The following is a 254,790-nucleotide window of genomic DNA, read 5'->3' as shown; positions in this document are numbered from 1 at the left end:
ACACACTCTATCAGATTGACACAGGAAACAACACACCACACTCCTCACAGACAGTCACCCGGAGGAAACCCACACAGACACAGGGAGAACACACACCCACACTCTCACAGACAGTCACCCGGAGAAAACCCACACAGACACAGGGAGAACACACCACACTCCTCACAGACAGTCACCCGGAGAAACCCACACAGACACAGGGAGAACACACCACACTCCTCACAGACAGTCACCCGGACGGAACCCACGCAGACACAGAGAGCAGACAGTCACCCGGAGCGGGACTTGAACCCACAACCTCCAGGAACCTGCTGCGCCACCGTGCCGCCCTCAAAACATTTAAATTGTTTTAATGGACTTGTATAATTTTTAGTCTTGCTTTTAAAAACAGCTTTTTTGCTCTTGTATAAAAGATGCTCTATAGATAAACTTGCCTTGCCTTTGTGTAGATGTATAATCAGCCATTTGGTGTGTTATATAAAACACATTTATATTTCTTACATAAAGATGTTATTTATACTAATACAGCACTGATATTCCATTCACTCACAAGAAAGTAAACAATGAAACACAGAGGACAGTCCTTGAAGGTGGCTTTAAGGCCTTTTAGACTGAAGCCTTTCATTCACTGAAATCAAAGCTTGAACACTGTTGGGGCAAATGGGTCAAGCATACAATGCAGATCAATCACATCAAGCTGGACGCAAAGGAACCTCAAGTGACATCTGTCTTGCGTGGACAAAAACACTGTCAGCAATGACGCACGAGGACCATGTGGTGTTCTCCTTTATTAAACCTGAACAAAGTACGTCAATCAAAGCCCAGATGCTTCAGCGAAACCAAGCCTCAATAAAGACAGGAAATCAATACCGCATTTAGAGAATTGAATGCCATATGTTTAGATGATCTCGGGTGATTGATTCTGACACGATGGGAAGAGGGACACTATATGTATAAATGTTTTTGGTCACTGCTCTTTTAAATGGGACATGCTGAAGAATCCCATGTTCAGTACATCTGCACATTCATAGGACAAAAAGAGACATTCTTCACTTCGGACGTCAAGGTTAAAGACTTTAGTTTTGCCCCACCCCCTTGTCAGAGTCTCTCCAATCACAATGCTCGACCTGCATTTACACAAAAAGCACAAAGACAAGGTTAAACGCAGCAAAACAGACACGTGTATGAGAAATAAAAACATTGACCAAAATAGAAAAAATAAGAACAGAGAAGAAAGAGAACAGAGCGAAAACGGCTAAAAAACTGTTCCTCGCTTCTCACTGCTGTGGCACTCAGGATCGGGGTGAACAGCGGGCGGCTCATTGTCGTTTAAAAGAAAGGCAGCTGAAAGCGGGCGTTCTGAACAGGGCTGTTTAGACAGGGGGAGAACGCTGCTGTGGGGTTTGGTCCTTGTGGTGTTTTGACTAAAGCAGGGTCACAGACGTTTCATTAAGTCATTAATGTCCCTTTGAGAAATATGGAGAAGAAGTCCACTTTAAGCTGCACACATTATTGATAACATTGATAAATAGAATGAGATTCTGGGGAGCAGTAGCACATTGATTCACCATGCCTGATGCCCAGCAAGTGGAGAAAGCTCGAAAGACTAGGAAGTATTGTACCATATTTGAAAAATATTTGTAGATGTTAAAGTTGCGTTGAATTTATACACTCCTCTTTTACACATTTCTAAAATGAATGTTTACAAATATGGGCGGCACGGTGGTGCAGCAGGTAGGTGTCGCAGTCACATAGCCCCCAGGGACCTGGAGGTTGAGGGTTCGATTCCGCTCCCGGGTGATTGTCATGTGAGGAGTGTGGTGTGTTCTCCCTGTGTCTGCGTGGGTTTCCTCCGGGTGACTGTCTGTGAGGGGTGTGGTGTGTTCTTCCTCTGTCCGCGTGGGTTTCCTGCCGGTGACTGTCTGTGAGGAGTGTGGTGTGTTCTCTCTGTGTCTGCGTGGGTTTCCTCCGGGTGACTGTCTGTGAGGAGTGTGGTGTGTTCTCCCTGTGTCTGCGTGGGTTTCCTCCGGGGTGCTCTGGTTTCCTCCCACAGTCCAAAAACCACGTTAGTAGGTGGATTGGCGACTCAAAAGTGTCCATAGGTGTGAGTGAATGTGTGTGTGTCTGTGTTGCCCTGTGAAGGACTGGCGCCACCTCCAGGGTGTATTCCCGCCTTGCAGGTAGACTCTGGACCCCCCGCGACCCTGAACTGGATAAGGGTACAGACAAAGAATGAATGAATGAATGTTTACAAATATCCACACACTCTATCAGATTGAGGATGTAACACACCTTTAAGAAACACAAATGGATATTAACACCACTGCTGTTCCTTTAAAGGTACATTTACATATTTTGTACCTGAATTGGAATGAGGTTTATTTGATTTGAGGTTCAAATCATCATAGCAGTTTTTACCACATCCAGTGTAAAGCCTTCCGAGAAGCTGTTGCAGAGGGAGACACACACACACACACACACACAAACAAACACAATTAAGTCCCTTCACCTCCACGCTGAATGAGTCGGTGTCCAAAGCCTTTGGTCATATGCCGAGTATCAGTATCTCTCAGTGGCTGATGGGCATTACTGAGCCCCCTGGACAGTGTCTCTATAATGCTATGCGCTCTTTGCACTGAATTCCAATGACCAGAGGCTAATGTACGTGAAGGAGTGTTGTGGTGTGTGGTGTTTATCACGGTTCTACTGTGTTGGGAGAATAAGAGGAAACGGCGCCCCACTGGCTACACACCAACAATGTGGATTAACCTCAATCTTACTTCTAAGAGTCTTAGCTCAGCAACAAGGTTTGAAAACAAGTAGTGTCACTCAAAGCTGTTGTTTAACACCGTCGAGCAACAAAGCTGGACTTGTAAACGTACTCGCAAGATAAGGTTGGAGAATTACAAATAGCTGTATGAATTCCATACAGAGGCAATGACATGCACAAGTTTAGGAACCGCTGCCCTCAAAGTGTCCAGAGGTCACTGACTCTAACACAATCCATTTTACAAACACTTTAAACAGAATGTTACTATTGTGAGGAGTGCGGTGTGTTCATATCTTTCTTTCTGTCTGGCCATACCCAACACACACACACACACACACACAGAAACACACATTTACATAGGCTTACTTCATAGATTCGGCGATCCCCCTGGCACAGACATGGGAACACACTCCGCTTTAATGAGATTTAAATGCCATTGCAGACGTCTACATACCCCCAACACACACACACACACACACACACACACACACACACACACACACACACACACATACACACATATAAAAGTACATACACACACACATAGAGAGAGAGAGAGAGAGAGAGAGAGAGAGAGAGAGAGAGAGAGACAAAATTCCCTTTTTTACAATTTGAAAAGGTCAGGGAAGGCTGAAAAAATATCAGCCGTGACAGCTCTGCTATTTACATTTAGAGCAGTGACCTTATTTCAATACTTCCTCCCATTGCACCTAATCCAGGGCCAGAAGTTCAGGATTAACTCTCATACACTGGATGACCTTTGGTCAGTTTTCTGGAGCTCTTTTGTCCAAGAATATTGTCACTGTCCAACAACAACCACCTCTTTCCAAAATTGATTTGTTCTCATTTTTATTTTTCCACATTGTTTGAAACCAGCTGCTCTTTATACGGTGTGAAAATTCCACAACAGATGAAAAACTATACAATGACCGGTGCTGATTTGAAACATGGCCACACAGTGGCGCAGCACGCAGTGTCCCTGTCACACAGCTCCGGGGGGACCTGGAGGTTGTGGTGTGAAGTCCCACTCCGGGTGACTGTCTGTGAGTATTTGGTGTGAAGGACTGGCGCCCTCTCCAGGGTGTTTCCCTGCCTTGCGCCCTGTGCAGGCTCCGGACTCACTGGATAAGCGCTTATAGGCAATGAGTGATTTGAAACATACTTTGTTTGTATTTCTTATTTTTGTTCTTATTTCTATAACAGCACTATTAGTCCAGCACTTCTAAAATTTCATATTCGTAGTTAATATAACTCTTCATAGACTATATATATATATATATATATATATATATATATATATATATATATATATATATATATGTGTGTGTGTGTGTGTTTGTGTGTGTTTTGAGCTATGGATGTTTTATAATTGTAATATTATAATATATATTATTATAAATGTTAAATTATTATTATTATTATGTTATAATAATCTATTATCTAATAAACATCAGCATTAATCAAATAGAATTTTTCTTCTCCTTGATCACCCTGCTACTCATCAGATACTAGTATCTGTGTGTGTGTGTGTGTGTGTGTGTGTGTGTGTGTGTATGTGTGTGTGTGTGTGTGTGTGTGTGTGTGTGTGTGTGTGAGAGAGAGAGAGAGAGAGAGAGAGAGAGAGAGAGAGAGAGATGTGGGGGAAGGAGCACTGGAGTTATTGTGTCTGTAGCTTTAGGGAATAATGTGAGTTTCTAATTAATGAGCCAGAGCACATTTCCCACTTACACACAGAAATACACTGCAGCCCAAAAGTAATTGGACAGAGGCACTGGCTCAGTGTTGCAGCACATTAGATTTGAAGTGAAACAAATATTATGATTATTATATTATAATTTCAGCCCACAGACGATGCTAGGATACATTTTATTATAGAGAAAGCTGAGCTATATCAGACAACATTAAATATAACTGGGATATAATAGACACTGCAGTATGTAGCTGGGATACAGCTACAGACTCTGTTGGATATAGCTGTAATATATTGAGACTATAGAGGACATAGCTGTAATATATTGAGACTATAGAGGACATAGCTGTAATATATTGAGACTATAGGGGACATAGCTGTAATATATTGAGACTATAGGGGACATAGCTGTAATATATTGAGACTATAGGGGACATAGCTGTAATATATTGAGACTATAGGGGACATAGCTGTAATATATTGAGACTATAGTGGATATAGCTGTAATATATTGTGACTATAGGGGACATAGCTGTAATATATTGAGACTATAGAGGACATAGCTGTAATATATTGAGACTATAGAGGACATAGCTGTAATATATTGAGACTATAGAGGACATAGCTGTAATATATTGAGACTATAGAGGACATAGCTGTAATATATTGAGACTATAGGGGACATAGCTGTAATATATTGAGACTATAGGGGACATAGCTGTAACATTTTGAGACTATAGAGGACATAGCTGTAATATATTGAGACTATAGGGGATATAGCTGTAATATATTGAGACTATAGAGGACATAGCTGTAATATATTGAGACTATAGAGGACATAGCTGTAATATATTGAGACTATAGAGGAAATAGCTGTAATATATTGAGACTATAGAGGACATAGCTGTAATATATTGAGACTATAGGGGACATAGCTGTAATATATTGAGACTATAGGGGACATAGCTGTAATATATTGAGACTATAGGGGACATAGCTGTAATATATTGAGACTATAGGGGACATAGCTGTAATATATTGAGACTATAGGGGACATAGCTGTAATATATTGAGACTATAGGGGACATAGCTGTAATATATTGAGAATATAGGGGACATAGCTGTAATATATTGAGACTATAGGGGACATAGCTGTAATATATTGAGAATATAGGGGACATAGCTGTAATATATTGAGACTATAGGGGACATAGCTGTAATATATTGAGACTATAGGGGACATAGCTGTAATATATTGAGACTATAGAGGACATAGCTGTAATATATTGAGACTATAGGGGACATAGCTGTAATATATTGAGAATATAGGGGACATAGCTGTAATATATTGAGACTATAGGGGACATAGCTGTAATATATTGAGACTATAGAGGACATAGCTGTAATATATTGAGACTATAGGGGACATAGCTGTAATATATTGAGACTATAGAGGACATAGCTGTAATATATTGAGACTATAGGGGACATAGCTGTAATATATTGAGACTATAGAGGACATAGCTGTAATATATTGAGACTATAGGGGACATAGCTGTAATATATTGAGACTATAGGGGACATAGCTGTAATATATTGAGACTATAGAGGACATAGCTGTAATATATTGAGACTATAGGGGACATAGCTGTAATATATTGAGAATATAGGGGACATAGCTGTAATATATTGAGACTATAGGGGACATAGCTGTAATATATTGAGACTATAGAGGACATAGCTGTAATATATTGAGACTATAGGGGACATAGCTGTAATATATTGAGACTATAGAGGACATAGCTGTAATATATTGAGACTATAGGGGACATAGCTGTAATATACTGAGACTATAGAGGACATAGCTGTCATATATTTTGAGACTATAGAGGACATAGCTGTAATATATTGAGACTATAGGGGACATAGCTGTAATATATTGAGAATATAGGGGACATAGCTGTAATATATTGAGACTATAGGGGACATAGCTGTAATATATTGAGACTATAGAGGACATAGCTGTAATATATTGAGACTATAGGGGACATAGCTGTAATATATTGAGACTATAGAGGACATAGCTGTAATATATTGAGACTATAGGGGACATAGCTGTAATATACTGAGACTATAGAGGACATAGCTGTCATATATTTTGAGACTATAGAGGACATAGCTGTAATATATTGAGACTATAGAGGACATAGCTGTAATATATTGAGACTATAGGGGATATACCTGGGATTAGACTGTACGGGATATATCTGGGATATATTAGTGTCAGGGACATTGATGGACAAGGCTGAATTGTGGGAAGAAGATGTACTAGTGGAGGAGTGTGATTCTCTGGACAATTTTCTGCTGGAATCTGTGGGTCCAGATGTTTGTAGGGATGGAAACTTGACATGAGACATCTACCGTAAACGGCATGTTAGACGTGGGGTCCTCAAGGAGCTATCAACCAATTTTACACCAGAAATTTTCCAAACTAATTTTGCAAAAGAGAATGTCCTTTTTCTTTTTTTTAATGAAAAGCCCCACTTTGAACTTGTTACTCACTCAAACGCTCACATTTAGGAAAAGCACGCCAAGGGTCAGTTTTATAACTTGCACCATTCTGTGCATCAAAGACACTGTATGGTTGTTTCCCTTTGTTGAGTCCAAATCACCTGAGATTAATTCAATTATATTGTGGCCTATGTACAGTTTATGCTGCTACTGTTTCAAGTCCTCTGTGTATATTGTGTGCTATATATGATATCAGGCTGTAGATATGGTGCATTATGCTGTGAATACGAATGTGTTGTATGTTACTGCTCAGTGCCGATGTACGCTAGCATTTCACACGCTTCCCAAACATACCCGTGCCATCCCTCGTCACAAGTGAGTGACCTAAATAAGATGAGCCAGTTCTGCTAGCAGCTAAACAGCACAGGTCCACGCCACTGAGTTTTATAAAGAAAACACCGGAGAAGTGTGTTTCATTACTGCATTTCATCCAACGTTTCTTCAGAAATGAAAGCTATTAATCAGGAGCAAAAGTCTGTACTCTTCTGGGAAGGATTTACACAAGGTTTCTGAATAATACTACGAGGATATGATGGCATACAACTACCTAAATAAATCAGAGCTTGAGTACTGATGTTGGAAGATTAGTGCTGGATCACAAACCCCACTCATCCCAAAGCTACTGAATGGAGCGCTGTCTTCTATATTTCTATATAACTCCTCTCTCTTTCTTTCTCCACTTCTTTCCCTGCTTCTCTCTCTCTCTCTCTCTCTCTCTCTCTCTCTCTCTCAATGTGTATGCATTCCAACAGAGTTCCCCAGGAGAAACACACCAGATGTATGTGTGAAATGAGTGTGTGCAGAACATCAATCATCCGTGCGCTCGTCATACACACAGATGCTTGGGTAAACACTTTAACACACATACGCATGAACACACACACACACACATACACACACACACACACGGTGGAGTCAGGATGCATTTCATTGTTTTAATGAAAAGACATCTATTAACAAAGGATCTATAGTATCCCATTAAATGCTAAATGCCACAGCAGAGGGCCTTGGTTTTAGCCAGTCGTCCACTTCTGGGGCCAGATTGTTGTGTCCAGTTACACTGTACAGGGTGGGCCATTTATAAACTACGGATACTGGAAGCCTGTGCTAGCATTTCTCCTGTGGTGTTGCTATCAGTGTGTGAAGAGTGGGAGAAGAGGGTTGCATTGACAATCCAACACAATGGGCAGCACTTTGAACACATTTTATGTGTGTATAAGTGATCAGAAACTTGTAAATAACTCATGAAAGAATTAAGTTATGTTAAAACCAAGCACATGGCTCTTTTTCTTGTGAAATTCCCAATATGTTTGATGTGTCACATGACCCTCTTCCCATTGACAAAACAAGAGTTGGATCCAAAATGGCCGACTTCAAAATGGCTGCCATGGTCACCACCCATCTTGAAAATTTTCTCCACAAACAGGAAGTAAAAAATCACCAACCATTCCCATTTTATTAGGATGTATCCGTATAAATGGCCCACCCTGTATGTCTTACCCCGTTATAATGAGTGCATTCAGCTATTTTAAGTAAAAAACGTACTTACTGAGAACACAGTGTGTATAATCTCCACAGATTACTGCAAAATGAAATGGAGCTCTCTGTATCAGCTAAACATAAGCCTACGTTCACCATTCCCACTTCCACATGTCTCCTAATAAGTCCCACAAGGCCTTGCAGCAGTGGAATTGCATCCATCCAACACCTTTGGGATGAGAACTAATCACCCATCTCCACTTTTATGTGGTTGAATGCAATCAACACCTCACAGCAGTGTTCCATAATCGTGGGTAAACTCATGTGGGAAGAGTGAGAGCTGCAGCAAAGGGAGGACAACCTCATACAGTGGAAATGCTGGATGTAGCAGATTCCTCTGTGTCTCATACAAACCTTAAACCTCTGTTTTTATTGATTTAAAGGCCAAACTGTAAAAGCAGGGGCTCAGAAACCACTACTGAATTCAGGCCTGGAATCAATGCCCAACCATTACATTTCACTGCTTCCTTTAGTCAGAACAGTCCAGACCCAGGGTCTACAAAACAGCAGGGGATGAGCACAGCATTTCTGTGTTTAAGGAAAAAAAAGAGGAGTCAGCTGGTGAGACATGGGTTTGGATCAATACCAGCGCAGATGCTGTAGCCGCACGTCAACCTGACTTTTACTCAGACTTATGTTTGCTTTCCTCTGGTGTTTTATGCATCTGTGAGCTCACACTCGCTGTCCACTGCATTGACTAAAACTGTCCAAATGTGTGTAGACCACTCTTATATTGAGTTGTTTTGTTGAATTGAAGTGCTACTTTAAGGGCATCACAGATGTTTAAATGTCCAAATTTTTATAATCTCTAAACAAACATGAGACGACGTAGAACACCATTCCTCAGCCTCAGATGAAGAGTAGATGATGCTGTGATGATGATTACGTGTACTGTACTACACGTAACAGTTAACACACTTATTTCATTATCTGTAACCCTTATCAAGTTCAGGGTCACGGTGGGTCCAGAGCCTACCTGGAATCATTGGGCGCAAGGTGGGAATACACCCTGGAGGGGGCACCGGTCCTTCACAGGGAGAACACACACATTCACTCACACACTCACACCCATGGACACTTTTGAGTCGCCAATCCACCTACCAACATTTGTTTTTGGAGGAAACAGGAGCGCCCGGAGGAAACCCACGCCGACACAGGGAGAACACACCACACTTCTCATAGACAGTCACCCGGAGGAAACCCAGACAGACACAGGGAGAACACACCACACTCCTCAGAGACAGTCACCCGGAGGAAACCCACGCCGACACAGGGAGAACACACCACACGCCTCACAGACAGTCACCCGGAGGAAACCCACGCAGACACAGGGAGAACACACCACACTCCTCACAGACAGTGACCCGGAGGAAACCCACACAGACACAGGAAGAACACACCACACTCCTCACAGACAGTCACCCGGAAGAAACCCACGCAGACACATGGAGAACACACCACACTCCTCACAGACCGTCACCCGGAGGGAACCCACGCAGACACAGGAAGAACACACGACACTCCTCACAGACAGTCACCCGGAAGAAACCCACGTGGACACAGAGAGAGAACACACTACACTCCTCATAGACAGTCACCCGGAGGAAACCCACGCAGACACAGGGAGAACACACCACCCTCCTCACAGACAGTCACCCGGAGTGAGAATCGAACCCACAACCTCCAGGTCCCTGGAGCTGTGACTGTGACACTAACCTGCTGCACCACCGTGCCGCCCACTTAAGCATTAATACACATAATTCATTCAGTTAATTATTCTTCAATTCATCTCTGTAACTGCTTCAGGGTCATGGTGGGCCACACACTAGAGGTGGGCGGATCAATCCAAATATCGATAATATCGATACCAACGCTGGTTTTGATATTGAGCAATACATGCTCAATGCATTTTATGCATCTGTGAGCTCACACTCGCTGTCCGCTGCATTGACTAAAACTGTCCAAATGTGTGTAGACCACTCTTATATTGAGTTGTTTTGTTGAATTGAAGTGCTACTTTAAGGGCATCACAGATGTTTAAATGTCCAAATTTTTATAATCTCTAAACAAACATGAGACGATGTAGAACACCATTCCTCAGCCTCAGATGAAGAGTAGATGATGCTGTGATGATGATTACGTGTACTGTACTACACGTAACAGTTAACACACTTATTTCATTATCTGTAACCCTTATCAAGTTCAGGGTCACGGTGGGTCCAGAGCCTACCTGGAATCATTGGGCGCAAGGTGGGAATACACGCTGGAGGGGGCACCTGTCCTTCACAGGGAGAACACACACATTCACTCACACACTCACACCTATGGACACTTTTGAGTCGCCAATCCACCTACCAACATTTGTTTTTTGGAGGAAACAGGAGCGCCCGGAGGAAACCCACGCCGACACAGGGAGAACACACCACACTTCTCATAGACAGTCACCCGGAGGAAACCCAGACAGACACAGGGAGAACACACCACACTCCTCAGAGACAGTCACCCGGAGGAAACCCACGCCGACACAGGGAGAACACACCACACGCCTCACAGACAGTCACCCGGAGGAAACCCACGCAGACACAGGGAGAACACACCACACTCCTCACAGACAGTGACCCGGAGGAAACCCACACAGACACAGGAAGAACACACCACACTCCTCACAGACAGTCACCCGGAAGAAACCCACGCCGACACAGGGAGAACACACCACACTCCTCACAGACCGTCACCCGGAGGGAACCCACGCAGACACAGGAAGAACACACGACACTCCTCACAGACAGTCACCCGGAAGAAACCCACGTGGACACAGAGAGAGAACACACTACACTCCTCATAGACAGTCACCCGGAGGAAACCCACGCAGACACAGGGAGAACACACCACCCTCCTCACAGACAGTCACCCGGAGTGAGAATCGAACCCACAACCTCCAGGTCCCTGGAGCTGTGACTGTGACACTAACCTGCTGCACCACCGTGCCGCCCACTTAAGCATTAATACACATAATTCATTCAGTTAATTATTCTTCAATTCATCTCTGTAACTGCTTCAGGGTCATGGTGGGCCACACACTAGAGGTGGGCGGATCAATCCAAATATCGATAATATCGATACCAACGCTGGTTTTGATATTGAGCAATACATGCTCAATGCATTTTATGCATCTGTGAGCTCACACTCGCTGTCCGCTGCATTGACTAAAACTGTCCAAATGTGTGTAGACCACTCTTATATTGAGTTGTTTTGTTGAATTGAAGTGCTACTTTAAGGGCATCACAGATGTTTAAATGTCCAAATTTTTATAATCTCTAAACAAACATGAGACGACGTAGAACACCATTCCTCAGCCTCAGATGAAGAGTAGATGATGCTGTGATGATGATTACGTGTACTGTACTACACGTAACAGTTAACACACTTATTTCATTATCTGTAACCCTTATCAAGTTCAGGGTCACGGTGGGTCCAGAGCCTACCTGGAATCATTGGGCGCAAGGTGGGAATACACGCTGGAGGGGGCACCTGTCCTTCACAGGGAGAACACACACATTCACTCACACACTCACACCTATGGACACTTTTGAGTCGCCAATCCACCTACCAACATTTGTTTTTTGGAGGAAACAGGAGCGCCCGGAGGAAACCCACGCCGACACAGGGAGAACACACCACACTTCTCATAGACAGTCACCCGGAGGAAACCCAGACAGACACAGGGAGAACACACCACACTCCTCACAGACAGTCACCCGGAGGAAACCCACGCCGACACAGGGAGAACACACCACACGCCTCACAGACAGTCACCCGGAGGAAACCCACGCAGACACAGGGAGAACACACCACACTCCTCACAGACAGTCACCCGGAGGAAACCCACACAGACACAGGGAGAACACACCACACTCCTCACAGACAGTCACCCGGAGGAAACCCACGCAGACACAGGGAGAACACACCACACTCCTCACAGACCGTCACCCGGAGGAAACCCACGCAGACACAGGAAGAACACACCACACTCCTCACAGACCGTCACCCGGAGGAAACCCACGCAGACACAGGAAGAACACACCACACTCCTCACAGACAGTCACCCGGAAGAAACCCACGTGGACAAAGAGAGAGAACACACCACACTCCTCACAGACAGTCACCCGGAGGAAACCCACGCAGACACAGGGAGAACACACCACACTCTTCACAGACAGTCACCCGGAGGAAACCCACGCAGACACAGGGAGAACACACCACCCTCCTCACAGACAGTCACCCGGAGGAAACCCACGCAGACACAGGGAGAACACACCACACTCCTCACAGACAGTCACCCGGAGTGAGACTCGAACCCACAACCTCCAGGTCCCTGGAGCTGTGACTGTGACACTAACCTGCTGCACCACCGTGCCGCCCACTTAAGCATTAATACACATAATTCATTCAGTTAATTATTCTTCAATTCATCTCTGTAACTGCTTCAGGGTCATGGTGGGCCACACACTAGAGGTGGGCGGATCAATCCAAATATCGATAATATCGATACCAACGCTGGTTTTGATATTGAGCAATACTCGTGTAAAAAGATGGATACTCAAGTTTTTATTCTCTCTCTCTCGCGTGCCTGCTCTCACTGACTGCTGCACACGCGGATTCATCAAAGTCTAATCTCTGTGTGTAAGAGTAGCACTTTTTTCAAAGGCAGGGCAGCTACTGAGCGTCAGGTGATGTGCACTGAAACCCAAAAATGTGAACATGACACTGTTCTAAAATAAAAACCTCTAATCCTTTGTTCTCAACAGGGGGAATCCATTCTTTCTTTATTTATACTTTCTTTATTTAATTTTCACTTATTGTTTTTATTTTGTTTAAAGCCAGAAGTGCACTGAAGGGAAGAAATTCCTTATTTTTTATTGTTTTTCCTAAGAAACATTCTATTTGAAAAAAGAAAGAAAGAAAGAAAGAAAGAAAGAAAAAGTCCCGGTATCGCCCACCTCTACCACACACACATATTCACTCACAGCTGTGGACAGTTTCACACACTCTCCCAGTCACACACACACTCACACCTGTGAAAGTTCTACACACTCTCCCAGGCACACACACACTCACACCTGTGAAAGTTCTACACACTCTCCCAGGCACACACACACTCACACCTGTGAAAGTTCTACACACTCTCCCAGGCACACACACACTCACACCTGTGAAAAGTTCTACACACTCACCCAGTCACACACACACACTCACACCTGTGAAAAGTTCTACACACTCACCCGGTCACACACACACACACACACACACACTCACACCTGTGAAAAGTTCTACACACTCACCCAGTCACACACACACACACACACACACACTCACACCTGTGAAAAGTTCTACACACTCACCCAGTCACACACACACACACACACTCACACCTGTGAAAAGTTCTACACACTCACCCGGTCACTCACACACACACACACACACACACACACACTCACACCTGTGAAAAGTTCTACACACTCACCCAGTCACACACACACACACACACACACTCACACCTGTGAAAAGTTCTACACACTCACCCGGTCTCACACACACACTCACACCTGTGAAAAGTTCTACACACTCACCCAGTCACACACACACACACACACACACACTCACACCTGTGAAAAGTTCTGCACACTCACCCAGTCACACACACACACACACACTCACACCTGTGAAAAGTTCTACACACTCACCCAGTCACACACACACACACACACACACCTGTGAAAAGTTCTACACACTCACCCGGTCACACACACACACTCACACCTGTGAAAAGTTCTACACACTCACCCAGTCACACACACTCACACCTGTGAAAAGTTCTACACACTCACCTGGTCTAATACTCTTCATTTTAAATGAGCAGATGTCCATAATATTTTGGCTATTTACGGATGTAGGGCACCCTACACGCTTCTGAAGCTAGATTTGAACCCTGCATCATCATTTCCCACAAAATCCACATTCAACACTGATGAGAGCGCGCCCTCTGGCGGCCTGTTTAATTTTAACCTAGTGCACGTTTTTTTTTTTATTATTATTTTTTTTTTTATTTTGCTATATCTCAAGCTTTTATAGAATTATAACATTTATGATTCTGTATCAGAACAGTGCCTTGTGTTCAGTATGGACTTGTGCCAACATCCAAGATGTTTATTTTTTAATATTAATGAGTAGCCCTGAGAGCAAGAAGATGGCGGACCACTGTTGTCCCACTGAGGGCAAAGTTGGAGGTCCACTAGTGTTTTACACAGCGTTTTCTGAGCGGACCGCTGCTGATTAAACAGAATTTTAGACAAAATGCCACATTTTAGCACTTTTCCATTCACGGTCCAATTTACATTTTTTTCCCTTCATTGGGGGCTTTTTGTTATTCTTTAAAAATAAGATTAGTAAATCATTTTAATCAGCACAGTGTCAACATTTTTATCATTTAATCATTTTATATCAGGCTCATACCCATTATTATATCTCTCAGAGTTGTTGGTAATATTTGTATTAGTGTGTTTTCCAGAATAAAAGTCTCTGTGAATGTTAAATCTGTGTGAGGAGATTATAAATGAGTTATATCCTGTACAGGACAGTAATCTGAGTGCTCCGAAGGTGGACCAGCAGTGGGCTACAGTCAGCTTTTTTATGCCAGTGGACCGATATGTGCTCGCTGTCCCGGATGTAGCTCCATCACTTCATAGGTGCTTTCATCCGATAGATTTCCTGTGAAACTCAGCTTAGAAAAAAGTGCATGAGAAATGTTCTGTTGGAAAATGAAATGAAATGAAAGAACGAGTCTTCAAGCGGTTCTTTTCATTAGCATTTATTGTCCTCTGTGAACTGACCCCAGTAAAATACATGCAAAATTAGGTTGGAATAAGCTGAGCGTGCAAAACATTCAGGAAACCTGCTTTTTTCCCCCCAGAAGTGTGCAATTTATGACGTGTAATACCTTTAAACCTATTGTACTCTGCTCAGTTCAGACTGAAAATGTGGAAAAGACAATTGACACATGAATATGGAAGTCAGGAAGTGAGACATAAGTATTTAAACAAAGACACACAGAATAGCACCCCTTGTGGCGCAGTTCCAAATTGGGAGAGAAGGCTGGTTTACACTTCTGTGTAGATCCACATAAACATACGGGTAAGCACAGCATGCAAAAGGTTACAAATACAAACATGGTGTACACCTCCAGAACCACAGCTACTTATCGTATGTATTCCCAGATCCCACAGTCATGAACACAAGACTCAAATAATAATCAACCTGTACAAACGGAAGAGATATGGTGTAATACAACTAGTGTTGTCCTGCTTCAAATCGTCCATTGACTTTAATCATCCATATAGTTACCACTAGCACGCGCTCACATTACGCTAAAGTATGTTAAAGATTCCGAAGCTCAATTCTGCATGTGAAGCCCACATCACAATGTTAAAAACTTTGCTTAGCTGAAGCGTAAACCAGCCTTGAGTATGTGAGAAATAGCGTCCCTTGTGGAGAAGTTCTTAATTCTGTGTATGTGACGAATAGCGCCCCTTGTGGAGAAGTTCCTAATTCTGTGTATGTGAGAAATATCGCCCCTTATGGGCCAGTTTACAAGCAAGAGTATACGACAAATAGCGTCCCCTGTGGGGCAATCATCGGATGGGTGTTTTCATATGAGATTCAATGATATTAGGTCAATGCCAAAACAGTAACTTTCCTGGAGAATGACAAATTGTTGTGAAAAGAGTTCAAATTATGCACAACAGTGAAAAACTAGGCCAGGGTGTGTTACGTGTTGGATGCTAGTTCACTGGTTAGCATTAAAACTAGCATGTCTCGCTGGGTGACCAGTACTAACTGGTACAAAACAGCTGCTTTAGTGTCTGAAGGCCTGTAATCAGTTTGTGGAGAGTGCTATGCTTTTAGGGCAGACATTTTATTCTTTCATTAAAATGGAGATCGTCAAAAGCCCATGTATTAGAACCACTTTATTGGCTACTGTGCTCGCACACAGAGGACCTTGTTGTCCGCATTTAACCCAATCCGTGCAGTGAAACACACATTTTACACACACTAGTGAACACTAGGCACCCAGGGAGCAGTTGGGGGTTAGGTGCCTTGCTCAAGGGCACTTCAGTAATGACATGCCGACTCTGGGGATCGAGCCAACCACCTTTCGGTTACAGGCGCAGTTCACTAACCACAAGGCCACTGCTGCCCCATGAAGGAGCACCCAGGAATGATTCCAAGAGTGGAAACAAGCAGCTGATTTCTCTCTCTTAGTGAGTTATAAATAATAGGTAATTTATCATCTCCATGATTATTTTTATTTACATATTACTTACTTATTAACCTTAGTTATTGCTAATAATTAAGCTAATTATGGCTGATTAAATAAGGCCCAAAGACAGACAGAGACAGCAGAATAAGCTTCTCAGTTCATTAGCAGTGTAAGAATATCGTTGAGTTAAAGCAAAGCAGTCTTTCTCCCTCCCCATTCATTTCAGTACACTGCTGTACATTTTAATTACACTAGGGGGTGCCCCAGGAGGATCTAATACCTGGCGCCCCCTCCAGGGTGAGTCCCTGCCTTGCTCCCAATAATTTCGGGTAGGCTCCGGACTCACCGCACCGCAACTCTAAATGGGATAAGAGCTTACAGACAATGACTGAACGAATAATGATCTAATATAAACTAATAATAAACTTAGATATACGTTTGAAAATCAATCAGCAACTAATGTATACTATTATTAGCATTAAATACTATGTATTTAAATACCTAAGTACGCAATTACTTAATACCTGTTATGTAAGTGTGCCGTCAAATTAATGAACAATCGATGATGTTAGTGATTAATTAATAACTATTTGTGACCCCTCAGGTAAAGTGTTAAAGGCCAAACCATTGATAACTAAGTCTTGTAGATTCATGACCGAGTTCAGTTCAACACAAACAAAGGAAGGTGTCCCAAATGTTTGACACGCTCAGTGTACGAGATTCTTTACTCTCCCCAAAACACATGCACGAGATATTTACACATCCATATCTGATCATTTACAAGTTCATTCCGAGAGAGGTGCACTAACACGGAGAATACTCAGCAGGATGGAGCAACAACCCGTCACTCTTTTCTGACAATCAATAAATAAATCAATCTGACAGTCAATCAATCAGTCAGTACATAAACAGTGTCTGTAATGCATTTGAGAATTCACTGTAAACTCCAGACCCTGCTATAAACAGAAGAACTACTACAACTGTGCGAGTGCAGTCCAGTGCTAGGCGTTACTTTAGATTTGTTTATTCGTTTGCTTGTTTGTCTGCTTTTTGGGGATTTGCATTCTCATATTTAGCTCTCAAAAAAAGGTGTCCTATGGAAAGACTCATGCTGTGATTGGATTCGGCTGATGACCGTAGTTTTAAATGATGGTCAAGTGCATCGTCTCTGTCGCATCAAACCCTCACCTCTCCAAAGGAGTGATTTTTAGTTTACAATGGATGTCAATGGAACCAGAAGTCATTCTGGAGGATTTCTATTTCTACCGTCAAATGTGAAATTTTAACAGATATTTAAGGGCAGCAAGCATCTGAATTCTGTTAAAAAAAAAACGAACAAGACATTATCGTTGAGAAAGTGACAGTGTTTGATACAAAGCAATGAGTCCAGCTGTAACTTCTCCTTAATTTTAACCCATCTATTTCACAGACAACTTCAGAGACTTTACATTAAAGGCCGATTGGAAACAGAGGATTCAGGAAAAATGATGGAAACACATGCATAGTTTTTGTTTTTGTTTTTCTCGTTTTTTTTTTGTTTTTTTTTGTCGTGAAAACTTGCAAAGAGTAAGTACAAATTCCGAGGTCATTCCATTGTGTACTGTGTGCTTTCCTTTAGTATTCACAGGTGTCTGGGCTGTAACTACAGGGTAAAGGCCAAGCGTCGGACGGACGGGTCTAGAGACATAGAGGAGGAGGAGGTCGTTACTCCGAAAGAGGAGCTACTGTGCAAGAGGCGCTGTGGAAATGAAAAATCTCCCCCTAGTGGACAACAGTCAAGACACTGAAACCTAGGAGGGGCCCATCACGCTTTACATGCAAATGTGAGGACACTGCTGTTTTAAAAAATAAATATATAGTATTCCGTACCTTTTTGAGAATATAGTTGTAATAGATTTTGGAGAATAATGTCAGACTATAGACTGAGCAAGAGAAAAATACTCATAATATTTCGATAATAAAGTCAATGTTACAAGAAAAAGCTGTAATTTTTGGAAAATACTGTAAAATTACGAGGGGAATATTCAGAACGTATTCTCATAAATTTACTGCTTACTTTTACCACATTTCTCTCGTAATAATATTGACATAATTCTTAAAATATCACAACTCCATTCTCAACCAATAATTAATTATAAACCATTCTTTTCCAAAAATAAATTCATAAATCAAATGTAGAGTTGTGCACAATACAGAGATGAGAAAGAGCACAAAGACACACAGTGTGAAAGTGTGCACTGAGTAGAAAAGTGGCGATGATAGAAAATGCCGAACTCAATTCTAGCAGCAAAGCTTTGTGAAGAGCTGAAGAAACACATTCTCAGAATCTTAGAAACTCTTTTAGATATGTACAGGACATCCACAGACAGTAAACAGTTACACCCTGAAGATCCACACCATGTGGCTGCAGTAAACAATGTTCAGTCACGTCCATTTAACCAGCAGTACCCGTCCCGGCGGCGTAAACCCAGGGCTTTCCCGGTGGGACCTGTTTTCTTATCTACAGAATTAGATTTGTGTCAGAAACACTGAGTGGAATTTTTAAGGGTCAACGTTGCAAACTGACATTAAAACGTGTGATTAGTTATTTTTCCAGAGAGAACTCTGGATTTGTCTTCTCTGTCACTGTCCGTTTACTTTGTTTCTTATTTATTTTACCATCAAGCTTTTGCTAAACTGTCTCCTCAATTATTAGTCATCATCAATCCCACCCTTCAGTGAGTCTCCCCCAGACACATAGTGCCACCAGCCCTGGGAGGGAAGTGGGTGTACGCCGTGTTCTTCTGAGACACACAATGCCAACCAACTGCTTCTTTTCAAACTGCTTCTAATAGCACACCACAGGACAGGAGAGGAGCTATTCCGGCTGATGGGTGCCCACACTAGCTAGGACTGTGCTGGGTGGACAAGGAGATGGTGGGTCCTCCTACTTAAGAGAGCGAGGCCAGTTCATCTCACTTTAACCAAACTTGGTAGAAATTAAAGTCTCTCTTTGGAGAACTGTCCCACTGAGGACACATCTTTCTGAGACTCCAGCCAAGACTTTGGATTTTAACTGAAAATTCAGTCAGCTTTAACCTTCACATTCATTCACAGCATCCAGCAGGTGCTTTAATCAGAACCACACTTATATTTTAAGCACATTACGGTAATAGGCTGACGTAGTGTTAGGAGTCTTGCCAATGACTCGTATAGGTGCCTAAAGAAACTGATTTGTGTGTGTGATGTGTGCTTCTGACACAAGTTTAATTCTTTACTATTCTATCACTAACAAGAAACAGACACATGTGCTCTATATATTACTTGTGTGTTTGTGTGTGTGTGAGTGTGTGTGTCTGTAAACAGCATGATTACAGGCTTTTGTGGTGTGTATAAGTTGAGGGCTCAAGTGAACAGGTGTGAACTGTGTGTATGACAACGTTGCAGAACCTGGATTTTAAGGAAGAGACTCTGCCAGGCAACGCATACATCATACCTGCCTTGCACGTTTAAAGGTGCAGTGTGTAAGATTGAGGGTGGGGGAGGTCCATTAACCCGAAATGGATTCATAAAAACAACAAACATAACACTAGGTCTGGAGATTTCCTCTCAGTTTTAACAGTGAAGTGGCAGCTTGTTAAGCGAAGGGTGAGGGAGGGGTATTCATTTGTTTGCAATCTACAACTTCACCACTAGGTCCCACTAAACTGTACACACCACACCTTTAAGTAATGAATGTAAAGGCGAAAGCCAGCATCAAGCCTCAGGTGTGTTGCCACAACGGTAAACAGAGACGTACAAATTCGACGCGGAGTGTCCAAGTGTAAACAGTTTTCATTCAGCAGTGACTTCATGAAAAAAAGAGTGCAATAATGCAAAGATGGGCCTTCAGCAACATCCACCATCAAAGCTATAGAAAGGAATCGAGGGAAAAAACTTCCTATGCTACAGCAACTGTGATCATATTGACACTGTTGGAACAAAGCCTTGTATCTCCAGATTTGATTTAGTGGTTTATTTCTCAGTAATAAAAACAAATCTCTGCCATTTAATTATTTGTGAGAATGTCACGCCCTTGTCCTGTCATGTCTGTTTCTGTTCCTGTCTCCACCCTAGTCCCGCCTTTGTTCCTCCTCCTCCTCGTCAGTGTCATTTGTAATCCTGCCCCCTCGTTATCTGTTCCAGGTGTCCCTTGTCTGTGTTATGTATTTAAGCTCCCATGTGTCACTTCCTGTTTGTCTCCGTCATTTCCACCGTTGTTGTTTTGCTCTCTCCATTCTCTGTTGTTTGATCCCGTTCCTCGTTTTGTCTTTGTTGGTCCTCTCTCCACTTTCAATGGTCTGTTTGTCTTGTCTGTTCCCCCTTTCAAGTCAGTTTGTGTCTCTTTCGTCTGTTTCCTTTTCCGTGCTCTGTTTGCCTCTGTTTCAGTTTAGCATCTTTAGCTCTTTCTGTCTAGGTCTCTGTTTAGTTCTCTTTGTCTAGGTTTGTTTTAGTTCTCTCCGTGTATTGTCTCTCTGTCTCAGTCTTTTTTTAAGTATTCTGTCTGTTAAACTAGTCTGTCTCTGTTTTGTTATTTATTGTTTAAATAAAAGCTGTGTTACAGCAAATGCGTCCGCCTCAGTCAGTCCGCCCCAAACCTGACAGAACTACAAAAATATCTTCTCCAAATACTCACCATCCTTTATTTTAACCCAAGAAGAGTGCTGCCTGCCTTCTGCAGCTTTGGACAATACACTGCAATATTTATTGGAAACAATGGCACTGTTGTCTCTTAACCTTACCATGTTATTTTTAATATATTGACACCTTTATCTGTTAATAATACAATTATTAACAGAAAATTGTCCTTTGAAAATACTTGTTCTAAATGTTCATTAAAAATAGAATATTATTTTCTATTCCTTTAAATATCTTTGGAAATACAAGCTTTTGCTGTCACAGTGACAACAGAAATCAGTTAACTGTGTGAATCTCAGAAGCCTCACTTCTCCATGTACGGTGTAGTAAACAAGACAAGTCACGAATTAAGGCTTCCACTCAAACAGTGCACTAAATGTTAAAGGAGCAATCAGTCATTCCCCACAGTGACTCTTCTTCACTTTGTGAAATATCTGCTATACTGACACCCAGTGGCCAGGATGTATCAGAGGTTCTGCTATAGTAGCAGCCTCAACATGGGGAAAACCACACTATGAAGCATGAACTAGTTCAGTCAGTTCGTTATGATTCTGATGTCAGGTCACTCACCCCCGAGGACAGCTTCACACACACACCCATACCTGTGGACAATTTCACACACTTACACCTGTGCCACCCAGCCAATCCACCTACCAACATGTTGATGCATGAACTAATTGAGGAAACCGGAGTACCCGGAGGACACCCACACAGACACAGGGAAAACACACCACACTCCAGACAGTGACCCAAGGAGAGGATCCCACACAGGATCCCGAGACCCTGGAACTGTGTGGCAGTGACACACTCATGGGAGTTGTACTTTACGACGTAAATATTGCTACTTGTTGGTGGTGACTTATTGCTTCTTTAATGTTAACGATAGCCAATCAGAGATCAGATTATAGCCTTCAATATGGTGCCTGACGAATGCTGACTAAGCACACAATGATTCGTTTGACATATAGTGCACTATTTGGGCATAGAACCATGTTCACTACATAGGGAGTTGGGAACAATTTGGGTTTATTCTTTGAATACTCTGTGTGTTTTAAACCCAACATGTTCGTTCAGCTGTTTTAGATGGAAAAAAGCCATCGCTTGGCAGTGCCCATGAAAGACATGAGAGAATATGTAAACTTGAGTTTAGTGGAGGGAGGGAGTGATGGACGGATGGAGGTGGGGTTACAAAAATGACAAAAGGCCGAGAACTAGGATCAGGGTCGTCATCTAAGGCATGCAGAAAGACTCGCCACACGAGCCTTAATCGCTGGACACGTGGTTCTCGTTCAGAAGCGTGTGCCAGCGCTCGATCTTCTTGTCTTTGTTCTTCAGACACTCGTACCAGTGCTTCAGACGCTCCCCTTTGGCACTGATGCCCAGCTGGCATCCCCCTAAACATGTGGACAAACACATTAGCATTAGCCATCTGCCACCCATTCAATTTCAGTTAGTACTTTACCTTTAACAATGATGAATACTGTCTTTGATTAAGTAAAACGAATAGCGCCACTTGGGGAGCAGTTGCTAAACCTGAGTGAGTATGTAGAGTACCAGTCAAATGTTTGGACACTCCCACTTAGGGAGGGTTTCCTTTGTTTTGGACCATTTTCCACATGTTGTGAATGTACAGCATCAGTCAAAAGTTTGGACACATCTTCTCATTCAATGGTTTTTCTTTATTTTGTATTATTTTTTACGTTGTAAATGAATGTGGAAGACATTAAAACTTTAAAGGAGCACATGAAATTATGTAGTAAACAAATGTGTTAAACAAACCAGAATATGTTTTATAAAACCCCAATTCCAATGACGTTAGCACGTTGGCAAATATTCACTCATTTTAAATTTGAGGCCTGCAACACATTCCAAAAGAGTTGGGACAGGGGCATGTTTACCACTGTGTTACATCACCTTTTCTTTTAACAACACTCAATAAGTGTTTGGGAACTGAGGACACTAATTGTTGAAGCTCTTTAGGTGAAATTCTTCAGTTGCTCAACAGTCCGGAGTCTCCGTTGTCGTATTTTGCGCTTCATAATGTGCCACACATTTTCAATGGGAGCCAGGTGTGGACTGCAGGCAGGCCAGTCTAGTACCCGCACTCTTTTACTACGAAGGCATGATGATGTAACACATGCAGAATGTGGCTTGGCATTGTCTTGCTGAAATAAGCAGGTAACAATCCAGAGCCCATGTGGTAATATCCGTTACAGAATGATGTCGGTTTTTAATGCAGTGCCGCCTGAGGGATCAAAAGTCACGTGCGTTCAATGTTGGTTTTCGGCTTTGCAGTGATTTCTGCAGATTCTCTTAACCTTTTGATGATATTATGGACTGTAGATGATGAAATCCCTAAATTCCTTGCAATTGTACATTGAGGAACGTTGTTCTTAAACTGTTGGACGATTTGCTCATGCAGTGTTCACAAAGTGGTGAATCTCTATGGCATCAAAATATGTTCTAAAGTTCTAAGAACCAAAAAACACAATCCAATATTACATGGATTACATGGAATAACCAATGAATTACATTTTGTAATTGTCACGCCCTCGTCCTGTCATGTCTGTTTTCCCGGCCATATGCTCTCTCAGCACATGGCTCTGTTTGTTGTTGCCCTAGTCCTGCCTATGTTCCACCTCCTCGTCTGTGTCTCATTTGTTACCCTGCCCCCTCGTTATCTGTCTCAGGTGCGTCTCGTCTGTATTTTGTATTTAAGTCCCCTTCCCTCACTTCCTCTTGTCGGTCATTCGTTCTTGTACTGTTTCTAGTCTGTCATGTTATCAAGTCTGTCTGTCGCCGCTGATTCTCCGTCATTGTTTTCCATGTCGTCGTTTTGTTTCGTTTCCAAGTCTAGTCTGTCTCTGCTGTTCTTCATTTCGTTTCCTCCGTCTTGATTTGTTTTTCAGTCATAATGTTTCCTTTCTTTTGTAGTCCGTTTTGTATGGTTCCGTTTTGTTTAATTAAAAATTTGTTGTGTTTTAGCGTGTGCGTCCGCCTCCGTCAGTCCGCCCTCCGCGAGTCCCTGACAGTAATCGGAAAACTCTCATTAATATTGAAAGTTATAAAGATAGGTTTGTAATGAGAATATTTCTGTTTATAATCGTCTTTGCGTTATTATTTTTCGTTTTTATTTTCATTCCGCCTTTTCTCACTTCTCTCAGTCTCGCTTTCGCCTCCAGAAGTTTCTCACTTTTGACTTTTGATGAGGGTGGGGCGGGATCTAGACAGTCATTGGCTGCTGATGTTAAGCCCCGCCCACCCAGCCCATCCTGCAAATCCTAACCCTGATTGGAAAATGACTCTAAGCTTCTGTGATGAACTGTGCATTAATAAAAGACATAATCGTTAAAAATAGTTGATATGGCTTACCTGTGTTTACCGGTCGGTCATTTTCCAATCAGGGTAAGATTGGCGCGCTTTCAGGGTGTGCAGAATTGACTGGGTGGGCGGGACTTAACTTCAGCAGCCAATGACTATCTAGATAACCCCCCCATCCCTCCAACATCTAAATTCAAAAGCAAGAAACTTCTGGAGGCGAAAGCGAGACTGAGAAAAAGCGCAATGAAACCTACAACAGATTCTTCAAGAATATTAAACTCAAAATACTCTATTAAATACAGAAATATTCTGTTTACTAACCTGTTTTTATAACTCTGAATATTAATCAGAGTTTTTTCAATTATAAAATGACATTTATTGCTTATGGGTTCTAATTTTTTGGTTCTCAGAACTTTAGAATCTATTTTGACGCCATAAATCTCACCACATCCTTGCTTGTGAACGACTGAGCCCTTCGGGGATGCTCCCTTCATTCCCAATCATGACACTCACCTGTTTCCAATTCACCTGTTCACCTGTGGAATGTTCCAAACAGGTGTTTTTTGAGCATTTCTCAACTTTCCCAGTCTTTTGTTGCTCCTATACCAATTCTTTTGGAATGTGTTGCAGGCCTCAAATTCATGAGGTGTTAGAACACTGCTGTGAGGATTTGATTGCAGCCAGTACAGCATGTGAGGTCAGGTACTGATGGTGGATGATTCGTTCTAAATTTCAAACACCACTCCAATCACTACAGATTCAAAATCAATGTGATGTTCCACTGACCTATAAAATAAGGAGAATAAAGGCTGTTGTTGCTACCCTAGGCTCAGCACTGCAGAAACGGTACTATGTAACTTTTGGAGGCAGGCAGGAAAACACAGCTACAAACTTTTGAGCATTGATCAGGGCAACATTGGCTAGAGATGTTCAAATATTAAGTGGGAAGTTGAACACTGCATGGAGCAATGTCAATTCAGAGAATTCCACTGCTTTACAGCCTAATGCTGAGGGTCATGGGCAGCTGCTCCAAAGCATCCCCTTTTGAGTTCAGGCTTTAAGTTATTTCCACAATAGGGTGCACAATTGAATGCACTAATACCAAGCTGTAGCCATGTGATTCTGCCACATGAAAGCAATCTAAACGCCAAGGCCGACCAAGCGACTTGAGAAACAAGAGAGGAACAAGCTCCCGGCAACATTAGAAAAAATACCCCAGCTTTAACACTGGAGCATATTTACAGCACAGGCCTCGTCACTGAACTGTGAGGGTCACAAATACAACAACAACATAATCATTCATTAATTGTAATTGTGGCAAAATGTACAATTAATCGTGATATGGAGTCCAGCACTACTCATTACACATATTTATGCCGTACCTATATAATCATTGCATTTTCCAATATCATAATCCCACACTGAAATGTCCAGGGTCTTCTTTGCCAGTTCTGCATGTTTGATTTCATAACTGAACTCCTGCAAAAAAAAAAAAAAAAAAAAACACAGACAAAAATAATTACAGAAAAAAAACAAAGATCTATTAAAAGCATGATTTTGGTGAGACAGAGAGAGAGAGAGAGAGAGAGAGAGAGAGAGAGATGAGAGAGAGAGAGAGAGAGAGAGAGAGAGAGAGCGAGAGAGACAGAGAGAGAGAGAGAGACGAGAGAGAGAGAGAGAGAGACAGAGAGAGAGAGAGAGAGACAGAGAGAGAGACAGAGAGAGACAGAGAGAGAGACAGAGAGACAGAGAGAGAGAGAGAGAGAGAGAGGAGAGAGAGAGAGAGAGAGACAGAGAGAGGCATTATAATAATAAAAGAAGAGTAAATGCAGATCTGGAGGGTGTTTTGCTTTGGCTATGATGAGCCTCTCTGTCAGCTCTTACTTCATTAAACTCAGGGTTCAGGGTCTTCTATCTTAATCTGGGTTTTGTTCTTAGCTTTCTTCCCCATATCTGGCTTCAGGACTCTGTAACCATGCACAGGAAATATGGTAAAAAAATCAGTAACATTGTTGGTAGCTTCAGAAACATCCCACCTTTACATCTCACTTAATACTTATTCCAGTTAGTGGAACATCATCCCAACACTGTTGCATGTAAAAGCACTTATTTAGCCCCTAAACAAGGTCCAGCTGATTGAACAGAGCCAGGACTGATTAGGACCAAAGAGGAAGGAGAGGGAAGGTAAAGTCCATGACCCCACAATCCATCCAAAGTCCTATGCTCTCAGTGTTACTTCCAGCCCTGTTTAGCCCTTGTCTCTTGCTGTTTCGTTTTGTAGTAATGTCCGAAAACATAGACAACAACGAAAACCCATTCTCAGTGCAATCAGACAATCCCACAATGCCCTGCAATAAGTTGTGTATGACCCATGTACACTAATGGATACCCATTGTTTGTTAAAAACCCACATGAGGCTGTGTATGAAATCATTCACTACCCTCCTGAACTCTGTTCCCTATAATAATGCACTATATAGTGAGTGGTGTAGGGAATAGTGAATGGGGAGCCATTTCAGACACAGCATCTGGTTTGCTCTCCTGTTTACCTTTCCAAATCTTCCTGTAGATGTGCCTTTGGTTTTGCTTTGCTCCTTCTTAGAGCTCTTCTGGGAAAGACTGGCATTAGATGCTGGAACATCGCAGTGAGGATTTCATGGCAGTCACAAGGGCATTAGTGAGGTCAGGTACTGACGTTGGGTGATTAGTTCTGGATCAGAAACACCACGGCAACACATCCCACAGGTAATGGATGGTGCTCCATCTCTCCAGAGAGTGTAGGGTCACTGTTCATGGCTCCAGCGATTGAGGGACTTTGTGTACTTTGTTTTTGTTTGATTTTGTATATTTGACATTAAAATTGTGCTAGAATTTTAGGAAGAATGGACCAATTTGACCATAGAAACATTCCTGCTCCATTAACTCCCATTTAAAAGAGGAGCAGTACACACCAGGGAGTAGTTGTGGGTTTAGAGCTTTGCTCAGGGGCACCTCAGCCATGGATTGATGGACCGAGGGAGACCTTCACTCCCACCATCCCCAACTTTCTTGCTGATCATGGGGATTGAACCAATGACCTTTCAGTCGCCGTCTTCTCTAACCATTAGGCTACGGGCTGCCCAGCAATGTAAATAGTATGCATTATGGAATACACCCTAGAAAAAACTGTGGCTAAATCAACCTTATATTTCACACACACACACACACACACACACACATAAAAACCAAACTGATACACTGCCGAAGCTGTTCAGATTAACTCACAGTTTGACGAAGGGGTCGGAGTAGCCGTTAGCATCCATGGCGGCGAGGTGGACGCAGCGTATCACCCCCACGATCAGACGACTCAGCTGACTGTTATACATTAAAGATATTCGACCTCTCTCTTCCACCTCGGCTCCATCTTTACAAGACTGTACACACACACACACAAACAAAGGGCTACTTTCTTCTTCATACTTATATGATACATCAGTCTGAAGGCGGTCATCCAACTGAATACATTTTAAATGAAAATAGAATCATAACTAATATAATAATATTAGTTAGGGCCGGGCCACTCACACACTCACACCTGTGGACAGTTTTACACACTCACCCAGTCACTCACACACTCACATCTGTGGACAGTTTCACACACTCACCCAGTCACTCACACACTCACACCTGTGGACAGTTTCACACACTCACCCAGTCACTCACACACTCACATCTGTGGACAGTTTCACACACTCACCCAGTCACTCACACACTCACATCTGTGGACAGTTTCACACACTCACCCAGTCACTCACACACTCACACCTGTGGACAGTTTCAACACACTCACCCAGTCACTCACACACTCACACCTGTGGACAGTTTCACACACTCACCCAGTCACTCACACACTCACATCTGTGGACAGTTTCACACACTCACCCAGTCACTCACACACTCACATCTGTGGACAGTTTCACACACTCACCCAGTCACTCACACACTCACACCTGTGGACAGTTTCACACACTCACCCAGTCACTCACACACTCACATCTGTGGACAGTTTCACACACTCACCCAGTCACTCTCACACACACACACACACGCACACACACACCTGTGGACAGTGTCACACACTCACCCAGTCACTCTCACACACACTCCCACTCACACCTGTGGACAGTTTCATAATTCTGATTTCAATTTAAATAATGAATAATAATTAATAATAATATAATTAATAACTGAACTGTTATAAACCCATACCTCATCTTCATAAAGAGAAATTCCTCTCGCTCCTCCAGCTGTGGCTGTTCTCTTTGTCTACAGCAAAGAAAACCCATTATACACATACAGTTATTATACACAATCATCCGAGAGAGAGAGAGAGCGAGAGAGAGAGAGAGAGAGAGAGAGAACAAAGGTCAAGGGAGAAAGGTAGTTGGAAAAAGTGATGAAGACAGAAAGAGAGCAGGAGGCAAAATTGAAAGAACGGGGTGATTGCAAGAGAGAAAGTGAGACCGTGATTGGCAAAGAGAGAGAGAGAGAGAGAGAGAGAGAGAGAGAGAGAGAGAGAGAGAGAGAGAGAGAGAGAGAGAGATTTACAGAGACAGCAAGATGGAGAAGAAAGGGTAGAGGAAAGGCAAGAGGGGGAATGAGAGGGGTGGAAGATGTAGAGAGGAAAAGAAAGTGAGAGGGAGGGACAGAGAGGTAGAGAGTGAGAGATAGAGAGAATGAGAGACAAAGAGAGAGAAAGAGAGACTCACCGGCACCACTCTCTCAAGGCATACATTGAAATTCTTTTTCTGGTTGTTTTTAAGTTTTTTCAGAGCGATTCTGGTTTCCCCGATAAACTCATTGTGTCCAAACTTGTCCTCGTCACAAACAGAGATTCTGCAGATGAACACAACAGAGAAAACATCAACATGTGACACCCCCAGATCTTTTCCAGCTGCCAGTAACACAGTGGTTCTCAATCCGGGTCCTGCACTCTTCATTACCTTAAAGAAAACGAAAACTATATTATATGACGAAAAATATTCAATGGTGTTACTCCAGAAAACTCTGACATTGTGAGAGTGAACTGAAAGATCACAGAGTTGTGATATAATTCACAGCATCCTTCTTGCTCTCTAGTGTTCTGGGTTTAATAATCCAGAGAGTTCATTAGTGACGGACAGATGAAGCCTCATGAAGCCTTGAAACTTCCATCCCATTGGTTCAAAAACAGGTTCATTTCTCAAGGATTACATGTGCACACAAACCCCCTGCTGGTCAAAACCTTTATTGTCATTTCTGTCATTTCAGACATTTGTGATGGCCTCTTGCCGCAGTGTCAGCATGGGATTAATCACTGGCAATGACAGAAAAAATAACATTTAAATTTGATTTAGTGAGGATCATTCATTCATTCATTCATTCATCTATTCATTCTTTGTCTGTAAGTGCTTCTCCAGTTCAGTGTCGCGGTGGGTCCGGAGCCTACCTAGAATCACTGGGTGCAAAACAGGAACACACCCTGGTTGGTGCTCCAGTCCTTCGCAGGGCGACACACACTCACACATTCACTCACACACTCACACTCACACCTAGGGACACTTTTGAGTCACCAATCAAATCAAGTCAAATTTATTTGTATAGCGCTTTTTACAACGGATGTTGTCACAAAGCAGCTTCACAGAATATTGGTAGAGACAAAATTTTGACATGAAATGTAAAATTGTAAAGAATGTAAAAATCCCTTGGAGAGCAAGCCAAGGGCGACAGTGGCAAGGAAAAACTCCCTCCAAGCTGAGGAAGAAATCTTGGGAGGAACCAAGGTTCACACAGGGGGATCTATCTTCCTTTTCCACCAACCAAAACCCACGCAGACACAGGGAGAACACAGCACACTTCTCACAGACAGTCACCCAGAGGAAACCCACGCAGACACAAGGAAAACACACCACACTCCTCATAGAAAATCACCCGGAGTGGTTTTTGTTAATTGTCCTGTTCTGTTCAGTTCTGATGTAGTGAGTTGTTATTCAAAATGTCCCTCATGTGGTCACTTTTTACCTTTTTTTTTTGCTCTTCCATTTGTTATAGCTTTAATGCTATTTGTTTCTAGTCATGTGATTATATCAGGTCAGCTATTTGTTTTGCCAGAAAAGTTTTAGTGTTATTTCCATAGAGGTCTGCTCTCTATTGACTTACCCTTTCCCAACACTGTTTATGCCTTGGACATTATTGCTTGTAAGTGTTTATATCCATTTATATGTATTATGTTTTTTTTCAATTAGAATCTTTAGCTAAAATGTTTGCTAAGTTAATGGTTAGCTCCTGGTGTTGCTGACTCATGCTAATTCATGCTATGTCACACTAAAGGGCTATATCTGCTCGTATTTTATATTTTATCTTTATTGTCATTGTGAAATACCTTAAATTTTACAAATTGTGACTTGAAGAGAACAGACAACAGTCAAAGATCATCATATTACGCCAGCTTCTGCATTTCAAAACCTTTTTACATGGTACTGAGGAGGTAGGGGCGCACAAGTATCCCACAGCTAGCTTATTTAGGGTGCATATATGTATGCAAATTTTGTGGGGATCCATACATTCATTCATTCATTGTCTGTGACCGCTTTCCTGCGGTTGCGCTGGGTCCGGAGCCTAACAAATTAACAAACTGACACCAATCCAACACATCCCAAAGTTATTCTATTGAGAGCCATCACTCCAGACAATACACTGATGGAAATAAATCCCTCTGACAGACACTTGGCACAGTGTGTGGTGACAGTGCATCGATCCCGTCTCAAACCTGAGGGTCTTGCGCTGCATGTCATCCTCTGTGAGGCCGTGGTAAACCAGTGTCTCGTTCCAGGATGGATTCCTGGTGTTACGCAGGGTCTTCGTGCGCAACTTTGTTGACTGCAGTCAAAACAGAGACAGGCAAATGCACTTCAGGATCACAATAAAAAGAATGAAACACCATGTAAATTCTTCACATATACACTACCATTCATTCGTTTGTTCATTCATTCATTCATTCATTCATTCATTCATTCATTCATTTATTCATTCAGCTTCTGTACCCGCTTCATCCTGATTAGGGTCACAGTGGATCCAAAGCCTACCTGGAATCATTGGGCTGGGTTTACCACAGTCATCCAGTCGCTCACACACTCACACCTGTGGACAGTTTCACACAGTCATCCAGTCACTCACACACTCAAACATGTGGACAGTTTCACACAGTCCTCCAGTCACCCACACACTCACACCTGTGGACAGTGTCACACACTCACTCAGTCACTCACACACTCAAACATGTGGACAGTTTCACACCCTCACCCAGTCTTGCCACAGTGTCAGCATGGGATTAATCACTGGCAATGACAGAAAAAATAACATTTAAATTTGATTTAGTGAGGATCATTCATTCATTCATTCATCTATTCATTCTTTGTCTGTAAGTGCTTCTCCAGTTCAGTGTCGCGGTGGGTCCGGAGCCTACCTAGAATCACTGGGTGCAAAACAGGAACACACCCTGGTTGGTGCTCCAGTCCTTCGCAGGGCGACACACACTCACACATTCACTCACACACTCACACTCACACCTAGGGACACTTTTGAGTCACCAATCAAATCAAGTCAAATTTATTTGTATAGCGCTTTTTACAACGGATGTTGTCACAAAGCAGCTTCACAGAATATTGGTAGAGACAAAATTTTGACATGAAATGTGAAATTGTAAAGAATGTAAAAATCCATTGGAGAGCAAGCCAAGGGCGACAGTGGCAAGGAAAAACTTCCTCCAAGCTGAGGAAGAAATCTTGGGAGGAACCAAGGTTCACACAGGGGGATCTATCTTCCTTTTCCACCTACCAAAACCCACGCAGACACAGGGAGACTCACACCCAGTCACTCACACATTCACCCAGTCACTCAGACACTCAAACATGTGGACAGTTTCACACAGTCCTCCAGTCACCCACACACTCACACCTGTGGACAGTGTCACACACTCACTCAGTCACTCACACACTCAAACATGTGGACAGTTTCACACAGTCATCTAGTCACTCAGACACTCAAACATGTGGACAGTTTCACACAGTCATCCAGTCACCCACACACTCAAACATGTGGACAGTTTCACACAGTCATCCAGTCACTCACACACTCAAACATGTGGACAGTTTCACACAGTCATCCAGTCACTCAGACACTCAAACATGTGGACAGTTTTACACAGTCCTCCAGTCACCCACACACTCACCCAGTCACTCACACATTCACCCAGTCACTCACACACTCAAACATGTGGACAGTTTCACACAGTCATCCAGTCACTCACACACTCAAACATGTGGACAGTTTCACACAGTCCTCCAGTCACCCACACACTCACACCTGTGGACAGTGTCACACACTCACCCAGTCACTCAAACATGTGGACAGTTTCACACCCTCACCCAGTCACTCACACATTCACCCAGTCACTCAGACACTCAAACATGTGGACAGTTTCACACAGTCATCCAGTCACTCAGACACTCAAACATGTGGACAGTTTCACACAGTCATCCAGTCACTCAGACACTCAAACATGTGGACAGTTTCACACAGTCATCCAGTCACTCAGACACTCAAACATGTGGACAGTTTCACACAGTCATCCAGTCACTCACTCACTCAAACATGTGGACAGTTTCACACAGTCATCCAGTCACTCAGACACTCAAACATGTGGACAGTTTCACACAGTCATCCAGTCACTCAGACACTCAAACATGTGGACAGTTTCACACAGTCATCCAGTCACTCAGACACTCAAACATGTGGACAGTTTCACACAGTCATCCAGTCACTCACACACTCAAACATGTGGACAGTTTCACACAGTCATCCAGTCACTCAGACACTCACACCTGTGGATAGTTTCACACAGTCATCCAGTCACCCACACACTCAAACATGTGGACAGTTTCACACCCTCACCCAGTCACTCGCACATTCACCCAGTCACTCACACACTCAAACATGTGGACAGTTTCACACAGTCATCCAATCACTCACACACTTACACCTGTGGACAGTTTCACACACTCACTCAGTCACTCACACACTCACACCTGTGGACAGTTTCAAAAAGCTTATCTACCTATTACCTGAGGACAGGATCAGACCCAGGACCCTGAGACCCTACAGCTGTGTGAAAGTAAAACCACCTGCTGTGACACAGTGCTGCCCCACCCACCTCCAGTAAGAAGTGAACTGTAGCTGACCTTGCTGGCTCCGGGGAGCAGGTGCAGCTTCACATAGGGATCAGCGAGTCCATTAGAATCCATTGGCTTCAAACCCTGGGAAGAAAAATTATACTATTACAGTTTGAGCCTCAGGTCTAATACTTCAGTTCATAAGAAATATCTAGCAAAGTTTAGTGACTCTGTCAAAGAGTGCACATTATGATATTATTATTGTCTGTTACCCTTATATATTTCAGGCTTGCGGTGGGTCCAGAGCCTACCCAGAATCACTGGCGCAAGGTGGGAACACACCCTGGAGGGGGCGCCAGTCCTTCACAGGGCGACACACACTCACACACTCACTCACATACTCACACCTACGGACACTTTTGAGTCGCCAATCCACCTACCAACATGTGTTTTTGGACCAGAATTACAAAAGCCCTATTTGGACAGGATTAGTTTTACATAGAAAGCTGGGTAACATCATTATACCACAGGATGTATGTAATGTTTATTGTGAATTCGCACTGGATATGAAATCTTGGTGAAAAAAAAAAAAACAGACAGGAGAGGCTTCTCGATCCACGCACTGCCATCACACAGTGGATCATACAGAGCAGGGCTACTGCAGTATTTCAACAGTCAAAACTGTTCTGAGAACATCCCTCTCACCAAATACATTCAGCCCTAAAAGACTTTATTTACTAGCTCTTCATAATAGATCATAGACGAAAAGGTGATAAATACCTTTACTAATCCTTCACACAGTTATTATAACTAATATTACAAATCGTTTAATGGTAACTTAATGAGTTGTACACAGGTTCATAACATGTAGGTTGGTTGCTATTGTGCATAAAACCTACCTACAACTTCCAAAAACATCTCTCTCTCTATGACGTATTATGGGTCTAATTTCCTATTATCACTTTTTTATTAAGACTCACGCTTCACACATTGTAGGTGAAAAGACTCTAGTGTCACTCTTGGTTCCCCGGCTTTTGTGCTGCCGCCCAAACCAACAGAGCTCGCTCTCTCCTGAGTATTTAGCCCAATTTATGCTTCTGTGTTGGACCTATGCCGTAGGCAGCGTGGCCTGATGCGCAGCTCTCCTGAAATGTAGTTTGTCATGTCTACGCAGATTACAACGACTGTGATTAGTCTGCAGTCAGACGAACATGGTTCAAAAGTCCAGAAATATTCATTCTCAAATATTAAGACTAAATATGAACAAAGAAGATGTTTGAAATTCAGTCCTAGTGGTTTGCTGCTGTAATTGCAGAGCATTAACAATGGCATAGGGCACTTGTGCATAACACAGGTTTTTACTCAAACACTAGGTAAGATTTGGTGGATTTTTTTTCTGCTCCTGGGACTTCCCCATAGTGCAATTACCTTTTACAGCACTGTACTGAAATTGGAAGGGAGGGGGAGGGAAGGGGTGGTTTCCTACCCTCCTCCGAAAGGTTCATAGTAAAATTTCTGCAGTCATTAGCCAAGAGTAGCAACAACAGAGGTTCTGTTCTCCCTGTTATAGATCAGTGAAGCATCACAATGATTTTGAAGCTGTAATTTTAAGGTAAAAATATTACAGAGTGTTCCTTTAAACACTCTGTTTTGTCTATATAGATGCAGAGTATAGTTTGAGTTATTTCTGCAATTCTGCGACATCTGTTTTTTAAACAGGCTACGATTTAGATTTTCTGACTTTTTGCCTGATGTGTACTTTTGTCTTTTGGACATGTTCTGTACTGATTTTTGGGTTTTGGAATATTTCTTCTTGTTTTGACCTCACTTCATGTATCGTGTTTATTAAACCTCACACTGACTCTCCCCCTCAGTGAGTGATTTGTAACATCTAGCTACAGATCCTTAAACCATGTTTATGAATGTATAGCAGTTACTGATGATTTAAATAGAGACTGTGTTTGTTTGTCTCTTAGCAACGGTAACAACCCGGAGATCTGTGCGGAGCAGGGAGATATATTCAGACACATAAACCAAAAGGAACGCCAGAATTGCATAATGTAGTGGAGTAAAAAGTAAGATATTTGACTTTGAAATGTAGTTGGTTTACGGTAAATAGTCGCCCAAAATGGAAATACTTCAGTAAAGTACAGATACCCAAAAAAGTACTTAAGTACAGTAACGAATTACATTTACTTTCTTACTGTCCACCTCTGGTAAAAGAAACGGGAGCATGCACTCTGAAAAATAACTGAAATGGTTTATTCAGACATGGTTAAAACCACTGAGATACTTGGGTAATAATTATTTACCCCATGCCCACAGGTAAAAACTAATCCTGTCCAAATTGGGCTCAAGTGTGAGGATCACATATGACATGTGACATTATCTTAGCTGGCTGCTAAAGTGTTGCTGGGGCTAGGATGGTTAAGGCACTACAAGGCCTTTGCTATGGTGTTCCCAGGTGGTTGCTTGGTGTTGCTTGGCCATTGCCAAGTAAAATAAAGTATTTATTTTATACTATAATGAATGTTGCCATGCTAAAATGACTGTAACACATGATAGGTAGGAACATGTGTATCTGGTGTTTTACCTTAGCTCTCATGATGTTGCAGTGAAGGCTGCTGTTCTCGGGTTCGTAAAGCAAACTGAACTCCAGAGCTCCCAGAGTGGCTGCAAAAAAACAAAAAAATTCAAACTCAGAATTTAACAAAGGTTTGTGGAAATGCTCGTCAAGCACTTGTTGTTCTGCATTTTTGTTACCATGTTCATTCAATAAGCGTCACTATTATTTGGGGAGAGGCTATGCTAGGAAACTGCTGTGAGGATCTGATGGCAGCTACAGAAGCATTAGTGATGTCAGCCATTACGGTACAGGTTTAGCAGTCCAGACCAATTGAATGCATCATATATATATATATATATATATATATATATATATATATATATATATATATCACGCACGATGCTAGTAAACCAATAAGAACTGTGCATTATCACAAGTAAATGGTGGGATGACGTTGTCTGGAGTCCTGCCTGGTGTGTGTCATTCGCTCAAGTCACAACTGCTATCATATCTGATTAAAAAGGTCTTTTGGGACACTTCTGGGATGACAGTGTTGTGTGGTAATACTAGAAACTTTATAAGGAAACTTAACATCAGTTGAAATACGAATGGGAGTTCCCCTAACACTCGACAGTCATTAAATTCCTGCCCCTCAGCAAATAGAGCCAATCAGTTTGCTGTTTGTACCACGAGCAGAGGAAGTGAACTGTAACTACAAGACAAGTGATTAGGCACTTTATTTTACTATACACACTTTTTTAAAAGCATTGTTTTATTTTTAATTTGACTTGAAATGGTAAAAGAACAATTTATTTGGTGCATTTGTGATTTATAATTAATTAAATTCCATTTTAAATCTTATAAACATTGTTAAAGTTATAATGAACTGGATCTCTAATGTGATTTGACATTCAGTTGTTATTAACTACAAAAAAAAATGTTGATATAACTACTAGGCTACTTCTGTATTCAGGATAAAGCAAGGCATTATGAAGTTACTGGACCTTAACGCATTTTAAATAAATACCCCTGTTATGTACTATTCAGTTCATAGTCTAAACACTGGAGATGTATATAATTATGTGAATATGTACGTAATAAACAAGTGTAATTGAATTAAAGATTTCATCTGTTCTCTCATAAGTTAAAGGGTCCTTTAAGAGAACAGGGACCGAAGTGAATCTCATTTACCAGCTGCTAACTCATCGGACGAAGGTGTAAATGAATTCCCAAAATATCTCATTGAAATTGGGAAGTAGGGCATTTAAGAAAATAATATTTCAAGTTCAGACAAACTGGAACAACTCTGGATTGGGAGAATGAGTTTGTGGGGATTCCTTGGGGAGGAGTTCCACCTGCTATTTCTAATCAGGCAGGAACTCCGGGGAAATATCTGTTCCCTCTCGAGCCTCTCTCTAGCCTCACACTTCCCTCAAAAAAACATCAGTGAATACACTGAGGGCATGCTTTATGTTCTATTGAAGATCCCTTTTGCGTTCGCTTGCAGGATATTGATTTCTGGACTTTGGCAGCAGAGAGAGATCATCCATCTCTGAGAGTATTATGGCTCAGGTTTTCTACAGATAACACACACACACACATACACACTCATAAATGTCCCATAAAAAAAGGGTGATGTACAGAAAGGAGGCTAAACAAGATGGCAGCAATGTAAACTGATGTTGTATCTCAATAACTAGGCAGCATCAGGCAGCACTTGGCAGCATCAAATGGCCTCTAATTGTCATTTATTTAATCCATGTTTTACCATATTATCATTATATTAATAGTACGTTATAGGTCCAACCGTCTGTAGACACCCTTTAAAGCTTGGAAACTCAGCTACTTTAAGCCGCAAGAGTAAAGTTGTTCTTACTGGCTTCATCAGAGTCATAGCTGTTGGCCTCATCCTCGTCCTCCTCTGGGGGAGGGGCTGGGTGCCGAGCTGGTGGAAGGTTATATGACATCGGCTGCTTTCTTTCCTCCCTCTCTGCAGGGGGCACTCGGTCCTGGAAGCCAGAGCTCATGTAGGGACCTCTCTCAGCTTCCTGAAGAGCTGGAGGAGGAATTTATTCCAGAAAAGTAGTTCAGCAGAAAGTGATTTTTCCTAGACAACCGTGAGTTCAAACGGTAATCCGTAATCAGTAATCTCACACGTGTGTCCTAGTGGAGATCTCAGTAAAGTCACAGAATGTGCTCAGATTTGCCAGACGAACTAAACCTTACTTTCTCCTTTATTTACTTTATATTCCTCTCATGTTTCTTTTTGTCTCTGTTTTGTCTCATTTTTTTCTCCTAAGGAATTTAAAGAAAGTCATTACAGAGCAACATATGAGCAATAAAACGTTTCTCTTGGATGAACAGAGAGATGGAGGCTCTGAACTTTACCCTGCAACCCCCAGGTGATGTGGACAACTATGTAATTCTTGATCCCCAACATAATATACACGAGTGGTACATTTGAAGAAATGTTCACACAAGAGTAGCTTAAGATGGAGTTTAGTTCCAAGTCTGAACTCACTTTGCTGAGGTTTAGGGCTAGAGGATGATGGAGGTGGTCTGGAGCTGTGGACAGTTACAGCCTTCTTCATCACGACTGGACCGTCAGCCTCTGAGTAACCGGCACCGCTGATTCCGGCAGGTTTTGGAGCCACAGCGGGTTTTGGAGCAATAGGGGGGCGTCCCACAGGTTCTGGAGCTACAGAGTAAAAGACAATCTGTGTTACATCAGTCTGATTTTCTTTATATAACTCCGTAGAAAGGAGACCCTGGAGCACACAGTGAAATGTGATAACACAAATAAAGCTGATCAGAATCTAATCATGAAACAGGTTTTAATTGTATTCCCCAGTAATGAGACCACCCTAAAGACTCGAATTGTACTCCAGAGACTTCTAGCGCAGCGCAAGCACTGTGCGCAAGCATTAAGCACTGAATTTCCCAAAGAATTGAGACTCACCACTGACTAAAACGTTAACTACTGCCTCTTTCACACATGACCTACAGAGAATTTCGCTGTAGAAACTCTGGAGTATTGGGTCCGGAGCTGTCCCGGAGTGCTCATTCACACAAGCAGAACACAGCGGGAGATTTTCTGTGTCAAGCGATCTCTCGCAGCAGGAGATGGAACACGCGCTCTAGGTGTTGCACAGTGCCTGTGCAGCACATGCTGGGGAAACTCTGGAACATTTCCCATGCCGTTCTCACATGCGCTGACTCAGACTTGAGTCTTTACTAGGGCGGAGTATAACGTCCAGGTAATGTCTGGGACGAATACTGCAGGTGGTCGCGTTCACACATACATCTCCTCCAGGTAAACTTGGGAACATTTCTGGATTGCCATGCATGTGTGAAAGGGGCTCATAACTCACATCTCAGAGACTAAAGACCCCAGAGACATGAAGCTTAACTATAACTCACACTTTAGAGACTCCAGACTCAATGTGCACCACAACCCTAGAGACCTGAGACCTGACTCTGATTCACAGCCCAGAGATTCATTGATACTTACCCTCAAACCCCTCAGACTCAGACTCAACTCTATCTTGAACAGCAAAGGCTCATAACCACTCAGACCTGAACCCCACACCCCAACATGAACTTATTTACAGTACTTTAACATTTATCTCTGTCACATCAATCTTACCTGTTGGCTGCATTTCTGGACCAGCGGCCTGGTTCTCCACCAGTTCTGAGCAGAAATAAAAACATAACAATGTGAGTTTTAATAAGGTAGGTGTTGTACACACACTCACACACACATTTATTTCCAACAGAGGGGTCGCAAACTCCCCAAACTTCCCAGAATTACACATTCATTCATTCATTATCTGTAACCGCTAACCAGTTCAGGGTTGCAGTGGGTCCAGAGCCTATCTGGAATCATTGGGCGCTAGGTGGGCATACACCCTGGAGGGGGCGCCAGTTCTTCACAGGGCAACACTCACACATTCACTCACACCTACGGACACTTTTGACTTGCCAATCCACCTACCAACGTGTGTTTTTGGACTGTGGGAGGAAACCAGAGCACCCGGAGGAAACCCACGCAGACACAGGGAGAACACACCACACTTTTCACAGACAATCACCCGGAGAAAACCCACGCAGACACAGGGAGAACACACCACACTCCTCACAGATAGTCACCCGGAGGAAACCCACGCAGACATAGGGAGAATACACCACAATCTTCACAGACAATCACCCGGAGAAAAGCCAAGCAGACACAGGGAGAACACACCACACTCCTCACAGACAGTCACCCGGAGGAACCCCACGCAGACACAAAGAGAACACACCACACTCCTCACAGACAATCACCCGGAGAAAACCCACGCAGACACAGGGAGAACACACCACACTCCTCACAGATAGTCACCCGGAGGAAACCCACGCAGACATAGGGAGAATACACCACAATCTTCACAGACAATCACCCGGAGAAAACCCAAGCAGACACAGGGAGAACACACCACACTCCTCACAGACAGTCACCCGGAGGAACCCCACGCAGACACAGAGAGAACACACCACACTCCTCACAGACAGTCACCCGGAGAAAACCCACACAGACACAGAGAGAACACACCACACTCCTCACAGATAGTCACCCGGAGGAAACCCACGCAGACACAGGGAGAACACATCACACTCTTCACAGACAATCACCCGGAGAAAACCCACGCAGGCACAGGGAGAACACACCACACTCCTCACAGACAGTCACCCGGAGGAAACCCACGTAGACACAGGGAGAACACACCACACTCCTCACAGACAGTCACCCGGAGGAAACCCACGCAGACACAGGGAGAACACACCACACTCCTCACAGACAGTCACCCGGAGGAAACCCACGTAGACACAGGGAGAACACACCACACTCCTCACAGACAGTCACCCGGAGGAAACCCACGCAGACACAGAGAGAACACACCACACTCCTCACAGACAGTCACCAGAAGGAAACCCAGGTAGACACAGAGAGAACACACCACACTCCTCACAGACAGTCACCCGGAGAAAACCCATGCAGACACAGAGAGAACACACCACACTCCTCACAGACAGTCACCCGGAGGAAACCCACGCAGACACAGAGAGAACACACCACACTCCTCACAGACAGTCACCTGGAGGAAACCCATGCAGACACAGGGAGAACACACCACACTCCTCACATACAATCACCCGGAGCGGGACTCGAACCCACAACCTCGAGGTCTCTGGAACTGAGTGACTGCCACACTCAGAATTACACAGTGAAACTTTAACAAACCATGTTTTCAAAAGGACAGGATGAACGGAAATCTGGGATACCTTTAGTTTGTGCTTGTGGTTTTGCAGCAGATGTCTCAGGTGCTGTCTGGTTTTCTGAAGCCTTCTGGAAGGGAGGCTCTTTGGCTTTGGAAATGGCCATGGGTGAAGGGAGAAACTGCTTAGGGAGGCCTTTAAAGAACCAAGCTCCAGATCGCTTCCATACCTTGGCAAGAAACAGGAAACAGCTCAAATAAGGAAAGGTCTCCACTCACGCTGAAAAGCACAGCAACGATAGCTCCATCTATGCATTCACTTCATAATCAGCTATGACGGTGTTAGCTGAGAGGGTGGAGCTAAGCTGGGGCTTCTTATATATTAACGTTCTCTAAAGAGCGCTCATGTCCTAGACTTGTATATATATATATATATATATATATATATATATATATGTCTCTGGTTTTGTATGCGTAGACCAATCATCCATAGCATTAAATACACCTCCTTGTTTCTACATTCATTTTCCATTCTCTCAGCTCCACTGACCATAAAGGAATACTTTGTAGTTCTACAATTACAGACAGCTGTCCAGCCATTGCTCTGCATACATTGTTATACCTCTTTCATCTTGGTCGTCATGGTCATGATCCCCACATAACAGGTATTATTTGGGTGGTGGATCATTCTGAGCGCTGCAGTGACACTGATGTGGTGGTGGTGTGTTAGTGTGTGTTGTGCTGGTGTAGAGTGGATCAGGCACAGCTGTGCTCCTGGAGTTTTTAAACCCCTCAGTGTCACTGCTGGACTTAGAAGAGTCCACCTAGACGACAGCATCCTGTGTCCACCGATGGAGGACTAGAGAATGGCCAACACATAACCGTGAAGCGACAGATGAGCTACTGTCTCTGACTTTACATCTACAAGGTGGACCAACGAGGGAGGAGTGTCTCACAGAGTGGGCAGAGAGTGGACACAGGGTTTAAAAACTCCAGCAGCACTGCTGTGTTTGATACACTCTACACCAGCACAACACACACTAACACACCACGTGGTGTCAGTGTCACTGCAGCGCTGAGAATGATCCACCACCACATCACACCTGCTCTGTGGGGGTCCTGAGCGCTGAGGAACAGGGTGAATGATGGTAAATAACATGCAGAGCAACAGATGGATGGTCAGTGGAGCTTTTAATGTTAAGAACTCTTAAACAGGTAAAAAAGGATAATTCCCAGCATTAACGTCTTTATCTCTTACCTCTCGTTGTTCACTACAGATCTTGCAGAGCCACACAGACCGTGGACGGCTGTTATTCTGCACTCCGCACTTGGTGCACATGTTCTGGAGAAACACACATTTCACTGAGAAAAATACCTTCCATTTATTACCTCTTTTTACTGGTTGTGCAAAAACGGACTCGATGTTAGAAATCATTAACATAGCGTATTATGTCACTTTTAATTGTCATTAATAATACACAACTAGTACACAAAAATGCTTTACAACTTATTTGTACACCTAATATATTATCTAAACTATCCTACCACAATCGTTAGTATCGAATAGTTAGTATCATGTTCATTCATTCATTGTCTGTAACCGCTTATCCAGTTCAGAACACACCTGTAGGGGGCACCAATCTTTCACAGGGTGACACACACCTACAGACACTTTTGAGTCGCCAATCCACCTACCATCGTGGAAACCGGAGCACGCAGACACAGGGAGAACACACCACACTCTTCACAGACAGTCACCCGGAGGAAACCCACACAGACACAGGGAGAACACACCACACTCCTCACAGACAGTCACCCGGAGGAAACCCACGCAGACACAGAGAGAACACACCACACTCCTCACAAACAGTCACCCAGAGGAAACCCACGCAGACACAGAGAGAACACACCACACTCCTCACAGACAGTCACCCGGAGCAGGGTTCGAACCCACAACCTCCAGGTCCCTGGAGTTGTGTGACTGCGATACTAACCTGCTGCACCACCGTGCCGCCCCTGCCATCATGTTCATTAATGTATTCGCCTCTGCAGATGATTTATGACCATTAGTCATTTCCTTTCCTTAGTCTCTTTGTCCTGGGTGTTTGTCACAGCTGAGTCTCTGTCAGTAAACTCTCTGAACACTGAGGCTTGTAGGAAAGATGCTGTAGAAATAAGGCTTTGATAGATCTGATGATCAGATGAGTAAAGAAAAACTTACCTTTTTACAGTCTTCACAGACCACCGAGTTAACCCCGAGGGTCCCTAACTGCTCTCCACACAGCAAGCAGCGGGACACTCCATCTCCACACACCGTCTTCTTCATGTTGTCCAGACGATTCATCAGACGGCTGTTTTGTGTGGCAGGAAAGGATGCATATGGATTTAAAATTTCAGACTTCAGCGTGATTTTAAAAGGTATTTTGTAAATACTCAATGTTTTATACAGTGTTCGCCACCATTCACAACATCACTGGAGCTGGTGATCACTCTTTTTAGCCAGTTACTGTAGCCCCCCTCTACTCTCTTACCTGATCCTCTCCTGTTCCATGGCCTCCATCTTCTCAGCTCGAGCAATTACACTGTTAATAATCTCCTTCTCCTCATCTGTCAGTTCTGCAGCAGAACCAGAACCTGGACCCGGCTGTTTGTGGATCCCCCTTGAGCCTGTCATTGCGTCCGTCATGATGACCAACCCAGTGGAGTCTCTGAAACAAAGAAATGTGTCTACGGTCAGCTATGCAAACTCCGTAATATCAGGTGTGTACCACCCGGAGGAAACCCACGCAGACACAGGGAGAACACACCACACTCCTCACAGACAGTCACCCGGAGGAAACCCACACAGACACATGGGGCGCGAACCCCCAACCTCCAGGACCCTGAAGCTGTGTCGAATGTGTGCCGCCCTTAGAAACAATTTCTAATTGTGAATTCTAGGAACACCATAGCACAATATAGTGTACTTAAGGTTTAAGCCTAGAGTTAAGTCTAAATTTATGGTTAGATTTAGGGTTCCACCATGTCCCAGCTGAATGTGATGCAAGCCAGCAACAAACAGAGGCGTAAATGTCTTCACCAGTCGGCGCATCAAGGTAGAAACTACATCAACGAATGACCAATAAGAAAACAGCTTGAGGCTTCACATAAAATGGGTGATTATTCTAGATATACAGTTAATCAGATTGGAAGAATGGCATCAAAAAAACAGCATCTAAAGCAACACCTCACATGGCACGCTGACACTGGCAGCTGGTGTAGACAGCTGTATTGATTATAACAGGAGATACATTGTCACTTGCTTGCTTAGCTTGCAGTGAAAACACAATGTTAGGGTTATAGTGCTGAATGATTTCCAGTGGGCTCTGGACCCGCTGCAGCCTGATCACAGTGAAGCAGTTACAGAAGAAGAATGAACGATTCAGAACCCTTTTTTGTAACTCCACACTTGTTAAAACTGGACAGTAATTTTAAAATATAAGACCAGGCTTATATCTCTTTAAATGAGGGTAGACCTTTAAACACCAGTCAAATCTGACAAAATCGCATATCTTTTCTCTGTAAACAGACACTGTGTTTAGTGTAAGGATTATAAACACACGTTGGTAGGTGGATTGTGAGTGTGAGAGTGTGTGTTGCCCTCTGAAGGACTGGCGCCCCCTCCAGGGTGTATGCCCGCCTTGCGCCCAATGATTCCAGGTAGGCTCTGGACCCACCGCGACCCTGAACTGGATAAGGGTTACAGATAATGAATGAATGAGTTCCCATTCAGTTCTCATCCACTGGCCTACCTCCTCCTAACGCCTCTGGATTTGGTTCAAATAAGACATGATGTGGATATAAACCTTTATTTCTTCTGATAATACCCTTCTTCTTCTGTAATAGTATTCAGGTACTGCACTGTATTTGAGGGTTTTGTATTTAAAGTAAGGCAATAGGTTTAGAAAACGGTGTCGATTTTTGGGCCAAAGCACAGCTTTAATCCTTCTTAATTAATTCCTCTCCTTCCCCAATCAGTAAAGTGAAATTTCTGAAGTAGGTCAATGAGATTCTAAAATCAATGTAAGCTCCCATGTTGACTTGGCTTTAATTAATCATTCATTAGCGCCGCATTGGCATTGTGACTGCAGGATGCTGTGGCTTGTTTGTGGAGGGTGCATTATCCCAAAATAACCGAGGCCTGATCAGATACTTGAGTTCACATCGTGTTTTCACTCAGCTCTAACTGATCTCAGGTGTACAGTGAACAATAAAACCGTTATGTTAAAGGCCTGCTTACAGGCTCCAATGAATCCTTCAGAGTCGAAACCTATTGATTCGGTTAACTTTTGACATAACGGCTGCCGCTCCTCAAGAGACTGGGCCACAACAGTCATGTTAAAGTTTTTTTTCATTCATTCATTATCTGTAATCGCTTATCCAATTCAGGGTTGCAGTGGGTCCAGAGCCTACCTGGAATCATTGGGCGCAATGCAGGGAATACACCCTGGAGGGGGCGCCAGTCCTTCACAGAGCAACACAGAAACACACACACATTCACGGACACTTTTGAGTTGCCAATCCACCTACCAACGTGTGTTTTTGGAGCGTGGGAGGAAACCGGAGCACCCGGAGGAAACCCACGCAGACACAGAGAGAACACACCACACTCCTCACAGACAGTCACCCGGAGGAAATCCACGCAGAACCAGGGAGAACACACCAACCCCTCACAGACAGTCACCCGGAGGAAACCCACGCAGACACAGGGAGAACACACCACACTCCTCACAGACAGTCACCCGGAGGAAACCCACGCAGACACTGGGAGAACACACCAACTCCTCACAGTCACCCGGAGGAAACCCACGCGGACACAGGGAGAACACACCACACTCCTCACAGACAGTCACCCAGAGGAATCCCATTCAGACACAGGGGAGGAAACCCATGCAGACACTGGGAGAACACACCACACAGACAGTCACCCGGAGGAAACCCACGCAGACACAGGGAGAACACACCACACTCCTCACAGACAGTCACCCGGAGGAAACCCACGCAGACACAGGGAGAACACACCAATTCCTCAAAGACAGTCACCCGGAGCGGGACTCGAACCCACAACCTCCAGGTCCCTGGAGCTGTGTGACTGCGACACTAACCTACTGTGCCACCATGCCGCCCTCCATGAGAGTTATAACACACTATTCCAACTAATCATCCAGCTTCCTATCCATCCAGCTTTATTTTTAAAAGGGTGTCGCGGTGGTGCATCAGGGAGTGTGACTGTCAAACTCCTGGATCCTGGGGTTGAGGGTTCAAGCCCCATTCTGGGTGACTGTTGTGATGGAAAATGCAAACTACCAATGTAATGAGTAAATGTAAACAAATACTGTGGTCATCTGAAACGATTATGATACACTGTAATCAACATGTGGTGATTACGATGGTACAGAACGTGCTGTGCTTGAAGCATGACCCTTCTTTGCCTTTTAAGAAGTGAAAAGTGCTTTGCAGTACATTTCTTTAGTTAAATTTAGGGAAGTCTAACCGAAATGTAAATGTGCATCCTGTTTGGGACAGGGCAACTTGACCTAACTCTCTGCAGGACATAATGCTGACGGTGGAGAAGAGAGAGAGAAGATGGTAATAGAAAGATGTATGGCCTAATAGTCCATAACGTCTGGGACTTGGGGAAATCTGAGACATGATGTAATTGTAACAGGAAAAGCGTACGTGACAAATGCCCGATAAATACTGCTGTGAATGTCTAAATAAACTAGAGATTGGAGTGAACACTTGACTCCATGTCTTTATTCCTCTGATTTCTCCTGGGGCCTGTGAATCATTTTGGAACTCTATTTTTGTCTTTCCTCTGTTTTGGCTCTATTTTGTCATGTCGCCACTCTGTTCATGTGACACAATTTAACCGCAACTTTGCGGGATTTTCCAGTTTTACGATTTGGAGCAACTCAGATGAGGGGGCGGAATAATCCTAAAATGTCGGCTCTCTTCGTAAGATGCAACACAGTATCCTGTTGTCACGGCTGAGCAGGACAGACGAGGGAGGCGGACGTAAATGCAAGGACTTTTGTTAACAAAGACAGATTTAAATAAAAAGACAATACTAAACAAGACAGGATTAAACAAGAACAGACAGGAAACAACCATGAACCGGGGTAGACATGGGAGACGCAGAGACAGAGGAACACACATCTATGCACACAACAACCAGCAAGGGAACACAGCAAACATAGAGCTATATACAAAGCACTGACAAGGAACACCTGGGACTGATAACGACAGGGCGGGGCTAAGACAGGACTAGGGCAGAGACAAGGACAACAAACAGAGCTATTTGCTAAATGAGCACATGGTGGGGGAAAACAGACAGGATGTGACACCTGTGTTAGACCATGGAAAACAGACTGGATAGTCCTGTTTCACAGTGTGTGGCCTGGTGGGCTCCAGATCTCCAAATGAATGTATAAATGCACTAAAAATTTGATTCTTTCATAATCTATTAAATAAGACCAAATACATATTTTATGGGGGATTTCTTCAGTAACTCCTCGGCTGCCTGCGGCTATTTTCTGTTTCTCTGGGGTATAAATACATGGTTACTCAAATGGCAGATCTCTGTGGGTTTAGTCTGAAGGTTATGAATCATTTGAGTACAGTTCAGAGGAGTTTGGTCCCAATGTTCCTTATGTCTTCAAAGGGAAGTTTTGTTTTTTGAGAGTAAAATGCTGCTGTGATCCAACAAAATTACAGCGGTAAAAAGGTCAATTTTATCCTGGATTGCTGAGGAGAACTACAAGACACACCACACAAATTCACCACAGGCACTTCATTTCCCATAATGCCCCAGTGTCTTTCGAAAGCTTAAGAAGCTAACACTTCAGTCAGAGTAATGGGCATATGCAAATGTTCAAATGTAAATCAGCCACACAACAGACATGGTCATTATAGCTCATGGTGATATATTTAGGTTTTAGTGAATTTATAACAGTATAAACTACTAAAAGATACATTTTACACCACTAAAGCATACACTCTGACATTCCCTGCCCACATAAAACAGCCAAATGTTAAGAGCATGTCACACCACCCAGCGTAACTTCTCATGAGAACGTTCATTTTAAAGACGGCCGTTTATTAACCGTTTAATTCTAGACAATGTCAAATTGAGTTAGGGTGACACTTACTCACACATTCACTCACACACTCACAACTATGGACTTCTGAGCAGTCAATCCACCTACCAATGTGTGTCTTTGGATCGTGGAAGGTAAATAGATGCACGCAGAGGAAAACCACGCAGACACAGGGAGAACACACCAAACTCCTCACAGACAGTCACGTGGAGGAAACCCACGCAGACACAGGGAGAACACACCACACTCCTCACAGACAGTCACCCGGAGGAAACCCCCGTGGACACAGGGAGAACACACCACATTCCTTATAGACAGTCACCAACAGGAAACCCACGCAGACACAGGGAGAGCACACCACACTCCTCACAGACAGTCACCCGGAGGAAACCCACGCTGACACAGGGAGAACACACCACACATGAAATGTGAAATCTGCAGTTGTTTTGCTGTCCATTGTACAACATACAACAGAATGTGTCTGCATTTAACACATTCGTGGCAGTGAACACACACACACACTAGTTCACTAGGAGCAGTGAACACAAACCCAGAGCAGCCGGCAGCCATCCCCAGCACCCAGGGCACAGTTGGGGGTTAGGTGCCTTGCTCAAGGGCACTTCGGCCATGGAGGACAGTGCTGTTCCTACACTTACACTTCCCCCCGATTCTCCTGCTGGATGTGGGGATCAAACCAGCGACTTTCTGGTCCCGAATCTTTAGGCCATGGCTGCCCACAAAATATATACTCCTTGTATAGAGTATGTATTAGATAATAAAGTGATAAAAAAGACTACCAGACCTACCAATGTGTGTTTTTGGACTGTGGGAGGAAACCCACACCACACTCCTCACAGACAGTCACCCGGAGGAAACCCACGCAGACACAGGGAGAACACACCACACTCCTCACAGACAGTCACCCGGAGGAAACCCACGCAGACACAGAGAGAACACACCACACTCCTCACAGACAGTCACCCGGAGGAAACCCACGCAGACACCGAGAGAACACACCACACTCCTCACAGACAGTCACCCGGAGGAAACCCACGCAGACACAGGGAGAACACACCACACTCCTCACAGACAGTCACCCGGAAGAAACCCACGCAGACACAGGGAGAACACACCACACTCCTCACAGACAGTCACCCGGAGGAAACCCACGCAGACACAGAGAGAACACACCACACTCCTCACAGACAGTCACCTGGAGGAAACCCACGCAGACAACGAGAGAACACACCACACTCCTCACAGACAGTCACCCGGAGCGGGAATTGAACCCACAACCTCCAGGTCCCTGGAGCTGTGTGACTGCGACACTAACTTACTGCGCCACCATGCCGCCCTCCATGAGAGTTATAACACACTATTCTAACTAATCAGTTCATTCCTATCCATCCAGCTTCCAACTGCTCAGCTCATTACATTTAACAGAGAGATACAGAATCAAAGGAATCAGCAAGAAAATGTTTAAAGTCCACATTTTTGGAACCGGGTCCTGGACTGAATCAGTGTGTCAGAGTGAACCACTCCACTTCCTCCTCCTCACTGCAGATGGAAAACATCACTCAGCACTTTTTAATTATTTATACCCCCTTCGCCTCCATCCCAAAGGGGCCGCGTCACGGCCGGTCCATATGCAGTGGTTCTTTGGCTCTTACTTTAAGTCTTTGAACTGCACTTTGATTATTGGTTCATTTGCCTCAGACCTTGCCATGCATACAAAGCAGATTCAGGAGCTGGCAGAAAAAGAAGCAGGAGGATGAGAACACAAATGATTGATTGGCAGAGCTGGTGTGGCTATGGAGACCAACATCACACAGACCTGGGAGGGGCTTTGCTGCTTAATTACTACAATCAATGCTAATTACTAAGAATGAGCTGCTACTGAGATTAATCCCAAATGAATGCTGACCTTAGCACTGACTGGACCTGCTTGCACTTAAATGACTTGTTTTCCGAGCGTCCTATCAGATGGAGACCAAATAAAGACCCCCCAGATGTATCTGGTGGTCACCTATCCTCCTACAAAAGTTACATAGCGAAGTATCTGCAGTGCTGAGCCCAGAACAGCAATGACAGAGGCTGTTTTCTGCCGACTACAGGTCAGTGAAGCATCACAAATACATAGTGTTGCTTAGAGCAACCTCAAAAAGTGTGTGTATCCCACAATACATGGCATCCAACTGCTGCCTGGACTGAAATGAATAGTTAGCAATATTCCATAAATAAGAGCTCTGCCTGGCTCCGTTAGTACTGCAGAGCAGGCTTTATACATCGGTGAGCCGAAACATTGTGACCACTTGCCTAATAAGCTTTCAGTCCTCTGTGTGCCACCCAAAATAGCTCCAGCAGTGTGTACTCTACAAGACTCTGACGGCTCTCTGTTGTCTCTGGCACCAAGAGGTTTGCAGCGGAAGCTTTAATGGGGAAGTTCACCATTTTTTCACGGTTCAGATTTTCTAAACTTGTGTAGGGTTATTTATAGTCACCTCAGGTATTTAATCACATTGTAGACTCTAGAATTGCCCCAGCTCTCCAGAAGTGGTAGATAAACCACATTTACTCGGTAAATCGCTGGTTCCCAATGTCAAGCAAAATCGTTTTGCAGGATGTGGGGCATGCCCTGACTTAGGAGCAAGGCCAGTTTCATCTCGCCAGATATTCCCATGTTTCCAAGTTTAAGAAGCTCCTCAGAGTCATAATATTATTGTTACATTGGACTCCATTCAACTGCAAAGTTAAAATTACATACAGTGTACACAAAACCCAAGGCTGATGCAGGCACATGTTCCTCGTAATACATTTGTCACCCTTATTGTTCATGAAAAGGCATTTTCATGTGGTGTGTTCTCCCTGTGTCTGCGTGGGTTTCCTCCGGGTGACTGTCTGTGAGGAGTGTGGTGTGTTCTCCCTGTGTCTGTGTGGTTTCCTCCGGGTGTCAAGGAAACACAGAGATCTCACAGAGAACACCATCTCCACGAAGGCCTGGATCTGTTCTGTAAGAATGTGTAAGGAGTTGCTATTTATCAAATTAATGTCCCCAAGGACATTCAGACTTTCAGGAGTTTATCAGCAGAATATCGCCCACACCATCACGTCCCTATTATCCATCACACATCACACCAGTAGTCATAATGTTCTGGCTCATTTTCTGAGGGTGTGCACATTAATCAGGAGGTATTGGCCATAACATTATGACCAACTCAATTTGTCTGCACTCTCTGTCCATTCTCTCAGCACTCCAGCGGTCCTACAATTACAGACTGTAGTCCATCTGTTTCTCTGCATACTTTCACATCCCCTTTTCAGCCTCGTATTCTTCAATGCTCTGGACCTCCACAGGACCCACACAGAGCAGGTGTGATGTGGTGGTGGATCATTCTCAGCGCTGCAGTGACACTGACGTGGTGGTGCTGTGTTAGTGTGTGTTGCGTTGCTTCCTGTGGATCAGACACAGCAGTTGCTGCTGGAGTTTTTAAACCCTGTGTCCACTCACTGGTAGCTTATCAGTCGTTGCACAGTGTGTGTCGGTTGTCCTCTAGACCTTCATCAGTGACACAGGACGCTGTCGGCTGGATGCTTTTGGTCAGTCCAGCAGTGACACTGAGGGGTTTAAAAATTCCAGCAGCAACTGCTGTGTCTGATCCACTCTACACCAGCACAACACACACTAACACACCACCACCACGTCAGTGTCACTGCAGCGCTGAGAACTCATACCTGTTCTGCTGGGGTCCTGACCATTGAAGGACATGGTGAAAGGGGGCAAACAATATATGTAGAGTCACAAATGAGCTGCAATCTGTAATTGCTCGTGTGGCCAGTGGAGCTGAGAGAATGCACAGAGTGCAGAAACAAGAAGGTGGTCATAATGTTACAGCTGATATATCATCGAGAACAGCCACATGTCCTGAGGCAAAGTCAGACAATGGACGACGTATGATGCAAACAAACAAAGCGTGATGAATTGACATGAATGCAAAGATATCACACTTTTAAACAAACTCTTGTGAGGATAGGCTACCCTCACTCTTTGTTTTTCTTGCTTTTGGGGACAGGTCTCCAATAAGGTGGACATTTTGTCTGTGATTACTTGCAGCTCCAAATAAATAAATAAAAGGGTGGAGGTCAGTGGAACACTAACAGGTCTCCTTTTAGACACAGAAGACACACTTTACACTGCTCTCCGTGGAAGGATGAGAGCACTGAGAACCATCTGTCCTTCCATCTGTCCAGGACACAGGACCTCCAGTTCCAACTTCCTTTTGAGTCCAGTCCAGATCCCACTGAGAGCAAAAAGTCTACAGCAGCCCAAAACCATGACCAATGATCCTACACGGTATGTCCGAAATTTGCACACACACACACACTCACAATTTGTGTAGCTGCCAAAAAAAAAGACAAAAAAAAGGATGCTTTGGAACAGCCATATATCAAGTTCACTCTGACCTATGCTTGTAATTTGCCAGAGGGTGTAATGTCCCTCATCACTGTGCGGTTATGCAGTGGAGCAGTGGAACTGTGTTCTCTGAAGTGATTTACCTCCATCAAATACCTTTGGGATGAGCTGGAGCAGGGGTTTTGATCCAGAACTAATCCTTCAACATCAGAACCTGACGTCACCAAAGCTCTTGTGGTCAAATGCAGTCAAATTCTCATAAGAATTGCCCAACATATATAAAATAAAGCGCTATGTAAATAAGATTTGATTGATTGACCTCTGGGCGGCGACAGTGGTGATTCCCGCTCCGGGTGACTGTCTGTGAGGAGTGTAGTGTGTTCTCCCTGTGTCTGCGTGGGTTTCCTCCGGGTGACTATCTGTGAGGAGTGTGGTGTGTTCTGCCTGTGTCTGCGTGGGTTTCCTCCATGTGACTGTCTGTGAGGAGTGTGGTGTGTTCTCCCTGTGTCTGCGTGGGTTTCCTCTGGGTGACTGTCTGTGAGGAGTGTGTTGTGTTCTCCCTGTGTCTGCGTGGGTTTCCTCCGGGTGACTGTCTGTGAGGAGTGTGGTGTGTTCTCCCTGTGTCTGCGTGGGTTTCCTCCATGTGACTGTCTGTGAGGAGTGTGGTGTGTTCTCCCTGTGTCTGCATGAGTTTCCTCCATGTGACTGTCTGTGAGGAGTGTGGTGTGTTCTCTCTGTGTCTGTGTGGGTTTCCTCCGGGTGCTCCGGTTTCCTCCCACAGTCCAAAAACACACGTTGGTAGGTGGATTGGCGACTCAAAAGTGTCCGTAGGTGTGAGAGTGTGAGTGAATGTGTGTGTGTGTGTGTCGCCCTGTGATGGACTGGCGCCCCCTCCAGGGTGTATTCCCGCCTTGCGCCCAATGATTCCAGGTAGGCTCTGGACTCACCGCGACCTTGAACTGGATATGCGCTTACAGATAATGAATGAATGAATGATTGACCTCTTGTCTACAGTCTTACCAGAAAGGTAGTGGTTGTTGCTGCGGGGGATTTATTTTTTCAAAGAAATACAGGCTGTGTAAATGTCCAGAAACTCTTTATGTGTTTGTGTGAATTCTCGGGGAGTTATTTTCGTAATGTATCATTTCAGTAAATCTAATATGGCAATGAATCTTACACTGTTCATGCTGAGGAGCTGGAAATGAGGAGTAAAGACTCTGGCACTGAGCAGCAGTGGCACAAGCTTCTATCACTGACTGAGCACTTTACTCTGGTGAAGTAATGACTAAAGTAAAAGTAAGAGCTGCTGAGCAGAAGAAAAAAGAGATTCAATCCAAAATATGAGCTCTTTACACTCCTTAAATCCTGACTGAGTGTGTGGTGGTCATTCAGCATTTTTCAGCACAGGAACCGAAGTGTGTACTAATCTATTACTTTGGATCCTTTTGTCTGCTTTGGGGTCTTTGGGACCATGGCTGATCACAAAGCAGCACTTATAATCTCCACCAACCCTCCAGGGGGTCCTGCTCATCTCCCACTGATCTCCCACAACCTCCCCCCATGCTTTTCCACCAGTTTTGATGGGAACCATGTATACGTCGTCATTGGGGGTGCTGCGAGGGCTCGGTTCCAGCGTCGCTGTGGCTGAATTGGGTAACAGCACCAGAGATAAATGGCTAGAGTCAGGACAGAGTCATGGTTTTTCCACTGTTACAGTGGGGTCAGATCAAAGAGAGATATGATAGAGTTCATTGGTTCCAGAGCCGTCCCGATGAGCTTGTGAACAGTGGAGAAAAGTAGCCTAAAAAAAGTAGCCTGTTCTGACCACAGCCCCAGAAAACACACACAGGCAGCAGTTTCCTGCTTTTATTACATTGTGATTTACTTTTCTAATCAGGAATCAAATAATGGGTCATTTTCCATTTCAGAATAAAAAGTGACCCAGAACTAGGCCATTGTTTCTTCACCCAAAACACCATGAAGGACAATTTAACATCATTCAAATGACCTGTCCAGCTCCACTGTGCGTTATCACTTTATTTGAGGCTCTGTGCTCTTTCTAGAGCTTCTTAACTGGACACATACACTGATCAAAGTTCATGCTGAAGAACCTACTACTCTTTGGTTACAGTTGGGAACAGTCTTCTCTGGTTCTGGAGCCTAATCATGTTGGTGGAAATGCACCAAAAGTTTTGAAATTAGGTTTGTGAATTGGAATCAAACCACCCATCATTGGTTCTTCTTCATGCCCTGAGGGGGTTTTTCTTGCCACTATTGTCTCCTTGGTTCTCACTTCTCTTTGGTTTTCATTCATTATCTGTAACCGTTATCCAGTTCAGGGTTGCGGTGGGTCCAGAGCCTACTTGGAATCATTGGCGCAAGCGGGAGTACACCCTGGAGGGGGCGCCAGTCCCTCACAGGGCAACACACATTCACTCACACCTATGGACACTTTTGAGTCGCCAATCCATCTACAAACGTGTTTTTGGAATTTGGGAGGAAACTGGAGCACCTGGAGGAAACCCACGCAGACAGAGAGAACACACCACACTACTCACAGACAGTCACCCGGAAGAAACCCACGCAGACACAGGGAGAACACACCAACTCCTCACAGACAGTCACCCGGAGGAAACCCACACAGACACAGGGAGAACACACCACACTCCTCACAGACAGTCACCCGGAGAAAACCCACGCAGACACAGGGAGAACACACCACACTCCTCACAGACAGTCACCTGGAGGAAACCCACGCAGACACAGGGAGAACACACCACACTCCTCACAGACAGTCACCCGGAGAAAAACCACGCAGACACAGGGAGAACACACCACACTCCTCACAGACAGTCACCCGGAAGAAACCCACGCAGACACAGGGAGAACACACCAACTCCTCACAGACAGTCACCCGGAGGAAACCCACACAGTCACAGGGAGAACACACCACACTCCTCACAGACAGTCACCCGGAGGAAACCCACGCAGACACAGGGAGAACACACCACACTCCTCACAGACAGTCACCCGGAGGAAACCCACGCAGACACAGGGAGAACACACCACACTCCTCACAGACAGTCACCTGGAGGAAACCCACGCAGACACAGGGAGAACACACCACACTCCTCACAGAAAGTCACCTGGAGGAAACCCACGCAGACACAGGGAGAACACACCACACTCCTCACAGACAGTCACCCGGAGGAAAACCACGCAGACACAGGGAGAACACACCACACTCCTCACAAACAGTCACCCGGAGGAAACCCACGCAGACACAGGGAGAACACACCACACTCCTCACAGTCACCCGGAGAAAAACCACGCAGACACAGGGAGAACACACCACACTCCTCACAGACAGTCACCCGGAGGAAAACCACGCAGACACAGGGAGAACACACCACACTCCTCACAGACAGTCACCCGGAGGAAACCCACGCAGACACAGGGAGAACACACCACACTCCTCACAGACAGTCACCCGGAGGAAACCCACGCAGACACAGGGAGAACACACCACACTCCTCACAGACAGTCACCCGGAGGAAACCCACACAGACACAGGGAGAACACACCACACTCCTCACAGACAGTCACCCGGAGAAAACCCACGCAGACACAGGGAGAACACACCACAGTCCTCACAGACAGTCGCCCGGAGGAAACCCACGCAGACACAGGGAGAACACACCACACTCCTCACAGACAGTCACCCGGAGGAAACCCACGCAGACACAGGGAGAACACACCACACTCCTCACAGACAGTCACCCGGAGGAAACCCACGCAGACACAGGGAGAACACACCACACTCCTCACAGACAGTCACCCGGAGGAAACCCACGCAGACACAGGGAGAACACACCACACTCCTGACAGACAGTCACCCGGAGCTGGGAATCGAACCCACAACCTCCAGGCTCCTGGAGCTGTGTGACTGCGACACTAACCTGCTGCACCACCGTGCCGCCCTGTCTTTGTTTTTTATTATTATTATTATTATTATTATTATTATTATTATTATTATTATTATTATTATTATTTAAGATCTGAGGTCCAGTAATGATATCTCCCCCCAGACTCCAGCTGAGTTTGCCTCAGGTTCCTGTACAATCATTTCTTCACCTGTTCCCTGTGGGTTTTTATAAAATAGCTCCTGAATTAGGTTTGATCTAGTTTTTGACCAGCTTTTCAGATGTGTTTTTTTTTCAGGCTTGTGTGCCCAAAATGTCTAAGCCCTTAGCTGTGATGGGAAGCAACTCAGTCTCGCTCCTGTTTGTGATATAGGTACATAAACATGCATTCTGTGACACAGTCCCATATTTGTGTGTTTTATTATGTGACAGTATCATGATTCTCCATTTATGGGAAATTAACACGTAAAAACTTGTATCAGTGCTTTCCCAATGTTGCGGGGAAGTAAAAGACAAAGCACTCTTCATTTTATTTGACAGTATCAATTACTGTCATCTAATATCAATATCTACTTAAATGTTTGCTAGAACATTAAGATAATTTATTGTAAATATATTTTCTTGTTAGTGTTATCTAAATGGGGTGGCAGGGTGGTGCAGCAGGTTAGTGTCGCAGTCACACAATTCCAGGGGCCTGAAGGTTGTGGGTTCGATTCCCGCTCCGGGTGACTGTCTGTGAGGAGTGTGGCGTGTTCTCCCTGTGTCTGCGTGGGTTTCCTCCGGGTGACTGTCTGTGAGGAGTGTGGTGTGTTCTTTCTGTGTCTGTGTGGGTTTCCTCCGGGTGCTCCGGTTTACTCCCACAGTCCAAAAAACACACGTTGGTAGGTGGATTGGTGACTCAAAAGTGTTCGTAGGTGTGAGTGAGTGAGTGAATGTGTGTGTGTTGTCCTGTGAAAGACTGGTGCCCCCTCAAGGGTGTGTTCCTGCCTTGCACTCAATGATTCCAGGTAGGCTTTGGACCCTCTGCGTCCCTGAACTGGATAAGCGGTTACAGGTAATGAATGAAAAAAACAAATAAGTGTGAGAGTGTTTGGTAGGTTTCACTTGGTTATTCATTCACTATTCACTATGGTAGTGTCTGAGACAGAAGTTAGCGACCTCGATGCCTGGCTGCCTAAGCTGTCTCATCAGTTAGTTCATGAGACAGCTCATCATGTTACATTTTTTTGGGGATTTGGGGTGACTGTCTGTGAGGAGTGTGGTGTGTTCTCTCTGTGTCTGCGTGGGTTTCCTCCAAGTGCTCCGGTTTCCTCCCACAGTCCAAAACCACATGTGGGTAGGTTGATTGGCGACTCAAAAGTGTCCGTAGGTGTGAGTGTGTGAGTGAATGTGTGTGTGTGTGTGTTGCCCTGTGAAGGACTGGCGCCCCCTCCAAGGTGTATTCCTGCCTTGCGCCCAATGATTCCAGGTAGGCTCTGGACCCACCGCGACCCTGAACTGGATAAGGGTTACAGATAATGAATGAATAAATGAGTATAAACTGTTTGTGTTTTGAAACATATCAGAAAAAATACCCTGAAATATCATGATATAAATTTAGGGCTATATCGCCCACCCAGAACATCCTCTCCTGTACTGCGTGAAGATATGACGAACTTAGGTCCTTCAGCAGCATTTATCTTGAATTAAGTCCTAACTGAAGTTGTCATGGCAACTACACAGATACACTACATGACCATATGTGTGTGGACACCACCACATCCCATATTCCATCTGAACTGAAGGGCACAAATAGGTAATTTGTTCTTCTTTTTTTTTGCAGTAATACATTTGACTCTTCAGTGAAGGCCTTACACTAGATTTTGGGACATTGCTGTGAGGACTGGATGGCATTCAGCTATAAAAGCAACAGGTACTAACGTTAGATTAGAATAGATCTGGATCAAAAATAGTCATATCAGTTCATAGAGCACAGCTCCACTTTTAAATGGCTTAACGCTGTGGGATTATCTATCCCTCTAGCCCCCACTTGGCATTAAATATAGTGACCTTAGTCTCATGTGCAGCTGCTCCAGAATGCCCGCTTTCAATCGATCCTATTCTACTGGCTCCAATAACATAAAACCCATGTGTTTCCTCTTGTTTTGTCTAATGCCCATGTGCATATCTCCACAGCAACGAAGGGTCCTCCCCCCCACACACACACACACACAGATTGGCTCTTTCCCCGTAAACAGATGCCATGTTTTGTGTTACGAGCTTTCCTCATTCATTTTTCAGCTGCTGCCCTGTCTCCTCCTCCTCCGCTGTAATGTCCCTGACAGCATTCTCCTTCATACAAATGAATAGTGGGAGCTGTTATGGTCATCATTGTTCTGAATGGCTTCAGGGGCCTTGTTTCTCCTCCACTTATCAGCAAGAAATAAATGGGAACACATGTCATTCATGGAAATAGCCTCCACCCCCACTGGGTTCTCGGAGCATGGGATTGGCTAACTCACTCCAGTGCTCTTGCTCATTCTTGCACACTCACATTTGGCCTGCGCCTCTCATTCAACACAGTGTTATCATCCCTACAGAGAAAGACAGCAGGCTGTGGAGCAATATATACAATATATGTCCAAATATCTGTGAACTAAGTCACTTTGCAATTCATCTATTGCAAAACACACACACACATCTTGTGTATTCTCTATGGAAAAGCATTAACTTGTAGAGTATAGCCACTCAAACATTTATTTAAACATGCTCATCCGGTATGTCATCTGAAATCAAGCCCACCAACTGTGCATTTGTTCCCCTTTTGCTGCAGTAACCAAGGCCGTTACTAGAGATTAATTATTATGGGGCTAAGCTGTAACCGGGGGGTCTAGGGGTATGCCTCCTAGCAGCTCATTTCTTTGACGAGGTATAGGTAAAGCAAAGCCACAATGTTATTTACAGTAGCAGGTCCCACATACACTCAAATGTGTTCATCTGACAGCAGAAATTATTTCTCATTTAAAATGCTATTTATTTTAATATAAGGACATATTACATTTTCTTTGTTTGCATCAATTTTGTTTAATTGCCCTCTGGGGCAATCCACTATTAACTGATTATATACAGGTATCTGTAAAATACACAATTCAGTCCACCTTAAATACTGCAGGAACATTTTAACTGGCTTCTTCCGCAGGCTTATTTTACCTTCTTCTATAATCAGGTTTCCTCTGCTAGCATAATGCTATTTCAACTAGCGCATCGGTGGCTTTTCAATGTGATTAATTAAAGATTGTAACAGGCATTCAGTTAACGTTTTTTCATTATTTTTTGTCTTGAAATGACACTCGCCGTCAGGAAACACACTACACCTTCTCTCCGCAAATACAGTGTGCGTATTCTGTCAAGAAAGCAATACAGACGGATAGCCAACAGTGCCAAAAGAGTAACAGCAGCAGCTCCCCCTGGTCCTAGTCCCTGCCCAAATTTCAATGCATTTATTAAAATGGAGAGAGAGAAATTCGTTATTGAAAATGAAATAATTTGGCAGGGCAAAATAACATATGGGGGTTAGGGTTAGGGCTACATAGGGTCACCAGATCTGAGATGGTGAAAAAGAGGACAAGTCTCTGGGGGAGGGGGGGCGTGTCCTCCAATAACGGTAGCTCTACAGTCAGACCGTCCAATCAGAAGATTTTAGGCTACTTCACCACGCCCCCTTCTCACTCAAGCGAACCAATCGGAGTAGGGGAGGGCGGGACTAGTTTGTTATTCTATGTAAGCTCTAGAAAAACAAAATCCCGGACACCTAAAAAAGAGGACATGTCCGGGTAAAAGAGGACATCTGGTCACCCTAGGGCTCCTGCACCCCTAAAACTTGACGTCAATGGCAGTAACAGCTTCAAACCTCTTGGAAAGGCTTTACATTACATGTTGGAACATTAATGTGAGGATTTGATGGCAGCCACGTTAGCATTAATGATGACAGGAACAGATACTACCGTTGTATATCAGATCTGAATCACAAAAAACAACCCAGCTCCTGTCTGTGAGGAGTTGGTGTGTTCTCCCCGTGTCCGCGTGGGTTTCCTCCGGGTGCTCCGGTTTCCTCCCACAGTCCAAAAACACACGTTGCAGGTGGATTGGCGACTTGAAAGTGTCCGTAGGTGTGAGTGAATGTGTGTGTCTGTGTTGCCCTGTGAAGGACTGGCGTCCCCTCCAGGGTGTATTCCCGCCTTGCGCCCGATGATTCCAGGTAGGCTCTGGACCCCCCGCGACCCTAAATTGGATAAGTGGTTACAGATAATGGATGGAATATATATGTATATTTTTATATACACTCCTATATATATTTATATATATATATAAATATATATATATATTTATTTTCTTTTTTTTTATATATGGCCAGCTGAATATCAGGAGCCCCATAAGGATTATGAAAAAAAATACAGCAATGCATCTAGTGAAGCGTATACACTCACCTTTACACTCACACTCTATTTTACTGCAGCAGTTTTTTTAATTTAATTTGTTTGCTTGTTTGTAAACAAGTCAGTGTCATTCATTCTCATTTATTACCATTAAGCAATGTGCTTAGGACACGATACACTTGCACTCCATTATACTTTAGAATTACTTTTTTGTATTATTATTATTATTATTTCTTGTTTTTATTATTAATTTCTTAAACATTGAGCCTAGTGGGCTCCATAAAGCTGAGTCAATGGCAGTCATTTATAGTTTAGCCTTGAAGCATTTTGTGAAGCAAATAATCCACTCTATTTTAGGAGTTTTCTTTTTTTTTTTTTTATGGCTCCTGCAGCTCTGGGGCTCCGTAAAGATGAGACAACAACAGCCCAGCACACTCCATCCACATAAACATATATTCACACTTCATTGTTCCACAGAATTGTTGTCATCTTTTTGTTCACTGCACCTCCAGTGCCACGAAGATGTACCTAATAAACTACACTGCACCCTCACAGCGCATTCTACTACATGTTTTGTTATTATTATTGTGCTGGACCCTTTGCCTCTGGGGCACCATAAAGATGAGACAACGGCAGGCAATGAACCTAACACACTCCATTCTTACTCCACCTACTCACACCCCACGGTAAACTCTCAATTCCTTCTGCTGTAAAAAAAATGCCATTGTCTTTTGTATTTTTCCTGAAAGCTGCGCCTCTGGGGCGCCGTAAAGATGAGACAACGGCAGGCTTTCTTCGGTTGGAGCCACGAAGCAATGCGCCTAGTGCTTGGTCCATTCATGCCCACTACTCCACTCATCCCTCCGCCTGTGCGTTTGAGGATGACTGGCGTTTCTCAGAATTCCTCCCCGTTTTCTTTCGTTTTATAAACGTTATTTGTTGAGGGTAAAAACGGCTAAGGGACCCAGAGAACCCGGAGAACCCAGAGAACCCAGAGATCTAGAAAGCCCGGGGATGGAGCCTTTCTCAGCATCTGTCGAAAACATCAGCTCATGTCTCTTCTCTGGACCAAAAAAAACACACAATGGACCACTGGTCACACCACATCGCTCTATGCGCAAATTTGCTGCTGATGTACACGAGAAGAGAGGATGTAGAATGATTTGCGCTTACCTGGTGCTGCCCCTGCCCACTCGCGAGAGATACACAGATAGAGATAGAGAGAGAGAAGGAGGAGAGAACGTCTGCGAAGGATGCGGAGCGACTGAGACTGAGCAGAATCGCAGGCGAGTGGTCGACGCCTGCGCATTTAACGGGGGGCTTTTTAAAGCAGGGCGTTTGGATTCAGAGAGAGAGAGAGAAAAAAAGAAAGCGCAGAACCGAGCGCAGACCTCCTCCTGCCTCTGCGTGGGACACTCCTCAAACTAAAGCCCCCTACTGTACAGCGTGCCCTTGATACTTCGCTTTGGAAACCCCGCCACTCAGAATAAGAGAATGAGAGAGAGAGAGAGAGAGAGAGAGAGAGAGAGAGAGAGAGAGAGAGAGAGAATGAATGAACAGAAATGGGATGAAGAAAAAAGCATCTTGACAGGTTTCAGCACTCAGCTGTGGAGCCCTGCTGGGGACACGCCCACAAAATAAACAAAAACGTTTGAATGACTTAATTAAAGAATAAATAAGCTATAATTATTATTAATTAGTTAAACACATTCAGATTCTGGACTGAATGTGTTCTATTGTTGTAGGTGTGTTTTTTTATTTTTAAATAATAATTAAATAAAATATATATTCATTCATTCATTGTCTGTAACCCTTATCCAGTTCAGGGTCGCAGTGGGTCCAGAGCCTACCTGGAATTATTGGGCGCAAGGCAGGAATACACCCTGGAGGGGGCGCCAGTCATTCACAGGGCAACACAGACACACACACACATTCACACCTATGGACACTTTTGAGTCGCCAATCCACCAACCAACGTGTGTTTTTGGACTGTGGGAGAAAACCGGAGCACCCGGAGGAAACCCACGCAGACACAGGGAGAACACACCACACTCCTCACAGACAGTCACCCGGAGGAAACCCACGCAGACACAGGGAGAACACACCACACTCCTCACAGACAGTCACCCGGAACGGGAATCGAACCCACAACCTCCAGGTCCCTGGAGCTGTGTGACTGCAACACTAACCTGCTGCGCCACCGTGCCGCCCATAAAATATATATGATTTTTTTCTTTTTTTTGCTCACATGGAGCTTCCTTCTTTCCAAGACCCAGAAAACTCCAAGCAGACAAACTCAAACCCACGCAGACACAGGGAGAACACACCACACTCCTCACAGACAGTCACCCGGAGTAAACCCACGCAGACACAGGGAGAACACCCCGCACTCCTCACAGACAGTCACCCGGAGGAAACCCACGCAGACACAGGAAGAACACACCGCTCTCCTAACAGAAAGTCACCCGGAGGAAACCCACGCAGACACAGGGAAAACACACCACACTCCTCTCAGACAGTCACCCGGAGGATACCCACGCAGATACAGGGAGAACACACCACACTCCTCACAGACAGTCACCCGGAGGAAACCCACGCAGACACAGGAAGAACACACCGCTCTCCTAACAGAAAGTCACCTGGAGGAAACCCACGCAGACACAGGGAGCACACACCACACTCCTCACAGACAGTCACCCGGAGGATACCCACGCAGACACAGGGAGAACACACCACACTCCTCACAGACAGTCACCCGGAGGAGACCCACGCAGACACAGGGAGAACACACCACACTCCTCTCAGACAGTCACCCGGAGGAAACCCACGCAGACACAGGGAGAACACACCACACTCCTCACATACAGTCACCCGAAGGAGACCCACGCAGACACAGGGAGAACACACCACACTCCTCACAGACAGTCAACCGGAGGAAACCCACGCAGACACAGGGACAACACACCACACTCCTCACAGACAGTCACCCGGAGGAAACCCACGCAGACACAGGGAGAACACACCACACTCCTCACAGACAGTCACCCGGAACGGGAATCGAACCCACAACCTCCAGGTCCCTGGAGCTGTGTGACTGCAACACTAACCTGCTGCGCCACCGTGCCGCCCATAAAATATATATGATTTTTTTTTTTTTTTTTGCTCACATGGAGCTTCCTTCTTTCCAAGACCCAGAAAACTCCAAGCAGACAAACTCAAACCCACGCAGACACAGGGAAAACACACCACACTCCTCACAGACAGTCACCCGGAGGATACCCACGCAGATACAGGGAGAACACACCACACTCCTCACAGACAGTCACCCGGAGGAAACCCACGCAGACACAGGAAGAACACACCGCTCTCCTAACAGAAAGTCACCTGGAGGAAACCCACGCAGACACAGGGAGAACACACCACACTCCTCACAGACAGTCACCCGGAGGAAACCCACGCAGACACAGGGAGAACACACTGCACTCCTCACAGACAGTCACCCGGAGGAAACCCACGCAGACACAGGGAAAACACACCGCACTCCTCACAGACAGTCACCCGGAGGAAACCCACGCAGACACAGGGAGAACACACCGCACTCCTCACAGACAGTCACCCGGAGGAAACCCATGCAGACACAGGGAGAACACACCACACTCCTCACAGACAGTCACCCGGTGAAAACCCACGCAGACACAGGGAGAACACACCCGACTCCTCACAGACAGTCACCCGGAGGAAACCCACGCAGACACAGGGAGAACACACCGCACTCCTCACAGACAGTCACTATACATAATATATATTATTATATGTATTATAGACATAATACATTCATAATGAGGCCGGCAGGTAAATCTACATTATATTAATATTAATTTATTAATAACTGTATGAATTCTAATGTAACAGTGTTACTTACACAGCATTTGTCTGTGTTTGTATTAAACAGAGTCCTAACACCATTGTACGGGCTGTTGTTTTTTAGCCCTCAAAAATCTCTGAGAACCTGGCCTCAGGGCAAAGACAATGATACCCAAGGCTATGAGGTCAAGGCCTTGGTCTTGGTCTGTGTTGTGAGTTCCCTGTCCTCCAGTCTGTCAGAAACAGTTCACTGTCTATGAGAGCACCCAGAAGGATGTGTGCTTAATATAAATAATATAAAAAATAACCTTTCCATGCTGCTCACATTACGGTGGTACTCTGTTCTCTCGGGTGGGACTAGTCTGCACAGGTCGGCATTCGCAGAAACACTGTAAACACTCGGATTAGTTCTGTGGCTTGTGCTCACACGCACCCAAACTCCACCTTTCCGAGTGTGAGGATGAGGGTGTGTGGGAATGTGCCCAATCCAGTGGGAAGTGTAGAGCATGTCCAGGTTGTTAAAGCGAGTCTACATTTCTGTGAGGTGTTATAACCATGCGTTTGGCTGGTACCTTGGTTAAGTCTTAAGCTTGTAAAGCCAACAGACCAGCCAAATGACCACCAGACTTCCTTGCCTCTTGGCTCTCATGATGATGCTCTGCTCTTCCACAGCTCTGAATCCAGATCATGAGCCTTTCTGTCTTCACACACAGTTCACCCTGGGGAGGACAGAGTGCACTTTTCTTCGTCGGTCAGCAGCAGCAGAATCTCTTCTCCTTTACCGAACCCTGTGGACATCGGACCAGCACGTCCAAGAGTGCTCCGTAAGCGCAGAGGAAGCCTTGATCCAAAACCACATCACGTTATGTCGCAGAGAGAGAACGTGGGATCTGAACAGGACCCACCTCAATCTGAGTCTGCTCTGGGGGGCTGGAGGTTCATGTGCGTTTCAATCATTGCCAGAAGAACCTGGGAGGAACTTGGACAGTGGCCATCAGGTTGGAGACAAAATTCGCAAGAAGCGAGCTTGGATTTTACCCGGGACACTGTGGTGTGGTCAGGGAAGCAGCGCTGGAGAATACGAGCAACTAGGTGAGTGACTTTTGATGAATGCAGGGTAGTACTTTGTTTAAGTTCACACAACGTTAAACTTGCAGCACAATCAAAGCTCTGTAGAAAGCTTCCAATCCAAAAATACCCAAGCACCTAAAAAAACCTTTTTACTTCTAATGTAAGTGAACACAGAGGGACTTTATTCTAAGTCATTTTTGAGAGCTTCTACATATTTTAATGAACATTGTGTGAGGATCATCTGTGTTCAAATGATGGAGATCCATAACGACGCAATCTGGGGGAACATAAGTATCTCCATTTTTTTTGAATTGTAGGTTACCACATCATTTGAACACAGAGGCTGTCCTTCACATTGTGTGAAAATTTCACAATGAATGGACCAATAGAAGTGCTCCAAAATTACTTGGATTTACATTATTTTACATTGACTTCCATTGAAATTTCATTCATTCATTCATTATCTGAAACCCTTATCCAGTTCAGGGTCGCGGTGGGTCCAGAACCTACCTGGAATCATTGGGCGCAAGGCAGGAATACACCCTGGAGGGGGCGCTAGTCCTTCACAGGGCAACACACACACACACACTCACACATTCACTCACACCTACGGACACTTTTCAGTTGCCAATCCACCTACCAACGTGTTTTTTTTTTTGACTGTGGGAGGAAACCGGAGCACCCAGAGGAAACCCACACAGACACAGGGAGAACACACCACACTCCTCACAGACAATCACCCGGAGGTAACCCACACAGACACAGGGAGAACACACCACACTTCTCACAGACAGTCACCCGGAGTCACCCCCATTGAAATTTATGAAGGTTTTTTTTGGAGAAACATGTTTTCACGACACTGACTTAACAGTGAGGTCCAGGTGTACACTCCGACTGGCTCATGCTTTCCATAGTAGCGCTCATGCTAGCAGAAGCACAGTGGGGCGGCTGTAAGTGTTGAAGTTGTCGTTTCAATCCCTGCCTTGGGTCACTGTGTGTTGTGTGTTCTCACAGTCTCTGTGGGGGTTTCGTCCAGGTGCTCTGGTTTCCTCACACGGTCCAAACTCAAACGTGGGCAAGGGGGATTGTCCACAGGTGTGAGTGACTGACTGAGTGAGTATATGAAACTGTTTACATGGTTGTGTGTGTGTGTGTGTGAGTGACTAAGTGAGTGAGTTCCTGCCTTGCACCCAGTGATTCCGGGTTGGCTCCGCATCCACCATGACTGGCGCAGCAGGTTAGTGTTGCAGTCACACAGCTCCAGATATCTGGAGGTTGTGGGTTCGAATCCCGCTCCGGGTGACTGTGTGTGAGGAGTGTGGTGTGTTTTCCCTGTGTCTGTGTGGGTTTCCTCCGGGTGACTGTCTGTGAGGAGTGTGGTGTGTTCTCCCTGTGTCCATGTGGGTTTCCGCCGGGTGACTGTCTGTGAGGAGTGTGGTGTGTTCTCCCTGTGTCCGTGTGGGTTTCCTCCGGGTGACTGTCTGTGAGGAGTGTGGTGTGTTCTCCCTTTGTCTGCGTGGGTTTCCGCCGGGTGACTGTCTGTGAGGAGTGTGGTGTGTTCTCCCTGTGTCTGTGTGGGTTTCCTCCGGGTGACTGTCTGTGAGCAGTGTGGTGTGTTCTCCCTGTGTCCGTGTGGGTTTCCGCCGGGTGACTGTCTGTGAGGAGTGTGGTGTGTTCTCCCTGTGTCCGTGTGGGTTTCCTCCGGGTGACTGTCTGTGAGGAGTGTGGTGCGTTCTCCCTGTGTCTGCGTGGGTTTCCTCCGGGTGACTGTCTGTGAGGAGTGTAGTGTGTTCTCCCTGTGTTTGCGTGGGTTTCCTCCGGGTGACTGTCTGTGAGCAGTGTGGTGTGTTCTCCCTGTGTCCGTGTGGGTTTCCTCCGGGTGACTGTCTGTGAGGAGTGTGGTGTGTTCTCCCTTTGTCTGCGTGGGTTTCCGCCGGGTGACTGTCTGTGAGGAGTGTGGTGTGTTCTCCCTGTGTCTGTGTGGGTTTCCTCCGGGTGACTGTCTGTGAGCAGTGTGGTGTGTTCTCCCTGTGTCCGTGTGGGTTTCCGCCGGGTGACTGTCTGTGAGGAGTGTGGTGTGTTCTCCCTGTGTCTGCGTGGGTTTCCTCCGGATGAATGTCTGTGAGGAGTGTGGTGTGTTCTCCCTGTGTCTGCGTGGGTTTCCTCCAGGTGACTGTCTGTGAGGAGTGTGGTGTGTTCTCCCTGTGTCTGCGTGGGTTTCCTCCGGGTGACTGTCTGTGAGGAGTGTGGTGTGTTCTCCCTGTGTCTGTGTGGGTTTCCTCCGGGTGACTGTCTGTGAGGAGTGTGGTGCGTTCTCCCTGTGTCTGCGTGGGTTTCTTCCGGGTGAATGTCTGTGAGGAGTGTGGTGTGTTCTCCCTGTGTCTGTGTGGGTTTCCTCCGGGTGACTGTCTGTGAGAAGTGTGGTGTGTTCTCCCTGTGTCTGTGTGGATTTACTCCGGGTGCTCCGGTTTCCTCCCACAGTCCAAAAACACACGTTGGTAGGTGGATTGGCGACTCAAAAGTGTCCGTAGGTGTGAGTGTGTGAGTGAATGTGTGTGTGTCTGTGTTGCCCTGTGAAGGACTGGTGCCCCCTCCAGGGTGTATTCCCGCCTTGCGCCCAATGATTCCAGGTAGGCTCTGGAGCCACCGCAACCCTGAAGTAGATAAGGGTTACAGATAATGAATGAATGAATAAATGACTGTGTTATTCTCTGGTGTGAAAGTAAAATTGCTGGTGATCTGTTCTGGGGCCAGTGGGTCCGGGGTTCAGACTTCGCACCCTAGGGCCAGCCCCAAGGTTTCATGGGAGGCTTGACTTCACTGATCTCTTGATCTGCTGTGGTGGCCCCTCATGGGAGCAGCTGAAATGGAAGAAAAAAACGTATCCTACATTAGACTCAGACTTCAGCAGTTACATTTAGCACATACAGAAACACATGAGAAAAAGTAGTTCATTTCTGTAAGATAACCTGCAGCATGTTTGGTCACATTATGAAGCAGAGTGCAGACAGCTTGTTGTAGAGTGTAATTATTGTTTGGCAGCTCTGACTGTGGAACACTTATGAATAATACTGAAACTGGGTCTTTAATTGCCATCATTGTTTATCTGAAGTTTCCACAATGCCTTAAATGGTGCAGCAATTAAATTCTGGGGCCTCAGTTCCACATTAATATGTGTGTAGTGCATGTGCACTTTAATTTGTGGATCTGGAGCCAACCAACCCACACACTGTGAACTAGATCGTCCAATCATTGTTTTGTGAGTTGCAGAAAACATGGGATAAAACGAGCCGTTTTGACTCTGCTCAACTACTGATGTCACTTGAAAGGACTTTAGAATAATCTAAAGTAAATCATCGGATCATCAATCTAAAATAATCATCGGAGTCTCTGCAATCATGGTGCTGGACCTGCATTTATGTGAGAGTGCAAAAAAAAAAAGATGTTATATGCAGCAAAACAGATTCAAGCGCAGATAAATAAGGGCACTAAATATAAAAAGAGAAAACGAGAAGGTAGAAGAAAGACAACCGAGTAAAAACGGCTAAACCCAGAGCTGTAGATGCTCGCTCCTCACTGCTGTGCACTCGGGCTGGTTGAACAGTGAGTGGCTCCTTATCATTTAAAGGAACAGGGCTGTTTAGACAGAGGGAGAACACTGCTGTGGTGTTTGATCCTTGTGGTATTTTGTCCAAAGCAGGTCACAGGCTTAGTACTCTTCTCGTGGTTCAATGCCATCAAACATTCACAGCAATATTCCGATATCTAATGCTAACCTCCCGCTGATACCTCTGATTTCAGACTAAACACTGGACGAACGAGGCCAACATTTAAAATCTATATGTTTGTCATCTTTAGGGATGTTTGAGCACGTGGACAGATGTTGCCGAGAGCATGATCACTGCAGTCATGTGATCCGTCCCTTCACCGTGAAATTTGGTGTCTTGAACCCAAGTTTCTTCACCATCTCACACTGCGACTGTGACCAAAGGTGAGCGTCGCTGGGCGGGGACTTGCATACCTTCCATACTACACAACTCCATAGCCTAGAGGAAGACTCCTGCGAGTCGTAATTCATCCTCTTACCACCTGCGTGGTTCTGTCTTTGACGTAGACCATGATGGAGATTGAATGCACTCTAAGCTTCATCCATTTCTGACACTGTGTTGACACAGCTTTAATAATATTCGTAGAAAAGCACTGATCAGGGCTTACCACATACAAGCGCAATGCCAAGAGTCTGCCAGAGGGGCACAAAGCAGTGAAGCTCTTATTCCTGGAGTGACTGAGCTTTGGGATGAGACAAACTAAGCAACAAACATCAGAACAGCAATGTTCCAACATCTAGTGCAAAGCCAGAAAGTGCAATAAATGATCTTATACTCTCTCTCTGTCTCTGTCTCTCCCTCTCTCTCGCTGTCTCTGTCTGTCTCTCTCTCTCTCTCTCTCTCATGCCCCCAGGTTTAAGCAATGTCTTCTCAACAGTAATGACACAGTCTCAAATATGGTGGGCTACACGTTCTTTAATCTCCTCAAGCTCCGCTGCTTTAATCTCGTCCAGAAGAGACACTGCACTCAACTCAACTGGTTTGGAAGGTGGGTGTGTATTAAAACTGTTATTATTATTAATGTACTGTCATGTTATCTTTATACTTAAAACTGGGATCGGCAAAATCTATAGTGAGAAATATTTATTCATTCTTTCATGTTCTTTAATTGCTTCATCCTGATCAGACCCTTTACAGAGCGCCAATCCATTACAGGAAACCACACACTCACCAAGTCACTCTCTCACACACCCACACACACATACATGTGGACAATTTCACATTCATTAATTCATTCATTCATTCATTATCTATAACCCTTATCCAGTTTGGGGTTGGGTGGGTCCGGAGCCTACCTGGAATCATTGGGCGCAAAACGGAAATACACCCTGGAGGGGGCGCCAGTTCTTTACAGGGCAACACACACACACACACACAGTCACTCACACACTCACACCTATGGACACTTACACCAATCCACCTACCAACGTGTGTTTTTGGACTGTGAGAGGAAACCGGAGCACCTGGAGGAAACCCACGCAGACACAGGGAGAACACACCACACTCCTCACAGACAGTCACCTGGAGGAAACCCACGCAGACACAGGGAGAACACACCACACTCCTCACAGACAGTCACCCGGAGGAAACCCACGCAGACACAGGGAGAACACACCACACTCCTCACAGACAGTCACCCGGAGGAAACCCACGCAGACACAGGGAGAACACACCACACTCCTCACAGACAGTCACCCGGATGAAACCCACGCAGACACAGGGAGAACACACCACACTCCTCACAGACAGTCACCCGGAGGAAACCCACGCAGACACAGGGAGAACACACCACACTCCTCACAGACAGTCACCCGGAGGAAACCCACGCAGACACAGGGAGAACACACCACACTCCTCACAGACAGTCACTCGGAGGAAACCCACGCAGACACAGGGAGAACACACCACACTCCTCACAGACAGTCACCCGGAGGAAACCCACGCAGACACAGGGAGAACACACCACACTCCTCACAGACAGTCACCCAGAGGAAACCCATGCGGACACAGGGAGAACACACCACACTCCTCACAGACAGTCACCCGGAGCAGGACTCGAACCCACAACCTCCAGGTCCCTGGAGCTGTGACAGAGACACTACCTGCTGCACAATTTCACACACTCATATAAAAAGATAAGAGAAGATATTTGAGGCTGGGGTGGTCCTTACTAAATGCCTTTGGAGCAAGTGTATACTTTTAGAAAGTGCATAATTGGATTTTCAGTCAATCCACCATTTCCTCTGATCTGAAGCCTGTAATTTCATTTTATAGTACAGTGCTAACCTACAAAGACCCTACATCTTTACAACCACGAGGATGAAGGCTAGTAAAACACTAGCTGAAGCATCTTTACTGAACTGCGTGCATTGACTTGTCTGGCTCTCTTGCCTGTTTTTGCTTGCCTTTAGCAACACAGCTACACTTCCATTCTGCCTCCTTCTCAGTCCTCCCATGCCCCTGCATTGTGATAACGTCGTCTTCCAATGTAGCTTTAAGTATTCTATCTCCTCTTACAGGTGCACGTCAGTTCGAGCCGCACCTTTTGCAATCCTCAGAAACCCCACATCGTATAACGTCTCAAGTCCAAGTTCAGAAAGTATTCGCTTCTCTGATCCACCAGTTCCTCAGGTGCGTCCTTCAGCTAACAGCCAGGAAAAGAGCATCAACCCTCGGCAAAGAGGAAAGCAGTCAAGAAAGAAATTTCCTCAAAGGAAAATTCATCCCGGAGCCATTCCAAGAGGGGACACTTTTTTGCCGAGTAAAAAGACGCAAAAGAGAAAAGTTAAAACCAAGAAAGTGTCACCACTGAGAAGAAATCAGACCACAACTGAACTGAGAACATCATCAGGTCATACATCTGTGACCATCACTCCATCCTCAGTCTCAACACAGATCACTCATGTTCACACAACACTGTCTCCCTCTAAAGGATTCAGTGCTGAAAACCCAGTGGACAATCAGTGGAAAACACTTTCCAAAATCTCCTCAAATATCAGTAAAGCAAAGAATAAAACTATGCAACTTCAAATTTCCAAACGTCTGAAGGCAAAGCAGAGCTACAGAATACCTCCAGGAGGCTATAACTTCCAGTCAACACAACAGAAGACAAAGGACTTTAAGATGCTCAGTGCATCGAACTTGAAATCTGTTCATGCAACGGCATTTTCTTTGTCCAACACATTTCTGACATCCAACAAACTTAAAAAACAGGACAATTCGACTAGCACTAATTCGCCGAATAACAAGACAGTATCAACCAAACTGCCAAGGCCAAAGTCCAGTGCCACCAAGTCTTTCTTAAACACAACAAAGCAAAAAGTCAAAGGGCAATCGAAAAAGACACCAGCAAACATCACCCAAGCCCCTAAAACCAGGAACTCAACTGCAGCTAAACTTACAGCAGCTACAAAATCTAGAGGTTCCCCATGGAAAGACTCCTCAAAGTCACTGAAAAACAGGATTAAGGATCCGCCACCTACAAAACAGGAAAGCGTAACCCCAGCCAAGGGATTCATTTGTGCAAAGAGAAAGTGTAAACCTCCAAAGAGTTCTTCCATCCTTAAAAATGCCTCTGAGATCATGACCTTGACGTCTGGAGATCTAACACCAAAGCAGAAGGCTACATCTGCTCCAGAACTAAAGATGATTTCTTCAACTGAGACAATGGAAACACTCAGTTCTTCTCCTCGGAATGAAACAAACCCTCCTTCTGAGGAAACAACAGGTAATGTCCTCATTCCATTTTCTCTTTGTAACTGTTTTGCTCTGTTTAACCTCTTCTCTGATATAAATGCGGGTCCAGCGCTGTGATTGGAGAGATCCACGAGGGGGCGGGGCATTTCCAAAATCTCTGCAGTTGACGTCAAAATAATAGCAAAATCAAAATGGCTGATTTTATCCAATGACTCAGGCAGCCCACAAAAAACTGACTTGGGTGGTCTTGTTTAACAGTGTGTGGGATGGTGGGCCCCAGATGATAGGTTATAGGCGTAGAAAGACTACCATCTTTGGACTGTGGAGCAGTGGAACTGTGTTCTTTGGGATGAAGAAAGTGGTTTTTCGTATCCAGAGCTAATCTTCAAACATCAGTACCTGACCAAACTAATGCTCTTACATCTGAGTGCTATTAAATCCTCACAGCAATGTATCAACGACTGGTACTGCAGGTTTTGTAATTAAAGAAATATGTTTACTCTGTTAAAGTATGCCCTCTAGTGTAAGTTCTTGTGACATCATTTCAAATTTGCAACATCTGCCACAACAGTGACCTGCAGCTACATTCCTCAGCTCCTGAAAACCTTCAGCATTCCGCAGATGTCACTGAAGCATCAGGGCAATGGGAGGGTGGCCTTAAAGTAACACACAGAACCATAAATTACACGTATATGCCTTTAAAACGCTCCAGGAAATACTTAGACTACATTCTTCTGTGATTAAAGGTTTTAAAGACATCCTCCAATAAAAATAGTGTTTTACCTGGTTAACATGTCCATGAGGTGATTGTGTAAACTGTAGAACAGTGGTTCCCAATCCTCCTAGTTCTTCTAATGTCAACAACCTAAATAACCAATTGTGTCAACTTGTGGGACCAGGCTTGTGACAGGTGGATACTGGACATTTCTGTAAGGGTTTGATGGCATTCTGCCATGAAATGCTATTAACAAAAAAAAACTATTAATTCTCCAGGATCCATGTTGATATGTGACGCCGTTAAACACTTGGATGACTGCGAGTACAAGATCCGACCACTGGAAAAATTATATGGACATTACAACAAGGAATCGACTACAATCTATTACTGTGACTGTATACACAGGTCAGTGTCACAGACAGACATCGATGTACACAGTGTACACACATCGATGTGAGGAGTGTGGTGTGTTCTCCCTGTGTCTGTGTGGGTTTCCTCCGGGTGACTGTCTGTGAGGAGTGTGGTGTGTTCTCCCTGTGTCCGCGTGGGTTTCCTCCGGGTGACTGTCTGTGAGGAGTGTTGTGTGTTCTCCCCCTGTCTGCGTGGGTTTCCTCCGGGTGATTGTCTGTGAGGAGTGTGGTGTGTTCTCCCTGTGTTTGTGTGGGTTTCCTCCGGGTGACTGTCTGTGAGGAGTGTGGTGTGTTCTCCCTGTGTCTGCGTGGGATTCCTCCGGGTGACTGTCTGTGAGGAGTGTGGTGTGTTCTCCCTGTGTCTGTGTGGGTTTCCTCCGGGTGATTGTCTGTGAAGAGTGTGGTGTGTCCTCCCTGTGTCCGCGTGGGTTTCCTCCGGGTGATTGTCTGTGAGGAGCGTGGTGTGTTCTCCCTGTGTCCGCATGGGTTACCTCCGGGTGACTGTCTATGGGGAGTGTGGTGTGTTTTCCCTGTGTCTGCGTGGGTTTCCTCCGGGTGATTGTCTGTGAGGAGTGTGGTGTGTTCTCCCTGTGTTTGTGTGGGTTTCCTCCGGGTGATTGTCTGTGAGGAGTGTGGTGTGTTCCCCCTGTGTCCGCATGGATTTCCTCCAGGTGCTCCGGTTTCCTCCCACGCTCCAAAAACTCAAAATTGTCTGTAGGTGTGAGTGTGTGAGTGAATGTGTGTGTCTGTGTTGCCCTGTGAAGGACTGGTGCCCCCTCCAGGGTGTATTCCTGCCTTGCGCCCAATGATTCCAGGTAGGCTCTGGACCCGCCGCGACCCTGAACTGGATAAGGGTTACAGACAATGAATGAATGAATGAATATTTATCATAATTTAAAAGATGAAATACCGACAGTTAAAAATAGGTATTGCAGTCCAAATTCAAAACCCTGGAGCAGGGCTGGCCAATCCTGGTCCTGGAGATGTCAGATCCAACACAGACAGGTCTAATATTCAAATGTCCCTGAAGGAAGCCCTGCACTAGAGAGAGCCCCCCCCCCTCCTCCTCCTCCTCCTGCTCCTCACAAAACACAAACCTCACAAGGGTTGCCAGGTTGAGGAAAAATAAAGCCTCCATGAACAAGGGCAGGACAATTTCAAGAACTTTAGATCACAGCTAAAATTACTGTGTCATAACACACCTATATACACTAAGACGAGTATAAATTATTTCAGGTGAGCATGGGTTTCCTGTATTTACCAACTTCATCTGACTTTCCTATTCCACCTTAAATGTTTCTCGAAGATGACTCTTATTGATTAGTCCCTTCCACCTTTAATGTCATTATAGGAGGCAGATGTTTTGCTTCTAATTCAGAAATTTAGTTCCACCTTAAATGGGTCAGTTTATGAGGCTAATCTTGACGTTTTGCACTGCAGTGACACTGTGTTAGTGCTGGTCACAGTGGATCAGACACAGCAGTGCTGGTGTAGTTTTTAAAGCCCTCTGGGCATTGCCGGACTGAGAATAATCCACCAACCAACAACATTCAGCTGAGAACATCCCGTGTCCACCGAAGAAGGACTAGAGGACGAGCGACACACACTGTGCAGCGACAGATGAGCTACTGTCTCTGACTTTACATCTACAAGGTGGACCAACGAGGGAGGAGTGTCTCACAGAGTGAACAGAGAGTGAACACAGGGTTTAAAAACTCCAGCAGCCACTGCTGTGTCTGTTCCACTCGTACTAGAGCAACACACACTCGCCACGTCAGTGTCGCTACAGCCCTGAGAATAATTAATATTTTCACTGCAAAAAATGTTACTGTTTTACTTGATGAAGATCTTATTTCACCTTCCACTCTTCTATTATCTTGCACTTTTCTCCTATTTACAGATTCACTGATCATTTAAAACAACTTCAGGAAGCCGGTATCCTGGAGCTTCTGCTTGGAAAGTTTGTGTCTCTCTCCTGCATTGAAATGCCAAACAGTCAAGAATGCAACAAAACCACAGGGTCTGTAAAGGAACTATAATGCACAAATATTCTGTCATCGTTCAGAAAGCAAGATCAGCTTATTTTTCAAGTTTCTTGTTAGAAAGTAATGTTTAAATATTGTTTCTGTGCCCATAGCTGTCCTGCCATCATTTCTAAGACCCCACATCGGGAGTCATCACTGAAGAACATGGAAGGAGATCAAGCTATAGCCAAAAGAATCACGCTGCCTATTAAGAAAAAAGGCCCCGGACAACTTTACAAACATTGCCTAAGGATTTTAAAGCCTAAAACCCCAAACCAAGTGAAGAAAAGACTGTCCTGACACGCACAAATAAAGGGTTTTAAAGCAATTGAGTCTGAGTCTGTATACGTACATTTGGGATCCCAAGACTAAGCTTGGATCATTCTCAGCGCTGCAGTGACACTGACGTGGCGGTGGTGTGTTGTGCTGGTGTAGAGTGGATCAGACACAGCAGTGCTGCTGGAGTTTTTAACCCCCTCAGTGTCTGGACTGAGAACAGTCCACCGACCAAAAACATCCAGCCGACAGCGTCCTGTGTCACTGATGAAGGACTAGAGGACGAGCGACACACACTGTGCAGCGACAGATGAGCTGCTGTCTCTGACTTTACATCTACAAGGTGGACCAACGAGGGAGGAGTGTCTCACAGAGTGGACAGAGAGTGGACACAGGGTTTAAAAACTCCAGCAGCACTGCTGTGTCTGATCCACTCTACACCAGCACAACACACACTAACACACCACCACCACGTGAGTGTCACTGGCCATCACACACTCACAGCTGTAGACAATTTCACAGACTCACCAATTCACTCACAATGCGCAGTTTCAAACACATACACAGTTGTGCAACCTGCAGAAAATATCAAACACCCACACACATACACACACCTGTGAACAATTTCTTTTACAAACACACACCTGTGAACACGTTCTCTCTCTCTCTCTCTCTCTCTCTCTCTCACACACACACACACACACACACACTGACTCACCAAGACAGTCTCACATACTCACACCTGTGGACATATACACACACACACACAGTCACTCACACACAAACACACAGTCACTCACACCTAACCCGTGGACTGTGATGCTCAGTCAGCATGTGTGGTTAGACTGTGGGAGAAAACCTAAGCACCTAGAGGACACTCATGCAGACACTTGGAGAACACATCACAGTGTTATGCCTTCTGATGGACAGGCGCCATGTCAAAGTTTTGTTCCTGCTTTGCGCTCAATGTTTCCAGGTGATGTTTCGTATCCACCATGACCTTGATCGGAATGAAGTGGTGTTAGAAGATGAATGGTGTGTTGCTACATTTATTCATTAGAAAGAGCTGTCTATAAACTTGTGGACATCATCCACGTGGTGGCGCTGACATCCCCACTATCCCATACTGTCCCAATGGAGTCTCTGTCGACTCATTCAGAAATATCTTATGATACTAGAAGCTTAGTGGGAGATTATATTTAACCATAGGGCAAAAATCGCAAACAAATATGCGATCAATTATTATTATGTATATGTTTATATTATCACATATTTAACGATTTTTCATTGGGCGCAGAGTGCTGTGTTTACACAGAAACGCGCTGTGGATGCTGGGAAAACCTTGGCTATGGAGGGTATGGCGTCTTACTGACAGCGCTGCAGCCTGTAATGATCTAAGATCAGCGGTTTCGACCTGTAAACCTGCGCAGGGGAGAGTCGGGGGGCGTTATCTTGGCGTTTGGCGTATATTCGTGCTTTCCTGAAGTGGGAGACGGAGGGATATGAACTGACAACGGCGGGGAAATAAATATTAGGTTTGATTCTGCGTGTCACGCCCACCTCTCCTGCCCGAAATTACGAGGCTGAACCTGGACCGGTGTTGGGAGCAAGGCTAAAAGTGGCTAACGTCTATTCCAGGTTCTTCTAGGTCTGGCTAGCGTTAGCTTTAGCGTTAGCCTGCTGGCTAAAACGGGCGTTGCTTGCTCGCTCAGCTGACAGCAGTAACGTTACAAGCCTCTGGTCCAGTCTCGTTGACAGTATTTTGTTCTCGTGTAGTAAATAAGCGGAGCGACGTGAACGTTATGTAGGCCACCGGCTTAAGAACTTCGCTCAATTGTTTTTAATGTTCGTCAACGTTTCCCGAGGAGAGAGCGATGGGATCCGGGGCCGTGGATTCGTCCCAGTGGCTTTCCGTGAAAGAAGAGACTATTTTTCTGCACGATGGCCTCATTCGGGTCACGGATCTCGCCGAACTGCCCAGCGAAATTGGAGTCTCGGAGCAAGGCGACGCCGAGCAAGAGGTAGCGTTAATAATAGAGGTGTTAAAATAGCCGTTGGGATTCAAATTCAAATTGTGACGGTTACCACCTGCCTGTACTGTTATTCCTGTTCATATGCCAGTAACCTGTGATATTGGTGCTGACTTAGGAAAGTTGTCTTTGCTTTATGCTTCATACAGACACATTTGAAACATATACACCTCTGGCTCTCTGTTGGCATCGGGGAGCTAAAGTTACATGATTACCGTCTCGATACATTACCGTAACAGCAAATCCTAAAGCCTTCTCTTAAAGCTGCCCAGCCCTAGCCTTTACAGTTAGCTGAAGCTAAGGCCGAATCCCAATTGGACCCGTAAACCCTACCTAGTGCACATTCTTTCAATAAAATGAATGCTTCATCCACTCGAAAACAGTGCAGAGCTTTCTTAAAATGATTAATTCAGGGTTCGCCCGTGTCTAAACTCTAACATTTTTGATGTGCAGTGCACTATAGTGATATGAAGACCAAAGATACGCAACTCAGTGCACTGTATAGGAAGTAAAGAGCTTATAGTAACTGAGCACAAGTTAGCTTCTTAGCCAGCATAGCCAGAGTTTTGCTAGGTGTATGTGAGTTTCATGGCTTATTAAGTTAATTTAAATGTAGTATTCAGTTTAATTTCATATTTACAGGATATTCACACTATGTAGGTTTACCCACATTCGTGAGATTACATCTAAATTGGGAGCATCAAATGGCTTGTTTTTATTCATGTACTTTGTTTACTGTTTGGTCATTGTAGTGGTTGTGCTGACTGTAGACCACTGCTGGTCCACCATCGGACCCCTCAGATTACTGTCCTGTACAGGATATAACTCATTTATAATCTCCTCAAACAGATTTTAAATTCACAGAGACTTTAATTCTGGAAAACAAACTAATACGAATATTACCAACAACTATGAGAGATGTAAGCCTGAAATAAAATGATTATGCTAAAAATGTTGACACTGTGCTAATCTTCATAAAAAATAAAAAAAACTAATGAGGGATTCTTAATAAAATTATTAAATTGGGCTGTGAATGGAAAAGTGCTAAATTTCTGTTTAATCCTTGGTGGTCCGCCCAGAAAACGTGTTGCGAAACACCAGTGGAACTCCAACTTTGCCCTCAGGGGACCAATTGTGATCCGCTGTCTCCTTGCTATCAGGGATATTGGACACACCCAAAATGTCTCTGTTTTTATTGCACAGCAGTATAACAAAATACAGAATTCACATTTAACCCATCTATGATAATAAAACGCACACACAAACACACAAATAGAGAATGCTTTCCATTTCTCAACACTCCCCACTGCTGGGATGTTTATATGACTCTAGCCAATCCTTGGCATTGGGCATTGTGATCTTAAGCTCATGTTACACATGTTCTCCATAGTATGACATTTCTGTAGAGTTTAGTGCAAAGTGTCTATGTTTACAGTTTTACAGTGCACTCCAAAGTAACCAAATTCACTTATTAGTCTGTGTTACCTGGCTACATATTCAACATAATACTTCCCTAGTACTAAAAAATATACCATGAAAGTTGGTTGTGTCAGCTCACTGTTCTTGTTTACCATTTTGTTTAGTGAGGTTGCTCTCTGTAGGAAAGCAATGCATGTAGCAGGACATTATCAGTGTCTCTTAAATTGTCTGGAGAATTTTGCCCAAGATAAATAAGTTATCAGGCCTGTGCACGGATGGGCTACACCAAGAGGGCTACACTTAAATACTTAAGGGAACCGTGTACAGCTACGTGTAACTGAACTGAATGTGATGTAATTGAAACTAGTCTAATTGAAATGCAGAATACACAAACAAAACTCAATATGCAGTTTTAGATTTTCCATGAGGAGGTTTCCTGCAGCTCACTTTAGAGGCCAAAACTGGAATTAAAACAAATAGATGGGCTATTTAAAAGGCTCTGGGTCTCTAAACATTACTAGGGTATTTTTTGAGGTAAATGCCCAGAACATTTTGGAATCCCTGGGCTAGGCGTTACCAAAAATGTGTTTGCTGCTTTGATTTTGTCAGAGCTGTTGTTGTATGGCAAAACATGTAGGTCCCTGCATGTTTCTCCATAAACAGTCAGGAGTACATAACTGTAGTTGGGCTGTTTTTATAGGATAAACCACTGAGTTGGAGGATGTGTTTGTTAGGTAGGAATGTTTACAGACTCTGTGAAAACAAGAGTAGGGGGGTTGTTTTTAGATGTGCCTTATGGATCTGGTCAGAAATGGCTTCACATGGGGCACTATTCAGCGTTATCCATTTATAATACAGCATGTCCTTTTTACATGACATCTTTGACATAATTTTCATAAATAAACCCGAGCAGACTGCTGGATTGTGTAGTAGATCAAGGCCTAAAGCTATGATGAAGGCTAAAGTTTGTGCAGCGTAGCCTTATCCTTCCTTGCGTCTTTTGATGTTCTTCATGTCATCTTCATATTGTGCCTTTGCTTTATTGTTAAGCCAAGCTAAGTGTTTTCCTGGATATAACCTCTCTGCAGTTTTAGCATGGCAACGTCCGCAGTGATTTGCAACCTGAGCCTCCTAAAGACTATGGTAACTTTATCAGAGCCCATCCACAGCATGCTGAAGATAGACGGAAAAGCATGAGGTAGAAGTGGCAGGGTCAAGGAGCTTTAAAAGGAGACGAAAAAAAAAGTGACGTACGGCCTGACATTTTCTTCTGGACCTTTTCAAGTTAAGTGAAGCTTCATGTCTGTGTTGGCATTCTGGATGCATATCATCAGAGTAATGGGTACATTTCTATTAGAAAAGGCAAAAAGACCTAAGTGCAACTGATATATAAAGAATTAATTGTAACACTATCGTAGGCCATCGATCATAAGCGTCCTTGACACCTACATAAGCCTTTTTATGAGAACAGACATGAGTTATTCCAAAATGCATCAGTTCTAAAAGACGTTCTAGAGTCAAATTGACTAGGAAACGTCTATAACAATTGTTGACATAAGCTTTTATACATGCTTCCGTAGTTTCACATCAGTTGGCTTGTAGCCTCATGGACTGTGATGTGGAGTAATATGTTATTACGCAGTTTTATTAATGATTTTGTTAAAATTAATACTTATTCAGATCAAACGTGACATTGTCCTGGTTTGTTGTTAGGGCTAGAGCTGCTAATCTGAATAACCTGATCTCTCTGAAGCCTTTTGCTTACCAAAAGACCCCACGCAGGATCCAACAGTCCCTTTGTCTCAGCTGACAATTGAACCAGCTGTGGGGTCATGGGAAGTTTACAAAATTAGTGACTCATCAAAGAACATCAGCCTAGAATGACTGCAGAGTAACAGAAAACTGTAGAAAGAATTAAAGCTATTACAGTCGTTTCTGGAAACGTCCTTTTTAATGTACACTCTCTGGGTCTGAAGTCCAGATTTAAACCCTACAGAGATGTTTTTTCTCAACTAAAAACAGACTAGTTTGGAAATTAACTGTTAGAAGCCATCAACACTGAGAGAACAATATGGAGTCTTCTGTAAAAGGCTTCAACAATCAAATAAAAATTAAAGAAATATCTCCCCTATGAAGTGGCAGGGCGGAACAGCTGAGCATGGAAGGTAGCCATTCCGGTGGCTTTTCCCAACAGACATGCTTCAATATGGAGGCTGAGGCTGGTTTTCTCATGATGGTTATGTACATGGGCCATTTGACACTGTGCTTTCCAAAGCATGGTCCATAAGACCAACTGCTTCATAAGGTGTAATAGAAACAACTCGCTTCATAATTCTCACCGTGTCTCAGTATACCATGCTGTATACTGACCCTGCATCAGTTTTACCAAGGCTCCTTTTAGCAGTTTATTGATGTTGTCAGCCACTTCTACTAAGTTAATGTCAGCGGACAGCCCAACACGCCGGAGTACAGCACTAACAGATTGATCTGCACCAGTGTAGCCAATCTCTCTTTTAGGACTCCCATCCTTGGGTCGGCTGACATCACATCACTGGGCCCCAAACCTGAAGATGATTGGGACATTGCCTAGACCATTGGGTCCAGTCAAGCTGGTGTTCCTTTTTAGGGAAGCCAGGAGAACCTTTATTTCCTGAGCTATAGTGAACTAGTGATGGACCCTGCTTTTCTGTTTGACGTTCTATAGGCGATATCTGACTCTCTTTGAAGAGAAGGTTGTGTTGCTGGATGTAAAGTCCCATCCAAGCTCCCTCTCTATGTTTCTGTTCTGGAAGACCCCTTTTAAAGATCATTCTGGTTGTGCTAGCACATTTATGTGTGGAATCAATATGAAATGCAGCAGCTAAAAGGCATAATGGATGATATGAGCCTTATGGATGTTCTGTAATCGATAGCGGAGTTTTGATTTGTTTCTTCTCCACCATGGTGCCTTCTGTTTTGATGTATTATTAAAGCAGACACAACAGATTGACGTACAGTAGATCTTTGTTATATGTATTTTGAGGTGCAGAAGTACTCAAATTAAGGATCCAATTGAGGGATCACCTTTTTAGGAATGAAATTGTGGGAGAAACGTACAAATTCTACATTTGTTTATGAATGTATTTGGCAAATACACTGGTGAGTCAGTATAGTCAATTTAACACATGGGCTTCTCCAAGCTTGTTCTCCTCCAAGCTTGTTGAGTTCCAATAAAACTGTTTTAGCAAAGACTTAAAATAGAGAGAAAAATGTTGGTGAAAAGAAATGATTGTAAATAAACATTGACCATGTGAAGAAAATAATTAAAATAACATTTATTCACTTTATGTATTAGATCCTGACTTTCGAGACGAAGAACCCGGCGGAGCTAGCTGAGCGGCTGCGTGCAGTGTGTGGGAACCAGAGCAATGCGTATGCTCGGCTCCTGGAGTACCGGCTCAACGCCCTCCGTGGGCTGTGGGGGGCTCAGCGGCAGCTGGCTCTGGAGGAGCAACAGGAGAGGGAAGGAGCTGCCGCCGCGGCCGGGGCTGGTGCCGGAGGAGCGGACGAAGAGGCTCTGGCTCTCCTGAAACGGCAGGGCCTTATACAGCAGCAGCATCATCTCTCCCACCACCACCACCACCACGGCCCCCTGCCCTCCAGCCAGGACCAGGCCCCTTTCACCTCCCGCGTGGGTCTGCTGCTGGTCTTCCCTCTGCTTCAGTCTCAGACCCGCCATGATCCTGCACTCAGTGGCGTTACGGCCGAAGTCCTACTCTCCTGTCTGAGAGACTGCCAGCCGCTCAGCCTCGGGAAGGAGCCAGCCGACTGTCTCAACGGCCTGGAGGGGCTCCTCTGCACCTGGTTGGATCAAGGGGGTGATAAAGGAGGGGCAGCTGTGGCTCCTGAAAGGCCTCTCTTGACCCAGAGGCAGAGGGAAAATGCAGCAGCAGCACTTGTGGCTTTGGCATGTGCCAGGTGTGTTTTTAAATATAAACATGTAAAGATGTCATATTCGCAATTATGGAAAGCATAAGCAAGCTGAAAGTAATATAGAATCAAGCATGACCAGGTAAATGCGAAGTTTCATATTATACTAGTTAGTCATGACAGCGTTTTTGCTGCAATAAATGGAGGAAATATTTGTAAGCGCTGGAAATGAAGTGTGTTTTCTCAGAGTGTATTCTACTTTTCTGCTGTTACAGTCTTAATTCTTCTGGGAGTACTGCCCTCTAGCTGTTGGAGCATTCAGTAGTGACCTTTATTGTGGTTAGACTTGTGAATAGCCGTCTTAAACTAAGTGTGGTGCTGTGAAACAGCTGCACGTTTGCTTAAGAGGAATCCTACGCAGACACAGGGAGAGCACACCACACTCCTCACAGACAGTCACCCGGAGGAATCCCACGCAGACACAGGGAGAACACACCACACTCCTCACAGACAGTCACCCGGAGGAATCCCACGCAGACACAGGGAGAACACACCACACTCCTCACAGACAGTCACCCGGAGGAATCCCACGCAGACACGGAGAACACCTTAATAGGGCATTTAAACGTTATTCTTGCAAAAAATGACATATCTAAACAATATTTAAGTATCTCTAGAAATGTTGTAATTCTGCGTGTGTAAAACTGCATCCATTTTGCAATGGATATTTCCCTCTGTGTAAAGTTGTTTACCGGTTAGCTTCATTCTCTCTGAGGGGAAAAATCTACCGCCATTGTAATCCTTACGTGTAGAGCACGGATGACAACACAGGACATACGTAATCTCATTGTCAACCACTGAATGTGGTAGCCACTGTCTCGTTTGACTGTCGGTGTTGAAGTCGGTGAGGTGGTCGAGGTTAAGGGGGGGCAGCATTGGCATCTATTTCAACAAAAACGTCTTTATATAAAAACATATTTTCTTTCAAAGTCAAACAAGTCTTGGACATTAATCTACACACACGTAACTCCTGAAAAACGGTTATTTGAGCGAGTAAAGTCCTTCGTTTTATTTACAGTTAGCTAAGATTACTGATGTTTTATTTACAAGCAGCAGAAACTAGGGGTAACAACGTTAACAAACGTGTAACCTGCTTTTTTCCCCACATTTGATTGTCCAGGGGCTCCCTGAAGACTCTCATTCACACTGTTCACTTGCTGCAGAAGCAGACAGACCTTGGACAGCTTCCTGTGGCAGATGTCCTGTATAGGTAAGACTATGAATGCTGAAATGTTCTTAGATAGTGATGCACTGACATGAAAATTCCTGTCCGAAACCACAACCAAAGGTTCAGTTGGCTAGAAATATAATTAGAGAGAGAGAGAGAGATGGGTATAGAAATGTTGAATCATGCTTGTGACAAGATACATGCTACACCCACCATTTCTCTTTTTATTTTCTTGATCTCTTTCTCCCAGACTACTTCTCCTTGAAGGGGGTCCAGGCTCTCCGTCTTGTTTACTAGGGGGAAAGCACAGTGTCTCTTGGGGGTTTGAGGACATGCTTCCTGCCCCAGACAGCAGTGCTGCAGGAGCAGAGGCTAAAGGTAGGAATTTGCTTGGGTTTGGTACAGTCCAAGATGCATTTCTCTGAAGAGCTTAAAGAAGCCTTCAGTTATTAAATATAGCATTATTGAATTCTGGGGGAGGTTCAGACACGAGGCACAGAGTGGAGGCAGATGATTCAACCAGCCTCTGTTCGGCCGACAAGTTCAACTTATCATTAAATGTTATAGATTGTGTTTAGCCAATCAGATGCGAGTAGGAATCTCTTTACAGAATGCAATAAATAATTCCAAAGAGACAACAGTTCCTGTATTTCATTTCTTTGAAGCCATGCGAGTTTCAGTAATGAAGATATGGTATTTACTCACAGGAAAATACAGAATGGGACCTAAACAGTTATTTACAGTGTGATCGTTTGTGTGGGGGTGGAGACAGAGCAGCTCCTGTGTTGTACTAACAGTGTGTAGGTGACTTCTCTAAGACCCTGACCACACAGATCCGAGTCTTTTTAGAAAGTGAGGTTTTTGTGTTTTGGCCTCCCATTCACATGAAAATGGCGTTTGGTTTTCAAAAAAGCTCTCCGAGGTGAAGATTTTTTTTTTTTGAGTCACCAATCCACCTACCAACATGTGTTTTTGGACCGTGGGAGGAAACCGGAGCACCCAGAGGAAACCCACGCAGACACAGGGAGAACACACCACACTCCTCACAGACAGTCACCCGGAGGAAACCCACGCGGACACAGGGAGAACGCACCACACTCCTCACAGTCAGTCACCCGGAGGAAACCCACACGGACACAGGGAGAGCGCACCACACCCCTCACAGACAGTCACCCGGAGGAAACCCACACGGACACAGGGAGAGCGCACCACACCCCTCACAGACAGTCACCCGGAGGAAACCCACACGGACACAGGGAGAACGCACCACACTCCTCACAGACAGTCACCCGGAGGAAACCCATGCTGACACAGGGAGAACACACCACACTCCTCACAGACAGTCACCCGGAGGAAATCCATGCTGACACAGGGAGAACACACCACACCCCTCACAGGACAGTCACCCAGAGCGGGACTAGAACCCACAACCTACAGGAGCTGTGTGACTGCGACACTAACCTGCTGCACCACCAGGATTTGGGCATTTTCCTGTCATTATGGAAATGAAGAAACCATAACATGAACATCTGGAGGAGTATATAGTGTGATACGTTGTGCTCTGGACTGCAGCGTTGATTAAAGTAATTACATCACTTTTCTATCAGACAGGTCTTTGCAAGATGCTTCAGATATTGAGTGTTCAAGTGAAATATCAACAAGCACTCAAAGCCTCGCTCTCTTTCTCCATCCCCCTCTCTCTTTCTCTCTCTCTCTCTGTCCCTCACTCTACCCTTTTCTCTCAGACACAGATCTGGGACGCTGCTTGGCTACAGATGGCCTATATCTCTACACCACTAACTCCTTTGGGAAAGGTTTGAGCAAGCTGGGCTCAGGCCTTCACGGCACACTGAGGTAATATGAGATGTGTGTATGTATAAAGTGCTATACTAAACACACACACACACACACAGTGTTAGTCACATCCAGCCACCAACTACCCTCTATTTTTGTGACCTTAGGGAAGGACACTTATGTCGCTTGGTATAGAAAGTGTGCCTCTCTCTCTCTCTCTCTCTCTCTCTCTCTCTCTCTCTCTGTCTCTTTCTTTCACGTTCTCTTACTGTCCTCCATCCCTTTAACTCCTCTACTCTCTCCACTATGTTTGGTCTGTCTTATTGTTGCAGCCCTCACCTTTTCCTCATTGCTCTCATTTATTTGCTGTTTTTATCATCTTTGCACCATCTAAGCTCAGCTAAAAAGATATTTTCTAAATAATTACACTTCCTCTAAAATGTATGCACCCCCTCCTATTGAAAGGTGCTACATACATTTATCTTTATTACTTTTTTCTTTTTTTTTCTTCCTCAAAATCTTTAATCCAGGTGTGTTTTTTTTATTAATTGTTTTTTTTTTTCCTGAAATATCTTTGTAGTCACTGAAAGTTATGCTACATGGAGTGGGTCCCCAACACTGTAGTGGCCTTACAAAGAAATTAGTCCACATATAAGGCCATATAAATAAATATATAATGTATATAAAATACCAATATAATCACTGACGCGTCACTAGTTGTCAGTATAGTGTCTGTTGGTTGAATTAATGAAAGCAGATGGAGATGGAAATGTTTAAGTAGATGTACTCATCAAGCTGAAAATGCTTGCAGTCAACACAGCTGCCTGTGAAGGGAATAGGGAACAAGATACTGAGATGTAGCCCTTCTCTCTTTCAGAGGATTTGTGTACTGTAGAAATGAAGAGCTAGAAGCTGGTTGGATTGTACATAGCAGTGGTCGACTACTCCATCGTCCCGCCTCCTTCGATTCTAAACCTCAGCAGCTGTGCCAGGTCATAGACCCTTTCACACTACAGGTAACCTATAAACACACACACACACACACATACATTTGGATAGAGCCTTCTGAGTCTGCACTTCTGTATAATTTTCACATCAAGTCAAGGCCCAATAACTCATCGCTGAAATTATATAAAATTTTAGTTACAGGGGTTGGACAATGAAAGTGAAAATAATTTATTAGTACAGAGCCTCCTTTTGCGGCCGATATAGCGTCAGTTCGTCTTGGGAATGACATATACAAGTCCTGCACAGTGGTCAGAGGGATTTGAAGCCATTCTTCTTGCAGGATAGTGGCCAGGTCTCTACGTGATGCTGGTGGAGGAAATCGTTTCCTGACTCGCTCCTCCAAAACACCCCACAGTGGCTCAATAATATTTAGATCTGGTGACTGTGCAGGCCATGGGAGATGTTACACTTTCATGTTCATCAAACCAATCTTTCACCAGTCTTGCTGTGTGTATTGGTGCGTTGTCGTCCTGATACACGGCACCACCTTCAGGACACAATGTTTGAACCATTGGCTGCACATGGTCTTACTGGTGCAATGTGCAGTTAATGAAGATTGGACACCAGGCTGCTCCAATTTAGCCATGAGACCTCCCACACTACAATGACAGGTGTTTCAGCTTCATTGTCTAACCCCTGTATTTTTCATATTACTTTTCCAAGTGTTTTGTTTTATTTGCGCCCCTAGAGATGGGCCAAAAATAGATGAAGCTGTTTTCTGCGGCTTGCATTAATGCTAATAATTATTAGAGAAGTATTGGCCCTTTGTGGTCCATAACCCAGTGGTTGAGGAACATTGGTGCTTCGCATTCAAGTATTTCAATTTTGTCCACATTTTTAGTGTGGACTTCTTAAGCCTTCAGTTTGTCGTGTTAACAAGCCTTCAGTCAGTCTCTCTCTCTGTCTCTGTCTCTGAAGGTGTGCCAAATTGTGCTCATGCCCGTTCACCACTTCCCAATGGGCAGCAGTTTGACCACACTGCACCTGTGCTCTGATGGTACCTACCTCTACTGGGTGTGGTCACCCGTCAGCCTCAATGAAAAAACACAGAAAGGCCACTCAGTCTTCATGGACGTCTTCCAGTTAGCGGTAAGGACTTGGAATGCCTTTCTGTATTTGTTTGTATTTATGAACATGGTTTCTACGTCTTTAATCCACTTAGTGACCATTAATGACTTTACGTTATTTATTAAAATAAAGATGTCGTAATTTTAAAACCAAAAACTGCAAACTTTTTATGAACGTTATCATTTATTAACTTTATACTTTGTACTCACTGATAGCACTTTTCCAACAAAACAACTGGTTCCCTTCGGTGCTTTTCAAGGAACCAGCCCGTGTTTACACCAGTTTTAGTGGAACCGAGGATACCTCACAGACTACGTCATCATCAAAGGGTGTCGTCACAGTTCGTGCTGAAACTGCGAACAAACTTTTCATGTTTCCTACCGCATTTTTGTTGGGGGAAATGCGCCGAAAAGCTCAAAATTAGTTTCATGAACCGGAACGCAGCCCGTTCCACGTTGGTGGAAAAGCGCAATCAGTGAACTAGTTAATGCTGCATGGAGTGGGCCACCCACAGAACAGAATCACTGACCTGTCCCGTTCACTATGTGTCAGTATAGTTTCATAATGTGAGAAAAAAATCGAAATGACTGATGGCTCCTGTTAATCATTTTTTAAAATTATTTTTGAATGAAATATTTCCCTTTAGACTGAGTCTGGGTTGTGTGTGCTCACACCACTGCGGGAGAGAGTGATCTTGTTGAGGAAAGAGGGCGAGCCGTCCAAGTGTCTAAATGAGCTGCTGATGAGTCGAATGTCTCGCTTTCGCGCCTCACACTCTGCCACACTCGCCGCTCTCACTGGCTCGGCCATCACCAACCCTGTTAAAGAAGAGCAGTCTGGTAAACACACACACACAGACACAGGAAAATCAGTGCTGTTAATAATACATTACACTGATTGTCACAAGCCTGCCGAATACATAAAACGAAGTCCTGAGAAGGATAGACAAAACCAGTTTATTTAAATGTGCTATATCTGCTGTTATTCAGGTGTATGCAATCTGATTGGTTGAGGACTGTCCTGACCATGTTGTTATCGCAAAATACATCCACTGTACCACTCGCCTGAACGTCGTTGCTAAGCAATGACTTTGACCACTGCAGGAGACCTTCAAACCACTGTACTTTATTACCTTGAGCACAAAGAGATAATAGATACATTTAAGATTAAATACGACTAGCGTCACGTTTGGTCAGAATCAGAAGAGGAGACTACAGCAAATTCCAAAACTCTCTTTAACACTAAACAAACGTTTTGGTTGACAGCTGTGTCAGAAGGACAACTTACCAACCTGGAATTAGCCAGAAATGAGCAGAATACAATTCGCCAAACAGAACGGGCTGTAAAATGCTTTAGAGACGGGCTGGAACCAAACCAACATTAATATTAATCTAGCAAAAATTGAAAAAAACAGCTAAATTTGATAGTGCTGCAGTTTTATGGCTCTATCTCAACTGCTGCAAAAGGGGAGGTTTATAGCATCAGCAGTTTTTTTGGACAATAACAATTTAAAACAATGAGATGCCAAGAGAAGAGGCAAAACTACCATTTCATCCTCCTACAGAGTCGTCCAAGGGGCTGCAAAGCAAAGTATATTTTGATAGACTTGGATAGACGTACAGGGGGTCCTCGTCGATCCGTTCCTACGTCACGTCGTAAACCGATTTTCGGTGTAAGTGGGAACATACGTACATACTGTACGTAAATAACATACTGTAAGCACTTATCCTGTCCTAACACCTATCCTCCTCGGTCCCGAGCCACGTAACCGTGTATTCTTCCGCCGCGCCGCGCACACCACACACGTAGTTCACGTTACGACGTTTACGACGCAAAACCACTTACGTCAAAACAAGGCATTATACAGTAAATGGGAGATGTGTCGTAACCACGAAACATCGTAACTCAGGACTGACATAACCCAAGGACCTCCTGTGTATATATATATCTGTGAAAACATGCTTTTTAAATTTTTGATATTTACTTTTCCACATAATTTGAACACAGCAGATGCCTGTTACATTATATGAAATTACAAGACGAACGAAACAATAAAAATGGTGCACAAATGACTAAATCTTACGCTCTCTTATAATAGAAGTAACGTACCTTGTTTTCCTTTAGAAGGTTTTCAGAAATGTGATTGAGATAATACTGCAGCCATGCACTTTTAAGACCAGGGTTCAGCTCCCAGCTTAGGCAGGAACACCTTAATGAGTCCTTGGGCAAGATTAGTGAACTGGGCGTGTAACCGGAAGGTGGCTGGTTCAATCCCCAGAGCTGGCAGGTCATGACGGAAGTGCCCTTGAGCAAGGCACCTGCCCACCTCTCTGGGCATGTGCTCAGTGCCCCCTAGTGTTAATAGTCTGTGTGTAAATGTGTGTTTCACTGCACGGATTGGGTTAAATGCAGAGAACAAATTCCTCTGTGGGCAAGCACAATGGCCAGTAAAGTGATGCTGGTTCTGATTCTCTGACTCCTAATCCTTTTAATTAGTGTTTCTCTGTAACGCGACTAATTTTGTAAATTGATCTGAAGAAGAGCATCTGCCAAAATGTGGCAAATGTAAACGCTGTGAAGGAAATATGTGGGACGTTTTTGGACAGCGAAAATACACACAAAAGCACAGAGATGAGTTGATTTATTGCTGTTGTCTATATGACCACGTTGACAAATGCTGTGCCTTTTTGTTTTCTCTTCTCCAGCTGTAAACGCGAGCTGCGGTCTTCCTCTGAAGACTCTGAGGAAGACGCCCATGTACGTATGTGGGACGTACCTGGTGATGTTGGCCTCTCCTCCTGGTGTAGCCGGTAGTTCTGCCACTCGCTCACTTTTTGGTGGATCCAGTGGCCTTTCCTCTCTTAAGAGTAAGACACTTCAAAAACCAGAGTGTCTGAGTTTTCAGGAGAAGCCAGAAACAAACGTGACCTTGTTCAGACTCTCAGCTCAGATCTGATTCATTTGTCACCCCCGGATTGAATTAGAGCAGACGTCTGAACAGCGTTTAAATGTGGTTTCGGATCTGATGTAAATGCATGCTCTGCGTATATCAAAGTTTGACAGCTTAAGTTAAAATTATTCCAACAGTTTAGTTATTGTTTGTAAAGTAATGAGTATGATCTAATGGAGCAGTACATTTTAACATTGCTTTTTCTATCTTCTTTTTCCCCACATTAGTTCTAGCCTCTAGTCTGGTGTTTAATCTGGCTGATGGTCAGTTTAGCAGTCGTGCAGATCTTATTGATGCTCCTGGAAGCTCTCTGGGTCGTGGGGCTCAGGTAGCAGGACTAGGTACAAACTTTTTATCTGCACTTGTTTTGTTTTGGATAGCAGTGGTTTTGCTACATTGCTATGATATTCATTTGTTTCCTAATAAACACAGTTCTACATTATCCATGCTACAATATAACTGGCAATGATATTCCTAATGCCTCAGGGGCTTGCTACGATGCTCTCAACAACTTGATCTGGACGTGCTCTAGTGACTACATGGACCAGTGGTCTAACCCAGGAAACCAAGCCTTTCATCATGTGTGCCAACGTCTTGGCGTCAGCCATGTTATCAGAGAGCCCAAAGGTAAGGCAGAGTTTAAAAGAACGGTTGCAGCAGTGTTTAAAAAATGCAGTGATATTTCTTTGGAAGAAAAAAGGCCAATGTTTTCAACTTTATCGTGTTGTAAGTCCTAACAGTGTTCAGGCAAAGTTGATCTCCACAGTTGGTGTCTAGTTAGCCATGAGCTAAATTAGCATTAGCTTTTTGTTTCAGATGGGATTCAACATATTTGCTGTCGATTACACCAACACTATTACAGTAACTGTTTAGTGTCAGCTGTGAAACATGAGGGAGGTGATGTTATTGTGAGTTTAGCAGTTGATTAAAGTCTATAAATGGCATAATGAATGCTAGTGTTGATATTTAAAATACTGGATGAAAAATTGACCAACCCTACACTTGCTGAGCTCAAACAACATCACAATAACACATTGCCTCCCCCATGTTTCACTATTGACACTATGCAGCAGGTGACGTATTGATTATGTCCATAGATTATGTCATTAATGTTGATGTTTACACCACAAAAATGAAAAAAATGTTTATTCCCACCCTCAGAACACTTGGCAGGAAAGGAATGTTTGACATGACAATAAACCTAGACACACAACAAAAAGAAGAGCACATCAACATTCCATCCCCTGTCTAAAGTTCCTTTAAATGAAACGCCAGCTCCTTTAATTGATAATGAGCCACTCGCTGTTCACCCTGACCGCGAGTGCACAGCAGTGAGGACTGAGGAGCAGAAGCGCTTTTTTTTTAAATAGCTGTTTTCGCTCGGTTCTATTCTTCCCAGGTTCATTGTCAGGTGCTGCGTATAAGGCATTGTCTCCTGTCAGAACTTTTCTCACAGTTTTGACTCACATTTCATTTTACCCACAGAAGAGATGGTGGAGACAGGCGAGGTGGTTAGCCAGCTGTTGCATCATGTCGGTGCCATGTGTATCCACCAGCTGAACCTGCTGGCCGCTAGCAGTAGCTCTCTGCCTCTGGGATCCTTTCTGGGCAAGCAACAGCCAATGGAGGCTCGCCACTTTAGCTTGATCTGTGACATAATGGAGAAGGCTATGGTGAATTCAGACACCTTTGTCATCCGCTGTATCCTCGTGGTCTTCCAGGTACTGTTTAATATGTGGGGTTCTCGAGCGTAAGCCAGGATTATTCTGCTTGCTTTCCTTGCTCTACACTGTCCTTGAGTGTGTGCTCCCTATCTCAACAATTTAATACAATGTTAGCCATGTGGGAATGTGGAGTTTGAATGTTACATGACACTCTGTGACTTTTGAAACATCTGTTTGGCATCAGGTTGAGAAAATCTAAAATTTTTACTTCTCTTTTCTTGCACTCTCACTCCCCAAATCCCCCGGTTCCCTCCTGCTGCCCGTCTCGTTAGATACTTAGAGAGATGAATTGAAAATCCTCTCTGCTGCAGTGTAAATGCACCATTAGCTCCCCCCCCCCCCCCCCCCAGATCCAGGGAATGAAGAACTCTTTCATAGTTTAGAAAGTGATAGAAATGCCCACAGATGTCTTATCACTCTCCTTTTTTTTCTGTGTTCTCTCAGGTGGTGTTTCGGTTTTTCAACCCCCACTCGGAGCAAAACCAGGAGAGCGTGAGGCGGTCTGGGCTGCTGCTGTGGCAGCTGCTTATGGGTCCTGTGGATCAGATCGGAGCAGAAATCCAAAGAGAAGTCTGTCTGGCCATCAGGTAAAACATTTTATGCAAAGGTCTGCAGAATCCTGGTCAACCTGATCGACGTGGTTTATTGATTTTCTAATTGGAAGCTAGTTAAAATAACTCAGATCATTTTAAAGTAGCTCAGAGTTTCTATGTTCCTGATAAACTGTAGATGGAAAATGCATTCATATTGCATGGAGCTGTAGGAAATGGTATAGTGACAGACACATTATGCTTGGCACGGTGGTGCAGCAGGTTAGTGTCGCAGTCACACATCTCCAGTCTGTGAGCAGTGTGGTGTGTTCTCCCTGTGTCTGCGTGGGTTTCCTCTGGGTGACTGTCTGTGAGGAGTGTGGTGTGTTCTCCCTGTGTCTGTGTGGGTTTCCTCCGGGGTGACTGTCTGTGAGGAGTGTGGTGTGTTCTCTCTGTGTCTGTGTGGGTTTCTTCCGGGTGACTGTCTGTGAGGAGTGTGGTGTGTTCTCCCTGTGTCCGTGTGGGTTTCCTCCTGTGCTCCGGTTTCCACCCATGGTCCAAAAACACACGTTGGTAGATGGATTGGTGACTCAAAAGTGTCCATAAGTGTGTGTGTGTGTCAACCTGTGAAGGACTGGCACCCCCTCAAGGATGTGTTCCCACCTTGCACCCATTGATTCCGGGTAGGCTCCGGACCCACCGCGACCCTGAACTGGATAAGAGCTTACAGACAATGAATGAATATTTTCTGCTTTTCTGTCCTGACTAAATGTGTTAGTTAAATTTTGTTGCAAAGGTGAACTTTATATTTGTTTGTGATGTCACTCTCTCTTCTGATTTTCAGTTCGGGTTTGCAGGTCTTGTATCAGGGCGAGTCAGAATTGAACAGCTTGTTAAAGATGGTTCTGACTGAAGGTAAGATTCAGAGGCTGTTAGAACTTGATGAGACATTTGTGAAGTGTTATCAAATTTGCAGCATGTGTAGAATTTGCTATTAATATCAGATTTCTAAGGACTGTTCTAAACACTTACTGTGATCTGGGTGAATTCCACAAAGCAGGGTTTGAAAGCTAACCAGCTAACTTAAGCCTAAAGTTGAGCACTGTCCAATAGGAATCACCCTCAAGTCTGTTCCTTTTGTCCAGACTTGAGTTTGGGCTTAAGTTATCTGGCTAAACTGAAAATCCTACTTTGTGGAGCATCCCTCTGATCTGTTATTATATGTATTTATAACTTAAGGTGAGAGAAACAGTGGCTTGTCCCAGTTACGAGACGTCATTCTCAACAACCTCGCCAACCAGTTACAGAAGAACCGTTTTGGAAGTGAGGACGATGACCATTACAGGTACCAACTGCAAGTTCTCTCTGTGTGGTTTGTGATCCCGAGCCTAGAATGGGGCTTTAGGGAAGTAGTTTTCTGTCTTTCATCCAGAGATTTCTATCTCAGCTCATGTTTCTTCCCTGCAGACTGAGTGATGAGCTGTTACACTGCATTCTGAAGACAGTGGTGCGAGAATCTTGCCTCCTCATCACGAAATGCCAAACAGTTGCCAAGGATGATTTCCAGAAGCTTCTCTCTACAGTTCCTGTATGTAACAATCTTAACTTAAACCTCACAACCACAAGCCTGCCATCAAGTTCTCATAGTTGTAGGCCGTAGCCCAGTAAACAAGGAACGCCCCTGGACGTTCAAAATAGGTCTAAAAGTAGTCTGTTCGTCAAGGACATATTTTAAACGTCAATGGACGTCCAAATTCCATCTTAATAAGTTAGTTAAGTGGTGACCAATCGATAACGTCAGTGGACGTCCAAAACGCGTTTTATGCAAGTAATTTATTTCGGGACCAATTAATAACGTCAATGGACGTCCAAAATACGTCTAATAGTCGTCTTTTCAATGTCTGTGTTTGGACGTCTTTTCAACTTTCATTTTCAACCTTAAGAGAACGTTGATTAGACGGCAGTCATTACGTTATTTCAACGTTGAATCAACGGCTAAATGTTTACTGGGAGTGTCTACCGTGTGGCTGAAATTTCCTCTAAATTAAAGGTATTAATAGGGAGTTTGGCATACTTACTGTCTCTACTTTTCTAGGATGGCTTTAGACTGGATGTTAAAACATTGCTGTGAGGCTTTAATGACATTTAGCCACAAGGTCATGTTAGTGCTGATGTAGGATCATTAGTTTTGGATCACAAACCCGACTCCAACTCATAACTAATGTATTGAATGGCGCTTCAGCACTGCAGAGAACATAGTTACACAGCTCCACAGCCAGCTGCAGAGGTGGTTTATACCTTTCTAGCCCATGTTTGGAGTTATCAAATGGCTTCCTTTGGCTCATGGGCAGTCCAGAGCAATTTGTTTTATTGATGAATTTTTATGGAGAGTATACCAGCTCATTGTGCACTATTGAGTGTCTGTGTCCTTGATGAGTTTACAAACTTGTGAGTAGCTAGAAACCATTGGGAATGTAGTGTGACTGCTGCAATATTTAAGGTGGAACAGAGACTCTGTAATGTATTCATAATGATGGAACACTTACAGGGTTGGACAATGAAACTGAAACACCTGTCATTTTAGTGTGGGAGGTTTCATGGCTAAATTGGAGCAGCCCGGTGTCCAATCTTCATTAATTGCACATTGCACCAGTAAGAGCAGAGTGTGAAGGTTAATTAGCAGAGGGTAAAAGCACAGTTTTGCTCAAAATATTGTTGGTGCACGTCTTGCTGGCGCATCTGTGACCAAGACAGAGAGTCTTTGTGATGTATCAAGAGCCACGGTATCCAGGGTAATGTCAGCGTACCACCAAGAAGGAGGAAACGCATCCAACAGAATTAACTGTGGACGCAAGAGGACGCTGTCTGAAAGGAATGTTCGGGTGTTGACCCGGATTGTGTCCAAAAAACATAAAACCACGGCAGAATTAAATATACACCTCAACTCTCCTGTTTCCGCCAGAACTGTCCGTTGGGAGCTCCACAGGGTCAATATACACGGCCGGGCTGCTATAGCCACACCTTTGGTCACTCACGCCAACGCCAAACGTCGGTTTCAATGGTGCAAGGAGCGCAAATCTTGGGTTGCCATATCATGGCATTCCCTTGGCCAAATACTTGTGCTAGATGGGTGCGTCCCTGCCAAGGACTACCAAACCATTCTGGAGGACCATGTGCATCCAATGGTTCAAACATTGTGTCCTGAAGGCGGTGCCGTGTATCAGGACGACAATGCACTAATACACACAGCAAGACTGGTGAAAGATTGGTTTGATGAACATGAAAGTGAAGTTGAACATCTCCCATGGCCTGCACAGTCACCAGATCTAAATATTATTGAGACACTTTGGGGTGTTTTGGAGGAGCGGGTCAGGAAACGTTTTCCTCCACCAGCATCACGTAGAGACCTGGCCACTATCCTGCAAGAAGAATGGCTTCAAATCCCTCTGACCACTGTGCAGGACTTGTATATGTCATTCCCAAGACGAACTGACGCTGTATTGGCCGCAAAAGGAGGCCCTACACCGTACTAATAAACTATTGTGGTCTAAAACCAGTTTCACTTTCATTGTCCAACCCCTGTATGTTCATGTAGAGGAAAGACTAGGTTAACTTGAATTTCGCACTCCATAAGCACCCTTCATGTTTGAGTTGGCTAACATTGAAAGTTTTCTGTGTCAGCAGCGACTAATTTAAACATTGTTATTAGTTTTACACCCATTCATTCTACATGTACAGACAGGATCTAAAGGATGAGTATGACCACTGAATTCTGTCGCCCCTCAGGTTGCCTCTCCCAGTTTGCGGTACCTTATGGCCGTACAGAATCACTTGCTTAGTAACATTGTCCTGATCCGTCCGGACGACAGCGAGGACAGTGACAGCTCCCTCCAAGGGGAAACAATGAAGGTACAGGTAAAAACCCCCCTTTTAAATACCCCTACCTCTGCTTGTGCCTTTGTAAATGTGCAGCATTAACCTCGGTTATGAAGCTCTCTGTGTCCAGAAGATATTAATGAACATGTGCTGACATCACTGTTTCTAGTCGCTATCCAAAGGAAAATCACCAAAGTCTTAAATTTCAGTGGAGGTCAGTGTAAAAAGGTATTATTCCAAGTCATTTGTGAGCATTTCTGTTGGTTCATTCATCATGAAATTTACACACAATCTGAAGGACAGCTTCGGTGTTCAAATGATGTAGTAAACTTAAAATCCACACAAATGGAGATACGTGTTTTTTCTTTGGATAACAACAATATACAATTATATTTCTTATAAAAGTAATTCAGGGTCTTTTCTGCAGACAAGTGAGCACAGTGATGTGAAAGGCTGGTGTCAGTGTGTTGGAAACATTAGTGGCAGTCATTCTAAATGTCAAGTTTTTAAGGGGGCAGTCTTGTGATTTTCACCAACAAATGAAATAGCTTAAAAATGCTTGTGTATTTTCTTGACTGTCTGTGAGGAGTGTGGTGTGTTCTCCCTGTGTCTGCGTGGGATTCCTCCGGGTGACTGTCTGTGAGGAGTGTGGTGTGTTCTCTCTGTGTCTGCGTGGGATTCCTCCGGGTGACTGTCTGTGAGGAGTGTGGTGTGTTCTCCCTGTGTCTGCGTGGGTTTCCTCCGGGTGACTGTCCGTGAGGAGTGTGGTGTGTTCTCCCTGTGTCTGCGTGGGTTTCCTCCGGGTGACTGTCTGTGAGGAGTGTGGTGTGTTCTCCCTGTGTTTGCGTGGGTTTCCTCTGGGTGCTCCGGTTTCCTCCCACATCCAAAAAAAAAAAAAAAAAAAAACAGGTTGGTAGGTGGGTTGGCAACTCAAAAAAAAGTGTCCGTAGGGGTGTGTGTGTGCGTGTGTGTGTACCCTTCTACTGGTGCCCCCTCCAGGGTGTATTCCTGCCTTGCACCCAATGATTCCAGGTAGGCTCTGGACCCACCGCTGGATAAGGGTTACAGAGAATGAATGAATAGAAGAATTGATAACTTTTATTTATCCCTGAGTGAAGTGGTTTTATTGCAGGAGCACAAAGCACAAAAACATGTTGTCGGAAACTATTCACTTTTAATAACATCCGTGAGGAGAAAATCCATTTTCCCATATTTACTTGCTGAATGTTGATTTCTCAATGTGGGTGCGTTTCTGTGTTTTCTTTCTCAGGAGCTACAGACAAGTATCCTGTCCCTGGCCACTAAAGTGCTGGTGGGTTGTGATGAAGTGCTGGAGACCCTTCAGCAAGTGACCACTGCTCTCATTAACAGTGACATCAGTGACCGCGAGAGCAGGTGAGTCTTTTACGGAGTTATTTTCCTCCGTGTTTTTAACCCCATGAACACGTCTGATTGTGCTGTGCATCTGCTGTTGTTAAATGATCCAAACTTTAGCTGTGCTCTGCTGTGGTAGCGTTTTTTTCATTAAGTTGGTACTTAGTTCAGATGAAAAAGGCTATAAGACTTTATACTAGTGGTGTTTTTAACCATGTTTCATACAGAGAGAAGAACAATCGCTCCATAACTGCAGCAGACAAAGTCTCATGTTTGCTTTCTTAGCTACGACACACACACACACACACACACACACACATGCAGGCACACAACTATCTACAATGGGGCAAGTATTGAGACAATAATAAAAATAGGCTTAGTATAAAATCGCTGATACTCTGTGCTGTTTTACAAAGTTCAGTAGAATCATTGGAGACAATGAATCAATTGACTGGGCTTTTTCAGTTTGTTTCTCCCTGTGTTTTACACACACTACCATTTCTTTCACTCTCCAGACTGAAGGGCCTGGAGCAGGTGACTAAAGCTACAATGTTGGGCCATTTGCTGCCAGTGCTTCTGACGTCTCTGATGCACCCAAACCTCCAAACCTTGTCTCTCGCTGATGCTCTCATGCCACAACTGGTCCAGCTCGTCCTCTACACCAGTCAGGTGTGTGTACGCGTGTGCATACCTGCATGCAAAAAGGTGTCCAGCTCAAAATGACAAAACATTAAGCATAAAATACACATATACTGTTACAACACAAATACTAGAAAACCACAGACCTGCCTCCCACACTTGAAAAGTTGTGATCAGATTTAAATCCTATTGAGTACTTGGTATTTGTACTTGTTTATATGCATTGATATTGTACACTGACAATCTCTTTCACATTAAATACATTTAGAAGTGTGTGTGTGTGTTTTTATAGACTGCTTTACTCCTGAAGACCCAGTCTGCGATGTTTGTTGAAGGTTCTCCACAAATGAGTGGCCCTTTAAATCATGGCTCCAAACTTCCTAGTATCGATGACAGGTAGGTTCACAGTTATTTCCTAAACCTATCTATATTGTCGTGTTTTTTTTTTTTTTTTTTTTTTTTTTTTTTTTTTTGTCTTGTCTTCACTGAACTATTCAAATATAAATGTTTCTTTAAGAGTTCATACATAACTATTTTCCGAAGCACAACAAATCTTTTGTCATTTATTTTTATAAATATGTTTTATTGTATACCAAAGCTTTTAAAATGCATCCATTCTTGCATGCACATGAAGCAGCTCATGAGCCAATGGTTGTCCGTCCATCCATCCATCCATCCATTATATGTAAGCGCTTATCCAGTTCAGGGTCACGGTGGGTCCAGGGCCTACCTGGAATCATTGGGCGCAAGGCGGGAACACACCCTGGAGGGGGCGCCAGTCCTTCACAGGGCAACACACACACTCACACACTCACTCCTACGGACACTTTTGAGTTGCCAATCCACCTACCAACGTGTGTTTTTGGACTGTGGGAGGAAACCAGAGCACCCGGAGGAAACCCACGCAGACACAGAGAGAACACACCACACTTCTCACAGACAGTCACCCGGAGGAAACCCACACAGACACAGGGAGAACACACCACACTCCTCACAGACAGTCACCCGGAGGAAACCCACGCAGACACAGGGAGAACACACCACACTCCTCACAGACAGTCACCCGGAGGAAACCCACGCAGACACAGGGAGAACACACCACACTCCTCACAGACAGTCACCCGGAGGAAACCCACGCAGACACAGGGAGAACACACCACACTCCTCACAGACAGTCACCCGGAGGAAACCCACGCAGACACAGGGAGAACACACCACACTCCTCACAGACAGTCACCCGGAGGAAACCCACGCAGACACAGGGAGAACACACCACACTTCTCACAGACAGTCACCCGGAGGAAACCCACGCAGACACAGGGAGAACACACCACACTCCTTACAGACAGTCACCCGGAGGAAACCCACGCAGAGACAGGGAGAACACACCACACTCCTCACAGACAGTCACCCGGAGGAAACCCACGCAGACACAGGGAGAACACACCACACTCCTCACAGACAGTCACCCGGAGGAAACCCACGCAGACACAGGGAGAACACACCACACTCCTTACAGACAGTCACCCGGAGGAAACCCACGCAGACACAGGGAGAACACACCACACTCCTCACAGACAGTCACCCGGAGGAAACCCACGCAGACACAGGGAGAACACACCACACTCCTCACAGACAGTCACCCGGAGGAAACCCACGCAGACACAGGGAGAACACACCACACTCCTCACAGACAGTCACCCAATGCGGGAATCAAACCCACATCCTCCAGGTCCCTGGAGCTGTGCGACTGCGACACTAACCCTCTGCACCACTGTGCCGCCCCCAGTTGTTGTCCTCATACTTATTTTGCTGCAAGAAAAGACAAGCAAATTCTCTACATTTTTTTTCTCTCCTCTTGAGTTTAGCTTTGCTTTATCCTCAATCCACATCCTTTTTTGATAATAAGGTTAATAATGTTTGAGAGAGTTTTTACAGAAAAAAAATATTTTCCAACGTTCAAGCTGTGGTCTGGGACAGCCATAGCCTAGAAGGTACAGAAGCAGTCTTGGGACCAGAAGATCACTGGTCCAGTCCCTGGGTCTGGCAGGGAAAATGAGTATGTGGGATAGGGTGGGGGGTGTTTGTAGAGTGAAAGTCAGCACTATATCCTCCCTCAGCATACACAGCTGTGTTGCCCTTGTGCAATGCACCTAACCTTCATCTGCTCTTAAAGCTCTTAGGCTGTGTGTGTTTACAGCTACAGAAGCATTAATCGGAGAGTCATTTCTTCTAATTACTTGACTTCCTCAAATTGCTAATCAAGATTGTAATCAATCAATGAAAATAAGGCTTTACAATTGCTAAATCAGGGCGGCACGGTGGTGCAGCAGGTTAGTGTCGCAGTCACACAGCTCCAAGAACCTGGAGGTCGTGAGTTCGATTCCCGCTCCGGGTGACTGTCTGTGAGGAGTGTGGTGTGTTCTCCCTGTGTCCGCGTGGCTTTCCTCCGGGTGACTGTCTGTGAGGAGTGTGGTGTGTTCTCCCTGTGTCTGCGTGGGTGTCCTCCGGGTGCTCCGGTTTCCTCCCACAGTCCAAAAACACACGTTGGTAGGTGGATTGGCGAATCAAAAGTGTCCGTGAGTGTGTGTGTGTGTTGCCCTGTGAAGGACTGGTGCCCCCTCCAGGGTGTCTTCCCGCCTTGCGCCCAATGATTCCAGGTAGGCTCTGGACCCACCGTGACTTGGATAAGTGGTTACAGACAATGAATGAATGAATTGCTAAATCACAAACGTTTTCCTCAGTTTCCGGATTCTGGATGAAAAGGAGGAACCAGGCTTTCTTACAGGTCTGAAGATCCCTGCCCCTTGGGCTGCTGGGAAAACTGTCGAGACTGTCCATCCGGTCCGAGACAACTACAAATTTAAAGAAACCGTCCACATCCCTGGAGCGCGCTGCCTTTATTTACGCTTCGATCCTCGCTGCTCTTCACAGTACGACTACGATAAGGTACTTATCTCAACTTCTGTTTATGACTTAGACATTCAGGGGTTTCTTCCTGCTAATTATTCACTAACAAAATGCTGTGTTCGTGTCCAGCATTGCACTATTGTCCTGTTAGATGATTGCTAAAGTAAATTATGATGATATGAATTTCGACACTTGGTAAACAACGTGGAAATAAGGCGGACTATTCGGTTTTATGTGGTGAGTTCAATTGCTTAATATTGGATTCCCTTTCTTTTGTCTTTGAAGCTGGTTATCTATGCTGGGCCTAATACCAACAGTCGCAAAGTAGCTGAGTACGGCGGCAACACTCTGGGATACGGCAGCCGCAGTGTCCTAGGCACTGGTTGGCCCAAAGACCTGGTCAAGGTGAGCGGAAATAAACACACACAGATAAATAGGGAAGTCACATGGCAGGGCTGAGATGTAATATGTGAAATCAGTGCAAAATGAATGCTATATAAAAGTACACTCACTGCTTGTTCTGGTTTGTTTTCCTTGTGCAGGTTGAGGGAGACACCGTGACGTTCTCATTTGAGATGAGAAGTGGACGTGAGCACAACACTCCAGACAAAGCCATGTGGGGTTTCTCCTGCACTGTCCGAGCACAGGCGAGCACAGTTTCACAATATACTTGGAATAAACAGGCGTAGTTTGACATCATATACTCATGTAGTTTACATGTACAATGCCCTGATGCACGCAGATGTTCTGGTAGTTAACCAATGAAAGACAAGCATGCAGCTGCTCACCAGCGAATGTTTGTCCTTATAATTCCATCCATCCATCCATCCATTATCTGTACCGCTTATCCAATTTAGGGTCGCGGGGGGTCCAGAGCCTACCTGGAATCATTGGGCGCAAGGCGGGAATACACCCTGGAGGGGACGCCAGTCCTTCACAGGGCAACACAGACACACACACATTCGCTCACACCTACGGACACTTTCGAGTCGCCAACCCACCTGCAACGTGTGTTTTTGGACTGTGGGAGGAAACCGGAGCACCCGGAGGAAACCCACGCAGACACGGGGAGAACACACCTCCTTATAATTCATGATTATAAAAGATAAACAAAATGTGGACTGCCAAATTCTCTCTACTTGTGTTTGTTGTTCACTTTAGCTCTGTTTGCGAACAAGCATCGTCCATTTATTGATGATTAAGCATCATATTTGTTGTTACCCTCTCCTTGATGTTGCATTTCAAAACAGGGTCATGTTGCATTTTATTTACTTCTCTGTTTTGAACGGCACTTTCTGGCAGAAACCTCTAGGGACTGCCTTGACATCATCTACTCTGTGTACATTGAGCATAATAACTACATCAATATGTGGATATTTGGTGAATTTATTTGAAGCAATGCAGGCTTGCTTCTTTTTAACGTTACTGAAATCTTTATATTGTTAACGTTATTGCTTTTTTTTATTGATTATCTGTGTGATGATGTAGGCTGGCCCAACACATCACCATCTCTATAAACAATGTACCAAAGACACTTCCTTTGTAAAGACTCAAAAAGGACAAATTAAATATAGAAAACTGGTACTCACCTGTGTCCTTTTAGGAGTGGCAGCGCGCGGGTCACCCAGCTTTTATAGTCCTAAGTGGACTAGGGTACATAGCTGGTGCAGGGGGATCCATTGAACCTGTAAAGGGGAAGAGCATGTTCCTATATACTCATGTTGGTCTAGTCCAGGATGGGTCTAATGGAGTAGGAAGGGAGGGAAGGAAGGCTTTAGTTTGCTTGGTCTCTACGTGACTAGAGCTTTGTTACGGACTTGAGTAATTATCAAGTGTAACTGGTGGTAAATAGTGTAAATATTTTGGAAATACCAATTCTCTATTTTTGCATGTTTGTTACCGTGGTGCTTCGTTCCTCACAATAAATCATCCACTGGGAGAAACGCTATAACTGACTCTATAGTACCTCTTTCCACCAACTTGACGCTCCCCAAAAAGGTACCTCCAGACCACCCGATCCACAGTACCACAATCTGATTCAATTTGTGTATTATAGGAGTCTTCGGAGGATGTTTCTGGAGGTCTTCCGTTTCTAGCTGACCTGGCTTTGGGTCTGTCAGTGCTGGCCTGCTCCATGTTACGCATCCTTTACAACGGTCCTGATGTCACAAGAGAGGAGGAGGCCTGCAACGACCTGCTCTGCTCCAAACTCCTGCAAAGGTGGGCGGACGCCAGATTTGTTACTTAATTAAGAGAATCTTTACACACCTCGGGTACCGGGGGTTTAGTGTAACCTGGGAGCTATATCTGTATCTCATTTATAAAGGTAAAAGACACCACAATCTTTAAAAAGTTCATTAAAAAGAGTGATGTGTTGTTTTAAGACGGAACTAAAATCGCCACCAGTCATCTGAATGCCCATCAGGTTAGGGCATTAATCCACAGTCAAAAATCTTAACAATGATATCCCGTGCTTGAAGCATTATTTACCTCTCAATCGCAGATGCCAGTGGCAGGTGGAAGCCAATGGTGCCATCTCTCCTGCCCTCACTCCGTCACCCTCTCCCCTCCCTCTCACTATCGACGAGGACCAGGAGTTCAACTACCCCACAGACATACTCATGCCACCTCCAGGTCTCATGCCCGGGGTCTGCTGTGATCTGCCTCGCATCCGCCTTCCCCCGGGGATTATGGGACGTCTGAGGGAGCTCTCTGGAAGAGCCCGGCCTCAGTTCCGCCCAAGCATCAAGTAAGTATAGAGTAAGATGCTTCTTTAAGGGTTTATTTTACTGTTGAGTAAAAGTGTGTGCTGTTTAAAAAAAAAAAGTTGCCAAAACATCATTTTTATTTGCACTGAACCCAAATGTTAAAACCACTCAGGTGAAGTACCAACAGGAGGGTCTCTAGAATTCACAATGACAATAGTATTAGTTCATCGGTGTATTCAGTTGCCATAGTTTTCTGCCTTTTAGTTCTGAACTGCATTCCTCGTTTCCTCTGTCTCTTTCTAGAGAGGTTATCAGGCCTGATGTGATGGAGGAGGTGATAGTGTCTTGTGTGATAAAGCACCTGGGTTTGATAGATGCTCTGCAGTCTCTGGTGAACTTCCAGTACAGAGAAGAACATGGAGAAGAGCATGAGCTTCTGTGTAAAATCATGGCAGAGACCTTCAAGAAGATCAATGCAATGGAGAGACAGCTGCAGGTACACAACGGCTTTGTGTGTATGTGTGTGTGCACTTGTATCTGAAATGAAGGGTAATAACCACTGATTCGTCCTCCTTCGCTGCAATAACAGCCTTTAATCTTCTGGGAAGACTTAGACTCCTAGATTCTGGAACTTTGTTGTATATATTTCATGGCCTTAGACCACAAGAGCATTAGTGAAGTCAGGCGCTGATATTGAATGATTAGTTTTGATCATAAACACCATTCAGACTAATCCCAAAAATATTGGATGGCTCTTGTTTACGCCAGAAAACACAGTCTTACTGCTGCACTGCCCATTGCTGTCGAGCTTTATATGCCTCTAGATCACAGTTGGCATTGTGTATGGTAAATTTTTGCCTCCTGCAGCTGATCCAAAGCTTCCCAGTTCATTAAATTGTTTCTATGGAGATGATAAGAATTGAGAACTACTGACCACAACTTAAAGTAGATGAATTCACTAATTGTAAGAGGTGTTTTTAAACCTTATAGTGTCAGTGTGATTTATGTAGCTATTATGTTCCTCTCCTCCGGGTGACTGTCTGTGAGCAGTGTGGTGTGTTCTCCCTGTGTCTGCATGGGTTTCCTCCGGGTGACTGTCTGTGAGGAGTGTGGTGTGTTCTCCCTGTGTCTGCGTGGGTTTCCTCCGGGTGACTGTCTGTGAGGAGTGTGGTGTGTTCTCCCTGTGTCTGCGTGGGTATCCTCCGGGTGACTGTCTGTGAGGAGTGTGGTGTGTTCTCCCTGTGTCTGCGTGGGTTTCCTCCGGGTGACTGTCTGTGAGGAGTGTGGTGTGTTCTCCCTGTGTCTGTGTGGGTTTCCTCCGGGTGCTCCGGTTTCCTCTCACGGTCCAAAAACACACGTTGGTAGGTGGATTGGCGACTCAATAGTGTCCATAGGTGTGAGTGTATTCCTGCCTTGTGCCCAATGATTCCAGGTAGGCTCTGGACCCACCGCGACCCTGAACTGGATAAGGGTCACAGATAATGAATGAATGAATTATAATTTTTTTTTTTTTTTTCTAGAGTGTTGCTGAGCTGGAACAAAAATGGCAGAGTGAGGTGGATGAGGCTCAACAGGGAAAACTAGAGAACAACACACCCTTTTTTTATGATTACCACTTTTTTGAGGTAAGTTGAAGGTTGAGGTTTTTTTTGTAAATTTAGGACAGTGCTGAAAGCCATGTAAATATTTTCGTTTTAAAACAGTTCATTTCAGGGCAGCAGCTGGATAAGACTGGATACTTAATTAGGTTTGTGTGTGTGTCCCCAGAGCAAAATGAAGGAGCTTGAACTTCTGTGCTCTCTGAAGGAGGTTCCTCTAGACTGGAGTGATCTAGAGAATGCAGTCGTGGCATTAAGGTAATGTTTTAAATCAAGGTTAAAGAGGATGTTATGAAACAAACTGACACACATTTCTTGTGCATCTGGAACCTACAGACTCTGAAATGATGAAATAAGACCTTCCTCTCTGTTATTTGTTCACTGTCTAAGCCAGAAAACACAGGATTCAGTGAGTTGTTCACAGTTGGCTCCCCATCTGACATCAGTTGACATAAGAATTGTTTCGCTTCCTCATCTGAATATCTCTAATCACAGAAAGAACAAGCACAGGGAAATAAGGGAATCAAGCAGAAATGGCTGTTGTTTTTGCGTTTTGCTTAACAGAGGGGTAGAGGAAGAGCAATGGCTTATTATTGTTTAAAGGAACAAGCACTGAAAACAGCCATTCAGAACAGACCTTTACAGACAGTGGGAGAATGCTGCTGTGGTGTTTGACCCTTGTGGTATTTTGAACAAGGCAGGTCAAACCTTTGATAAAAATGTAGTGTTTTTCTTTCTGCAACATTTCATTTCTGCTTTTAATATGGAGTAATCTGAACATTAGAGACTATTGTTGTGTGTGTGTGTGTTGTAGAGAGAAGTTTTTCCAGGAGGTCAACTCCATGCAGCAGTCTAGAAGTGCTGTCCCTTTAGCCAAAACTAAAGCCTTGGTGAAGAGTTTAATGAATCGTTCCGAGCTGCTTCTGCACGTCACCATCGCACCTCACTGCAGGAGCCTCGCCTCAACACCCACAAGCACACCAGGTAATTAATTACTTATTCTGTACTATAACACACACACATACATTTACATCAATAATGCAGGTTCCCTCTACCTGAAGAGCATCCGTGTGTAGTCTCAGAGAGGAGTAATCTGTGTGTCTTTTGCTCTCAGATTGTAAATCAGTGTCAGACACAAAGACGATGGTTCCGATGGTGAAGCAGCCGATTTTCCTGCGCAGCATGTCGGCTCCCTCTGACCTGGAGATGATCGCAAACCAGGACCTGGAGTTTGCTCATGGCACACAGAGGTATCATTACTCTGACAGAGAATAGCTGATTACGTTCACAGACCGTGAGGATCGGTTTGTTAACGAGGAGTCGTCTGTTGGTACAAATGATTTGATTTCACAATTTATTCTGTAAAATACCTAATGGATCTATATGCTCCTAGAGTTCCCATTTACCACAGAATAGTCTCTGTTTATGCTCCAGCATGCAGCCTACGGTTTAAATTATTAATTTTATTGATTCATTGGTTTTTATTGTATTTATTCGACCTCTGAGTCCATGTACTATTAGTACCAGTAGAAGTAGTAGCTGTCCTATTTGTGCCCTGGCTCTGTTTGAGCAGCTAAAGAAAGAAAAACAGTGTCTCATGTGGAATCTATTCTATAGGAGACGTCATCACCCAACCAGTCACAGAAGCAGCTCTTTTACACTGCTGCAGTCTCTGGCCATTGAAGACAGCAGAGACAAGCCAACTTACAGTGTCTTGCTGGGCCAGCTCTTTGCCTTTATAGGCACTACACCTGACCAGGCAGTGAGTATACTGGTGTGAGATTATTTCCTACACAGCTGTTATCTTAAGGAATCACTTTGAGGATATGTGAACACTATTTTAGAGATCCACTTGCCCAGTGCTCATAGAGTTGAATACACAGCTTGAAACAGCTGTGCCCTGGTGGTTAGGGAACTGGGCGTGTAACCGGAAGAATGCACGTTCGATCCCCAGAGCCGGCAGGTCATGACTGAAGTGCCCTTGAGCAAGGCACCTAACCCCTAACTGCTCCCCGGGTGCCGTGCCTAGGGCTGCCCACCGCTTCAGGCATGTGTGTGCGCACTGCCTGTGTGTGTGTGTGTGTGTGTGTGTGTGTGTAAATGTGTGTTTCACGGCACGGATTGTGTTAAACGCGGAGAACAAATTCCTCTGTGTGCGAGCAGAGTGACCAATAAAGTGAATCTAATTCCAAATTTATATATATATATATATATGTGTGTGTGTGTATATATAATGTGTATATATATAAATGTATTTTGGTTCATTCATCACTAAACTAAGTAAAAGTGTTTCAGAGAATTAAAAAACTACTTTTTTATGTGATATTATCTTTGGCAATAAGTTAAGCAGCTTTTATTAAGTGGCTAAACTACCTGCTGCTGACTGATGTCGTTGTTGGGATCGTAGGTATCCAGCAGCAGTTTTCTGGCTGCGGCTCAGACTCGCTGGAGGAGAGGCAGCACCAGGAAGCAGGCTCTGGTCCACATGAGGGAGCTCCTCACTGCTGCTGTCAGAGTCGGGGGAGTGACTCACCTGGTCGGACCGGTCACTATGGTGCTGCAGGGTGGACCCAGGTATGTTTCACTGATGGCCAAACATCATATGTACACATGTGACACACACAACTTGTAGGAATGGAATGGGTTGTTTTGGAGCAGCTGCACATGAACCAAAGCTCACCATTGGTCTACAGGAGTATAATGTCCCTTTGCATTGCTTCATCAAATACATTTCCACTCTTATAACCCAAGAATAACTCAAATCACTCGTTTATATTCAGGTCCTCTATATAACTTGTGTACATATGAACAATATGTTGTTAAAATAGCAGCAAAATGGAGAATATAAGGTTAATTTTTGTTTTTAAATGTCATTTCTTGGTGCTGATTTTCAGGATTGAGGAGCTGACGTGTGGAGGGATGGTGGAGCAGGTTCAGGAAGCTTTTGGAGAGACAATGACGTCTGTGGTTTCTCTTTGCGCTCGATATCCCATCGCATGTGCCAACAGCATTGGGCTTCTCTGCATCATCCCTTACACCAGGCAAGAACACAGAGATATTACAGAAGCGCCTTGGTGTGAATGAATGTATTAATGCGTGCGACAGTGTATATATGAATCAGGTATAATATAGACTTCATATTTCATGTGACGAATTATCATCATGTCGTGGAATAACTGTTTCACTGTTTTAAAGTAGAATTTAAAAACATGATTCCAGAAGAGTTGGGACAGTTATATGCAGTTAAATTTTCTTACCAACCTGCATCACGCCTACAGCATGTTCCAAATAGGTTGGGACTAGGGCTATTTTAGGCTGTTATTGTTGGCAAATGCTGAAATACATCTGCAGGAGGTGATGTGATCATGTTTGGGTTTAAAGGGAACTAACAGGAAAAGTGTAGCCCAGCAGCTTGAGTGCAATCCATAGTTGCAGGGATTTTATCTTTTATATTCATTCATTATCTGTAACCCTTATACAGTTCAGGGCGCAAGGCGGGAATACACCCTGGAGGGGGCGCCAGTCCTTCACAGGGCAACATACACATTCACTCACACCTACGGACACTTTTGAGTTGCCAGTCCACCTACCAATGTGTGTTTTTGGACTGTGGGAGGAAACTGGAGCACCCGGAGGAAACCCAGACAGACACAGGGAGAACACACCACACTCCTCACAGACAGTCACCCGGAGGAAACCCACGCAGACACAGGGAGAACACACCACACTCCTCACAGACAGTCACCCGGAGGAAACCCACGCAGACACAGGGAGAACACACCACACTCCTCACAGACAGTCACCCGGAGGAAACCCACACAGACACAGGGAGAACACACCACACTCCTCGCAGACAGTCACCCGGAGGAAACCCACGCAGACACAGGGAGAACACACCACACTCCTCACAGACAGTCACCTGGAGGAAACCCACGCAGACACAGGGAGAACACACCACACTCCTCACAGACAGTCACCCAGAGGAAACCCACGCAGACACGGGGAGAACACAACACACTCCTCACAGACAGTCACCCGGAGCTCAAGTTTCAGGAAATCTGGATAAATTTGTTTGTAAAGATCAATGATGAAAATACAAATGAGGCCTAGTACAGTTGTGCACCTAAAATCTTTTATAATTTAAGAAATGGCTTTCAGAACTGGGTCAGTTGGTGTCTTCTGTCCCCAAACGATTACTAAATATGGATAAAAGGGCATGTCATTTTCACTTTCTCTTGTAATCAGGGTAATGTCATGTAAACCCCTGAATTATATGGTTTCCTCTTCAGGAGTGAGGAGCAGTGTCTGGTTCGTAGCGGCCTGGTTCAGCTGATGGATCAGCTCTGTAGTCTGAGCAGTCAAAGAGACTGCAGCTCCAATGAGAAACAGACCAAGAAGCAGAAAGTGGCGACCATGGCCTGGGCTGCCTTCCAGGTGCTTGCCAACCGCTGCATAGAGTGGGAGAAGGTGGAAGGTACTGTGATTTACTGCTGTGTGTATAGTCCTGTAATAAGAGTACAGCTATTTTGGGAATAGCTAGAGTTAGTAAGGCTCGTGGGATCATCGCCCCACAATATCCAGTGATGCTGACATTGGTTATATTTTATACAGTATAATAACTTATGAATGTTGCTAGGTTGAAGCTGGAGTGTTAGATTTAGTTTTTTAAACAAGTAAATTGCAGTAGATTATAATTGGGGTTTAGTTGTGTGTTTTAATACAATACTATGATGAGAACACTGACAAGCGAACAAAGAAGCTTCTTAAAGGCTAAGCAGCAGCGATATGAAAGTGTCAAACAAATAAATACAGTGGAATTTAAGTTCTTAACTTGTGTTTATTGATAGTCAGAAAACATGTTATTTCTTACTAATTCAAGAAATAAGGTTTAAAAGACTGTTGGTTCCCATTTGAGTTTAGCTTATTGCTAGGCTATTGTCATGAATAATGTTGGTTATTTAGCTAGATACTGTCATAACAGTCAGTCATAACTGTGTTTTACTGCGGCGTTGTTCAGCTGTTGTCCACCAGTGACGTCACGGTCGCGTTCAAGAATTTCCGTAGCGAGAATTAACTGCTTTTCCGTCAATTTAATAAAATTGTCAGTTTTAAAGCAAATTAAGCTGCTATTTTCATTTTAATTCATACTTATATATGTCAGTAACTAAAATAATGTGAAATATTCATTCATAAATGTGTCTCAAAGCTGGTTACAGATGTTGAATAACCAGGCTGTAGATATTTCCCTCGGGTTTTTTTGGTAACATTTTTAACAACAATTTATGCTTAAATTTATACCATTTGTACAAGTGTTTTCAAAAACCTTACTTTTTAGATGGTTATGAGGGAGATTTTTTTAGTGCCATCCAATCAGATTTAGAAATGCAGCTTTCAAACTACTGAAATCCCTGAATGTCTCCAGTTTCTTGTTCTAATGACAGTCATAATCTAATCATGTTCACCACATCATCTTCCCCTGTTTACTCTGCTCCAGGCTGCCTGCGTTAACTACACTCCTTATTACTAATAAATATAGCAACAGTGATATTGAGAAAGCCAGTTATTATTCTAGATTTCTACTCTGAATTCAAATGGACATTGAAATGCATTGATTTTTCTCCTGTATTTTGTCTATTTCGTTTATTCATGTAGGTGTTTGTTTGTATGTTTGTTTGTTGTAGGTGGTTCCACAGATGGAGTGCATTCTGGTCTCGCTCGGCAGGTGTCCAGTCTATTGACAAACCACTTGGCGAGAGCTACGGAGTGCTGTGGTAATCAGGCTGCTGGAAACGACGCCCTACAAGACGTGCTCAGTCTACTTAACGACCTGTCCAGGTAAACACGTGTTGACCCGAAGCGGTCTTTCATGGACAGTACATGGTCTTTAAACGAGTATAATGTGTACAGACTGTCTGTATGTTTACATGCATTCGGTTACCCAAGGTTTTCATAAGGATTTAAGCCAGTACAAGTAATGAGCACCTTAATTTGGTGCATTTTTATTAACTCTTTGATTATGTAATTACTATCCATATGTGTACATTTTATTTATCAAACCTGTGTTCTCATAGAGGTGTGTTAATGTGGTTCAGTTCCATACATTTCTCCCTCTCTCTCAGGAGTCACATAGGTAAAGCGATCCTGAGTCAGCCGGCCTGTGTCTCTAAGCTCCTGTCCCTGCTCCTGGACCAGAGGCCTTCTCCGAAACTGGTGCTGATCATTTTACAGCTGTGTCGTGCTGCTCTGCCCCTGATGAGCGTGGAGGATTGTGGGAATGTGGTGCTACCGTCTTGGAGCTACTCCATTAATGCTTTGGACTCGGAGCAGCAGGATGCCAGTGACCCAGCCTCTCGAATCGCAGCTCTTCTCCTGGCAAAACTCGCTGACTATGTGGTACCTGGTGAGAGTTATAAACTCAATCACGGTGTTGCAGTTAACTCTTAAAATGTCTCTTGTACTATCTGCACAATGCCCTGTGTGCAGTGGCCTTTAGTCGGCTGCAGGAGTCTATTTTGAGAAAACACGCATAATTCAACATTTCCAAACACTTTTAGTTTGTCAAATTTAAAAGCAAAACTTAATATGGGGAGGTTTTTTTTTTTTTGTATATTTACAATAGCTGTTTCTGCCACAGGTTGCCAGACCCTGCTTTCCCCTGCCTCCTCTGAGCCAGATACCAGTCTCACGCGAGCCAGCCCCAAGAGCAGCCTCAAGATTGATAAAGATGCCGGAGAAGAAGGAGAAGCTGTGGACGGGAAACTCTCAATCTTCATCCACAAGAGAGAGGACCAGTCCTCACATGAAGTACTTCAGCCATTGCTCAGGTAACATGAGAAAACTAATTGATCTCTCTTTTTAAGACAAAATTTAAATTTCCTTATAAACGCTCTTCATGTCTTCTATTTATTTAATCTCTCTCGCCCCGCAGTAGCTCAGAGGGACGTCCTTTTCGACTTGGTACTGGAGCAAACATGGAGAAGGTGGTCAAAATGGACAGAGATATGACCAAGGTCTGATCTGCCTTTTTATTATCACTGTTTAATTGTGTGATGTCAAATGCATCATCTGCTTAATGTTTGTGGAGGATATTTTATTGTAGTTAAAGGAGCAAGACGTCTGCCCATATATATCATGAATTATTGCAGTCGAAGGAGCCATCAGTGGTTTTATAAAATGATTCTTCTTCACATTTTGAAACAGTCGTTATACTGATGCCTAGTGGCCGCGATGTGTCAGCTTGTAAACTCGGCCACTCCCATTTGGAGTGCCCATTTTATAATAATATACGTACAGGGGGTCCTGGACTTACGACGTTGGTCCGTTCCTACGTCGCGTCGTAAACCAATTTTCGGTGTAAGACGGAACATACGTACACACTGTACGTAAATAACATACTGTAAGCACTTATCCTATCCTCACACCTATCCTCCTCGGTCCCGAGCCGCGTAAACCGTGTATTCTTCCGCCGCGCCACGCACACCACACACGAAGTTCACGTTACGACGTTTACTACGCAAAATCACTTCAAAACGTCAAAACAAGGCTTTATACAGGAGATGTGTCGGTACCACGAAACATCTTAACTCGGGACTGACGTAACCCGAGGACCTCCTGTATATATTATAATGAAGAATCGCTTCTTGTTTTTTGTATTCTATTTTAAAAGTTAACTTTGTACGTCTCCCTCTTTGTTAATAGACGGGCAGCTGCGAAGTGATCACTGAAGAGGCCTCAGCAGCTCTGCGAAAGGCCAGTAAATGGGCTCAGTCTGGACTTATTGTGAGTGTGGGACCTCCAATGGAGACCCTCGTGCAGGAGACATCCGGAGGAGGCAGTACTGGGGACAAGAAGAAAAGTGCCCAGACTGTGGTGTGCAGGGATAGAAACGCTGAACTGGCCAGGTAAGAGAGAAAACAGAGGAAAGCTACTCTTTTGGGTGACGTGTTGTTGGGCGCATCGCTCTCCTGAGGGATTTTTACATTCTTTACGTCTTTACATTTAATGTTAAAACTTTGTCTTACTGGAATTCTGTGAAGCTGTTTTGTGACAACATCAGTTGTAAAAAGCGCTATACAAATAAATTTGATTTGATTATTTGAGCAACTACTGATGATAGTTCACATGTAATTTTTATAATCATACACAAGATAAGATGTAAAATATCCTGTGTCAATCCATTAGAGCTTCACATAGGGCCCACCCCACTCTCTTCCTACCTACAGCCACATAATTACTATTGTTCCAATCCTCCAGCTACACCGTAAGGTTGCTGTGGCCGTTCATGATCCGATCAGCAACTAGCGCGACCCTTAACATCAACAGTTACTTATTAAACCCATCACATGAGTACCCACACCACCCACTGCATCACTAGCTCTTCACAGGGGTCATCAGGTAGGCACCTCCCCTCGTCAGTGTTTCACTGAATTAAGCTCACAATACCTCCAGAACGTACAACAGTGAAGTCTGGCGTCCCAGACCCACCACCCTCCAAGTCAGCTTCACAGTCCTACCTTACCCTTAAGCGTCAAAAACCGTAAATCCAATCCACACTGGCCTCCCTGGTGACTAAGGCTGTACCTAACCCTACTGGCGCCGTTAATGCATGCTCAGTGCCACCAGGTTCATGTGATCTTTTAAGTGCTACATCATTTAGTCAATTACCTCTTCCTCCTTTCGATCTGTACTTTTTTCTCTCCTTCTGTCTTTTCTCAGGTCTGATCCAGTCCGTCCCTTTATCAGCGGTCATGTAGCGAACAGCATGGCTGCTGAAGTGATCGCTCTCCTTCACAGTCTCCTCACTGCTCCAGAGTCGAACACTGCTCAGATCTGGACCACTACTGCAGAGAAGGTTAGGGCATTTATTTGGGTGTAATTTGAAACATGCCAAATTAAAGTATGAAAAAGTACCGAACATATCCTTATAGTCGGATTGGAATTTCCTGCTCTTAAAAAATTAAAATGTCAGTTATTCATGTTGAATTGTGAAGGATTTATGAGTGAACAGCATTATTCAAATGTGAAAAGCCAAACTTCTTTTAATGGAGGCTTTACATGTTCCTTTTCTGTCCATCAATTTGTGCTATATATATTTCTTAATTTGTTTTCTTCTCCTTTCCTCATGTGTGTCAGGTGTTGTCCCGGGCGCTGATGTACATTCCACAGCTGGGGAAATATGCGGAGAGTATTCTGGAGAATGGCAGCAGCAGCGGCAGGAAGCTGGCAAAGCTGCAGGCGATCAGCAGACAGGCCGTAGCAGCTCTCTGTGCTCTAGGAGGGTTCAAGGAGAACATCAAGATTGGCTCTGAGGTCCAGGTTAGAAATGGCTAGACCAGTGTTCATTTATGGTTGATAGTGAAGCCATGGATATAGGCCATTTTAGTTTGAAAATAGAAGTCAAATGAGACGAGCTGAAAATAAATAAACACATCAGATACATTGTGGCCTTTAAGCTTCTTAATAGAACTGTCTTTTCCATCTTAAGTGAGGCAGCAGATGCATTGTGCTACCTTAGTTTTTGATCAAATTCTGTTCCACATTAAAATATACAGTAGTTACAATTAATAGGTGACTCTGGAGAGACTGAGAAAACTCTCCTCGCAGTCTTTTGGAAGTTTGTGTGATCTCATTTAGTTTATTACAGTCTGTGCCAATTATGGAACTTGTAAAACAATTTTCAGGGCAGCAGTGACATCACAGTTCCAGAGTGTGCTTGGCAGTCTACAGTGGTAGGTTAACGTCACACACAAATAAAATGCAATCTTCTCAACTGCTCTGTACAAAAAAGAGAAAAGTGGACAGTGACAATCACATGTTTAAGAACTCAATCAATCAATCAAAATGTATTTATACAGCGCTTTTTACAACTGACGTTGTCACGAAGCAGCTTTTCAGAATTAGTATCAGAACAGGTGGCAAGGAAAAGCTCCCTCGAGACACCTCAGGAGGAACCAAGACTCACAAGACGGGGGGCCCTTCCTCCTCTGATCAAACTACTGATAGAAATGTGATGGAAGTAATGGGGATAAATGCACTAACAATAATAATGATGATAATGGTGATAGTGGGGCCACAATAATTGGAATCGTCATTTCCAGTTCTCCATCAGTGTAATTGATGACGGCGGGTAATGGTGAGTGGTCCAAGGCTGGCAGCAGTAGATGGAGGTGAGCAGCTGGTGTGGATCGCAGGAGAATCCAGCAAATATTCTTCCATCAATGGGCTGCCGTTTTCTTGGAAAACAGTAAAAAGAGGGATTTAGATTAGTGCAGTAGAGAAGCACATGTAAATATTTAAAGAAGAATTGGTGTGTACCGCTATGATTTACATTTAATTGTCCATGGCCTGGAATATTCCTTTGTAACTTTCAAGGTATTTTGACTGAATTCTTGTGGCAGGAAAGTTACGGCTGATTTTCTGGAGTGTTTCTAATCTTGACTCGCCTGTTTTTGTAGGTGGTGGGTACAGGTGTCCTGGGGAGTGTTGGGGTGGTCATGTCTATTAATGAACAAGAAGAAATCGCCACAGTCAAGTTCCCCTCTTGTGAATATCGCAGAGCGTGTCAGGCCTCTGACATTCTGACCGTTCCCATCTCACGCCTCTGCACACCCCGCTCGGAGGTGAGGTTTCGGTCATTTCACTCCTGTGTTTTGGCTTGTTTTAATACCCATTTTATTGTATTTGTTGCCTGTGTACTCATCTGGTTTTCAGTTATGCATTATTTGTTACTCCCTTATAATTAATGAATTCCGCTAGTTTAAAGTTCACCCATTGTGCACATACCGCTTGTAAAAGCTCTTCAGAAAAAGGTTTATTTTAGGAGGGTATGAAGCCTCCCAGCATTGAGCTGTGGAAATGTGTTCTCTGGAGGGATTGAAACCCGCCCGATACCTATGGGAGAAGTTGGTGCTTGTGATGCACACTGATCTGAAATTGTTGGTTCCCGATTCTGTTCCAGGCCTTGCCCCTCTATAAGCTGTCCATCACTGAGAAGGTGGTGCAGGCGGTCCAGTCGATGCTGCTTCCTCAAGAGGGCAGTCTCTCCATCCACACGTCTCTCCCAGCCTCTGGAGACGGCTCCAGTCCTGTTATGGCTGCTGTTCGTCTGCTGGCTGAGATAAGGACCAGGTCAGAAAGCAGAACTCGTCCAGACATCAGTGGCTGGTTAAATAAAACATATTGAGTTATTCCTTAAGATTACCCTTAAACACTTCTTCTTCTGGTCGTTGGGTTTTCTTAAAGGAGCAATCTGTCATTTTTATCGCTAAAAAAAATTCAAGTGCTTGGTAGTCCCTGAATTAACCTGTCCGAGGGCTCCATAGATCAGCTCCCACTTATGGTCAGTGTGGGGGTGTGTTATTCAGAAAATCTGCGTCCGACGCTTGCTTTAAAACCCGAGTCTGTGCTGTAGCTCCTGCTAACTCACACATACACTGTGTGGCTAATGGCACAGAGTACACGAGTTAACCAGAGCTTTGTGGAAGTGGTCTGGTCTAATTCGAGGTGTAAAGCTGAGAAAGTTAACTGTAGCTTTGCCACGCTTCGTTTTAAGTAGATTGTTGTTGGGTGTTGGGCTGTTTTAGGCTTCATTCTGGACTTTAATGTTGATGAGGCTGAATACGGGTGGAGCCTGGTGTTTTTACACCACTGTAAATCACACCTGAATATAGATGGAGTGGTGGCTTTATCGATAGCCAGACGAGTACCGGAACAGCCGAGTATTTGGGGCTAGCTCTAACATCCAGGCCACAGGGTGTCAGTGTAGTGGCTGTCTTTTAAGAAGAATCATTGCAGAAAATGACAGGGTGCTCCTTCAAATAAAATCCTAATTAAAACAAAACAAAAACGTGATAATGATGACAAAGTCAGCAAGACCCTAGTTACTGTAGTAATCCTCTGTCTTTCCTTAAATATTTTCTATAATGGATTTTTATACAGCTCCCTTTTTGCTTTCTTATCTCTGTGCTTATGTAAATGTAGCTTGTTAGCGTGTCGTCTTAAATGAATGTGTCTGTTAAACTTATCTCCCCTCTCAGAGCATGTTTAGTGATGGCTCAGCTGCTGGAGGACAGTTCGTTCTGTGAAGAGTTCATCCAGCAGTGTCCTGCTGCCGTGGAGGTTCTTAATCTGGTAGCACAGGAGTGCAGTCCAGGTGAGGGCAGGGATTCTGACGTGGGAGCGCCTGGGGATCCCCCACGAGGAGCTAGAGGAATTTGCAGAGCCCAGAGATATTTACATTGACATTTTAAGGCTTATTCTGAGCGACTTTAAAAAAAACAAAGTATTTTATTGGCTGGAATCCATAGGATACTTCAAGCTTAGATGCTGCCATACAAAAGTCAGTATGGACACCTTGATAAATGTTCTGCCTGAATGTCAAATCAAGAAAGACATGATTTCAGTTGTCATACTGTAATAAATATATATAATAAGTGCTAGACGTCTTGACTCATCCTGTTACAAATTTAACTAATTAAATTAGGGTTAATTAATCAATATTCCTTGTTATTTTACTAATATTAAATTAGTAATAATTTGTGAATAACACTATTTTAACTAATAGTAGTAAAGAAAATGAAGGAAATTGGCAATATATTTGAAATAAAATATCTCGATTATGTAAGCAATTGTGGCTAAATTGCCATTTTCTGAACTATTGTTAATATTATCACAGACAATTAGAAGCTAATATTTATTCATTCCTTCATTGTCTGTAACCCTTATCCAGTTCAGGGTCGCGTTGGGTCCAGAGCCTACCTGGAATCATTGGGCACAAGGCGGGAACACACCCTGGAGGGGGCGCCAGTCCTTCACAGGGCAACACACACACATACATTCACTCACACACTCACATCTACTGACACTTTTGAGTCACCAATCCACCAACCAAAGTGTGTTTTTGGACTGTGGGAGGAAACCGGAGCACCTGGAGGAAACCCACGCAGACACAGGGAGAACACACCACACTCCTCACAGACAGTCACTCGGAGGAAACCCACACAGACACAGGGAGAACACACCACACTCCTCAGAGACAGTCACCCGGAGGAAACCCATGCAGACACAGGGAGAACACACCACACTCCTCACAGTCACCCGGAGGAAACCCACGCAGACACAAGGAGAACACACCACACTCCTCAGACAGTCACCCAGAGGAAACCCACGCAGACATAGGGAGAACACACCACACTCCTCACAGACAGTCACCCGAAGTAAACCCACGCAGACACAGGGAGAACACACCACACTCCTCACAGACATTCACCTGGAAGAAACCCACACAGACACAGGGAGAACACACCACACTCCTCACAGACATTCACCCGGAGGAAACCCACACTGACACAGGGAGAACACACCACACTCCTCACAGACAGTCACCCAGAGGAAACCCACGCAGACACAGGGAGAACACACCACACTCCTCACAGACAGTCACCCAGAGGAAACCCACGCAGACACAGGGAGAACACACCACATTCCTCACAGACAGTCACCCAGAGGGACTACAACCCACAACCTCCAGGTCCCTGGAGCTGTGTGCCTGCGCAAATCTAAATTGCAGTCCTGTAACTATTTCTGTTTGGTTTTGTGTGCAGGTGAGCGACTGGGTGTTGTGGAAGCTCAGTGTGAGAGACTGAGGATGTTGTATCGGGACTGTGCTCGTCCTCCTCCTCCTCCTCTCCAGACAGATAGAAGACAGGTGAATGGACCTGTGTATCTTCATGAAGAGAAATGCAACAGTATTTAATATCATATGCAGACCTGCCAGGAGATTATGTTCAGAAGTATTTTAAACACCTGCTCCATGAAGTGCCACTAGCAGAAGCTCTAATTAATTAACAAGGTTTTGTTTTGTGTCTTCTCTCTCAGCCAAAGGAGATCACATGGTGTCCGTCTCGTGTTTTCCCACCTGTCCGTGCCTGCATGTTCTCCTCCCATTTGACCTCTGTGACCTTTCTTGCGGACCCCAGTGCTGGGGGTGGCCTTCCCAGAGGCACTTTCATCTACGCCACATCACCAGTTCCTGTTCAGGTAGCAATTCTGGGGGCAGATATCAAACCATTGTTGGAAACACACCGTTGTTGCGACCTGTATATCTTTTTTGATGCATCAGACAGGCCTAGTCCGTTGGGCTCTGTTGATACTGGACGTTAATACGCATCCCGTATCTTGACGTTGTTTGTATACGTGTTTAAAAGAGAAGTGTAACAGCGTTTGTGATTAAATCTAGCTCCTGATCCTGAGGTGGTTAATTATCAGAGCTATATACAACCTACTTGTTGCTCTTTACAGCTACTGTGTTGAATGACAAAGCTGAATTTGTGTATAAACGCAATGCTGCTTGTCCCCATTTACAATATGATGTCATGTAGCTCCGCCCTGTTGTTCCAACCCTTGCGGCTGTGAAGAGTACAGAGAGCCATGGAGCGCAAGATTTCATTTGAATGGTGCACAGAAAAATGGGATGTGATCAGTATCTCGGTAAATGTCTTGTTTCGATGATGAGCCAGTCACAGGGATCAACTGTTAATGCAGTGTGAAAACACAGCCTGAGAAAGGATTATGACGTCCCTACTGAAAGCTAACTGAACTATTTTAAAATTAAGTGTCACTTCATGGTTTTCTCTTTATTCCCATTGTCAGGCACCGTCCTTTTACTGGGAAATAGAAATCGTGTCCTACGGAGACTCTGAGGATGACAGCGGCCCAATCGTATCTTTTGGTTTTGCCACAGAAGCGGAAAAGAGAGACGGAGCATGGACCAATCCAGTTGGCACCTGTCTCTTTCACAAGTATTGTTTTTATTGTTTTTTATGTCATGCATTTTGGATAGCTCTTCTCTACAAAATATGCCCAAAAGTTTGTTGATGCTTCATCCAACGTTTCTTTTTAAAGCTATTTATTTGGAGTTTGTGATGTTGGGTTAAAACTGCTCCAAAGCTCAATGAGAGGAGTCTTTAAACCCCCTGTTCTGTGCTTTGCACTGGGCACTGTGTCCTTTGCCTCAATTGTAGCTGCTTCAGAAGGTCCCCTTTACATTAATTATTTTTCCAGTAAAATACTCAATGTCCGCATTTTAAAAGGGTGTTTACAAACTTTTGGACATACATTCCTTAGATTTTTCTCTCTCTCATCTAATACTCCATGTCTTCTGACTCACTCCTCTCTCCATCTCTCTCTCCCTCGCTCTCTCTCTCTTGCTTTACCTCTTTCTCCTCCCTCTCTCCCATTTTCTTCCTCAGTAATGGGAGGGCTGTACATTATAATGGCTCCAGTCTGCTCCAGTGGAAGAGTGTAAGACTAGATGTATCTCTGCTTCCTGGTGAGTTGGGGATTATTTTTTTTTATTTTTTTCCTGCTTTCAAGAGTCACTGTGTCTGTCCTTCCACTTTCACTGCGCTCCACTTTTTGTGTAATCAAGTCTGTTAAAGCCCATTTTACACCAGATGTGGTTAATGCGTTGAATTGAGAATTCTGAAAAGTTCTGCACCATTTTTTTGTTTAATCAAATAATAATAAGTAATAGCATCATTACTTTAATAAGAACTAAATGTGTACCGTTTGTTTTGGTGAAACATGTGAAAACGCAATCATCAATGTGGCTTTTGACAAATGTTGCTGAGAGGTTCTGGCGTAAAAGAAATTGAAGACACGCTCTCAAACGTTGACGAATTAAAGGCTAAGCAGCAGCGATATGAAAGTGTCAACAAAATAAATACAGTGGAATTTAAGTTCTTAACTTGTGTTTATTGATAGTCAGAAAACATGTTATTTCTTACTAATTCAAGGAATAAGGTTTAAAAGACTGTTGGTCCCTCCCCACGGTGTTGGGAAACTCTAATAGGCGTCTTGCATGTGACGTAAATGGTGGACAACTCTAGCTGCACTTAATTTAATGCAAAATGACGAAAGGGTGTGTTGTTTGTGGCTGCAATCATTCAATGTACAGTGGGACATCTGTGCACAAATGGCCCAAAGATCCCAAAATATCCAGAAAATGGACTAAATTTGTCAACTTTAAACGGGCACTTTGGAAAGGACCATCCGCTCACTCCGTTATCTGTAGCTCATTTCACTGGCGCTTTTCCAACAATATGGGCATGTAAGGACACCAACGAAAGGTGTTCAAGAGCCTCTGTAACATGGAGGTAAACAGGGTAAGGACACTCACTTCGCCTGTTTTAGTTGGTGTTAGTTAATGTTAACTTGACTTGCTAAACTCGGTGGCTCAGATTATACTCGGCTACGTAGCTGCATTACGGAGGTTTATAGTGTCGGATGAATTCGAGTTCGACTTCGATCACATTTACAAGAATAACGGTACCTCTAAATTTGAGTTTAGCTTATTGCTAGGCTATTGTCATGAATAGTGTTGGTTATTTAGCTAGCTAGATACTGTCATAACAGTCAGTCATAACGGTGTTTTACCGCGGCGTTGTTCAGCTGTTGTCCACCAGTGACGTCACGGCGGCGTTCAAGAATTTCCGTAGAGAGCTCGGGTTTTTCCGTCAATTTAATAAAATTGTCTGTTTTACAGCAAATTAAACTGCTATTTTCATTTTAATTCATACTTATATATGTCAGTAACTACAATAACGTGAAATATTCATGGAGGTCCATTAAGTGGTGCTTAGCCTTTAAGTTTAAATTCAGTAGCAAAAGAAGTAAACGTACTCCTGTCCTGCCAAAAAAGCTGACACACTTGTGATGGACCCAGTGGATCTGTAAGTCCGCTCACTCTTGCTTACCAGGAGAGATAATCATTACACAAAAGACAGACATCCACTGTTTTTGATTAACCAGTTAGTGCCTGTATATTTACCTCTCTCATTGGGCAACATTTCATGTATTTCACTCCGCTGTACATATGAGCATCTGTTTACTTACAGCTTCTCAGGGGCTTGAATGTTCCTCCAACTGTTAAGATGGATTTCCCCAATGTCCAATGAGTTAGTTGGGGATTATAGTTCTATAAATGACAAGCACCATCATTAAGGCTGATTTTTCAAGTTGTTCTCCTCATCCTGGAGTGTCTGAGCTTCGTCTTGTTACATCTCGTGTAAAATGAGTTGAAGCCCTTAGCGCTGAGATCGAATGGCATGAGCACAGCACATGAGTTACATCCGCTCTCCACTGTGGTCTGGTGTTCTCAGGAGATGTAGCTGGGATTGGCTGGGAGCGTTTGGAAGGAACTCCTCCTCCTCCAGGACAGGCTCCTAAAGGCAGGGTCTACTTCACGTACTGTGGTCAACGGCTCAGCCCTTACCTGGAGGACGTTGCTGGAGGCATGTGGCCTGTGGTCCACATTCAGAAGAAGGTGAGCAGTGGATGTTCATATGGAACCAGTTCTCTATAAATGGAAATTATGCTTTGTTAAGTTAGCACTGCTCTAGGGCTCTGTCTTTATGTATGCTGTTTGTCCACTTTGTTTTACATGCACCAACTCCAAAACACATCATCAGACGTATAAGAGGCAGCACATACATAAAGCACGTTATATGTATAACAACATCTGCAGACAATGACAAGCAATATGACAGTTGCAATGTCCTTACACACAGCTTCACATTGTCTTATAGAGTGTGGAATGAAGGAGTTCCTTTACTTATTTTGTCTGTAGTTTGGTACTTTACAACACCTCCCATCATTGGACGCAAGGCAGGAACACACCCTGGAGGGGGCGCCAGTCCTTCACTGTGTGTGTGTGTGTGTGTGTGTGTGTGTGTGCGTGCATAATGCCAAATGTTTGCTAGAGTCGTTGTCGTTTCATTGACTACTGTGAGTTCTACACCTGTTTAAAAGATTAAGGTGAATTACGAACCCAAGGAGCCAAAGCTAACTGTTGTTAATGTGAATTGTTTGTTGATATTTAATGCAAGGAACTTGAATTGACAGCCTATGTACAGTTGTACTCATCAAACACTCTCTCTTGATTTCTAGAACACGAAAATCCGCGCTAACTTTGGATGCCGGTCGTTTGCCTTCGCGGAGGGCCAGGCTCATAGGAACGCAGCCGATCTGTGTATGGACCTGTCTGAGGAGATCAGTGCCAACTTTGAGGCTTTGCCCTTCGCCATGGCTTCAGACAGCGATAACGATGCTGGAGCTAGCGTAGCATCCGACTCTGGGTCTCATGGTCCTCCCTGCCGCATTGCCGCAGTCGCCACTGCTCAGCAACGTGAGGCTTTTCTCTTTACGTTGCCAGAATGAGAATGAACAGTACAGAGTAGTGTGAGAATACTGTTTGTTACATAGCCCTGTCCTGCTGCTGAGATTTCTGACTGTCCAGCAACTGAGTACAGGGAACACATTGTTTAAGATGATAAAGTCAACCTGAAATTGGGATACATCGCCTGTCTTGAAAGATGTTCTTGGTTGAATTAAGTGCAGTTCTTGAAAAGACAAAAAAGAATTTCAGTGTCACTGTACTGACATTTACAACAACTTAATATTAACAAAAATATTATAACTAACACACACACACAGAGTCATCTAGATTTATCTTTATTTGCCTTTTTTATTCCTGCTTTTGCCTCAAACATTTAGGAAAATATAAAGTGATTAATAGCAGGATGCTCACTTAAAACGTACATTTTTTGGAATACACACAGTTCATTCATTCCTACCTAGCCTACCCGGAATCATTGGGCGCAAGGCGGGAATACACCCTGGAGGGGGTGCCAGTCCTTCACAGGGCAACACACACACACACACACACACACACATTCACTCACACCTACGGACACTTTTGAGTCGCCAATCCACCTACCAATGTGTGTTTTTGGACTTTGGGAGGAAACCCATGCAGACACAGGGAGAACACCACGCTCCTCACAGACAGTCACCTGGAGGAAACCCACACAGACACAGAGAGAACACACCACACTCCTCACAGACAGTCACCCGGAGGAAACCCACGCAGACACAGGGAGAACACACCACACTCCTCACAGACAGTCACCCGGAGGAAACCCACGCAGACACAGGGAGAACACACCACACTCCTCATAGAGCGGGAATCGAACCCACAACCTCCAGGCTCCTGGAGCTGTGTGACTGCGACACTAACCTGCTGCACCACCGTGCCGCCACACACGGTTCATAATCCAGTTAAATCGTAATGGATGAATTATGCCCTGGCCACTGTTTTCCAGCCCTGAAATTGGTCCCATACAGGAATATGTGCTGATTTCTGTTTCAGGTTTACTTTGTCACCCCAGGTATAATAATAACTTGGGGATATATTTTCATATTCATACAGGAATCTGTTAGGTCTTTATTCATTTCTGTGTAGTGTGCATTTAAAGCAAAACCCTTCTCAATCATTCTACTCTCTTCTGTTGTCTCTGGTTAATAGAGTATAACAGCGATGCCTCCTGCTGCTACAAAGTGAAACTAAGCTACGAGAACCTAGTGACCTCGGGGCCGGACCCCCACCCCCCACCAATCGCTGATGATGAAAGTGACGATGAAGATGATGACGATGTGCCAAGGGTACGTCTAAATGATATCTTTAATATAAAAGAAATATGACAAAAGTAAAGAATAATCATTCTCTTAAATAATGCTCTTTTTTCTGTTGGTAAAATAATTTGTTGCTCTTTCTACTGTGGCCCACCCTATTCTCACCCTTTGTCTGTAGGAGGATCACTATGCCTTGCTGGTGAAAGCCTGGGAGACCAAAGTGTTCCCTACTATCCGCCGCCGCTTCAGGAACGAAGCAGAAAGGAAATCAGGACTGGATCAGATCAAGGGAGCGCTCCAACTCGGTAAGAATTGTTTAGTTTTGGTGAATAACTTTTGATTTGCGCACAGACCTCAGGTCCAAGGAAATTGGCACAGTATGTGAACGGCTAAAACAGGGTGCACTTGATGTCTGGAAATCAGAGTTTTCTGTGTCTGTGCGTTCGTTAGGAATGGTGGACATTGCCCGTCAGACGGTGGAGTTCCTGTACGAAGAGAATGGAGGAATTCCCAGAGACCTTTACCTCCCCACAATAGAGGACATTAAGGACGAAGCCAACAAATTTACCATTGACAAAGTCCGCAAAGGTACCTCCTCACTGACCTACAGTCACACACACATTCCATTTTCAGTCTCTTGCTCTCATCCTCCCCTTATACCTCACTCTCTCTGAAGGATGGAAATGAGTTACAGTTGTTAAGACAACTCTTATTTGTTCTTCATGCTCTCCCTGTTCTCTGTGTATCCCCTCAGGATTGACGGTGGTTATACGGTGTCCTGACAGTAATAACACGGGCAGCAGCACAGGAGGAACAGCTTTGCCCAAATTTGCCATCCGTGGCATGCTCAAAACATTCGGCCTCCATGGAGTGGTGCTGGATGTGGACTCTGTAAGTTCTCTATAAAAGTTTGGTAACACTTTACAGTAGGTGATCATTTATAAAGCTAATAAGCAGCAGCGATATGAAAGTGTCAAACAAATAAATACAGTGGAATTTGAGTTCCTAACTTGTGTTTATTGATAGTCAGAAAACATGTTATTTCTTACTAATTGAAGGAATAAGGTTTAAAAGACCGTTGGTCCCTCCCCACGGTGTTGGGAAACTCTAATAGGCCAACAACTCTAGAAGCTGCACTTAATTTAATGCAAAATGACGAAAGGGTGTGTTGTTTTTGGCTGCAATCATTCAATGTACAGTGGGACATCTGTGCACAAATGGCCCAAAGATCACAAAAATATCCAGAAAATGGACTAAATCTGTCCACTTTAAACGGGCACTTTGGAAAGGACCCTCCGCTCACTCCGTTATCTGTAGCTCATTTCACTGGCGCTTTTCCAACAATATGGGCATGTAAGGACACCAACGAAAGGTGTTCAAGAGCCTCTGTAACATGGAGGTAAACAGGGTAAGGACACTCACTTCGCCTGTTTTAGTTGGTGTTAGTTAACGTTAGCTTGACTTGCTAAACTCGGTGGCTCAGATTATACTCGGCTACGTAGTTGCATTACGGAGGTTTATAGTGTCGGATGAATTCGAGTTCGACTTCGATCACATTTACAAGAATAACGGTACCTCTAAATTTGAGTTTAGCTTATTGCTAGGCAATAAGCTAAATTGTCATGAATAATGTTGGTTATTTAGCTAGCTAGATACTGTCATAACAGTCAGTCATAACGGTGTTTTACCGTGGCGTTGTTCAGCTGTTGTCCACCAGTGACGTCACGGTCGCGTTCAAGAATTTCCGTAGCGAGCTCGGGTTTTTCCGTCAATTTAATAAAATTGTCAGTTTTAAAGCAAATTAAGCTGCTATTTTCATTTTAATTCATAGTTATATATGTCAGTCACTAAAATAATGTCAAATATTCATGGAGGTCCATTAAGTGGTGCTTAGCCTTTAAACAGCTGACGTAAACCTACACTCCAACCCGCATAATTTGTCATAGTCCTTTTTAGGATTGTTTAAAGCAGTTTTTATGAAAACAAATATTTTATAGACACCTATGTAGGAAAGATGACCTACAGTAAAGTTTCCTCAAACCTTCTAAACCTTGATGTGTTTTTGGACACTCGTGCTGTGTTGTGTGTGTCCCCAGGTGAACGAGTTGGTCCAGGTGGAGACGTACCTCCGTAGTGAAGGTGTGTTGGTGAGGTATTGGTACCCCATTGAGATGCTGGAGCGCCCTCCAACAGGATCCCGCAGGACTGCAGCCAATGGCCTTGTGTCTCTGGACAGCAGCAACATCCAGATTCACAGGTAGAATTCAGACACAGTCGACGGATGCATTCATCCATCCGTACATTAATGAACGGTGCCAACTTTTTCCTTTGTGTTTAATGTAAAATGGTGCACTTCTCATAGGCTTCCAAAAGGGATGGGATCAGAAAAATAAATATAGAAAACATGGTTCACAGTAAATGGTTATCAGTGGTTTTTTTGTCAGCGGATCAGTGAACTGTGTTGATCTGTGTGTTTCAGGGAGCTCTTGCGCTGCGAGAGTGCTTTGGCACGTCTGTATTGTCGCATGGCTTTGCTCAATATCTTTGCTCCAAAGAGCCCTCACACCTTCACTCGTCTCTTCCACATTCCTGCCGTTCGTGACATCACCCTCGAGCACCTGCAGCTCCTGTCCAATCAGCTGCTGGCTCCGCCCCTGCCAGGTAAGTTAAAACTGTTTAAAATGCAACTAAATTTAAAATCTTTTTATTTAACAAAGATTTTATTGTTGTCCCCTGACAGAAGACAGAACAGAACTCACTCTCTCTCACTCTGTCTCTCTCTCTCTGCCTCTGCCTCTCTGTCTCTTTTTCTCTCTCTCTCTCTCTCTCTCTCTCTGCCTCTGCCTCTCTGTCTCTTTTTCTCTCTCTCTCTCTGTCTCTCTGCCACTCTCTGTCTCTGCCTCTCTCTCTGTCTCTCTCTGCCTCTGTCTCTCTTTTTCTCTCTCTCTGTCTCTCTCTGCCACTCGGTCTCTCTCCCCCACCTGCTGTGTGTGTGTGTACTGCCCCATATAACCTGTGTGTGTGTGTTACTGTCATTGATGGGTTACATATTGAGGTCACAGTTTATTGTACAACATTTTAAAAATATTTTTATTTGAAATATTATTAATGTCAGTTATTTATTATTAACTTCCATGCTGACTTTCCTGTCCTCCTTTCTTTTCTAGATGGCTCCATCAGCTCGAGCTCCATCCTTCTGGCTCAGTCAGTCCTTCATAATCTTCAGGGTCAGAGTTGCTCCCCCACTGAGCTCTTCTATCAGGGAAATGCGCAGACCATCCGAGAGTGGCTGACCGTGGCCATAAGCAGAGCCCTGCACCAGGGAGAGGACAGTTTACTGGAGCTCACTAAACAAATCTGCTGCTTCCTGCAGGTATTAAACCTTTCTCTCTCTCTCTATCCTCTGGCATCTGCCAATATCAGTATTATACTGACTCTAAATCAGCTATTAGGTTTATGGATTTGTTTGTTTGGTCTCACCCCTCTCACCCTCTTGTTTGTGGCACATTAGTATATGGGAGGGGGGAAACTTTTCAAGATGGGTGGTGACCATGGTGGCCATTTTGAAGTTGGCCATTTTGGAGCCAACTTTTGTTTTTTCAATGGGAAGAGGGTCATGTGACACATCAAACGTATTGGGAATTTCACAAGAAAATCAATGGTGTGCTTGGCTTTAATGTAACTTTCTTGAGTTATTTACAAGTTTCTGACCACTTATAAAATGTGTTCAAAGTGCTGCCCATTGTGTTGGATTGTCAATGCAACCCTCTTCTCCCACTCTTCACACACTGATAGCAACACCGCAGGTGACTGTCTGTGAGGAGTGTGGTGTGTTCTCCCTGTGTCTGCCTGGGTTTCCTCCGGGTGACTGTCTGTGAGGAGTGTAGTGTGTTCTCTCTGTGTCTGCGTGGGGTTCCTCCGGGTGACTGTCTGAGGAGTGTGGTGTGTTCTCCCCGTGTCTGTGTGGGTTTCCTCCGGGTGACTGTCTGTGAGGAGTGTGGTGTGTTCTCCCCGTGTCTGTGTGGGTTTCCTCCGGGTGACTGTCTGTGAGGAGTGTGGTGTGTTCTCTCTGTGTCTGCGTGGGTTTCCTCCGGGTGACTGTCTGTGAGGAGTGTGGTGTGTTCTCCCCGTGTCTGTGTGGGTTTCCTCTGGGTGACTGTCTGGCTGTAGGCTCTGGAACTTGATAAGGGTTACAGATAATGAATGAATGAAATTTAATTGCCATTAACTGCTATTTTTATATATATATATATATATATATATATATATATATATATATATATATATATATATGTATGTATGTATGTATGTGCATGGATTTATAACAACAGACATGTGATGGTACTGTAATTTTTTATCAATTATTTATAAGTAGATGATAATATATTGGTAGATAATTGTAATTTATCTCATAATTTATAAAAAGACTAAAACAATTTAACAGCGGTAGTGCACAATGCACATCAGTGAAATTAGTGTGACCTTGTCTCTCAGGCTTCTAACTTATATTTTTGTTTTGATGACAATCAAGAACGCTCCAGAGCAGTTCACATCAGAGGAGTTCCCAGTCTCGGAGTCCAAAGTCAGCATGGACGTCAGCTTCCCCGGCGCCACGTTTGTGGTCGTCTCCTGTAAAGAGAGCAAGCTTGGCTGCCGCAAAGAGTGAGTTTGATATTTGTTTTGAAGTTTGAATCATGAACCATAGAACTGTCTACATTTTATATAAATATTAATAAATGAATGTGCTTTTAAAAGTTAATTCATCACTGAATCATATTTATAGTGTATGTTTACACAACATGATGGTCTTCAATATTATTCAGTAGTGTATTGCTGATTTTTCCACAGCACCATTTCACACTGTAATATACTTTAAATAGTAATTCATTGTACACTCCTCGGCCTGTGGTCTTGTACACTCAGTATTTACGGTTGCTGCTGCTCAATAGGCTGCTTGACGTGTTCATTGAGTGTGCTCCGGTTGTCAGTCACCAAGAACAATTCCATGTCTGTGTATCGCACGTGGTGAAATAAACTGATTTTGATTCGGCTCTTCGTCCCTCAGCTCTTCTCTGTATAAAGCTCCCTGGGCTCGGGTGATGGTGTACGGTCTCGGACACAAAGTGAGGCGTAACGGTCAGCTGAATCTGATGGAGGCTGTGTGTTATCCTCTGGACGCTTCCCCTTCAAACACCGGACTTACACCTCCTCCTACAACCAACCAGTATCCCAGTGTTATCATCCCCACGGACAAAGTCCACATCAAGTTAGGTATGACACATACAGATGTGCAGAGTCTTGGACGACTGAGTGGGTTTCTTTTTTATTATTATTATTATTGTTGTTGTTATTTTCCAAAAACATCTGACAGTACGAAAATGCAGATTTTTTGCTGGTCTCTCTTCACAGGCGTGTCTCCCCCTCCTGGGGCAGTGTTGGTACTGCACTCTCTGCCCCTGGAGTTTCCTCTGGCCATGGCCTTCGCTGAGCAGTTGCTGACCTGGACTCTGGGAGACAGCAGTGAGCGCTCGGAGGAGGAGCTGGACACTGTTCCCTCCTCTGTGCTTCTGCAGGTTGTGGAGCTGCTGGGTAAGAAGTGGCAGATTTCTGCCCTTTTAGTTTCAGTGTTCTTTGTATTTCTGAAATCCAAAATACTAGCTTGAATATACCTCTAGGCCTTTAACAATGGCTGCTTTTTTTTCTGGGTGATATATTGTTCTAGGAATAATTGCTATAAACTGTAACTGACATAAAGAAAATAAACTAGTGTAATGATGAAAGTATACACCTTAAAAGGGCAATGAACTTTTTACAAAACGTAGTTATTAAAGACAATAGAACTGGAATATAAACATTGTTTACATATTCTAAATTAATTGTGTGTGTGTGTGTGTGTGTGAGAAAGAGAGGGAGAGAGAGACTGAGTGAGCGAGGGAGGGAGAGGCGGTGAGCGAGTGAGAGAGACAGTGAGTGTGAGTGAGAGAGACAGTGAGTGTGAGTGAGAGAGACAGTGAGTGTGAGTGAGAGAGACAGTGAGTGTGAGTGAGAGAGACAGTGAGTAAGAGTGAGAGAGACAGTGAGTAAGAGTGAGAGTGAGAGAAACTGAGTGAGTGAGAGAGACAGTGAGTGAGAGACACAGACAGACAGTAAGTAAAAGAAACACCAAAAGTTATTAAAATCATTACAGGAGAAGACTTAATCCTGTTTTACATTTAATTTGTGTACAGTACAGACCTTTTATTCCAAGTAACTTTTGGGTTTTTTTTATTAATTAAAGACAGTGACAATGTAATTATCCTGTTATCAAATTACCTTAATCATCCCATATCCATTTTCCAGGTGGACTTTTGTGGACCACTGATCTTGCACCTTGCATTAAAGAGTTGGTCTTCCACCTGCTGGCTGAGCTTTTCCGGAAGATCCATCACCTGGAACAGCGCAAAGGCCCCTCAGGCTTATCCAGCTCCATCGCACTTCTCCTCAACCCGTGTCTGGCAGTGCTCATGGCTCTCCAGACGGAGCTCCGAAAGCTTTACGACCGTGAGACTCAGAGCTGGGGGCTGGCAAGCGGGAGCTCCTGCACTTCGGGGAGCAGCGGCTCTTTGGCTCTCACTTCCGAGCAAAGTCGTTTTTCTACTTACTTCCATTCCCTCATGGAGGTGTGTCTGGCTGTGGCGGAGGTCACATTGCCACTTAACGTGGGCAGTGGAAGTGGAACGACAACCGTGGGCACCCTTTCGTCTTCGAGCGCTCCTAACCTCAGTGATTCCTCCTCCTCGTCCTCTTCTTCGCCTGGGCAGACTCCTCAAAGCCCAAGCTTGTTGTCTAAGAGAAAGAAGGTAAAGCTGAAGCGTGAGAGAGCTGCAGCTTCGGTGACGGCTGTGACTGTAGGTTCGGGAAAACGAGGCTCTGGGAGCGGTGCAAGGCTTTCAGAGAGTGATAGTGCTTTGCTGAATGTGGCTGGGGGAAAGCCTGAAGATATGTTGTGGTTCCATCGTGGCTTAACATTGCTCATGATAATAAGGCACCTGACAAATAAGGACCCCCAGGGTCTAGGCGTCACTGGAGATGCTGTAGCTGATGCTTGTCAGGCCCTGGTGGGTCCTACCGCTCATGGACGGCTCTTGGTACTTTCCGGTATTCCCACACACTTGGAGGAATCTGTGGTTCGCAACGCCATCCGAAAGGCTTGCAATGCGCACGGAGGTCTCTTCAAAGACGAAATCTTCATCCCTCTCCAGGAAGAAGACCCCAAGAAGATTAAAGGAGCTGCAGTCAGAACCCCAAGCACTCCCCAGGACACCAAAGCAGAACGGCCTCATCCAAGCACAGTGGAAAGTCCTGATAGTTCTAGCAGTGCAAATCCAGCAGTGAGCATGAGTGCTTCAGCATCAACCAGTCAGACGTCTATCTGCAGCTCTTCTCAGGGGGTCTCCAGGACAGCCAGCGAGCTCTCTGTGGACCAAGAGCTGTTAGCAGGCACTGTCGCCCCTCAGCCACAACCTCAAGGACCCCCAGAGGCTCACGTAGTGTCCAGTCAGGAAAGCCTGGACATTTCCCTCTGCAGCACAGGAAGCCTGGGTAGTCTTGGAAGCCTCGGTGAGCAGTTGGAAAACGGAGAAACCGCCTCAGTGTCAGACGGAGGATCCCTGTACACAGTCACTTCACTTGAAAACAGCGCCAGCATGGCACGCCCCATTAAAGGCTATGCTGTCATAGAGGTAGGGGAACACCTGATATATAGCCTTGAGCAAGGCACTGAATCCCCCAAATGCTCCCCAGGCACTGGGGATGGCTGCCCACCAGTCTGGATGTGTGTTCACAGCCCCTAGTGCACTAGTGTATAAAGACAAATAAAGAGATAATTTGCTTCAAATGAAAAATAATTTCTTAATCATTGCTGTTTTCACTGTTTTTACTGTTGAGACCCTTTCAGGACTGAGGTTTGTGTTTGTCTGACAGAACCTGACTCTTCTGTTTTTTAACAGGTACGAGCCAGAGCCAAATTGGAGAAGATTCGAGCCAGTCTCTTCAACAGCAGTGACCTCATTGGCCTGTCCAGTCTTGAAGGAGAGGAGGAACTGATGGAGATGACCAATGAAGAGATCCTGACGGCCTCCAGCGTTAACCAGAGTTTATTTGACACCCAAGGCAGCTCTGCTCTGGAAGACTACTTCCTTGACAAGTCTATCAGAGGTTGGAGCTCTGGCATTTGCTTTTTGCTTACTTTATTCTAGTCAGAATATACACAAAGGTGTAGAATCAAACAGCTGTAGAGACTTGTAATCCCTCAGACTTGTAATCTTCATTTGATGCTCCTCCAGGGGACAAGCTGGTTCTTGGGGCACGGGATCTGCTCACAGACATATTTAAGAGTTGTGTCCACTCCGAGCAGATGCTAAGCCTCACCCCGACCAAGCCAGTGAAAGCGTCCGATATTTATCTCAGCAAAGAACAGATCAGCTCTCAGACACCTGGCAACCTGCTGCACGTTTTCTTCAACCACATACGACCACCTAAAAAATTGCTGGAGGATCAGCTCACACAGGTCAGTGGTACAGGTTACTATCAAATGTGTGACAAAATTGTAATGTCTGTCAGGCAAAGACCTTATTTCTCCAAAATACTGTTTCAGGACAAAGAAAAAATGGAATGAAATTGTAATGGAAATTAATGTAAAATAAAAAATATATACTCCAGTAGTGAGTAGTACTCAGTTCTGGTGCTGACAATTAAGTGGGTGTGGGGGCAGGGGTAGAGCTACAAAACTCTTCAACATCATCTTATATTGGTCCCTTCATCGTGACGCGTTCACACAGCGTAAAGAACAGAGGACAGTTTTAGATTATGCCTGATGCAGCAGGAATTTAAACCCTCACTGCATAGATCTGCATCTGCCCACACCCCTCCCACCCCACCACCATCTTACTCTGTCAATTTTGAAATGATCAGCACCATGACTGAAAATTACATTTTCTCTCAGGCTTTATTTATTCGGTAATTATCTGTAACCCTTATCAAGTTCAGGGTCGTGTTGGGTCCAGAGCCTACCTGGAGGGGGGCACCAGTCCTTTACAGGGCAACACACACATTCACTCGCACACTCACACCTACAGACACTTTGGAGTCACCAATCCACCTGCCAATGTGTGTTTTTGGACCGTGGGAGGAAACCGGAGCACCCGCAACCCACAACCTCCAGGCCTCTGAAGCTGTGTGACTGCGACGTTAACCTGCTGCACCGCCGTGATTTTTTTTATTTTTTTTTTTTATTAATTATTAGCATCTCAGTTTTTCATTAAGAAACAATAACAGCGATACTTGTGTATCTACAGATTCTTCGTAAATATGGCACGGTAAAACCCAGCAAATGCAAATACAGCAAGGCAGGCAAGGAGCAGCACCAGGGCAAAGTGGTCAGCACAAAAAGACCCATCACCAAGCCCCCAATAAAAGAGAAGTCTGTACTCAACAGTGTCCGGTGAGTCTTTTTTGCAAATTTTCTAACTTTGAAAGTAAGGGCGTCCATCCTACATATGCTGTTGTAAGTCACTTCTACATCTGCCTTGGGTACAGCTTCTGTACAAACATCTCAGTGTATAGATGGGGAGGGTGTGTTCAGTGTGACGCTCACTCTACTGTTTAAGAATAGTGTGAAGTTTGCAAGTACTCCACACTGTAGCCTGGTGTTACAATATCAAAAGGTTCAAGAAAACCATATATTGATGGCAGGTGTGTATCAGTCCACTCTGTAAAAGTGTATTATCTAATTAAAAATGTGCAGTATATATATTGCATCATCTAGAATTTGCTCTTAAATGAACAGACATCAAACGTCCAATACAATGTATTAATTATATTGACAATTATTTTGACAGTACTGCATTAAGTGAGAAGAAACCAGTCCTGAAGCCCAAGTCTCCAGAGAAAGCCAGACCTGATGAGAAAGACCCTGAGAAGTCACCTTCCAAAAAGCTTGAAGGTTTTCACTTTACATTTTGAGTGCTTAGTGTTTGTTATTGCTCTGTGCAGAGACTATTTCCCATGTGACCCCCCCCCCCCAACCATGCAATGTTTAAATGAATGTAGATTATACAAGGTGTTGAACACTTGTTAGCAGTGGGTGCACCTTACATCACCTATTAGAAGTTGTATGTCTAAAGTGTTGAACGTATAGAGTGTTATAACCCACTGAGAGTGCGTACTCATGTCAGTGTGTGTCATATGAATAACATTCAAAGAGGTCCCAATATTTTTCCTTTTGGGTAATTTCAGCAGTGTGAGACAGTTTTCTCATTGTTGCTCAATGCTGTCTCTCCCCTATTCCAGTTCCAGAAGAGAAGTATCTGACTCTGGAGGGTTTCCACAAGTTCACAGTGGACCGAGCCAAGCAGGACATTCGCAGTGTCTGGAGGGCCATTCTAGCATGTGGTTATGACCTGCATTTCGAAAGGTACCATCACTGTTTGATTAGAACAATGTTCTTTGACATGATATCTTTCTTTCTGTGGGAAGCAGGTACATCATGAACAAATGGGAAGTAGATGTGTAGCATTTATTTGTGACTAAGAGTTCTTAACCCAATGATAGTGAACCTTTTGGTTTTCTAGATCAGGGCTTCTCAACCTCTTCTGCCTCACAGCTCACTTGTTTATAACTGGAAAGCATAACGGCCCAAGGGGCTTAAAACATGTAAAATGGTCTCTTTTTTTTTTGTATTTTCTACCCTCAAGTGCTGACAGCGAAAACATGAGAATTAGAGCCTGAACAATCGCTTAAAATTTATATGTATTGTCCATTTCATTTCAATCACAGAAACTAAAATATGTAAGAAATGTAAAGCAAATAGAAAAGTTGGATGAAACTGATGACGTTAACACTAGAAGCGCTGAGTGGCAGTCATTTGACCGCTGATACATACTACTTCTTTGGGCCCAAGGAATACTAGATGTTGCTTCATGGTTCACTAGTGGTTCACAGTACACAGTTTGCGAAAACCTTGTCTAGATGGAACTTGGAAGGTTGTGAGAGTGGTTTTATGAGAGGTATAGCTAACATCCTTCCAGAAGCAGAAGAAGATGGATATGTTGTTTGATCCGCTTGATTAATCTTCTGTGCAGACCCACCACCCAATCATCATTCCTCACTAATCCAGTATTCATAGAGGTTCCTTGCAGCATCGATATTCAGAAATCAGATTGTATCCTGGTTCCCTGCAGCCACACTAAAGAAACTAAAGAAACTAAAGAAAATATCAGTTTTTCAGATGGTAAGAGGTTATAGCCTACCTCATCAATACAACAATAATGTTGTCTTTAATTTAAATTGTCAGGCAGTTTCACACACAAACACACAGCTTGTTGAATGAATTTGACCAATCGGAAAAGACCAAATGCCCATGTGCCGTGACATCACACACCCCTGTTATCCTCATCCCAAAAATGAAAAATCCCACAATAAAAAAAAACAGGCAAGACTCTTAATTAAAGCCCTAGATAAGTCTTACTGCAACCGTATATTTTTAACTCAACCCAGACATCGAGACCTAGACTCTGCAGATCACTGAGCTATTCACTGCCACGACACGCCAGGTCCAGCTTCTCACTAAGACGATTCATAGTGTTGTGTTTTTAAAATGTCAGTCCCAACCTCTTTCTCTTCAATAGATGCTCATGCATTGATACACGGCACGCCCAGAAAGCCAGCAGGAAGTGGACATTAGAGATGGACATAGCTCTAGTACAGTACATAAATCGTCTCTGCCGCCATCTGGCCATCACTCCTGCCCGCCTCCACCCCCATGAAGTTTACCTGGACCCCACGGATGCAGCAGACCCCCGTGTCTCATGCCTTCTGAGTAAGATTATAAACCTGTTTCAGCTTTTCATTGTTGGTATCTGTACAAAAAACATTTTAGTGAGGATTTAAAAGCATTCAGATGCTGATGTATGATTAGTTCTGGATTACAAAAGCCACTCCATTTTATCCCAGAGGTGCTTCACTCAGCAGCCCAGTGCTGAAAGGCTTTGTAAAGGCTTTGTTAGGCGCCTTGCTGCTCCAGAATGTATCGTTTTGTTTCATGCTGTTACACAGAGATTATACACACTCCACAGATATTAAGATGTTTTTTGTGTAACCTTCCCATTCCCTAAAAGTATTGAAGTTGTTTGTGTTAACAGCTTGATGTTTGACCACTGTATTGAAGCTGTTGTGTTTTGTATCTTCTGTAGACGTGCCTGTGGAAAGTTTGCGTCTGCGCTTCGCTCTCCTGCAGTCGCTCAACAACACGCTAGAGAGTTTCTTCCTGCCACTCGTGGAGCTCAGACAGACACACACATATCAGAACAGTATTGCTGCCCTGCTGTGTGAGGCCAAAGGTGAGGTTCCACATATGATCTCATTGTTAATGTTAATAAACTCTTACTTCTGGTAGGAGCTTGGAGTATAACCGCTGCTCCTTTGTGCTGAGAGGAGCCAGCTGAGGTTGGTATATCAGGCACAGCCAGCTGGGAGGAGGCTAACGTAGACCCAGGGCTCGCTGGGGGGACTATATCTCCCAGCTTGCCAGAGAATAATTGGGGATCCCTCTGGATTAGTTAGAAAAAGCTGTGTGGGGCACAGATACCTGGGCTTCTTTGTTCAACCTATTGCCAACATGAGCCTGAAATGGTCTAAGCAGAAAAGAAGCAGCAGAAGATGAGAAATGAATCGGATTTTTAGAAATCACAACAATCAACTTGATATTTTTTGTCCTATGGATGTGTTCCACTGAATGTCATTGCATCCTATAAAATAAAATAAAATAGCAAAGTGAGGCGGCACGGTGGCGCAGTAGGTTAGTGTCGCAGTCACACAGCTCCAGGGACCTGGAGGTTGTGGGTTCGGGTGACTGTCTGTGAGGAGTGTGGTGTGTTCTCTCTGTGTCTGTGTGGGTTTCCTCCGGGTGACTGTCTGTGAGGAGTGTGGTGTGTTCTCCCTGTGTCTGCGTGGGTTTCCTCCGGGTGACTGTCTGTGAGGAGTGTTGTGTGTTCTCCCTGTGTCTGCATGGGTTCCCTCCGGGTGACTGTCTGTGTGGAGTGTGGTGTGTTCTCTCTGTGTCTGTGTGGGTTTCCTCCGGGTGACTGTCTGTGAGGAGTGTGCTGTGTTCTCTCTGTGTCTGTGTGGGTTTCCTCCGGGTGACTGTCTGTGAGGAGTGTTGTGTGTTCTCCCTGTGTCTGCATGGGTTCCCTCCGGGTGACTGTCTGTGAGGAGTGTTGTGTGTTCTCCCTGTGTCTGCATGGGTTCCCTCCGGGTGACTGTCTGTGTGGAGTGTGGTGTGTTCTCCCTGTGCCTGTGTGGGTTTCCTCCGGGCGACTGTCTGTGAAGAGTGTGGTGTGTTCTCCCTGTGTGTGCGTGGGTTTCCTCCCAAGGTCCAGAAACGCACGTTGGCAGGTGGATTGACAGCTCAAAACTCAAAGCTCCAGACCCAGCGCAACCCTCTACTGGACAAGCGCTTACAGAGAATGAAAGAATGATTAGCAAAGTCTGAACTTACTGAAATTTGTTAGTCTTTACATTTATTAATCTTTGCAAAAAATGTATGTGATTCATTTCCCAGGCCTTATTTTTTACGACACCAAAGTGACTGTTATGAACCGAGTGCTGAATGCAACGGTGCAGCGCACGGCTGACCACGCAGCTCCTGAAATCACACTGGACCCTCTGGAGATTGTGGGAGGTAACGTCAGCGCTTTCACATTTTTAGATTCATTTACATTTTTATGTTTACAGCATTTGGCAGACGCTCTAAACCGAAGCTACTTATAGTCACAGTCATGTTACAGTCGAGAGGCAAGGAGTCTTTGCCAAGGATATGTTGTAGCATAGTGTGTTTATTCAAGCTAGGAATCAAACCGTAGGGTTTTTAGGGTTTAGAGAGCAGCGTTGTTGCCCAATACACAACACCAAATCATATGTTATGTCACATTACTTAACTAAGTAAGGATTATTTACTTGGACTTCCCATGATTACATTTGACAGCGAACTAGTTATTTAACAGCATTTACTGCGATCATACATATATACACCTATGCATGTTCAGTGAAAGATGTGTGTGCGCTCATGTGTGTACAGGGGAGATCCACTCCTCAGAAAACACCTACTTCTGCCAGGCAGCTCGGCAGCTGTCCAGCGTCCACTCGTCTCAGCTGTGTGTGAGGCTCGCGAGCGGAGGGGACCCCACTTACTCCTTCAACATCAGATTCACTGGAGAAGAAGTCCATGGCACCAGTGAGTGTCCAGTACATATTCACTCTGTGGTCGAGTTAAATTCTCAGCTTAACTTATCATTACTGACCAGAACCAAACATAATATCTCCATGATACCAGCTTCACAGAAGGCAGAGATATTTTCCTTTTAATGCATGTTAATGTCACAGACTTTACTTCAAGTAATTCTGGAGCATATCTGTTTGTTCATTCTTCATGAAATTTTCACACCATGTGAGGAACTTCTGCTGTTTTCTAAAGATGTGGAAAGTGGTGTGTTTTTAAAGATGTCTTCTTTTTTTTCCTTCTCAGGCGGATCTTTTCGCCACTTCTTGTGGCAAGTCTGCAAGGAACTGCAAAGCACTGCCCTCTCTCTGCTCCTCCTGTGCCCCAGCGCTGCTGCTAATCGCAACAAGGTGCATAACCTTCAGTGTCCCACTGTACACTCTTTTAACACTTTTTGAACATGGCGCCAAAGCCTGTGGCGTTACAGTCAGACATTTCTGTGCTTTTACACTACAAAGAAAAGGTCTTTAGCTGGCAAAACTAGGGCCATCCTTGTCTCCTAAACATGATGATCTAAAAAACAAAAATATTATATATATACAGTGGAACCTCTACCTACGAACTTGATCCGTTCCGTGACCCGGTTCGTAAGTGGAAAAGTTCGTTTCTCGAATCAGTTTTCCCCATTTAAAATAATGGAAAAGCAATTAATGTTTTCCATTAACAAAAGGAAGTCACCCTTTTTGCACTGATATATGTTTACAACACTCTCAAATTAGTAAAAAATACCTGTAGCGTTACTAAAAATAAAAAAGAAATACAGTGGAAACAGTAATAAAAAAGAAATAATAAGGTTTTAAGTGGTTACACATCGCTACCTTGAAGACGTGACGACTGGCTGGAGCAGTAACACAGGCACTGGCTGTATGACGGGAGGTGTGTGGGGGGAATAACGGAGAGTAGGTGGTGAATGTGGGGAGACGAAGCGTAGATACGGCTTAACTTAGCACGAATTTTGATGTCTGCTATTTACACTAATGCTAAACTGCTAAAGCTACAATGTGCTAATCTTAAAAGCTCACTCAAGTCTGGGCGCCGGGAGACTCGCCGATTGGGGTGAGTGGCCATGGGTTCGTTTCTAGAGTCATGGTTCGTTGGTGGAGGCAAATATTCAAATGCCCGGTTCGTATCCGTTCCACTGTGTGTGTGTGTGTGTGTGTATATATATATATATATATATATATATATATATATATATATATATAGAGAGAGAGAGAGAGAGAGAGAGAGAGAGAGAGAGAGAGAGAGAGAGAGAGAGAGCGCGCTCTGGTGTTTTCTGTAACGTGAACAGTCCAAGGAAATTTGTCATTTAATAAGTGCAAGTTTTCTGTACTGAGTGTAGTTTGGTGTGTTCTCCCTGTGTCTGTATGGGTTTCCTCCCACGGTCCAAAAACACGTTGGTAGGTGGATTGGCGACTCAAGTGTCCGTAGGTGTGAGTGTTTTACCTTGTAAATGACTGGCGCCCCCTCCAGGGTGTGTTCCCGCCTTGCCCCCAGTGATTCCGGATAGGCTCCAGACCCACCGCGACCCTGAACTGGATAAGGGTTACAGACAATGAAAGTTTTCTGTACTGTGAGAAATGTAAATGTTGCAAATATAAATAAACATAACTTTCTGCTCAAAAAACACATTCTAAGACAAAAAACGCTGTGTATTTTCTGTCAATGAATAAATCAATTAAAATGTATTTATATAGCGCTTCTTACAGCGGAATAATGCTGTGTATAACAGGCTCCTGCACTGCACACAGATGCTGAAAAAGTACGCTCTCTAAGCAGGAAGTAGAATCTATGAATGAAAAAAGTGTTCTGTTTTTACCAACATGTAGATACTGTTCTCAAAGGCCGTGGAGAACATTCGACAGTTCTCTGTAAACAGGTCTAGTCCTGGCTCACTTTGTTGATGAAAAACTGTCTGTCGTTTTTGCTTGAGATAAAGAACTCATTCCTTAGACCATACTAATGCTTGTGTTTGTTTAGGGGAAGTACATCCTTATGCCTTGCCCCATCAGCTACGCTGAAGAGCAGCTGCTGCATTTCTTCGGCCAGTTGCTGGGCATTGCCATTCGTGCAGATGTGCCTTTACCTCTGGATCTCCTGGGCTCCTTCTGGAAGGGTTTAGTGGGTGAGAGTCTGGACCCTGATGCAGATCTGCAGGAAGCTGATGTCCTCACTTACAACTACATCAAGAAGTTTGAAAGTGTATGAGATACTCGCTTGTTAATTTATCGTTTATGTAACATTTTATGAAAGCAGGACTTAATGGATGCCTTTGAATATTTAAAACTCTATACAGCACATTTGCTGATTTCCAAGGAGGGGGTGGTGATGGTGACAGAGTTCACATTAGATTAATAACGACAATAAGTCCTGACCCTCTCCTGCTTCTTTGTAGGTGACCGATGAAGCCGAGTTGGAGGCTCTTTGTGCAGAGATCTCATCTCAGAGTCACTCGGGAGAGAGTCCGGACTCACCCAGCCGTCCCTGCTGCACCTTCACTTACGTCACCATGTCGGGAGAGGAGGTGGAACTGTGCTCAGGAGGACGCAACATTACCGTCAGGTAACTGCTGTTGATTTTTATTTATTTCATTTTTAAAATTCTTTTCCCCTGTGAGTCCTTTCCTCATGGTATTCATCGTCGGTTCCATTAGTTAGTTTTATAAACACTAGTTAGTATTTGAGGCGGCACGGTGGCGCAGCAGGTTAGTGTCGCAGTCACACAGCTCCAGGGACCTGGAGGGTGTGGGTTCGATTCCCGCTCCGGGTGACTGTCTGTGAGGAGTTGGTGTGTTCTCCGTGTCTGCGTGGGTTTCCTCCGGGTGACTGTCTGTGAGGAGTTGGTGTGTTCTCCCTGTGTCCGCGTGGGTTTCCTCCGGGTGCTCAAGTTTCCTCCCACAGTTCAAAAACACACGTCGGTAGGTGCATTGGCGACTCAAAAAGTGTGAGTGTGTTGCCCTGTGAAGGACTGGCGCCCCCTCCAGGGTGTATTCCTGCCTTGCGCCCAATGATTCCAGGTAGGCTCTGGACCCACCGTGACCCAGAACTGGATAAGGGTTACAGATAATGAATGAATGAATGAATAGTTAGTATTTGGTCATTGTGCTCCTGAGCTCCCCCTACTGTTGCATAGTGTAATTCCCTTTTACAGCACAGTCCAGAAATCAAAGTGAAGGGGGGGAAGGAGGGTGTTGTTTCTTACCCTCGTCCTACAGTTACATAGTGTAGTTTCTGTGGTGCTGAGCCAGAATTAGCAACGACAGAGGGCCTTTTTTCCCTATTACAGCTCAGTGGACCTCACAGTGAAACCAAACCTGTGATTTCAAGGTAAAAACTCTACCTAGTGTTCCTTTACATCTCCACCAATCACATAATGCTACCAGGTTTGGAGTTTGAACGCAGCACATGCTTCCTCGTATACATAGTGTCACAACAGCTGAACACGCTTTCAGGAGAACACTAACCGCTCGCAGCCTTGTTTCCCAAAATCATCTTAGTGTTACAATCAACTTAACTGTTAAGATGCTTCATCTACCCTTTATGATCTGTACTCTAAATTTGGGCCCAGTTCTGTTTTATTAGCAAGCAGACATTTGTATTGGCTTCAGCGGAACTGAGTGATAGCAGGAGGCTCGTTCTATGCCTAGAGAAGAGCAAGGACTGTAATGCTATCATGGGTCTTGGCCTGAAATGATTTGCGATACGTCCCATGCTTCCACCGTTTTATTCCCTGCTTTATTTATCCCAGAAACCCACCAAATACCCCTCTCTTTCCTGTGTGTTTACAGTTGGGAGAATAAAGACATGTATGCGAGATCAGTACGAGCTCTTCGTTTGCGAGAGCTGCAGAACATGGAGTGTATGAACGCCGTTCGCGCAGGACTAGGTTCCATTATACCTCTGCAGCTCCTCACCATCCTCAGCCCCTTAGAGTTGGAACTGCGCACCTGTGGCCTCCCCTACATCAACCTCGAGTTCCTTAAGGTAAGTGTGATGTAGCAGACCCTCCCAAGTCCACTGTCTCTTCTCCAGAAACTTCACTGCATCTCCTGCAAGTCCTTACACCAAGTTACATTATAAATCTTCCAATAACCTGTTTTTTTTGTTTTCCCCCTCAGGCTCACACTATGTACCAGGTGGGTCTGATGGAGACGGATCAGCACATTGAGTTCTTCTGGACTGCTCTGGAGATGTTCACACAGGAGGAGCTCTGTAAGTTTATTAAGTTCGCCTGCAACCAGGAGCGTATCCCCTTCACCTGCCCCTGTAAAGACGGAGGACCAGACACTGCCCACGTGCCGCCCTACCCGATGAAGATCGCCCCACCGGACGGGGCAGTGGGTACGTTCATGACATTATAGGCTGCTTTTTGTGAATGACAAATAATGATAAAGGAATGGTAATTTATTGTAAACAATGTTAGTTTAAGTCAGGGGCATCATGGCAGCTAAACCTGGAGTTTCATTACCACACAGCTCCGGGGTCTCGGGGTCCTGGGACCCATATTTACCTTGGTTCGCTGTCTGTGAGGGGTGTGGCCCTGGTAGGTGAGGTGAGACTGTCCATAGTGTCGGACGGCAAATCAATATCACTATTAATTGAAGAATTCGCCTCGATTACGATTTAATGAACAATTATTTTGGTTATGTTGTTTGCCTCATACTTCACTGACAAATTCATTCATTCATTCATTCATTATCTGTAACCCTTATCCAGTTCAGGGTCGCGGTGGGTCCAGAGTCTACCTGGAATCATTGGGCGCAAGGAGGGAATACACCCTGGAGGGGGCGCCAGTCTTCACAGGGCAACACACACTCACACATTCACTCACACCTATGGACACTTTTGATTCGCCAATCCACCTACCAACGTGTGTTTTTGGACCGTGGGAGGAAACCGGAGCACCCGGAGGAAACCCACGCAGACACAGGGAGAACACGCCACACTCCTCACAGACAGTCACCCGGAGGAAACCCACACAGACACAGGGAGAACACACCACACTCCTCACAGACAGTCACCCGGAGTAAACCCACGCAGACACGGGGAGAACACACTACACTCCTCACAGACAGTCACCCGGAGTAAACCCACGCAGACACGGGGAGAACACACCACACTCCTCACAGACAGTCACCCAGAGGAAACCCACGCAGACACAGGGAGAACACACCACACTCCTCACAGACAGTCACCCAGAGCAGGACTCGAACCCACAACCTCCAGGTCCCTGGAGCTGTGTGACTGCGACACTAATCTCCTGCACCACCGTGCTGCCCTTCACTGACAAATGTGTACTGTAAATATGCTCAAGTATTAAAGCTGGGCTTTTTCCCCTTAATGTTATTAAGAGAGTGTGTGTGTGTGTTGACCAGGTTCCCCAGACTTGCGTTACATTCGAGTGGAGACCTGCATGTTTATGGTGAAGCTACCCCAGTACTCCTCTCTCGACGTGATGCTGGAGAAGTTGCGCTACGCTATACACTACCGTGAAGACCCCCTGAGTGGATAGAGACGCCAGAACCAAGTACACGCCCAATCCCATCTCCTCTGAGTTCATAGGTTTTTATCATCACAGCTGATACTCACTGGAAGTGAGGACTCCTTCGGCTTTCATCTTGGACCTGGGCGGACTGAAGGATCCCCAGCCCGTTCGCGTTTTTAAAGTCTGGAGGCTGGAGTTGAGTCAGTTCTCGCTTTTTATTGGGATGCAATGGTAATGGCCATTGACCTTTTTTTCATTTTCTCTGTGTGTGCTCTTACTAAAGCTTTTATTTTGAGGCCCTTTTCAACCTTGTCGATGCTTGTTTACACACGTATATCCACCGAGACGCTGCTTGACTTTTTAAAGATGATACACAGAGGTGTAAACTGAAAGTTAAGGAGAGTATAGGGAAGAACTCAAGGAAGGACTACCTCCATCGCTTATTAAAGACTCCTAAAGAGACAGGATGTCTAGTGTTCATATCAAAGAGGAGCTCAATCCTGCATCTCACACTTCTAGCATGTGTTATGGACAAGCGTGTATGACTATGACTCTGTATTGTAAACGGCGGGAAGGACTGCTTTGTGCATTACTTGAGGAATTATCTGCCTATATCGATAAAGGTGCACATATTTTATTTGTAAGACGTGTACAAAGTCGAGCAAAAATAATATATTGAGTTGTGAATTTACTATCTTTTGATTTTAACTCTTTTTTTTGTTCCCCCACACCATCCAGTCGCGGTCATGAGAGAAAGACGATGGTCGTTAGTTTGAGCTCTTTACCAAATGTGATTAAGTCCAGCCTAACTGTGGTCACAACACTGTACCAGAGAGCCCTGCGCGTACGCTATACATCCAAACGTTTACGGACGACACTCATAAAGAGGGAGTTGGTCCAAGACCTCCACTTTTCTAGAAGACGTTATGAAAATGTTTAATGTGAGGACTTTATGGCAACCACTAGGGCATTCCATCTCATCCCAAATGGAGCTCCAGCGTTCGCCAATGAACGACATGATCCACGGCTGGGGGAACTAACCGGGCCTTGGGCCTGCTGTGGACAGGCTGTTCCGTTGGTGTGCTGTTCTATGGAGCTCAATTCAATACGTGTGTAAGTAACGTTTGGACGTACAGTGTGATGTTCATCGTAACACCACCAGGGGATTTTCAAAGTTCAGAATTATACTAAAGCTACTTCTAGGCCTCCTCCAAAACCAAAATGCTGTAGGTGTGTAACCTTCCTGTGCTCTATGGATAGGCTCTGTCCTCTTCACCTGTCATTTCATCATTTACACTTTGCTCTTCCAGAACATCTACAAAACCCCGAGTCAAAGCCTGGAGCCGGATTTTTTTTTTTAAATGGGGTTCCCAGTGGTCCTTCTCCCTCAGACTCTGAAAGTAGTAGTTATAATGCATTACATACACGTATCGTAACGTGAGTGGACTGCACTGTTCACTCTCATGCTTCTGGTGAACTATTTTGTGCAACTTGAATGGAGCCACTGTATCATAAATGCCACTGAAAGTGTCCCACCATAGACTTGCCCCCGCCCCCCGCTGTTCAAACCCAGACGGTGCGGGGTGCGTTTATGCAGTGCGTTTTGATGTGGTTGCTGCTATAAAAGGATGCTCCCTCTCTCCTCTATCTCTGTCTTTCAGGAGGATGGATGGATCAGTGGGTTATTGTCTAAGGGCATCTGCATAACAGAACAAAGTGAAGATCTGTGCTGTACATTTACTTGATATTTATTATAATTATTTATGGTTGCATTAACTTTTCCTGTCTTACCTCTCGGCACATCTGGAACATAATACAGATGTGTGAATGGATTCTACTGAGGTGATATTGATTTCAAGGTTTGTGTCACGATTAAAGTATAATAAAAATGAATCAGGATGTGTACTGTTTATATTCAGGTGTTTTCGCACCAGTGTTGTGACTGTCTGTGAGGAGTGTGGTGTGTTCTCTCTGTGTCTGCGTGAGTTTCCTCCGAGTGACTGTCTGTGAGGAGTGTGGTGTGTTCTCCATGTGTCTGCGTGGGTTTCCGCCGGGTGACTGTCTGTGAGGAGTGTGGTGTGTTCTCCATGTGTCTGTGAGGGTTTCCGCCGGGTGACTGTCTGTGAGGAGTGTGGTGTGTTCTCCCTGTGTCTGCGTGGGTTTCCTCCGGTGATTGTGTGGTGTGTTCTCCCTGTGTCTGCTTGGGTTTCCTCCGGGTGCTCCGGTTCCCTCCCACAGTCCAAAAACACACGTTGGTAGGTGGATTGGTGACTCAAAAAGTGGCCGTAGGTGTGAGTGTGTATTCCCGCCTTGCGCCCAATGATTCCAGGTAGGCTCTGGACCCACCGCGACCCTGAACTGGATAAGTGCTTACAGATAACGAATGATTGATTATGTCCCTGCTGCGTGTTGGTGTACTGTCCCTTTAAAACCAGCCTACTAAGCTGTAGTCACATGGAAGCAGCCTAAACTCAGAGGCCGACCACGCGCCAAAGAAAAAGCGTCTGTGGTTGGACGTGTTGTGTTTTGACTATAATTAAGACGACACTGAACAAAAAGATGTCAAATATAAACACAGTGATCAAAGCACAGTCACACACCAAAAATAAACAGGGCTCAAAAAATGAGGAACAAGCTCCCAGCGACATTAGAAACAATATCCCAGCTTTAACACTGGAGCATATTAACAGCAAAAGCCTCGTCAGTGAACTATGAGGGTCACAAATACAACACCAAAATAATCGTTCATTAATCCTGGTACTGATTTGCGCTCATATCGCCCAGCACTACTATATACTTTTTTTTGCCAAATCTCCACCCAAGCATCAGCAGTTCCATCCCACTGGCTGTTAGCTGAACTCTCTCTCACACATTCACTATGCCACCAACACTGGGACGGTAAGGACAAACACGTGCTTCCTTCTGAGACATGATGTCAGCCACAGCTTCTTTTCGAACTGTCACTGACCGACCCCCGTGCGATGAGCGAGTAATGATGCGGACGGCTGGCAAGAAAAACCTAAACCAATTCTGCATCTGCTGTATTTTATTTACAACAGATAAAGGAACATAAAACGAATTTGAAACCAAACAACTGAGAACAATAATACCATTTAAACAATGGCAATCAGCTGAAATGTAGTAGATACAAACTGAGAATAGGGTGAGAAACACCAAGACTCCTTCAGTTTACTCAGATGTCCCTCAGGACCAGAACACTGTTCTTCCTCTTCGTGTCAGTCCTCCGTGGTCCGAGGCGCTGTGCTGCTGACGCTGGGGCTGTAGTCCACTCTCTCGAACAGGAGGATGGCCTCACAGTGCATGGTCTGGGGGAAGAGGTCCACTGCCATGGCTCTGACCGGACGGAAGGCACTTCCTCTCACTCTGTTGGAGGGCGCTCTGCACAGACTAGGACACGGCAGAAAGGAAAAGCATGAGGGTGAATTACAGCGGTTTTAAAATGAAAACTGAAAATGGAGTGGTCAGGAATCAGGATCCAGGGCTCACCAAGTAATGTTTGTGGTTCATGGAACAGTGCTGTGTCTAAAACAACACCACCCACATGCATGGGACCTGCTTTATGAGGCATAAACTGGTTTGTTCAGAGACTCCCAAACACAACTGTCACAAGAGATGAGTTGCTATATATAGAAGATAAAAAAACACTCATAAACATTGTGTCGCTGCTTCGTGGGGGTAAAAGATCCTGACTGCATTTTAAGTTCGAAAATGGAGACTAATATATGGCGTCAAAATAGGTTCTAAATTTCTGAGAACCAAAAAAACAATCCATAACCAATAAATGACATTTCGTAATTGAGAAAACAGGTTCGTAACGAGAATATTTCTGTATTGAATCGTCTTTGAGTTTAATATTAAGTTTCTCACTTTTGATGGTGTCAGGATCTAGACAGTCATTGGCTGCTGATGTTAAGCCCCACCCACCCAAACCCGGATTGGAAAATGACTCTAAGCTTCTGTGACTAACTGTGCATTACTAAAAGACGTAAACGTTAAAAATAATTATGTTAGCTGTGTTTGTCGTGCTGTCATTTTCCAGTCAGGGTAAGATTGAATCTGCTGAGTGGGTGGGGCTTAACTTCAGTAGACAATGACTATCTAGCCCCCCCAATCAAAATTCAAAGATGAGAAACTTCAGGAGGTGAAAGCAAGACTCACTGGTCAATCCAGCACACAAGGACACCCAACAGCAATAACGTTAAGATGACCACCTTGTGGGTGGCACGGTGGCGCAGCAGGTAGTGTCGCAGTCACACAGCATCAGGGGCCTGGAGCTGGTATGTTTTCCCCGTGTCCGCGTGGGTTTCCTCCGGGTGACTGTCTGTGAGGTGTGGGGTGTGTTCTCCCCGTGTCTGCGAGGGTTTGCTCCGGGTGACTGTCAGTGAGGAGTGTGGTGTGTTCTCCCCGTGTCTGCGTGGGTTTCCTCCGGGTGACTGTCTGTGAGGAGTGTGGTGTGTTCTCCCCGTGTCTCTGTGGGTTTCCTCCGGGTGACTGTCTGTGAGGAGTGTGGTGTGTTCTCCCCGTGTCTCTGTGGGTTTCCTCCGGGTGACTGTCTGTGAGGAGTGTGGTGTGTTCTCCCCGTGTCTGCGTGGGTTTCCTCCGGGTGACTGTCTGTGAGGAGTGTGGTGTGTTCTCCCTGTGTCTGCGTGGGTTTCCTCCGGGTGACTGTCTGTGAGGAGTGTGGTGTGTTCTCCCTGTGTCTGCGTGGGTTTCCTCCGGGTGACTGTCTGTGAGGAGTGTGGTGTGTTCTCTCTGTGTCTGTGTGGGTTTCCTCCTGGTGCTCCAGTTTCCTCCCACAGGCCAAATACACACGTTGGTAGGTGGATTGGTGACTCAAAAGTGTCCGTAGGTGTGAGTGTGAGAGTGAATGTGTGAGTGTGTGTTGCCCTGTGAAGGACTGGTGCCCCCTCCAGGGTGTATTCCCACCTTGCGCCCAATGATTCCAGGTAGGCTCTGGACCCACCGAGACCCTGAACTGGATAAGGGTTACAGATAATGAATGAATGAATGACCACCTTTTTCTACCCTCATTGTCCACTTTCAGCAGCTCCACTGGCTATAGGTGCATTCTGTAGTTTTACAACTTTATAGACTGAAGAATCTGTTGCTCTGCTCCTTTCACACTGTGCTTCAAATAGTCAGGACCCCCTCAGAGCAGGTATGATTCTGGAAGTGGATCACAGTAGGACTACAGTCTGTAAGTGGAAACCTACAGAGTGTGCCTACGGTTAGAGGAGCTGATAAAATGGACAGTGAGCGCAGAAACTATTTCAATATTTTAGGGCGACTGGTGTTTATAAGTAATATGTATTTATAATAAATAAGTCACTTGCAGGTTCTTGACCAGGGGCATTTCAGGGCAGAGGTTCTCAGTGTTGAGTCCGATGGGTTGAAAAGAGAGGATCAATGCTCTTAGTTTGAAATTATTAATAAAAAAAGACAACATATACTCACTCCACAAAGTTGTTCATAGCCGCTTTAGCGTTGCACGCCACATACACCAGTCTCTTCAGATGCTCCGCCCTCCTGATCGCCAGAATCACTTTGGAATCTAAGAAGAAATGGTACCACTTTAGAAAACAATTAAAGGTTTACGAATGCTTTAAATCTACATTGTTAATTAGCTGAAAAAATGTTTTTAAATGTACAATTTAAGTGTACACACACAAAACAGTCAGATATACTTCTTATTTATGTCTAATACACTGTGTTCACACCCGCTAACATCAAAATTACCATCTTTAAATCGTATAAACCAAAACACACATACTTTTGGACACAAAATTATCCCCAATAACAGAACACATCGATGCACATGTTTTGGGCAGTGACCAATAAATACTTCTCCCTCGCCATTTCCAGTATATTCATTTTGAGTTTGTATTTTGTTGAATGAAATGACAACTGTCGATTGTAACACTATGTATCCATCCATTATCCACTGCTTATCCGAGTCCGGGTCGCGGGGGAAGCAGTCGGAGCAAAGAAACCCAGACCTCTCTCTCCCCAGCCACTGCTTCCAGCTCCTCCGGGGGTATACCGAGGCATTCCCAGGCCAGTCGAGACATGTAGTCTCTCCATCGTGTTCTTGGTCTGCCCCGGTGCCTCCTCCCCGTTGGACATGTCCGGAACACCTCACCAGGAAGGCGTCCAGGAGGCATCCGGACCACCTCAACTGGCTCCTCTCGACGTGGAGGAGCAGCGGCTCCATTCCGAGTCTCTCCCGGACGTCCGAGCTCCTAACCCTGTCTCTAAGGGAGAGTCTAGACGCCCTGCGGAGAAAACTCATTTCAGCCGCTTGTACCCACGATCTCGTTCTTTCGGTCACTACCCAAAGCTCGTGACCATAGGTGAGGGTTGGGACGTAGATTGAACGGTAAATCGAGAGCTTTGCTTTTCTGCTCAGCTCTCTCTTCACCACAACGGACCGGTACAGAGCCCGCATTACTGCTGACGCTGCACCAATCCGCCTGTCAATCTCACGCTCCATCTTTCCCTCACTCGTGAACAAGACCCCGAGGTATTTAAACTCCTCCACTTGAGGCAGGATCTCACTTCCAACCTGGACAGAGCACTCCACCCTTTTCCGACTGAGTACCATGGACTTGGAGGTGCTGATCCTCATCCCTACCCTTCACTCTCGACTGCAAACTGGTCCAGCAAGAGGAGGACTGGGGGTGGAGGACAGGAGGTCCCGGCTCGATGAAGCCAACAAGACCACATCATCCGCATCCACCAAACCGGACACCCTCCGCCACTTGGCTATGCAGAGAAATTCTGTCCCTAAAAATTATGAACAGAACCGGTGACAATGGGCAGCCCTGACCGAGTCCAACTCCGACTGGAAAACAGTCGGACTTACTGCCAGTCATACGAACCAGACTCCTGCTCTGATTATACAGGGACTTGTAGCTTGTAGCAAGGAGCCCAGTACCCCATACTCCCCGAGCTCCCCCCACAGAATATGCCAAGGGACAGGGTCGACTGCCTTTTCCAGATCCACAAAACACAAGTAGACTGGTTGAGCAAACTCCCGCGCACCCTCCAGGATCCTAGCGAGGGTAAAGAGCTGGTCCTGTGTTCCACGACTGGTCACACAATGTAACAGTTACCAAAAAACAACAAAAGACCTTTTGGGCTCTTAACATGCATCCAACAAACCAGATCTGAAACTAACCGTTCAGTGGAGTTCCTGTATTTATTCAAACAGGGAAGCGCAGCCCAGAGTGAAACCCATGATTAAACCTAGACATCTACAAAATCTGTAGCCAAATGTAGTCCATTTTAGCTGCAGTGTCTATGGTAAACACTTGGGGGCACTGTGTGAGATTGGGGACACTCACTGATGTGTAGAAATTCAGTTAAAACGTGTTCTTGGTAGTAGCAGTAGTAACATTACTCACGCAGTCCTGCTCTTGGAGGATCCACGATGGCGGTGACGTGAGGAGACACTACGGCATTGAGGACATTGGGCAGAATGTCCTCCGCTTTGCCACAGTGGAACTCTATGTTGGTCAAACCTAAGAAGACAGAACAGGTCAGTACAGCGGGACAAGTCCACTGTCCATTGGGGTTAATATTTGTGTTTAACTGGATCTAATACCATTAGATTCTGCATTGACTTTAGCATCCTCCACTGCTTCCTGACAGAGTTCAATACCAATCACCTTCTTCACCCTCTGTAATGGGAGAGAAACATACAGTTTTCAATTAAAACAGTGTTTACTACATACAAGCATCTCCATTAATACTGGAATAACCATAGACATACTCTCAAAGTGTACACTATAGTTCTGACATTGCTGTAGAAACAGCGTTCTTAAGTTTATAAACATGTTTTTCACAATATTGTTGTTGCTATTGTTTCATTACTGATGTTAATTATTATTTATTCTTTATCATTTTAGTTTTAACCCAGTTTAGCAGTGAAAATAAGATACCATTGTACCCATCTACCCCCAGTAAGAACCCTAACATTACAGCTACCTTTTTATCAACGTTGTCTGATACTTGAGTTGCTTTGAATAAGTGTCAACCATATGCCGTAAAAGCTTTCGTTCATTTATTGTCTATAAGTGCTTATCCAGTTCAGGGTCGCAGTGGGTCTGGAGCCTACCCGGAATCACCGGGTGCAAGGTAAGAACACAACCTGAAAAAAAACGGGAAAAACCGGTGCATCACAGCACATCACACACTTTACACATATAATAACACTTAATGGACACTTTGAACAGCCAGTCCACCTACCAACATGTGGTTGGACTGCAGGAGGAAACCCACAGACACAGGGAGAACACAACACACTCCTCACAGAGTGTCACCCGGAGAAAACCCACGCAGACACAGGGAGAACACACCACACTCCTCACAGACAGTCACCCAGAGGAAACCCACAGAGACACAGGGAGAACACACCACACTCCTCACAGACAGTCACCCAGAGGAAACCCACAGAGACACAGGGAGAACACACCACACTCCTCACAGAAAGTCACCCAGAGGAAACCCACAGAGACACAGGGAGAACACACCACACTCCTCACAGACAGTCACCCAGAGGAAACCCACAGAGACACAGGGAGAACACACTACACTCCTCACAGACAGTCACCCGGAGGAAACCCACGCAGACACAGAGAGAACACACCACACTCCTCACAGACAGTCACCCGGAGGAAACCCACGCAGACACAGGGAGAACACACCACACTCCTCACAGACAGTCCGGTTTCCTCCCACGCTCCAAAAACACACACTGGTAGGTGGATCGGCGACTGAAATGTGTCTGAAAGTGTGAAGATGTTTTGGTGTGTTTGTGTGTCCAGGATGTGTTCCTGCCTTGGGCCCAGTGATTCCGGACAGGCTCCAGACCCACCATGACCCTGAACTGGATATGGGTTAAAGACAATGAATGAATGATTTGACTGATGTGTGTAGATCAGTATTCATGTACATCGATTAGTTTACCTTGGCGAGAGAGATGCCGATGGTTCCTGTTCCACAGCAGACGTCCAGGACAGTGCTCTGAAGGTCCAGCTGAGCCCACTCTGCCACAGCGGAGTACAGCACCTCAGCAGCCAGAGTGTTTGTCTGCATCAGAGAAAGAATTAAACATCAGAATTAAGCAAAACTAATAAAGCATGGGGGTTATACTGTGTATTAATTACATGGAGAAAGCAGCAGTGTCATGATTAAACTGCTACACAAAACTGAACTGCAGAAATCAGAGAGGAACCTTCATTTTTTAATTCCAGTGAAATTACAAAGTAAAGTTTATTAACATTTCATGAGATTAGATAAAAGGACAGGGAAAGTCAAAAAGGCTGAATTATTTTAGCCGTAGGAATAAATAGGACTCATAATTAGACCTGGTAAAACACCAAAACAGTCCGAACTGACTGTCTGAAGAATGTGGTGTGTTCTCTGTGTCTGCGTGGGTTTCCTCCGGGTGTCTGTCTGTGAGGAGTGTGGTGTGTTCTCCCTGTGTCTGCATGGGTTTCCTCCGGGTGTCTGTCTGTGAGGAGTGTGGTGTGTTCTCCCTGTGTCTGCGTGGGTTTCCTCCGGGTGTCTGTCTGTGAGGAGTGTGGTGTGTTCTCCCTGTGTCTGCGTGGGTTTCCTCCGGGTGTCTGTCTGTGAGGAGTGTGGTGTGTTCTCCCTGTGTCTGCGTGGGTTTCCTCCGGGTGTCTGTCTGTGAGGAGTGTGGTGTGTTCTCCCTGTGTCTGCGTGGGTTTCCTCCGGGTGTCTGTCTGTGAGGAGTGTGGTGTGTTCTCCCTGTGACCGGTTTCCTCCCACAGTCCAAAACACACGTTTGTAGGTGGATTGGCGACTCAAAGTGTCCGTAGGTGTGAGTGAATCTGTGTGTATGTCACCCTGTGAAGGACTGGCGCCCCCTTCAGGGTGTATTCCCCCTTGCGCCCAATGATTACAGGTAGGCTCCAGACCCACCGTGACCCTGAACTGAATAAGGATTACAGACAATGAATGAACTTTTTATGTGTGAAAAAAGGATCTCAGCTGGATGCAGGTCTCTGGAGAAGCATGTAATAAACAGCCCTTTGGAGGAGAAAACTTTTGTTTGTGTTCATCCTTCTTGTAGGAGTCTGAAAGGATGTATAGTGACTGACGTTTACCTGGAAGAAAGAGTGAGGGGAAATGCGGAATTTAAGGCCAAGTAGCTCTTCGTGGATCCACTCATCTCCGGCCACCAGCTCACACGGCAGATCCTCCGTTCCTGCAGACGTCCTAATTTTCCAAACAAACACATAACTGAAGTAATTGAAAATACCGTGAACTGTATATTTCCAAGCCCTAATCCTTCACATCAAAACCCAAAATGCTCCTGAGTGGCCCGGCTAGTTCACCCCCCGGTGATACCTCAGCCACCTGAGGCTGAGAGGTCTAAGAAAGCAGAAATGCCTTTGCTCTCTCTGAGTGAGTGGCATGGACTGATTCAACCCCTCATTACACAGCACTGTGGCAGGCAGCACGGGCGTCTGTTAGCTCATCTGACCGACTCGGGCATTAGCAGTCTCTCTCACAGGAAGCACATGCTGTTTCTCACCCTCCTAGTGTTGTTAGTATCGTATGTGATGGGAATTCGTACAGAGTACAAGTGCACAGTTGATTGATGATCCCTGCCTCAGTGGGTTATAAACTCTCACCTTTGTCCCATTCTCACAAAGTGCAGAGACGTGATTCCACTCTCTTTCCCCTCTCCTTCTGTGAAATAGTGTCTCAGAGAATCCTTCAGAGCCTGGATCTCCTCGGTTGAGAGTTTCTGAGATAGAAGAATCACAGTCAGGATTATTCACGCTTTCTGACCAAAGATGAGAAGAATCTCTTAAATGGAGGCCATTAATCAGGGGTGTGTTCCTCTCTACAGCGCTAACAGGCAGTCTGTACTCTTCTGGGAAGGTTTTACACTAGATGTGGGAACATTACTTTGAAGAGCAGCCAAATAAACATCAGCAAGGTTAGATTAGTTCTGGATCTCACACAGAAAACACACCAGCTTATTTTAAACCCATGCTGGATGGAGAACACAGTTCCACTGCTCCACGGTGCAATGCCGTGGGCTGAACAACCTTCTAGCTCACGCATGGTGTTTAGTATGGTGATTTTAGGTTCATGTGCAGCTGCTTCAAGGCATCCCATTCCAGACAATGCTTTTTCATAAAGATTATACACACGCTACTCTGCTACACTTTCTGTAGAAGAAAAAAAAGAGAGACATAAACCTGTGGATTGAAGAAGACCATTGCCATGATCTGAGCTGTCCGACTCGTCCGTACTGTCAGCTGCCTCCAGTGGCCTTCATAAGTCTCTGGACTGTACACTGCATAGGGAGTAGTCCTGTCCACAGAAATACAGAACATCAAGCGGTATCATCCATTAGATAAAGCAAGTTGTTTTGGTCACTGCCCAAAGGCAGCACCTGGAGTGGAATTTGTGGGATATTTAAATTTAAATTTGAATCACGTTTTAGACTTTGAGAGTGAAATACGAAATCAGGGAGGATCTGGAACCTAGCACATTATTATTTATAAAGAGGTGAGTCACATCATCACACTTTCATCAAGCTCCTCAGAATGTGATTAACTCTTAGGTGTCTTGCTCAGGGGCATTTCAGCCGTGGATTGAAGTGGCCACCTGATGGTCTGTGAGGAGTGTGGTGTGTTCTCCCTGCGTCTGTGTGGGTTTCCTCCGAGTGACTGTCTGTGAGGAGTGTGGTGTGTTCTCCCTGCGTCTGCGTGGGTTTCCTCCGGGTGACTGTCTGTGAGGAGTGTGGTGTGTTCTCCCTGCGTCTGCGTGGGTTTCCTCCGGGTGACTGTCTGTGAGGAGTGTGGTGTGTTCTCCCTGCGTCTGCGTGGGTTTCCTCCGGGTGACAGTCTGTGAGGAGTGTGGTGTGTTCTCCCTGCGTCTGCGTGGGTTTCCTCCGGGTGACAGTCTGTGAGGAGTGTGGTGTGTTCTCCCTGTGTCTGCGTGGGTTTCCTCCGGGTGACAGTCTGTGAGGAGTGTGGTGTGTTCTCCCTGTGTCTGCGTGGGTTTCCTCCGGGTGACTGTCTGTGAGGAGTGTGGTGTGTTCTCCCTGTGTCTGCGTGGGTTTCCTCCGGGTGACTGTCTGTGAGGAGTGTGGTGTGTTCTCCCTGTGTCTGCGTGGGTTTCCTCCGGGTGACTGTCTGTGAGGAGTGTGGTGTGTTCTCCCTGTGTCTGCGTGGGTTTCCTCCGGGTGACTGTCTGTGAGGAGTGTGGTGTGTTCTCCCTGTGTCTGCGTGGGTTTCCTCCGGGTGACTGTCTGTGAGGAGTGTGGTGTGTTCTCCCTGTGTCTGCATGGGTTTCCTCCGGGTGACTGTCTGTGAGGAGTGTGGTGTGTTCTCCCTGTGTCTGCGTGGGTTTCCTCCGGGTGACTGTCTGTGAGGAGTGTGGTGTGTTCTCCCTGTGTCTGCATGGGTTTCCTCCGGGTGACTGTCTGTGAGGAGTGTGGTGTGTTCTCCCTGTGTCTGCATGGGTTTCCTCCGGGTGACTGTCTGTGAGGAGTGTGGTGTGTTCTCCCTGTGTCTGCATGGGTTTCCTCCGGGTGACTGTCTGTGAGGAGTGTGGTGTGTTCTCCCTGTGTCTGCGTGTGTCTGTGTCCTCCAGGGTGTGCTCCTGCCTTGCGCCCAATGATTACAGGTAGGCTCTGGACCCACTGCGACCCTGAACTGGATAAGGGTTACAGATAATGAATGAATGAATATTATCATGATTAATATTCCCTCTCTCGTTCTTTTTGGACGCAGTGATGTAACTGTTCAGAAGGAGCTCTGTGTCATCATCACATTTTTTAGGATCTTAGATAAAAATAAATAAAACATATGTATAAAGTGTGTCTTATAAAATGACATATGATTAAAAAATGTATTACCCTCAGGCAGTTTACACAAAATTAAACCCAAATAATAAATCAATAAATAATTCAGAGGCTGCGAGACTAGTCTACAGCGTCCGAGTGTTGTAGATGGTACCTGATGAACTGCTGGAAGAACTGGACGACTCTCTTGGCCTCCTGAGGGATGTGGATTGTGTCCGAGGGGCTGACCACCGCGCACGAGCCTCCTTTATACTTCCCCAGACGAAAGCCCACCGTTTTATCCTCTCCGTCTGCACCCCTCCCCATCACAAACTCACACTTGTTCCGATACTCTGTCTGCGGAGTGAAGCCAGTTCTGTTACAGCAGGAGCTCTGCTCAAGGCAGCGGTCAGGACAAACAAAGCAACACAACACAGCACTGGGGTACAGAGACGCATGGACACTCCACGGGACCGTTCCATAAAGCGGGAATTAGGATTTAGCCAGATAACCTAAGCTCAAATTTAAATACGGATCAACCGAGGCTTAAGGTCACTGAGGGTCAAGTCAGAGGTGTCCAATAGGAATGTTCCTCAACTCTATTCCTACTGCACAGGCTTTACTTTGGGCTTAATTCAACTAATCAACCTAATTCTATTTTATAAAACAGGTTGGAAATGATAAAATAAGAATGTTTGTGAAGCAAAAGTCCTGCGTGGGGCCCCAGGGAGAAAAAGCAACGAGACAAAATATGTGAATTACATTCTGAAGCCTTGCAACGTTTACTGAATGCATCTAAATTGCTGTTTTCATGTGGTACCTGCAGTGGTGAAGGTCTAATGGCTTCCAGTGGGCAGCACATGTTCTTGTACTTGTTCTTCTGGACAAACAGCCACGGGAGCATGGCCTTATTATTGTTACCTATTTCCCTGAAAACAGAGAGAGCAGAGAAATCCAACAATGAAAATGAATCAATAGAAGAAGAAACACCTTTTATTGATCCCCTTAGGGAAATTGCTTCTCTGCATTTGACTCATCCGTGATAGTGAACACACAAACACACACTAGTGAGCAATTCTTCACACACACACACACACACACACACGGAGCAGGGGGCTGCCAAGTACCTTGGCGCCCGGGGAGCAGTTTGGGGGTTAGGTGCCTTGCTCAAGGGCACTTCCTGTCCCTGGAATTGAACCCTCCGGCCTCAAGCTTGATTCTCTAACCTCAACACCACAGCTGCCCTGAATACTGTATTTACTATAGTAGAATATATTCACCTGGTTACTCTTTATTGGTTTGATGCTATTAATTATCTGAATTGATTGTTTATATCAGCTCAGTTTAATGATCCCTGAGTGATGGCAGTTAAAATTAATTTTCAAAAAATAATTAAAGCAACACTAAGTATGATTTTACCCTAAATTTTCATCTTTAAAATCATTACGACGCTTCGCAATAAGGAGAATAGGACCTCTGTCGTTTCTACTCTGGGTTCAGCACTTTTCCACTGCACCTCGACTAGGCTCTGTCCAAATCCGGTCCCGGTTTCTGGAACTAGGTATTTTTTTCAGTCTGTGCTTGGTTATGATTCCAAGTGAGTCAAGTAGGTACTAAATCGTGATGTGTAAACCCTACAGAGCGCTGATTGGCCAGTGAGACCTGTCAATCACCACAAAATGCAGAGCTCCAGGCCAAAGCCGCCACTTGTATTATCTCTGAAGTTACGCCAGGTTTCACGTTGTTTTTATCCGACTCAAAACGGCAGCTCGTAAAACTACCCCAAAGTGTTTTGAAGACGTTTAAACGCTCCTTCGGCCGATGGGCAATGAACTGTATGAACTGGGGCATGGAGCTGTTTTCAATCCCAAAAAAACCCCCACAAAAATGATATGTGAATGTGTAAAAATCGCCTGGACTTCTTGTGGCTTTTCAAAGCCTGCAGTTCCCGTTAGAGACAGGGTTTTGAAACAACAACATATTCATTTCACAAGCTAAAAACGAGACGAGCCAAGTCGAGTCGAGCCGACACCACGCAGTGGAAAAGCACCGTATGTAACTTAAGGAGTGGAGTAGGAAACCACCCCCATCCCTCGACCTTCCCTATGATTTCAGACCCGTGCTCTACACGTCTATTATGCTCTTCAACTGTAGAGGGTGCCCAGAAACAACAACAACAAAATCTTACTTAGTGATGCTTTAAAACCAGCCTAATTCTATCCAATAAATATCAGCACTCCTGAGAGATCTGACAACTTTTATTTCCACTCTAACCAATGACAGGGGTTTGTGTGGCATCATGGGATCATTGCAGGTTTGATTCCCAGCTCAGGGAAACACACCACACTGCATCCTACAGTTTCTGGGCAAGAGTCCCAACACTACATTGGCCTACATCTGTAAGACGGATCCATCAATCCTGCATTAATGTTACCTGGTGAGTCTGTGTAGAACAGCCTGCACCTCTAGCTCTTTCCTCCTCAGCTGCTCCTCGTAGGGTACTGTCCACAGCGGGGTCACAGCGTTGTTGATCTGGACACTGAGCGGCTCCTCGTCCCCCGTCCCCTCTCCCTCTGCAGAGCGTTTAGGGGCAGGTTGTCCCTCTGCCTCCTCCTGTTTCCTCTTCCTCAGGATGGGGTCAGCTTTGGGCTTGGCCAAACGCACGCTCAGCACTCTGCCTTTCCATTGGACGCCGTGCACCTGCTTCATGGCCTTGTCTCGCTCTTCCTTCAGGTCAAGAGTCAGGAATCATTTACATGTTTGAATTCGCATTCGAGGTGTAAGAAACAATGAGCAATAATCCAGATAGACCCCTCTCTCACACATGGTAGTAAAATAAGCTCATGAATATTGTGCCATAGACTGTCTTTATTTAATATTAGACGTTCAGGGTGCTCCGGTTTCCTCCCATGCTCCAAAAACACACGTTGGTAGGTGGACTGGCTGTGTGAAGCCATCCACAGGTGCGAGTGACTGGGCGAAGGGGCGTGAAACTGTCCACAGGTGTGAGTGTGCGAGTGACTGGGCGAAGGGGCGTGAAACTGTCCACAGGTGTGAGTGTGCGAGTGACTGGGCGAAGGGGCGTGAAACTGTCCACAGGTGTGAGTGTGCGAGTGACTGGGCGAAGGGGCGTGAAACTGTCCACAGGTGTGAGTGTGCGAGTGACTGGGCGAAGGGGCGTGAAACTGTCCACAGGTGTGAGTGTGCGAGTGACTGGGCGAAGGGGCGTGAAACTGTCCACAGGTGTGAGTGTGCGAGTGACTGGGCGAAGGGGCGTGAAACTGTCCACAGGTGTGAGTGTGCGAGTGACTGGGCGAAGGGGCGTGAAACTGTCCACAGGTGTGAGTGTGCGAGTGACTGGGCGAAGGGGCGTGAAACTGTCCATAGGTGAGAGTGTGAGTGACTGGGCGAAGGGGCGTGAAACTGTCCATAGGTGAGAGTGTGAGTGACTGGGTGAAGGGGCGTGAAACTGTCCATAGGTGAGAGTGTGTGAGTGACTGGGTGAGTGTGTGATGCCCTGTGACGGACTGGTACTGTGTATAAGGTGTGTTTCTATCTTGCGCTCAAGGATTCCAGGGGAGATTGAAGCACGGTACATTATAGTAATGAAAGATATGATTAAAAAAATCTAGGGAATATTTCAGTACATTTTCATATGTAATATAGTACAATGACAGAAATGGTAGTAAAGTTTAAATCAAGAACCAGTCTCTTTGGACTGTGAAAACAATTTGAATCATTATTAATATCAGCTGATGAGTAAATATCAGCACTGAAGAGGAAGCATAATGTCATGTGCAGATGGATCCATTTAAAACAGCTCATCGGTGTGTGTACTGAGATAAAGGAGCTCAAACCTGATTCTTGAAGGTGACGAAAGCAAAGTTCTGCCTCCCCATCAGTTTGATTTTGTGCGGATTGAGGCCATGTTTGTTCAGGAACTTCTTCAGGTCGTTGAAGCCAATGTATTTGGGCAGATTCTGGATCTCCACCTTGAAGATCTCTGAGGTGAACAGATCCTCTTTAATGTAGCGGTAGACGTTGGCTTTTTCGTCTTCTACCTTTTCTTCTCCTGCCTTGCTTTCTAAAGCAGGCTGATCCTCTGGGCTGGGCTCCTCCATCAGCTCTGGTTCAGAGTCTTTCAAAGGGACTGAGTCGTCAGGTTGGTTTGTGTTATCAACAGCAGCTTCTGCCATTCCTGCCTTGATCTGTAAGAAAGAGGCATGTGAGTGTACAAATACAACCAGCATTTCTCCTGAAGCTAAGCGTATTATTCAGGGGGGTTATTCCACAAAGCAGGTGATAACTGAAGCCCAAATTTAAGCTTGTCCAATAGGAAATAACTGTTGGACAAGCCTCACTTCTGGGCTTCAATGATCCGGCTAACTGAGAATTTCTGCTTAGCCGAATACCCCACAGTAGTTTGCTCCATTTTATTTGATGCAGTAACAGCTTTCACACTTGTGTGAAGACATTAAACTAAATGTTGGCCCATTGCTGTGAGGATCTGATGACATTCAACCACAAATATCAGAGAGATCAGGTTCTGACGTTGGAAGATGATCCATAATGATGATGATGATGATGGATATAAACAGATATAAATGAATATAAACGAATGTATACAAACACTCACAGAAACGCAAAAGAAATAAATAAATAATAAAAAAACAAAAACACAGCTACACAGAATACAATACACAAACACAGAGGTATATACAAACAAAAACAAACACACACAAACCAAAACACAAATACACACAAGTAAACAAAAAAAAACACAAGGAAACAGAATCCCTAACCCAGTGTTTCTCAGTAGGGTGCAGTTTGTGTTCCTCTCCCCGCTCCCTCTGCTCTGAGCTCGGTAAAGCAGGCAGATCAGACCCAGAAAATCCGACTAACCTAATCTGACTAACCTGAAGACGTTTTAAACGGTCTAAGTAAAGACAGTAAAGCGGCTCCAGTGAGAGTCTCTGCCACACAACTCATGCAGGATGCCATTCGCCTTCATCCAAACACACGTGTGCAGTTACAAAATAAAAGCACAAATCCAACTTCGGTTTAAGATTTTTAGAAGTATCTGCTTTTTGACTTATTAAATTAATAACCTGTGCATTTATTAAAGAAAAACGAAAAGCCCACCCTTGCTGTCAATAATTTAATTATTCATGAGAATATTTTATATTAAATAAATAAATAAACAAATAAATAAATAATCTGGGAATGTCTGATGTATTAATATTCTTAATAAGTAGTTATAAAAGATAATAAGAGCGTAATAGGATATTTAAAGTCCCTCCAGAGCGTTAAATGCCTTGTTCCCGCTCCGTGTTGTACTTATACGGAGCCCTGTTGGTAACATAATGCAAAAAAAAAATGCGTGGGAATAATGTCCTAATGTGTTATATTAACGTTATATTAATTCATGGGAACGAGATAGTTAATTCCAACGCCTTAAATATCTCGTTCCCATGGGTTAATATAACGTGGCCACGCATTATTTTTAAATAACGCAGAGTGACGTCTCAGGGGCTCCGTGTGGATCCGTAGGCTGCGTTCCGTCAGACAAACTTAGAAGCGAAGACTTTTGGGAGACTTTTATTTTGAAAACGCTAGTTAGAGCTAGTTCTCGGGGCAGCTCTAAACTCTGCGCAGTTACTGTAGAGTGTCTGAATTAAAACGGAGTATTTAGTAAAGTAATCTGTTATTGAAATAGCTTGATCTGCTGCTGTTAATGGGGAAGCCGCGGGGTGAACGGTAGACCGTTGGTTTAGGCGCTAATGGCTAGTCAGGGCTGACAGAGCCTTAGCCGAGAGCTAACGCAGAGAAGTCGGACTATTCCTACGGGTCTAATTTGAGTTGAATGTGAGTTCCAGTGTAAAAGCGGAGGAGTTGGACCTGTGATTATCTCGCTCTGTTTCTGAGGCTCTGAAATGCTGTCCAAGGGTTTAACTCTTCGTGTTTGAAAAGCGAGAGAGAGAGAGTAGACAGACACGTCACTGATAAGGACAGACCGCCAGAGCTGTTCATAACATACAAACTTTGTCTGACAGAAATATCTAGGAAATCCAGCGGAATGGGCTCGTTATTCCGAGGAGAAGAGATGTGTCTCTCTCAGTTATTTCTCCAGTCCACCTCCGCCTACGACTGCATCAGTGAACTGGGAGAACTGGGGCTGGTGGAGTTCAGAGATGTAAGTAACTTAGCACTATTCCTTGGACGTTAAAGCTACAGTGTGTCATTGTCAACTCCCGATATTTAGAAGGTCGTGTATTGTTACACGAATTGACGCATAACATTTATTTCTTTCTCCTGAATGATCCCGGTTTATTTTCACATATGTTATGCTCCTTCCATAGTTCTCTGTCAAAATTACGATTCATTATTTTTTATATAATTATTAAAGTGTGAAATGTATGATATTTATTTAGCGTTAAATAAATATGTACATTAACATTATTATAATGATATAGTATAGAAAATAAGCATGCCCTGCTGGTGACAATTTTTCGTAATAAATTAATATGTTCAGATATTTTAATAATGTGTGGGAACGACTTGAAAACGCGTGGGATCAGTTTAATAATGTATGTGGGCAGCTTAATGTAGGAACAATTTTTATGAAGTGTGGCAACAAAATAATGATGCTTTGGCAACGTAATAGTGTGTGGGGAATGACTTAATAATGTGTCGGAATGACTTAATAATGTCAGGGGACCACTTAATAACCTGTGGGAATGACTTAATAATGTGTAGTGACCACTTAATAATTTGTAGGGACCACTTAATGTGTGGGGACGATGTTTTAATATGTGGGAACGGTTAAATAATGTGTGGGAATAACTTAATAATGTGTAGTGACCACTTAATAATGTGTAGTGACCACTTAATAATGTGTGGGGACCACTTAATATGTGGGGATGATGTAATAATATGTGGGAACCGTTTAATAATGTGTGGGGATGACTTGATGCCTTGAATAGATGAAGTAATGTGTGGTAACAGTATAAACCTTCATGGGGACAACTTAACTCATTGGAATAATTTAATAAGTTGTGAGAATGACTTAATACAGTAAATAATAAGTGTAACAAATTTCAGCGTTTGTTATTGATATAATGGAGGCTGGATAACAGTGCTGCACTGAAGTACACACATACGGTAACTTATAACTTAATGGTGCTGAAGTTTCGCGTTGTTCACGCCAAGGAAATGTTATAGTGATATGTTTCCAGTGCGAGTGAGTGTGGGGTGAATTCTGTGTGTTCTCTCACTCATTGTTTCCCCGTTTAGTGTCCTGTGAAGAACAGTCTGTGTAGTCATTAGTGAATGAGTAAAAGAGTTTCTTATTAAACCAGGCCACTTCTTCGTCAGTGTAATGGCTGTTACATAATGTGTAGAATAGCCTCTGGAGAACATGGTCTGTTGTTTAGAAGTTGGGTGTGTTCAACAGAGTCCATAACATATCGATGTTACAGCATTAATACTATGCACTTTAGACTGGAACGACTGCGATGACTCGTCCTTATGTGTGATAATATTGTTAAAATAAGACAGCCTTGTGTCTCTTATTAGTTAAGTACATACTTAAACCTCTCATGTATTACATGTATCTCACGCACTTGATGTAAACAACGAGGGAAAACAATTGTAATCAGGTTATTCTATAGTAGCTGTGACAAGCCAACAGTGCAGGTCGTGTTGGCTTTTCTTTTAGCACAGAGCCCAGGATATGTGGTTTAGTCCATTTTATAAATACTGATTTTAATATGCTCTGACAGTCGTGACATTTATATCAGTATCATCAAGTACTGAACATTTCGTGTGAATTTAATGTGGCGCTTTACCAGTTGCTGACTCAGTGACTCCAACTGGGGTTGTAAAAGATGTCAGTGCATAAATATGTTTATAGTATTCATGCTGTCCACATTTTGAAATTAAGATTAATATCTAAAGATTATCAGCGTCCAAAGGTGATTTACCTACTGTTGAATGAAATTAAATGTTTCTTTCACGTCTTATTTTCTGTTTCAGCTCAACCCAAGTGTAAACGCCTTCCAGCGCAAGTTTGTTAACGAGATTAAGAGATGTGAGGAGATGGAGAGGATCCTGGGTAATTTTCATTCTTTGTCATAAGCTGCTTAGTTAGGGCTCTGGGAAAAGCTGGAATTCCAAATCGGCTCCTTGTGAATACTGGGGGGAAAATAAAGATGCAACTTCAATGAATTACTGAGATATTATAATGATTGTTAACTTAACATTATACAACAAACATCTGCTTAATGGATGAAATCTAAAAACATCACTTTTATAGAGAGATGTTTACATTCAGTATTCACTTATGATTCTCTCTCATAAGTCTTTTACCACTGTGACGTGTTATAAACCTTCTACAGGGTGGGCCATTTATATGGATACACCTTAATAAAATGGGAAAGGTTGGTGATATTAACTTCCTGTTTGTGGCACATTAGTATATGGGAGGGGGGGGGGGGGACTTTTCAAGATGGGTGGTGACCATGGCGGCCATTTTAAAGTCAGCCATTTTGGATCCAACTTCTGTTTTTTCAATGGGAAGAAGGTCGTGTGACGCATCAAACTCATTGGGAAAATAAAAGTTGGATCCAAAATGGCCGACTTCAAAATGGCCGCCATGGTCACCACCCATCTTGAAAAGTTTTCCCCCTCCAATGTGCCACAAACAAGAAGTTAATATCACCAACCATTCCCATTTTGTTAAGGTATATCCATATAAATGGCCCACTCTGTAGAACAATTTAATTTACAAATTGACAAAGTTTTGTGGTAGTTTTTCTGTCACTGGTGGCAGGGGTCAGCATTTCCTGAGATCCAGTGCCAAAGTTGGTCTGGTAATTAGCTAAAATTAAAAAATGGATAATAATAAAAGTCTCACTGGACCAATTAACCCTTTGTGCTAGACAAACACATTAATCCATGTGTTTATTAACATCTTCACAGTAATAAAGCAGAAAAATATTTTAATACTGCCCTCACTTTAACGAAAGGCTGAAAGTCGGTGTTTTTTTTAAGTACAGATGATCTTCAGTGTGGTCAGGAATGCGCAACATTTATCACAGCAAATGTCATTCCACCCATGAAACGTTCTTGCAGGGGTTTTCTGCACACACACACATCAGATCGTCTCACCTAAGGTTTATGTTGCTAACATTTGTTAAAAGGGCGTGTAAAATATCAAACTCTGTTACCTATAGTCTAATTGACTTTTGTAACACAGTAGTATTGCTTTCCAATATGCACTATAGTGGGGTGTTTTGACAAGGTAGGACAAATTTTAAAATTCAGTGGATTGAGGGATGCTTGTGGCTTCTGTGTCATAAGTAAGAAGGCGATTCTTCATGTATTTGGACAGCTGTACTGTGAAAATGATTTTTAACCAAAAAATAGCAACTGTTATCTCATCATTATTTATGTAAATGTTTCACTATTCGTTTTAGTTGAGTTTAGTTGAGTCATCAGCTTAAGATTGTGGTTTGACAGAATTAACTTTGTAGCTTCAGCAGATTGTTGATAGATAAAGATGGGGCCATGATGATTTGACAGATTTTTAGTTGCTTGCAAATGATAGTACACTTTAATTTTTGGCATTTTACTCTAAAGCAATGACTTCTCAGTTTTTAACCAGTATGCACTCATTGTCCACACTGTTAAACCCACCTACCTCATTGGTCAACTTTGGACCAAAGTTGTTGTTCATCATCTTCTAGTTCAGTGGTTCCCAAAATCGTTTCTGCAGTGCTGCCCTTTTGTAGATGCAAATATTTTCAAGCTACACACTAGCAGTGCTCAAACACGCCTCGTTCATTTGCCTTGACACTGCAAAATAGCTGCTCCCACTTTGGGAACCACTGCTGATGCCCTTCATCAATGAACACCTCACACTGTTGGCTGGATATTTTTGGTTGGTGGACTATTCTCAGTTCAGCATTGCCATTGAGGGGTTTATAAACTCCAGCAGCACTACTGTGTCTGATCCACTCGTAACAGTGCAAGGCACACTAACACAGCAACCACCACCACATCAAACAAGCAGGTCAGTTTAATGTTTTGGCCCGTTGGTGTATGCAGACACATTTACAAAGTTACTTTAGTTTACTTTATTTCAGGTACTGAATATTTCATCCAGTACACTCTTAGTAAATTTCTGAGAAAGTTTCCTCACATTTTGATAGCTCTGGAGTCTGGAAAAAGTCAGTTGTTTATACCAGCTCTGGCTCTTCAAACAGGAAACAAACTCAGGGCTTCAAACAGAGAAAAACAATCACGAAAAAAGGCTTCTGAAGTAGCACCCGGGGAGAGGAACGTTTACCTCGGTGCTGAGTTCAAACAGCAGCAGTCGGGCTCCAGAATCATATACAACACATTTAATAGTTCATGATAAATAATTAAGTACAATATGAGTGTAATTAAATGTTTAAAAACTATTACACATTGTCTGTTTTTGTCTTTTTTCAAAAATGGGGCCTCCATGTAAAAGTTTGTGTGTGTGTGCGCTCATCCTATTGCAGTGTATCTTATGAGGGAGATCAAGAGAGCTGACATAGCTCTGCCTGAAGGCGAGGTGAACCCAGTGGCTCCACTACCCAAACACGTGATGGATATAATGGTAAGACCACTGGACTCCATTCATGCACTGCTGGAGGTTAATGAGACTGATTTCCTCTGAGAAAAAAGAGGGAGCTGTAGTATTTGCTTTAAGGTCTAATTGGTCGATAGAAGAAGGACCTTGCCACAACCTTAAAGACAGTTTAATGAGCGTACAGCGAACACATTTACTGTTATGTACACCACTGTTTTGACATGCAGACACAATGAACTAGTACTACATAGAAACTTTTTTAACTGGGCTTTTTTAATATGTTTTTCATAGAATTAACAGTAGTTATTCCAACATAAAGTTATGGCTAGTTGGTTTAAAACTACACTCTTCATTTTATCAGCTATATTTACTGTATAGGTGCATTTTTCCCAGTCTTTAGCTTTGCATGTTTCACTTTCACAAGTGGATCAGACACAGCAGGCAGTGCCTCAAGAGTTTTCAAAACCCTCATTCCCCCTACTGGACTGAGAATAATCCACCGTACAGAAGCATCCAACCGACAGCGTCCTGTGACCACTGCTGAGGGACTATTCAGTGACTCATTTGAGCAAATCATGAGCTACTCTCTCTAACTTTACATCTGCAAGTGTTTAGTAAATGGGAACGTTGTTATAAGCTCAAACTGCACTGCTGTGTCTGATCCACTCAGAGGTGGTTTTAATGATACGGCTAATGGGTGAATATATATACACAGTCCATGTGTGTTTAAGTCCTCTCTGATTCACTGTAATTTCAGGAGCAGCTTCAGAGGCTGGAGCTGGAGCTGAGTGAGGTCACCAGGAACAAAGAGAAACTGCAGAAGAACCTTCTGGAACTGACCGAGTACACGCACATGTTGCACATCACACGCAACTTTGTACAACGCAACGTAGAGGTGGGTCACTTCTCTCAGAGGATTACAGATAAGCAGTTCCAGTGTTGCTAACACTGGAGATTTACTTCTCTTTAGGTCCTTTGCGTCACAGTTCTAGGATGCTGCTGTTCCAGAAATATTCAGTTTTGTATTTTCTATGCGTCAAAGAAAGAAACTGCCTGAAGTTTTTTGAACACTGTATTGTGGAGTATTTTTCTCTGCCTTTTTTATTTTAGTGTTTAATAGTGATAGCTATGTGTAGCAGGATAGTAGATTATTGCGTGTAATCTTGGACCATATCTATTTTTCCATTCCTGTTTAAACATTAACAAGACCTTAAAGGGGTGCAGCAGGTTAGTGTCGCAGTCACACAGCTCCAGGGGCCTGGAGGTTGTGGGTTCGATTCCCGCTCTGGGTGACTGTCTGTGAGGAGTGTGTCGTGTTCTCTCTGTGTCTGTGTGGGTTTCCTCCGGGTGACTGTCTGTGAGGAGTGTGGTGTGTTCTCCCTGTGTCTGCGTGGGTTTCCTCCGGGTGACTGTCTGTGAGGAGTGTGGTGTGTTCTCCCTGTGTCTGCGTGGGTTTCCTCCGGGTGACTGTCTGTGAGGAGTGTGGTGTTTTCTCCCTGTGTCTGCGTGGGTTTCCTCCAGGTGACTGTCTGTGAGGAGTGTGGTGTTTTCTCCCTGTGTCTGCGTGGGTTTCCTCCGGGTGACTGTCTGTGAGGAGTGTGGTGTGTTCTCCCTGTGTCTGTGTGGATTTCCTCTGGGTGACTGTCTGTGAGGAGTGTGGCGTGTTTTCCCTGTGTCTGCATGGGTTTCCTCCGGGTGCTCCGGCTTCCTCCCACAGTCCAAAAACACACGTTGGTAGGTGGATTGGTGACTCAAAACTGTCCATAGGCGTGAGTGTGTGTGTTGCCCTGTGAAGGACTGGCGCCCCCTCCAGGGTGTATTCCCGCCTTGCACCCAATGATTCCAGGTAGGAATTAAAGAAAACTTTAAAATTAAAATAAAAAAGCAGACAATTATAAAAATACAAGGTTTGTTTGAGTGTCTCTAGTCGGTTTAATTTTCCTTCAACCGTCTTCTCATTTGTTCCTCAATGAACAACTCTTTTCATGAAGAGTAGGGAGATCAAATGACCACATGGAATTTGTGGTCACCTGATTTTGAAGGCAACCAGCCTTTCTTTTCTAACAGTCTTAAGTGTTTCCCACTACCAAAAGTCTTCAGATTAACACAGAATCATCTTGAATAATCCCATTGATGGAAAAAGCCTTTAAAACATCAACCGTCCCAAAATGAGTTTTTAAAAACATGTTTTTAAAATGCTTTTATAGTGTGTGTATATGCAGGATGATATTCTGAGAAATAGGATCCATGACGACATCCTGCGTGTGTTTTGCTTGTTGTGAAAACAGAGGGAATCGGTGAGGCCGCAGTATGAAGAGTTTCCTTTCTTGGAGAAAGACGTCAGGATGGACTACAGCAGCATGCAGAGGCTTGGGGCCAAACTTGGGTGAGAGGCCTGTGTCTTGGGTGCATGTGGTTAACTTATTGTCCCTTTAGGGAAGTGCAGTACAGCAGAATATATATATATATATATATATATATATATATATATATATATATATATATATATATATATTGTGAGTTGTTACTGTATGAATAAGGTATCATCTATTTGTACATAGGGTAGTGCTGGAAGCAGAGTACAAAAGAATAAAAGTATAAGTACAAAATAGTGCTGATTTTAAAGTACAGTGATCCCTCGTTTTTCGCGGGGGACGCGTTCCAAGACCATCGGTGAAAAACGAATTTCCAGGAAGTAGAGCAAAGATATTTTTTTATGTATGTAACGAGTATTTGGACTTTTAAACCCCTCCCTGTTACTGTTAACAACCCACCCTGTGCAGTAAACAGTCGTTCTCTAATGTTTTTCAGCTGGAACTACATGTGATTTCCTACCAGTTTCTTTAATAGAGTCATTCCTAAGCTGTGATTTAGCGTCAGTAAATTTCCCCTCGGATGTGGACGTGAACAATACATGTACCGTACGTAAGAAACACTTGTAAATGATATATTTTGTCACCTACAGGCCCAGTCTAATACATGTAAACAATAAAAAAGCCCCCTTGAAAAAACCCGCGAAGTAGAGAAAGATGAACCGTGAAGTTGCGAGGGATTACTGTAACGCTAACTGTTGCAATATCTGCAACAGGCATTACAGAATAGGTACAAAATAAAGTGGAGCCAGCTGCCTAACCAAACCCGTCACTTTAAAATGAAAATGATGCAGGGACATGTGTCCACAAACTGTTGGATATATATTGTAGGTCTTTTCAAGTCTTGTATTTCTACCAAGCTCGTAGTGTGAAGGTAGCACAAGCTTCCTCTGTATTGATCCATGACATTTTTTCAAACATACCCTAAACAAACCCTAACACCTTAACCGTTTCTGTTACAGCTGAGAGAGACAGAGAGAGAGATACAGAGAGCCAGAGAGTGTGAGACAGAGAGAGAGAGAGACTGAGACTGAGAGAGAGAGAGAGAGAGAGAGAGAGAGAGAGAGAGAGAGAGAGAGAGAGAGAAAGAAAGAGACAGAGAGAGAAAGAGAGAGTGAAGCCCTTTATGCTGTTTGGACTCCTAGCCATGCATGCTAACAATTTCATTTAGTTTGTGGAGATTCCTAACCTCTACTCTAAGTGTGACTGTTTCAGAGTTTGCTGTTTCCTCTGTGTGCAGGTTTATCTCAGGACTGATCCAGAGAGCGAAGATTGAGGCCTTTGAGCGTATGCTGTGGAGAGTGTGTAAAGGATACACCATCCTCAGCTACGCAGAGATCGACGAATGCCTGCAAGATCCATACACTGTAATTTACACGGGATTATGAATACATGGAAATTATTGCATATTTCTGTGGAAAGCTTTTATTATTATATCCATGTACATTAGTTTATTTATTAGAGAAAAGAGACTGATCTCTGACATCTGTCTGACATTGATTTCACTGATGACCGGTTGTTTGATTTTAGTCAGATTTTATTTGAAGTACCGTGCAGCACTTAGCTTTATCTTTGCTGAGTTTAAATATTATTTCAGAATTAGTCTACAGCAGTATCCTATGTGCATTGTTCCTCTTCTGTAGTCTCATATGTTTGTTCTGTGGTCAGTTTTGGGCGATTTCTTACTTGTGGCTGAGTCTTGTTAAATCTGTGGTCAGCTGAGTGTAACTCTGTTTCCTCCTGGTTTGTGTTTCGCAGGGGGAGCCTACGAGAAGTGTTGTGTTCCTCATTTCTTACTGGGGTGATCTGATCGGACAGAAAGTGAAGAAGATCTGTGACTGGTAATGAGCTCCATATGAGTAAAATCAACTTAGCTTTAGTCAGTTCAGCTGCTTATGTTTAATCATTGGCCCCTTTTTCTTTTTCAGCTACCACTGTCACCTGTACCCGTATCCCAACAGTAATGAAGAAAGGGCCGACGTGGTGGAAGGTCTCCGCACGCGCATTCAGGACCTTCACACTGTGAGTGTACACAGGATTCTAACTGCATATGGGCTATCTCTGCATTAATGCACATAATGCAAACCCTCACACCTCGCAATTAAATCTGTGTCCCTTTTAACAGTTTTAAATTATTCGTCAAATCCTTTCTTCCCAAAAATTTGTTGTCGTCAGTGCTACCTATCAGCAGTTCATCACCAGAATAAGGCACAGTGCCACCTGCCTTGGGAGGACTGGGTATACACATGCTTTTCGAACTGCCACTGAACTGCAGAGGATGGTGCATACTGCCCAAATCTGTCACATCACTTAACAGATGCCCATTCTATGTGGGGACAATGTCATCCTACCCACCCAGAGAACAAGGCAATTTCTGCTCTTACTTGAGATCCCTTAACATTTTGATCATGTTACGGATGTAGGCTAATGAAATGTCCAGCGAGTCTCATCTAAGGAGTCTTTATTGGGGTAGCATGGTGTCTCTGCTCAAGCTGGGGAATGATTCTTATAGAACACATGTTTATCACACATTTTGTAACCCTTTAACACACATTCATTCATTCATTCATTGTCTGTAAGCGCTTATCCAGTTCAGGGTCACAGAGCCTACCTGGAATCATTGGGCGCAAGGTGGGAATACACCCTGGAGGAGGTGCCAGTCCTTCACAGGCCAACACAGACACACACACACGCACACACACACATTCACTCACACACTCACACCTACTGACACTTTTTGAGTCGCCAATCCACCTACCAACGTTTGTTTTTGGACTGTTGGAGGAAACCGGAGCACCCGGAGAAAACCACGCAGACACAAGGAGAACACACCACACTCCTCACAGACAGTCACCCGGAGGAAACCCACGCAGACACAGGGAGAACACACCACACTCCTCACAGACAGTCACCTGGAGCGGGAATCAAACCCACAACCTCCAGGTCCCTGGAGCTCTGTGACACTACCTGCTGCGCCACCGTGCCGCTCCCTTTAACACACATGAGGGTGTAATTCAGTCCTACACAAATATTAAAGAGAAATAGGATGGTGTTAAAGTGGCCTGTGATGATATTAGGTGATTTATAATTTACACTGCATTCAACTACATCTACCACATGGTTGAAATGGCAATTCTCTCTGGATAAGGACCATGAATGTAACTGTAAATAAAGTCTTATTGTGTTATATACAGCGGGTCAAAGTGTCAAAATAGTTCTGTATTTTTTCCAGAGAACCATCTCTATCTGAGTCACATGAACAAATTCTTTAACCATTAACCATTTAAGAGCTAACAAAAAAAGAGAAATCTTTAACCATCAAAGTCAGCACACTCAAGGCTGTGTGCAGTAAAGACAGAACACATGCAGGATCGTGTACTGTGCTTCAGTGAATCCAAGAATAATCTTATCTTTAAAATGAAACATACAGTTAAATGAAAGGGGATTTTCGGAAGCAGCTGCAGATGAGCCTAAAATCACTACATCTGATGTAACGCATGGACTAGTGGACTAGATCCAGTTTTGGAGTGCTCGTTATGATTCAGCACTTCCATCAGATCCTCACAGTAATGTTCCAATGTCTAGTATAAAGCTGTCTAGGAGGTGTTGAGGCTATAGATGCAAATAAATTACATACCCCCTATTAACACTTCTTGATTTAAAGAAATGTAAGGTGAGTAAGTGTCCACAAACTTTTGGCTATATGTTCTGTGTTGGTCGACAGAGGGCCGGGTGCAGGTTTTGTCCCATGATGCATCATGTGACATGTCTGGAATCCCTGGAGAGTGATTTTGGCTTAAAAGGAGACAGAAATGACATTAGTTTTCTGCTTCTGCACATGATGACCATGAGGTTTAACCTCTGAGGGCCTTTTCCCACCACATCAGGCTACAGATAAATTTGTGCATTTATTTACATGTTAATGTAAATATTGGCTAACTCAACAACTCGAATCAGTTCATGTTAGGATGGGATATTCTCTCAATTTTATTTGTGTACTTCTCATTCATTCATTCATTATCTGTAAGTGCTTATCCAGTTCAGCGTCACGGTGGGTCCAGAGCCTACCTGGAATTACTGGCCGCAGGGCAGGAATACACACACACACACATTCACTCACACACTCACTCCTACGGACACTTTTTGAGTCACCAATCCACCTACCAACGTGTGTTTTTGGACTGTGGGAAGAAACTGGAGCACCCAGAGGAAACCCACGCAGACACAGGGAGAACACACCACACTCCTCACAGACAGTCACCCGGAGGAAACCCACGCAGACACAGAGAGAACACACCACACTCCTCACAGACAGTCACCCGGAGGAAACCCACGCAGACACAGGGAGAACACACCACACTCCTCACAGACAGTCACCCGGAGCGGGAATCGAACCCACAACCTCCAGGTTCCCGGAGCCGTGTGACAGTAACCTGCTGCACCACCGTGCTGCCCATTTGTGTACTTGTTCTTTCAATGTTATCCCAACTCTATTCCCAGTTATTTATATTATTTGCCTCAACCCCTTCCTGGCTTCTCTTGTGAGCCCTGAATATATTGTGCCAGACTCTCATTTATTTGTGGCTGTTGTGAAGTGCACAGCACTGCCTCTGCTTTGTTCTAACTCAGATTTATTTATTATATACTGACACCTAGTGGCCTGGATGTAGTAGAGATCCTTTACAAAAACTACATTGATCATGGCTGCCCCTTTGTGGCACAACCCACTGTGTGGAGCATAAACTGGTTCATTCTGGCACTAAGCAGGATTATTCTTCATAAGTGGCACACTTTATGAATTCATGTCATGTGTTAAGCTTCACATAATCAGGGTTTTTTTTTTTACATTGTTTGCTACTATTTGGGTTTCTTTGTTCTTAAATGTGGCTTAGGATTTCACAGATTCCTTTTCATCTGCTGTAGGTTCTTCACCGGACGGAGGACTACTTGAGGCAGGTGTTGAACAAAGCCTCTGAGTCTGTGTTCACCTGGGGGATTCAGGTGAAGAAGATGAAGGCCATCTACCACATCCTCAACCTCTGCAGCTTCGATGTCACCAACAAGTGCCTGATAGCGGAGGTGTGGTGTCCTGTGAACGACCTGCCGGCCTTGAGGAGGGCGCTAGAGGAGGGCTCGGTGAGACTACTGTACTCCATTCTGCCTCTGTGCTGGTAAAAGTCCTGTATAAAGAGGGACTCCGCTTTTCTCAAGTCAGTGGTTGAGATGTAAAGATTGCATTGTGGTGTAGTGTGTTTTCATGGGAAGTTGTTAATTGTAGAGAATAATAACCACTCCTAGTGTATGAATGAAAGGTTTCATCTCAGCTGTTTAACTAAGCAGACGAAGATTTGTAGTCCCGCTTTAATTGTCCAGAGGTCCTGATTTTATGATTATAGAGTAGTTATGACCTTGCCTCTCAGTTGTGTCACTTCCAGTTCTGTCCAGAAGTCCCGTGAGAGTGGATCTCCATTAAACCTTTGCTTTTAAATGCTTTGAAGTTATAGACATTCGGCATTGAAGAGTCAGGAGACTGGAGTTCGGCGTTGACTGGAGTTTATTTGCACATACACAGGATCATGTATGAGTACAGCTGGATGATCTCAGTCTATGTCAGGATGATCTGAAGTTTGGAAACTGGAGGCTCAAAGGTTTCCTTCACGTGCATGCAGAAAAGCATGGGCACAGCTTGGTCATCAGTTTGTCACCAGTTCAGTCTATAGCCAGTTCATTCTACACCCAATCCAGTCTGATCCTAATCCAGTCTGGTCCCGATCCAGTATGACACCAAATATTTAAGAAGGGCTTTATATAGATTGGAGAAATGGGGGAAGGGAATAGGAGGAAGAAGAGGAGTGAGAGGAGAGGTACGTAGAATGAGGGTGATGAAGAATATGGTAATCCTGAGAGGAGTAAGCGGCAGAATAAGAATGAGAGGTGGGGTAAGTGTGAAGAGGAGGTGTGAGGCAGGAAGGAGGGAAAAGGTGAGAGAGCATGGAAATCAGGGGAGGGGTAGGAGAAAGAATAGGAGTGAGAGGAAGGGTAGGTGTGATAAGGGTGATGGTCAAAGAAAGAAGTAAACATAGCACAAAAACTAAGGAAATGTGTTTCCCTTTTAAATGGTGCCACATTTGTAAGGGACATGCATTTGTGGGAGGAGCAGTGGAGCTGAGTGTGTGGGTTGCGTGGGTCCCATTGAACACTGTGGGATCAGCTGGGCGTAGAACTGAAGTGCTGGTTGAAGAAAGGGATGCCATCCCACAGCAGTGTGGGACCAGGCTGGTGACCAGCGTGAGGAGGAGGTGGAGGCTGTTGTGGCTGTGTACGGTTCTTCCACACGCTACTGAGGCTTCTGTTTGTTATAGAAAAATCAAAAAGCTAAATAAGGAAAGAGATTCCTGTCATTGCTTATTTTACCACATCCTTAAGTGCTTTCAAAAACCTGTTTTACTGTACTGTGATTGTTAGTTCTACATGGAAACCTTTAATCATTCTGAGCTCATTACCTGCTTTTGCTGTTTCAGAGAAAAAGTGGAGCGACTGTGCCATCGTTTGTGAACAGAATTCCCAGCACCGACACTCCGCCCACTCTCATACGGACCAACAAGTTCACCTCAGGATTTCAGAATATAGTGGACGCCTATGGAGTCGGCAGCTATAGAGAGGTCAACCCAGGTGAGACGGTGCTTTACTGCGGACGGTTAAAGCTCAGGCCTGGATCTCTGCAGTGAAGCTTAATCTATAAGGGCTTCAGAGTGATAAATATGTCTTTTATATTATGTGTAATTCATAATACAAAAACAACAGAAATACTGAAATAATAAGGAGAAGAACTACAGTGTTCAGCTGATGGCAGAAAGGTGACGCTGTAAGTAGAATTGCTGCCACACACCACAAAGTTCTCAGGGTCACAGGGACTCTCATCAGGAATAGAAAGAAGTGTAAAAAAAACTGTAGGACAAGAAGAGAGGAGAATTATGGGCTGTGAAGGGAATTGTTGTAAGTGGTGGCTTTCAAAATAAGAGCGTAAACGTTCTGTGAATGAGATTCTCTCTCTGTCTCTCTGTCTCTCTCTCTCTCTCTGTCTCTCTCTCTCTGTCTTTCTCTCTCTCTCTGTCTCTCTCTCTCTGTCTGTCTTTCTCTTTGTCTCTCTCTGTCTCTCTCTCTCTCTGTCTTTCTCTTTGTCTCTCTCTCTGTCTGTCTTTCTCTCTCTCTCTGTCTTTCTCTCTCTCTCTGTCTCTCTCTCTCTCTCTGTCTCTCTCTCTCTCTCTGTCTCTCTCTCTCTCTCTCTCTCTCTCTCTCTCTCTCTCTCTGTCTCTTTGTTTCTCTCTCTGTCTCTGTCTCTCTCTGTCTCAAACAAAATGACTGTATGCTATTTTCCAGTATCATGAATTACCCAGTATCCAATGATTAAATCACAAATTTTTAACACATTAATTAACATCACACCTCATAACTTTCTCTACCTCATAACAGCTCCATATACCATCATCACATTCCCCTTCCTGTTCGCTGTGATGTTTGGTGACCTCGGACACGGCCTCATTATGGCTTTGTTTGCTCTGTGGATGGTTATCTACGAGAACGACCGCAAGCTGAAAAAATCTAGAGATGAGGTAAGCATGCATTATTTTATTATTATTATCCTTGTCATTTTACAGGAAGGAAATGCGTTTTAACATTCTGTAGAAATTAGTGTAAAATGATTTTTCCTTCATCATCAAACAGGGACACTTCATTCCAGCACCCAGGCAGCAGCTGGGTGTTAGTTGCTTTCCTTATAGGCTAAGCACCACCTAATGGACCTCCATGAATATTTCACGTTATTGTAGTGACTGACATATATAAGTATGAATTAAAATGAAAATAGCAGCTTAATTTGCTTTAAAACTGACAATTTTATTAAATTGACGGAAAAACCCGAGCTCGCTACGGAAATTCTTGAACGCGACCGTGACGTCACTGGTGGACAACAGCTGAACAACGCCGCGGTAAAACACCGTTATGACTGACTGTTATGACAGTATCTAGCTAGCTAAATAACGCTAGTTACGGATGTAACAGTGGTTATGTGAGTAGTGGATGACCGCCAGGGCGGTACATACTGAGTGGATGTTCCTCGCGCGTGCGCGCTCTAGACCGAGAATGTATACCAAATTAGTCAAACATGACCTTGCCTGTGATGTCACCGAAGCTATATTTACCTGTGACTCACAGCAAACTGCCTCAGGAACCCGGATCGCCTCGCTCACGCCGAGTGACCAGGAACCCTGGCGGTCATCCACTACTCACATAACCATAGTTACATCCGTAACTAGCGTTATGTTTCGTATCTCCTGACCGCCAGGGCGGTACTTACTGAGTGGATGACTTATGCCCACGCCGTCACGAGGAGTGCCTCTGTTCTCCATCCGTGATCAGGGACAGTACAGACCGTGCGAGATTGGAAGATGCTGCCACATTAACATTGTAAAAACGGGTAAAAGTACATGGTGATGACCAAGTGGCTGCAGCACAAATGTCTAGAAGGGACACCCCTCTCAAAGCGGCCCACGAGGTAGACACTCCCCTAACAGAATGGCCTGTTGCTAGGTCTGAAAGCGATTGATGAGCAGCTTTATAGGCTAGTTCAATAACCTCCACCAACCAGTGAGAAAGACGCTGCTTAGAGAGTCGACAACCACGTTTAGCATCAGAAAAGCAGACGAACAACCGGTCCGTCTTACGTATGGATGCCGTAGCCAGCACATACTGCTTCAGTGCCCGGACAGGGCACAAGAGAACACACTTAGAATCCGACTGATCAGCGTAAGCTGCCAGACTGATGGACTGATTGACGTATTCAGGATTAAGCACCTTAGGAAGAAAGGCCGGATTTGGTTTTAACACCACTGATGCCTCATCCAATCCCCACCTGAGACACTCAGAACTAACAGAGAGTGCATGCAGTTCACCAATACGCTTTGCAGTGGCCGCAGCCAACAAGAACACAGTCTTCAGAGACAACCACTTGAGACCAGCCCCATCCAGAGGTTCAAATGAGTCACCCCGTAGGAACTCGAGTACTAAAGGCAAATCCCAAGGGGGAGGACGAATCCTACAAGGTCTGAGTCTCCTTGCACCCTTTAGGAAGGCCACAATTAACTTGTGCGAGCCTAGGGACACGCCCCCACTCAAGGTCAGACGGCTCAAGAGAGCAGCCACATAGACCTTCAGCGTCGAAGGAGATCTTCCTTCATCCAATATCATCTGTAGGAAGGAAAGCACAGAACCCACTGAGCACGAGAGTGGATCTTCCTGCTGCTCTGTGCACCAGCGCACAAAAGCTTGCCACTGTCCATTGTACACCGTTTGGGTAGAGGTTGCTCTGGCATTAAGAATAGTGCGTTTCACTCCTAAAGAACATGAAGCAAGGTCCTGGTTGGACCCAAAGGCCATAGCCATAGCCGAAGAAACTCCGGCTGTGGATGCCACACCTGTCCTCCCAACTGGGAGAGAAGATCTTTCCGTGCTGGGAGTTCCCAAGGGACGCCCCTGAGTAATGACATCATTAGAGGAAACCATGGTTGTCTGGGCCAGCGTGGTGCCACCAGAAGGACTATGTGACTTTCTTCTTGTATTCTGACCAGGAGTGAATGAAGGAGGGGAAGAGGAGGGAACGCGTATAGCAATACCCTTGCCCAGTCATGAGCCAGGGCATCTTGACCCAACGGACTGTCCTGGTCGTGTTCCGAGAACCACAGACTGCAATGAGTGGTGTCTGAGGAGGCAAAAAGATCTACCTTTGCCTGCCCGAACCGTTTCCATATTTTCCCAATGATTTCTGGATGGAGTCTCCAGTGGTTGGGACTCAGAGAGTGTCTGGAAAGCACATCTGCTGTCTGATTGGATGTTCCCGCCAAATGCACCGCCTGCAGGGATAGGAACCTCTTGTGAGCCCACATCCACAATTCTTCTGCCAGGTCCAAGAGAAGTTTGGACCTGGTTCCGCCATAATGATTTATGTGGTAGACAGTCGTTAGGTTGTCTGAACGCACTAGCACATGCCTGCCATTCAGATATGGAAGAAAGAACTCCAGTCCTAGCTTTACCGCACGTAACTCACGGACATTGATATGTTCCCGGGCATGGTCCACCGACCAAGTGCCCTGAACCCATCTGTGCCTCCACACCGCACCCCAACCGGTTGCTGAGGCATCCGTTGTCAGGACTTCTCTGCGTGTGGGTAATCAGCACATGCTCACTCCCGACAGGAGAACCCTCCGAGAACACCAAGGCCTCAGTGCTACTAGACACTCTTTTGTGATATGGACCTTCACATGCCTGTGGTGTACAGAGTCCAGTCTGAGGGATATTACCCATACCTGGAAGCACCTTAAATAAAGTTTGCCCAGAGCAACAACTTGAGCTGCAGCAGTGAGGAGACCCATAAGTCGGAGAAGAACCAGATATCGTACTCTCTTTCCTAGTTTCAGAGAGCCGATCAGAGTCACAATAGCTTGAACACGTACTTTGGGCAGTGAGGCCATCATTGTACAGGAATCCTGATGAACTGGATACGCTGAGCTGGAAGGAGGATGCTCTTCTGCCAATTTATAGACAGACCTAGGGCCTGAGAATGGTCCAGCAGTCTCTGAGTGTCTTGAAGTGCTCGTCCTCTGGAGGTGGCGCAAACCAGCCAATCGTCCAGGTACGGAAGAATCTTTAGACCTTGGCCGAGAAGTGGTTCCAAGGCCGCGAGCATGCATTTTGAAAATGTTCTTGGGGCCAGAGACAGCCCGAAAGGCAAGACTTTGAATTGGTACACGTTTCCCTGAAATGCAAAGCGGAGAAAACGTCTGTGTTCTGGAAAGACTGGGATATGAAAATACGCGTCCTGGAGGTCCACCAACGTAAACCACTCCCCTTTTGTGACACTGTGGAGTACAGCAGCACTGTGGAGCATTCGAAAGGGGAGAACCTTCAGATGTGAATTTAGGCGACGAAGGTCTAAAATTGGACGAAACCCTCCGTCCTTTTTTGGAACAACAAAATATGTCGAGTAAAATCCCTCTGAATGAACATGAGGGTCTACAACCTCTATTGCGCCTCTCATGAGGAGGGAGCGAACTTCCTTCAAGAGAATTGAGGCATGAACAATATCTAGAACAACAGTTTCCTTCGGAGAGCAGCTGAGTGGAGGCCGATGACGGAACTGCAGCCTGTAGCCCAGTGACATGGTTCGCAAGACCCATGGGTCTGTGACATGGTTCTTCCAATAGTCCATATGATGAGCCTTCTGCAGTTCCACCATCAGCCGAGACCCGTCAGCGGCGATCAAGGGTGGCAGCTCCCTTGAAGCGGGTGCACTGTGCCCCTGGTCTAGCTCCCTGGGAAGGAAGATTGGTGCAGTGTGATTTCTCTTGGACCTTAAATCGTCGTTTGAAGTCAGTGCTACGCATGACTGGGGACGGCGTCGGACGACTGGGAGCTTTGACTTGGCGAAAGCGGTGAAAACCCCTCGGAGCCTCCAATTTGGAGGCTTCTGAGAGGGCAGAACAGCGGTCCAGAACTTCTTTTACTGCTGGACCAAATACATGGCCAGGGACTATAGGCAATGACCTAATTGTTGCCCTGCAAGTGTCAGAGAGTGAAGACTGCGCCAACCACACTTGCCGTCGCCCGTGGAGCAGGGTCCCCACCAGCCTTCCATGCCCCCGAGCCAGGTAGCCAACTGACTGAAGTGCTGCATTCAGCAGTTCGTCCATTGATCCATCATTCTCAAGGCCTTGAATTGAAGCATGTAAAGCTAACAACAGGAGGGAAAGATAATTCACAATCTTTGCCATTCTGGTCGCAGTATCCTTTGCTTTGGAGAGGATCTCATCCGAGCGTCTACACTATGAACTGGGGCAGTGTGGGTTTGGTCGAAGTGCCTCATCTGGAGACACCACCTTAGAAGCAATGGAAGAATCAACTGCTGGCATGCGATCAAGGCCAAGAGTAGCCGCATTTGTCATGGACGCCAGTGCTAACTCTGCTGCGCTTGCTCTATTTCTCTGGCTACTAGAATGAAAGCCAGCTGCAAATTCAGCTGCAAAATCTTCCCCAGCAGGAACTGAGAACGCATCCATCAGTGCTGCATGCATAAAGAACCTGCTGGTCTTTGGGGCCACTGCAGATGGAGCATCCAGTCCCAGCTTAGCCAACGCTAGCTTCAGAGAACCTTGAATTTGAGTTGCTGGTGTTGCGGTGGCAGAAGGGGCACTGGCCCCTGAATTTACAGAGTGTGAGGTAAGAGGAGACCCCAGAGCAGCTGGGGTGGCAAGCGGAGAGCCGCTCACCTGTGGGAGCTCTTCAGAAAAATCCAAGTTTGAAGCTACAGTCGAAAGCACATCGTCAATACATCCTGATAAGTTCCCCAAGTCCATGGGGTGGTCTGACCTGGAACATGTACTGTTCCCAGCACCAATCTTATCACTTATCTCCACAAACAACGATTTCAACTGCGCTCAGAGAATGAGTTCATGCGGTCCGACAACGGCAGGGATCGTTTCTTCCTTTTCTGAGATCTATCCGGTGCATCTGAAGGTCGCTTGACAGCCTTCTTTTCAGTGCACTGTGGCCCTGGCAGCATAGCCTCACTTCCTGCTCTTAGCATAGCAAGTCGCTCGAGTGGAATAATAGCACAATTCATACATGGGTTCATTATAGCCTCCCGAAGGTGCTCCAGCCCCAGACAAGAGGGACACAAATCATGCCCATCATCCGCTTCTAGCGTGGAGAGGCACTGTGTACAACAGCTTTGAGAAAACATCTTAAAAGTTGGTTCTGAGAGGAAACCCCGATGAGTCCGCGATACAGTCACACGCCTGCCGGAGTAAAAATAATACAGACTTCACTCGCGCCAACACGCTCACGGGAGTGGAGTGTTACTGCGAATTAATCGTCAGCACACCGAGTAAGAACTCCAAGTATGCTTAGTACATGTGTGCTCAGGATTATGACACTGAGTGAAAACTCCAAGTGAAATAAAAACACCGCAAACTCCACTTACACCGAAGTTAGTACCGAGCTAGCACTGAGTAAAAACTCCAAGTGAGCTCAATATATTCACCCGCACTCGTCACGTTCACTGGGGCGCGACTTACAATGTACACCGAGCAAAGGCTCCAAGTGAGTTCAACCTACACCGCGACAATACGTTGTCTTGAGTAAAAACTCCAATCCAGCTCAACATATAAGTGCACTCGGCGCAATTGCCGGAGTGTGAAGTATGCAAGCTAAACACTGAGTAAACTCCAAGTGTGCTGCACACATACACAGAACAGGAGATAAAACCGAACACTGAGTAGACTCCAAGTGAGCGAAAAAATATACCCACGTGATATACTCACATATCTCGTTGCCGGTGAGAAAAGAGGGTATATGAGCTGAACACAGAGTCAAAACTCCAAGGTGATAATCACAAAGCGGTGTAGATCAACGTCCGAAAGATGGAATGTAACAGCTCGAGGAGGACAGTGAAAACAAACTGTAGCTCCGACGAAGTGTCACCGAGCTGATATCGGTCCAAGGCGAGACGAGAAAAGAGGCAGTTTGCTGTGAGTCACAGGTAAATATAGCTTCGGTGACATCACAGGCAAGGTCATGTTTGACTAATTTGGTATACATTCTCGGTCTAGAGCGCGCACAAGCGAGGAACATCCACTCAGTAAGTACCGCCCTGGCGATCAGGAGATACGAAACATAACCAACATTATTCATGACAATAGCCTAGCAATAAGCTAAACTCAAATTTAGAGGTACCGTTATTCTTGTAAATGTGATCGAAGTCAAACTCGAATTCATCCCACACTATAAACCTCCGTAATGCAGCTACGTAGCCGAGTATAATCTGAACCACCTAGTTTAGCAAGTCAAGCTAACGTTAACTAACACCAACTAAAACAGGTGAAGTACGTGTCCTTACCCTGTTTACCTCCATGTTACAAAGGCTCTTGAACACCTTTCGTTGGTGTCTTTACATGCCCATATTGTTGGAAAAGCGCCAGTGAAATGAGCTACAGATAACCGAGTGAGCGGATGGTCCTTTCCAAAGTGCCCGTTTAAAGTGGACAAATGTAGTCCATTTTCTGGATATTTTGGGATCTTTGGGCCATTTGTGCACAGATGTCCCACTGTACATTGAATGATTGCAGCCAAAAACAACACACCTTTTCGTCATTTTGCATTAAATTAAGTGCAGCTTCTAGAGTTGTTGTCCACCATCTACGTCACAGGCAAGACGCCTATTAGAGTTTCCCAACACCGTTGGGGGGGGACCAACGGTCTTTTAAACCTTATTCCTTGAATTAGTAAGAAATAACATGTTTTCTGACTATCAATAAACACAAGTTAGGAACTCAAATTCCACTGTATTTATTTGTTTGACACTTTCATATCGCTGCTGCTTAGCCTTTAATGGCACTTCAGCTCTGGATGCTGAGGGAGGAGAGAGAGCACTGTTCCTGCACTCCCCCCTGCCCCCTTTTTGTTCTTGTTGGTTCAGAGATTGAACAGCCAGGCACTTGGTGTTTTTTAACCCTAGAAGATGTTTCATTAGTGGTAAACAGTCTGTGCCAGGGCTGGAACTGCAACGTTTTGAGGACAGTCTCGGAAACATGGATTCAGACAGCCAGGGTTTATTGCCATCAAACTAAGGAGCAAATCCCATTCGGGACAGAGCATTTGAGTGGTGGAGGCATGGGTGGAGGACTAATTGGCTAATCACAGATCACCTCCATTTTGTGCTCAGGGAAGGTGAACAAATGCATCTAAACCAGTTTTAAGGTTGTTTGTTTGTTTGTTTTCCTCCTCCTTTGGATATAACTTGTCAAACTGGAGAGGAACTTTCAAAAATGTAAAATGAATGTTAGGGTGCTGATGTTTTATGAGCAAAGATCGTTTGGACAAACTGGCATCATATCTTTTTTCTTTTTCAGATCTGGAACACATTTTTTGAAGGACGATACATCATCTTAATGATGGGGATATTCTCAGTGTACACTGGATTCATTTATAACGACTGTTTCTCCAAGTCTTTGAACCTGTTTGGCTCAGGGTGGAGCGTGAAAGCCATGTTCGATCAAGGGCAATGGATGTGAGTTACAGTCAATACTCCCCTATCACACACAGTGTTAATAACGCTTTTGAACACTCAGCTGCACTTTTAAAAAATGTAATGAGTTTATATTAATCTGGGCACAGCTACAGGGACCTGGAGGTTGTGGGTTCAAGTCCCGCTCCGGGTGACTGTCTGGGAGGAGTGTGGTGTGTTCTCTGTGTCTGCGTGGGTTTCTTCCGGGTGACTGTCTGTGAGGAGTGTGGTGTGTTCTCCCTGTGTCTGCATGGGTTTCCTCCGGGTGACTGTCTGTGAGGAGTGCGGTGTGTTCTCCCTGTGTCTGCATGGGTTTCCTCCGGGTGACTGTCTGTGAGGAGTGTGGTGTGTTCTCCCTGTGTCTGCATGGGTTTCCTCCGGGTGACTGTCTGTGAGGAGTGTGGTGTGTTCTCTCTGTGTCTGCATGGGTTTCCTCCGGGTGACTGTCTGTGAGGAGTGTTCTCCCTGTGTCTGCGTGGGTTTCCTCCGGGTGACTGTCTGTGAGGAGTGTTCTCCCTGTGTCTGCGTGGGTTTCCTCCGGGTGACTTTCTGTGAGGAGTGTGGTGTGTTCTCCCTGTGTCTGCGTGGGTTTCCTCTGGGTGCTCCAGTTTCCTCCCACAGTCCAAAAACACACGTTGGTAGGTGGATTGGTGACTCAAAAGTGTCTGTGTTCTGTGTATTTACCACCCTTTCATTGCTTTTCCAGAACAAGCACAGTTCACTCAAACAGCTTCCTCACACTCGACCCCAACGTCACAGGGGTCTTCAATGGACCATATCCTCTGGGAATTGACCCAGTAAGTCCACCAGTTTTTATATTGCATTATTACTTTCACTGTTGTCTTTACATTCTTACTCTTAAATCTGTCCCTAAATCTGACTGGACCTGACAAATAAAAAAATAGAGCCCTGTCAGTTCTTTAATCTGCATGATTTGATTATTAGATACAATAAATTTTCATATTGCATAAACAAAATGATCTGACCTTAACTATAGTTCATACAAAATGAATATCGGATTATTTTTTATGAGAATACAAAGTTAATTTGTGGTTTGGTTTTCCTCCATTTAGATCTGGAACTTGGCATCAAACCGGCTCACGTTCCTGAACTCCTATAAGATGAAGATGTCTGTGATCGTGGGAGTAATTCACATGAGCTTTGGAGTTGTTCTTGGGGTCTTCAATCACCTGTAAGTTTCCACTCCACTGTGCTTTGATAAAGTTTATGAACAATTCATTAATTCATTCATTCATTATCTCTAAGCGCTTATCCAGTTCAGGGTCGCGGTGGGTCCAGAGGACGCAAGGCGGGATTACACCCTAGAGGGGGCGCCCGTCCTTCACAGGGCAACACACACACATTCACTCAAACATTCACACCTACGGACACTTTTGATTCGCCAGTCCACCTACCAACATGTGTTTTTAGACTGTGGGAAGAAACCGGAGGAAACCCCCGCAGACACAGGGAGAACACACCACACTCCTCACAGACAGTCACCCAGAAGAAAACCACGCGGACACAGGGAGAACACACCACACTTCTCACAGACAGTCACTCGAAGGAAACCCACGCAGCCACAGGGAGAACACACCACACTCCTCACAGATAGTCACCCGGAGGAAACCCACGCGGACACAGAGAGAACACACCACACTCCTCACAGACAGTCACCCAGAAGAAAACCACGCGGACACAGGGAGAACACACCACACTCCTCACAGACAGTCACCCGGAGAAAACCCACGCAGATACAGAGAGAACACACCACACTCCTCACAGACAGTCACCCGGAGGAAACCCACACAGACACAGGGAGAACACACCACACTCCTCACAGACAGTCACCCGGAGAAAACCCACGCAGACACAGAGAGAACACACCACACTCCTCACAGACAGTCACCTGGAGGAAACCCACGCAGACACAGGGAGAACACACCACACTCCTCACAGACAGTCACCCGGAGGAAACCCACGCAGACACAGAGAGAACACACCACACTCCTCACAGACAGTCACCTGGAGGAAACCCACGCAGACACAGGGAGAACACACCACACTCCTCACAGACAGTCACCCGGAGTGGAAATCAAACCCACAACCTAGAGCTGTGTGACTGTGACACTAACCTGCTGCACCACCGTGCTGCCCAATTCATTTTTAATTTCTTCAAATTTATTTTACTTTGGATTAACATTTTCTGTATTTAAATTAAGGCTTGTTTTAGTTTTAACTTGTTTTTTTTTTTCCTCTCAGACACTTCAGGAGGAAGTACAACCTCTACCTAGTGTTTCTGCCAGAGCTGCTCTTTCTCCTCTGCCTGTTCGGTTACCTGGTGTTTATGATCATCTATAAATGGCTTGCCTTCACACCACCAGACTCTCGGCACGCTCCCAGCATCCTCATCCACTTCATAAACATGTTCCTGATGCAGGGCGACTCTGGGGAGCCTCTGTACCCAGGACAGGTGAGGAGGAGAAACGATCTGAGGATGTACCGGTCACATAAATTTATCCACTTAATTTATAACTTCTTTTGCTGGCTTTGCAGTCATAGACTAAGCCTAGTCCTAGACTACACAGCATTTCAAATGGAATTTCTCTCTGTTGAAAGGAAAAAAGAATTGATCCCTGTCCAGGAGATCAGCCCCTTTAAATATTTCTAATTTTATTTGGGGCAAATTTACTCAGCTACAGAAGCTGAGCTTATGTCCATATCTGAAATTGTAACTTCTCATTGATTCCTAAAGTTTGACATCTGTTACGCGACTTTTAACATCCTTGGAAAACTGGGTGTCACATTTTTCACTGATTTCTGTTGATTCTTTTAGTTTGGTGATTGAAATATTGTGATTGTGGATCACAGGCGGCACGGTGGCGCAGCAGATAGTGTCTCTGTCACAGCTCCAGGGACCTGGAGGTTGTGGGTTCGTGACTGTCTGTGAGGAGTGTGGTGTGTTCTCCCTGTGTCTGCGTGGGTTTCCTCTGGGTGACTGTCTGTGAGGAGTGTGGTGTGTTCTCCCTGTGTCTGCGTGGGTTTCCTCCGGGTGACTGTCTGTGAGGAGCGTGGTGTGTTCTCCCTGTGTCTGTGTGGGTTTCCTCCCACGCTCCAAAAACACACATTGGTAGGTGGATTGGTGACTCCAAAGTGTCTGTAGGGGTGTGTGTGTGTGTGTGTTGCCCCATGAAGGACTGGCGCCCCCTCCAGGGTGTGTTCCTGCCTTGCGCCCAATGATTCCAGGTAGGCTCTGGACCCACCGCGACCCTGAACTGGACAGGCGCTTACAGATAATGAATGAATGATTGTGGATCACACACTACACAAGTTTAATTTATTACTGAATCGAACCAAATTCTTTACTTCAGCTCACACGAACTAAAACTTTCTCCTGTTGCCTAAGAGCTGCACACTAACCAATAAGTGGAACCGGTTTGCCATGAAACACTAAAGAAGCTGCAGGTTAATCAAATGTTGCTGATGTCACTGATGTAAAGATGTGATAAACATTGAGGGTAACTGAATGAACAGTCAGGGCAAATGTTAAAAATTATGAGTCCTAATGACCCCTCCTTTTGTCTCATCTTAAAGAACAATTCCTTTTTTTATATTTTTTTTATTGATGATTTTTGTCCGTTCATTACTGGTCTCTAATTCCACCTCATTGGCTGCGCTGCCTTATCACAAACAATGCCCCCAAAGCTGCGAGGCTGAGGGCCAGCACAGTCTTTCTTTAATAAACGAGATATAAAACACTTTTTTCCTTGTTTAATTTCTCCATCACTGGACCGTTCAGTGCAGTGGAGGAAAAACGCAGGTTGTCTAGGTCTGTCACATCAGACACCCAGTCTGGCTCACACTGTGCCATGTGACAAGAGGAGTGAGGGGAGCATACCTCTGTACCCCCACCCCACCACAGAGGGAGAGTGTGTGGTACAGAACAGACACCAATAAGTGGAGGATGTTTTTCTTCAGGACTGTGGTTAAGAAATCCTCAGTTACAGGGTCCTGTTAACTTCTGTCTGTGTGTGTGTTTTGTTTTTGTATCTCAGACAGGACTACAAGTGTTTTTGGTCCTTGTTGCTGTGCTTAGTGTTCCTGTCTTGCTGCTGGGGAAACCTCTCTACCTCTACTGGCTTCATAAGGGCAGGAATCGCATGGGCATGTATAGGGTAAGTTTTGTGTGTGTGTGTGTGTGTGTGTGTGTGTGTGTGTGAGAGATGGGGAGGGGGATTCCACTGAATTTCCAGCTTTCTAGCGTGGCGTAACACACCCGGTAAAATAAAGTGACAACGTCTCGTATGTTCAGGGATATGAACGAGTGAGGCGCAGCAGTGAGGAGGAGATTTCTCTGATGCGGTCTCATGATTTAGAGGAGGGAAACAGCCTGGACAGTCACTCCAGCTCAGACGGCCAATCAGAAGAGGTAAAGCTCTCCACACTCTCAGGTCATTGGTTGTCAGCTGTTCCTGTAGTTTGAATTGAGGAATGCCAGTCAAATCTGACAGCAGCGAGCGAGCGAGCGAGTGAGCGAGCGAGTGAGTGAGTGAAAGAAACTCAGTAAAATATCATGAATCCCTGCAATGTTACCATGGTATTTTATTTAGAACTGTGTTAAACTCAGATATAATTGAATTGTCCCCTAACGTTTATGTAAAGTTAATGTTTTTTACTGCAAGTGGTTCAGACGTTTTTAAACTCTCTGTCCACTCTATGAGACACTCCTCCCTCGTTGGTCCACCTTGTAGATGTAAAGTCAGAGACAGTAGCTCATCTGTCGCTGCACAGTGTGTGTCGCTCGTCCTCTAGTCCTTCATCAGTGACACAGGACACTGTTGGCTGGATGTTTCTGGTTTGTGGAATGTTTAGGAACTCCAGCAGCACTGCTGTGTCTGATCCACTCCACTCTAAAGACACACTAACAGATGGACTACAGTCTGTGTCAGCTGATAAAATGGACAGTGTAGTGTAGAAACGTGGAGCTCAGGTAAATGTTATGACTGATGAGTGTGTGTAATTGTGTTTTTTGTCATCAGTTTGATTTTGCAGATGTGTTCCTGCATCAGGCCATCCACACAATCGAATACTGTCTGGGCTGCATCTCTAACACAGCGTCCTACCTGAGACTCTGGGCTCTGAGCCTGGCACACGCTCGTGAGTCCTTCTCTGACTTCCCCATGGACATGTTCTTGTTTGCTTCATAAAGTCCTGTAGAATCTGCTTTAAATTTACTGCCACCACACAAAGCTTTGTTAGTAAATTGATGATAGATTTTTCTGTTGTTGGTTTTTCGTTTTCCGTTTTCCCTGGTGTCTTTCTATTATCGCATTAAACTATTAATAACTATCACAGTGTTAGGAAAAACACAGTATGTAGAAAATACAGTTGAATTAATTTAGTGATCCATCCAGTAACTGTGGTGTGTGATTGGACTCTCTGATTGTCCCTGTACTGTCTGGCATTGTCACCATTGACTCTGATTACAAGATGACGTGCTCAGAGAATATTTTAGGAATATTATGTTTGGGTTGTGTGTTTTTGTCATTTCATTGGATTGGTAAAATTGTTCATGGACTCTGATTTCTTAATAGTGAGCTAGAACTGCCCCGTTTGTAGAGACTGAGGGAGTGAGGGACTGCATGAGGGAGTGAAGGACTGACTGAGTGAGGGAGAGAGAGACTGACTGAGTGAGTGAGAGAGAGAGAGAGAGAGAGAGAGAGAGAGAGAGAAATTGAGTGAGGAGTGAGAGACTGAGTGAGGAGAGAGATAGACAGAGACTGACTGAGTGAGGGAGAGAGAGAGATAGACAGAGACTGACTGAGTGAGGGAGAGAGAGAGATAGACAGAGACTGACTGAGTGAGGGAGAGAGAGAGATAGACAGAGACTGACTGAGTGAGGGAGAGAGAGAGACAGAGACTGACTGAGGGAGTGAGAGACATAGACTGACTGAGGGAGTCAGAGACTGAGTGAGGGTAGAGAGACCGAGAGACTGACTGAGAGAGTGAGAAACTGAGTGAGGGGAAGAGAGACTGAGTGAGGTTAGAGAGACCGAGAGACTGAGTGAGGGAGTGAGAGACTGAGTGAGGGAGCGAGAGACAGAGGCTGACTGAGGGAGTGAGAGACAGTGAGGTAGAGACTGAGGGAGTGAGGGACTGCATGAGGGAGAGAGAGACTGAGTGAGTGAGAGAGAAATTGAGTGAGGAGTGAGAGACTGAGTTAGGGAGAGAGAGACTGAGAGAATGAGTGAGTGAGAGAGAGACTGAGTGATGGTAGAGAGACAGAGAAACTGTGAGGGAGCGAGAGACTGACTGAGGGAGTGAGAGACTGAGAGACTGAGTGAGTGAGAGAGAAATTGAGTGAGGAGTGAGAGACTGAGTTAGGGAGAGAGAGACTGAGAGAATGAGTGAGTGAGGGAGAGACAGAGAGAGACTGAGTGATGGTAGAGAGACAGAGAAACTGTGAGGGAGCGAGAGACTGACTGAGGGAGTGAGAGACTGAGAGACTGAGTGAGGTTAGAGAGACCGAGAGACTGACTGAGAGAGTGAGAAACTGAGTGAGGGGAAGAGAGACTGACTGAGTGAGGGAGAGAGAGACTGAGTGAGAAACTGAGTGAGGGAAAGTTACGTTATTGTTCACCAGGCTTCGGGGAGTTCACAAATGAAACACTAACATGAAACTGCGTATTACAGACAATTTTCTTCCCATCATGAAACAAACAGAGGAGCCACCAGAGATTTTGGGCCTCACAGAAATATACAGCAGGGATGTCTCTGTTAATGATCAGAAGAAACACAGCAGAGTCACTCTGGGACTTTAGGTTTTATTTGTTTTTATGTGATGTTTTCATTAAGTTTCACACCTGTCTAACCAGTGCTGACGTGTGTGTACATTTCTTTGCTGATTCATATGACGTGTGTGTGTGTGTGCGCGCAGAGCTGTCGGAGGTGCTGTGGGCGATGGTGATGCGTGTGGGACTGCGTGTGGACACTAGGGTTGGTGTACTCTTCCTGGTTCCCGTCTTCGGTCTCTTTGCTGTCCTCACGGTCTTCATCCTCCTGGTGATGGAGGGACTGTCTGCCTTCCTCCATGCTCTCCGTCTCCACTGGTCAGTTACACACACAAACTCCCTCACAACACACTCCAGCAGAAGAGTCTGATTCCCAAAAATTAAAAAATAACATCCATTTAATTTAATTTTTAATTCCAGTTCAGTATTTAGTATTGTTCCACCTTAAAACCGCAGAGCTTCTGAACGTAAACAAACCAGAGAACTGTGATTCCCCACCAATGTTGACGTCCCCTTTAAGTTCGTGTAAATTTTAAGGTGCGTCCACTCTGCGTCTGATCTTATTGCTCCAGTTAATTCCACAGACTCTGGACTGAGATCCTCTTTAAACAGTTCCTCAGCAGTGTGTAGCTTTATCTGCTGCCATCAGGGATCACCATCCCCAGGACCCTGAGTAACAGGGTATTCCACAGAGCAGGGTCACGTAAGCCCAAAATTAAGCAGAAGGATATTCTCCAGGTCTCACATGGTCCATAAGGATGTATTGGAAGGTGGCTTATAGGTCTCTCACGATAATTACATTATCAACTTATTGTAAAAAAAAAAACAAAAAAACATTTATTTAATGTCAACATGTGTTTTTCAGTTTCTATGTCATAATATTCTTAATTCTTAATATTTTTTTTTGAAAGTGAATTGATCTTGAAAGAGGTGTAATTGCAGTGTAATATCAGTGGCATCGAATGCTCTTTAAAATGACAGTAATATAGTTTATGGCAATTATTTCTGGGGAAATATATCGATCACAGAAAACAGGTATCGTGACAAAGCTAGTGGCATGTGATGCTGAGACCCAGGTTTTCCAGCAGAAAGGTAACCAGAGCCCTACACATCATCTGCCAACAGTGTATTCATTCTCTCCCTCTGTCTGTCTGTCTGTGTGTGTGTGTCTCTCTCTCTTTCTCTCTCTGTGTTCTGTCTCACTCTCTCTTCTGTCTCACACTGTCTCTCACTCTCTCTTTCTTTGGCTCTCTCTCTCCCTCTGTCTCTCACTTTCTCTCTCTGTTCTGTCTCTCTCTCTCTCACTTTCTCTCTCTGTTCTGTCTCTTTCTCTCTGTCTCACACTGCCTCTCACTCTCGCTTTCTTTTTCTCACTGTCTCACTTTCTCTCTGTTCTGTCTCACACTGTCTCTCACTTTCTCTCTGTTCTCTGTCTCGCACTGTCTCTCTATCTCTCTGTTCTGTCTCACACTGCCTCTCACTCTCGCTTTCTTTTTCTCTCTCTCTCTCTCTCAGGGTGGAGTTTCAGAATAAGTTCTACAGTGGCACTGGCACCAAGTTTTCACCGTTTGCCTTCTCTCTCTTGCACTCCAGTTTTGAGAACGATGGACTACTGTGAGAAGAGCTGTGGCTTCACACACACACACACACACACATATTAGCCCAAAGACTGAAGCACTGCAGAAGTGTTGGAGGTGTCAGTAGAAAACAGATTTGAGCCTCAACACTGTTCCCACTCTCATCTCTTTGCACTGTGATTGCCTTAAGTCCAGTCAAATATGCAGCCACTGAGTTTAATCCTGCTCACCGTTTCATACCAGATCCGAGTCACTGATGGACACTGAGCTGATTTATCGGAGGGATGATGTCATCGCAGCTGCCCAGTGAAGACGATCAACGGCCTTCATCAGTTGTTGGAACACTTGCGTCACATCTGAAACCGTGTTTTGGACTCGGAGGGCACTCCATCAGTTTGTAGATAGTGCTGTGTCCTGAATAATATTTTTGTAAACATTAGAAGTTCATAGAAGTTTTATGATCCACGTGTTGCCTGATGTTTTGAAAACAGGAGAGATGTCCCCATGCTGCACGTTCCATAAGTGGCTTTAAGAGGCCCCGAGTCCTCTAGAGTGTTTTTGTTTTATGAGCCGTGTGTCTTCAGACGTTTGTAGATGAACCTTATCTTCATAGAAAAGCACTGTCAATGCTTTTTGGTCCTCTGGGGCAGCTTACGAGCACGAGCTTAAGCCCAACGTACAACATCAGCACCGGCTGAATTTCCTCAAATCCACGCCGCTCTCCGCCCTCAGTGGCTGTTAGTGGGGAATCACGCTCTGGATGAACACCGTTCCTTCTTTTCCTTCATCAGAAAGGGTTGAATAAGCTTTTATCCACAGACTTTTGGCCGTAGTGTGTTTTGTTGAAGTCAGACTGACATTGCGGATCACACTGAACACGAGGGAGTATCACGAGCCCATTTCTGAGCCCAGATCTAAAGCTGTGATGGGGAAATGTGATTTTGAAAGCTGTTTTTTTGATAAGGAGGCGTACAGATTTAGGAATTTTCTGTTATTCCTGATCTTTATATTTCACTGATATCATCCAAATTCCAGTTTCCTCCAGCAGTCTAAAAACACCTGTTGGTGGATTGGATCTGTGAAATAGTACACAACTGTGTGTGGGTGTGTGTGCTACTGACCGAGTGTATAAAACTGTGTGTTTGTGTGAGAGAGATTGTGTGTTACTGGGTGAGTATAAAACTGTTGTCTGTTGTGTGTGTGTGTGTGTATGTGAGTGTATAAAACTGTTGTGTGTGTGTATTACTGAGCGAGTGTATAAAACTGTGTGTGTTACTGGGTGAGTGTATAAAACTGTTGTCTGTTGTGTGTGTGTGTGTGTATTACTGAGCAAGTGTATAAAACTGTGTGTGTGTTACTGGGTGAGTATAAAACTGTTGTCTGTTGTGTGTGTGTGTGTATGTGAGTGTATAAAACTTGTGTGTGTGTATTACTGAGCGAGTGTATAAAACTGTGTGTGTGTGTTACTGGGTGAGTGTATAAAACTGTTGTCTGTTGTGTGTGTGTATGTATTACTGAGCAAGTGTAAAACTGTGTGTGTGTGTTACTGGGTGAGTGTATAAAACTGTGTGTGTGTGTGTGTTACTGGGTGAGTGTATAAAACTGTGTGTGTGTGTGTGTTACTGGGTGAGTGTATAAAACTGTGTGTGTGTGTGTATTACTGAGCAAGTGTATAAAACTGTGTGTGTGTGTTACTGGGTGAGTATAAAACTGTTGTCTGTTGTGTGTGTATGTATGTGAGTGTATAAAACTGTTGTGTGTGTGTATTACTGAGCGAGTGTATAAAACTGTGTGTGTGTGTGTGTTACTGGGTGAGTGTATAAAACTGTGTGTGTGTGTGTATTACTGAGCAAGTGTATAAAACTGTGTGTGTGTGTTACTGGGTGAGTATAAAACTGTTGTCTGTTGTGTGTGTATGTATGTGAGTGTATAAAACTGTTGTGTGTGTGTATTACTGAGCGAGTGTATAAAACTGTGTGTGTTACTGGGTGAGTGTATAAAACTGTTGTGTGTGTGTGTGTGTGTGTGTATTACTGAGCAAGTGTATAAAACTGTGTGTGTGTGTTACTGGGTGAGTATAAAACTGTTGTCTGTTGTGTGTGTATGTATGTGAGTGTATAAAACTGTTGTGTGTGTGTATTACTGAGCGAGTGTATAAAACTGTGTGTGTGTTACTGGGTGAGTGTATAAAACTGTTGTCTGTTGTGTGTGCACATGTGTCATATGTGTGAGATGTTCCACAGGTGTGTGTGTATGTGAGAATGACATGGTGAGTGTGTGGTGCTCTGTCCAGGGCGTGTTCCTGCTCTGTGCCAAATGATTCTGGGTAAGACCTGGAACCACAGAGCAATGAATGAATGATAGATAGATATTGTTTGATCAACGGCAAAAGCTCTAAAACCTTGTTTAAGTTTTCCTTTTCTTCCTAACACCATTTTCACGATGGAGAGCCTGTTCCTAATGGCTACTGTAGTCTACGAAATCAGCGTTAGATCGAGGGCTTTCTAAATCAGTTCAAATCAAGGAAGTAGGTTTGTTTGAGAAATGAAGATTGTTCATATTTCTTTCTTTTTTCCCCAGAACTAAACGAACAGTCTTTTTCCTCAGAATTGTTTTAACTCATTCTTCTGTCGTTTCTTGTTTCTTCTTCACGTTAAGATCGCGGGATTCGGGCGTGTGATTTTCAAAGCGCTCTAACCATTCCAGTTTTGGGTTTTAGATGATATTTATTGAACGTAATTGATTAAATCTGTCATCTTTGTGAAGTCTGTGACACTTTTGAAGGCTTTACATTCCACTTTTAATCTTGCATTTCTGTGTTTTTGAATCTGTATCAATGTTTACTATCAATACCAAGCTCATGAGTTAAATTCGTTTTGATTTATTCCTTTAATCTCTGTGTGTTTTTGAATCCTTCAGATGTTCAGGTCTCAGCTTTTCTGTGAGGAACATGTTAGAGTTTTTAAAGAGACCCTCCAGTGAATATCAAGTGTCAATCAAATCTTATAACAACAGCAAACAAAAGCCACTGCCAAAATAACAAACAAAACCCAACACTGACTCCAACCCCAACACTATCCTGGCTACTCAAACAAATCAGTGACAGTGAATATATCTGACACTCTATCTATCAATGAACCAGGAGAAAATAGACAAATTCAAGAGGCGCTTACCCTCTTCCGGCACAGGTGATCAAGAAAATTAATAAACAGAACACAACTAACAAACAACAGGAAACACAGATCTACACGGTTCTCACACAGAGACAAAGCAATCACCGAGCTTCACGCCACATGGCAATCCACAATTGGAAAAAGGGGCGTGACCATCTTCAGCTTCCTGCTTCTTTATAGGCAAACACAGGAAACACCTTCTCAGCACCCAGCAATACCGAGAGCTCCACAGCGCCACCTAATGACAGGGAGGGATAGCAAGAAAAAGAAGAAAAGAAAAAGAAGAACACAGACATACAAGACCCGTAACAGCAAGTTTAATGAGTGAAATGAGCCGTCGACTGCGCGTTTCCGTTTTAAGTTTGTAGGGGTTTAATTAATCAGACGTTTTGTTTTTAACTGCTCAGACATTTGCTTCCATCTTCAGACACAGAGCAGCCAAGTTTTTCTAGAACACTTTCTCAGTGAACCGCGGGCCTGAAATGGAGAAGCGGAGAAGAAAATAATGATGATGATGATGATGTTTCTCAGTGAGATCAGACTGTGGATCTTTGCTATCACCTAGTGTCGAAAATCGTCACTGCAGTTTCTTAACAAAAATATGTTTCCATTTCCTCAGGTGTAATTTCCAGAAAGTTTTTAAACGGATGACAAAGTTATCCTCCTCTCTACATTGCCTTTATATTGAACAATAGAAGTATTCTGGCCTTGATCTGGGCCACATCCAACCATGGGGACCTTTATAATCACCACAGACTGGTGGCTGGTCATTGATCAGACCTGTGATCTGATTAGACCGAGATTAGACTTCTAGGAGATTTATTTAAACTCTTTCTGAATCGGTTCGTTTATCTAAGAGTGCTCCTGGGCTCCCCCTACTGTTGGAGAGTGTCATTTATTATTACAGCATTGTCCTGAGATCAAAAGGGAAGGTGGGTGGTTCCCAGCCCTTCTCCGAAAATGACATAGTGCAGTTTCTGCAGTGCTGAGCCTGGAGTAGCAGTGACAGAGGGTCTATCCTGACTATTACAGGTCTGTGGAGCACGACAGTGATTTTCGAAACTGTAATTTTAAGGTAATACTAAAACCTATTGTTGCTTTTATCCAGAGCATAAAGAGCTGGGTTACTCTACAGTCACCACCACCAAGAACATTAGAACTGTCTTTCCAACTGTGGGAGGAGCTTCAACACACATACACACACACAGGCGATAAGCTGCTCAACTCTGGACTGTCGTTTGCCGTTATTTCACACTGGGGCTATAAACAACATCCTGCTTATTACTCACCACCCCCTATATAGCAGTTTACAGATGACAAAACAATAACGCTGACAGTCAGTATAAATAAACATTGCAGAAAAGAAGAATATCCAATAACAGCACTGTAACTAAGACTAACCATCGCCTACTGAAGGCACCTGCTGCTTATTGCATTATTTAAGAGGCACAAATATATCCCCTCTGCACATTAACCTTGGTGTCTGGAGTTGCCCAACCCACACACGATGAAACAAGACCACCCTGTCCCCAGAGGGCAGCAAACTCGGCAGACAAAGTCCAGGACGAGACTGGTCAAACCTGATCTTCCTCTGTGTCTCTCTAGAGGGTCGGTGTGGCTGCAGGTTGTTGTTCCAACCACCCAGGGGGTCCCATGTTCTGTTGTTGTACTGAGACCAACTAATTATGGGAGTGAGATCAGGTGTGTTCTGATAAGATTGTCTACCCCTGTCACACACTCACACCTACGGACACTCGCCAATCCACCTACCAACGTGTGTTTTTGGACTGTGGGAGGAAACCGGAACACCCGGAGGAAACCCACACAGACACAGGGAGAACACACCACACTCCTCACAGGCAGTCACCCGGAGGAAACCCACGCAGACACAGAGAGAACACACCACACTCCTCACAGACAGTCACCTGGAGGAAACCCACGCAGACACAGGGAGAACACACCGCACTCCTCACAGACAGTCATCCGGAGGAAACCCGCGCAGACACAGGGAGAACACACCACACTCCTCACAGACAGTCACCCGGAGGAAACCCACGCAGACACAGAGAGAACACACCACACTCCTCACAGACAATCACTCGGAGGAAACCCACGCAGACACAGGGAGAACACACCACACTCCTCACAGACAGTCACTCGGAGGAAACCCACGCAGACACAGAGAGAACACACCACACTCCTCACAGACAGTCACCCGGAGGAAACCCACGCAGACACAGAGAGAACACACCACGCTCCTCACAGACAGTCACCCGGAAGAAACCCACACAGACACAGGGAGAACACACCACGCTCCTCACAGACAGTCACCCGGAAGAAACCCACACAGACACAGGGAGAACACACCACACTCCTCACAGACAGTCACCCGGAGGAAACCCATGCAGACACAGGGAGAACACACCACACTCCAGGGTGTATTCCCGCCTTGCGCCCAATGATTCCAGGTTGGCTCTGGACCCACCTCGACCCTGAACTGGATAAGGGTTACAGACAATGAATGAATGAGTAAATGCTTATTTGAAAGTAGGGGTCCTGTACAACGACTGTGTGGTGAACCAGTCTCCAGGATGAAATCCAGACACAAATCTATGGGGGTGGACATTCGGAATGAATAAGTATCTTTCCCTTTTTTTAAAAAATGTATTTCCCTTTTTATTCCAAAATAGGATACTCTCAAACACTCAAAAGAGTGGAAATTTCTGTCTCTAGAACAAGTGCTGAATCCCTTTGAATCTGAAAAGTAATGAGTCCCTGGAAGGGTGGGGGTTTCACATCAAATTGCAGCCTGTAACACTTGGTAACGGTTGTAAACACCCAGAGATGGACTGTGTATGCACAACAGCCTCCACGTGAACTGCGTGAACCCCCTGGTTTATAAGGGGTCTTTTTAGTGCCCTTGAGTGGGTGAGAAGAAGAACATCTCATGCTTTTTATGTAAAGAAAATTATGCACCCAAACTGCCTGGATGCGATAGAAAAGTCATTGCAGAAAATCTTTGATTGAATGTGTGAACATTTTGTCAACAAACTTATGGGTCTGGGGCATACATCCTCCCCTTCTTAAAAGAAGAGAAGACGCTTAGCTGAGAGAAAGGCAGACCAGGTAGCTCAAAGTGCAGGCTGATTCTCTTCAGAGGATGGGAACAACCACCTAGTAGCCTCACTGCTTTTTGCTATACTTTCAGAAGAAAAAAGTATGATAGATGCAGTAGATGTAGATAGATGTGTGTGTGTACCTAGCCACTGGAATGTGGTCAGGGGTTTAGTGGCACTGAGCGCTCTAGCTGCTAGTGCGGAGGATAATCTTACATCATACACGGAGCTTCATCATACCAATGAGTGTTCCATCTTCGCAGGAAGAGAGACACTAGCTGGGGTCAGTGGATCATCACAATGCTTTTGAAGTTGTAATTTTAAGGGAAATTTATTACCTAGGTTATAGACACATTAATTTTTTGCATGTTCTCTGAAAGGGGGCGGCACGGTGGCGCAGCAGGTAGTGTCGCAGTTGTGGTTCGATTCCTGCTCCGGGTGACTGTGAGGAGTGTGGTGTGTTCTCCCTGTGTCTGCGTGGGTTTCCTCCGGGTGACTGTGTGTGAGGAATGTGGTGTGTTCTCTCTGTGTCTGTGTGGGTTTCCTCCGGGTGACTGTGTGTGAGGAATGTGGTGTGTTCTCTCTGTGTCTGCGTGGGTTTCCTCCGGGTGACTGTGTGAGGAATGGGGTGTGTTCTCTCTGTGTCTGCGTGGGTTTCCTCCGGGTGCTCTGGTTTCCTCCTGCAGTCCAAAAAACACACGTTGGTAGGTGGATTGGCGACTCAAAAGTGTCTGTAGGTGTGAGTGAACTGGATAAGGATTACAGATAATGAATGAATGAACGTTCTCTGGAAGCATATGGATACAGATGAAACAGTCAGTAGTTCAAACAAACACAACTATTGGTACAATAAGTGAAAACAGTTCTCCATCCACATGCTGCATTGTTTTAATTGGCCTCTCAGACCACCTTTTTTTTGTAGTAAGTAACTTTACATTGTCACCACCTCCTCCACCATCGCCATATTTGTTGCTAAAAGAAGCTTGACTCCCTCTAGTGGATGTATTTCTTGACGCCCATGGCAACCTAATGATACATAGAGGTATATGAGCATTGATTTATACGTGTTTGAAAAGGATGTACTCATTTCCACTAACTTTGGCATAACCTTTTAATGGTGTGGTGTGCATTAAATAAATATATTCTTAAATCATTCCTTTTAATTTAAAAATCATTCAGTTATTAAATCAGCTGTCTTTAAGATGTTTTCTTTTTAAATGAAAGCAGTAGTATTAAATACGCCTAATTTTTACCATAACATGAACATGAATGAATATACCCAAGCCTACAGCACACTGCATTTAAGTGTAATAACTTTATTTCCATGATATATGCCCTTTAATACTGTTTACATTTTTCAGTGTAATTGGGTTTAAACGGAATATAAGTGTATTGTTCAAACAAATAAATCATATGGAGCCTACACCGCATTTTGTACAATGTTTACAAAAAAAAAAGTATAACTCGGGGGGGTAACTTTTCCAGGATACGGGCTCTTTATTCCTGTTTATTCTCGTCTATTTAGATTGATTTTAGTGTGAAGACAAAGTCTTTGCAGATACAGTGTCCATAAACACAAACAAACCCTGAATCATTCCCATTTTCCTGTTTGTTTGCGAGCCTCCTCTTCACCTGAGAAAGGCTGGACGATGCCACATCCACATTCAGTGCTGACGCAAGCCGCGGCCGCCATGTTAGATGTTGCCCGGGGCTCGGTGAGGTATTAACGGCTGTCGGGTAGAGATTTCAGCGCCGTGTGTTTGTTCCCTGGAGGTTCTGGCGTTTGGCTCCGATTAGACCAGTGTGGTTCTGTATGTTCGGGGCCAAGTAAAGGAGGCGAGAGCGGGCTCGGAGGTGCTGTTTCGTGTGTGTTTGTTCGCAGCTCGCCATGTCTTCGTTGACCCAGCGGAGCTCAGGCCTGGTGCAGAGGCGAGGCGCCGCGGCGGCCGAGCGGGAGAAGGGCCCGGTCGGGGAGGACGACCACGAGCCCCGCCGTGAAGACCAGGAAGACGACGACGCCGCAGACTCCAAAGAAACGCGGCTTACTCTCATGGAAGAAGTTCTGCTGCTGGGCCTCAAAGACAGAGAGGTTAAACTTAAATATTTATGCCTGTGTTTGTGTTTTGTAAGGTTATACGACGAGTTAACGATAAGATAGCCTCCTGTAGCGTCCCAACATTCCGGTCCACCTTAACTGCAGTAACCGATTCACTCTAGCGCCGTAGGATTTTTGAAGCCAGATTATATGATTTCCTAAAAATAGATTATAAAGTCTGTGCTTTTACGGCATCATGAGTTGTTTTCGGTGTTATTTATGCTGAACCTGACTCCCTATTCTAATGATCCAGTCCACCTTAAATGCAGTCAATGTTAGCCGTTCCAATTTGCCTCCTCGGGATTTTACGGATTAAAGGTTGCGGGTTTATGGTTAGAAAGCCTAAGTCAAAATTTCGTTTTTGTCTATATTAAAGATTTTATATTAGATTGAGATTAGCTTCCTGTGAGGAACGGATTTTTCGTTCCACCTTAAAAGCTACAGTAGCGTCATTCTTGCACTTCAGGATTTTGGCTACGTTTGCTAAAGGAGCTGAAGTCACAGCGGACAGGACTCACTCTGGCTGTAGTACGCTAGCTATATGTTTAACTCGTCAATTTGTATCCATTATTAAGCTTAATCTAATTATCCAGTCCACCTTAAATGCAACAGACTTATCGCTAGGTAGCTCAGTTGGGGATATAAGGCGCAGTTTTGTTTATAGTTGTCAGTTCGTGCAGAAGCCGAAGTTAAGTTGTATTTGAACCGCCGCACTACTTAAGGTGGATTGGGGAATTGCAGCGCTAGGCTAACTCCTTTCCGGCTAACTTTGGCCTAAACAGCAGGTTCTTATGTTGTTGTTTATTTTTTAGTGAAATCCTTAACAGTACCAATTCTACTATCAGCCTCGAGTAGTTTAGTTTGACTGTTTATATTTAAATTAGGGAAAACCATCGATTACGTAAAAATGTATCTGATAAAAAAAAAAAGTCAGCTGTTTCCCGAAACGCCATAATTGTCAGCTGTTTGCCGAGGAACACTCATTTTTAACACTCAAAGTTAAAATAAACCTTTATATTTGATCGGTATTAGTGCATTTGTGTTGGAATAAAGCCAGTCACGTCCTCGTTTTCTGATGAGCCTTTCTCACGTTAGTATTCAGAGTCAACCGTCTCTTGATATGAGCCTAAACTGTTCTGAGTTCAGATGATTTAAGGACACAAGTGCGCTTTAAAAGAGACGTTAACACTTGTGTCCTTAACTTATCTGAACTCAGAACAGTTTAGGCTCATATCAAGAGACATTATTATAGGATACTTTGTGCTTAAAAGTGAATTACACTGTATAAACCTGCACAGTTCATGTATTAATCTGGTCATCGTCTGTATGCCTCATCCTGATCAGGGTCATGGTGGGTCCAGCACTTACTCACAGTCATTGGGGCGCAAGGCAGAAAAACACCCCACATCGGGTTCCAGTCCATCACAATTCAGTTTTTCAGATGAGAACAGAGGCATTCAGACATTAGTTTCTACTGAAACAGCACAATTTATAGAAAGAGTAATGTCTGAGACTTTTTGTGAGACATAAGATCTAGACAAAAAAAAGTTCATGATGTACTACCTTTTAACCAATAATCAGTATTGCTTGTGAAGTTCAGTGGATGTGTATGTTTACTGGTAGTCTAGTTTATATTATAAATAAACTGGCTACAGTTATGTTGTACACGGCCACACTTCTGGTTCCTTTGACCACTACTTTAAAGACATCAGTGAGTTTCTGTACATTTAATTAATCATCGCCACAGTGCTCTTAATGGCTTAATTTACATCTCAACCTTTGACTTATGCAGGTATTCCGAAAAAACAATGACTAACCCTTACAAGGACCCATTGCTCACTTTTAAAACAAGAACAATACACAATAACTATAAGAGGAAGTGCACAGCCAATTATTATTAAATAAACTCAAGTTGGAAATGCATTTTCATATGAGGAATTGTAGGTAAATTAATTGAGTAAATCCAACGTTAATGTAAATTTAGGTTTCACTTTGAGACCGTATACATCTCATTAGTTTGGATGTACTCTTGTAGATTTTGGAATATCACTACATGCCTTTTATCTGTGTAAAGGAATTTGCTGCTTTTGTGGGTTTTATTTATTTTTTTCTTTCCTCTTTCCCTGGCCACTAAACAATTGACTCCAGAGGCTTCAAATATTACATAAGACAATTTGATCCTGTTGGGCGGCACGGTGGCGCAGCAGGTTACTGTCGCAGTCACACAGCTCCAGGGACCTGGAGGTTGTGGGTTGGATTCCCGCTCCGGGTGACTGTCTGTGAGGAGTTGGTGTGTTCTCCCCGTGTCCGCGTGGGTTTCTTCCGGGTGACTGTCTGTGAGGAGTGTGGTGTGTTCTCTCTGTGTCTGCGTGGGTTTCGTCCGGGTGCTCCGGTTTCCTCCCACAGTCCAAAAACACACGTTGGTAGGTGGATTGGCGACTCAAAAGTGTCCGTAGGTGTGAGTGTGTGAGTGAATGTGTGAGTGTGTGTTGCCCTGTGTAGGACTGGCGCCCCTTCCAGGGTGTATTCCTGCCTTGCGCCCAATGATTCTAGGTAGGCTCTGGACCCACTGCGACCCTGAACTGGATAAGGGTAACAGATAATGAATTTGATCCTGTTTATATTTTCTTCTCAGAATTTGCGTTAAAATTCTTATAAAAGCACATTGTTCCTGAGTCTTACACACTTGTTTTTATTCACCCTTTATTCAGTCTTTCCTTACTAAAACCTGAAATGCCAGTTAGGGTCCTTGAGCGCAAATCTGTGCATGTGAGTGTTTTGTACTTTATCAGCAAGTGGCATGGTGTTCAGCTAAACACTGTTAAAAGGTTACACTGGCTGTCAGAAAGCTGGGGTTAAATACTGTACCTGAGAGTAATATCCTGGTTCTGCGAATCGATGCCAGAGAGAGTGATCAAAGTAAGGCATGGTAATCTGAACAGGACAAAGGTTAAATAACCAACCCTTTTCAAACAGAGACCTGCATTTCCCTTTTATTACACTTTGCCTCGCCTTAAACAAGATGGGTTTGACTTGCCTCTTAAACAAGCAACTTCATCTTCCAGAAACTTGCGTGGATTTACACAGAGCGTGTAAGACGATGTTTTCAGTCGAGTTACGTCTGTCGAGCTTTAGTTGTGTTAGTTTAATATAATGATCCACGTAGAAATGGATTGCAGAAATGGTGGTTTCATGTGTAATAACCTATTTAAATTACAGCTATGTTTATTTAGTTTAGTGCGTGTTTACATTTGGGAGGTTTGGTTGGGTTAAAACAGTCGTTTGTTCGCATTTTTTCTTTTGGTGTGGTCTACTTGCCACTGCTGTTCAAACTCATGTTTAAAATACGAACATAGAACTGACCAAAAGACTTCTACAAGGATTATCCACGGATTGAGATGTCTTCTGTGTGTTTGTTTGTTTGTTTGTCTTACACTTCATGAGCTCAAATTCTGTTAATATAGATTGGGTGGTTTTTAGATGGGGAAAGTCAACTGAGACCTATTTAAAGCCGTTACAACATCATTACAATCATGAAGTGTATGGTAATGCCACCCACAGTTGTGTGGGAACAATTTTCTTATTGCTTTGCATAACAGGAAATCTATAGTGACTGTTTGGTAACTTAATTTAAGACAAAATACAGAGGGTTAGTTGAATATGTCCTGTTTATTGTCACTAGTAGAATGTCATAAGGTCAGTGCCATTTTGTTTACATCTTTTGTTTTGGTGTTAAATACATCCATGAATCGTAGGAAATCATTTTTTAAAGCGCAGACTTCAAGCCTCACCACTGTCTTCAGTATCTGTCCTTAATGACGTGTGAGATGTAGATGTTGGACAACAACTCTTCGTTGTGAAGATGGCTACATTTAAAGACATGCTGCGTGTAGTTTATTTTAGTTTGCATGTTTATTTAATCAAAACTTAGGTTAACTTAACAACGGGAATTCCCAGTTCTGACCACTGGGTTGTTCTGCAGTGTTCTCTTGGTGCAATTGCATTTTTATGATCTATAGTCTCCCCTATGGTCACTGCTGATCCACACTCTTCATCTGATTCCCATGTGATCATCGTAATCTTCACAGTGGTCCAGCAGTGATGCAGGAACTTTGTGAAATGTCTGGAGCAACTTTGGGTTTTGTCCGTTAAATTCATGTCTATCAAGTCCTCACGTGAAGTCTTCAGGGCACTCCATTAGGTGGTGCGTAGCCTTTTAAAGGAACACTTACAGCTTCTGATTGTAATGTTTCACAGAGCTGTAATAGGGCGAATAGAGCCTCTGTGGCAGCTACAGTAGGTCCTCTTCTGGTTTACTGCACTAAGCAACTTCTGAATCATGGGGTGGGGGACTCTCGTGAGAAATGGGTAACGTTTTAGCTCATAGCTCCCAGGTGGATGGTTGCAATGCTACAAGAAGTATCTATCTCAGTATTCCTGGTATGGACATGCCACTTTTTCACATTAGACGTTGAATATGGTAAGTGCTTTTTTTTGCCGGTTGCTGTGTGGATTAAATAACTGAAGTTACAACATTATTTTATTCAATTACACACATTCCCCTGGCTCAAAATTAGCCGGCGCTCAGAGCCGTCCTATACTTTTTTTAAACTTCTCTCAATAAGTGAGTGAGAGAGTGAGAGAGGTGTTTGTTTGTGAGAGAGTGCTGGTTGTGTTTAAGTAAGCGAGCGAGGGTGAAACTGTAGCATGAATTACACTCAGCAGCAGGTAGGGGGTGCTCAGAAGATAAAGCTAATTCTTACATTGTATTACTTTAAGGGAAGTGAACTACAAACATAAAGGCATAAAGCCTTTTGTTGGAATAACAACAGAAGTTTTACTCTTCATCCAGTTGTTAACTCCTTTTCAAATTCAAAGTGGATACATGTTTTGTTGAAAGACATTGACACATTGAAGTGGTTGTAACAGCTCATTGAGGTACAACCCATAAGAGGTAGAACTTACAGACCGACTCAATTACAAAATACAGTACAGGAGGTCCTCGGGTTACGTCAGTCCAGAATTACGATGTTTTGTGGTTACGACACATCTCCCATTTACTGTATAAAGCCTTGTTTCGACTTAAGTGGTTTTGCGTCGTAAACGTCGTAACGTGAGCTTCGTGTTTGGTGTGTGCGGCGCGGCGGAGGAATACGCGGCTCGGGACCGAGGAGGATAGGTGTTAGGATAAGATCAGTGCTTACAGTATGATATTTACGTACAGTATGTACGTATGTTCTGACTTACACCGAAAATCGGTTTATGACGCGACGTAGGAACGGATCAACGTTGTAAGTCGAGGACCCCCTGTATAAGTTAAACCTTGACTTTAAATGTTTTACTCGTCCAACAATTCAAAATAGTCCAGCAAAGATTTCATTAAAACCTTTAAAACATTTGGACTTATTAATGGACAAAATAGACCTGATTTAAAAAAAAATTTTAAGATCAAGTGTATGGTGAAACCCACAGCTGTTGTCCTCCGTCCCCATCACCCCTTTCTAAGTCGTGGAGTTCAAGAACTACATTCTGTAGTGATGTATTTAAATGCAGTATTTTAGTTGGAGTGGCTTTTGTGATGAGGTACTTGTCTTCCATCTGCACCTGAGCTCCCTCACATACTTAGGACTGAATGCAATTACTTTCTCACAGAAATGTAAATTCTTCCCAAATTATTAGTAACTGTTACTGTTGCAAAAGGGGTACAAACTCTCAATGTGAATGTTGTGCTTATGAGCGTGTAATCTGTGTAAAAAGATACTGTAAACTGATTCATATTTGTCCTTAAAATCTACTCTCTGCTGATACAGGGTTACATTGAAGATGGAGACAGTCAAAACATGACACACTTCTCCTTGAGCTGTACAATGTATCACAGGGTTATAGTAAAGTTATTTAAACACTGATCCAGGCATTCTCAGGTCAGTCTGGAGATATAGCCCCTTCATCGGGGTCCTAGGTCTGCCTTGGGGCCACCACCTAGTTGGCCGTGCCAGAGGCGTCATTATCAAATGCCTGAACCACTTCACCTGGCTCTTCTCAATGTAAAAGAGCAGTGTTTCTACTGAGTTTCTCACAGATCAGGAAATTGAGCCCAGCAATCCAATGGAAAAAGCTTCTATCAACAGTCTCGCTCTTTCTGTCATTACCCAAAGTGCATGACCATAGGTGAGGGTTTGGACAGGGATCATTAGGTAAACCGAGAGCGTTGTTTTATTGCTCAGCTCCCTCTTCGTCGCTACAGTGTGGTGAAGAAACAGTATTACTGTAGCCACTGTACCTAAGCTAAGGTTGATTGGACAATCCCTGTTACATCACTCGTGAAGGAGACCACAGCGCCCTTTTCACACATGCACGGTAATCCAGAAACGTTCTGGAGTCTACCTGGAGGAGATGTATCTGTGAATGTGACCACACACAACACCCACGCCTAAAGCATGTGTGTTTTTTTCCCTCCACTGCAACAGTGCGCCAGACACAGAAAAGCTCCCACTGCACGTGTAAAAGACCACTCCGGGACATCTATGGACCCGACCTTCCAGAAGTTCTCTAGAAGTTCTAAGGAGTTTGTGTGCGAAAGAGGCACAAGATACATTAACTCCTCCAATTGACATTGTTCTCTCCTCTATTCAGTCCTTATCTGGGCGATTACCATGTCCTCAGATTTGGAGGGGCTAATTTGCATACCGGCTGTTTCACAGTCCATATGAACTGGCCTCTGGATGAAGAAACAAGAAGGACACTTTTACCTTGCAGTGTCCTGACCTCACCCAAAATATAAAAAAAAAATAACAGGCACATGTTTTATTATCCTTTTGCTGTTGAAGTGATGAAGATGATGTATGCATGTTACATTTAGGTGTTTTTTTTTAGTGTAGGGCTAATCTACCTACTAGAGTGAGCATTCAAATTCTTGGTGTAAAATATTCAAATATTGGAGATAACCACAGCCCTATAAGAATATAATTATAATATAATTCCTCTGTGGCATGAAAGAGTTTAAACAATGTCGCTACTCTACTATATCATCATGGCTGATGGTGAGTTCCATGCACAAGCTTAAGGTGGCCTTTTTTAATTTTCATAACTTGCAGTGTGTCCCAGTGGTCTTTTCTGATTTCATTTTATTTTATTTACTTTTGACAAATTTTTTACCATATCTAATTCAGAGGGCAAGTCTAGCTGCTCTGTCTCCTCATACTATTCTAAGAAGAAAAATTAAATGCAACCGTGACGTCACTGGTGGACAACAGCTGAACAACGCCGCGGTAAAACAGCTAGCTAAATAACCAACACTATTCATGACAATAGCCTTGCAATAAGCTAAACTCAAATTTAGAGGTACCGTTATTCTTGTAAATGTGATCGAAGTCGAACTCGAATTCATCCGACACTATAAACCTCCTATAAAGCTATGTAGCCGAGTATAATCTGAGCCACCGAGTTTAGCAAGTCAAGCTAACGTTAACTAACACCAACTAAAACAGGCGAAGTGAGTGTCCTTACCCTGTTTACCTCCATGTTACAGAGGCTCTTGAACACCTTTCGTTGGTGTCCTTACATGCCCATATTGTTGGAAAAGCGCCAGTGAAATGAGCTACAGATAACGGAGTGTGCGGATGGTCCTTTCCAAAGTGCCCGTTTAAAGTGGACCATTGAACAATTTAGTCCATTTTCTGGATATTTTGGGATCTTTGGGCCATTTGTGCACAGATGTCCCACTGTACATTGAATGATTGCAGCCAAAAACAACACACCTTTTCCTGATTTTGCATTAAATTAAGTGCAGCTTCTAGAGTTGTTGTCCACCATCTACGTCACAGGCAAGACGCCTATTAGAGTTTCCCAACACCGTTTGGGGGGGGGGGACCAACGGTCTTTTAAACCTTATTCCTTGAATTAGTAAGAAATAACATGTTTTCTGACGATCAATAAACACAAGTTAGGAACTCAAACTCCACTGTATTTATTTGTTTGACACTTTCATAGAGAAATCCTGATTTGTGCAATACCCCCAGGTCCCTAAATAAACATGCACATGCACTGAGGTTCTGTTTTTAAATGTGTTGTTGTGTTTAGACTTTAACACAAACACCAGGAATGTCATTTCCTCATGTCTAGAAGTCATCAAAATCCAGCTGTTTACTCTGATTTGCCATTAGTCTAATAGCTAATGAATGATAAATAAAACTGTTGTTGACATCTCTTTTTAAACTAAACACATTTTAGAGTGGCATCATGGCCTCGGGAGCAGATAATCCTCTCATTAAAGTGCCCTCCATCTCCTCCTAAAGCTCCACTGTATGTGTGAAGGGTCCGCAGCGGTGCCATGGCCTTGAAAGAAGCTTGTTGTTCCACAGTAGCTTTTTTCTGGAGTAGGTCGCTTGGCCTTCACAAAAGTAGCCTTGTTAAAGAAGACTACCGCACACTAAGCTCGCTGGTAAACATGACATCGCAGTTGTAGCGCTGGAAACCGGTGGCATTAGACATGAAAAAGGGCTTTGGAAACATTATTTCTTCTAATGCTGTTCTGTTTGCAGAACGATTGTAAGTGTAACTGTATTGCTGTGTTCCCAGAGGACAGTTCATTTGCAGCAAAACGCAGAAACAAAAAATGCCCACAAAGAAACAATCATCTGGAAAGAGGGGTTGTTATCTGTTTATGTTCATGTTATGTTTATTATCGCTTCCGTCATAACCCACTTATCTTGTAGATTACTCATTAATGGTTTGGTCCTTTTATAGCCTTAGGGCTTAGGTCTGAATCAGTTCATAAATCTCTTTGAGAATTTTCCCCTTGTTTGGTCGGTTTTCACACAGGAAGCAGTACGCCACAATGCATCACCACAAACTGAGAATGTCCTCCACCGATTGGTCAGATCTGACTGAGGCAGGACCAGGAAAGTGAACACAGGAAGAAACACCTGTGTTCTGGTCTAGTGCATGTTTCTGTGCTAGTTCTATGGTTAGCAGCTAAACTTTAACCAGTTCTCCATGTACCTGCTCTGCTGTGGCCAATACACCGAAGCCGTTTAGCTCAGATCTGCTGCATAAGTTTGGGACTAGACCGAGACCACCTCCTCTCGATGGTCTCAGTACAGTTGTTTTGGAGTGTGATTCCTTTTTTTTCTCGTGCACAAGTCAAGGGTGAAAATGAACCAGGGTTTGGTTTAATAGCACTAAAAGTGCAGGTTTAAAAGGCCCTAATATTAAAATGTTAGAACCCATAAAATCTTAATGAAAATAAAATGGTTTACTGAAATAAAACCGATGCTAATGACCAGTTTAAGTTTAATTCGAGCTTTAGATAAAGGCTGAAAGATCAGCTGTGTTTACTTTGAAAGAGTGCAGTTTTAAAATCATGTGAGCTGCTGGTTTAATTCTAGGCTGCAACATCAAGAACAATGTAATTAGTATTAAATTTGGACATTTAGCTTCTATAAGAGAGAGAGGTTTGTTGTAGGCAACCAGACACTCTGCTGTGTACATGACCTTCACTAAAACACAGTCGGACACCCTACATTTAGCGTTCAAATTTAAAGCCATGTCTGTGTTTCTGTTTGTGAAAACAGGACTGTGCCTTAATTAGAAAATAACTACAATTTTACCCAACTCATTCACCCCATTGCTGATGGCATCGTAATATCAATAAACGTGGCTAGCTTCTTATGACTAAACATGAAGTCCAAGTGACCTATGTTGTGAGATGTGTATGTGTGCCTCACTGTTTCTCTAGTTTTTCTGGCTTGAATAGGAGCCACGTTTATGAAGTAGTCAGTAAAACATTCTCTCTCTCTTTTTATTAGTTTTAAGTACACACTATTACGACAAAAAACATGTATATTAATTATATTAAATGTATGTAAGGTGGCACGGTGCTGCAGCAGGTAGTGTCGCAGTCACACAGCTCCAGGGGCCTGGAGGTTGTTGGTTCGATTCCCGCTTCGGGTGACTGTCTTTGAGAAGCGTGATGTGTTCTCCCTGTGTCTGCGTGGGTTTCCTCTGGGTGACTGTCTGTGAGGCGTGTGGTGTGTTCTCCCTGTGTCTGCGTGGGTTTCCTTCGCGTGACTGTCTGTGAGGAGCGTGGTGTGTTCTCTCTGTGTCTGCGTGGGTTTCCTCCAGGTGACTGTCTGTGAGGAGTGTGGTGTGTTCTCCCTGTGTCTGTGTGGGTTTCCTCCGGGTGACTGTCTGTGAGGAGTGTGGTGTGTTCTCCCTGTGTCGGCGTGGGTTTCCTCCAGGTGGCTCTCTGTGAGGAGTGTGGTGTGTTCTCCTTGTGTCTGCGTGGGTTTCCTCTGGGTGACTGTCTGTGAGGAGTGTGGTGTGTTCTCCCTGTGTGTGTTTAAAAATTATGACGACATTATTGCAAACAGTTCGATATGGAACAGCACTAATAAATATATATATAACATATGTGTGTGTGTGTGTGTGTGTGTTTCTTACACTGTTTTCTGATGTATTTTCTCTGTCTCTCTGCTTAGGGCTACACTTCCTTCTGGAATGACTGCATTTCATCAGGACTGAGAGGTTGCATGCTCATTGAGCTGGCTTTACGGGGGAGGCTGCAGCTGGAGGCCTGTGGCATGAGAAGAAAAAGCCTGCTCGCCAGGAAGGTGGGACTGTGTTTATTGCCAGACAGCCAACTCACTGTAAACATGAAGCAGCTTGTGTCCTCGGCCTGTGTCCAGCACGCTCTAGATGCCTTTCCTTCTCTCGCCTTGTCCTGTTCACTTCTATTCACACCAACCTCACAACTAATGTAGTTCCTGCCATTATCCGTTAAGGGTTGGTTAACAGTACAGTAAGTTCCTGAGATGTTTCTGATTGGAGGTAAAGGGAGTTCTGGTTTAATAGTAGAGTGCTGGAAGGACCTTGGCCTGACATTGTCAGTAAAAGTGTGAGTATAGAACAGATACAAAACTCTGGAAAATTCCCCCTGTGCAGACTCTCATCTGTGAAAGTGGTTTGTCAGCAGATGACCTCTCAAGATGAACGGAGGCATTTCTAGAGTTCAGAGCTCACACAAGGAAATGATTTTATGAAGAAGATGAATATTTGTAATCAGTTGTATATCACACTGGTAGAGTCACTGCCAGACGGTGCCTGCGGCACTGCACGAAACACCTTAAGTTTTCCCCTTAAATATGACACTTAAGGCTTCACTTCTCCATCGCTGAGGGATTTACTTATGGGTGTTGCACAGAGTCCCTTAAAAGATTTCCTTAAGAAAGGAAGTGTGGTAAGGGATTTACTGCACTTCCAGGAAAAATGGAAGAAAAAACAAGACAAATTGGTCAGAGCAGGAAAAGCTAGTACAGTGGAACCTCTACTAACGAACTTTCCAAGATACAAACAAGGCATTTGAATATTTTTTGCCTCCACCAACGAACCATGACTCTAGAAACGAACCCGAGCCGGCGGCTGGAAATGGCCACTGACCCCAATAGGCGAGTCTCCCAGCGCCCAGACTTGAGTGAGCTTTTAAGATTAGCAAATTGTAGCTTTAGCAATTTAGCATTAGTGTAAATAGCAGACATCGAAATTCGTGCTAAGTTAATCCGTATCTACGCTTCGTCTCCCCACATTCACCACCTACTCTTCGTTATTCCACCCCCCCACCCCCACCTCCCGTCATACAGCCAGTGCCTATGTTACTGCTCCAGCCAGTCATCACGTCTTCGATATGTAACCACTTAAAACTTTATTATTTCTTTTTATTACTGTTACCACTGTATTTCTTTATTTTTAGTAACGCTACATGTATTTTTTTACTAATTTGAGATTGTTGTAAACATATATCAGTGCAAAAATTTTTATTGACATGACATACCTCGCCTATTACTGACGAGAAAGGATCCCGTAGCATAAAATCGGAGAGCAATCATTAGCTGCATCGCAGCAGGAAGAGCTCAGCTGAGGAAACTAGCGTGAGGAAACAAATCATGGATTGACTGCCGATCAAATCTGTCATTTAAAATGAACTGTTCATCATTAAGCGTATCCAGTGGGTTCTCCCTGTTTGTTTATCGCCATAAACTCAGACATGTTCAACGAACTTTAAGGCGTTCCTTAAGGGATAAGACAAAGATATGGGGAAAAAAAACTTTAAGGAAAAGGGTTGGGGGGGGGGGGTTTGTGCAACCGATTTTATTTTAAAGAAACTTGGACGTGTTTTGTGCAAGTGGCCCCTGGATCCTGGGGTTGTAGTTTCGATCCCCGACTTGGGTCTGTGTCCCATTGCCTGTGAGGAAATTAGTGTGTTCTTCTTGTGTGGGATTTTCTGTGTGCTCCTGTGTTCTCCCACAGTCCAGACATGTTAGTAGGCCGATTGGATGATTTAGATTGTCCACAGACTCGATGAGTGTGTGATACCCCTGTGATGGACCGGTGTGTTCCTGTCTTGCGCCCAATGTTTCCAGGTGAACTCCTGACCCGATGTGACCCTGATCTTTATGAAGGGATTATAAGGAAGATGAGTGAATGAGACACGTCGAATGAGACATGAGTCATTCAAAGTCAACAGCTTCTACACTTCTGTAAAGGCTCTAAAGTAGATGTTAGAATATTCAACTGTGGAGATTGATTGCACACAACCACAAGAGCATAAGTAATGTCAGCTTCTGAGGTTGGATTATTAGAAACAGCATTTCGGTTCATTCTGAAAATACTAGATGCAGCTCTATCTCTTCGGATGAACAGACCACAGCCCTTCAGCCTTTAGCATTCTCCCTTATTAAACACACCTGATTCAGCATTCTGGGTAGAAGAGGGACCCTCATTTCTACAGGAATTTGGCATTCCAAAATTTGACTACTCTAATAAATGGAATAATTTAGTTCTATGCACTGCTCAGACACAAGAGGGCAATGTTTGATTTTTATGGGCTCATGGGCTTTCCATACAGAGCGTTTATAAAGTACTACGTTCTTTGCTCATTAGGTTATAGTCTATTGAATAAATAAAATTAATATTATGATTATCGTAGTAATATAATGCGTAAGATTTACGTAATGACGTCCTGCAGATACAGGTAATATGGCGTACATTCATTACGTGAGTCATTTAGGCACAGCGACATGTACAGTGGAAATTTGTGTTCAGAATTTCCTCCATGAGAGGAGTGACTTCAGTCATGTTAAATAGCAATGTTCTAAATATTTTTATACAGTGTCAGAATCTTGGAAAGTTACGGTTGCTCATAAAATAAGCAAATGTTTACACATTTATTTGTTGTTATTTCTCCAGTTTGAAATTGTTAGATTTGTACTAAAATAAAATGTAACTAAAAGAAAGAAGAAATTAAGTCTATTATTAATTTAATATAATTCACGTTGCTATAAAATTTTTGTTGTAGTAGTGTGTTCTTGAAATGAATAAAATTATTCTCAGTGTTTTTTTACATATCACCGATAATATCGTGATTGCCTAAGAGACCTGACGTATCATGATATTGTTTTAGGGCCATATCGCCCACACCTAGTCGAGAGTAAAGTTAAATGGTGTTTACAGTTATACCTCAATATCGTTCGTACAATAATTGCCTACGAGAAAAATGCACATGCCATGAACAGGACAAAGCAAATAAGGGTGGGCGTTCTTTTAAGAAGTGAATTATCGTTGTATTTTTATTTTGTTTTTACAGGTCATATGTAAATCTGATGCTCCAACCGGAGACGTGCTGTTGGACGAGGCTTTGAAACACATTAAAGAGACCCAGCCCCCAGAGACTGTACAGAGTTGGATTGAACTCCTTAGTGGTGAGAACGTTATTGTTATCGTCATAACTTGGACTGAGGATTGTTCTCACGACTGTCGGCCTTTTGCACTGAAAAGTGGTTGTAGGTTTTTGGAAGTGGAACCCAATTTTGTTATAGGTTTATTTTAATAATAAATTAAAGATTTACACTTCTTAATAATGTATTGTGAAGCAGAGTTCCACAATATCTAATTTTTCCTTGTTGCACGTACTGTATTAGGGCTGGACAATAATTCAATATCAATATACATCGCAATATAAAATGTTTCAATAACAATAATGGGATTTTATAAACATTTTCAATATTTTAATGCACATTTTTTACAGCATCTGTCACTGACTGATGGTCATTACAAGGAGCTGCTGTCAGCTTTAAAGTTACTTTAAAAATATTATTATTGACAAAGCCCAGAGGGTGTTGTTTGAAGGTGCTTTCAGTTCCTGGCAGTTTTTCTGTGGCTTTTTTTTATTGTTCATATCGATATCGATGAAGGAATATATCGTGATATAAATTTTGCCCGTATCGTCCAGCTCTAGCTTGGTTTTTTTTTTTTTTTTTTTTTTTTTTTTTTAATGCAATGAAGCACATACTCAAAAGCCCTGCCACATCCAGAGTTTATTAATATGTTCACCTTTTTAATCACAACGTGGTATGGGAAGAATTAAGAATGAAGAGCCAGATTCAGACTTGCTCTTATCCAAGCTGCTGATTTAAAGGTCCAGTCCTGGCAGACACAGAGGCTATGAGCTCAGCAGGAAGTTGCTCAGTGTGGGGAGCTAAAGGGTCAGAGACTGAGATCAAAGAGTCTGGGAGAAGGAGCTGCCATCTTTGTTTAAAAAAAAAAGTGTTTTAAAAATCTGCTCAGGATTAGAGCAGAACCCATGAATGGCAGTAAACCCACAGTGTTTTAATCAAAGAAATATCTCTCCTGATGATTTTTTTATTTATTTTTATTCAATAAAATAGTTATAAACAGTTTATATTATTTTAAGTTGTCAAGCAAATTGTATTGGATGTATATCACATGAAAATGGTACCAAACGGTTTGGAAAAGGCTAGTTTCATCTGCTCATACAGCTTTAAAAATATTGAAAAAATCACAGAGTATGTGATATGAAAAAACTCCTACGCACATCAATTTAGGAATCTGGAGCCCACCAACCTACAAACTGTGAAACAAGTCCACCCAGTCTTTCTTTTTAGTGGTCTGAAAACATTAGATAAAACAAGCCAGTCTGATTTTTGTACTGCATCTTACATCGAGTGCAGACATTTTAGAATTGTCCCGCCTCCTCATCTGAGCTTCTCCAATCACGGCGCTGGACCCTCATTTACGTAAGAGTGTGAAGACGAGGTTAAATGAGGTATAACAGATAAAAGGAGCTTGGACAAATAAGAGCACAGCGTAAAAATAGAGTAAACAAGAATGGAGAAGAAAAAAGAAGCGAGCAAAAACGGCTCTTCACTGCTGTGCTCTCGGACAATTATCGTTTGGATGCAAAAACATCCTGTTACGCTGAACCTACCTTTTAGGGCTAATATAAAGCTTCAAACATGTGCATGAATTTTTGGGCTTTATACGCCCCATCCACGTTTAACTGGGCTCTCGATCGTAAATTGTGTTCTTGTGCTTGTTCAGTGTGGACGCCAAATGAACTGATTGTGGTTCTGATTTTCCCAAAGGTGAGACGTGGAACCCGCTGAAGCTCCACTATCAGCTGCGGAACGTGCGTGAGCGTCTGGCAAAGAACTTAGTGGAGAAAGGCGTGCTCACCACAGAGAAACAGAACTTCCTCCTCTTTGACATGACCACGCACCCACTGACCAACAACAACATCAAGCAGCGACTCATCAAGAAGGTGCAGGAGGCCGTTCTGGACAAGTGGGTGAACGACCCTCACCGCATGGATAAACGCCTGCTGGCCCTCATCTTCCTGGCCCACTCTTCGGACGTGCTGGAGAACGCTTTCGCCCCGCTGCTGGACGACCAGTACGACCTGGCCATGAAGAGGGTACGGCAGCTCTTGGACCTGGAGCCCGAGGGCGAGAGCATGAAGGCCAACGCCAACGAGCTGCTCTGGGCCGTGGTGGCCGCCTTCACCAAATGAGGAGAGTAGAGCTGGGAAAGCACTAACAAAAGTGAAATGAAAATAACAACGGAAAACAATGACTTTTTGACTGGTTACTGAAACAAATGCAGAAAGGGTTGTTCCCGTGTATCAGATATAGACGATAACTCTGCAGAACTGTCTCCGTTTCTTTTTCTTTTCCCCCTCCTCCTCCTCCTCGTCCCCCTTCCCTTGCTGATAACTTGCTTCCCTTCTGCGTTCTGTGCAAGACCTGTCATTGCATTGCTCACAGTCTTGGTGGGGGCCAAGGAAGGCGTGTCCCGTTGTTGATTTTTTTTTTTTTTTCTTTTTTTTTTCTTTTTCTTTTTCTTTTTTTTTAATATATATATATCTCCCTAATTCTTTTTGCTTTCATTTTTATTTGTTCGGTTGAATGCATGGGGCTTCTTCTCAGTCTGAGCTGTCTGTCTGAACATGTACTGCAGGAGCAATCTTTATCCTCTGCGTATCTGGACAAGTGGGCTCTTTGATTTATTTCCTTACTCTTAATGAGAAAAGACTACCCTGAGTGGTGCCATGAGTTGGGTTCTCTTTATATTAGTGCAGAAATGCAGGGAGTGGTAACTAAGATACAGTTCTGCCCATTTTTATTGAAAATGTCGTTTATTATTATTATTGTTTGAATCAACTTCACATCCCCAGAGTTTGAGAATTTGTGTTGTACAACGTCGAGAGAGAGAAACACACCCTCCCTGAGAACTGTTCACCAAGAAAACTGGAGTCTGCGTACGGTGAGACTGTGACGGAGAAGAAAAACTCAAGTGTGTGCGCTGAATGGTTTCAAGATCACTGTTCCATAACCAGTTTTGATGGTCTCAGTTTGGCCCAGCGATGGAGAAAATTGGAGATCCTGTGAAACTGAATACTCCCATTTGGGAACACAGTTTAGCTGCAGTCCTGCAGCTTTATCAGTTTAATGGCAGTAATGGCCCTTTTCAGTTAAAGTCACAGTACTACACTTCCATGTCTTTGCTCACTCATGAAGCATCCATCTGAGAGGCGAAGGGATTTACGTTTTGAAGGAACCAGGCTCGTGGGGTTCTGTCCGAAGGTTAATGAAAATAATAAACCAAGGGAGATGTGGTACAATGTGTCGTCTTCATGAATTGTTCCCAACGATGGACCAGTTCCGACAGAACAGCCTTCTCCCTGAGGTTTTGTTTGTGAACAGTAGCATTACAGGTTTATCTTCTGCTCTCCATGAACACCTCACTAAACACCGTTGAGCTCTACCTCTCAGACCCTTTCACCCTCTTTGCTTTTCAATGGCCTTGAATTGATTTCCCCACTTCACTGCTGTTACTCTACAGCTTCCCTACAGTAAGGTCAAACAGCCCCAGTTCTGTACTTCTATGTGCCTGAAGTTGGTTACAGGACTTGGTAACCTCCAAGTTACAACACGTACTGTAGCTAGTCCTCGATGTGACGGCATGGCGTTCACGAATAATCAAGTGAAGTAAAAACTAAACCTTAATGCTTTGGCGCTTAGAGGTGAACCTTGTTTGATTTACAGCCCTAAGGAGAACGTGAGGGACGTAGGCTTTTCATTTATTTTCCATCCTTTTACTGGCGTTCTGCGAAGAAGGGAATTCTGTTTCACTTTCATGTGCAAATGTTGGTGGTTCCACACGGGAGCGCCCTCCGCACACTGATTACCTTAACAACACTGTCTTCCTTCAGACAGGAGCTCCACCCATCTGTTAAAGTCTGTAGATCTGCGTTACGTTCGTCATGTTTTCAGACTCTAAGGTTTTGTAGGACCTCGGAGAGGAGTCTAAACGGCAGGTGACGAGAATAAGAAGTTGAGTTGATGCATATTTGATTGTGGAAAGAGGTGACCTATATAACATTTTTGCTACTTCTCCCCGAGTTCTTTATGTATTCCTCTGTTGAAATTTGATTAATGAATAATGAAAAATAAAATCTCAAAAGACCGTTTTAATCAAATGTGACTCACGCACAGTTTCCTCGTGTGGTTAACTCTTGTGAATTTGTCTGGTGTTTGTTTTGTGTGTTATTTTTCCGTTGGTTTGGAAGGTGTGAAAGGAGGCGTGGCATTTGGAGAATGCGTTAACATCACATTCCGGCTTTTTCTGTACATAACTTCTTTTATTATTTACACGGCTTCCTTGCTAAGTAGCAAACGTCTGCTTTCACGCTTGCATCGTGTGTGTGAGCGGAGGCAACACTTGGAACGCTTTTTATTTGTGCGATCAGAGTCTACTGAGGATGCATTTGACTAGCCATCACTTTTTCTTTTTTCTTTCAAAGTCCATGTTGCATGACATTTTTAAAAATTCTGTCGTCGATTTATTGGTTTTTACTCATCTTCACGGCATTGATTTGCTTGCTTCTCCATTGTTTCTTTACTTTGATTTGTTGGTTTATGTGTAATGCTTGCCTCGCAGTAGCTAGATCCTCCTGTCCCTGTGCATAGCAAAGGTTTTGGGAAAAGAAAACTGAAATCATGTGTAGCTGTAGACGTCACAATGAAGGGACCCATAATCTGTACACGTTCTTCTTACCAAATAAACTAAGGTATCAGAAGTGCCTCAAAACTCATTCATCTGTCATTTATTTTTGTGTGAGATGTGTTTACGTAAGGCATGCTTTTGCCCTCCCCCTATGTATTTATATCTGGATGGATTTATGTAGACTCCAAAGGTAATAATTCGCCATATCAGTTACCATCACCTTTGTTGTTTTATGGCCGATCTTCAAGCCGAAGCAGCCGGTTTGCTTGTTTTTGTGGTTTGCTTTTTAACACAAATGTAAATGTGCTTTTATTGCCATTACACAGCGTACAACAAATAGGCCCCTCTGCATTTAACTCACCTGTGTTAGTAAACACACCAATACACACACACAGTAGTTCACTAGGGGAAGTGAGCACACACCCAAAGCAGCTGGCAGCCATCCCAGTACTCGGGGTAGTTGGAAAGTAGGCGCCTTGATCAGTGCTGTTCCTTCACTTCCCCCGCCCCCAACTTTCCTGTTGCAACAAGTGACCCTTCAGTTCCAAGCATGCCCTCTAAGCATTAGGCCACGGCAAAATGGAAACGTAATATATGTTATAGTTATATATAGCTGCAGGTTAGTGTCACAGTCGCACAGCTCCAGCGTCCTGGAGGTTGTGGGTTCGAGTCCCGCTCTGGTGACTGTCAGTGAGTGTGGTGTGTTCTCCCTGTGTCTGCGTGGGTTTCCTCCGGGTGACTGTGAGGAGTGTGGTGTGTTCTCTCTGTGTCTGCGTGGGTTTCCTCCAGGTGACTGTCTGTAAGGAGTGTGGTGTGTTCTCCCTCTGTCTGCGTGGGTTTGCTCCTGGGGACTGTCTGTGAGGAGTGTGGTGTGTTCTCCCTGTGTCTGTGTGGGTTTCCTCCGGGGGACTGTCTGTGAGGAGTGTGGTGTGTTCTCTCTGTGTCTGCGTGGGTTTGCTCCTGGGGACTGTCTGTGAGGAGTGTGGTGTGTTCTCCCAGTGTCTGCGTGGGTTTCCTCCGGGGGACTGTCTGTAAGGAGTGTGGTGTGTTCTCCCTCTGTCTGTGTGGGTTTCCTCCAGGTGACTGTCTGTGAGGAGAGTGGTGTGTTCAGCCTGTGTCTGCGTGGATTTCCTCCGGGTGACTGTGAGGAGTGTGGTGTGTTCTCTCTGTGTCTGCGTGGGTTTCCTCCAGGTGACTGTCTGTGAGGAGTGTGGTGTGTTCTCCCCATCTCTGTGTGGGTTTCCTCCAGATGACTGTCTGTGAGGAGTGTGGTGTGTTCTCCCTCTGTCTGTCTTAGGTTCAGCAATTTCATATCTACATTTACTGTGACTCCATGTGTTGTATTTTGTAATCAGTTCTTTAACAGGGGTTGTGTAAGCAAAGTTCACCCCTTAACGGAAGTCTCACGTTATTGGGAAATCACTTCAGCAATTCCTTGTAGTTTTAAATTACCTCAGAGTCAGGACCTCGGATTTACATCTAATCTGAAGGACAGCACCAACTGTTCAGTGTAGTGTCCCTGTCAGTGCACCCAGGCATTGGGATCCACACAGACCACAGGGAGAGTGCCCATCAGCAACACTTCCAGCAGTCACCTAAGCTTTCCTTGGAGGTCTCCCGTCCAAGCACTGGCCCGAACCTGCTTACCATCAGTGGATTTGCATATTGTGGTGTTCAGACGTTGGCTCGCTGTGTAGTCCTCCTTGTCAAAATCAACTGAACATTGTGTCAGTAATTTGCCGGCAGTTTTGTCCCTGTGCCCTGGCTGCGTCTGGGCTCTGTGGGCACTAGCTGCAGCCGGTTGTGAAAGTGTGCTGCCAGCCAATGCTTTCTTCTGCATGGAGCTCTGCCACACACCTGGAAGTTGTTACTGTTGAATGAACTGACCCACGTGGCTGTCTCACTGATCCACTCTCCCCGCCACTGCCTGGCTGCGGTTAGGCCTGAGGCACAAGGCAGAGAGGCAAAGATTACCAGAAAGCCAAGAGAAATCTGATCTTACACTGCGTCCCAACGTGTGTAGACACTATTTATGAGCAGTGAATATGGCGAATAGAGACCCCCCTCCCTATTTATTTTAGTAGAGTGCTGTACATTTTAATTACACTAGGGGGTGCCCCAGGAGCAAAAAAAAAAAAAGAAAAATTAGTAGTGTTCTTGTAATAGATCGATGTTGGTGCTGTATGTCTGCATTACATCATCATCATCATCATTGACAAGTCTCTCGGGCCAGTCAGCGCTCTGCAAGGTTTACACGCCATGTTTAGTCCCTATTTGGCTCACTTGGAACCAGTAGTGAGCAGGTACCACAACCAAATTTACCCAATGGAAAGGCAAAAAAGGGCTCAGTAGAGCCGAGTAGAAACCATGAAGTGGAAATTGCCATATGTAACTTATAGAGGAAGTTACACCCCTCTCCTTATTGATTGTAGGTCTGCGCTGTAAATGTGAATTACACTCTGGAACTGTAGGGGGAGCCCACAAACAAAAATATTAAATTTTATTTTTTGCTTTAATGACAAACATGGGCTAGGGGGCGGTATAAAAATTCTTAGCATATGTCTATGGAGCAAACCTGCACCGAGAGAGTGATAGAGCTCCATCTAGCACCTCTGGGAAAGTCCTAACCTCACTAATGTTTGTGTCTGAATGCAATCAAATCTTCACAGCAGTGTTCCAGTGTTACGTGAATAGGGGCTGTCAGTGTAGCCTATTAATACCCTGTTAATACATTTGGTTTCAGAAGAAATGTCCACAGATTGATGACCATGACAGATGCCTACCCAATCAGAGGCTGTGGCCAGATGGAGAGGTTCTGTACCAGGCCCAGTTAAGGTCCTCTGCAGATTACAGAACATCACCTGGTTCCTGGCTCCGGAGATTTCTCAGAATCCCTCATAAGAACAGGAGGAGTTCTTTCAATTTTTATTCCCGCGCTGTTCTGACAGGTCGAACATGACCCGCTCGACATCTGCTCAGCAGATGGCTCACAGATACACGTCTGCATCCAAGTGAAATGGAAACACAAAGAAGTGTGAAGTTTACCTCTGCGCTAAGCCAAAGGATGAGCACAGTGTTCACAGATGACTCACACTTCTATTTATTGCATGAATGAAAAATAAGCAGAAAAATGATAGCAGAACTGCCGTTCATATACAGAGCAGCCCAAGCATTAATATGACCCCTGTGTTTCTACAATCCATTTCTCAGCTCCACTAATGCGCTTTGCAGTTCTACAATTACACACTCTCGTCCATCTGTTACTCCACAAGGGTTTTTTTTTTAGCTCACTTTCAACCTCACCTTAAATTTTCAGGGACCCAGAAGACCACTACAGAGCAGGTCATTGTGGATCATTGTGCAGTGGATCATTTTCTGCACCGTGAGGACGAGCTACTGTCTCTGACTTTACATCTACAAGGTGGACACACGGACTACAGTCTGTAACATTAGAACTACATAGTGCTTCTGAAGAGTCAGTGGAGCTGATGGACTGTTTTAATGTTATGGCTAATCTGAAACCCACGCAGACAGAGAGAACACACCACACTCCTCACAGACAGTCACCCGGAGGAAACCCACGCAGACACAGGGAGGACACACCACACTCCTCACAGACAGTCATCCGGAGGAAACCCACACAGACACAGGGAGGACACACCACACTCCTCAAAGACAGTCACCCGGAGGAAACCCACACAGACACAGGGAGGACACACCACACTCCTCACAGACAGTCACCTGGAGGAAACCCACGCGGACACAGGGAAAACACACCACACTCCTCACAGACAGTCACCCAGAGGAAACCCACGCAGACACAGGGAGGACACACCACACTCCTCACAGACAGTCACCTGGAGGAATCCCACACAGACACAGGAAGAACACACCACACTCCTCACAGACAGTCACCCGAAGGAAACCCACGCAGACACAGGGAGGACACACCACACTCCTCACAGACAGTCACCCGGAGGAAACCCACACAGACACAGGAAGAACACACCACACTCCTCACAGACAGTCACCCGAAGGAATCCCACACAGACACAGGAAGAACACACCACACTCCTCACAGACAGTCACCCGGAGGAAACCCACACAGACACAGGGAGGACACACCACACTCCTCACAGACAGTCACCTGGAGGAAACCCACGCAGACACAGGGAAAACACACCACACTCCTCACAGACAGTCACCCAGAGGAAACCCACGCAGACACAGGGAGGACACACCACACTCCTCACAGACAGTCACCTGGAGGAAACCCACGCGGACACAGGGAAAACACACCACACTCCTCACAGACAGTCACCCGAAGGAATCCCACACAGACACAGGAAGAACACACCACACTCCTCACAGACAGTCACCCGGAGGAAACCCACACAGACACAGGGAGGACACACCACACTCCTCACAGACAGTCACCTGGAGGAAACCCACGCAGACACAGGGAGGACACACCACACTCCTCACAGACAGTCACCCGGAGGAAACCCACGCAGACACAGAGAGAACACACCACGCTCCTCACAGACAGTCACCCGGAGCGGGACTCAAACCCACAACCTCCAGGTCCCTGGAGCTGTGTGACTGTACCACTAACCTGCAGCACCACCGTGCCGCCAAGATACTGACCCTTTAACTTTTATTATTTATTATTAGAAGACATGTGGGATTTAGACAATCAATGAATGACTGAATGAATGAAAGAATACGGGACCCTTATCAGTGAGAGAAGACTCTCGGAATGACTTCTAATTCTTTCTCATCTGGTAACATACTGTATTATCCTTTTTTAGAGATAAATGAGTCTCAGTGAAAAACTTTAAGTCTCATATAGATATAGATAGTGATAGTATCCGTATAAAGCCTCAGCCCTGCACTGACAAAAGATGTACAAGCACCTAGGACCCTGTCTAATCCGTGTGGTCTGTGATTGGCTGCGAAATGTTCCCTGAGGGTTTTTCAAGACTAAGCCATGTGCAGACATTTGTGGATGGTTTTGGAATTTTATCACTGGTATTAAACTTCTAATATTAACTTCTAATACTGCAGTAGCCAATGGAACCAGTTCCAGTGATTCCCTATCACATCTACAGTGAATATTCTGAGCTTGAACATATCAAGTTCATGAATGGCGGGTGTTCTGTGTTTTCAAATGTACCTTTCACTCAGCTCCATCATGTCCAGGCAGATCGAGATGCAGGGGATTCCCAGGGAAATGCTTTTCCAATGTTTAATGTGTACAAGAGTGAAACATGTCAAGGACTGTATTCTCCATCACAATTAAAGCCTTGTGCTTGTGTTCATTTTATTTACCCACACACTATCCGTTGAAATGTATGGAGAAACCCCTCATAATTATCTACTTTATGGTTCACTGACTGTAGACACAGATGTTCAGGTGTGCACACACTGTTTGAATCATCTTTGTAATAAAGCAAAAGTTGAAATGGGAAGCTCTGGAGCAGTTACACATGAGCCTAAGGTCATAGTACCAAGTGCCTCATGTGGGACAGAGGGGTATTACCACCACCCAGCAGTGGGCTGCGGTTCAATGGCGCAGTGTTCAGTGGAGTGATAGAACTCGATTAAAAATACCTGTCATTCAGAACTAATCGTCCAACATCAGCTCCTGACTAAACTCATGTTTATGTGGCTGAGTGCAATCAAATATTCACAGAACTGTTACGAAATATAATCAGCCCTTTCCAAAAGGCCAGAGGTGGTAGCTGCACAAGGTCACATTTCAGAAGGAACACGCCTCACGTGTACTACATCTTAGATATGAGATGCAAAGTGCTACTACATTTTAAATATAAGATACACAGTGTAAAATAAGCAGGTGTTAACTATGAAAAAGTAAGTGTTAATGATACAATACTATGTTAAATATGAGATACTGATAATACAAGATACTAAATGTTAAATATAATATCAAATATTAAATATGATTTACGAAAACAGTGTTATTATGACATGCTAAGTCTGATTTTGTTACTATTAAATATGAGATAATAAGTGTTAATGAGAACCCATGTCTTAAATATGAATTATAAAGTGATAATGAGATCCTATATCTTAAATATGGTATACTAGGTTTTATTATGAGATACTCAGTGTTAAATATGAATTTAAAAGTTATAATGAGATACTAAGTGCTAATATGAGAAGCCCCGTTTGAAAAAAAAGGTGTTAATATGAGATACTAATTTAATTTAGATCCTGCTATGATTTAGCATGTGTTAGTATGAGATACTACGTCTTAAATATGAGATACTAAGTGTTATTAGGAGAGGATAAATCATATATACATGTCTTTGTTGAGACGTCACTAAATGGCTGTTTACTGTCATTTCACGGGCTTATGTCGAGTTTACATCCAGGCTCGCTTCTGATTGGAACAGGGCAGTGACGTCATTGGAGCAGACGAGCTCCTCCCTCCACTGGCCACCAAATGGCACACACTGTGTGTAAACGTGTGTGTGTGTGAGAGAGAGAGTGAGCTGGAGCTCCGCTTCTGCATCCTCTCACTGAAGAGAGAAGTTGGGCTCTTTGTGGAAGAGTAGGGTATGTTTACAGAGAGAAGACCGGAGAAGAGAAAGAGACTCTGCGGGAATGGAGAGAAGAGTCTGAGAAGAGAAATGACTGCCCTGTGACTTAAAGGAACTTTCAGAAAAAAAGAAAAACACGGCGTTTGGCTCAAAACCCCTTCGCCCTCACTTCTGTGAGTGGATTAACGGCGTTCCTCGGAGACCACCTCTGTCTCGGTTTGTTTGGGCTCAGTGGACACTACGTGGACAGAAACACACAGGTGAGTCTTCGGTCGCTTCTCTCTCAGCTCTGAGCGGATTTCAACTTTAACCTTTGGCTTTTGTGTTTGAAATAAAGCAAAGACTCTCTGATTGGAACTGTTACTTTTGACTGTGCCGCTGCCTTTGTGTTTTCCTCCACACTCCACTCACTCAGGTCTGGTAGAAACAGCTTACTGATCCACAAAACTACAGAGAACCAGGCATAAATAGGAGGCAACAGCAAGCTGGTGCTCCTTATTAAGTCACTCATACGCTATATTAATTAGTTCGTACGCGTTACTAATTCGTTCCCACGTCTTAATTTTTTATTATGACGGGATGTGCCCAGGCTTTGTACTTTCTCTTCTGAGCAGTTAAACATATGTTTACTTCTCGTCACTTCCATGAAAAAGCTATCTATCAACAATTCTGTTCTTGTAAAAAATAGCTTGAAAAATTCATATTTATTAGTATTTAAAGCAACACTACATTTTACTCCACGGCTCTGAAGTGTGATTCACTTTTACAGCACTGTTCTAAAATCAAGGGGCAGGGCCGGGCTGATTCCTACCCTCCTCCAAAAATTACATAGTGCAGTTTCGGCAGTGCTGAGCTCAAAGTAGCAGCCACAGAGGCTCTGTTCTCCTTATTATAGCTCAGTGAAGCATCACAATGATTTTGAAGCTGTTGTTTTAAAGTAAAAAAACGACTTAGTGTTGCTTTAACTTACATTTCAAGCTAAAAGCATTGGTCTTTATGGATGACTCAGCACAGTGACTGATCATTTCTGTGCCAGCCAGGTTTTCTGACGTCATAAACCCAAGGCACCAATCCCTTCAATCCAGACAAAGGCCATCAATTCCTTACAGAAATGTTCCAACACGTGGTGTAAAGTTTTCCTGGTAGTTTAGAAGGACCCTCTGTCGTTTAAAACCCTGGATTTCACAAGAGGTGTTGAAGGAACATGCTGTATTCAAGTTTAATGCAGATGTGATTCGTATGACAGTAATAAGGGGATACTAGCAACAGCCCTCTGTCACATCTCTATAATGGTTTGTAGGAGGAGATGATGAACATCTTGCTACTTGGAGAGTTAGCTTTTTGGCCTCTGTGTTCTCTCTCTGTCTCTGTCTGTCTCGTGTATATAAACCCTGTAAACTGTACAAGATTTGTAGCTCTGTAGCCAGGTTTTTACAGCGTATGGAGAGCTACAGGCCAAACCTCTTACGTCCAAACCAGAATCTTACAGTAAACAGACTTCTGTAAACTTTATTTTATCTTGACAGTCTCATTCTCCATTTAAATATTTGCAAACAGCTTTCCAACATTCCCAATGCGTCCGGCCACACTCTAAGGCAGAAGGTTTGTAGACGTCCCTTAAATTGAACGAATTCAGGCATCCCACCACGGCACAGCTTGTTTTAGATTATCTCCATAGAAAAGCATTCACCAGTCAGATGGGATACTCTGGGGTGATGGCACGTGGGTCGCGTGCTCCGTGCCAAATGTCATCTAGAGCGGTGTAAAGCCACCTATCACTGAGCTCTGGGGTCGTGAAGGTGGTGTTCTTTGAATTGATGAAGGTTCACCTAATACCTTTGGGATGAGTCGGAGTGGTGTGCTACACTAATGGGGCTCATCCCCTGCATGGTACCTACTCAGCTCTACTGGCTTCTTGAATCCTGGTACTTTTTCCAGTACCACAGCTCCCTACTGAAATGAGAGGAACAGCAGGCTACGAAAACCATAGCAACGGCAGACGTACCATTTAGAGTTTTTCCTTTCTTGTTGTTGGGCAGCCATGGCCTGGTGGTTAAAGAACTAGGCGTGTAGCCGGAAGGTGGCCAGTTCGATTCCCAGAGCCGGCAGGTCATGACTGAAGTGCCCTTGAGCAAAGCACTTAACCCCCAACTGCTCCCCGGGCGCCGTGGCCACTGCTCTAGGCATGTGTGTGATCACTGCCCCCTAGTGTTCATTGGTGTGTGTTTAAATGTGTTTCACTGCACAAATTGGGTTAAATGCATATAACACACTCTGTGTGTGAGTGCAGTGGCCAATAAAGTGATTCAAATTCACTGTCCAAGGGGTGTTTGAACCTCTTCAAAAGACCACGGCATGCGTGCGTCAGATACAAACAAATGTGATGGCTAATGTCGTCATGACTGACAGGTCTCTCTGGCCAATCAGCACTCTGCAAGGTTAACACCTCAGTTTACTCCCTACTCAGCTCGCTTGGCACTGCAAGCTGGGCAGGTACTTAAAAATGTACCCAGTTCAAGGCGTCAGGTACAAAATGCAAAAAAGCTGAGTAGAGCTGAGCTGAGTAGGGGTCATGCAGAGGAAAAGCACCATAATGCTCCAGAGCTGACCAAATCCAACCTTCAAAGACTTCTCAGGTCTGTGAAATTAGCAGGAGGAACAACAGTTAACGGGGCTTTAATTCTGTAAATACTGGAAAGAAAATCCACAAAACAAACAAAAAAAGCGTTATTTTGAGTAACATAGTTAATTCATTCATTCATTATCTGTAACCCTTATCCAATTCAGGGTCACGGTGGGTCCAGAGCCTACCTGGAATCATTGGGCACAAGGAACACACCACACTCCTCACAGACAGTCACCCGGAGGAAACCCACACAGACACAGGGAGAACACACCACACTCCTCACAGACAGTCAGCCGGAGGAAACCCACACAAACACAGGGAGAACACACCACACTCCTCACAGACAGTCACCCGGAGGAAACCCATGCAGACACAGAGAGAACACACCACACTCCTCACAGACAGCCACCTGGAGGAAACCCACGCAGACACAGGGAGAACACACCACACTCCTCACAGACAGTCACCCGGGGTGGGACTCGAACCCACAACCTCCAGGTCCCTGGAGCTGTGACTGCGACACTAACCTGCTGTGCCACTGTGCCGCCCCGAGTGACATTATTATATTTCAAAATTCAAACATTCTCTTGCTCTTTTGTCATGTTCTGGTAGCTGTAGTGTAGTATTAAAAGGACAGTTGTTGTTTCATTCAGCCAGAAATAACCTCAATATTAAGTAGCCTGATAATAGCAAGTGAGACGAATTTATTGATCACTGCTTTGGTTCTGAGCTCCATCAGGAAAAAGCAGTGGGAGGGGGAAATATTTGGGTAAAACCATTTTTAGTAACTGATTGGACAGAAATGATCATGAATCAGGTGAATGGGAATCAACTTTCAGTTACTAAATGTAACTGTAGCCTCAGAAGTCACAGGAGCTCAGACCCTGTGATCAGACACGGCTGCATGGGTCAGTTTCTCTGTAGGAGCTTTGCACTTCTGTACTCAGTGTCTCAATGCTATTCTTTCTTCCCATATTTACCTCAGCACCTTGTTTACACAGTGATTGTGTTTTTTGGAAATTCTGAATACCATCACTATGCACTTTCCTAAGTAACTTTTTCCTGCTCTGCGTAAATAAATTAATGACCACGCTGTCACGCCCACGCTCACGGCCAGTCACTTTCCAGCTGCTTGGAGAAAGACGCAGATGGTAGGTTTACTGTAGAAAGAAACTGCAGGATAATTGTAAACGTCTGAAAAACAACAGGACTCTTCTTTTGGCGTTTTCTGCCTCAGTGACTAGTTTTTTTTGCTTGTTACATGCTTCATCACAGCTCTCCTGTAACCACCTGTGAGAAGAGAAAAACTAATGTTTTTAAAAGTACATGAAATGTTTAGAGGTGGCACAGTGGGGCGACAGGAAATGACACGGTCACTCGTCTTCAGAGTCCTAGGCTCCTGAGTTTAATCTAAACCTCAGGCCTGTGAAGAATTTAGTGTGTTCTCTCTGCGCCCTCTCACAGTGTGTGTGTGTGTGTGTGTGTGTGCCATCACATGTACAGAGTGTGTTCCAGCCTTGTGCCCAATGATTGCAGGTACGCCCTGGACCCACCGTGACCCTGATCAGGACAAAGAGTTTATGGAAACCGAATCAACGAATGAAATGTTCATAACAAGGATATAAAGAATAAAGAGTCATGTCCGAAGAGGAGCTCCCTCTATAAAAGAGTCTTTGACACCACTGGACAATCCTGAAAATGCCACAATGCATTTTATATAGCGTTTATTTCCAAAAATGCATTTGCTGGCGGAAATCGGAGATGAGTCAGCGTGCTGTGGACCCAGACGCATGGTCTAGAATTAATCTTGTTTCCAGATCTGTTAAAAAAAGAAAGAGGATGCTTCCGTGGTGGAAAAACCAGAGGTGGAGGCTTCAAGAAATTCACCCACAGTGAAGATTTGACTGAAGCTTTTCTGTCACCTGTTGTTTTCAGACTTGAAGGGCTTCCACTCGTTGTTTAAAAGTTGTAGACACCACCTTTAATGAGTTTAAATTGCTGCTTAAAGCTGCACTCAGTGTGGACCGTGTATGTGCTCGCTCCAGAAAAGCGTGAGATGTAACTGGTTACTCTGGAGCTGCTGATCGAGGGCCTTGCTTAATGTGAAGCTGTGAAACATGGGAACTGAAGGTTTCCTACCCTCCTCTAAAAGTTACACAGTGCAGTTTCTGCAGTGCTGAGCCCAGATTAGTAAATACAGAAGCTCTGTTCTTCCTGTTACAGCTCGGTGGAGCATCACAATGATTTTGAAGCTGTAATATTAAGGTTAAAAAACGACCTAGTGTTCCTTTAAGCAAGGTCACATTTTATTTTGACGTGTGTTTGGCTCTTTGACCTACACAGTAATGACCAGACTTCCAGCAAACGGATGTTTCTGTGAAAAACCCAGCTGATGTTATGAATAGACGTCTCGCCTGGTGCCCTGCTCTGCATGTGGTGAGCACTGCAATCATATCACATTATCCATTATCATTATCCCAGTCTTCCCACACACTCCCCGCTTGAGAAGTATATGTTCTCAAGGGGAAGTCCAACACATCTCAGCGTTATTTGTTTTCTTTCAGGATCTTTTGTAAGAATTGTTCTATTTCTGTAAGAATTGTGTCCCATGTGGCGGAGCAGAGCATCATTTCAAAACAATGGAGGCCATTGTTTTCATTACGGCTTAAGAGGAAATCCCCATCGGGAGGCTGTTTTTATGATTTATAAATAAAAGTGCACCTTTTTTTTATGATGATCACTGGTCTCATTGGATTGAGCCTGGGTCATCACTCCTGAGAACACAGCCCCGCGTTCCACAGCACAACATTGGGTGGTCCTGATGGTGACATGGTGACTCGACTGGCCGATAGGTCTGTGCTTCTCTACGACTCTGAACTCTATCTCTTACTACTCATATTTCTTTTAATATCCTCATTAATGCAGAGAGTAACGTAAGCGCAGTCCTGAAATCAAGGGGAGGGAGCAGGATGTGGTTACCTACCATCATTCAAAAGTTACATAGTGCAGTTTCTGGAGTGCTCAGCCTGGATTAGTAATGGTAGAGGCGCTCTTCTCCTTACTACAGCTCATGTAAGCTTTACAATGATTTTTAAAGATTAAAAATTCCACATATTGCTGCTTTAACTGTGTTTTATCCCTGTAACCGCCGTAAAGGGTCTTTTTTGTGGCACGTGTTTTAACATGCCGTTTACTAAAAGAAGTTATTTTTGCTGTTGTGCCACAATGAAGACACTGGATCCTGCTCTTTTATTTTGTTAGAATGTAACACAACCACTGTGCTCTGAGCTGTTTCTAATGTGTGTGTTGGAAGAGAGCAGTGGGAGCCATGAGATCTCTGCGGCTAACAGACGGGCTAATGGAAATGTTGCAAATTAGAATCCGGATCACTATTTGGCATCTACCCCATGGGCTCCAAGGCAGGGACTGCAACAAAGTACGTAGAGCAACAGTTTTGTTGGAACCTGTTAGAAAAGACCCCCCAAACACACATCTACAACTGTAAATGTGAAGGAAAACAAAAGAACAGTTCCTAAATGACCAGCTTGTGCTGTTGTATAAGGAAATAGCTCCAGTTTGTTGGATAAGAACGATGTTACTGAATTATTGACAGTGATAAATCCACTCTGAAGAGGCTCGTTGTGTCTCTCATGGCTACAACTGTAGTTACGATTGATCACAATGTGATGGGATTAATAGGAATTATTATTGTAAAGAGTTTGGCAGCTTTAATATTTATAATTCTTTCTTGAAAACACCGTACTGCTCTGGGAAATGTATCATAAAACAACAAATAAAATTAAAATCAGGGCTTGCTCAGGGTTGGACAAAAGGGCCGTGATTTAGTGCCCCTTGTAGATTACTTTTATGACCACAGTGGCAGCTTCTGTGCATTGTGCCCCTCATGGGGGCATGATTACCATATGAGAGCCCAGGGTAAGTGCCCTGCTTTGTTTTCATTGAGGACTCTTCTGAATTAGGGCTTTTTTTTTCTCGTCTTTCCTCCAACAGTGGCTCACCTCTGACATGTGAGTCCCCCGCTCTTATACCCCCCCCTCCCCACAGCTGCCCCCCGCAGACCTTGATATTCAACTGGAAATGACCGCTCTTTGCTTTGCTCAGTCCTCACACAGGAAACCTCTCCTCAGGGAGTTTTAAGTCATCTATGCTCTTTTTTTATTACTTTATTTTAAACATCAATCTTTTCTGTTTCATTGAGGGTCTGAATGTGAAGAAATTGTCTCTTTAAATCAAGATCCACACACACACACACACACACACACACACACATATGCCACAAACCGTTTTCACAGTTTTTTAAACTGAGTTTGCTCAGTGGATCATTCCCCAGGGATGTATTCACACCACGCTGAGTGCCATATGCTCCATCTCCAGCAGACGCTGCACTGCTGATGTTGATAATTTAACTAATAATTCTGGGTTGGATTTTATTATTATTATTCATTTTGTAATTATGTTTAACAGTTGCATTACTGACGAGGTGCAGCAGGTTAGTGTCGCAGTCACACAGCTCTAGGGACCTGGAGGTTGTGGGTTTGTGTCTGCGTGGGTTTCCTCCGGGTGACTGTATGTGAGGAGTGTGGTGTGTTCTCCCTGTGTCTACGTGGGTTTCCTCTGGGTGACTGTCTGTGAGGAGTGTGGTGTGTTCTCCATGTGTCTGCGTGGGTTTCCTCCGGGTGACTGTCTGTGAGGAGTGTGGTGTGTTCTCCCTGTGTCTGCGTGGGTTTCCTCCGGGTGACTGTCTGTGAGGAGTGTGGTGTGTTCTCCCTGTGTCTGCGTGGGTTTCCTCCGGGTGACTGTCTGTGAGGAGTGTGGTGTGTTCTCCCTGTGTCTGCGTGGGTTTCCTCTGGGTGACTGTCTGTGAGGAGTGTGGTGTGTTCTCCCTGTGTCTGCGTGGGTTTCCTCCGGGTGACTGTCTGTGAGGCGTGTGGTGTGTTCTCCCTGTGTCTGCGTGGGTTTCCTCCGGGTGACTGTCTGTGAGGAGTGTGGTGTGTTCTTCCTGTGTCTGCGTGGGTTTCCTCCGGGTGACTGTCTGTGAGGAGTGTGGTGTGTTATCCCTGTGTGCTCGTGGGTTTTCTCCGGGTGACTGTCTGTGAGGAGTGTGGTGTGTTTTCTCTGTGTCTGCGTGGGTTTCCTCCGGGTGACTGTCTGTGATGAGTGTGGTGTGTTTTCCCTGTGTCCGTGTGGGTTTCCTCTGGGTGATCCGGTTTCCTTCCACAGTCCAAAAACACTGTTGGTAGGCGGATTGGCGAAGATTGTTCATAGGTGTGAGTGTGTGTACCTAGCCACTGGAATGTATTGCGTTGTAGCGCCAGTCCCAAAGCCCAGATGAATATGGAGGGTTGGGTCAGGAAGGGCATCTGGTGTAAAAACTGTGCCAGATCAACGGTGCGGCTCGTGGTTGATCTACTGTGGCAACCCCTGATGGGAGGGAGCAGCCGAAAGTAGAAGAAGAAGTGGGTTAAGTATAGTTTGCGAAGTGCTAGGTGGCTGCAAGCTTTAATTTTCTGTTGGAATCACAAGCCTCATAACTTCAGTGCAAAATCAGACCTTTTTTTCCGATTTGTTTTTGCATCTTTGCGTTTCAACTGCTTTTGAATGGGCAGCAGCCTTGGCCTGTTTTTGTTGCCCTCCCAACTTTTGCGAATAGTGATCATGGAGACAGGCGTTGAACCTCCAAGTTGATTTACAGGTTAGTGTTCATGTTTTAAACCAATCAGTCCTACAATGTAAATATGGGCTGAGAAATTGAATGTAGAACTAAAGGGCTTGTGTTCACTGAACATTTGTTGTGCCAGTTTCCCATCATTTCCCTAAAAAAAAAGTTAGTAAAGCTCTGCATTACATAAAACTGGTGATGGTTTACACAGAAAGAAAGCACAGAGAAACCATGTGGAGTTTACTTGGAGTTTGAAATGACCCTCTTTGATGTACGCTCCATCCGTTTATCCGTCTGCTCTATTGCTTCAGCAATTAGCATCAAGGCCTATTCGCTAATTTGCCTGCTTTCATGAACCCATGAAGTGTTGTATAAGCGTCTAACTTTTGCCAGGCTCTTGCGTGAAGGACCATTATAACCTTACATTCCCATCCTCAGAAAGAGTAGTCTGGACAATGTGGTGCAGTGGTAGCACGCCTTGCTATGCAGCATTTAGGAATATCTGAAATGGGGGGCTTGAGTAATCTTAGGCCATATGGCCCCCCTAGAGGAGGGAGGGGCATGTAGGCCACTGTGGAGGGGGAAACAAAGGGCCAAACACACTCCCTGCTTCCAGGCGGACATGAGGATGCAACCCTTTCAGATTTCATGCCTGATACACTGATCTGATCTGCTGCTTAATCAGACTCCTGGATGGTCACTGGCTCACGGCTAGAAACGGAAAATCACATTGATCTGCAGTTTCAGTTAGTGTTTCAGTATAAGGTTGCTTTTAGGGTATTTATAGGTAGTTTGCTTCAGCAGCGCTTTTGACTTTTCTGCAAAGACTTTAGAACATTTCTGAAAGAATATACATCACTTAAAGCCGTTATATATGAGGTGTATGATTATGTTTTAAAGCTTTTTTGTGTGTGTAATGTAAATGTAATTCCGAATTCAGATATTCTCCATTATCTTTTGTCATTAAATGGTAACTACATAGTGTTGTCATTTTATTCAACAAAAAGTTACGTAGTTTGAAAACGGTGAGTGAAGAATGTATTGGGTGCTGCACTCGTTATGAGCTCAATCAGTAAAAAAAAAAGGCATGAGATGGATTAGATCTGTTCTTGAGGATAATATTGTATCCTAAAGTACGTATGAGTTTTGGTTCAAACGTTTGGTTTCGAAGTTGGCGAATCATGAAATTGACAATTGTCACGTTTTAATACTATGCCACAGTCGCCATAAAACACCCAAAAGTGCAGAACGATGTTTGACTTTTGAATTAAAACTATAGGGTGCACAAAAACACTATTAAAATGTAATCGATCACTTAATACAGTGGGGGTGATTAGTTCTTGATCACAAACAACTCTTCGTAATGTATCGAGAAGAGCTTCTCAACAACACAGTTTCACTACTCCATGGTCTAAAGCTGGCGAGTTCATGTCCCTCTAGCCAACACTCGGCATTCATCAGGGCAAACTTACGCTCAGCAACTGTGTTAAGTTGTGTTTAACATTGTCTTTTCTTATGATGATCATACAAACTTAGTACCTGAACTCAGTCATTTAAAAGGGGTGCCTAAGAACGTTCGGAGCTATAACGTAAAAATATTATGATGTTAAGTAGCATCAACACCAGCATTGGCATCTAAACATGTAAATTATGCTTTCTGCACTTATACATTAGCCCTGAATGCCAGTAATAACATGTTTCTGCTTTGAGTTGTAGCCACTGACACGGTACTGAGAAACAGTTCTGGCTTAGATACGGTGATCGTTTTTCAACAGTGAATATCTCATCACCGAGTCATGACCACCCACATCCGACACAGTGAACTCAAAAACTCTAGCTCTGGGCACGGACCACTGGCTTCATCGCTCTGATTCTAACACACATTTCTGATTTAACGCACCACTTCACATGTAGGGAAATCACTCTGTAGAAGCAACCACAAGGTTTCAGACACGAAGGAGGACTTTTGCATAGTGAACTGCTTCTTTAGATCGATGGAGAATCCTATGCTGTACATTATCAGGTACAGATTTGTTCACTAAAGATATAAAGAGAGTATAAAAGTCCCTTTAAAGATACAGCAGTGCTCTTAGCGTACGACTGTATTCCCTGAAGGTAGGTTAAATTCTGTTCTCTAGAAGAAAAGGAAGATATTTCTAACTTTTCATAATAAAACTGTTTTAAATTCATTCATTCATTATCTGTAACCCTTATCCAGTTCAGGGTTGCGGTGGGTCCAGAGCCTACCTGGAATCATTGAGCGCAAGGTGGGAACACACCCTGGAGGGGGCGCCAGTCCTTCACAGGGCAACACACACACTGTGACACATTGAGTCGCCAATCCACCTACCAACGTGTGTTTTTCGAGTGTCTGTTTTAAATAAAAAACAAAATGAAAGGCCTGGAGTAGAAATGAGATTTATGAATGTAATGAAACAATTAATACCTTATTTGGTTCATTTTGTGTTTCCAAATGAATGGCACTTTTCCACTGCATGATACTTAGTCTAGTACTTGACTCTACTCTTTTTTCTTTTTTATTACATTAGGCAAAATTGGTTCCTCGTCTCCTGTTCTCTCGTGGTTCCAAGAAAGCAGAGTAGGGAATAAATGTGAAGAGTAAACTGTTAGCGAGTTAGTGTTTGGTCTAGGAAAACAGTCATGTATCAAGTCCATAGAGGTGAGTAAAGTGGGTACTATCCAGTGGAGAAGTGCTATAAAGGTATGAATATGTGCCACTGAGGGTACCACTTCAGTGAGAGTGTATAGCACAGAAAAATGTCGTTCTGTTTTCACAATCTCTAGTATTGCATTGTTGATCTGAATCTGAACTACTTCACCATGCAGACTTACATACAGAGGAGATGCAATAGAACTGTGGTCTTTGTTAAAAGCACTGGAAGGACCCTTTGTTTTATGACGTACATTTTGCCTGCTTCTCAGTGCTGTTAAAAAAAAAAACCCAAATAATGAAAAACAAACCTTCCTTGGTTGATGTAGTGTGCACAGGCTAAATTTAAGCTTCGAAAAACAGGTAATTTCAAGTTTGTTTGAGATGTCACAACACAGCATGACTGCGTATTTACTCCTGTTCCGTCTACAGAGTTTTGGCCTGTCCCTGTACATGTTAAAATGTATAGAGACATGTTTTACCTGAAGGAGCTGTACCCAGACTTTATCCTGCCAGCCCCCTATTACAAAGTCTGGGCAATCTACTGGAGGTGCTGTTCTCCTGCGCACTCCAAGCTGGCACCGCCACGTGCCTGACCCACAGGGAACAGTTCCAGCTCTGACACAGAGCATCTCCGTCTGTCTGCTACATGTGTGAAAGGGTAACTCTCCCACTATGTAGAGTTCATACGTGAAAACGGCTTGGGAGAGCTAGCACAGGCTTCTGTCAGCTGATGTCTCAGATCTGTGCAGTTTGCAATACCCTCTGATGCCTTAAGCTGATCCGTGGCAGTTTGAAAAGAACTGTTGTGTTGGCGCTGTGTCACCCGCGCCCTCCTGAGGCTGGTGTCACTCTGTGGGGTCTGGGGAGATGGGGTGAAATTGGAGATGACGAACAACTGAGGAGGAAGTTCAGCAAAAACTCTGTAATACACACATTTGCTGCTTCTTTTCTTTGTGGTGGAAACGTCCACCTGCCCCCAGTGTCTGAGACCGAGGAATCCTGGTGGTCCCCACCCTGTGCCCAACTGTGGCAGGGATTAGAGCTCCATGCCCTAAACAGATTGCCCTCAGTCTGTGCCAGAGCCATCTGCAGTCCTAGTATTAACAGCTAGCTCTAGGGCTTTCCTCTGACCCAGCCCCGCTGCCCTCACTGCCCTCAGTGTAGTGACTTTAAAGTGATTTTTAGGTCAACAAAGCCCCTCTCACACGCCGTCCAGAGCTCTCTCCCCGGACCTGTTCAGTCTAACGATGCAGGGATCACTCCAATCTAATCAGAAGCTGCCAGTCCATGACCCAGTTTTTGATTCGTTATGAAACCACAGTTTGATGCTCTATTAAGTATTTTGTTAGAGATCCCTGTGATGGATCGTGTGAACTAGGTCACATTCGCACCAACTAGACTGTTTCCTGGTCTTCGTTTAAAGTCGCCAAACTGACCTCATGCATAAGATAATGTGGACTTGTGCACATCCTGTATTTCCTCTGAAACTAAGCGTATTTGTAGCGAGTTTGTCCTACTTTTTGTGCAGAAACAACTGCTTATGTCCTAACAATGCTTTAGATGCCCCTCGCTGCCGTTGTATTCTTAGCTGAACCTATGTGTGCTTTTAGGTCCTTTACACCTTTATTTTCTACACAAAACATGGGAATTTCTTTTTAATTCATCCGAGAACTTACATTTACGTTTCAGCATAGCTGCTCGAGATGAGGGTAGGTACATGAGCTTTGCCTGACGTAAACAAGGACTACTGACGTGCAGACTGAACAATTAAATGTTTACAGAGAAGGGTATCGACCAATAACGGTAGCTCTACAGTCAGACCGTCCAATCAGGAGATTTTAGGCTACTTCCCCACGCCCCCTTCTCACTCAAGTGAACCAATCGGAGTAGGGGAGGGCGGGACTAGTTTGTGAACGAAACTTCTCGAAGTTCTATGTAAGCTCTAGAAAAACAAAATCCCCGACGTTTGTGAAATTCCGCCTGGACATTTTTTTAAGTCTAAAAAAGAGAACATGTCCGGGTAAAAGAGGACGTCTGGTCACCCTAAACTCAGCAGCTGTCCACACTGTGAAATTTTCCTGAATAATGGTCCATTAGAAATGCTCCAAAATCTCTTTTTGTTTTGACTTCCACTGAGAGTTAAGTTTTTGTCCTTCTCCTGTGACATTGCTATTTTGGAGATACATGTTTTTGACACTCACTGTCCATTCTCTTAGCTCCACTGTCCACAGGAGCACTTTGTAGTTCTATAACTACAGACTGTAGTCCACCGGTTGCTCTGCATACTTTGTTTACTCTCAGGACCCCCACAGAGCAGGTGTGATGTGGTGGTGGATCATTCTCAGTGCTGCAGTGACACTGACATGGTGGTGGTGTGTTAGTGTGTGTTGTGCTGGTGTAGAGTGGATCAGACACAGCAGTGCTGCTGGAGTTTTTAAACCCTGTGTCCACTCTGTGAGACACTCCTGGACGTCTGATTAAAAAAACATGTATCTCCATTTTTCTTGATCTTTGGAAACCAGCTGATGTCCTTCACGCTGTGTGAAGAATTCGTGATAAATGAACCAATAGAAATGCTCCAAAATTACTTTGGAATCAAACCTTCTTTACGTTGAATTCCATTGAAAGTTACGTTTTTTTTTTCCTTCTCCTGTAAAGTTACTGATTTGGGAGACAAATGTGTTTAATCGGACAGCGACGATATTTAATGAAGGCAGGGCTCCACTCCACCAGTATGTGGAGGTGCTTTCAGAACCCCCTGACTCCACCCGTATCGTCAACATATGCCTAGTGATGTGACCGAAGGACGTGGATCCTGAACAAAACAAAAACCCACCCTTGCATTCAGCCATTTACATCAAAGTCCTGGAGTTGTACGATTTTGCTCTTGATCAAAAACCACAACTTGAATTCATCCCAAAGGTATTGGAACAAGGCCTATCATTACAGAAGACACAGTTCCATGGCTCCACAGCCCAAGGCTGGAGGGGCTTTTTAATAATGGAGGAGTCTACAAAGGCATTTATAGTGAACTTGAGCAGCTCCGTTAACAATGAAACCTATTACTTATGTAATTAGGACCTACATATGCCGGATCAAAAGGGAGATGAAATCAAGGCTCGAGCCAAGCCGTAATGACACGGTGTAGATGATGTAGTGGTGACAAGTTGACTCAAGGGCAGAGCCCCTTGTGGTGGTGGACGGGAGGCCTCCTCAGAGCTCGTCTCCCTGTGATTAGGAGGGGGAACCAGAAGTCTGCTTTAGAAAACTCAAAGTAAACTCTCGCTCCCACAGCTGGCGTCCAAGTTTATCATTTGTTCACCAGCCGCAGCGCCGATTTACATAGTACGCCTCTCCTGTCCAAAACTGCCAACAGCGAGGAGTACAAACAGCACGCAGAAAAAACAATCAGTCGCTCCTGAACCAATGGTTGTCCTCACAGGCGGAGTTTGGAGTTCAGGGGTGAGCATGCATCAGCTAGCAAGGAGCATAAACGACAAACAAGGAGAAGCTCTGGCTCCTGGGAAGGGTGATAATATTCATTCATTCATGTTACACTCACCTAATCACTCTCTCATTCACACACTCACCCAGTCAGGCACACAGACCTGTGGACAGTTTCACACACCCACTGAAACTCTTAAACCTGGGGACAACCGTTGTCTAATGAACTGCTGAGTAGCACTCATTGGCTCTTTCATTATTTATAAAAATATTTTCAATAAATGAACATGTGTCTTTGCTTAGAAAACTATCAGCAGTGAGGAGGAGGAGGAGGAGAATGGCACCAAGGACAGGGCAGTAGCTCCAGTAAATGGGAGGAATATTGGAAATCTTCAGTGGAAAAAGCAAAGTGATTGTGAAGGACCACCCTCTCAGTGTGACAGAGTGCTCTTGGATCGATCGCTGCTGGAGTCGTTTCCTCTTTGAAGCCCAGTGATGCATGAGTTTTATTTTTAACTTCCATTACCTCAGTGTTTGGACTGAAGCAATGGCAGGAGCAAAGGTGTATTTTCTCTTTCGCTCTCTCTGTCTCTCTCTCTTGCTCTCTCTCTCTGTCTGTCTCTCACTGGCTCTCTCTCTTAATCTCTCACTCTGTCTCTTACTCTCTCTCACTGGCTCTCTCTTTCTCTCTCTCTCTCTTTCTCTCTTGCTCTCTGTTTCTCTCTCTTACTCTCTTTTTTCTTTCAAGCTGTCTGTCTTTCTCTCTTGCTCTCTCTGTCTCTCTCTCTCTTTTTTTTCTCTCTTGCTCTGTCTGTCTCTCGCTCTCTTCTCTCTCTCTCTCTTGCTATCTGTCTCTCTCTTGCTCTGTCTGTCTCTCTCTCTTTTCTCTCTTGCTATCTGTCTCTCTCTTGCTCTGTTTGTCTCTCTCTCTTTTCTCTCTTGCTATCTGTCTCTCTCTTTCTCTTTTTTCTCTCTTGCTGTCTCTTTCTCTTACTCTTTGTTCTCTCTCACACTCTTCTCTCTCTCTTTCTCTCTCTTGCTCTGTCTCTCTCTCACACACACAGTCTCTCTCTCTCGCCTTGTCTCTCTATCGCTCCCTTTCTCTCTCTCTCCTTCCTTTTTTCCCCCTGAAACATAATCCTTCTGCAGAAGAAACAGCCATATCACTGTTTTTTGTCAAGTACACAGAACAAAAGTTAATATCCTGAGCAGAGCGCCATGACTCAGGCCTCCGCTCACTGTCTCTCTCTCTCCTTCTTTTTATTGGTATTTTTTAGATGCAGGGCACTTCACTGAACTGGATTCTCACTCACTCAGTCACAGTTAGGAACAAAGAGATTGTAGGAAGTCATCGCTGCATAGGACCCTTTTTTTTGGCAGAGATAGAAATCTTCAAATTAAGTGGTTTTCCTCAATGGTGTCATGCAAAGCCCCCGTTGTTTTTAAAAGTGGTGGGACGACACCGCCACACGCCACGGGTGCTTAGACCTTTGTGTCTGTGCGGAGGATAATCCTGAGTAGACATGGTCCTGCAGTGTGTATGAGTGAGTAAAACCCTGCCGAAATGTCCTCTTCAGCCTTTAATCCCTGTTTATGGGCTCTATGTGGGTCACTTCAATGAAAAGAAGTAGCCAGCTTTAATCGGGAAGAGGATGAAGCGGATGTTGTAATTAGCAGGAGCTCCCCTCAGTGTCATCGCTAGTCTCTGGGTGTTTGTAAACAATTTAGACTAATGAACGACAACCATTTAGACCTAATATACACTTCAGGATGGAAGCACTTCTCAGACCTCTTCTTCTGTGGGTCCAGAGCAGATGGGAGTAGCCGTTGTGGACCTGTGGTCTCTGGTGTGTCCCTCCTCAGAGCCCTGTCAGTGTTTGCTCTTCTACTTCGCTCTTTAGGCGCGTTCTTTTACACTAATGAAGATCCCAGACCTAAGAGGGGATAAAACGAGACGTTCTGATTTTGTGCTCCTGCTGTGGGGTTTGATCCTTGTGGTATTTGGACCAAAGCATTTTACATATTAACTATTGGAAGAAGCATGTACCTTTTTAAAAAGAATTAAACATGGTTTTAAAATGACTTTAAATGTTTGTTGAATACACATCAAGTAAAAAAAAACTGTTTATTACATGGAAATGAAAGGCTCCATTGTACAGTTCTTATTTGATTGATGAATAAGGGGCATATCTGTGGAAATAGCTCTATAAAGTCCAGTGAAGACACAGAGACTGAGCTAATGTAGGCCAAGTGCACCGTCAGGGCATGTCATATGAGGGAGAGAGGGGGTGGGGGTCATTGTGTTTTTAAGTGACAGGAGGGAGGGGCGGCGCTAATCCTATTAGGGCACGTTATTTTCTGAGACTCTGGGGTCCACAGACCCTCTGTCAGAGGGAAATCTACAGCACGAGACTGTGGCTACGCTCCTGAATGGAAATAGAGAGGGAAAACCAGAGTGGGTAATGTATGCTATAAAATATAAGATTAAATAATTTGAAAAGGGGCAGCGTGGTGGTGCAGCAGGTTAGTGTTGCAGTCACACAGCTCCAGGGACCTAGAGGTTGTGGGTTCAATTCCCGCTCCGGGTGACTGTCTGTGAGGAGTGTGGTGTGTTCTCCCTGTGTCTGCGTGGGTGTCCTCCGGGTGACTGTCTGTGAGGAGTGTGGTGTGTTCTCCCTGTGTCTGCGTGGGTGTCCTCCGGGTGACTGTCTGAGAGGAGTTGATGTGTTCTCCCTGTGTCTGCGTGGGTGTCCTCCGGGTGACTGTCTGTGAGGAGTGTGGTGTGTTCTCCCTGTGTCTGCGTGGGTTTCCTCCGGGTGCTCCGGTTTCCTCCCACGGTCCAAAAACACATGTTGGTAGGATTGGCGACTCAAGTGTCCCCTGTGAAGGACTGGCGCCCCCTCCAGGGTGTATTCCCGCCTTGCGCCCAATGATTCCAGGTAGGCTCTGGACCCACTGCAACCCTGAACTGGATAAGGGCTACAGATAATGTATGATTTGAAAAGGAGACATGTATGAGTATGTTGTACAAATGTGTAGTTAGATATGTTTCATTTCCAAATCTGACATGGAATATTACACAATTATTAATTGAAGCTTGTGAATATTGCGTTCAAACACTTTGTTGTGACAGAGCTTGTATAATACAGAAATGCATGAAATGAAGCCATCAAGAGCAGCTGTACATGAGCTTAAGATCACCAAGACCAATGCCAAATGTTGGCTACAGGGCTTTAAAGCACCCCCCCCCTTGTCTGTGCAGATGTAGAGCTAGGTTCTTTGGAGAGAAGGAGCTTAAAGGGACACCAAGTAGGATTTTTACCTTAAAATTACAACATCACAAAATCATCGTGAAGCTCCACTGAGCTGTAATAAGGAGAAAAGAGGCTCTGTCATAGCACTGCAGAAACTGAACTATGTAACTTTTTGAGCAGGGTAGGAAACCAAACCCTTCCCTCCCCACGTCACCTTGATTTTGAGACAGTGCTGTAAAAAGCACAAAAGCAAATATATTCAAACCTAGTGTTGCTTTAATGAGGGGTGCCAGAAATAATCACAGAACAACACCTCATTAATGCTCTTGTGGCTGAATGCAATCACATCCTCACAGCAAAGTTGAATAAACTAATGTAAAGAAATGCCAGATGAGTAGAAGCTGTTATTGCAACAGAGAAACACAAACTCCTTACTACATACAACCCCTCATTCACAACGAATGTTAAATGAGAAAGTGTCCACAGACTTTTGGTCACATTTATATTGAAATAAAACACATTGTGACAAAGGCATTGTGTTTAAATTCTTTGCATCTCTTTCAGACACTCACCCTTCTGCAAGTCACCTCCATTAAAACAAACACACACACACACACACACAGGATCAAAACATCTAGCCCCAAGCAAAGCACGTGTGTGAGCTCGCACTGTATACATAGCTTAGCATCACCACAAGGGAGTGTTATTTTGAGACAGACCTAGAGTAGCAATTTGATTGTGGTCGCAGCCAAGAGCGTATACTTAAATATGTCAGAAATGTGGTTTTTTGCGAGGCTGTCGAGGCTAAAAAAGAGCTTCAGTTGCACCATAGTAACATCTGGCCAGCGGTTTGCCCATTTATTGTCAGGTTAACATCCACAAAGTTCAGCTGAAGAAGATATTACAATAGTAGACGTGTCATAAAATAAGTAATTGCATGCTTTTGTTCGTTAATTTGGAGACCCGGAGCCTACCAACACACAAACTGAAATAAAACGACAAGCCTTTTTTCTGTAGGCTGCCTACGTTTGGATAAACCGAGTGTGTCCAATCACGGCGCTGGATTTATGTGAGAGTGCAAAGATGAGGTTAAACTTAACAAAATATCATTCATTCATTATCTGTAACCCTTATCCAGTTCAGGGTCGCGGTGGGTCCAGAGCCTACCTGGAATCATTGGGCGCAAGGTGGGAATACACCCTGGAGGGGGCACCAGTCCTTCACAGGGCAACACAGACACACACACACACACACACACACACATTCACACACTCACACCTACGGACACTTTTGAGTCGCCAATCCACATACCACGTGTGTTTTTGGACTGTGGGAGGAAACCGGAGCACCCGGAGGAAACCCACGCAGACACAGGGAGAACACACCACGCTCCTCACAGACAGTCACCCGGAGGAAACCCCCATAGACACAGAGAGAACACACCACGCTCCTCACAGACAGTCACCCGGAGGAAACCCCCATAGACACAGAGAGAACACGCCACACTCCTCACAGACAATCACCCAGAGGAAACCCCCACAGACACATGGAGAACACACCACGCTCCTCAAAGACAGTCACCCGGAGGAAACCCACGCAGACACAGGGAGAACACACCACACTCCTCACAGTCACCCGGAGGAAACCCACGCAGACACAGGGAGAACACACCACACTCCTCACAGACAGTCACCCGGAGGAAACCCACGCAGACACAGGGAGAACACACCACACTCCTCACAGACAGTCACCCGGAGGAAACCCCCGCAGACACAGGGAGAACACACCACACTCCTCACAGACAGTCACCCGGAGCAGGAATCGAACCCACAACCTCCTGGAGCTGTGTGACTGTGACACTAACCTGCTGCGCCACCGTGCATAAATATATATATACTTTAATAATTGATGTAAAACAGATAATTATTTTGTTGTTTCAGGTGAGTTACTTGTCAGTGTCTGTGTAATGTTTCTGTCTGAGAGTCACTTTTGCAGTTTCAGTGTCCTTCACTTTTTTTAGAAAGTGTGCAGTTTCAGTTGTCCTTGGGCGCTGGGATGAGTGCCCGTGTGTGTGTGTGTGTGTGTGTGTGTGTGTGTGTGTGCGCTATGCCACAGCTAGGTTAAATGCAGCTCGGCTGCAGCTCGGCTTGAGTGGAGTTCTCCATCGCTGTGCACTGACCTCTTTCAGCTACAGTACACCTTCCTCTGTCACACTGGAGAGTAGTGGTTTGTATTAGAGGAGGATATGAGGGTCAGATGTAGAGATGTGTGGGTAAAACACAGAATACAATTAAGAAACTCAATTAAAGCTACTCCTTTTGTCATTCTGTGAGTAAACCATGTCCTCTTTGAAAATCTAGATGCTTGTCTGATTACGTTGCACCTTCCTGTGGATTCTGTTACTAGGATCGGACCCGCCATTTTACCATATATTTCCCCCCAGATTAGCATCTAAACAGTCAAACTGAAGCTAAATGCCTGTCTGATTATGCCGTGTCTCTCACTGTGTTCTAACATCTGCTCCATCTTCTCTTTTGTAGGTGATTGTGGCGTCTGGAAGAGAGGATCTAAGCCTCTAACCTCTCCAGCAGTTTGCACTTTTTACGCCGCTGGAAATTGGATTTGGAGCGAGCGGAGCGGACTGGCTAATGGCACACATTCTCTGGTTACCCCTCATCGCGTAGAAAACCTTGCCCTGCCTCTTCTCCAGGGTCTTTGTTTTTCTGGATGACATCATGGCCCCATGTAGGCCAAGCGTAACATTGGAGGATGTCTATTGCAGAGGTCTGGAGTTTGAGGGGCTCTACGGCTTTCTAGCGAGTCTGGCCAAGCTGGAGGAGAGCCAGATTTTCCGTGTCTGAGTCGGCCCCACAGAACCAGGGGGAAGAAGCTTGGCCCACCATGCAGCTAGGATGCCGATCACCCAAGAGAATGCCTTGAGCCACTTGGCCTTGCTGGAGAACTGGCTTAGTGCTCGTGCTGGGGACCAGGAGGAGAAGTATGGGAAGAAAGTGTCCCTGTGCCAGGCAGCTATCCAGAAGCTGGTGGAGTACATCCAGTTGAACTTTACTGAGTGTGAGGGCCTTCCATGCAATGGAACTCTGCTAAAGGAGGATCTGGACGCTGAGGTGAGGGCCGTCGCTCTCAGCAAGGGCGAGGGAGATGGCCTGGAGTTTGGCCTCAGCTTTGGTAACATCCCCATCTTTGGGGATCCTGAGGGGAAGAAGAAGAGCCGGCGGAGGCGCAGGAAAGGGGATAAGGGGCCTGTCCTGGATGTAGGCTGTATCTGGGTGACGGAGGTGAAGAAGAAAAGCCCAGCAGCTCTCTGTGGAGATATTAAGCTCAGGGATGAGCTGCTGTCACTCAATGGGCAGCTGATGGTTGGTGTGGACGTCACTGGAGCCAGGTAAGAACACCAGAGCAGCTCTGATCTTTGACCGTTTGGCCAGAGGCGCCCTACATTACAGACGGACTGGTCAGTGCTTTGTCGATCAGTCTTTGCTGATTGTGAACTGGCAGAGTGTGAATCTGATTCAGGGAAAAGGACGAAGGCAGCATGGCTCTAATTTTTGTGGTCGAAAATCCTAAAAAATTAATCATAATATAAAACCACAAATTTTCTCATGAATCAACGTTACAGCTCCAAAATGGAGAGCGAGGGGCTAAAAATACAGGGGACATTCCTTTTTATGTAAAGAAACACACCAGTAAACACAATGGGCGATACTGAGGTCAGCAACTACATATTGAGTAAAATATCCAAGAATTTAAGTCCATAACATGGTTATTGTGACCGGTCCAGCACCAATCAGGGTTGAAATGAGTTAATAACCATCTGAAATAGACGGAGACTTTTTGGCCAGACTGACATGTTCCTTTTTAGCAGAGCTAGCCGAACCTTGCTAACAGATTTTGTCACTAGCGGACTCTCACAATAAAAACAAATATCATCCAGTTGTCGACTGTGGATTTGGGCGTATTATCATAGGGTTTAACTGATGCCATGCCTTCCCATCCCATACTCATACTCATACTCAAATTCTTTGTGCGCTCCTCCACTCCAGCTGTGTGCTGGTGCTGCTGCTGAATGTTTGAAAGATGGTGGAAAGTCCCAAATATCTCAGTTTGATTTTAAATCAAGCGTGGTTCTGTTTGTGAATGCTGGATTCAGGAGACATAAATACTGAATGCTTTACCGCCTAAACATTGCTAAATTATTTCATCTGTCTGTAAGCGCTTATCCAGTTCAGGGTCGCGGTGGGTCCAGCGCCTACCTGGAATTATTGGGCACAAGGCGGGAATACACCCTGGAGGGGGCGCCAGTCCTTCACAGGGCAACACACACACACACACATTCACTCACACACTCACACCTATGGATACTTTTGAGTCACCAATCCACCTACCAACGTGTGTTTTTGGACTGTGGGACAAAACGGGAGCACCCGGAGGAAACCCACGCAGACACAGGGAGAACACACCACACTCCTCACAGACAGTCACCCGGAGGAAACCCACGCAGACACAGGGAGAACACACCACACTCCTCACAGACAGTCTCCCGGAGGAAACCCACGCAGACACAGAGAGAACACACCACACTCCTCACAGACAGTCACCCGGAGGAAACCCACGCAGACACAGGGAGAACACACCACACCCTTCACAGACAGTCACCCGGAGGAAACCCACGCAGACACAGGGAGAACACACCACACTCCTCACAGACAGTCATCCGGAGGAAACCCACGCAGACACAGGGAGAACACACCACACTCCTCACAGACAGTCTCCCGGAGGAAACCCACGCAGACACAGAGAGAACACACCACACTCCTCACAGACAGTCACCCGGAGGAAACCCACGCAGACACAGGGAGAACACACCACACTCCTCACAGACAGTCACCCAGAGGAAACCCACGCAGACACAGAGAGAACACACCACACTCCTCACAGACAGTCTCCCGGAGGAAACCCACGCAGACACAGAGAGAACACACCACACTCCTCACAGACAGTCACCCGGAGGAAACCCACGTGGACACAGGGAGAACACACCACACCCTTCACAGACAGTCACCCGGAGGAAACCCACGCAGACACAGGGAGAACACACCACACTCCTCACAGACAGTCACCCGGAGGAAACCCACGCAGACACAGGGAGAACACACCACACTCCTCACAGACAGTCACCCAGAGGAAACCCACACAGGCTCCAGAGTCCTGGGGCTGTGGGTTTGAGCCCCACCTTGTGTTAATGTCTGTGAGGACCCTCTGTGTATCTCCTTTTTCCACCGACGAAGAACCAGAACAGTTCCAGTTTGCGAACTAAAGTTTTCGGTCGAAATGTGCTTCCTGTGTCTGCAGAGGTGTCCTCTGGGTGTTCCGGTTTCCAGTCAAGCCCAACAGTCCAAACACACATGCTACTAAAGTTGCTATGCTATAGTGTCCATAGCTGTGAGTGTGTTGTGGCTCGTGATGGACTGGGTCTGTTCCCGCCCTGTGTCCAATGGTAACCAAAACCACTGGGGGGCAGAAGAAATCAAGGTCTGTACTCGGTCTTAATCAGTGTTCATTCAGTGTGAACTAAAGGTGTTATGACTAAGATTGCAGTTGCTTTTTTTCCCTACATTTTCCTCGCATAAAAGGAATCAGTGGAAATTCTTCTATTTCTATCCTTCACTGCATGCGATGGAACTGTAAAAACAGGGAAAGTGCTGTTACGCTAAGAGATTTCCACGGATCATCGGGACAAAAATGTATGTGCTTGGAGTAGAATTCTAATTCATATTTCTCATGTTGTATTTTCCTCGTCGGGCTGGTACCACTATGTCCGAACCATGGGGCTGTGAAAAGCTTAAAAACCATGGGAACTGGCACATGGATTCCTTACTGGCATTGAGGCCTCTCCGCTGTGTAAATGCTTGTCTAATTGGCTACTTTCTGGCCCGTGATAGACCCACAGAGACTATTAAATAGCCACTAACGGATCTAGCAGCCAGTGAGTATACGCTGCAGTGTCCTATCTCTCTAGATCTTGAACCAGTGCGAAGAGAGAGTTAGTGTTGCCTTTAGGAGCTCGCTTGCCTCTGAGCTGTTTTAGTCTGTAATTAGGCAGTGTCTGTTTTGCTGATTAACAATAGGAGGTTTTGCTGAGGAGGCACAGATTCTGCCCTCAGACCGGACCATCATCCGTGCAAACGGACGGACGGACGAACTGATGTGGGAAGGGAGGAGGTTCCTGGGAGTGGTGCAAGTTTTTACCAAGACTTATAGTTGTCCTCGCAGCTGTATCATTTTCTCAAGTGGAGGAAAGGCTGCTCCTGGCAAGATATCTCTGTTCCCAAACACAGCTACAGTGTTGTTTCCCTCTCAGACACGCAACGCACAAAGGCAGCAGGAAAACGGCAGGGTCACTGATAGGGAAGTGTTTCATTCTCATCCCAGCACTTCTTCCAAAAATCAAGGATATCTTCCTGCAGTACCATCCTCTTCTCTTCTGGACACGTCTAAGCTTTTCACTCGACATATCCTGAGGGGATTTGATGGTAGTCAGCCATGAGAATGTTAGTGAGATAAAGTGCTGATGGTGGATGATCAGTTTAGGATCACGAACCCTACTGTAACTCACTTATAGAAGCTTTCTACAGAGTTCTGTTCTGCTACAGAGGCCAGTGCTGAGGGAATTTATAGTCCTCTAACCAACATTTGACTTTGAACGTTGAGGCCTTAGGCTCCAGAGATCCCCATTTCATTTCATCATTTTCTGTGGTGACAAAGGAACACTAGAGAACACAGCTTCAGAAATCATTGTGATGCTTCACAGACTTGTAATAGGGAGGAAACCGAGCCTCTGTCTTTGCTAGTACAGGCTCAGCACTGCAGAAACGACACCATGTTAAACCCCTGCCTGCTCCTCCCCCTTGATGTCAGGACAGTGCTGTAAAAATGGATTACAACTGTAGGGGGAGCCCCGGAGCAAAAACACCAAGTTGTACCTAGAGTTGATTTAATAT

The 254,790-nt window shown here is 44.5% G+C and overlaps 7 protein-coding genes across 13 annotated transcripts in view; 5 read left to right on the top strand and 2 right to left on the bottom strand.

Moving 5' to 3' along the window:
• Positions 1-21,764: 21,764 nt before the first annotated feature.
• LOC136678836 (rabphilin-3A-like) lies at positions 21,765-63,165 on the bottom strand. Its single transcript, XM_066656991.1, is given in 18 exon segments — positions 21,765-22,937; positions 26,247-26,343; positions 26,749-26,775; positions 26,777-26,831; positions 28,128-28,276; positions 29,112-29,168; positions 29,612-29,738; positions 31,651-31,760; positions 34,121-34,195; positions 36,645-36,724; positions 38,494-38,673; positions 39,139-39,315; positions 40,264-40,308; positions 41,940-42,102; positions 43,131-43,214; positions 44,094-44,223; positions 44,404-44,580; positions 62,934-63,165. Coding segments are annotated over 17 exon segments (1,842 nt in total). The 5' UTR covers positions 44,559-44,580; positions 62,934-63,165; the 3' UTR covers positions 21,765-22,806.
• Positions 63,166-66,238: 3,073 nt separating this feature from the next.
• Positions 66,239-77,451, top strand: LOC136678418 (uncharacterized). Its single transcript, XM_066656473.1, has 7 exons — positions 66,239-66,716; positions 70,554-70,686; positions 71,157-71,291; positions 72,823-74,030; positions 74,993-75,122; positions 77,028-77,147; positions 77,265-77,451. Exons 1-7 carry the CDS (start codon positions 66,239-66,241, stop codon positions 77,449-77,451), a joined length of 2,391 nt encoding a protein of 796 aa, XP_066512570.1.
• Positions 77,452-78,839: 1,388 nt separating this feature from the next.
• Positions 78,840-149,326, top strand: LOC136677759 (probable E3 ubiquitin-protein ligase HECTD4). Of its 4 annotated transcripts, none has more exons than XM_066655373.1 (76): positions 78,840-79,448; positions 84,211-84,833; positions 85,966-86,055; positions 86,264-86,391; positions 87,759-87,867; positions 88,685-88,823; positions 89,734-89,904; positions 90,530-90,722; positions 92,589-92,750; positions 93,061-93,174; positions 93,320-93,460; positions 94,319-94,554; positions 95,002-95,144; positions 95,932-96,002; positions 96,327-96,432; positions 96,555-96,675; positions 98,874-98,996; positions 100,234-100,358; positions 100,853-101,006; positions 101,269-101,372; positions 103,721-103,925; positions 104,172-104,291; positions 104,429-104,533; positions 105,943-106,106; positions 106,390-106,635; positions 106,898-107,090; positions 108,115-108,219; positions 108,362-108,450; positions 109,007-109,176; positions 109,307-109,442; positions 109,810-109,954; positions 110,600-110,766; positions 111,087-111,233; positions 112,482-112,666; positions 113,874-114,027; positions 114,312-114,592; positions 114,827-115,016; positions 115,121-115,202; positions 115,891-116,093; positions 116,908-117,043; positions 117,325-117,507; positions 118,647-118,811; positions 119,150-119,319; positions 120,228-120,343; positions 121,794-121,897; positions 122,068-122,229; positions 122,842-122,990; positions 123,441-123,520; positions 125,352-125,515; positions 126,139-126,376; positions 127,556-127,692; positions 127,841-127,967; positions 128,113-128,250; positions 128,417-128,553; positions 129,759-129,919; positions 130,142-130,323; positions 130,830-131,035; positions 132,194-132,324; positions 132,728-132,933; positions 133,072-133,251; positions 134,002-135,383; positions 135,651-135,858; positions 135,987-136,210; positions 136,998-137,143; positions 137,541-137,644; positions 137,992-138,115; positions 139,329-139,519; positions 139,893-140,039; positions 141,260-141,379; positions 141,776-141,931; positions 142,223-142,326; positions 143,957-144,178; positions 144,372-144,538; positions 145,764-145,959; positions 146,094-146,316; positions 147,351-149,326. In XM_066655373.1, exons 1-76 carry the CDS (start codon positions 79,302-79,304, stop codon positions 147,485-147,487), a joined length of 13,410 nt encoding a protein of 4,469 aa, XP_066511470.1. In that variant the 5' UTR covers positions 78,840-79,301; the 3' UTR covers positions 147,488-149,326. The 4 variants fall into 4 exon arrangements, with proteins under 4 accessions (XP_066511470.1, XP_066511469.1, XP_066511468.1 ...); XM_066655372.1 differs by having other exon boundaries at positions 98,874-99,002; positions 115,124-115,202; XM_066655371.1 differs by having other exon boundaries at positions 98,874-99,002.
• Positions 149,327-150,512: 1,186 nt separating this feature from the next.
• LOC136677696 (tRNA (uracil-5-)-methyltransferase homolog A-like) lies at positions 150,513-166,383 on the bottom strand. Of its 4 annotated transcripts, none has more exons than XM_066655293.1 (13): positions 165,113-165,295; positions 164,168-164,518; positions 162,745-163,037; positions 161,131-161,239; positions 160,486-160,667; positions 158,719-158,833; positions 158,143-158,258; positions 157,612-157,723; positions 156,449-156,571; positions 155,085-155,160; positions 154,885-155,001; positions 152,936-153,032; positions 150,513-150,868 (listed from the first exon to the last, which is right to left on the bottom strand). In XM_066655293.1, exons 2-13 carry the CDS (start codon positions 164,504-164,506, stop codon positions 150,697-150,699), a joined length of 1,851 nt encoding a protein of 616 aa, XP_066511390.1. In that variant the 5' UTR covers positions 164,507-164,518; positions 165,113-165,295; the 3' UTR covers positions 150,513-150,696. The 4 variants fall into 4 exon arrangements, with proteins under 4 accessions (XP_066511390.1, XP_066511389.1, XP_066511388.1 ...); XM_066655292.1 differs by lacking the exon at positions 165,113-165,295 and adding an exon at positions 166,362-166,383 and having other exon boundaries at positions 150,514-150,868; XM_066655291.1 differs by lacking the exon at positions 165,113-165,295 and adding an exon at positions 166,348-166,369 and having other exon boundaries at positions 150,514-150,868.
• LOC136677695 (V-type proton ATPase 116 kDa subunit a 2-like) lies at positions 165,908-199,642 on the top strand. Its single transcript, XM_066655289.1, has 20 exons — positions 165,908-166,503; positions 168,345-168,423; positions 170,858-170,955; positions 171,686-171,823; positions 173,217-173,314; positions 174,541-174,667; positions 175,059-175,141; positions 175,229-175,322; positions 178,224-178,436; positions 179,822-179,972; positions 180,774-180,913; positions 188,261-188,418; positions 189,122-189,212; positions 189,489-189,607; positions 190,678-190,888; positions 192,471-192,590; positions 192,728-192,844; positions 193,455-193,572; positions 195,353-195,524; positions 196,722-199,642. Exons 1-20 carry the CDS (start codon positions 166,387-166,389, stop codon positions 196,822-196,824), a joined length of 2,547 nt encoding a protein of 848 aa, XP_066511386.1. The 5' UTR covers positions 165,908-166,386; the 3' UTR covers positions 196,825-199,642.
• Positions 199,643-204,567: 4,925 nt separating this feature from the next.
• Positions 204,568-223,612, top strand: LOC136679330 (Golgi phosphoprotein 3). Its single transcript, XM_066657783.1, has 4 exons — positions 204,568-205,161; positions 215,646-215,777; positions 218,807-218,921; positions 220,605-223,612. The coding sequence occupies exons 1-4, from the start codon at positions 204,961-204,963 to the stop codon at positions 221,027-221,029; spliced, it is 873 nt and encodes a 290-aa protein (XP_066513880.1). The 5' UTR covers positions 204,568-204,960; the 3' UTR covers positions 221,030-223,612.
• Positions 223,613-230,053: 6,441 nt separating this feature from the next.
• The window catches only part of LOC136678417 (PDZ domain-containing protein 2-like), a 143,123-nt gene continuing 118,386 nt past the window's right edge, over positions 230,054-254,790 (top strand). The window contains exons 1-2 of the mRNA XM_066656472.1: positions 230,054-230,350; positions 250,309-251,174. Of these exons, the coding sequence (XP_066512569.1) occupies positions 250,681-251,174 (494 nt within the window). The 5' untranslated portion in view covers positions 230,054-230,350; positions 250,309-250,680. The remainder of the gene's footprint in view (positions 230,351-250,308; positions 251,175-254,790) is intronic.

The sequence above is a fragment of the Hoplias malabaricus genome, chromosome Y, assembly GCF_029633855.1.
Source record: "Hoplias malabaricus isolate fHopMal1 chromosome Y, fHopMal1.hap1, whole genome shotgun sequence".
NCBI classification, from domain to species: Eukaryota; Metazoa; Chordata; class Actinopteri; order Characiformes; family Erythrinidae; genus Hoplias; species Hoplias malabaricus.
The sequence above is the reverse complement of the archived record's forward strand: the minus strand, read 5'-3'. Positions and strand labels throughout refer to the sequence as shown.

What these genes read in the sequence shown, in the direction of transcription:
- LOC136678418 (XM_066656473.1), top strand. Translation starts at nt 66,239, where the DNA reads ATGACCACCAGACTTCCTTGCCTCTTGGCTCTCATGATGATGCTCTGC. An exon ending in CAACTCAACTGGTTTGGAAG is followed by an intron (nt 71,292 to 72,822) that starts GTGGGTGTGTAT and finishes CTCCTCTTACAG; the next exon opens with GTGCACGTCAGTTCGAGCCG. An exon ending in TCCTTCTGAGGAAACAACAG is followed by an intron (nt 74,031 to 74,992) that starts GTAATGTCCTCA and finishes TTAATTCTCCAG; the next exon opens with GATCCATGTTGATATGTGAC.
- LOC136677759 (XM_066655371.1), top strand. Translation starts at nt 79,302, where the DNA reads ATGGGATCCGGGGCCGTGGATTCGTCCCAGTGGCTTTCCGTGAAAGAA. An exon ending in CAATGGAGAGACAGCTGCAG is followed by an intron (nt 107,091 to 108,114) that starts GTACACAACGGC and finishes TTTTTTTTCTAG; the next exon opens with AGTGTTGCTGAGCTGGAACA. An exon ending in AAATCTGCTGCTTCCTGCAG is followed by an intron (nt 131,036 to 132,193) that starts GTATTAAACCTT and finishes ATGACAATCAAG; the next exon opens with AACGCTCCAGAGCAGTTCAC.
- LOC136677696 (XM_066655292.1), bottom strand. Translation starts at nt 164,506, where the DNA reads ATGGCAGAAGCTGCTGTTGATAACACAAACCAACCTGACGACTCAGTC. An exon ending in TCGTCACCTTCAAGAATCAG is followed by an intron (nt 163,038 to 164,167) that starts GTTTGAGCTCCT and finishes CTTGACCTGAAG; the next exon opens with GAAGAGCGAGACAAGGCCAT. An exon ending in TTTGTGAGAATGGGACAAAG is followed by an intron (nt 157,724 to 158,142) that starts GTGAGAGTTTAT and finishes TTGGAAAATTAG; the next exon opens with GACGTCTGCAGGAACGGAGG.
- LOC136677695 (XM_066655289.1), top strand. Translation starts at nt 166,387, where the DNA reads ATGGGCTCGTTATTCCGAGGAGAAGAGATGTGTCTCTCTCAGTTATTT. An exon ending in AGGCTTGGGGCCAAACTTGG is followed by an intron (nt 173,315 to 174,540) that starts GTGAGAGGCCTG and finishes CTCTGTGTGCAG; the next exon opens with GTTTATCTCAGGACTGATCC. An exon ending in CTATAGAGAGGTCAACCCAG is followed by an intron (nt 179,973 to 180,773) that starts GTGAGACGGTGC and finishes ACCTCATAACAG; the next exon opens with CTCCATATACCATCATCACA.
- LOC136679330 (XM_066657783.1), top strand. Translation starts at nt 204,961, where the DNA reads ATGTCTTCGTTGACCCAGCGGAGCTCAGGCCTGGTGCAGAGGCGAGGC. An exon ending in AAAGCCTGCTCGCCAGGAAG is followed by an intron (nt 215,778 to 218,806) that starts GTGGGACTGTGT and finishes TTGTTTTTACAG; the next exon opens with GTCATATGTAAATCTGATGC. An exon ending in TTGGATTGAACTCCTTAGTG is followed by an intron (nt 218,922 to 220,604) that starts GTGAGAACGTTA and finishes ATTTTCCCAAAG; the next exon opens with GTGAGACGTGGAACCCGCTG.